The 288358-nt window shown below is 43.9% G+C and overlaps 1 long non-coding RNA gene across 1 annotated transcript; it reads left to right on the forward strand.

The window, feature by feature from the left end:
* Window positions 1–45175: 45175 nt before the first annotated feature.
* Window positions 45176–187623, forward strand: LOC115088330. Its single transcript, XR_003855752.1, has 4 exons — window positions 45176–45319; window positions 47927–48162; window positions 186860–186936; window positions 187046–187623. It is a non-coding gene; the product is annotated as an uncharacterized LOC115088330 (long non-coding RNA).
* The last annotated feature ends 100735 nt before the right edge of the window (window positions 187624–288358 follow it).

Genomic DNA, 288358 nt, shown 5'->3' on the forward strand with positions numbered 1-288358 from the left:
GGCTTGACGATCCCCCCTGTTTCCACTCCTCTGACCGGCCATCGAGATCAGTTCATCAAGGAACCCTCTTCACCCCCTCTCTCAAAACTGCATACCTTTCCTCCACCAGGGAGCGAGCCATCTCCATAGCCGGCTCATCCCTATGGAATTCCATGCCCTTAGAGCTCGCGTATCACATTTAAGTTCCAATCTGTTCCCCAAGTTCTTACTGTTACAATCATACAATGTAATGAGTTTTTAAAGTTTTTTACTGTTACAATTTAATAATAATAAGACATCTTAGTCTTATTATTCTCCGAGTTATTATGTAAACCAATGTGATATACCCCAATGAATGTCGGTATATAAAACCAAACATAAATAAATAAATAAATGTGATTAAGAGGAGGCACCCCAACTATCCTTGCTTTCAACATAGTACAGAACGTAACTGTAGAATAATATGCATTCTGTCTCATTAAGAACATAATGCAACCTGTCTTAACTCCCATGCTAGCTAACATCTGTATATAACATGTATATAATTTGTAGATAACTTGTACTTAGTGCCTCCTTCTAAGAATGTTATGTTAAATATAGTCAACCATTTCTCCCTCTCCTTTGATCCCTACCTCCTCTCCCTCCCCCCCAGTTCACCTCCCCCCCGCCCGCTTGCCCCTCCCCCTCCTAGCCCCTCCTTAATTTTCCTTAGTTCTTTTGTTTCCTAAGACTACTTCTTCCTAAGATTACTTTTTCTTTCAGTTCTTTGTTCCTTGTAAAGCGCTTGTTGCTGATTTTTGTTTTTTTGTGAACCGATGAGATGTTCCCAACGTTCGTCGGTATATAAAAGCTGTTAAATAAAAATACATAAGAACATAAGAAAATGCCAAGTAGGGTCAGACCAAGGGTCCATCAAGCCCAGCATCCTGTTTCCAACAGAGGCCAAAACCAGGCCACAGGAACCTGGAAATTACCCAAATAAGAACCTGGCAAGTACCCAAACATTGTTCTTGTTCCATCATAAACTCTAAAGTTAATACTAAAAAGTGGTATTCAGGCAATGGGTGTTTAATGCATCCCTGTTTGTTATTTAATATTAAGTAAATAAAACTACTTTTGTCTGAAATCCATGCACTTTTGAACGATGCTGCCAACCACAGCCATACAAGAAGAGAGAAGCATCTACATGCAATATTTATTTATTTATTTTTATTTTTTTCTATACCGGCATTCGCGATAAATATCGCATCAAGTCGGTTTACAATTAACAAGTGGATAGGGAACAAAAGGTAAAAAATAACATTGATCTAAGTAATAAAAATAATAATAATAGTAGTAAAAACATTAAACAAGAGAAGGCTAAGGAATGCAGTTACAATAAAACAAGGGAGTAATATAACTTGGATCAGAGAAAAGAAGCAGGGGTTTAAATAGAGAGAACATATATGCCAGTCAATGTGCTTATAGCGTTGATGAATTGCCCTTATGAGGTAGGGATATTAATTACCATGATTAAGGCAGAGTCTGAGCGAATAGGTAATAATGGACTATGTTCAGTTTGGACTATGTTCAGTCTGGACAAAGTGTGCAAAGACTTCCAAGCAGTCGTCCTACAAATATTGACTGAGGCTGTTGTACGCTGTGCACTACTGTATTTTATTTATTTGTGGTTTTTATATACCGGACTTCGTAGGATAACATCAGTTCGGTTTACATTATAACTTCAAAATCAGCAAAACAGAGGCTTTACATAGAACTTATAGGAAAACAGTGAATAATAAAATAAAATTAAATAAACTATACAATGAACGAGGCTTAAATAGAGAGACTTAAATAGAGGTTGTTGGATAACTGAGATGGTATTGAGAGAAATGATTGGGGGAGGGAGTGGGGGGAAAGAAAGAAAGGGGGTAGAGGGGGGATGAAGATGGACGGAATGTATAGAGGGGAGAGGGGTTGTATATTGCATATAGGGAGGGGAATGAAGAGTTGAAAGGGTTGCATGGGGGGGGAAGGAGTTGTATAGATTGCAAGGAACTATTTACAGTAGATGCATTGGGGAGGAAGTAGCATATATGATTATAAAACTATATACAAAGTGTACATTATTGAAGATATGAAAGTCAATGCATGAAGCTGAAAATCCAAGATGGTAGCAACTAAGAGAGGGAGGTATCTTATGAGGGATTGTAAAGTTAGAACTGAGGGATCTGTTAGGGGCATGTATAACTGTATAACATGGCAGGACAGATCTACTGTGCAACAGGTTTTTCAGCTTTCTACGAAGGTTGCCACGGAGTTCTTCTTCCTTGGGTTATGGAACGTTTGGGTTGTTGCAAGACTATTTCACCTTACTAAATCACAATACAGCTACACATGACTATAGAAAACAGACAAACAAAATGAACAGGATATAGAAAAGAGAAGGTAGAGTAGAGTTATGAAGTATTTTTGTTTGAAGTAATAGCCTTTTAAGAAAAGATATAAAGGAAAGTAAGAACTGAGTTATACCTCAGTCGAAAGGGAGGGCTGACAGTAGAACTTCACCTGCTGGTGGCAAGCTTGGACTTGCTGGAAAAAAAGCATTTAAATCTTGAGACAAAAGGTTTTTGGAGGGTTAAACTACATGGAAAAGTAGCCTGCTTCCAATGCACTGGTATTGGAAGTGGGCTATGTTTCCATGGGCCACCCTGTATTACTGACTGTTTATTTTGATTGCTTTAAAAGTTGGTATTTGCCAGTGTTAGAACTGTGCCTACATTAGCAACTGAAAAGGTTTTTTTTTAATCACAAATGGCAGGAAGGGGAGGAAGCAGTATGTAAGTTTACTAGTTATACCACTGTAAGAGGGGGCCACTTTTAACTCATGGTGACGTTTGGGGGGGGGGGATAAGTTTTGGGGGGCAGTTTTACATACACAATCAGAAGTACAAACAGCAAAGTTGACATCAGTGAAGATTTTCTGTCATTTAGAGTGATGAAAGGTAAAAGAGGAGTTGATTTGTACTATGTACTCTCTACCTGGCTTGTTTGCAGCTAGGTAGAGAGTACATCAAGCTAGGAAGAGAGTACTATACCTCAACTTGGAGTCAATCCTGATCCTTGTTGTGGCCTCTGTTCCTCCTAACTTTTGTTTGTGTCTTATTCTAGCCTTATGTGTACTGTCCCAAGTCTGTGACCTTCCTGTATTTAGTCTGCTCCTGTTCTTCTTTGTTTTGCCTTATTTTTTCTGTTTGTCTGCCTGACCTGTGTCTTGTGGTGCACTCTCTATTCTGCATTTGTTTTATAGATACTCTTTTGTCTCTCTGTTTCTGTAGTCCTGCTCTGCCTTAGTGGTTATCTTTTTGTACCTGTTCTTGAGAGCACCTTCTGTTAAGTCCTGCCAGTCATGAGAACCTAAGGTCTCAACTCGTGAGGGAGGTGGCTGGTTGAAGCAGAAGATCCTGGTGCCAGGCCAGTCCTGGTCCTGTTCAAGCTAGTGCCATCTGGTCCATCACCGATTCTGCATCAGGGATTATAACCACCAGCTCTTCACTCCATGATATTTGCAATCTATCAGGGTAGCCAATGTGATTCCAATTTTTAAAAAGGGCTCCAGGGGTGATCTGGAATTCTAAAGATCAGTGAGCCTGACATCTATGCTTGGCAAAATAGGTTGCAGTTATTCTTAAAAACAAAATTACTGATCACATAAATAGACATGATTTAATGGGAAAGAGTCAACATGATTTTTCAAAGGGAAGTCTTGCCTTTCCAATTCACTAGGTTTTTTTGAATGTGTAAATAAACATGTAGATAAAGATGATATAGTGTATTTGGATTTTCAGAAAGTATCTGACAAAGTTCATCATGAGAGACTGCTCAGTAAATTGGAAAGTCAGGGGATCAGAGGCAGTGTCCTATATTTAAAAAGAGCTCCAGGGGTTATCCAGGAAACTATAGACTGGTGGGGCTGACTTCAGTGCCGGGAAAAATTGTGGAAACTGTTATAAAGAACAAAATCATAGAACATATAGATAGACATGGTTTCATGAGACACAGCCAGCAGGGACTGAACCCAAAGGAAGTCTTGCCTAACAAACCTGCTACATTTTTTTGAAAGGGTTAATAAACATATGGATAAAGGTGAGCCAGTAGATGTAGTGTATTTGGATTTTCAGAAGGCGTTTGACAAAGTTCCTCATGAGAGGCTTCTAAGAAAATTAAAAAGACATGGGATAGGAGGCGATGTCCTTTTGTGGATTACAAACTGGTTAAAAGACAGGAAATAGATTAGAATTAAATGGTCAGTTTTTTCAGTGGAGAGAGATAAACAGTAGAAAGCCTCAGGGATCTGTACTTGGACCGGTGCTTTTTTATATATTTATAAATGATCTGGAAATTATTCAGAGTAGTTAAATTATTCAGAGTAGTTAAATCACAAGCAGGTAATGATAAATTGCAGAGGAACTTGCGAGACTAGAAGATTAGGCATCCAAACTGCAGATGAAATTTAATGTGGACAAGTGCAAAGTGATGCATATAGAGAAAAAAAACCCATGCTCTAGTTATACAAAGTTAGGTTCCATGTTAGAAGGTACCACCCAGGAAAATGTTCTAGGTGTCATAGTGGACAATATTTTGAAATCATCCAATCAGTGTGCTGCAGCAGTCAAAAAAGCAAAAGGAATATTAGGAATTATTAGGAAGGGAATGGTGAATAAAACACAGAATGTCATAATGCCTCTGTATTACTCCATGGTGAGTCTGCACCTTGAATACTGTATTCAGATCTGGTTGCTGCACCTCAAAAAAGATATAGATGCACTGGAGAAGGTGCAGAGAAGGGCAACCAAAATGATAAAGGGGATAGAACAGCTCCCCAATGAGGAAAGGCTGAAGAGGTTAGGGCTGTTCAGTTTGGAGAAGCGACGGCTGAGAGGGGATATGATAGAGGTCTACAAAATCATGAGAGGACTAGAACAGGTAAATGTGAATCAGTTGTTTACCCTTTCAGATAATAGAAGAACTATGTATTTATTTATTTATTTATTTATTTAACATCTCTTTTATACCGATATCCGTTCGCACATCGCATCGGTTCACAATGAACAAAAACTTTTGGGCGGGGCCCTTACATTTATTTTATTTATTTATTTGCGTTTTTTCTATACCGGCATTCATGGTTAGAAACCACATCATGCCGGTTTACATGTAACAAGGGGTGAGAACAAAGAACAGAACATAAACAAGTGCAAGGAGATCAAAAGTTACATTACAACAAGGGTCTTAAACTTGGAGGAGAGATAAGAATAAGAGAGTAGAACTGTAAGGATTACCTTATTTACATTATATACATTATACTGTGAAGTTTCTTGAATAAATTACTATCTCTTATAAAATTGCATGTACTATCTCTTATATTACTATCTTACATTACTATCTTACATTACATTACTATCTTACATTACTATCTCTTATAAAATTACATGTAACAGATAACTTAGTGAACTAAGAAAAATACAATTAACTTTTGGGAGGAGCCCTTACATATAACAAACATCAATGGGTAGATGCAATGCAATAGAACTGTAACTATAACTATATACATGAGAGTGCACAGTACAAAATCAGCGGACATAAGGCGTTCATAACAAAATAACAGTGTAAAATTCACAGAGGGGTTTTATGTAATAGGGGGTGACATGGGGTAGGCTTGTTGAAAGAGCCAGGTTTTAAGTTTCTTTTTGAAAGTGGGGGTATATGTCTCCATGCGAATATCATGGGGCAGGGAGTTCCATATGGTGGGGCCGGCAAGAGAAAAGGCTCTGTTTATAGTAGAGGAGAGTTTAAAAGATTTGATAGATTGGGCACGAAGTGTTCCTTGGAGGGCTGGGCGGGTAGGTCTCTTGGAGGTGCGAGGTAGGAGGGGGGGATTAAGCCAGTTGAGGTTGGAATTTAATAGACTCTTGTGTATGATAGATAGTGTTTTATATAGAATTCGTGACTGTATAGGGAGCCAGTGTAGTTCGATAAGTGTGGGAGTGATGTGATCTCTTTTCTTTGTGTTTGACAGTATCCGAGCGGCGGCATTTTGTAGGAGTTGTAATGGCTTAGTGTATGTTGCGGGAATGCCAAGGAAGAGTGCATTGCAATAGTCAATTTTCGATAAAATAATAGACTGGAGTACTGTACGGAAATCATTGAAGTGTAGTAGGGGTCTGAGTTTCTTTATCGTTTGTAGCTTAAAATAGCAATCCTTTATGATGGATTTAATGAATGGTTTAAAAGAAAGGTGATTATCAATAATGACTCCTAAATTACAAGTGTGCGATGGGAAATTGGTGGATGAGTAAGCAAGTGGGATGTCTGGGAGCGGTTGCCTATTAGATATGATTAATAGCTCAGTCTTGTTGGAATTTAGAGCTAGGTGCATGTCCTTTAGGAGTTGGTTGATGGAGGAAAGACAGGATTCCCAGTTTTGTAAAGCAGTTTGGATAGAGTCAGAGAAAGGGAAGATGAGTTGCACATCGTCAGCATAAATAAAATGCTTGATGTGCAGGTTAGTGAGAAGCGTGGTAAGGGGAATCATGTATATATTAAATAGCGTCGAGGAGAGTGAAGAACCTTGGGGCACACCTTGGGGAAGACTGATGGGATCAGATTCATAGTTGTCCACTAGGACAGTAAAAAAGCGATTTTGGGAGCATTCCATGAAATTAGCAAGCTTTCTAATTTAAAACAAATCAGAGAAAATGTTTTTTCATTTGATGCACAATTTAGTTCTGGAATTCGTTCAAAAAGATTTGGTTAAGGCAGTTAGCTTAGCTGGGTTTAAAAAAGGTTTGAGCAAGTTCCTGGAGGAAAAGTCCATAAAGTGCTTTTAATCAAGTTGACTTATGGGCAAATTTGAAATCCCCTCCACTGCGCGTAAAATCCGGGGGTTATGCGCGCGGCCGGGCTCCTTCTAAAATGTGTGTGGCACGCGCAAGGCCCGGCCATGCGTGTAACACCCATTACACACACAAGAGCCAGGCCTCGCAAAAGGGGAAGTCTGGGGAGTGGGGAGAGGCGGTCCAGGAGCAGAGCGGGGTGGAGCCATTTGCTGCTGTGCCGGGGGATCACGCACCAACAGCCTGCCGTTCTTAAACAAAGGGAAAAAAAAAGGTATGACCTTTTAAGGGGTCGGGGAGGACAGGGGAAGAGGGAGGGAGGATGGGCAGGGGGTAGGGAAGTTTGCTCACCATCCGCTCTTTAATTGGAGTAGACTGGGAGAGAACTGGGGAAGGCCGGGTTGCTTCTTTTTTTATATTTTATATTTTATTGAATTTTTTCATTATTACAAGAAAACATAATTACAATATGAGTCTTACAGATACAGATACACCATAAAAAAGAAATTTCAAGCATTTATGTCAGCATTCAAAAAGTAAAACGAAATACCCTATATCTGTAATCATATTGAATAAATCCCCAAAGAAATCTATGGGGAGACCAAGAGGAAACTAGAGCAATACTCCTAAGAAATATTTATATCCATTAAATTGCCTAAACCGAACAGAGAGTGACACCATACCCATTTTTTTTTCCCCCAACTACTATTCAGAGTTTCTCTAGGATTGAGAATGAGAATCTAAAAATACCTGCAATTGTTCAGGTTCAATGAAAACATACTTTACTTCTCTGAAATTTAATATACACCTACATGGAAAACATAGAAAATATTTTGCTCCACAATCTATAGCTTCCCCCCTCATTGCAAGAAACTTTTTTCTTTTTATCTGGGAACTCTTTGCAATGTCTGGAAATATCTGTATTGTATATCCATAAAATTTCAATTTCTGAAATCTAAAATATGATCTTAGCACTTTATCTCTGTCAATTACACTTGCAAATTGAATCAATACTGTTGCTCTAGTTTTTATTTCAGATTCAAAAGATTTCTCTAAAAATTCGGTAAGATTTAAATCCGCATTCACATCCTCATCTGGTTGATTCTCTTCTTGATCATTCCCCTTATCCTTCGGATTACGCTGTGGCAAGTAGTAAATCCTCGATAATAATGGTAAATTATCTTGGGAATATTTCAAAATGTTCATCAAATAACTTGAGAATAAATCTTTTGCCGTCATCATCCTGGTCATCGGGAAATTTAGTATTCTCAGGTTAGCTCTTTTTATCTGATTTTCAAGCAGTTCCATTTTATTCTCTTGCATTTTTTCTGATGTTATCAAATTCACTTGTATTTTAGCCATATTATCAACTCTACCCTCCATCAGGGTTATACGTTTTATTAATTTTTCATTCTGCTCCTCCATTTTCTGGGATTTCAATATTGCTTCTTGTACTGACATAGTTAGTGCGTTTATGGACTTCTGCATTGAAAACAGTATATTCCTGATTTCACCCAGGGAAGGAGCTATTATGGGAGTAGAGCAAGTAAGCGATAACGATCCATTCTCACTTCCTACCTCTGCTACTGCGCCTTCTTCTCGTTGTTCTGTGCAGCGAGCGGTTCCCTCTCCCTGCTTACTGGAGCTCGAGGCTATCGGGCTCTCCGAAGAAGCAAAACTCTCTTTTGCTCTTCTCTGTAAGTCAGGGGTGTGCAGATCTTGAAAAGAAAGGAACTCACCACGCGCAGGAGGTTCGGGCGTTGTTGGAGCCCCCGGGCTCAAAGTTGTTTCAAAAGTCAGGGAGCCAGGCAATTGCTCTATACCGGCTCCAGCGACTCCACCCTCGGGGTTAATCGATGGCGTCTTAGCAAAAGCAGCAACTATACTTGGCTGTCGGTTATCTTCAGTGCTAGGTAATCCTTCTCTCACTTTAGCTTTTCTTTTTGTGTGCGGCATGGTTCAAGTAAATGAAAGTCCAAAGAAATTAAACAGAAAAGCCAAGCCAAAATTTCGACAGACCAGGAGCTGCTGCTTTCACGTCCTCAGTGGTCGGCGGCCATCTTGGTCTCAGGCCGGGTTGCTTCTAATTGCAAAATTGCATAATTGCATAATTCTCCCCCCCCCCCTTGTGCGTGCCGCCCCGTATTTTATAACATGTGCATGTCGGCGTGTGCATGTTATAAAATCTACCCCTTAGGAAATAGCAACTGCTTATTACCAGCATTAGTTGCATGGGTATTGCATACTTGTATCCTGGATTGGCCACTGTTGGAAACAGGATGTTGGGCTTGATGAACCCTCGCTTTGACCCAGTATGGCAACTTCTTGTGTTCTTATGTGGATTGGTAACTGGATAAAAGAGGGTAAGACTAAATGGTACATTTTTCAGACAGAGAAAGGTCGTTAGTGGAATGCCCCAGGGGTCTGTATTGGGACATGTGTTATTTACTATATTTGTAAATGAACAGGAGAAAGTGAGGTGACCAAATTTGCAGATGATACAAAATTGTTCTGAGTCATTAAAATAGCAGCAGATTGTGAAGAACTGCAGAAGCACCTTGCGAGACTAGGAGAATTTTACGTGGCAGATGCAATTTAATGTGGACAAGTGCAAAGTAATGAACGTAGGGAAAAATAATCCCAAATACAGTTACACGATGTTGGGTTTCATGTTAGGAGTCACTGTCCAGAAAAAAGACCTTGGAGTTTTTGTGGACAATTCCTTGAAATCTTTGGCTCAGTGTGTGGCAGCAGTCAAAAAGACAAATAGAGAGTTAGGAATCATTTGTAAAGGAATGGAGAACAAAGCTGAGAATATCATATAATGCCTTTGTATTGATCCATGGTGCAACCGCACCTTGAGTGTTGTGTACAGTTTTGGTTGCCTCATCTCAAAAAGACATCACGGACATAGAGAAGGTCCAGAAAAGGGCAACAAAAATGATAAAAGGGATGGTAAAACTCCCTTGTGGCGAAAGGCTAAACAGATCAACGCTCTTTAGCTTGGAAAAGAAATTGAGAGGGGATATGATTGAGATTTATAAAGTCATGAATGAGGTAGAATGGGTAAATAGGGGATGGTTATTTACCCTTTCTTTATAACACTAGGACTAGGGGACACTCCATGAAACTAGCATCTGGCAGATTTAAAACAAATGGTAGGAAGTATTTCTTCACTTAGCGCACAATCAAGCTATTGCTGGAAGATGTGGTCAAAACAACTAACATAGTGGGGTTGATAAGAGGATTGGATAAGTTCTTGACGGAAATGTTCATAAACAGTTATTAGTTAGGTAAACTTAGGAAGGCCGGCATTTATCCCTGAAATGGATCAGCTAATGGGGATCTGATAGGTACTTTTGACCCAGACTGGCCATTGTAGGAGACGGGATGCTGAGCTCAATGGACCTTGATCTTACCCAGAATGACACTTCTTATGCTCTTAAAGTTTAATTTTAAATGATCAGAGGAAGGGGGCAAGGGCAGAAGAAGGGAGATTATTATCAAGAAAAAGTGCAACAGGAAAGGCATAGATGTGTGTAGATGATATACTTGTGAATGGGGTTAAAATAGTGGAAAGGGAGCATGGAATGATGAAAGACTGAAGATAATTGAAATAGTATGCATGTAATCATGTACAAACCTGATAAAAATATGTTCATGACTAAATCCATGGGAATTCTACAAAATCTCTGGATCACCGTTTAATCACAAACACTTTTTTTTTTTAAGTAAAAATGGCCTCCACTTCCAGGAAAATCTACCATGGATTGACAGAAACAGCTACACTTAACAACAAAATTCACTGGAGATTTCTGCTAATCTTAGGCAGATTTTGCAGATGTAGCCCTGGCTCAGTCTTTAATATAATGAATGCAGGGGTTCTCATCTGTTTGAGGGAGAATAACAGCCAGGGCCTATTAGTAAAGGAACACACTTATTTAAGTCCAGTTGATAATACACAAATAAAACACTAATAGGACCCTATTTTCAATGCCACTTACCAGTTAAGATCGGATTTAGCAGGCTAAGCAGCACTGTTTGAATATCCGAGCATGGTCAACAGCAGCTACTTAGCTGGCTAAATTGTATCCAGTTAAAAAGTTAGCTGGCTAAGTGAGGGCAGGACATTCTGGGGTTTGGGACACTTGTCCAGTTAACATAGCTGGATAAACACCAATATTATGAGGCCAATATTGAAACATTCTTAGCCGGATAAGTAGGACTTATCTGGTTAAGTGTCAGCTGCTGAATATACTGCTATGTTCAGCAGCCTCTGCTTAGTCGGATAAGTCACTCATTTGACTAAGTCGATACCCAGATAGTCAATGGGCAGGGAATGGGCGGATTGGTGCGGCGCTATTTATCTGGTTAACTTAGCCGATATTCAACCTCAATCAATTAAATTAATCAAATATGTTAGACCTGCCATAGAGCTGGTCTAATTTAACTGGATTTAACTTATCCAGCTAAATAAAAACTGTGTTGCTGAATATCCAATTTAAGTTAACCGGATAAGTCTTATCTAGTTAACTTAAATAAAAGTTTATTTTTGAATATTGGGCCCTATATGGCTTAGTTAGCTAGATAAGTCTAAGACTGCAATTCAGCTATCCTAAAGGCAGCCGAATATATTCGTCAACATGGCTGTGCTGCTGAATAGCTCAGTCAAGTTAGTGGGATACGTTTATCTGTCTGACTTGTTCAGCTCAATAGAAGCTGAAAATCAGCCCTTCTGTATCTCTGATCGTCTCAAAGATGCAGTACCTCCCTTTTACTAGAGGTAGACATATATAAGTATATAGGGCAGCATAAATCAGTCTATTTGCAGTTAATATGCCTGTTCCTAATAGACAGGTATTTTCTCCTCTCCGCTTGCTCCTCTGTGCTAGAGGTGCAGACGTACCAATGGGTTTTGTTCCACTTTTAGGCAGCAGGGTCCAGAGTACAAGGGATATCTTTGTGTTTGGAGCAGGAAAGATTCCATCTGTGCCAAGTTGTATGTTACTACCTGGCTACCATACCAGAACATGGAATTTGTCACTCCCAATCCACTGCATCATAATTAAAACGTGATCAGGAATGCCGTTCCCTATGTTGCATCAACTCACAAATCCCATGGAAGTATGTTTCAAGTCCAAGGTACTGGTAAGACTGATCCACTGAATTGCAGGCAGCCAGCCCCAATGCCAGTCCTGTTGTTCAGAATGCAGATGGTCAGAAGAATGAATTAAAGGTTTCCTGCTGAATCCCCCCTCCAAGGGCCTGCAGATTTTTCTGGCATCCTAACTCTCCACAGAGCCACTAGCAGCAGCTCTTACTATCCTTCTCCTGGAGAAGTCTGCAAACTTCCCACAGGGGTCTCTGCATGCCCTCTGTTGACAGAAAACACTGCACACCTAAAAGAATATAAAGGAATATTCTGCTTTTTGTACTGATTAGTTTTCTCTTTAGTAAAATAAAGGACCTTTAGACAGATGCTTAAAAGACAAAAGGAGGAACATTATCCTGTGGACTATATCAAATTCACAGGAATTACACAGAGATTACTCAGGTTAAAATTTGCCTAGATTGCTTCTGAAGCAAATGTATTCATACAAGAAACAAACACAGGACTGAAAATCTATGCATGCATAGCATAAAACCAGAACTGAATCTGACTGTCCTAAAAACATGGAGCCAGTTGGCATCTCTACTGCTGAGAATTAGAGTAGGGGATAGTGAGAATCTTAAGCTAAAAGCAAGAAATGAGTGGAAGCTAAGGAAACAATTTCTAAAGGGGAAGGCATAGGCAGTAGCAGGCAACAAGTCCCAATTCATAAGAAACAAGTTAAGGGCAGGCAGTTCTGCCTTTCTTAGATAAACTGGAAGTACATGACATGCCCTTCATCTTTGATCCGAAGCAACTCTGGCACAGCCTCTGGCAGCATGCTGTATATGTTTATGCTTTTATTAATACTTGATTAATTGCAATTAATTACAACGGTAAAACAAAGCAATGTACAAATAAAACAGGCAAGGACCTGGAGTAGAACTTCCTGTCACTCTGGATTCCCTTTATAGGTCCCTAAGTCAGACTTCCTGTGGCACTAGCTGATGACATCACATCCTCCATAAGTATATAAGGAAGTCCTTTGCAACCAGCCAGCACCTCAGCAACAGGTCTCCTGGTATGCCTTGTAGCCCAGTGTTTGATGCCTGTCTCCTTGCCTTGTTTGTGCCCAGTCCTTTTCTTGTCCTTGCCTGCCTTGTCTGTTTCCTTGCCTTGTCTTGTTCCTTGGTCTGTCCCGTTCCCTTTGGCTTGACTTCTTGGATTCTGAACCTGGCTTGGACCCTGACCTTCTGTGATGGCTGCCTGGACCTGACCCTCTGCTTTGGACCTGACTTTGACCTGTCTGCTGCCTGCCCCGATCTCTGACCTGTTCTTCTTCTCTACTGTCTGCTGCCTCCCCGACCTTTGGATTGTTATTCAGCTCTGCTGTCAGCTGCCTGCCCCGACTTTTGTTTAGCCTTGGATTCTCCTCTCTGGACTGCCCTAGACCTACCAGCTGCCAGAACCCAAGGGTTCAACCTGCGGGAAAGACAGCTGGAATAGGCGAAGCTCCAGCTGGTCCCGCCACAGGGCTCCTCTGCCAGCTGCCGGTGTGGAAATAGTGGACTTGCTCACTAGGTTGTGCCAATCTCACCTCAAGGTCAAGGGTCCACTATTCTTGCAGGTGTTACAGTACAAGTCCATGCAGTATGTGGGTAAAACCATTATGTCCTGGAGCAGGGATGGAAATGACAAGAGGTGTGACTCATCAAAGATTTCTCCTGTGGACCAATAGTTCTCCACTCCAGTCCATGTGCTCAAATCCCTTATCAAATAGGACTTGTTGCCTGCTATTGCCTGCCCACGCCGTCCCCTTTAGAAATAGCTTCCTTAGTTTCCACTCATTTCTTGCCTTAGTTCAAAATTCTCACTATTCTGCAATAATATTATCAACTGGCTTCATTGTTTCAGGACAGTTATTTATTTATTTTATTTCGTATTTTTATATACCGATAATCGATTGGAGCATCTAATCAGTTTACAGCGAACAGCAATTCAGCAACAGGCTTTACATATAACTTAGCGAACAGCAATTCAGCAACAGGCGATACATATAACTTGGTAATCAATGTAACTAATAGCCATGAGAGGAATATTTACTAGGTAGAACTTAGTTTAGATTAAGTGGTCATTATATGACAAAAATAAATACATACATATACATATAACTTGGTAATCAATGTAACTAATAGTTATGAATGGTATGTTTACTAGATAGAACTTAGTTTAGATTATTAAATAACAAAATAAATACATACATACCATAACTGAGAAGGTAAAATGTAATTGGCGGGACAGAGGTAACTAAGGACAGGCGATGGAGGGTGGGGGGTGACTAAAAATCCGAGGGGGAAGGAGGTAAGATGGCTAGCTCAGGTGAAGGCTTGCTTGAAGAGCCATGTTTTGAGGTTCTGTTTACATTTCTTATAACATGGTTCCTGACGCAGTTCTGGTTTTATGCCATGCATCCATAGATTTTAGTACTGTGTTTGTTTGTTTGGTTTTTTTTTTGGGGGGGGGGGGGTGGAGGGGAGGGATCAACCTCACCAGTCCAGACTTGAAGGAGGTAGAAGATTGCCCTGAAGGAGGTAAAAGGCTCCAAAGAAAAAGCCCAAACTTTCCCTTTTCTTTTAGAAGGCATTGTGCAGAAAGAAACCGGAGCAGAGGCAGAGTGTGGCTTGTCTCATGCCACCATGATGCTCCTCCCCCATCAGAATACATTTATTTAATAGCAGTTAGTTTCCACCGAGCAAGATAAACAGTATAATTAGTTTTTGGAACATCACACAAGTGTCCAACTTATTTCTTGGCACCAAGAATTCACAGAAACACACAGTTTGATCACACTCCCACAGAAAAGAGACTGCGTGCAAGAGATAGCAGTGGTGGAGCACGATCATAATGCAATCAAATTTGAGATATAGTCTCTAGAGCACATAAAACATAAAACTTCCACAATGATATAACTTTAAAAGAGGAGACTATGATAAGATGAGGAAACTAGTTAGAAGAAGGCAAATAGGAATCAGTGACAAGGGTTAAAAGTCATGGAGGCTATTTAAAAAGCCCATTTTGGAAGATCTATATGCATTCCACTAATTTAGATGTAGATTTACTAAACTTTGATAAGTAATTAACACACAAAAACACTGTTTATCATGAAATAATGGCATATCCTGGTGATCTTGCACAATATTCATGATATTGCACTATAATTAACCCTAAAATCCACTCCCTATTGAAATTAGCTGCTTTGCATGCATACTATTTACCTATGCATAGATAATCCTATGCTAATAAAATAATACAGCTTGCCAGAGCAACATTATTTGCCAAAAATGTATCTACAACTCAGGAGTTGTAGATAATTTTTTTTGCAGGAGCATCAGGATGTTGATATACCTCCCGATGCTCCTGCACTGGAAAATTCCACTTCCCGAATGTGTAAAGGATCCTGCGTATTCAGCCACCTTGAGCTCTGATTTGCTCCACCTCCGCCAGGGTGCCCGGCTGTTGTTCGACTATGCCATTGAGTTCCTCACCCTGGCTTTGGAATTGAATTGGTGGGAGGACAGTCTGCGGGCAATCTCCCTCGAGGGCCTGTCGTCACGCATCAAAGATGAGCCAGAGTTACTGAAATCCCAAGATGCCTTGATTGATCTTGCGGGGCGAATAGACTGATGCCTCCAACAACGTGCCCAGGAACTGCGGTCCCCATGCAGACTCGTGCCCTAGGCGCCGGCCTTTTTCCATCCTCTCCTTCCCGCGGCCCCGGAGGTGGCTTTTCCTGGACAGTCCGAGGAACCGATGCAGATGGGCCGAACCCACATTTTGGCTGAGGAAAAGCTCTGCCGGCACCGCCTAGGTCTCTGTTTCTTCTGCGCTGGTAGAGGGCACTTAGTGAATGCCTGTCCTCAGAAGCCAGGAAACGACCCAGCCTAGTAGCCGGAGGGGACATGCTTCTAGGCTGTATCTATGCTTCCCCCCAATTGACACTTCCAGTAACCATCCTGAAGGATGGACAGGCGTTCCCCTCACTTGCCTTGGTGGACTCGGGGGCCAGGGGGAACTTCGTTATTCGAGCCCTGGTAAGGGAACTACAATTGTCCATTAACGCCCATGACCATCTTTTATACATTTTATCCATCTATGGAGAGCCTCTACCGGGGCACATTGAGTTCATGACCAATGCCCTGCACACAGCTCCTGCATGAAGAACAAATTTCTTTCTCCGTCCTCAAAAAGGCAGCACCCTATAGTCTTGGGGTTGGCTCCAGCAAAATTCTCCCCAGTTTGACTGGGGAACCCTCCAGCTTGCCAGCTGGGGTCTGCTCTGTTTTGAGACCTGTTTCTAGAGAGATCAGCCTCTGAATGCTATCTCTCTGGCCACTACTCCTGTGGGCCTTCCTCAAGATTTCATGGATGTCTTCTCGAAAAGCAGAGCAGAGATTTTACCAGAACATCGGCGTTTTGACTGTGCTATAACCTGCTGTTGCGACCGTCGCTGCCCGACATCTCCACTCCACCCACCTTACCGCATTGGCGACTCCCTCTGGGGTTGATGGAAGGCTGGCTGCCGCAGCATCTTTTGGCCATCCTCGTCCGGCATCCCCGGACCTGCCCTACGCTGCAATCCTCCATGTTGACCTGATGTCTAGTGGCGCGTGTGCGCGGCACAGCCCTGCCTCAAGTACCAGAAGTGGTGCAAACCTCAGGGGCTTCTCCCTGAGATGATGTCATCCGCTTCAGATATTTAAAGTTCTCTGAATTGCTAACAACTCGAGTTAGCAAGGATAAGGATATGGATACGGATAAGGATTTGTTCTATCTACTCTACTTTGCCTCCTTGGGCTAACAAGGGGTACTCGCTCCTCGGGGGCCTCGTTCTCTCTTACTTTGTAGGTTGCAGTCTGGAACCGGTACTCGCTCCTCGAGGGCCCTCGTTCCTGGACTTCTTCGGAATTCACTTCTGCTGGAAGTCATCGCTGCCTACTACATCTGTGACTTACCATCGCTCTCTCTCAGAGCTTTCCCTGAAACCAGGAGATCGCTCCAGGGACCCCCACTGGACCACCAGGTACCTGTAAAAAGTTTTTAAGGGGTCGGGAGGGTGGGGGAAGCTAAGGTATTAGTTTTAAAGGGTCTGGGTGGGGTTTTTTGTTTATCGGCTCGGGTGCAGCTGATAAACAAAACCGCGATCGGGCCCGATGAAAAAAACAAACCACATGTGAATCGGAACCGGAATCGGAACTGATTCCGGTTCCGATTCACATCTCTACTTACGACACTACACCTGGGGTCTTGGAGATCTTTCTTTTGGAGCTTTTCGTGGGACTAAGCCCTGGTACTGAGTGTGCCCTGCCTTCATAGCTACACCTAGAAGAGGGGCTACACAAGCATTCAAATTAACATTACATATCCTGAAGATTAGTATTAAGAACCACTGTTATAGATGCAGAAAGGTGGGAGAAGAGCTTTGATCAATCAAACCCAATGTAAGCACCTGACTTATTGACCAACTGAAGGAGTTGCAAAGGAGAAAGAGAAGCCTTAACAGCAGTGATCTGCAAAAGTGTAGGCATGAAAAAAAAAATACAGTTTAATTCTTGCAATATGTGAAAATACACTGATATGATTTAGCTAAGTTGACATATGGGATGAATACAAAAGTGGGACAAAGGTTACATTGCAATTTCTGGATGAAATTACAAAAGAGAGGGCAATCCAAAAAAGAGAGAGAGAGAGTGTAAAACGCAAGAAAGTACAGATTTTCCATTTTGAGCTTGCCTCTATTGGGGAGAAATGACTAAAAGACACACAGCGATATTAAAAGTAAGGGGAGGGCATAAGAGAATTAACACAAGAAAGAAATGAATGTCATCAGTAGAAAAACGATAGTGCCACCCAAAAAAACGAAGATGAAGTCTACACATGTAGAGTAAGAAACACAGAAAATGACAGCAGATAAGGGCCACAAACCAATCTAAGTCTACCCATTCTTGACGCAATAATGAAGGGCCTACTTGATCTCCAGGGCTAGCCTGACCCAGGAAGTAATATAGGCAGTCACTTAGGCTAGCAAGCTGTAAAGGGTAGCCAAAATGCCCTTGCTGGCTTCCACCATTGCCTCAGTCTGTGCCACTACCATTCCTTCTTTGGTTTTTCCTCCTTGCTGCCCCAGAACCTCTCACTTCCATATCCCTCGGCTCCTTAATGCCATGATGCTCAGCCCTGGATCAAGCTGTGCAAAGCAGGGCTGTAACGATGCTTTATTGCATGCCTACAGTCCCCAAGGTATTGTAAATCCGCCTCCTCCTCTTTGGACCTGTGACCAGAGGAGGGTGGAGTTATAGCACCGTGGGAACTGAAAGCATGGGGTGGCACATAATCCCTGCAGTCAGCTCTTTACACAGTTGGATCCAGTTTCCCAGCACGGTATTGTCGAGCTGAACATGAGTAAGTGTGGATGAGGAGGAGGAGGAAGAAAAAAGGCCAAACAGGAGAATGGAAAGATGCCTGAAGAGGGCTATCCAGTGATATGAAAAAAGACTGACAGAGGAGCTCTGTTGGGACAGGTGGGGGTGCCTAGTGGAGGTAAATGAGGTTTGACAGGTCCAGGGAAAGGGCAAAATTTAAAGCCATCTAGGGTGGCCGTTAGCCTTGCTCTGGATATGCCAATTTCAGGCTTTACTCATAGAGGATCCTTGCATCTAAGCGTCCTCTATGCCAGGGCTTCTCAAACCTTTAGCCAATGTGACCCCATTTTACCACCTGAAAATTCTCATGACTCCAGAGGACGACCAAAAGAAATTAGCAGGGGTGTGGTCCCCCCTCCAAACAATCACTCATCCTCGCATTCCCTTATACTTCATTTGATCCCCTCTCCACCTCTACTCCCTCCTGCAGGGCCTCCTCTTTCTACCTCCTTGCCCTCCAGCCCTTTTCACATTCCCCCAGCTGATCCTCTCTCGCTCCAAGCAACTTCTTATAACTCCCAACAGATCTTCTCATCCCCTCCTTCTCAGCTCATCCCGCAGGGGCAACACTTTTTTCTCTTGGGTAGGTTCAGTGGGTGAGTGAGGAGCAGTGGCAATGTCCAGTGACCCTTTCACACCCAGCCCTCCCCTCCCCGCATGGCTGGTCCCAAGCCCAACAGTGGTCTCCAAGCAGCAACAGCATTTACTAATGAAAGCCAGCACGGGGCCTATGGGCTAGCGCAACTCATGGGCCCTGCAGCAACCCTGATCCCTCCTCATGCAAGGCTTCCTGTTACTAAGGAAACTTCATGCAAGGGCAGTGCCACTGCAAGGCCCGGGAGCACAAGTTCCATGCTGACCTCCTTTACTAATTCTGATGCAGCTGCTGCTGCTATTTGAGATACTTGTGATCTCAGCTGAATGTTTTGTTGACCCCATTTGGGGTCCCAACAGACAGCTGGGGAAGCCATGCTCTTGCTTATCCCCTGTTTTCCTGAATTCTGTTGCTGTTTTGGCCTTTACCACTTTCACTGGGAAGCTGCTCCATTTATCCACCAGCTTTTCTCTAAAGAGATGTTTCTTACTGCTGAGTCTACCCCTTTTAGCTTCATATCATGACTTCTTCTAGAGCTTCCTTTTTTTACTGGAAAACGTTTGTTTCCTGTGTATTGCATGTACCTTTGAAGTATTTGAATGTTTCCCCTCTCACTCCTCTCATCTAGGATATATATATTTATATCCTAAATTTCACCTCGTAGGATATAAGGGTGCAGAATCTGAAAAAAAAAAAAAAGACAAAAAATGGACTAAGTAATAACTCAGAGTGTAATGGAGGATGGAGAGAAACAAATCTGTAGGATGAGTAAAGTGACAAGAATACTCCCATGTCATACAGCAGTGTTTCCCAACCAGTGTGCTAACTCCCCTTGCAACTCTTATTCAGATGACATTCAAATCATTGCCTCTGTCAACCCTCATGCGTGACTCTCTTGCAAAATTCAACCATTGCCTCTCTGAAGTCGCTAATTGGCTTCATTCAGTAAAGCTTAAATTAAACCCTGAAAAGTTCGAGGCCAGTTAGTTTGCTAGAAACCAATTGATACTTCTAAATTTCTTCCTCTATTCATTGCTGATTCTCCAATTCAAGTAAAAAAAAACATTGTGTCTACTCTGGGCATCAAGCTTGATTCTCAACTCACCTTTGAGGCACAAATCTCACAATTAGTTCAATCTGTCTATTATTTTCTATGGTTTATTTGGCGTTTCTGACCTTTTTTGAGTACAGCAGATTTGAAGATATTGATTCATTCACTTGTAATTAATAGACTGGATTATTGCAATACTTTGTACCACTCTCTTTTGTCTCATACTATGTGTCGATTCCAAGTAGCCAAAATACAGCAGCCAAGCTTTTGTTTTTGAAAAAAGAAATATGATCACATAACTCCATTACTCAAGAACCTTCACTGGTTGCCTGCCTCTTTATTAACCAAATTTAAGACTGGTTGCCTTATATTTATTTAGATTTGTATATTCCACTTTTCGGTACTTCAAAGTGGATTACATTCAGGTACTTTAGGTACTTCCCTATCCTCACAGGGATTACCATCTAAGGGGGTCATTTATCAAATTGCTTTATGGCGTTTCTGCGGGCCATTACCATCTCTTCCAAGGGCCTCATCTATGCACCTCGCTCTGTGGACCGCTGTCATCTCTACTGAGGACCCCACCAGCATACCCCGCTCTGCGGGTCATTACCATCTCTACCAAGGACATTCTTTGGTGATGTACCCCACCCCGCGGGCCACTACCATCTCTACTAAAGACCTCTTCGGTGTACCCGCTCCACGGACCACTACCAACGCTACAGAGGTACTCCCTCTGGGTATTTCCCATTCCACGACCCTGTGTCTCTGGGTCTGTGTGACCACCCTCCGCTCCACAGGTAGTGCTTCTGTCTCTTTAATAAAGACTCTATATTGCTTCTGTATCTGACCTCAGCTGAGACTTAGCCTCCCGACAGTGACCACCTCTCATTTCGGCCCAGGGTTCACGTACCAACTGATCTATCAGAATCCTAACACACCCCTTTAGACTATGGCTGGAAAAGGACTACTGTAAATATAGGAAAGGCCTTAAAATGTTTCTTTTTAATTAGGCCTTTGAAGGTTAGTTCTTTTTCCTAACCATGATAACCTAAGAGTTTAATTGATTCTATTTGAATTGGTTTTAATCAATTTCAATTAATTTTTACAACTTGTTTTCTTCTGCCCAGCTTATATTATGTATTATTTTGCCTCCTCCTTCCAGCCGCTGTCTTATCCCCAGGCTGAGTGAGATGGGGAAAAATGAGCACTGAGCTTGGATGCAACTCATCGTTCGAATTGGGAGCAGCACAGTGGAGGAGCTCTGGCAGCCATATACAACAGCCAAGGTAACTAACTGAGCTGGCTGCCCACATCACACCGAGTTCTCCCTTCTCCTACACTTGTATGATGAGGGAACCGGAACACTGAGACCAGTTCATGTTTGTGTCTCTGTCGCCTTTCTCCCTTTGATTTAAATTTGAAAGAGAGACTGGTGGGGATTTTCAGTGCTTCCCTTGCGCTCCATGTCTGCATTGCTTGCCTCGTGGAGGTTGGTGCCCCACACAACATTTTTGTTAATGAAGGTGTGCCATGGACTTGAAAAGGTCAAGAAACACTGTCATTAAGGTTAATCTGAGGGAGTCCTAGATTTATCCCACTGCCTTTTAATAGAAACATTTGAATAATGGGGGTAAAATTATGACTAGAGCAGCCTATCCCTTATGACATGAAGTTGTTCTATTTATTTATTTTCAAGTATTTGTATCCCTCCCCAAATATTGGAGGGGCGGGTAACAATGTTACAGACATAAAAGTACATAGCTTACGCATGGAATGACTAAACAAAAAAAAATAAAAGAATGGACCGTGCACAAACAATAAAATAGTAAAATCATAATAAAAGCATCAGCAAATCGTTGTTCTGCACTTTCGGATGGCTGCATTGCGTTGTCATCTTGGCCATGATGGTATTAGTTTACAGAGTCACAGGTACCTGTATATTGGTAGAAGAACATGCCTTACTGTGAAAGTCCTTGGTTAACTGCAGGTGTTGGGGAGAACACAATAGCAAACAGGGGTGCTTTTAAAGCAGTTATCTGGTCATCTTGAGGTGGGAGCTGGAGCTGTTGTTTACCATATACCTTTTATTTCCACTTTTTAATTTTACAACAGTAATCTGGAGAATAATGTCACCATTTATTCCTTTTGGGTGACTAATATTTAGCAGTGCACATTTTTTTAAATTATTTTTGAAATTAAAATATGCATTGCATTTATATAAGTACAGTATGTGAAAAGGGATGTAGCTGGAAATATACGCAAAGGAAGATGTAGAACAGTTCAGCTTTGTGCTCTATGTTTATTTAGAAAAATGTTGTATTTCTTCAAACCCCCAAAAACAGAAATGTGAGGTTTTGAGTGGCAGGAGGTGGGGGGGTGTTTGCATAAATATGCATGAGGAAAAAGATAGTGGCTGCCTTCGCTTCCGCCAGTTTCTAACTCACTGCTCTACTGACATGGATGACGTTTTGCCATTGCTGTGAGAAATGCGTTAAGCTAAGGGAAAGTGACATTCACAAGCAAAGCCTCCTTGTGAGCTCTTCCGATCTTACCTGGGTTTGCAGATGGGACATTCCCCAGGTGGGCCTGGCAAAAACCACTTCTCATTAATCATTGCTTAAACCCCTCTCAGTGGGAAGACCTCAGGTTAGCCATCATTTGGAAGCAAATTGGGTGAAAAATGGCTCTGGCAATAAGGAGCCTGTACTATATTCCCCCGTGAGGACTTCAGCAGTGTGAAAACAGACTCTTCCAAGACGCTAAATGATCTGTCAGTTAGCGAGTGACATTATAATCCAGTTTTATGTCACGAGCGGCTTCATGCCTTTGCTGTGCAGTGCTTGTTCTATGGTTCGGATTTTTTTTTTTTGTCTTGCATGTAAAATACTAAAAAAAAACCCAACATTTTTAATAGAAACATCTAAAAAATGGAAAAAAGATGTAGAAGACAGCTATTCTAGCTAGTGAATCAGTTACCTTAGATAACACAGATATCATTTTTCTAGCTTACTTTTTAATTTGGGGTCCGTTTTGTCAAGGTCACCGTGTTGCTAATGAATGTAAAGGATCACAAGCAATGAAAAAAGTTCCCACATGTTAGTGTTACTCAAGTTGTGGCTCAGTTGGTTGCTAGCCTAATTTTTGAAATGACACAAAATAAAATAGAAGATATTAACCCCTGAGTTTTAGGAGTAAAGATGATAATACTGAAATCTGTTCCCTTACATGGCTCTTACTCTGATGAATAGCAGATAAAACATTTGCAGCCCTGCGATATCCCCTCAAGTGCCTAGGAATTTTGATTAGTGGTTAAGAAATTTGACAAGTAAATAAATAAATAAATAATCCATAAAAATAATTAGAGCGCGCTGATCCCATCGCAGCACTAGTTGAAAAAGCTTGATGGAACAGGTACGCTTTTAACTGCTTTCTGAAGTGTAGCTGATTAGGCTCATATGACACTATGGGCCGGATTTTCAAAACGTTACGTGAGCCGGGCCTATTTTCAAAAGGCCTGGCGACGCGTATAAAGCCCTGGGACGCTTGTAAGTCCCGGGGCTTGCAAAAAGGGGCGGATGGTCCAGGGGGCGGGGCGTGTCAGAGGCTCCTGGCACAGCGGTCATTTGCTGCTGTGCCGGGGATCGTGCGCACAACTTACTTCAGCCCCAGGGCTGAAGTAAGTTTTACAACAGAAGAAAAACAAAGAAAAAAGGTAGGGGGGAAGGGCGGGGGAGTTAAGGAAAGGGAAGGTGAGGTGGGGGGGGGGTAGGGAACGGGGGAAGGCAGCGCGGCTCAGCGTGGGCTCAAAGCACGCAAGGTACACAATCGTGCACCCCCTTGCGCGCACCGACCCCCGATTTTATAACATGCGCGCGCCCGCGCAAGTTTGAAAATCTACCCTTATGCCGCTAGGTTGTGCTTTCTGCTCTATTATTTATTTTCATTTTGCTTAAAATTATTTATCCACCACCACACACTCCACCAACCGTGGCAGCCTGCAATTAAAAACTAAGGATCCTTTGTGTTTATCCGATGTCCTCTCAAACTCTGCCACTGTCCTAGCACCACCCACCCACCCTTGAGGTACACCCCCATTTTAAGAAAATTAGTTTTCCTGAAGTCTAGAACCCTCACCTTTGAATGAACCTTCATCTCTTGTACCCTAATATTGAACCACACCATCCGGTGATCCCTAAATCCTAGCTGATCATCCACTACAACATCAGAGATACTGTTCCCATTGATAAGTGCCAGGTCCAGTTTCTCTCCCTCCCAGGAGGGTTCCAGTACCAGCTGATAGAGCAATTTTCCATGCAGAAACTCCTTTTAGAAGACACCGCAGCCGAGATGTCCCAATTAACATAGGGCAGATTGAAATCCCCTAGCAATTGCACCTTCCCTTTCACACCAATTTAGTGAGTATCCTCCAATAAATCTTTATCCATTTCTTCTGTCTATGATGAAGGTCTGTATATTATACCAGTTTGAATAGATGATGCATTCTCTCATACAGATTAACCCACAGTACCTCCTCTTTAAGTTATAAGCCCAGCAATGCTGTTGCCTTAATATTGTTTTTTATATGTATAATGCCACGCCTCCACTTTTCCTTCCTACCAGGTCCTTCCTTGGGCTTTCTCCCAAACCAGGACAAAGTCCAGCTTCAGCAGCTCACTGGCCTGGCCATACGAATATATGCAAAAATACCATGGGAGTGACAAACGGCAGGATCATTTACCACTGCTCTGTGAGTCCTGTGACTTAGTAAATAAGCCCCTAAGGCAAAGGAAAGTAACATGATTTGCTCAAGGTGTTTCACCAGGATTTAAACCCTCACTTTGCTGGTTGACAGCCTGCTGCTCTGACCACCAGGCTACTCCTCCACCCTTACAGCATGACCCAAAAGGCCAATATTAGCAACTTCTTCAAGTCTTTTCATGAGCACCTTTTTTTGAGGCCACACTGCATTGCAAACGTTTGCCACTGAATTGCTCCTTCACCACAAAATTTTGAAAGCTGTAATCTATGCCTCTGTAAGTGGTATAGAAGGGCTGTTAGTATGGCTCTTCCTGACCAGCTATGACATAGGCTTCTGGGTTTGGCCTTTTGACTTCGCTGATATGCCAGTGCCCAGTTTTCTTGCATTTCCATCATTCATTCATTGCTGGGCTCCAGGGCCAGTGTCTGAAGTATGTGTCCTGTGCAGTTGTATAGGGGACCACTTAGTAAGAAGCACCACTACTGGTGAAGAAGAGTTGACTTCCCTCCTCCCAAGACAGCCCTTTTGGCTGAAGAGCTCTACCATCCTGAATCCAAAGAGCTGTTGCAACTGTTGCCTCCCTCTCTAGGGTCATCCATGGATGGGGCAAATTGAAATGAATGGCCCAGGCCCTCCACTTTGAAATAGAAGAAAAAATAGTAAATATTGTAAAATGGGTGGGGGGGCCAATCTAATAAAAAAAAAGAATGAAGGGGCTTGCTAGCCTTATTGGCTGACTCGGGTGTAATATAACATGGCTTGTGCCATTAGATAGGCTTCATCGCACTTACTTTTTGAAAACAGTCTCTCCCGGCAATCATAAAATGCGGGGTATGTTTTAATATTTTAGAAGATGTAACTTATCTTTCTCCTGTGTTATGGGTATTCTTCGCTGTATTTTCTTATTGTGTTGTTACACTCCCGCTCTTATAGATACCCGACACTGCCAGCATTTCAACTATTGTCTGCTTCATGGGCTAGAGAGAGTTGTAAGAGAAAGCAAAACTGAGTAAATTACTGTTGAGTTAAAGTCAAATCTTTGATGGCATACTGAGACAAAAGCAGCTTATCGTCTTACTCATTTAGTGTCATCGTTTTTCTCCTCTTTATTATGTCTCCATTCCTCAGAGAGCCTTTATACACTCTGAAAACACTTACTTTTAAAAGGGACCAATCACTTTGATATACGTCGCTTCCGTGTAACACTGCTGACATCACTGCCACTTCTTCTACACAAATGCTCGAGGATCCTAATAAAAACAAAACCAGTCAATTTCTTTATTTAATCCTTTTGGTATCACCATGTACCACTGGTAAATAAACAGTTGCTCGAGCTGAGTTAAACAGAGATCAAAATTGCTTCCTCTCTTGTTTGTTGTAGCTGGATAAGGGCTGCTGCTCTAACATCCTCTAATGAATGGCCCTGCTCCATCCAGGGTGTAACCACTGGAGCTTCTCCCTTTTGTCAATGTATGCAGCTAAGATGTTCTTGTGTCCTTGTTCTAGGCACACAGATGGTTTTACCTATGTAGACAAGGCCACACGGGCACCAAAGAGTGTATACCACTCCCTCTGACGCAGTCAAAACTCTCAAAATTCAAAGGGTTGGTGGTAGGGTAAGATCATTGCTTGACCTTGATTTACTGTATCACAATTATTGCAATGACTGCAACTGCGATGACCCGAAGGTAATTGAATTCCAATATCCATTAAAGGTTGTGTGCTGTAAGCTGAATGTACTATCATATCACGTAGATTGACAGCTCATTTGTATGCAAAAATAGGTTGTTCTTGAAACACAGGATGTACACTTAGCACTTGCCAGTAATACTTCTTAATGGTAGCCTTCAAAAATTGTGAGCGTGGGATAAATGATAAAATGCAGAGCAGTTTTAGCTCCGGTGTACTTTGTGGAGAATTGAACAGCAATTGACGGTTAGGCCATCAGACTCTTTTGTAAGCACTATGGACAATTCTTGAGGGGGTATCCTCTTTCTAGAAAGCAATATTTCATGACTATTGATTGTTCTTTAAATTCTTCCTCGGTTGAACACAGGCATTATAATCTTAAAAACTGACCTACTGCCAAATTATTACAAAGATGTTTAGGATGAAAGCTGGTGTGTTTCTATCTATGGGTTTATGGAAGATTGAAAAGTTAAAGCCTTTTGATATGATCACAATACGAATGTCCAAAAATGAAATATGTTCACTGCTGTGTGTTAAAGAGAATTTAAAGTTGGTATCACATGTATTCAACCAAAGAAAAAATTGATCAAGATCTTTTGTGTCTCCAACCCACAGCATGAGAATATCATCAATAAAACATTTCCACAATTGTACATTCTTTTTATATGGACACTGGGGAAGCCATCTTTGCTCAAAGTCTCCTACGTATAGGTTAGCTAAATCTGGGGCCATGACTGCCCTCATGGCGAATAGTGAAATAGTATGTGAAGAATCTCAAATGAAAGCTGGCAGTTGGGGAACAAATTCTCTGAGGAACTTATCTACAAATTCTTATAAAAGCTCTAGAAGAGATCCTTTCGATGACACAATTGGACGACCAGGTATGCCTTGGGCACCATGTAGAAGACTGGGTACACTGGATGGGATACCTTGAGAAATTGACTCTCTCTTCTCATAATCCACCCTCTCTCATATGTTTCCTGTATGTGCTTGTCCAACTGATGTTTGATTTGTGAAGTGGAATCTTATGCACATATACAGGCCAATGCAATATCAGGTACTAAGGTCAGTGCGCCTCTGAATGCACGGTTGGATGCGTGTTTTGGACACACTAGACTTATGCCCAATGCAATACTGGGATTAGTGCATCCAAACCAGTGCATAGCTAATAGTGCTCATCACATGTAAATGCATGTTGGTGAGGCTATTAGCTAGTACGCCCAATGTAAAAAGTTACCATGCATTGGATGCGCACATTTTTACGCTCAAAAATTAATGCCAGCCCCGGAGCTGGCGTTAGGTTTTGAGGGGCCCTAAGCCATGCATAGAAAAGCAGAAAATACTGCTTTTCTGTGGTTCCTCTGACTTAATATGGTCACAATAGTAAGTAGGAGGAACCATCAAGAAGCAGCAAAATAAATAAAGTCTTCAAAGCAGTCAGGTTAGGAAAAGAGATGCTCAATTTACGAGTGTCTATTTTCCTAACCTGCGCACAGCCATGTCTCCTGAGTGCTTGATGCCATGGATGTGCTAGGGACATACAATTTATCCCTAGCGTGCTATTTTTAGCACGGCAGCTCATTTGCCTATAGCATTGAGAGCCCAGGAGAGGTGATCATGTGTGCGTTAAAAAAAAGTGCATCCAGTTTGGGTGCACGGTTTTAGCACATCAGTATTGCATTGGCCTGATAGAGAGACTATGAGGTCTCCACTAGATGGCCCGAGTTCCCAACTCTTGATTAGACAGTTGAGAAAGAGCATACCCTTCATTATAGCACCTATCCCAGAGGATTGATTGGAATGATGATATCCTGAGGCACAAGGTGGGGCTAGCCTAGGATATAGTGTGGCAGTGTAGATTTGCTTTTGAAGGAGAAGGAGCTGTTTCAGTGTGCTTTCCAACTTAGCAAAGGAAGAGAGAGACACTGCCCCACCAGTTCCTCTGATAGGACTGGATGGGTGAGAGAGACACACAGAAGTATTTTTGCAGTTTTTTCTGAATCTTGTACAGTTTTGACCTGTGCCATACCTGGCAATCTGAAACCTCTGCTCAAGGTGGTCAGGAGGGAGGGGCTGTGTACCTTTTTGCCCAGACCAAGAGGCGTTTACAGTTCCCAACTGAAGTGAAGAGAGAAAGTTTTTCCCAGTTTGAGGTTTTTTCCTATTTCAGAGGGAGGGAAATATTTTTCTGTCACTCTCCTTACCCAAAGCTGGAAGCTGTGAAGATTTCTTCCAGTATTTGACCTCTCCTCCAGGAATGCCTGAAGCTATCGTTTGAAGAGGATTTCAAGGGAGAAAGAGAAGGATATCTGGAGACCCCAATTGGAGATTCCACCCCTGGGACACAAGACCCTGACAGATTGGCTATCAGGAGTACTCTTGGACCTCAGGTCATGTAGGGAAAATGGAGTCATCCACACTTAGGATGCCTGGCCAATTTTGGGACACTTGTTCAATCCACACCATAGAGGATAAGACAGTCTCAAGACCCAAAACTGAGGGAAACATCCACAGATGTAGAGAGACACTCAAAATCAGTACCTCTGTAAAGCTGAAGAACCTGGACGTAACTGGACACTTTATTATTTGCTCTTATTGATTCTTTCACAATCCATCACAGTAAAATGTATTTTGAACACCCATCCAGGTAGTCCAGCTTTTTTTGTCACGATACCTGTCCCAAAGAGCTAAACACAAAAGGTAGTTCAACACGTATGCCCTGGGCCTAGATGATTATTCTTCCCTCAAAAGAAAGGTCCCACCCCTTTGGATAAGAAGAGGGGGAAATAGATTGTCGAGCTACCAAATTCTTTATTAAGAGGATTACAGATATCACCGAATTCTGCTGCCCGCTTGATGTCAGGCTGTTGGCGAGATGAGCACATTTCACCAGAAGAATTGTACTGGTTGCCTGTTAAGGAGTGAATAAGATTTAAAGTGCTTGTAATTTTATTTAAAGCTCTAAAGTTTAATGGTCCTGAATATTTAAAATGTTATCTGACTGCCTATACCCAGGCAGAAACTTATGGTCTAGTCAGAAAAAAGTCTGCTTAACCCCCCTTGGCTGGAATCAAATGCAGAGTATCAGGTTTTAATCTTGAAACCTAGTTGTGAATTGCAAGTTCTAGTGCCCTTCTTATGCCAGCTCCTTGCCAGGTTTTATAGTTAGAAGGTTCAGTATCTTGTTTCCAAAAAAAAAAAGAACTGTGGGGGGGTTTTCATATAGAGACATGTTGTTAACTATAGCTAGAGCTTTGTAGGTATATATATATCTATATCTATATATATATATATATATATATACACACTTGTATATAGTGAAAAAAACAATGGCACTAATTATACCTCTATAGAGGGGGCTACATTCAAACTGGTATATACCAAAGACAATTGATCGATGCCTATTCTCATTTCTCATATAAATGTAATCGTTATTTAATCATGTATTAAATCTTTAATGTATCAAAAATATTAATTGCTTATTTTATTATTTATTTATACATTTCTATACCACTTATCAAAATTCCTAAGTGGTTCACAATGACACATTCACAGTAAATAAATATAAAACATAAGATATAGAAACATAGAAACATAGAAACATAGAAATGACGGCAGAAGAAGACCAAATGGCCCATCTAGTCTGCCCAGCAAGCTTCACACATATTTTCTCTCATACTTATCTGTTTCTCTTAGCTCTTGGTTCTATTTCCCTTCCACCCCCACCTTTAATGTAGAGAGCAGTGATGGAGCTGCATCCAAGTGAAATATCTAGCTTGATTCGTTAGGGGTAGTAGCCGCCGCAATAAGCAAGCTGCACCCATGCTTATTTGTTTTACCCAGACTATGTTATTAGCCCTTATTGGTTGTTTTTCTTCTCCCCTGCCGTTGAAGCAGGGAGCTATGCTGGATATGCGTGACGTATAAGTCTTCTCCCATGCCGTTGAAGCAGAGAGCCATGCTGGATGTGCATCGAAAGTGAAGTATCAGGCACATTTGGTTTGGGGTAGTAACCGCCGTAACAAGCCAGCTACTCCCCTCTTTGTGAGTGTGAATTCTTTTTTCCACATTTCCTCTTGCTGTTGAAGCTTAGAGCGATGTTGCGATGTTATTGGCTCAAAAAGCAAACAAACATAAAAATCAAGGATAAAAACATAATATAACATAATTAAAACTCTGCAATATAAGCCTCACTTTTGACTTAATTAATTGTCAGAGGTTGATTTCAACTCTAGCCAAATGCTTGTGATAAGAGAAAGCTCTTAACCTTTTTTCTATATCTTGTAATTAAACTCTCCTCTTTTGTTTCTCTTGGCAGTAGATTCTATAGCTCAGGTCCCTGAACATAGAATAGCTTTTCCCTTGCCTCATCAAGCCTGCGAGTACGAAAAAAAGGAACAGCAAACAATCCTAAAGAGGCTGTTGTATGTGATCTTGATAGACAATACAATTTAAGGGCAGCACTGAAATATGGTGGAGCAAGTTCATGGATTCCTTTAAACACCAGCATTAAGGCCTTTAACTTAATGAGCTATTTAACTGGTAACTAAAGCAATTTCACCAGAATCGGGGTAATATGCTGGCAAACAATGATCCCAGAAACTATTCAAACTGCTGAATTTTGGAGTCTTTGGAGGGCTTGGATAGTTGGAATGCCCCCGACATATCCGGCTAAATTCTATCTGGATAAAGAGTTACCCAACTAGAATTTAGCTGAATAAAGCGCAGTTGCTTACCTGTAACAGGTGTTCTCCTAGGTCAGTAGGATTCTAGTTCTCACTAGAGATGTGCTTTGTTTAAACATTTCAGTTCTGGCTTTGGATCGGGAAATTTCGGTTTCCCACTTTTTTTTCTTTTCCAGCAATTTTCAACGAAGTACGTTAGTGCGTACTAATGGGCCTTACTGCACACTAACAACCAGTTAGTGCGCACTATCTCCGCATTAGTGCGCAGTACACCGAACGAGATAGTGCACACTAGCCAGATGTTAATGCGCATTAAGGCCCGTTAGTGCGCCCTTCTAGAACTTAGAGCGCACTAAGTATGTAGTAGTGCGCTGTAACTAATGTTAGTGCACACTAAAAAATGCTACTTAAAAATAAAAAAATATCAATTCATGAGGAGTTCGTTAGCTAGAGAAACAGCGTGCACTAATTGGTATTACTGCACACTAAGAGATATGAAGTGCGCAGTAACTCCATCAGTGATGAATTAGACAATATCGTTGACATTGTCTAATTCGTGAAAAACAAATGCACATCCCTAGTCCTCACACATGGGTGACATCATCAGATGAAGCCCAGCTCAGAAAACTGCTGTCAAAGTTTCTAGAAACTTTGGCTGGCATACTGAGTATGCCCAGCATGGCACTATCTCTGTGTCCACACGGGGTCTCTTCAGTCGTGTATGTAGATACAAGAAAAGAACAAACCAACCAGAAGAACTCAACTCCACGAGGTGGCGGGCTGGTTTTGTGAGGACTAACATCCTGCAGTCCTAGGAGAACACCTGTTATAGGTAACAACTGTGCTTTCTGCTAGGACAAGCAGGATGGTAGTCTTCACACAAGGGTGAATCCCTAGCTACAGGCTGGACCTGAACTAACGGAACAAACAGACACTGAACCAGGTACCAACGGGCACAAGAACAAAGGTGTTGGTGGTAACCGCGGGGACAACCTGAACAAAAAAATAGGGGCCCACGGTGGAAGATTTGGGTTCACAAACTGAAAAAGGTTAAGCAGGACAGCTTGGCCGAATCTGCTATCCCGCCGGCCATCCCTGTCCAGACAATAATGCACAGTGAAAATGTGAAGGGAACTCCACATCGCAGCTCTACAGATCTCTCCCAACGGAACTGTATGCAGGTAGGTCACAGAGGTCGCCATGGCCCTTACGGAGTGTGCTATGGCGTGGCCCTCCAGTTGCAGGCCCACCTGGTCATAGCAGAAAGATATACAGTCTGCTAGCCAAGTGGAAAGAGTCTGCTTAATAACAGCCCTGCCCAGCCGGTTGGAGTCAAACAAGATAAACAGCTGGGTGGGCAGGCTTTGGCCCGCTCTACATTCCAGATAGAAGGCCAGGGCCCTCTTATAATCCAGGTGTGTGCATCACCCTCTCTCCCGGGCCGGCAGGAGGCCAGGGAAAGAAACTAGGCAGCACAATGAACTGCTTTCTGTTCCACGTGCAGGGCTCCAGAGTTTCAATGCATGGATGAGACAATGGTGCAGGGAAGAGGGATTCAGTTTTGTAAGGAACTGGGGAAACCTTTGGGGAAGGGGGAAACCTTTCCAAAAGGATGGGCTCCACCTTAACCAGAGTGGAACCAAGCTGCTGGCACTAACTTTTAAAAAGGTGATAGAGCAGCTTTTAAACTAGAACAAGGGGGAAACCGACAGTCACTCAGCAATGCATGGTTCTAAGGAATGTATCTTTGAAGGATACTAATGAAACAGGGCATCCCAACAGAGAGGTTCCAATAAAAGCAAACGTAGTTCATTCGCCTATAACTAAAGAATCACCTGAGCTAAAGAATTCCAAACTATTCCTGTCAACTGAAAAGCAGGTTGTAAATACAAAACAAAACAAAAAAAACCCACACTTTGAAATGTCTGTATACCAGTGCCAGAAATCTAAGAAGTAAGATGGGAGAGTAAAGAGTGTATAGCAGTAAATGATGAGATTGACATATCTGGCATCACAGAGACCTAGTGGAAGGAGGATAACCAATGGGACAGTGCTATATCAGGGTACAAATTATATCGTAATGATAGGGAGGATCAACTTGGTGGGGGTGTGGCACTTTATGTCCGGGAGGGTATAGAGTCCAACAGGATAAATGCTCAGCAGAATCTATATGGGTAGAAATCCCATGTGTGTTGGGTAAGAGTATAGGGATAGGAGTGTCCACCTGGACAAAATGGTCAGACAGATGATGAAATGGTAAGAGAAATCAGGGAAGCTAACCAATTTGGCAGGGCAGTAATAATGGGAGATTTCAATTACCCCAATATTGACTCAGTAAATGTAACATCAGAACATGCTAGAGACATAAAGTTCCTGGACGTAATAAATGACTGCTTCATGGAGCAATTGATTCATGAACCAACAAGAGAGGGAGCTATTTTAGATTTAATTCTTAGTGGAACATAGGATTTGGTGAGAGAGGTAACGATGGTGAGGCCACTTGGTAATAGTGATCATAACATGATCAAATTTGAACTAATAACTGGAAGGGAGACAATAAGTAAATCTACAGCTCTAACACTAAATTTTCAAAAGGGAAACTTTGATAAAATGAGGAAAATAGAAAAAAACTGAAAGATGCAGCTGCAAAGATTAAAAGTGTTCAACAGACATGGACATTGTTTAAAAATACAATCCTAGACACGCAATCCAGATGTATTCCACACATTAAGAAAGGTGGAAGACAAAACGATTTTCGGCGTGGTTAAAAGTTGAGGTAAAAGAGGCTATTTTAGCCAAAAAAAATCCTTCAAAAATTGGAAGATGGATCCATCTGAAGAAAAAAAGAAAAAAGCATAAGCATTGTCAAGTTAAGTGTAAAACATTGATAAGACAGGCAAAGAGAGAATTTGAAATGAAGTTGGCCATAGAGGCAAAAATCCATAATAAAAACTTTAAAAAATATATCTAAAGCAAGAAACCTGTGAGGGAGTCGGTTGGACCATTAGATGAATGAGGGGTTACAAGGGTTAAAGGGATAAGGCCATTGCAGAAAGATTAATGGGCGGATTTTAAATGCCCTGCTCGCGTAAATCCGGCCGGATTTACGCGAGCAGGGCCCTCGCGCGCAGAGCCCCGGGATGCGCGTAAGTCCCAGGGCTTTTTTAAGGGGGCATGTCGGGGGCATCGCCAAATGACGCGGCGTTTCGGGGGCGTGACGCGGCGTTTGGGGGGCGGGCCTGGGGGCGTGGTTTCGGCCTGGGGGCGTGACCGCGCCCTCCGGAACAGCCCCCGGGTCGGGTCTTGGCGCGTCAGCAGCCCGCTGGCATGCGCGGATTTACATCTGCCTCTGGCAGGCGTAAATCCATAGATAAAGGTAGGGGGGGGGGTTTAGATAGGGCCGGGGGGGGGGGTTAGGTAGGGGAAGGGAGGGGAAGGTGAGGGGAGGGCGAAAAAAAGTTCCCTCCAAGGCCGCTCCGATTTCGGAGCGGCCTCGGAGGGAACGGAGGCAAGCTGCGCGGCTCAGCGCGCGCAGGCTGCCCAAAATCGACAGCCTTGCACGCACCGATCCTGTATTTTATAAGATACGCGCGGCTAAGCGCGTATCTTATAAAATCTAGCGTACTTTTGTTTGCGCCTGGTGCGCGAACAAAAGTACGAGATCACGCTATTTTTTAAAATCTACCCCTAAATGAATTCTTTGCTTCTCTGTTTCCTAATGAAGATGCTGGGGAGATACCAGTTCCAAAGATGGTTTTCAAGGGTGATGAGTCCGATGAACTGAACCAAATCACTGTGAACCTGGAAGATGTAGTAGGCCAGATTGACAAACTAAAGAGTAGCAAATCACTTGGATCAGATGATATGCATCCTAGGGTTCTGAAGGAACTCAAAAATGAAATTTCAGATCTATTAGTTAAAATTTGTAACCTATCATTAAAACCATCCATTGTATCTGAAGACTGGAGGGTAGCCAACGTAACCCCAATATTTGAAAAAGGCTCCATGGGCGATCCGGGTAACTATAGACCAGTGAGCCTGACTTCAGTGCTGGGAAAAATAGTGGAAACTATTCTAAAGATCAAAATCACAGAGCATATAGAAAGAAATGGTTTAATGGAACACAGTCAACATGGAGTTACCCAAGGGAAGTCTTGCCTCACAAATCTGCTTCACTTTTCTGAAGGAGTTAATAAACATGTGGATAAAGGTGAACCGGTAGATGTAGTGTACTTGGATTTTCAGAAGGCATTTGATAAAGTTCCTCATGAGAGGCTTCTAGGAAAAGTAAAAAGTCATGGGATAGGTGGCAATGTCCTTTCGTGGATTACAAACTGGCTAAAAGACAGGAAACAGAGAGTAGGATTAAATGGTCAATTTTCTCAGTGGAAGGGAGTGGGCAGTGGAGTGCCTCAGGGATCTGTAATGGGACCCTTATTTTTCAATATATTTATAAATGATCTGGCAAGAAATACGATGAGTGAGGTAATCAAATTTGCAGATGATACAAAATTATTCACAGTAGTTAAATCACAAGCGGATTGTGATACATTGCAGGAGGACCTTTCGAGACTGGAAGACTGGGCATCCAAATGGCAGATGAAATTTAATGTGGACAAGTGCATATAGGGAAAAATAACCCTTGCTGTAGTTATACAATGTTAGGTTTATTTATTTTATTTATTTATTTAAGGTTTTTCTATACCGGCATTCATGAAAGCATTCACATCATGCCGGTTTACATGAAACAGGGGTGTGAAGAAACAACCAAGAAAAATAAACGTGAAGAAGAGATGCAGTTACAATTAACAGGGGCTGATAACTGGGAGGGGGAAAATAGAAAGAGAAAGAGGAGGTTAATTATATACAATAGTACAGTATATATACACAATCCGAAATATACAGTTGCTGAGTGGAGTCTTTAATGGTGGGCGTGTTAAGTGGAGTTCGGGAAGGCTTGCCTAAACAGCCATGTCTTAAGTCTTTTCCTAAAAGTTAGGAGGCATGGCTCATTTCTGAGATCTGGTGGGATGGTGTTCCATAATTGTGGGCCTGCTGTGGAGAAGGCACGGTGTCTTAAGGTACTGTGGTTAGTGGTTTTGGTAGGTGGAACAATGAGGCATCCTTTGTAAGCTTCTCTGGTCGGTCTTGTGGATATGTGTGAACGTATAGGAATTTGTAGGTCAATTGTGGTGTGTTGGTGAATGATTTTGTATATTAAGGTGATAGATTTGTAAATTACTCTGAAATGAATTGGTAACCAGTGGAGGTCTTTTAGGATTGGGGAGATATGGTCTCTCTTCCTGGTGTTAGTTAGTAGTCTGGCTGCTGCGTTTTGGACCATTTGTAGCGGTTTGGTGTAGGTGGAGGGGAGGCCAAGTAACGTAGAGTTACAATAGTCTAATTTGGAGAATATGAGAGCTTGGAGGATGGTTCTGAAGTCTTTGGTGTGGAAGAGGGGTCTTATCCTTTTAAAACATGCAGCTTATAGAAGCAGTCTTTGGTTGTTTTGTTTATGTGGGCTTTGAAGTTTAGTTTATTGTCGATTAGAACACCTAGATCTCTTACTTGAGTAGTTTGTAGGTTGGTTGGAAGACAAGTTGAAGGATTGTTGTTCTCAGGAGAAATGAGTAATAGTTCTGTTTTATTGGAGTTAAGAACCAGATTTAGGCTGTTGAGGAGGTTTTTGATTTCTTGATGACAGGACTCCCAGAAATTGAGTGTTTTTGAGTATGATTCTTTGATGGGGATCAGTATTTGTATGTCGTCTGCATAAAGAAAGTGATTTAAGTTGAGGTTGGTGAGGAGTTGACAAAGAGGCATGAGGTAAATATTAAAGAGTGTAGGGGATAAAGAGGAGCCTTGAGGGACTCCAATGGTCGAGTCGAAACGTGATGACTCTGTTTTGGATTTTAACTTTATAACCTCTGTTAGTGAGAAACGATTTGAACCAGGAGAGCGCCAATCCAGAAATTCCTATTGTAGATAATTGGTTTAAGAGTATAGAATGATTGACGGTATCAAAGGCTGCTGAAAGATCTAGAAGGACCAATATGAAGGATTGGCCTTTGTCTATGCCAAGAATAAGGAGGTCTGTGAGGGAGGTGAGGAGGGATTCTGTACCTAGGTTCTTGCGGAATCCATATTGCGAGGCGGATAGCAGTTTGTTATCTTCAATGTAGTCTGATAGTTGGGAATTCACCAGCCTTTCCATAATCTTGGCAATGAAAGGGAGATTGGCAATAGGTCGGTAATTGTTAGGGTCATTTGGTTCCAAGTTTGGTTTTTTTAAGAGTGGTTTGAGTGAGGCCTGTTTGAGGTCTTCAGGGAAGGAACCTTGAGAGAGTGAACAGTTGATGATGTCTGCCAGTGTTTTGCATATGGTGTCTGGGATTGAAAGAAGAAGTTTGGTAAGGATATGGTCCTCTGGGTGCGAAGAAGGTTTCATTCTTCTAAGGATAGTTTGGATTTCGGCAGCTGTGGTAGGTTCAAAGAATTCGAGGTGATTATTTTTGATGGGAGGCAGTAGAGATGATGGAAGGGGGGCGATTTTGGAAGGAAGCTGAGTAAGAAGATTTGTGATTTTATTTTGAAAAAATAGTGCAAGTTCTTCAGCTTTAGATTGAGCTTGGTTACTAGGGCACTCTGGTGAGGGTATTTGGGTGAGGGTGGATACATAGTTGAATAGGGCTTTGGCGTCAAAGACCAAGTTGTGGATTTTGGAAGCATAAAAGTCTCTTTTTGATTTGTAGGTGGAGGCCTTGTACTGATGAAGCGTGAATTTGTAAGTTGAGAGTGTGTTGGCGTTAGGGGTTTTTCTCCAGTTGGATTCCTTTTGTCTTAAATTTTGTTTGAGCCTTCCATATTTTTGTTTGAGGTTCCATATTAGGAGTTACTACCCAGGAAAAGGATCTAGGCATCATAGTGGATAATACTTTGAAATCGTCAACTCAGTGTGCTGCAGCAGTCAAAAAAGCAAACAGAATGTTAGGAGTTATTAGGAAGGGAATGGTTAATAAAACGGAAAATGTCATAATGCCTCTGTATCGCTCCATGGTGAGACCGCACCTTGAATATTGTGTACAATTCTGGTCGCCGCATCTCAAAAAAGATATAATTGCGATGGGGAAGGTACAGAGAAGGGCGACCAAAATGATAAAGGGGATGGAACAGCTCCCCTATGAGGAAAGGCTGAAGAGGTTAGGGCTGTTCAGCTTGAAGAAGAAACGGTTGAGGGGGGATATAATAGAGGTCTGTAAAATCATGAGAGGACTTGAACGAGTAGATATGAATCAGTTATGTACATTTTTGGATAATAGAAAGACTAGAGGGCACTCCATGAAGTTAGCATGTGGCACATTTAAAACTAATCGGAGAAAGTTCTTTTTCACTCAACGCACAATTAAACTCTGGAATTTGTTGCCAGAGGATGTGGTTAGTGCAATTAGCATAGCTGTGTTTAAAAAAGGATTGGATAAGTTCTTGGACGAGAAGTCCATTACCTGCTATTAATTAAGTTGACTCAGATAATAACCACCGCTATTACTAGCAACGGTAACATGGAATAGACTTAGTTTTTGGGTACTTGCCAGGTTCTTATGGCCTGGATTGGCCACTGTTGGAAACAGGATGCTGGGCTTGATGGACCCTTGGTCTGACCCAGTATGGCATATTCTTATGTTCTTATGAGAAGAACCTGAGGGGACCGAAGAGAGACCGTGCAGGAAAAATTATGTGAATAGGGAAAAACTTTCCTGAAGAAAACACAAGTTTTCCGACCAAAGAGCACAAGCTCCACTTCTGCGAGATGATAACTGCGGAACATAAAGGACTGAAGAGACATCCCACATGGACGCAGGGATAGTGGCATGCTGGGCATGCTCAGTGTGCCAGCCAAAGTTTCTAGAAACTTTGACAGAGGTTTTCCATGCCGGGCTCCATCTGATGATGTCACCCATGTGTGAGGACCACTATCCTGCTTGTCCTAGGAGAAGCTGATATTGCAGCTAAGCCATTTAGATGGATAACTTTTCAGTTATTCATTTAAATGGCTTTGGAATATCTACCACAGTATGTATATTAAGGCAAGCAATTCAGATATTCACCTTTCCTTTTTTCCTCTTCAGGAAGGAGGCTACCTAGAGAGGTTGGGAAAATGAAATTAAGCTGGATATATTGGCAGACTATTACAAAAGCTACCCCCCCCACCCAAAAAAAAAAAAATGAATGAGATTCAAAACTCCCAGATCAGAGGAAGAAAGGCTTGACTCAAATAGTCCTCCCTTTCCTTTCTCACCCTAGACTGCTAAGTATGATCACTGGTGTTTCAAGACCTCTTGCGATGAAGTTGGCATTCCTCAGTGGAGGCTATGCTGACAGTCTCTCACAGGTAAGGATCAGAGAGAAGGCGAAGACAGAGAGATCCAAAAGGATCCATTGCTGGAGAGGCTAAAAAAAAAAGGGAAGGTAAGCAATGGGAGTTTTCCATTTGGCGGGTGTCCCCATTTTGCGTTGATCTTTGCAAGGTCAAGAAGGGCTATGGGGCATACACAGGGCCTTTGGTTACTCCCACATAGGGGGAACGGTACAACCTAGGTTCTATGATCCAGTTTTCCTTGTCTTTTCCCACTGTATGAAATCCTAGTACGGACCAATCCTCATAGAAGGGAGCTTAGCAGAAACCCCTCCCCATTCAGAGCCAACAGAATCCCTGAAGCTCCATAGCTTCCATAGGAGATGGAACAATTCACCTATAAAGAAAGGCTAAAGAGGTTAGGTCTCTTTAGCTTGGAGAAGAGATGGCTGAGGGGAGATAGGATAGAGGTCTATAAAATAATGAATGGAATGGAACAAGTAAATGTTAATCAGTTGTTTACTCTTTCAAAAAATACAAAGACCAGGGGATACATAATGAGGTTATTGGGTAATACATTTAAAACTAATAAGAGAAAATATATTTTTTACTCAGCGCATAATTAAGGTTCATTATCAGAGGATGTGGTAAAAGATATTAGTGTAGCTGTGTTTAAAAAAAGTTTGGACTCGTTCCTGAAGGAAAAGTCCATTAACCATTAATAAAGTAGAGTTGCAAAAATCCACTGCTTATTCTTGGGATAAGTAACTTGGAATCTATCTACCCCTTGGGATCCTGCTAGGTACTTGTAACTTGGATTGGCCTCTGTTGGAAACAGGATACTGGGCCTGATGGACCCTTGGTTTGACCCAGCATGGCAAGTCTTATGTTCTTAGGGCAAAATCTCCCAACTGAACATCCACAGTGGTAAGATTGATGCCCGCCGCCCCTGACAGCAAGTAGATCCCGGGCACATCATGAAAAATAAAACTCTGCTTAATCAGAATGCAGTTAAAAAAAACAAGTCTTTTATAAAACGGATGTTCAAAGCATTTGTCTGCTTAACAAAAGATTGTTTGTTTAGCGGGGACAGTCCTTATTTAGATTATAATCCAGGTTCAAGTGAGCTATTTCAGGGAGGCTCAAAAACTCCCCTCCAGTTGTTGGAGCACCAATAAGGTGAAATCCTTTCCTTCCCCAGTAGAGCCCAGGGATAAGAGGACTAAACAGGAGATCTTCATGCTATACCCGGCCTAGCGCAGAAGATTCAGCAGCAACAGCAATGTTTGAAGATAGTGGCAGGCACCTTGGATCGGCTTAGTGCCCGTCTCGACGCTCTCACCATCATGACCCGCACCCCAAAACTAGTTGTTTCAGCTCCCACAGCAGCTGCTCCCATAACACACCTCCAGTTACCACCCTGGGATGTGGGGCACCCTAAATGCTGTCGGGGATTTATTCATTTATTTTTATTTATTTAACATATTTTGTATACCGTCATTCAGTTTTGCCATCACAACGGTTTACAGAAATGATAATGATGACAAAACAACATTAGGTTTTTATAAGTAGTCTAAAAGTTGAAAATAAGTTAGGTGACATTGATGAAAAATAACATGAAGAATGTTCGTTTTTATATATTGGAAAAATTCTTGAATGACGTATCGTGGGTTTCGTGGTTATGTTGAGATTTCAAGGGTGGACCAGATGGTATCTCTGTTTTCTTGGTGTTGTATTGGTTGGAAGTATGTTGGTGTTGCTGATTGAGTGCATCTGAGTAGGCTCTGGTAAATAACCAGGTTTTCAACTCTTTTTTGAAAGTTTTGGTGTCAAATTGAATTCTTAGATTGTAAGGTATAGTGTTCCATAAAGAGGGGCTGGCGATGGATATAGCTCTCTCACGGGTGGTTGATAGTTGTGTTGTTCTTGCGTGAGGGAGTTTGAGGAGGCCTTTATTCATTGAGAGAAGGTTACTTTTTGGAGCATGTAATTCGATGTGTTTGGATAGCCAGTAGTTTTGTTGTCCTGTGATTATTTTGTGGAGGATTGTTAACATTTTGTAGTCTATTCTGTATTTAATTGGGAGCCAGTGTAAAGAGATGAGGGTTGGTGTAATATGTTCTTGTTTCTGAGTTCCTGTAAGAATTCTGGAGGCTGCGTTCTGCAGTATTTGGAGTGGACGGATGGTAGTAGAAGGGAAGCCAAGGAGTAGGGCATTATAGTAGTCTAAGTTTGAAAATAAGAGAAGTTGCAAGACTGTTCTGAAATAATTTTGTGTGAGGAAAGGCATAAGACGTCTGAGTGTCAGTAATTTGTGATAGCCTTCTTTAATTTTATTTATGTGGGTTTTGAAGGATAATTCTTTGTCAATTGTAATTCCAAGGTTTCTAGCATGGTCAATGGGAGAGATTATTGTTGTTGGGTTTTCTGTTTTGAGTGGTTGTATGGGAGAATCATTGATTTTTTTGTTAAGGATGATTAATTCAGTTTTCTCAATGTTTATTATGAGTTTTAGGGTGGAAATACATTGTTTGATTTCTGTGAGATAGGAGGTTATTCTCTCGTAGGTTTCTTCAATTGTATTCTTTATTGGAACCAGTTTGAATGTTGTCAGCGTATAGGAAATGAGTCAGATCCAGGTGATCCAGTTTATGACAGATTGGTAGGAGATAGATGTTAAAAAGTGTAGCTGACAGTGCAGATCCTTGTGGGACTCCTGTATTTAGGTTCACTTTATTTGATAGGTTGTTGTTGAATAATACTTAGAAACTTCTTTGGGATAAATGGGAGGTGAACCATTTTAGTATAGTGCCTGTTCATGAACCAGTGTCTGATGCACTTCTCGCTTCAACCTGCGCAGTTCCCAACTAGTGCCATCAAGACTACATTCATCATTTCTTTATTGGATGGCAAGGCCCTGGACTGGGCCACCCCCCCTTTGAGAACAAGAGACTCACTGCTATAAGATATACAGCAGTTCATCCAGGCTTTTAAGCAAGTATTTGAGGAAGCTGGCTGGGTGGCCACCCTTGGCTCTGATTTACTGCACCTTCGACAGGGCTCGCAGCCATTGTCTGATTTACGCCATTTAATTCTGTACCGTGGCCATGGAGCTGAATTGGTAGGAGGACTCCCTGCGCAGCATTATTCTGGAAAGACTGTCCTCATGGATAAAGGATGAATTTATAGCAAGGAAATTTCCCTGGGTGCCCTGATTGATCTCGCCAGAAGAACTGACCGCCGTCTTCAGCAGCAGGCACAGGAGTTACGGGGGCCCCTGTAGGCAAGTGCCGTTGGACCCAGCGTTTTCCTGCCCCCTTCTGCCAGCCACACCAAACTCAGTCCCGGAACCCATGCAGTTGGGTCAGATTTGGCTCACCGCAGAAGAGAGGCTCCGCCACAGGAGGTTGGGCCTATGCTACAATTGTGCCAGGAAGGGGCACCTTCTGGACTGTCATCCTCTGAGGTCGGGAAACAAACAAGCCTAGAAGCCAGTGGGAGATGATCCTAGGCTGTATCAACTTGGCTCCTCAACTCACCCTTCTGGTAACAATCTCCATAGGGGATAACGAATTTGCCACGCTGGCACTGGTGAACTCCGGCACAGGAGGACATTTTCTCATGAAAGCTTTGGCAGATCATCTGAAGCTACAGACGATCCCTCAGGAGACGCCTCATATCATCTCCTCCATCTATGGAGAACCATTCCCTGGTCGGATTACCACAATATCGGTCCCACTGCGCCTCCTCCTCACTGCGCCTCCTCCTCCTCCGCTGCACCTCCTCCGCTGCGCCTCCTCCTCCACACGTGGAACAAATAATCTTCTTTATCATATACAAGACGGTGCTCACCATAGGTTTGGGATTACCTTGGTTGCAGCATCACTCGCCTTGATTCGACTGGGAAACACTGCAGCTTATCCAGTGGGTCCCTGCTATCATGGCTCCTGCCTTCCTCAAGTTAGACCCCCAGCAGTAATTCCTGTGGCCACGACCTCTGTAGGTCCACTGTCACAGTATGCAGACTTCATGGATATGTTTTCTAGGAGCAAGGTGGAGGTGTTACTGGAACATTGGCCTTTTGACTGTGCCATTAATCTCCTGCTGGGGTCCATCCCTCCACAGGGTAGAGTATCCCCTTGTCTCTTCCAGAGACTAAGGCTATGTCTCAGTATATTCAAGAAAACCTTGACAAGGGATTCATCAGGTCCTCCACCTCGCCAGCAGGAGTGGGGTTCTTCTTTGTGTTTAAAAAGGATGGAACGTTACACCCCTGCATTGATTATCGGAGGCTTAATGCTATAACAAAAAAGGATTGGTACACCTTGCCTCTCATCCCGGAGCTCCTTGACCAGTTTCAGGGCGTCAGAGTATTTACCAAGTTGGACTTGAGTGGATCATATAACTTCGCTTGCATCAAGCCAGGCAACGAATGGAAGACAGCCTTCAACACATAGGATGGTCATTACAAATATCTGGTAATGTCCTTTGGGTTGTGTAATGCCCCTGCTGTGATCTTCCAGGATCTTCTATATGTTTCTGTAGTGGTATACCTTGATGACATCCTCGTCTTCTCACAGAACCTTCAGTCCCATCAGTGGGATGTCCATCAGGACTACAGTGTCTAGAGTCCAGTTTTATGCATGTAAATCAGACTTAGAAAATTGCCAAGGGGAGGAGTTGTACATGGAAAAGTACGCACAAACGCGATTTCACGTGTACTTTTATATGTACTGCAAAAGGGCATTCTGGGAGGTGAAATTGGGGCTCGGAAACCTTTTATGTGCATACTTTTGATTTTCTAAAAGTAGGCGCATAAGAGCACACATTCGCCTTTACACCTGCTCAGGCCAGGGCTCCGTTCGTAAGCCTGTGCTGAAAATTCAAGCTGAAGTCTGCACGTACTTTCTACATGCAGATTTCAGCTGTAGGCGAGCTATTGTGAATTTATTTAACCTCCTTTATATGATCCTCAAAGCCCCAAACAAATCTGGTTTTCAAGTGAACCCACACTAGATAATTTAACTTGGTATTGTAATGTATGTAAATTTGTCTCTTGAATATTCATTGTGAATATCCTAAAATTGAGACTATTTGTGGGACCTTGAGGACTGGTCTTGCGAATCACTGATATAAACCAACACACATACACACACACACACACACCCTTTATCTATCTATCTATCTATTACTTTGACACTTACATTCACAGCATTAGCATGGAAAATAGCATATAAATATGGATATATATGCCAAAGTAGTGTTTCATCCTCAAAGGAGATCACTTTTAAAAGGGGAAATGAAAGCAGTTTATCTGTAAAAGAAACATTGGAACTGATCAGATAAAATCTGAGTTTCAATACCCCAATTACTTCTCTTCAAAGAAGTTTCTCCAAATTTTGAAGGCCAGATCATCTGGAAAGGTATAATCCAATATAATTAAGAGCATCTACCTGGCACATTGCTGTCAAATCTCCAGTCAAGGCTGCAAGGTATTGGGGAAAGCAACGCTGACCCAGCAGCCATCCAACTGCAATATGTTTGCACCGCCCAGCTGGTCTCCAGAGAGCTGCAGGCTGCAGCTGGCCTCACTCATCACGCAGAATTAGTGAGTATGACTGCTTTCGAATGGCAGGCTCTGCACAGCAGTGAACAGGAAGAAGATTTATTGCTTTATTCGACAATCTGTTATTCACTAACTGGGCATGACACATCTGGGATTATGAATCATTAGCTTGACATCAAACAGCAGAACAAAAGCTTTGGTGAGTAGAAGTGACAATTATCACTATGTGTTGTGAGTTTCTCTGTCTTGTTTGCCTCCTACAGTCCTGATCGCCAAGTCCAGGACCCGAGAATCAAAACTGGAGAGGAGAAAGACAAATAAATCGGGACTGTTTTTTTTTACCACAGGTAATTAATGAAAGCCCTTTATCAGTAGGGAAATTGTCTTGATAAGTTATAGCTAGATGGGATAGCAATCACTGCTGTGCCATTCTTCTTGTTTTCTGGCATAGTAATGAGGAGAAAAATTAATTTATTTAATTCTTATTGACCTGATGGGAATCACCGATCAAAAGCACATAAATAGGAATGGCAAGTATGTTCAGAGGAGTGCGTGTGATGAAAACAAACAGCACCAACTAACTCATTGCTGAGAGTTCCCTGCCTTTTTAATGAATCTTTGTGATCTTGCCTTAGGTTTCTATTGAATTTCTATTTTACTGCACAAAAAGACAACTATTGAGGAGGTAATCAATTTCTATGAACCTTTATGCAGCAGTCCGGTATCTGTTCTATTACACTTTCCATAACTTGCAACTTTACTTTACTGTTATTGTTTTGTTTTGTTTTCATCTCCTTTTTATTTTAATCATTTTGAGGCCAATATTTGGTGCCACGTAGCCGGATAACTGGTGACTTATCTCGCTAAGTGGCAGCAGCTGAACATCCGGTTCCATTCAGCAGTTGGCATGTAACCAGATAGGTATTTAATCAGATAAGTACTTATCTGGCTAAGTGGTGGGCGGGAAATGGGAGTTTCGGAGAGGAATTACTTATCCTGTTAGCTTAGCCGGATAAGTGCTGATATTCGTACTTATTAGTTAAGTTAACCAGATAAATTAGTCCTGCTCAATAACAGGTCTTAAGTTAGCCGGATAAGACTAATCCGGCTAAATAGCAATTTGTTTGTGGATATTCAACAACATAGCTGTGCTGCTAAATATCCCTTGTAAGTTAGCCGGATAAGTCTTATCTGACTAACTTACTTAACCAGCTGTGAATGTTCTTGAATATCTGTCCCTCTGTGTTATCACTTTGGCAACGCATGTAAAATTGTCATGCCAATAAAGTTATCCAAACCTGATTCCTGTAGAATCACTACAGTGGTGTGATGTCACTACAGGAATGCAGTGCAATCAAGGAGCTGCAGTCTTGTCAGTACAGGAATTGTCTGCCTGCAATTATATTATAGAAGACAATTTTTAGAAGCCATTTGCCCAGGTAATTGGCTATTTATCTGATTAAAATTACTGAAAATTGCTCACCCTTTCTTTTGCTAAAAGTACATGAGGAGGGGGGTTAGGTTAGGGGAGGCATCTTCATGCATAGTTTTGTGTTTTCAGAACTGTGCACATTGTATTGAATGGAAAAAGTACCCAATGAAAAAGAGGAGGAAATTTTCAAAGGGAAAGTATGCTCGTGCTTTCCCTTTGAGAGCTGGTGCACTGTAACCAAGTAAAAATACTCATGGACTTTGCAATTACCCACAGACATTTGTAAACTGCCATATAAGTGGGCAATTTTCAAAGATTTTTAAGCAGATAAACATGTTTACCCCTTTAAAATTTGCTCCATTCCCCCCCCCCCCCCCCCCAGCAGTGCAGGTACATCCCTCCCCAGTATAGGTACAAATGATGTTTCACAACACCTGCAGAGAAAAGGAGGTGGACTTAGGCTGTGGTTGGAAAAGTGTGTATCACCTTGTATACTTTCCAGCACATACTTTGCATCTGTTGCAATGAAGGTGTATCAGTGGTCACAGCGTGACTTGGTCTTCCTTTTTTTAATCAGTGGCATATATTTTGTTATAGTTATATATGTAATGTGGCCTTATTCTAAATTTATACATGGGTGTGGATATTCTGAACCTTAGTCTTAGTAAAACTCCTGCCATCTAATTTAGGATACCCCTAGAACCAAACTGAGAAATCTGTGGAGGTTTGAAATCATATCCTGTGAGTTAGCACCAGCCAGAAAAAAAAAAACCTAGCTCCAGCTAGAACTCAGGAGGCTGTGAGAGAATCTAGCATTAGCCAAATTAATTACAGTTGCAGCACTGGGACTTGCTGAGGTTAATCTGTCTCCTAGTTTGGGTCCATCTGTGCTCCTAGGAAAGAGAATGCAGCACAAACTCTACTAAATCTCTTCCTGCCCAGGTGTAACCTTTGGGCCCTTTGTCACTAGAATATGGCCTGGAAAAAGAGTATGGGTTAGGGGAGGCCTTTGACTTGTTTCTGGGATCTTGTAAATGGTTGATAAAGTTTTGAATGGTTTGCTGGGAAAAAAAATACAGAGTCTTTCAATTACTGAGAATAACCACTAGATGGCACAGTGAATGGTAAAAAGAACACAGTATGTAAACCAATGAGAGTGTATGAAGGGAATTTCTACTGGGTTCTGTAGAAAGTGTCTCACTTTAGGGGAGAAAAATCCTCTAGAGAAAGTAAATTGAGGGCTATATTATGTTGGGTCAAAGTTTGGTAGGAGCTACCAGAAGGCTGGTGAGCCCAGAGAGGACTCTTGGCTCTACAGGGGCTTTCCCCCCTCAAGTGGAAGGTCCTGAGGCTGAAGTGCATTTCTTTCCACAGAGAAACAACCACGGGACCCAGCCTGGGTCTAAACGGGGGAGCAGAAGGTATTTGGCGCTGTAGCCGTACAGGACCAGAAGAGAAGAGATTTCTAAAGGTGTGAGCGAAGGAAACCCAGGGAAATCCCTGGCAAAGGCGTGAAGGAGAATTCTGACAGGTGGCGTGGATGCAGTTTCTGGAGGTGTTGCGGGAGGGCCAGCCTGTATCCAGTGAGCGAGTACTGATGCGACTAGTTTGTAAGTGAACGGGGAGATTAAGGGGAGTAAATCTTTGTAGTGAAATGGTGACTACTGAGGAGAATTGGAGTTGGTGTGAACCACGAGGAGATTTTGTTTAGCCACGGTCTACCAAAGGAGAGCTGGCCAGTCCTGTGGGGTAATTCTCGGTGAAAAGGACTGAAAAACAAAGACCTTTCTGTGTGTGTTTAAGTGCTGCGGTGGTACCTGCCGCTGCCCTGCTGTAGACGCCCTGTACCTCCAAGATCAGATCGGTGTGTTTTACCACCTTTTGCAATTGCTGACTGCTAGAACTCCTCAGAAATAAAAGTTGTTAGTTTGAAAAACCTTTTCTGTGTGAGACCCTCCTACCATGGTGTGGGTTTGACTGAGATGGGGGAGCAGTCAAAATGGAATCACAGAAGGGTGAGAGTGGTGAATATTTCCCTATCCAGAGTTGGGAGCTCAGCCCCTGTCTCTGGGCCTGGTCCACTGCACCCTCTGACCATTTTCCTACTGAATACTGAGACTGAGAGACTGGCACTTAGCCACAAATAGCTGCCAGGCCCCCTCACATTTTATGTATCCTGTCTGGCGTGGAGGAGGGGGGATTACATGTGAGTAGTCATTTGGGCCATGGATCTTGGAGTTAAGGAGAGAATTCCCCTCAGCAAGGAAGCTGTTCTAGGTCCTGATCAGTTTAAATTCTACCTTGGGAATGATTCTAAGCTCTCGGGAAGATGAACTCAGCCCAGTGATTGTATCTGAGGGTCCATGTTTCAACTAGAATCCCATCTGGGTTTCTGAAATGGTGACGTTCTGCTGCTGCCCCATACCTTACCTTCTGTTATGTAACTCCCCGTGATGCCTGTGGACGAGGCGTGGTAAATATCGTTTTCTATCTGACCTGTAAATCAGAACTACTTTGAAACCACAGTGTAAGGCTTAGTGCATGGATTCTGTGAATGGTCTCTGCAGACTGCGAGTTTCAGACACTGAAACAGTTCAGACAGTATACGAGGAAGAAACTGTATCCCGTCCCCAGAGAAGACTGATCATCCTTTCCACAGTGGAGTTTCATCCCCGGATCTACCACACCATCCAACCAACCACTGACCTCTACGAATCCTATAATCAGGGCAGGATATACACCCCCCCGACCAACCAGTTACATAGTTATAAAGCTCATGGGTACTCTTCTATCCGTTGTACATGCCAGGGCATTTTCAAAGGGAAATTCCACGGGGAGTTTCCCTTTGAAAGTGAATTTGCAGGACCACAGGTACAAGCTGCAGACCTGCAAGCTGCATGAAGACACTGAAACAGCTCCTAAATCCCAATACCTACCATTCATAAAGAAAATGGAAAAAAAAAGCCCACGTTTTTTTTTTTTTTTTTGAGAAACATAGAAATGATGGCAGAAGAAGACCAAATGGTCCATCCAGTCTGCCCAGCAAGCTTTCACACTTATTTTTTTTTCTCATACTTATCTGTTAGTCTTGGCCATTATTTGTAACTTTTTGGTTCTATTTCCCTTCCACCCCCACCACTGATGTAGAGAGCAGTGCTGGAGCTGCATCTAAGTGAAATATCAAGCCTAATTGGTTAGGGGTAGTAACTGCCGCAATAAGCAAGCTACTCCCTTGCTTATTTGTTTACCCAGCCTGTGCAATTCAGTCCTTGTTGGTTGTTGTCTGAATATAAATACTCTTTTCTTTATTCCCCTCCTGCCGTTGAAGCAGTGAGCTGCACTGGATATGTATTCCAAGTGAAGTAACAGGCTTAATTGATTTGGGGTAGTAACCGCCGTAACAAGCAAGCTACACCCATGCTTATTTGTTTACCCAGACTATGTAATTCAGTCCTTGATGGTTGTTGCCTGAATATAAATCCTCTTTTCTTCTTCCCCCCCTGCCGTTGAAGCAGAGAGCTATGCTGGATATGCCTTGAAAGTGAAGTATCAGTCTTATTTGGTTTGGGGTAGTAACCGCCGCAACAAGCAAGCTACTCCCCCACTTTTTTGTGAATGCAAATCCTTTTTCCACATTTCCTCTTGCTGTTGAAGCATAGAGCAATGTTGGAGTCGCATTAACAGTGAGTATGTTTATTGAATAAGTGTATTAATCTCCAGGTAGTAGCTGTCATTCCCACAAGCCACCCCCATGACTCTTCTCTTCATTCACATCCTCTAGACTTTATGGATCCACAGTATTTATCCCACACCCTTATGAAATCCTTCACAATTTTGGTCTTCACCACTTCCTCTGGAAAGGCGTTCCAGGCATCCACCACCCTCTCCGTGAAGAAATACTGCCTGACATTGGTTCGGAGTCTTCCTCCCTGGAGCTTCAAATCGTGACCCCTGGTTCTGCTGATTTTTTTCCAACAGAAAATGTTTGTCATTGTGTTTGGATCATTAAAACCTTTCAAGTATCTGAAAGTCTGTATCATAAAACCTCTGCTCCTCCTTTCCTCCAGGGTGTACATATTTAGATTCTTCAATCTCTCCTCAAATGACATTTTATGAACACCATCCACCTTTTTTGTCGCCCTTCTTTGTACCGCCTCCATCCTGTCTCTGTCCCTTTGGAGATCGGTCTCCAAAACTGAGCACAGTACTCCAGGTGAGGCCTCACCAAGGACCTGTACAAGGGGATAATCACTTCCCTTTTCTTACTCGATATTCCTCTCTCTATGCAGCCCAGCATTCTTCTGGCTTTAGCTATCGCCTTGTCACATTGTTTCGCCGACTTCAGATCGTTAGACACTATCACCCCTAAGTCTCTCCTGCTCCGTGCACATCAGCCCTTCACCCCCATCGAATACAGTTCTTTCGGATTTCCACACCCCCATATGCATGACTCTGCACTTCTTAAGAGGGGGAATTATAGATGTTGCTTTTCAAATCACAGCTTCCTATGGTTTGTGACTGCAGTCTTTGTTCACAGTAATATTATAAAAAAACCCAACAATCCCTTAGTCGTCCTCCTTTAACAATGGACTATTTTCTCTCTCTCAGCACCAGACTATGAGAATGCTGCTCTGTTCTGTTAGCAAACCTACAGTGTGGGATTCCTAGAATTACTTATATCTTTTCACCTTATGCTGCCAGTGTTTCTTCTCATTTCCTGCCTTGGAGATGATATGCTTGTGATTGATGGACTGAGTGAGCATGACAGGATCCTCGCAAGGGGTGGACAAGAAAGGTAAGCACCATGGGGGCCAACCTGGGGGGAGTGGGACTGGTGCCACACCACACTTTAAGTCAAGTCTGCGAGCACATGAGCCTGAAAGGGAAGGGGTGCCATTTTCTGCCCTGCGTGAGAAAGCAAGAGAGAGAGAGAGAGAGCTCATGGGATGGTATTAATAGATGAGAGAGGAAGAGAACGAGTAGCTAGTGGTGTAGCTGGAAGGTAGATGAAGGTGACAGAATAAGACTATGCCAGAGACAGACAGTATTGAGTTGATTGGAGACGGAGGAAACATGCACACCTCATGCCCAGCTGACTTTGTACTATCTAAACCTAATGTAACCGTGCACTGCTTTTTCACTGACCATACGAAGGAAGCATCACTCTCAAAAGCTTGTCACCGGTGTAGTGAATTAGTACAATACAATGGGTATCACTTACAAGATGTTTGTTGACCCTTGTTTCTATATGTTACAGTGTACTGACGCAGCGATCCCAATACTGAAACATGTGAACACGCCTTCTCAATTGCCGGTCCACTGTTATGGAATTATTCGCTGGTGTCCGTGAGAGAACCATGACAGATACTCTAGTCTTTAAATAAAGCAGTAAAACCACTGAGGTCCGTATTCAGCTGCTGTGCGGATTGACTAGTTAGCCCGATAAAATTATCTGGTTAACGTAACCACTGCTGAATATATCTGGCTATCTTAAGGTTAGCCGGATAAGTCTATCGGGTAACCTTAGGACAGGCCTGCGGGCCAACCAGAGATAGCCGGATAAGTACCGTAACCTGGCTAATTCTGAATATTGGAGCTAGCCAGATAAGTTATCTGGCTAAATAAACTCCTCCCCTTTATGCCCATTCTCCTTTCACCACTTAACTGGATAAATACTTGGCCTAATGGCATGTGCTGATTTTGGCCAAATTTGTAAACTGTGCCACATAGCCGGATAAGATGGAACTTCTCCAGCTAAGTGGCACTGAATTATCTACCTCTCTATTATTTGGAGAGGCTTTCTGAGTTAGTGGAGGGGAAGTCCATAAACTGCTATTAAACAAGTTAGCTTAGGGAATAGCCACAGCTTATTACTGGCATTAGTAGCAGGGTGTTGAGTAATTGCCAGGTATTTGTATCCTGGATTCTCAGTCTGACCCAGTATGGCAACTTATGTCCTTATGTTATTGAGTCAGTTGCTTGTCTCTGGCTTATTGCATTGATATTATTTATGTTGACTCTCTCACAGTTTTCTCATCTTCTGCTTGTTGGGTTAATCTTAGGTGACATGATTGACTCCGATTTTGGGCTGTATTAGAAATACGTGTGCCTAGTTTCATGTCTGTTTTTTATATGTTTTGATTTGGCCAGTGTGAGGCAGCGCCCCTAGTGTCACCTTGTGAGCATGTGCAGGGCAAGGCTATGAGCTTTGGATCCCCTGGAGGGGGAGTGTCTGTGGGCGGGTCCCTGCTGGGTGGGAGGAGCTTGGAGGAGGATAAGTTGCTGAGTCTGCAGGGAAAGGATTGGCCCCATGGATCTGGGATTGGGAGCTCCAGGTCCTATCTGAGAGTGGGAGCTCCAGACCTCTCTCTGGGAGAGGGTAGGCAGACTTCTGGGAAGTGCCTAAGGATCTGTGAAGATAAGCAGACTTCTGGGAAGAGCCTACTGTTAATGTACTAAAAGTGGAGAGCAGGCAGACTTCTGGGAAGTGCCTGGTTATCTGAGACTAGAGAGTAGTCTTTTGTATTTGCAGCTGTGTTTGCCAATGGTGACTGAAGTGTGGCCCTGTAAATAAGCACACTGAAGTTACAGCAGAGTCTGAGTGCCATTCCTCTGACTGCATGCAATTCCTTGACTGCTCAAGTGCCACATCAGGTATGTTTTCATGTACCCCGCCCTGAATGTTGGAGGGGGCGGATTACAAATCTGTACAATCAATAAATATAAAATACCTTTGTTTCCTAGAAACGAATAATTTCAAGGATGGGTGACAGCTTATTCCTTTCTGCAGTTTTCTTACACTTACTCATAATCCCCCATTACATTGTAAGATGTTTTAGAGAACATTATGATTTTTGAGGCATTCTCTATAGAACTGCACAATGATAGAGGCCATTTTCAAAGGTGACTGCACTGTTGCAAAGTCCACAGAGATTTGTAGCTGCTTTTTCTGTGGATACTTTTTTCCTGCAAACGTATACAGTGCTATTGCTTCCCCTGACCCTGAGCCATCCACTTTTCCCAATGGGTAAAAAAAAAGTACGCATACGCATACATTTTACCTGCATACAGGGTGGGCAATTTCAGACAGTCTATTTACCTGGTAAATTGCTTTTGAGAATTGCCCTCTCCATGGCTAGATAATGCACCAGTGAAAGCTCCATCTGTCCTATAGATAGATATGAGACAGAGGCCCTAAATCAGGTCCTGGCCACTGGAAATTTGTCCTTGGAGAAAATCAAGGGATGTCACTTTTACTTATGGGGCTATGGATATGTGTCATATTGGCGGAGGTTTTTTTAAAGAGATTTTGTGTGTCTCTTTAAAGGAGTGTCAATATAAGGTGGTATTCAGAATGGGAATTGGGGTGGGGGGATGGGGTCCTGCCGCAAAATTCTGAGAGTTGAGTGGTGAGCTTCACAGTTCCTTGGACAGAAGATGGTGTTTTCAGTACAGCAAGGCTAAAGCCATGGGAGGCCAGTGTGCCATGTCCATTACTGAGTTCTTGGGCATCTAAATGGCAGATATAATATAGTGTGGACAAATGCAAAGTAATGAACATGGGCAAAAATAATCCCAACTGCAGGTGCTGGGTTCGATGTTAGGATCACTACCCTGAAAAAGAACATTGGAGTCTTTGTGGACAATACTTTGAAATCTTTGTCTCAGTGTGCAGCAGCAGTCAAAAAAGCAAATAGAATATTAGGAATTATTTGAAAAGGAATGGAGAAAAAAAAACTGAGAATATCATAATGCCTTTGTGTAGATCCATAATGTGACTGTACTGTGAGTATTGTGTGCAATTCTGGATGCCCTGTTGTGGGCACTAGTAAACACTGAATGCCAACAGCCAGTAAGAAAAAACTCTTTAGTCTTTTATTATTAGATATCTCATAACAGGAACAATTCAACTTACCAGACAATGCAGTGTAAATACCAGCTCAGTTCTTTTGAGCTATTACACTTAGTTAAATTTGTCACCACTTCTAAATTTACACACCAATGATTTTGTTTATTTGCATAACATTTTTTCCAATTGGTTGGCATTATAATTTTATCTCATATATGTTAATAAGATTGTCTTCTTGTCAATTCAACCCAGAAGATAGAAACAAAACTGTGCTGACCTTTATTATACTTTCTAGCATTTCAGCAGTCTTGGCTATTACTACAGGTCAGATTAGTGCAATCTCTTTATATGTAATTCTTTATTTCTTCACTGCCACCAAACTAATCTGGCTTCATAGAAAACTTTTTCATTCACCCCTTACAGCCCCATCTAAAAAAGACATGGCAAAATTGGAAAAAGTGCAGAGAAGGGTTAAGGAATGGAAAAGCTCCCTTATGGAAAAAAAAAACCTAAACAGATTAGGGCTCTTTAGCTTTGAGAAAATACTATTTAGAGGGGATATGATTGAAATTTATAAAATCATGAGTGAAGTGGTATCAGTAAATAGAGAATGGTTATTTAACCTTTCAAACAACACTAAGAATAGAGGGGGCACTTCATAAAACTAGCAACTATCAGATTTAAAACAATTTGTGGTAAGTATATTATTACTCATCACACAATCAGACTATGAAATCTGTTGCCAGAGGATGTGGTCAAGACAAATAACCTAGTGGGGTTCAACAGAAGATTGGACAAGTTCCTGACAAAAATGTCCATAAACAGTTATTAGCCTGGTAGACTTAGGGAATCCAGTGCTTATCCCTGGGAGTGAGATACATGAAACAGATCAACTATTGGGGATCTGCCAGGTGCTTGTGATCAAGAATGCCCATTGGAGGAGACAATGGTCTGAAACTGCATAGCACTTCTTATGTTCTTATGCAACCTGCACCTTTAGTTGATTTATTACCATTTTTGTCATTTTTTCCCTTCTTTTCCTGCTTTTTTATTCTAATAATTCTGTACATTACCTTGGTAACCCGTAGAATTGTCATGCTAATGAAGTAATCTGATATTTAAAGTATTGGGGAACAGAGAGACATCTTGTGATGGAGAGAGTACTGCAGGATTGAATCAAGAAACTAATGGGCTGTGGCAGAGGGCTCAGATTAGGGTTTAACAAAATATCACAATTGGGATTAGGCGTATATTACAGTCCATTTTTATATGTTGCGTGAGTTTATCATGTTTAGCACGCTGGAGAGAATTTGTTCCTAAAACTGCCTGACTGGCTATGCAATGATTGTTCATGAAAATGATGTAGCCATTTACCTTCGATAAAAAGGTTAAAAAAAAATACAAATGAAAGCAATAGCATTTGGAAATAAATGTGGCAATGTACCATTAAGGAGCTGATTCTCTGAACTTTGAAAAATTGGATCACTTGTCCTAGATAAATAGTAGTATTATTCTCATACAATAATAGCTTTATTTTCTTCTGAAACACTGGTCCTCGAGGAATTAAAGTGCATTGTTTCCAAAAAGAAAACGAATGGAAGTATTTGCACAGAACAGTATCTGATGTCTGCCATATGTAGGCCTATTATTCCAGGGAGAAAGTTTTCAATAATCAACATCGATGAAAGCCTAGCAAGCACTAGGGATAATGGGAACAGATGGATCCTGTTGTATCTGTGACCATGTCTTTTTTTTTTATTTGACATTTTCCATAGACCAGGGCTCTCAGAGGGTTCTTATCTGTTCTGCATGCCCTACTCCACTTGCTTATGTGAAAGTGGCTCAGGTGGTCACTCTAGAGGAGGGTAGCAGATCACATCTATCTCTGTGGCACCCACTTAACTCACAGGGCTGCAAGGATCAGCCTCTGCAGGGGAACACAAAAGCCGGTCTGTATAGGAACAGACGACCTTCTGTACTGTTGTATTGTTCATTACCCATTGTGTATGGCAGGGCAGGGGGAGGAGACTAACACCTTGTCACATGTATGTTCACTACTGGAGAGACAGAAACACAAAACACAGAGACAGAGAGTAAAAAAAAAATGAGACAGAGAGCTGGAATTATCAAGTAATTATAGACTCTGCTAAATCTTGTTCAGATTACTCGGATTTCTGGTCTTCTAATAAAAATATAATTTTTAAATAAGCTTACCAAAAATTTGCATCATGTACTTTACCAATTGTGTTATTTTAAATCTATTTTTTTAAACTTCCAGACTGGTATTTTACCACTAGGGGGATGATTTGAAAGCTCCAAAAAAGAATATGCCCTATCTATTCAATATGTACCTGAAACTTTTCATGAACCATGCTGACAGTGTGAAATCTCTGGGTCTAAAATCCATATGCCTATGTATTTTGAAAAGGAGGGTGATCTGGAATCTTAAATTAGTCAAGGAAGCTTCAGTTGTTGCAATGAAATAATGCTAATACACTGTGCATGGTAACAAAGTGAAGCGGGTACTTCAGACTTTTAATGCAGAATAAAGCACATAACGTGTGCACTGCAGGCCTGCTCCTAGCCTGGCCCCATACTCTTATCTATTGTTCCCACTGCCCTGTTGTCCTCCACCCCACTCGCTAATCTACTGGCAAAGAGAGCCTGGAGTCAGTCTTGTGGAAAATAAAGGCCACAGCCTTATTTATTTACAATAAAAGATGAACAATACAGCATATGCATCTAACTAAGGGGGTCATTTTCTGTCGATATCGCACGCGGAAAGTCCCTTTTTGCGTGCGATAGCTAGATAGGGGCGGAGTCGGGACTGAAAGAGGAAGAGTCGGGGCGGACGCGGCATAACTTCGCTGGTGGCGATAAGGTAACACCCCCTTATCGCTGCCAGTAGCGTGCCCAATAGCGCCACCTTTCACGGTGGCGCTATTGGGTGCGAAAGCCGGCAGCGATAACACCGCAGTGGTGCGATCGCTGCCGGCTTTCGCAGGCCCGCCCCCCCGTTACCGCAGGATTCAGAAAGCCGTGCGATTTTAGAAAATCCAGGCCTAACTTATCAAACAGTCAGTTCCTTAATTCGTAGCTTGCAGCCAGCCTGGTTGCTATTGACCTGCCAGACAGACAGGCGGATACTAAGAATACACAGCCTGCCGGACCAATCCAACTATGCATTCCTAAATGTATATTCGCAGTCTGCCAGTCTGACCCAGTTGCTTTCTTTCTTGTATATTGCACTGTGAACAGCCTGCCTGACTGACCTGGCTGTATTCTTGCTTGGATAAGCTTGAATTGCCCCGATCTGTGGGACCCAAGTGTGTAGTATATTGAACATTTTCTCCCTTACCAGTCTTGTGTGCCCCCCCCCCCCCCCCCCCCGGTCTGGACTATGAACTACCCCTATGCTTGGGGTGGGGAGTACCACATGAGAAATTATATTTACTGATATGATTTATCTTCAGGTTCATAGCCTGAGTGGGGGATGAGACAGGTCACTCAGATGCCACAATTCTGTGCCCTTTCCAAACAACCTGTCACAGACCAGATAAAATCATCACACCGGAATAAAATAGTAATTAATCTTTTTACTAGTATTGTGAAAGTAGACAGTAAATCCAACCAGAATATTAAATGGGAAAAGTACAGTAAGTAGTAAAGTATAATATAAATTTTCAAGTTTTCTTATTTTAAATCAAGCAATGCAAAAATAACTGGGTAAGGCCCGTTAGCCAGGACAACCAACATACTCATATGGATAGTAAAAAAAAACCATAAGAAATGCTCATAGAGAAAGGTTGGGGGGAAAAGCAGCTTTCAAAAATTGCCCTTACCCCGAGAGGGGGGGAACAGATTCACCACAATGTCACCCTGTCCTAAACACAAAATTGTGTGAAAAAAAAAAAACCAAACAAGAAAATGAAGAAGTCCCTTTTGATGGTGGAGCTGGCTGGATGACAAACAAAACAGATGAGCACCGCAATGTGTGAAAGGTCTCTCTCTCTCTTGAGGAGCTTCCCCTAATGGTTTACTTGGTACTAAACAGAAAGCGGGCCTAGTTTTAGTCTCTTACAGAAAGAGCATGGTCCATCAGCTTCTCTTTCCCTGTCCTATCTCATGTGGCTGTGGCAAGGGTTTCTGCTTGACTTTGGCTGAAAGGCTGAAGCAGTTAAGATGTGATACTGAATTTGTGACAAAAGGCAGGGAAATAAACCTTCTTCCTCCTTTGCTAAGATACTCTCTGTGCAAGGTTTAGATTACTTAACTCACTGTCCTAGTAGGTTGATCCAAGCATATGCTCCTAGGCCTGGATATCTCTGGAAAGGAAGTTTCTTGGTCTCTCAGCTCCTAGCTCCTCTGTCCCTTGATGGGATTTTACATGTAGCTCAGCTATGAAGCAAGAACAGCTGTCTATCTCTCTGTTTCCTCAAAGCACAGACTTTTGTCTCTCCCTTTTGATATTTTTTTCTTCAGGAGAAGAAATGATTGCAGAGCTGCCTGATTCAATCCTCTCCTCCTGATTCCTGGCTCCAACTCATGATAAACTCATGGGGGAAGGAACCTGGTTTATAGTACTTGCTACACTTGTTACTGTCATGCCCAAACCTTGAAATCTACAAATTCCTTTGTCACAAGATAGGATAGTACCCTTGCTTGCCCTATCTTCTACCCCGCAGTTTCAGCCTAAGACCTCAGGCATAAAGCAGCCTGTATAGCATCTTGGAATGTGCTCAATAAAATGTCCATGCCTACTTCAGACAGGTGCACTCCATCCAGTCTTTAAAACCCTGGGCAATGGAGCATTATCAAATCATACCTCACGGCTACACCTCCTGGAAGGGAAACAAACTTGGAAATCTCCCAATTAGCTCTTTTTTTTCTCCTTGTTTATATGTCTATCAACTCCATGTCTGTTTGCCACACTCTCCTTGGGATGGAATCAGACCATATACTCTGTGACCTAGGGAATAAACCTGCTGTTTCTGCTATGTCCTTGTTGATCCTCATAATTAGCTCTACTCCTTTCGAGGCAGCTAGGATGTTATCTCCCAGATACAATTGAATAGCTGCAGGTACTGGCTTTGTTTTAGCTACATTGTACAGAGTTGGGAGTAACTGGTCCCATTTCATGCATCAATCACCCATCCATTGAATTCTAACATCCGATGCTGCGACCCCTAGGTGTTCTCCTTGAGGCCTCTCTCCACCCTCTTCCTCGCTCAGAAGACATATGAGTGGCCACACATCTCAGCTAGCCTCCCCTTACATACCCACTCCCTTTCACCCACCCCCTACCCCATCATGTATCTTCCTTCATACTTACAATTCTTTGCCTAGACCAGGACTACTCTGCGTGGCCTCACTTATGCTGAAATCTGTTTAATTTCCACCTTGCTATCTTTTTTTAGCTTGAGCTGCGAAGGTTGGTGTCCCTATGCAAAAGGAATAGGCATCATAGTATGCTGGGTTGAACACTGCATGCTGTAAACATTTCTTCATTACAGCCACAATCTAGAATTTCTCTCTGGACCAAGAAAGCTCTCTTTTTCCTTTTCCTAATTTGCAAAAAGGACCTTGCATTACCCACTGGGCAGGTTGCTATGCCTCTGACTTCATTCAAATTAACCCAAGCACCTTTTCCTTCCTGGTCTGTCTTGGACCTCCTAAACCTGATTTGCAAGTAACCTTCCGACAGTATTATGTCCTCTTTCTGCAATCCACACCCCACTCCCACCAACCTCGACAGAAGCACCAATTCACTAATCATTAAAGCCACAAAGAAAGTCAGTGAAAAGAGGCTCTAAATGGTGCAGCTTCATATGTGGAGGAGCAGATGACTGCAGCCGCGTGCCAAATCCTTTCCAAAGTTTGGTAAACAATTGCCCTGCGCCTATCAGTGTCTTTCCAACCTCCCTCCTTTCCCTCAGCATCTAACACTTTCTTCGCCAAGAAGGATGCCATTGAGTCAATTTGACCCTGGAGCTTGGTGAAGAAGGCGATACCCGCTAAAGCTGTCCTTGTTATTGAACATTGACCCAAAGAGAAGGTGCTCCAAAGAGAAGGTGCTCCTCTCATATTAACTTGTCTAGGTTTCCACCTTCCATAACCTGGAAGGATACAAAGAACGGTCATCCCCTATGATAGGCCCTTCAGGTGCTCAGTGCTAAAGCCTTCTTCAATAGAGTCTGGATAACTTTTCCCCAAGGGCCCATAAGGAGAGAGGCATCAAGATTCCTTGTTTGCTTGCAGCTGGTGCTAACAGCTTTAAGAGAGGTCACTTAAAATGAAATAAAGACATTTAAGTATTTTCAAAGCTTTCCATGTACAGGAGGTGGGCCCTCTTTCAATGGAAAGGAGGTTCTAGAACAAGGGGGAAATAGGATGAGGGTTAAACGGGGTAGACACAGGAGTAATCTTATGTAACGCTGACCCTGCAGCGCATTCCTGGGTCCAGGACCGACCTGGTGGGAGCCCTCCCAGGGCAGACTCCGTCGGTCCTCGCGTTCTTGGTGCCTGGTGCCTCCACCTGGGGAAGAAGGTGTTAGTGGGTGGGAGTTCCCTCCCTTCACCCCAGGAAAACAATTGGGACTATGAACTAGGCTGGCAGCAGGTATAAATATATACAGGTTTATTAGACTATATAAGTATATACATTTCTACATGACCATACATTGCTAATAGGATATCAAACACACTTATCTCCTCGTGGTTAGTAGTCTCAGGCCACACAACTATACACATTTCTACAAGGCAGCAAGAACATTTAATATTTGGCAATTTGGGATGGTTGGTCCCCACAGTATACCACCTCACAGAATAGAAGGGACCTCTTGAGTTACCTAGTTTTTTGTTCCCAAGTCTCACCCATGTGAAAAGATGCAACTGGGCTGGTGGGCAGTGTTAGCCTGGGGGGGTCCATTGTATCTAAACTGCTGCCATCCCTCGGTGCTGCTTCTGCTCTGCTGAAAGATCTGTGCCAATGCTGGGGTCCACACCGTCCTGGGGGACCACTCGCTCTGCTGTCAGGATCCCCTTGCTCATGGGGGACCTAGGGTCACTTCCCAATCTACCACTGGGATCCCCTCCCTGGTAGACTGCTCTGCCTCCAGATCTGGCACTGACCTTCAGTTCCTCTCCCTTGGTAGGAAGGCTTACCTGACTTGGGTTCACAACTCCACTAGGCACATGGCATATTTAGTATTCAGTGATTCAGGCCCTCCACAGCCTCAGCTTTTAGTGATTTTAGCTTCAGTATTTTATGGTCAGTTATTCACTGTTACCCAGCCTAGATGGGTTACCTTCTCTTAACTAAAAGGCCAAGTCCCACACAGAGCCATAGGAAAAGAATGTATGCACTACCTTCCATCCTGCCTAGCTTTTTTTTTTTTTTTGTCTGAGAACTGGGTACCCAAGGGTCTGACTCCCATTGGTAGTCAGGGTGAGAATCTGTTTGTTTCCTAAGACTGTTTTTTCAGTACATTTCTCTCATAAACCCCGCTCTCATTCAGAATTCTCCAATGTAGAACTTTTCCAATCATAGGAGGTCATTTTCTATCGATATCACACGCAATAGCTAGATAGGGGCGGAGTCGGGACCGGAAGAGTCGGGGCGGACGCAGCAGAAACTTTGCTGGCGGCGATAAGGTAAGACCCGTTATCACCGCCAGTAGCGCGCCCAATAGCATCACCTTTCACGGTGGCGCCATTGGGTGCAAAAGCCGGCAGCGATAACACCGCTGTGGTGCCATCACTGCCAGCTTTCGCAGACCCGCCTCCCGCTTCGCCCCTCCGCCCCCCCTTTACCGCGGGATTCAATAAGAGGTGCGATATTAGAAAATCCAGGCCATAGTTCTGTATGATTTACAGTGATATTTCACTGCAAGTTATCAACAGTAGTCCAGGAGGCTGTGACATGCAAATTCTTCTGCCTGAGTCGCTGACTCATCTATTCAGTGTTCATTTAAGCACCTTCACAGTAAGAGGTCTGGCAACCTTTTCAATCTTATTCTGTGTTTCCTGGGCTGGTAGTTCATGTACATAGCTACATTGCCCTCTTTCTTTTTCTCTGCTGCAGTTCACTTAAATAGTAGCATGCTCTTTAACCTCTCTCCTTTGGGAGGGGGGAGGTTTAACTTGGGAAATATTTCTTTATAGAGAGAAGGGTGGATGCATGGAATAGCCTCCTGGTGGAGGTGGTAGAGGCAAAAACAGTATTTGAATTCAAGAAAGAATGAGACAAATACAGGGGATCTCTGAGGGAGTGAATGGAATGGTAAGAGCTACATAAATTGGTCCGATGGGCAGGCTAGATGGGCCATGTGGTCTTTTTCTGCCATCATATTTCTATTTAAAGCATCAGCCACTTTATTATACATTCCAGGTTCATGCTTTTATTGTTGGATTCAAATGTACAGCTTGAAAGACAACCATCCTCTGTAACCTGCTAAATCTGGGCACCTTGCTGTTTGCTTGTTAATGGTTACTACTACTGCCATGTTGTCAGAACAAAATATAACTCTACTAGCCGTTAAGCCCGTAACAATGGGCTACATTTAAAAAACATTTTCGGTCCATTTCCTTCCCCCTCATTCTCCCTCCTCCTCATTCCCCCTCCCTCTCCCTCTCCCTCCCCCTCATTCTCCCTTCCACCTCCCCTCCCCATTCTCCCTCCCACCTCTATTCTCCCTTCCACCCCTATTCTCCTTCTCACCTCACTCTCTCCTCCCTCCCTCTCTCCTCCCTCCCCTCCCAGCTCATTCACAACCCCTTCGGATGGCGCAGACGGAAGATCTCTGGGGGGGCGAGCGAGCGAGCGAGCTCCCTCCCTCGCGCGCACTGCCGCCGCTGCTACTAGTCCTCGCCACTGCCGCCGCTACTGCTCCTCCCAGCGCTATTTTTGTTAACAGGCAAGCTCTGACCGACGCGCTTGCCCGTGCATGCGCAGTAGAGCTGCCCTCTACTGTGCATTTGCGGCACGTCGGTCAGGGCTCCTTTATCTACTAGATTGACTAGCCATTTTACCCCCACTAGCAATGCTGCCAGAATGGGGAACAACTGTTAAGAAAGAGATGCTCTCTGTTAATGCTCGAGCCACTGCTCTGCACACCAGGCTCCCTGGAAGAAGAAAGCCCCCAATGCTGAACCTCCCCATCCCCTCCACTGAAGAATCAGAAGAATGCTCCAAGGCACTATCTAAGACTTCTGGTGCTTGCCACAATGTAATGCCATATAGCGACTGAGAAATTCCTGCCAAATCCTCAGGTCATTTTTCAAACTCTTTGCCAGTCGAATAAAGTGATGCTTTGCCTTTATGCCAGCGCTGCCAATGCTGCTAGCCTTTTAATGAAGACCCTCCCTATTGATATAATCCTGCGTGCAAAATTCAGCTGCCACACTAAAGACTGTACTTGTCTGAGGGTTAATCAGAGAAAATTCTTTTTCATTCAACGCACAATAAAGCTCTGGAATTTGTTGCCAGAGGAGGTGGTTAGTGCAGTTAGTGTAGCTGGGTTCAAAAAAGGATTGGATAAGTTCTTGGAGGAGAAGTCTATTAACGGCTATTAATCACATTGACTTAGGGAATAGCCACTGCTATTAATTGCATCAGTAGCATGGGATCTTCTTAGTGTTTGGGTAATTGCCAGGTTCTTGTGGCCTGGTTTGGCCTCTGTTGGAAACAGGATGCTGGGCTTGATGGGCCCTTGGTCTGACCCAGCATGGCAATTTCTTATGTTCTTAATTTCTTAAATTTCAGCACCTGTTGCACACCTTCTGACAATTTCTATACCTTATCCATTGGCAACTGGGAGACTTCCTTCGGAGTCTAGTTTTCTATCTAGAAAGACCTTCTGTTTTATTTTCTGCCAACGGAATCCCAAATTCTTGTGCGCCCCCTCTGGATGTGTTCAAGAGGCTCAAGCAACCAATGAACAGGAAATCTTCTAGATAATCCGTCATCTGTCCAAATCCGGCATGCATGAAAGTACTAAATTCCTCAAAATAAGTACAAAAAAACGAATACTCCATAGGTGTACATTTATCAAAAAATATTTCCCACAAAACTTAAATCCCAGCAACCTGAAGTTTTGCGGATGAATGGAAAGGAGCTGAAGGCTGACTTGAGAAGAGCCTTTGCCATTAGGGCACCCTGACCACAATCTCTCACCATTTCAATAACTCTATTAAATACATTGATACAGTCAATCACGATGTCCTCCTCAATATCTTGAAGAGTATCGGGATTACTGGCAATGCCCTCACCTGGATTCAATCGTACCTCCAAAATCGCTTCTTTACTGTTTTAGTGGACAACAATGAATCTGACCCCATCAGTCTCCCTCAAGGTGTGCCCCAAGGATCCTCTCTCTCTTCTACCCTCTTTAATATATACATGCTTCCCCTTACCACGCTTCTCACTAACCTTCACATCAAGCATTTCATATATGCTGACGATGTGCAACTTATTTCCCATTCTCTGACTCTCTACAAACTGCGCTACAGAACTGGGGAATCCTGTCTCTCCTCTATCAACCAACTTCTCAATGACATGCAGCTAGCTCTAAATCCAACAAAACTGAACTATTAATCATATCTAACAGGCATCCGCTCCCAGACATTCCTTTTGCATACTCATCTACCACTTTCCCCCCGCACACTCGCAACCTAGGTGTCCTTATTGACAATCATCTCACCTTTAAACCATTCATTAAATCCATCCTAAAGGAATGCTACTTTAAGCTCCAAACGATAAAAAAACTCAGACCCCTGCTTCATTTCTCCGACTTCCGCACAGTTCTCCAGTCTATCATTTTGTCTAAAATAGACTATTGTAACGCTCTCTTCCTTGGCATCCCTGCAATACATACCAAGCCTTTGCAACTTTTGCAAAACGCCGCCGCTAGGATTCTGTCAAACACAAGAAAAAGAGACCATATTGCCCCCACACTCATAGAACTTCATTGGCTCCCAATAAAATCACGAATTCTTTATAAAGCACTCTCCATCATTCATAAAAGTCTGTTAAACTCCAACCTCAACTGGATCAACCCCCCCCTCCTCCCCCGCACCTCCAATAGACCCACCCGCACAGCCCTTCAAGGAACCCTTCGTGCCCAACCCATCAAAACTTTCAAACTATCCTCTACTATTAGCAGAGCTTTCTCCCTCGCTGGCCCCACCTTATGGAACTCCCTACCCCATGATATACGCCTAGAGACACATACACCCAAATTCAAAAAAAAACTGAAAACCTGGCTTTTCCAGCAAGCCTACTCCATATCCCCCCCTACCACTTAGAATTTCCCCATTAGTGAATTCCTCTATAATATATACTCTTCGAGCTATGACTATGAATGCCTCCGATTTAAGACTAAGAATTTGCCTGCTGTTTTTTGTACTTTGAACTCTCCTATCTGTGTATATAGTTGGTTTACTCATATTGAGTTATATTTATAGCTAGTTTTTCACCCCCCTGTTTAATGTACTCTATTGGTTATATGTAAGGGCCCCGCCCAAAAGTTAACCTTGTTCCGCTGTTATATGTAAGGGCTCCGCCCAAATGTTTTTGTTTTTTGTAAACCGATGCGATGTGTCAACGGATGTCGGTATAAAAGAGACCTTAAATAAATAAATAAATAAATAAATGAGGTATACCGCACTGAGCAGCAGCATGACTGATCTAAAAGCTGTTCACTCCGGCCCTCTCAGGATATGAGATTGTGAATTACCCAAAATGTGCCCTCTTTCTTCCTAGGCACCAAGCCCATTTGGAAAATAGGCAAATTATCAATTGGGGTGCCTTAAAAGGGCCAGCTATCCTACCCAATTCTATTTCCTGGAGTTTCAACTGTACCTGCTTTTCCTTTCCCTGGACAGATGCTGCATTTTTTTAAATTGTATTGAGACCTCTGGCCCATTTATTTTATAGAATTCTAAACCCCCATGTGAAACCTTCAAATAGCAACTGGGTGTCTTTCTGATTTGGAAATATCTTGAGCCATGGAAACAGGTTTCTGCATTCTCAGAATGAGCGTTAAGGTCACATTGCCAGTCTTTGAGCTCTTTTGTGACATCGGGAGGCCGGGTGTCCACCTTCGCAGATCGAGCATTTAATGCCTGAACTTACAATCATTCGTCCAGGTGCACAGCCTGCTTCTGTACTGCTGGAAGGGGGTGCTGGGCCACTCTCTGCTCCTGAGTGACCCCCAGTAGGGGATTAAGAGGCCCTGCTGGGCCCATATTCTGTCTGAAAGGACTGGGGGTGCTGAGGTGGCATTTCGCTAAGCCACAAGTCAATATCCCTAAATTCACAACTTGCCATTTTATCGTTTGCCAATTTTTTTTCTGAATTTTTCATAATTTATGTTAAATCTGTTTTTATTATAAATAATGAACATTACCAAAGCATAACATTTGGTACATATTTTCTTAACTCTATCCATATTTTTACCCCTCCTCCCATAACCCTACCTCCCCCCATCCCTCTTTCCCTCCCTGCATCGAAGAAGCACAAGGATCACATATCAAATATCTATACGATTTAAAAAAAGACTTTTAGATTCATGTGGTAAGGTTAGAATAAAGGGAAGCCAGACTGCATTTATTGCTCTTCTAGTCTTGATAGACAGGTGATTAATAGCCAAGGTTTCCATGGTTAGTAGATTTATTATAGAAGAACGCCATAATAATATAGATGGTCCTTCTGAAGTTCTCCAGGCTGTTAGTATGGCTTTGCAAGCTAATAAAAAAACTTTTGTAATCCAGAGAATCGAGACCTTATTTCTTTTGAATGAGTTAGGAAAGATTCCAAAAAGTGCCACCAATGAAGAAAATGGAATATTATAACCCACAACTTTATTTGCAGTATGATAAACTTTCTTCCAAAATATTTGAATTGTTGGACAACTCCAAAAGGAATGACCCAAGTGTGTTGGTCCTCCTTTGCACCTGATACATATATCAGAGTTAGTGAAACCTGCTTTGAATGCTTGATGCTGGGAAATGTACATTCTATAGATAATTTTATATCTAGTTTCCCGCAAGAGCGTATTAATTGTAATTTTACGCGTACTAACAAATGCAGATTTCAATACTGCAATTGATATCGGTTGCTCAAGTTCTAATTGCCATTTAAGTTGCACCTTCTCCAAGGACCAAATCTTATATGAACTCTAATTGTTTGTACAAATATGATATAGAACGTTTCTGGGGGTTTTCTGGATCAAACCAGTTACTTAAAAATTGCCAATTAGTGTCCATGAAGGTTGGTGAACCAAGCGATTGTATATAATGTCGAGCTTTAAGGTACTGATAATAGTCAATAGCTGAGAGTTTATAAAAAGAACGAAGTTCTTTAAAAGTAAGAAAAGATCCATCCATATGTATTAATTGTCCAATGCATCTGAGTCCCGCACGGTCCCAAAGTCGAAATCGTGATGCATCCGATCCTAAAAAGAACTTTGGATTACCACAAAATGGAAGATAACGAATTCTTCCTCATTAGCCATATCCATGTTCTTCTTAAAGGTTGTAAAAGCAGATCTGATTTGATTGTGCGAGATAAAGAAGCGTTAGGAGCATGTAAAGCATAACGAAGCGATATTGGAAGAAGCAATTGTGCTTCAATATAGGTGTCAGCAAGCCCAATCTCTTTATACCTTGTGGGCCCTAATTATCGCGTCAGAATACCTCCACAAGCCAGGATGTAAATCCGGCTTTCTTTCCCCAATTATATTAGCTAAGACATGAAAACCCCAAATACAGTTATTTATCAGTCTGGGTACCCTGTGGGTTATTTTGATTCCTCCTCTGATTTTTTTCCTCAGATGTTTTCTCACTAGCACCTTCTGGATCCCTCAACAATAATTTGAAAACATCCACATATTTTCCTTTCCATATTTTGCATTTTATTTTTTGGGGTACCTGAACTCCGAGTGGTGCTATTAGGCATCTTCCCATGCCATCCTTACTCACCATTCCTGCGCTGCTCCTATCCCTGGTATCGTGGGGTTCCTTATGCACGGGTGGGCTTTTTGAACCTGAATCAGAGAACGACTCACTGGAAGCTAGAAGATGCCAATTCAGAGGAGTTCCATTCATTTAAAGCCACTTTTCCCTATCTCTTACTTTTCTTGCTAAGAAGTTTAAACAAGGCTCTAATTCCTTTCCTCAGTCTCCTTCCCTTCCTATACACCGCCTCTCTGACCCCACTTCCCTGCATCCCATAAGCCTCCTCCATCCTTATGTGTCCCTCTTCTGTCCCATATAGCACCTCATCACCTATACTTTCCTGCTCGTCGCCCGCAGTTTCAACATACTCATCGGCATCACTATCCACATCATTCTGGCCATCACCTCGCTCAGGTTGGTTGTGCGGCTCAATAATGTCACTCATTGCCGAATTGTGGGACCTTCTCCTTTTTAACTAGGGGCTCCTCTAGCTGTCCTTCGCCCACCGGGTTCCACGCAGAGCGGTGTCGTGTCTCAGCTGTGCAATGAACTGCTCCAGATCTTCACGCTGGGTCTTCGCTTGGACATGTCCGCCCGTGCTTTGGGTCCAGTGATCTTAGCTTGATTCTGACTCTTTCCAGACTGCAATTTACTGAGATGCTCTCTCTGCTGCAGCAGCCGGTGAAAGGTTTGGGTAGTAATTACCTAGCACTTCTCTTTTCCGAATCCCCTCTGCTGCTGCTGCTGCTGCTACCTCTTGCCACACCAGACCACAGGGGGTGGGGGGAGAAGCAATGAAGGGACTTCTGAGCAGCAAACCCAGAAACTTTGCCTTGGCGCTGCATGCTCACCCTCTGCCGCCACCGCCGTACCCGTGCATGCCGCGGCTCCTCCCTGGCACTCCCCCTTTTGAGCCACGCTGCTTCTCCGAATACCTGCACGAAGCCTTGATTGCGCCGGAGTGTGCTCGTGACCGCCGGACCTGAACCGCTTCTTCCTGCATCTCTGCCCGTGCCACTCAGTTGCCTTCTCGGTCGCCTGCTCCTGCCGCTCTGAGTCCTGTCTTCGGCCTGCAGAGGGAAAGAGGAGGCCACTGGGAAGCGTTGCCTCTTTTTTTTCCCCCTGCTGTGGGGACTTCTCCGCCGCCTCGTGTCTCTATGTCGTGGCCTAGCTCACTTCTTCGGCTTTCTCTTCCCCCGCCACTATCTTGTTTGGCCACGTGGCCACATTATGGCCTTGGGTAAACCCCTTTGAAGCTCCCTACGCAAGTCCCAGTATGTACTTCCCAGGAAGACAAAAATTGTTTTTTTAAACACTGAATGGGCAAAAACAGTTTGGGAGTTTGATAAAGGTTTGTGTCAGAGGTAAAGTATGTTCAATTTTTAGTATCTTTTTCGTAGTGAAAGTAAGTTTTAATTTTCTGTACATGAAAGAAACATTTGGTTCATCTCCGAGTCCCACTATGTCCCATTGCTCTATTAAAGCTGAAATCAGAGAGTAAGAATTTTAACTTCTTCACTTTGATTAACTGACTGGGTTGTCCTTTGGTGTTTTTTTTCTGATGTTAAACTCCTTTGCACAGTTTGCAAACCCTTATTGCAGAGCCGGACTCTGCTTGAGTGGCACTGGATGATTATTATACATTTTTGAAAAAGCCATTTCTCTCTCTTCTCTCTCTTTTTTTTTTTTTTTCCTTTCTCTCTCCCTCTCCATGTCGCTCCTACCCTCGCACACCCAAGAAACCTTTTCATGTTCTGCAAAGAACCGCATAAAAGAACGAGTCCCTGTCTCATTTGTTCCGCCCTGCCCCCCCCCCCCCCCCCCATAAAAAGCTAATATTTTCAGGTTGACTGAAAGTTTAACTTTGTTGTTTCTTATTTTATTTTTAAGGAAAATCCAGCGTGACCCGGCACGCGCTGATGCCCTCGCCCATTTAACAAATTACTTGGTTTTTCTGACCTAAGCTAAATACTGTGCAATTTCCCTTTTGTCTGTGTTTTCATTGATTGAAACCAAAGGGGCTAATTTATTAGGAACTTTCCAAACTAAACCTCAACACCACCTCACGTCTTGGGAGAGATGGCAAAAGCTGAAAGCACTTCCAAGGGTATCGATTATTGCCTTGTTATGTTTTGTTTTCTGAAGACATAGAGCTAATTAATTCCTGTTTGTTGGGAGGATGAGGGCATAGGGGAAATAAAATCAAACGTTTAATTGACAGTCCAGGTAATGTACCCAATGCAAAGGCAATGTTTCTAGTTCCACGAAGGGCAGGAGAGCAAAGGAGATATGTGATGCCATCTTCAGTGATCTTTTAAAAGAAAAAAAAAAAGACACAATGTCTAGAACAGGGTTTTATCACGAAGGTTATTTTGTTCAGATTTATCAGTTTGGTCTACAGCTGTCGGAGTTAAATGAATAAAGATGTCAGGGTAATTTAATGATGCAATATAACCAGCAAACTGGAACAAACATATTAAGTTACCAATGTCCATGTAATCTTATTTCTACGGCCCTAACTGCTCCTGACGATGTGTACTGTTCAATAATACATGCATTTTTTTTTAAAACTTTTACTTATACATTTTAAAAAACAAGTACAAAAGAGTGAATTTTGCACAGAAACAATATGAAATTAAACAAGAAAGCAACAAAAAAGGAGATAATATTCTCTCAAAATTGGTCCAAACAATACTTGGGGGGGAAGATAAGAAAATAAGAGGAGAAGATAAGGTATGCATGCATTCATTGTTTTAATCAATTAATTTTTCTTATTCCTACTTATTTTTATTTTTTATTTTTAATATTATTATTATAATAATTATTATTATTACTAACATAAGTCCCCTGAAGAACTGCAAACGTCTGAAGCTCCTTTGTCTTTCGAAATTATTGTACTGCCACATGAGAAACTAAATTTTTCTTTCATCTCATCCCTGATATTCACCGCTACATAAATAAGGCCTTAAATATTTAACTGGCCATTCATGGCATTGTCCCTTTCAGCCAGCCTCCTGTTTTTTGTTTTCCAGAAGTGCTATTTCATTTTCAAAGACTGAAATATTTTATAGTTATAAATCTCTTCCCTTTCTTCTACCAAGCTCATAGTCCTTCCTATTATATGACATCCGCTGCCTCTTACAAATAATTCAGATTGGGCTGGGAGAGGTCAGTCTGCCACACATCTCCTAGCAGGTGGTCCAGCAGAGAAAGTTAAAGCCCAGTAGCTCCAAGGTGCTTTAAAGTCTCTTTCTGTACAATAAATGCTGCGTGCATTGTTTTCCTTTCGTAGGCTGCTATGACAGGCTTTCTGCATGACAGATTGCTGTCCTGCCTCTGAACCCTTTGTGCTCTCGGTGGCCCACTGTTTACAGCAAGCTCACACCCCAGCAGCAACCAAAGAGCCAAACCCCACCCCCCCCATCACCATCACTCCCCCCCCCCCCCAAAACACACACTTTATGATTTCTTCCTGCCCAAACGGATTCCTAGTACAACACAAAAATAAAGAGTTACTGCTCAGTGTAAGTCATATTTGAGTTTATCATGTATTTCTCTGATTTTGACACCATAAGCCTGAAGGGCTATCCAATTAAAAAAAAAAAAAAGAAAATCATGTTTAAAAAATCTTACAAACTTGTCATGCTTGAGATGTGAAAGAATATCAGCCCATTTTTCAACACCCCTGGTTTATCATCACTATGATTTTCAAATGGATCTATCAGTGTTTAATACAATTAGAGTAGCTCATTTGTTATTTTCAGCAGAAGAGAGAATTCCTTCTTCTTGTAGGCTCTTTAAGTCAATCTCAGCAGCACCTCTCAAAATACATACCTACGGCATCTATGTTTGACTCCTGGTAATTCCCTGAATTAAACCTGGTGTTTTATCATTGTTCCAATGCCAACCTTGACAAATATTTAGTATCTGTCGAAAACTGCTTCTGTAGGCTCACAGCAGATACTCAAAATTATTACAGCACTGCAGAGACCACGTGACATGATGAGCGGGTAGGGTGTCTGCTGAGCTTGCTCTGGGTGTCTCCCTCCGTTTTGAGACATTTTCAACACTCAAAAGATAGCTATGGAGCTGGACTTTTGCAGTGAATAGATCGGAGTGTGCATGGATAAATTTGTAATGAAAAATAAAGCTGTAATGGCCACCAAAAATTTAAAAAAAATAAAAAATTTAAAAATGCCAGGGAAGTATACAGATTCTAAGATGGCAGATGGGCCTCCCAGCCCGAGGGTCTCCATAAGGATTTTCAGAAGGCGTTTGACAAAGTTCCTCATGAGAGGCTTCTAGGAAAAGTAAAAAGTCATGGGATAGGTGGCGATGTCCTTTCGTGGATTGCAAACTGGCTAAAAGACAGGAAACAGAGAGTAGGATTAAATGGGCAATTTTCTCAGTGGAAGGGAGTGGACAGTGGAGTGCCTCAGGGATCTGTGTTGGGACCCTTACTGTTCAATATATTTATAAATGATCTGGAAAGAAATACGACGAGTGAGATAATCAAATTTGCAGATGACACAAAATTGTGCAGAGTAGTTAAATCACAAGCAGATTGTGATAAATTGCAGGAAGACCTTGTGAGACTGGAAAATTGGGCATCCAAATGGCAGATGAAATTTAATGTGGATAAGTGCAAGGTGATGCATATAGGGAAAAATAACCCATGCTATAATTACACGATGTTGGGTTCCATATTAGGTGCTACAACCCAAGAAAGAGATCTAGGTGTCATAGTGGATAACACATTGAAATCGTCGGTTCAGTGTGCTGCGGCAGTCAAAAAAGCAAACAGAATGTTGGGAATTATTAGAAAAGGAATGATGAATAAAACGGAAAATGTCATAATGCCTCTGTATCGCTCCATGGTGAGACCGCACCTTGAATACTGTGTACAATTCTGGTCGCCGCATCTCAAAAAGATATAATTGCGATGGAGAAGGTACAGAGAAGGGCTACCAAAATGATAAGGGGAATGGAACAACTCCCCTATGAGGAAAGACTAAAGAGGTTAGGACTTTTCAGCTTGGAGAAGAGACGACTGAGGGGGGATATGATAGAGGTGTTTAAAATCATGAGAGGTCTAGAACGGGTAGATGTGAATCGGTTATTTACTCTTTCGGATAGTAGAAGGACTAGGGGACACTCCATGAAGTTAGCATGGGGCACATTTAAAACTAATCGGAGAAAGTTCTTTTTACTCAACGCACAATTAAACTCTGGAATTGTTGCCAGAGAATGTGGTTCGTGCAGTTAGTATAGCTGTGTTTAAAAAAGGATTGGATAAGTTCTTGGAGGAGAAGTCCATTACCTGCTATTAAGTTCACTTAGAGAATAGCCACTGCCATTAGCAATGGTTACATGGAATAGACTTAGTTTTTGGGTACTTGCCAGGTTCTTATGGCCTGGATTGGCCACTGTTGGAAACAGGATGCTGGGCTTGATGGACCCTTGGTCTGACCCAGTATGGCATTTTCTTATGTTCTTATGTTCTTAACTGATCTCTGAGATCACAGACACAGTGGTACAAGCTTTGGAGGCAAAACTGGAGTCCATCTCACAAAAGATACAAAAAAATAAATGAATCGCTAACAGATCTTAAAAAAACAAATGGCGGACACTGAAATAAAGCTTATTGAGGCAGAGGCAGACAAACAAAAGTTAAAAGCACAGGGAAAAACTGTCCTCACAAATCATACAAATGGAAAGTAAATCAGAAGATCTAAAGAACAGATCTCGAAGGAACAATTTGAAATTTGTTGGCTTTGTCGAGTCCATCTCTGATCATGATCTGCGCTTGCATTTAGAGAGTTGGCCGCTACATGAGCTGAGCCTGGCAGATTTGGAAGGGAAAGTGTTTTTTGAGAGAGTGCACAGGCTAGGCCAGATACAAACCAAGCAGGGATCTTAATTTTCCAGGACTATTCTAGCACTGTTTTGCAGAAGCAAAGCACATTTTCCCCATCTGCATGCAATTGATTCAGCGTAAAGATTTACTTGTAATATCCAGCAAAATTGAAAATAATGCATTACAGGGAATTACATATCTTTGTGTCTGTGCAAGAGGCAAAAAGCTACCTGGAGAGGCTGTCAAGTGGCAAGCATTTAGATACACAGCTATATGACAATCAGTGACCATTTTGGTGAAGAGTCTTGCAGCGATGTAGCTGCTTATTCCAAATCTAAGTTTTATAAGGAAATCTACACAGTAACTTATGGAAAGACGGGGGAGGCAACTGAATGTGTGTTAGCAGGGGTCTGTACACCCTTATGTCATTTGGATTATGCTGGGTTCATGTTTTTAGGGGAAATAGTGGTTCTGGAGGGGGTGCGGGAAGGAGTGTAAGTGTAAATGGAAGGGTGAACAGGATTGGAGGAGGGTTGGAGGAGCATAGTAAGGGGGCATGGCAGGTGTTTCTAATGTGGCTCTATAAGGGAAAGGATAAGAAACTTTGATGAGGAACCGCTGGTGTGATTCTGTCTGGCAATTTAGGCTGGGAGACTGCCAGAGTAAGATATATATATATATGCTATTGTGCTTTGCTAAGTGGAACACTGTAAACTACTGGTTTAAATATGGGGGAACCACCTCTGGGTGACCTCTTGGAATATAGCTGGTTTAGGCTTGCTGGTGAAAAAGAAAAACATGTTACAGGCTTTGAATAGATAAAAGGTACACATTGCGTAATACAAGAAATGCAAGTAGTATGTCAAAAATTATGTAGAGACTGGATGGGGCAATGCTTCTACTCCCCCATGGTCAAGAGAAAAAAGGGAGTAACCATATTAATCCATAAATATCTTCAATTTGAGCTCGTTTCTGAGCTACAGGACCCCAGGGGGTAGGTACATGATAGTTTGGGGCATATTACTGGGAAAAGTGATAACACTATGCAATGTATACACCCCAAATGTGGATCAGCATTCATGTTTTTGTAAATCTCTTGAGGAACACATGAAGGACCCTCAAGTGAAAGCAGGGGACTTTAACTGTGTTTGAAATCTGAAGTTGGATAGGTCTTCAAAAACACAACATCCAAAACTGGGAAAACGGAAGACAATTTCATATTTATGCAATCAATTGAATCTGATAAACCCATGGCACTTGTTTTATCCAACTGAAAGGGTCTGTGCCCATGTGTTAAGAGAGTGCATTTTACCCTCTCACAAATTGTTACTAAATAATACCTTGTTTCCTAGAATATTTAAGGCAGAAATCAGTGATCCAGGGATCTCAGGCCATTCTTTAATCTGGCTGGATTTACGACTGCTTAATGTACATTCGACTATATACCGTAAATGTAGAAATTTCCAGATCACCTTTCAGAAGATAGGGAATTTGAGGATTATATTAAATCAAAATGATCAGGTTTTGTAGAGAATAATAAAGGATGTCAGACTAGCAAAGCAATATTGCGAGGGGAAATCACCTCCTATGTATATCATTTGAAAAAAATAAAGAATTAAATAGGAAGATTCATTAGAATCAGCTTTACAGAATGCTAAATGTGAATTGATTCAAAATCCCTCTCATAGATTGAGAGAGGATTACAGAGCTACGTTAACAGGTCTCAATTCTTGTTTGCACCAAAAAACTTAAAAAATGTTACTAGCATCGTCACATATGTTTCAGTTTGGAAATGTCTGGAAATATATTAGCAAGCTTACCCCTAGATTCATCAAAATGCTATAATTTTGCATGGATAATGCCCACAATAAGAAAAAGGGGTGATGGACTCTATACCAGGGTACTATCAAGCTAGGGCGAGAGAACATTGGATAAATCTCATCTTTGTGAGACTCCAAACAATGTCAGATCTTCACTGAGGTGTACTGTGCTGTTCATATTTCTCACTCTGCATGTACAACTGGCCCCGAAACCACCACCAAAACCTCACCTTGAGTTATTAGCTGGGCCTCCTATAGTGATATAAATAGTTGAATACTGTGAAGGCCTCCCAAGAGGATCTCTCTCTCTCTCTCCCTCCCCCTCTCCCCAGACATTAACACATTTTGATGAATGATCCTAAGCACAGCCAGATTTTATGACCTGCGAGCACTAATGCATGAATGTTATAAAACAGCCTAGGTGCGCCTATATGTACACTTAGTTTTAAGTTTGTGTGCGCCCAGCAGCATAAGTTGGCTCATGGACGTGCAAGTGAGGGTATTTTATAATGGATGCACGTCCAGCTGATGGCCAGTTTCATCAACTCATCTACCAGTTTGCCCAGTCTAGAGCTAAGTCCTCCAAACCCCCCTGGTTCTTTAGCCTACCCTCCCCCCATTTTTCCCAGACCCCTCAAACACTTTCTAAATGTCTGGAAATGTTTTTATTTGAGACTTGCACTTCCTCCATAGCAGAAGTAACTTTTATGCTCAGCTATACCTGGGTGTGCACCCAGGCGCGTAGGTACTTACTTACTTATTTATTTATTTATTTATTTATTTAGAATTTTTATATACCGACATTCTCGATACAAATATCAAATCAAATCGGTTTCCATTATAACAAAACAGTCACGGTAGAGGCGTTACATTTAACAAGGTGTCTGAACACTAGAACATAAAATTAAATAGTGATAAATGAATCATTGAAGCGTTAATAGATGTAACAAAATAAATAAGATAAAAATAAAATAAATAAAATAGAATAAAATAAAGTAAAATGATATATGGGACAGTGAACAATGTTCACTTACGGGCACATCTCTTGGCCCTACTCCGGAATGCCCAAGCCCCGCCCACACTATGCTCATATTCCACCCCTCTTTTCTCCAATGTGAGATATTCGTGCATTGGGACTTGTGCGCACATGTGGGAGGCTTATAAAGTCGGGTGGCCATGCACATGTGCTACATATGTGCCCATCTCCTGATTTTAGGCATGTGCCCAGCTTTTAAAATTCACCTTTCAGTGAGATTATGGAGGGGGAAAACATATCTAGCAAACAAAAATGGAGAGAAAAACTGTTTCTCCTGAGGGGATTTGTCAAGCATTTTGGGAGTTCGATGAATCCCTACATGCAGAGGAATGCAAACCGAGTGGACAGTGGGAATTTGATCTTTTCTTTAAAGATTTGTCCCTGCCACAATTAACCAAACAATAACTTGAAATGTTAAATAGCCCGCTGCATGTGTAGGAAATAATAGAGAGTATTACTGGGAGCCTGGTTCATGAGGCACCTGGCTTGGATGGACTGAATGTGGATTACTATCAAATTCTTAAACAACAACTGGTAGTTCCGATTTTGGATTTCTTTGAGACTTTTGTGAAAAGTGGTGCTTTCCTAGCTGACACAATGAAAGCTTATGATACAGTATTACCTAAGCCTGGCAAAGATCTCTCACAACCCGCTTCTTATAGACACTTCTTACTGCCCAATTTTGACCTAAAACCATTTGTGAAAGTTTTATCCAGTAGGATCAACAAAGCCCTCCCGGTCTTAATATCTCCTCAGCAAGTAGATTTTGTTAAAGGGAGAAGTGGGGGTAGATAAATTGTTTTCACACTGACAGCTATGTTGCACTGTAAATTTATATCTGTTTCCTCATCGGTGGTAGGGTTCGATATCAAGCAGGCATTCGACAGAGTGTCCTGATCGTATTTATTCTCTGACCAAATATGGCTTTGAGTGTCAAATATTGAAATATATACAAGTGTACACAAATCCAAAGTCAGCTATCTTTGGCAAATGGTCATATTTCGGAGGCATTTTCGCTGGGCAAAGGGCCGAGGTAGGGTTGTCCTCTATCTCCCTTTGTACACCTTATCTCTGGACCTATTGAAGGAAAATAAATCTTTGTCCTAATATTTCTGGTTTTTGAGTTCAAACAGAAGGATTTAAATTGGCAGCATTTGTTGATGATGATTTATTGTTTCTAACAAACCCCGAGGATTCTTTATACCATGTAAGAAGTCTGCAAGACTCATTTGCAATGTTTTCTGGTTTAAAAATAAATTTGGATAAATCTGAGGCACTAGATGTGCTAGGCACCTTGAGGGCTCAGTGGGAGGGGACATTTCCCTTGAAATAGATGGAAAAGAAAATGAAGTATCTTGGCATACATTTTTCCTGCTAAGATAGATACATTTTACAATAGAAATGTGTTACGTGTGCCGGCTGTGGCAGACCTGCGGCTCGGCCCCCTTACCTCTCACAAGTGAATCCAGTTCCTGGTCCCTCGTCCCTGGCGGCGGTAGGCCGCTGGCTCCGTCCTCAGGCTGCCCCTGGTGCCTCCGGCGGATCCTGGTGCTCCATGTCAGGCCTCTCCGCGTGGCCCGTAGAGAGATGCCACCTCTCAGCACCGCGCCCCTCCCTAGGCGAGCGCACTTCTCTAAGGCTTAAGTAAGGCCCGTGGCGGGAACCGAGCCGCAGCCCCGGATGATGACATCAGCGGAGCTCTGGTATTTAAGCCTGCACTCCGCTTCCTAAGATTGCCTTTGCAACAGGTCTCCTCGCTGGTCGAGTTCTTGTTGCCTCCTTGTGATTCTTCGTGTTCCTGGTTCCTGATCCTCGTTGACTCTTGTTCCTGATTTCCTCGTTCCTGTGTTCCTGATCTTCAACCCTTCCTCGGATTGCCTTCACGAACTTTGACTCTGCTTTGCCTGACCATGCCGTTGACTCTCTCCAAGCCCGGACCTCTGCTTTGACTGACCACGCCGTTGACTCTCTCCAAGCCCGGACCTCTGCTTTGACTGACCACGCCGTTGACTCTCTCAAAGCCCGGACCTCTGCTTTGACTGACCATGCCGTTGATTCTCTCCAGACCTGCATTGCCTGACTACTCTGTTGCCTCTCTCCAGACCCAGACCTCTGCATTGCCTGACTTCTCCGTTGCCTCTCTCCAGACCCAGACCTCTGCATTGCCTGACTTCGCTCTTGACGCTCTCCTCATCTAGACCTCAGCTTTGCTTGCTACCACTTCCAGATTGCCACCAGCCCTGACTCCAGCTTGCCCTACAACACTTTTTCAGTCGAAGTCCTGGACCTGGCCTATTCAGGCTTCGGCTTGTTTTGCTCGTACGCTCCCTGACTGACTTTGTTTCTATTGGTGCCCGGGTCTCTGGGATTCCGCCTCGTCCAGTACAGACTGTCACTCTCTCCTGTTGCTGCCTCTGGGCTGACCTCGATCCTTCCATCAACGCCAACTGACGGAGGCCCACCTAAGCCCAGCTGGCCCCGGCACCCAAAGGCTCAACTTGCGGGGAACGAGGGCTGGTTTTGGTGAAGCACCAGCCAGCCTTCATCCATCAGCCCTCTTCGCCTGCCAATGGTGGGGACCCATAGGATCTCTCCTACGGGTTGCGTCAACCCCACCTTGGCCCAAGGGTTCACCTCTGCTCAACAAAATGGTGATCAATTAACTAAAAGATATTGTCTAACAGACTCAAGATTTGGAAAAGGTTTCCCCTGTCTCTTATAGGTAGGATACAATTATTTAAAATGATGGAACTGCCAAAATGGCTTTATGTCCTACAAATGGTGCCAATATGGTTAAAGACAGCTGAATTGGGATACAGAACCTAATGCTACCAATTTTGGAGGGGGATTACGTTGTTCAAATGTGCAGATATATAATTTAGTGTGAATGCTATGTCATCTCAAGGACTGGCTACATGATACGAGTGACTACTCACCCATGGTTTTTCTGCAAAATTGGTGTTAACCCATTGCAATTATGTAATGTTTTTCAAGCAGCAAATGCTCAAGTACCAGACGATATACAACTGAATTCAGTTATAGAATCTGGGAGATAGGCTTGGAAATTCTTCTGTAGTAAACTCCAAACTGTAAACATTGTATCACCATATATTGTATTTCAATAGTAGGAAATCCGGACTTTGCACCCAGAATCAGTAATCTGGTCTTTCGTAAATAGCAACAAGTGGGGCTGCATAATTTTGTTTTCTTTCTTGATGATTGACACATGAACTTTTCATATCTTTGCGAACTTAAAAGAAACATATGGCCTGCTTAACCAGGAATTTTAATCGTATCTGCAGGTGAGACACTATGACAGTAACTTTCAAACAGCCGCTTGGGCATATATGTACACGTATATGCCGGCTCGCGCCGAGAGACGCAGCCATTTTACAACATACATGCATATATACGCCTATGATATAAAATTGGCTGTACGCGCATACATGTACATACAATTTTATATAGACGTGCGCACGTGCACATAAATGCCGGTTCTACTGCGTAAGTTGGGGGGCATTTTATTAGAAACACGTGCCGACGCAATAGCCCTTTTTCCCAATCCATTCCCAGTTCTCCCATTTAATGGATCAGATTTCCTAATCCCCCCTGTTATTTAGCTTCCCTTTTACCCCCGACCCTTAAAACCCCGCTGACTCGCCTAGTTTTTTTATTTTAATATTTACATGTCATCGATAGAAGTAAAGTTACGCACACGTTTCGATGTAACTTCCTGGAATACCCATGCTCCACCCAGACCATGCCCAAGTCCTGCTTCTTTTTAAAAGTTTTTGATTTGTGCGCATACATTAGATATGCGCATACTTGCACACTTTTTAAAATCCGTGCGGAGTGCAGCAGCCCGAGATACTCGTGTTTTCCTAGCACATAGACAGATGGGTTCAGGACCAGTGGGTTATGCTTCTCTACCAGTAGATGGAGACAGAGCAAATTAACATCACAGTATATCTACTCCTGCAGTGACATCAGCCTGCCAGTATTCTCCGTCTCTAACAGATGGTGGACATGCATTTCCCTACTGGGGATTGCTTAAATTTTGGAAGGAGAAATAGAAGAAAAATTAATTTGCCCCATTCTCCTGCGGTGATACCAAATGGTCCCTCCCCCAGTTGAGAATTCCTGAGGTGATTTCCATGGTCCCTCAGATGAGAGCCTTGGTCCAGTAGCTGGATTTTTAGCCAGGGTGGACTTAGCTGCTTGGACAGCTGAAAGGCAGCAGGTGCAGGAAGCTGAGTGTGGTGATGACAGCTGATGCCCTCTCCCCCCACAGCCGGAGACTGTCTCTGTACTCAGACAAGAAAGGCTGAGCTCAGGTAAGATTAAAAAAAAAAAAAATATATATATATATATTTATATCTAATATAAATACAGAGATGCACAAGGAGGATTTTTGTGTAGGGCTTCCTCCTTACCCAGCCTCCGTGCTTGGCGTGCCATTCCAATGTTTCATCCCAATCTGAAGGAGGTTTAAGGGACATGGGCAGCCTGGCGGGTTGAGCAATTTATCGGCTAGGCCCCGCTCTGAGGCTTCTCTCGTGTGCCATATAGTAGGCTGCAGCGGTGTTTCACACATTTTGCCTGTGCGTTCAGCTGCCCTCTTCAGGAGGTTCAGGCAATGTGTCTGTGCATCCAGGTTGTGCGTCCAGTTTTGGATGCTTAGGCGGGTGTCGGTGTGGGTGTCTAGGTTAAGTGGCGTCTGGGCTAGACTCACGCTTAACCGTGCACGTAGCTTGGGCACGTTGCTTGGGTGCTTACCTTTGGGATGCCTAGGTTTCGGACGCCTAAAATTTGGACGCTTAATTTTTAGACGCCTACATTTTTGGACGCATAAAAATAAAAAATAAAACAATTAAAAAAAGAATGGCGCCTATAGTTAAGAAATCTAAGCGCCTTTCCCTATGCGCTGCCTGACATATTCAGGCATCTCAGCCTGGCATGCCCTCTAACTTGTGCCAGCGCTGTTTGGAAGCTCAGGAAGGTTTATCGTCCTCTGATTTTACTAAACCTGGTTCTTTCCAGCCTGATGAGAGCCTGGGTAAAGACGTGTCAGAAGGATCGCATGATCTTGGAACTCCCTTAACTGATTCATCAGCAGGGGAAAGTAGCTCAGGGGGTGCAGTACAGGTGCCTCCCAGTTTGCATCCTTCTGCCTTTTCTTGGGTAGAGGTTTTTCAAGAGTTGCAATCTTTCTTCAGGCACAGTCCTCAGCCCAGCTCCATCTTGCCAGAGCACAGCCATAGCCTGTTACTGCTCTTAAGCCATGGAGAAGGTTCAGAGAAGGGCAACCAAAATGATAAAGGGGATGGAACAGCTCCCCTATGAGGAAAGGCTGAAGAGGTTAGGGCTGTTCAGCTTGGAGAAGAGACGGCTGAGGGGGGATATGATAGAGGTCTTTAAGATCATGAGAGGTCTTGAATGAGTAGATGTGACTCGGTTATTTTCACTTTCAAATAATAGAAGGACTAGGGGGCATTCCATGAAGTTAGCAAGTAGCACATTTAAGACTAATCAGAGAAAATTCTTTTTCACTCAACGCACAATAAAGCTCTGGAATTTGATGCCAGAGGATGTGGTTAGTGCAGTTAGTGTAGCTGGGTTCAAAAAAGGTTTGGATAAGTTCTTGGAGGAGAAGCCCATTAACTGCTATTAATTGCATCAGTAGCATGGGATCTTCTAGGTGTTTGGGTAATTGCCAGGTTCTTGTGGCCTGGTTTTGGCCTCTGTTGGAAACAGGATGCTGGGCTTGATGGACCCTTGGTCTGACCCAGCATGGCAATTTCTTATGTTCTTATGAATATATCTAGATCAGCAGTAGGACTTCCAGATAGGGATCCGGATGCTATGGACAATGAGGCTGATCCTGACTCCCAGGAGGATGGGGAAATAACTGGACTGGAACCATATAGGGCTATGTTGCGGTTCTTTCATAGAGTTCAGCTACTGGCTCTGATTTCTCAGACTTTGAAAATGCTGGGAGTGCCTGGGACAGATTCCAATTCTGAGCCAAAGAAAAATTCCATTTTGGTCTCCTTGCATAAAGCTTCTTGTTTTTTTTACTGTCATGGAGGCCATTGAAGAATTGAATGATCTTGAGTGGGGCTCGCCAGAGGCTAATTTCAAAGGGGATTGGGTTTTGGAAGGCCTATACCCCTTGGATCTAGTGGTGAGAGAGCATTTATGTTTTCTGAAGGTGGACACACTTGTTTATGCAGTCTCCAAGTGGCCAACTATCCCCTAGAGGGAGGAGTAGCCTTGAAGGATGTTCATGATTGGAGGATTGAGACCACTCTTATGCATTTCAAGCAGTGACAATGATGTTGCAGATATCTTCTTCTTGTTCCCTCATGGCTTGCTCTTGTTTACTTCTCTCTCAGGAGGTTGATGACTCTGGAGTGAATTCTAGGACAGTTATGGAGCCAGCAGCTACCTTTTTGGCAGATGCACACTTTGGCCAGCGGGGTGGCTTTGATAATAGCGGCCCGGCATCAGTTATGGCTTAGAAATTGGTCAGTCGATGCAACCTCTAAGGCTAACCTTACGAGATTGCCCTTTGAAGGACTGCTCTTATTTGAAAGCGAGTTGGAGAAACTGGCCATTAAGTGGGGCAAATCCCTGGTTCCCCAGTTACCAGGGGATAAGAAGCAGATGCCGCATTCCTTTATCATGAGAGGTTGTGCTCGGGTATCCAGGCATTTCTGACCCTACAGAGGAATGACCTTCCAGAGGACTTGTCCTTTTGGTAGGTCTCAATCTTTTTGTCCTAGACAACCCAGATGACGCGTAGGCTCGGGCGGTGGAACCTCCCAAATCTCTCAATGAAGGTTTACCGACCAACCCCTGGGAACAGGAGATAGGGGACGCCTTTCGCTCTTTTTATCAGAGGAGGGTCAAGATCATATCGGATCAGTGGGTCCTGGAGGTGATATGAGAAGGATATGTGCTGGAGTTTCTCAGTGTTCCTCGGGACGTGTTCATGATGTCTCCTTGTCACTCCCTGCAAAAGAAGCAGGCAGTGGACTCTACTCTGTCAAAGCTCCTCAGTCTGAGGGCTATGGTTCCAGTATCCACGTCTCTAGAAAATATAGGGTGAGATTCCATTAATTTTGTTGTGCCCAAGAAGGAGAGCTCTTTTTGCCCCATCCTGGATCCCAAAGGGTCGTCTGTCATTTGTGGGTGACTCATTTTTGCATGGAAACTTTGTTATAATGGCTGTGCAGGTGGGTGAATTTCTAACCTCATTAGATAAGTCTGGGTGTTCAATGCTGCTCCACCAAGGGGAGGAGCTAGCAATTTGTAATACTCCGTATGCAGAGTTAATGGTCTGTTGTGGATTGGCTCCCACAGAGTGCAGTCTGTATGATACCGCTCTAATAATGTAAGGAATAAACACTTAATAGAAATTGGTGAATCCTTGGGCCAATGGCAGATGACAGCACCCCCAGGAGGATATCCTGAGAGGGACCACCGGCTAGGCTTGGATATGGAGACAGACACAGATAGTTCTTTATTAGACAGGAAGTAGAACCACCAGATGGTGGTATGAGCTGATGTGCCCGGCAGGACTGAAGTCCCTCAGGTACTGGAACTGCGATCTGTAGGTTGCTGAGAATTGTAAATATCTGGAATGGCTTCTATGCAACAGAGAGTCTTCAGTATTTTCAGGAACAGGAGCTGTGGCGAGTACTGGTTCCTAATGCAGTCTGGAATAAGAACTCACGATCTCCGTACCTGCGATAACGTCTTAGACTGAAGAGAGTCTACAGAGATTAGGAACACAGGCCCTCGTGGAGCGAGTACCGGTTCCTATCTGTAATCGAACTCACAGTGTTCACGTCTGCAATCGCTTCCAGGCAGTAAGGAGACTTCTGAGCATTCAGGGACGTAGGCCCTCGAGGAGCGAGTACCAGATCCCGTCTTAGCAATCTGACATCAAGAAGAGAGAGCGGAGCCCCTGAGGAGTGGGTACCCCTGGTAACTCCATGAAGTTAGCATGGGGCACATTTAAAACTAATCGGAGAAAGTTCTTTTTTACTCAACGCACAATTAAACTCTGGAATTTGTTGACAGAGGATGTGGTTAGTGCAGTTAGTATAGCTGTGTTTAAAAAAGGATTGGATAAGTTCTTGGAGGAGAAGTCCATTACCTGCTATTAAGTTCACTTAGGGCCAGATTTTAAAAGCCCTGCGCGCGTAAATCCGGCCGAGAGGGTGGAGTATAAATCCGGTAGAGAGGGCGGAGTGAAGGCGAAGAGCAGGCACGAACGCAACACTGGGGTGAACCTCCATATTCCCATCTGATTGGAGCACCAATGTTTTCTGCGTATCGCAATGTTGGGGTGCCATTATCAGTTTTGGGCATTGCCTTTTGGTCTGGCCACTGCACCCAGAACTTTTTCCAAGGTTATGGTGGTGGCGGCAGCAGAGCTGAGAAAGGATGGGATTCTAGTTCATCCATATTTGGATGACTGGCTGATTCGGACCAAGACTATGGAAGAGACTCGACTGGTGAACCGCAAGGTGATCTCCCTGTTGCAAGAGCTCAGTTGGATGATGAACTTAGCCAAGAGCAGTCTTCAGCCATCTCAGTCATTGGAGTATCTGGGGGTTTGTTTGACAAGAAGCAGGCAAAGTCTTCTTGTTACACGGAGTGGTGGACCCTTGGGCCGAGACGAGGTTGGTGCCACCTATAGGAGAGGTGGACGTAGTTGGTGGAGACCCAATCGGACCTTCACCTATACCAGCCCTCGTTCCCCACAGGTTGAGCTTTTGGGTGCTGGGGACGGCAGGACTTAGGCGTGGGTCTCCGGAAGAGGATGATCCTGAAAGCAGAAGGCAGAAGCGAAGTCAGATAAACCAGAGGTCGGGGGCCAGCAGCAAACCAGAGAGTCCAGAAATGGGTTAGAGTTTGGGGCAGGCGGCTAGCAGAAGAGTCGGTGAGCAGGAAAGTGGTCAGGGCAGGTGCTGGACAATGCAGAATCCAGGGACAAACTGAGTCAAGAACCAGGAGATTAAGCTGAGGGAATGAGGAGCCAGAACAGGGATAGGAGCAGGAACAGCAACACATGGAACATGAGCTGGATCAGGAACACACGGGATAGGAATTGGATCAGGAACGCAAAGGGCAGGAGCAACCAGCAGCTAAGAGCAGAGCGGGACCTGTTGCTGAGGCAAGGATAGAGCAGCAGGGGCTGCCTTATATAGCATATAGGTTGGGGGTCAACATCTGGGGCCACCGGTGGTTTTCCTGCCGCGGCCCCTTTAATTCTAGTTAAGAACCATGCACACGCGCCTAGTAGTAGCAGAGGCCGGCAGCGCAGCAGCAGCGGAGTCGGCTCCATGCCACACTGAGAGGGAGCGATGGTGGCGGCTCAGGGATCCATGCAGGGGGCCGGACCGGCTCAGGGGGTAGGTGAGGCCAGCCATGAAGCTCCGCGGGTGGCCACCACAACAGTACCTCCTCCTCTAAGCCCCCTTCCCAAGGGCTTGGGTTTCTTCGGGTGAGTGGTATGAAACTTCTTGTAAAGCTTTTTGTCCAGGATATTGGATGCAGGTTCCCAAGAGTTCTCTTCCAGGCCGTACCCCTCCCAGGCTATTAAGTACTACCATTTCTTGTTTTGATGATTGAGATCCAATATCTACTTCACCTGGTACGTTTTGTCTTCATTGGTGGAGACTCTTTGTGGGTCAGGCAGTCTCCGGGATCACTGGTTTTAACAGGGATCACTGGTTTTAACAGGGAAACATGAAAGACATTGTGGATTCTCAGTGATGTGGGGAGGCAAAGCTGGTAAGTAATTGGAGTAATCTGTCAGAGGATGGAGAAGGGGCCAATATAATGGGGTGCCAGCCTCATGGAGGGTACCCGAAGTCGTATATTGCGAGTGCTCAGCCATACCTGAGGAGGAGGAATAGCCTAGTGGTTAGAACAGTGGACTATGAACCAGGCTCCTTGTGACCTTGGGCAAATCACTTTACCCTCCATTGCCTCAGGTACAAAAACTTAGATTGTAAGCCCTCTGGGGATAGAGAAATACCTACAGTAAACCGGTGTGATATCTCAATTGAGATCGAATGTCGGTATATAAAAATAATAAATAAATAAATACCTTGTCCCCAGGTTTGAGCTGTGGAGTGGAACATCGATGCCTGTCGGTAGTTTGCTCTCTGGGCTGCTCTGTGGATCATAGTCTCAGTTTGAGACCATAGTTCCTGAAGCTCATGTGCTGGGCTGCCGGAGATGGGACAGACAAAGGTACAGGTAGTGATTGTCTCCCATACACAATGAGGAAGGGTGATGATCCAGTGGCAGCATTGAGGTGCAAGTTGTGAGAACTCTACCCGTGGAAGGAGGTTGGCCCAGATATCCTGCCACTCATTTACAAAGACCCACAGGAAGGTATGATTAGTTCGTTTCACTTGGCCGTTGGCCTGTGGGTGGTAAGCTGTGGTGAAATCTGGTTTGATATTAAACTTGCAGCAAAGGGATTGCCAGTACAATTGGACACCTCGGAGACGATGTGGCGAGGTAGCCCATGGAGGCGTAAAATATGAGAGGTGAACAGCTTTGCCAACTCTGGAGTGGATGGAAGCACCAGCAGGGCAATGAAATGAGCCATCTTGGAAAAGCGGTCAGTGACAACCCAAATTATTCTGTTGCCGCTAGAAGAGGAGAGCTCTACCACAAATTGGTAGATATGTGGGTCCAGGGTTCCTTGAGGCCGGCAGCGGCTGTAGCAACCCCCAAGGTATCCCACTAAAGGCTTTTGTCAAACACAGGTGGGACACGAGTCCATGTAGGCCTTCACATCCTTGTCCATCAATGGCCACCAATAGTACTGCTTGAGCAGAGAGCGTCCGAGCACAACCAGGCTGACCCGCAACTTTAGAGTCATAGGCCAATTCTAGCACTTGTTGCAGTCGAGTCGGGACCACAGTTTTTCCGTGAGGATCTGTTTGGGAGGCCGCCGGCAGGATACGTGCCGGATCAATGATGTAGCCGGGAGGTTGTCTTCGGGCTTCAAAGACCGAGAGAGTGTGTCGGCTCTGACTTTCTTGGTGGCTGGCCTGTACTTCACCACAAAGCTGAAGCGGCTAAAAAACAGGGACCAGCAAGCTTGGTGGGCATTTAGATGCTGGGCATGGTGAAGGTACTCCAAGTTCTTGTGGTTGGTATAGACAGTAATGGTATGCTGTGCCCCTTCCAACCACTGTCGCCATTCCTCAAAGGCTAGTTTTATAACCAGGAGCTCCTTATCCCCGATGCCATAACCTCTTTCCGCTGGAAAGAACTTACGGGAAAAATCAGAGCAGGGATGGAAGATCCCATTAGCGGTGAGCTGACCCAGAACTGCCCTGACTGCGATGGAGGAGGCATCAACCTCCAGGATGAAGGGGTGTGTAGGATCTGGGTGATGGAGGCAGGATTCATGGAGAAAGAACATAAGAAATAGCCATGCTGGGTCAGACCAAGGGTCCATGAAGCCCAGCATCCTGTTTCCAACAGAGGCCAAACCAGGCCACAAGAACCTGGCAATTACTCAAACACTAAGAAGATCCCATGCTACTGATGCAATTAATAGCAGTTGCTATTCCCTAAGTAAACTTGATTAATAGCCATTAATGGACTTCTCCTCCAAGAACGTATCCAAACCTTTTTTGAACCCAACTACACTAACTGCACTAACCACATCCTCTGGCAACAAATTCCAGAGCTTTATTGTGCGTTGAGTGAAAAATAATTTTCTCCGATTAGTCTTAAATGTGCTACTTGTTAACTTCATGGAATGCCCCCTAGTCCTTCTATTATTCAAAAGTGTAAATAACCGAGTCACATCTACTCGTTCAAGACCTCTCATGATCTTAAAGACCTCTATCATATCCCCACCCTCAGTCGTCTCTTCTCCAAGCTGAACAGCCCTAACCTCTTCAGCCTTTCCTCATAGGGGAGCTGTTCCATCCTCTTTATCATTTTGGTTGCCCTTCTCTGTACCTTCTTCATCACAACTATATCTTCTTTGAGATGCGGCGACCAGAATTGTACACAGTATTCAAGGTGCGGTCTCACCATGGAGCATTAGAGAGGCATTATGACATTTTCCGTTTTATTAACCATTCCCTTCCTAATAATTCCTAACATTCTGTTTGCTTTTTTGACTGCTGCAGCACACTGAGCTGACAATTTTAAAAGTATTATCCACTATGATGCCTAGATCTTTTTCCTGGGTGGTAGCTCCTAATATGGAACCTAACATCGTGTAACTCCAGCAAGGGTTATTTTTCCCTATATGCAACACCTTGCACTTGTCCACTTTAAATTTCATCTGCCATTTGGATGCCCAATCTTCCAGTCTTGCAAGGTCCTCCTGTAATGTATCACAGTCTGATGTGATTTAACTACTCTGAATAATTTTGTATCATCCACAAATTTGATAACCTCACTCGTCGTATTCCTTTCCAGATCATTTATATATATATATTGAAAAGCATCGGTCCAAGTACAGATCCCTGAGGCACTCCACTGTTTACCCTTTTCTACTGAGAAAATTGACCATTTAATCCTACTCTCTGTTTCCTGTCTTTTAACCAGTTTGTAATCCACGAAAGGACATCGCCTCCTATCCCATGACTTTTTCGTTTTTGTAGAAGCCTCTCATGAGGGACTTTGTCAAATGCCTTCTGAAAATCTAAATACACTACATCTACCAGTTCACCTTTATCCACATGCTTATTAACCTCTTCAAAAAAATGAAGCAGATTTGTTAGGCAAGACTTCCCTTGGGTAAATCCATGTTGACTGCCTTCCATTAAATCATGCTTCAAGTTGGTAAAGGTGTCTAGTGCTTCTGCAGGCCACTCTCTAGTATTGGCTCCTTTCCTAGTGAGTTCCATAAGTGGGGCAACCAATTGAGAGAATTGGGGAATAAAATGTCTATAGAAGTTAGCAAAACCCAGAAACTGTTGTAAGTATCAAAGCCCGGAGGGCTGGGGCCAGTCCCGGATGCAGGCCACTTTTTCCGGATCCATTCTAAACCACGGACTGGAGATGATGTATCCCAGGAAGGGAAGAGACTCTTCTTCATGTTATGTTCATGGGTAGATGTGAACCCTTGGGTTGAGATGAGCATTGTTACCGCCCACAGGGAGGAGCCCTGTGAGCCTCACCACTAACAGGCGTGGTTTCAGCAGCGTAGGACAAGGCTATAGTTAGAGACTTTATTATGAGGAAGGAAAGCAGAACCCGCATAGTTCTGAGCAAGGAGGTATATCCGGAAAATACCACAGCTGATGGTCCAGTAGTGGCCTGCAGCGCGGGATACGCCGATACATTACTGCCGTAGGTGTAGATGATCTCAGGGTTGTAGATCTGGTAGTGGCCCGCGGAGCGGGGTATGCCAAGGAGTCTTTACAGAGATGAGAAGACTGAGATGTAGAACCCGGAACTGGAACAGGTAGCTGTAGCTTGAATACCCAGTAGCTTAGGATATGTAGAAAAGGCTTCACCGAAGTAGGAGCGGTAGTGGCCCGGGATACGGGGTAAACCGCAGGAATGCTTCAGCTCAAGCTTGACTCGAAGTAGTCTGAAGAGGTACTCATGAGTGGAGGTCCAAAGTAAGTCCCGAAGTAGAACAGGACAGTTCCCAGTGTAGAAAGGCCCTCCAAGGAGCGGATAGCCAAGAACGAGAAAAGGCCCCTAAGGAGCGGGTACCCAGAGCGTTCAAATATCCAGAGGGAATCTAGAACAGGAACTCCAGTGTAGAGTGGATTCAGCAACGAGGAACCTCCTTGCTAACTCATAGGTGGAGAGGGCTGGTCGCTTAAGTACTACATTGTGGTGACATCATCCAGAGGGGATGCCCTCGAGGTTCCCGCCATGACATGTACAAAGGACACCCTCGTGCGTGCGCGTGCCTTAGGTGATTCCAGGTTCAAGATGGCGGTCGGCAGCGCCCACGCTGTCCCGAGGATGCCGGGGAGGTCGGCATTCACTGGCAGAGGTTGCCACTCTTCCCAGAATAGATGGAGAAGGGAAAAAAAAGGTGAGCATGAGAGGTCACAGCCATCTGCGACTGACGAGCGTAACACTTCAGATATGCATTTCTCCAGTTTCACATAGAGTTTATGGGTACGTAGGCGCTGGAGGATTCATCGAACATTGCGATGATGAGAATGGAGGTCCTTTGAGAAGGCAAGAATGACATAGAGATAAACCACTACACTGGTATATAGTAGGTCCCGAAAGATTTCGTTCATCATATATTGGAATACAGCGGGGCATTACATAATCCGAACGGCATCACTAAGTATTTGTAGTGGCCATCCTGGGTATTAAAGGCGGTTTTCCACTCATCTCCAGGATTAACCCGAACCAAGTTGTATGCCCCCCGGAGGTCTAACTTGGTAAATATTTGGGCTCCCTGCAGACGGTCCAACAGCTCCGAGATGACGGGCAAAGAGTACCAGTCTTTCTTGATTATGGCGTTAAGCTCCGGTAGTCGATGCAGGGCCAAAGAGTGCCATCTTTCTTGGCCACAAAGAAGCCAGCCCCTGCAGGCGTCATTGAAGGTCGAATGAATCCCATTTCCAAGTTTTCCCTAATATATTTGGCCATAGCCTTGGTCTCGGGAAGGGATAATGGGTACACCCTTCCCTGAGGGGTAGTGGTTCCGGGAACCAAATTGATGGCGGAGTCGAATGGATGATGTTCTGGCAGGATTTTCACATTCTCCTTGGAGAAGACATCGGCATAGCTGGCATACTGTGGAGGCAAATCCAGGGAGGTTGCAGCAAGAAGCGACGAGAGGAAGCACCTAATAGGAAGAAGGGACTCCTGGTGGCAACGGGAACCCCATTTTGCCAGTTGGAGTGTCTCCCAGTCAATAACCGGGGAGTGCTGCTATAGCCATGGTAACCCAAGGACAATTGGATGGACAGCCCTTTCAATAATATGAAATGTTATCTCTTCAAAATGCAGAATGCTAGTCCTGAGGCTCATGGGGAGAGTGGTCCTGGTGACTTGTCCTGGGAGAGGGTCCCCCGCAATCGAGGAAATCACCAACTGGGTGTTCCGTAGTACCGTGGGCAAGTTTAGATGGTCAACTGGGCTCTTCATAATAAAGGGCCAAGGTGGAGAACTCTTGCTGATTCGTGAGAAGAGCCACTGGGAGCACGAGTTGGGGAGCAGGATTCGTGAAGCCTAGAACCTCCTCCCCAGGTGGCTCTAGGCCCGGAGGTTTCCCGGCTTCTTGGGGCATTGGGCAAGGAAGTGCCCCTTCCCTGCACAGTACAGGCACAGGCCCATGGTCCAGCAAGGTCGATGAGAGCATCCAAGGATTCCGGGAGGTCCTGGGCTGCCAGCTCGTCGTTGATGCACGAGGACAGGCCTTCCAGGAAGATACTTCTCATGCTGTCTTCCCACCAATTCAGTTCAGTAGCCATGGTGCAGAATTCTATAGTGTAGTCCAACAACGGCCATGCTCCTTGGCAGAGGTGGAGGATATCGGAGCTGGTGGCAACCAGTCAACCAGGCTCATCGCAAGTCTGTTTGAACACCTGGACAAAGTGTTGTAGGTCCTGGAGGAGCGGGTTCCCTCATTCCCATAAGGGGTTGCCCAGACCAACGCCTTGCTGTCGAGGAGGGAGAGGATAAAGGTGGTCTTTACGGCATCCGAGGAGAACTGTGCGGGCTGTAGCATGAAGTGTATGAAGGACTGGTTGAGAAATCCTCGGCACTGCTTGGGGTCACCAGTATACTGAGGAGGAACTGGTAATTGAAGGGAGGATACCGCAGGTACTGCTGGAGCTGGAAGCATATCAGTGTCTGTGGAGGCGTCGAGGCGGGTGTTCAAGTGTTGTAAGGAGGCAGCCAGTGATTCCAAAAATTGCTGCTACTGCTGAATCTTCAAAGCTAGGCCGGGAATGACCTGGAGGCCCAAATGATCCGCCGGGTCCATGGCCTCAGCAAACTGTTACGTGGAGCGGTGGATCCTTGGGCCGAGACAGGGTTGGTGCCACCATAGGAGAGGGGCACCTATAGGTCCCCATCATCGGGAGGCGACGTAGGCAGTGGAGACCCAACTGGACCTTCACCTATATCAGCCCTCGTTCCCCACAGGTTGAGCCCTTGGGTGCCGGGGCCGGCAGGACTTTGGAGCGGGTCTCCGGATAAGGATGATCTAGAAGGCGGAAGTGAGGTCAGACAGAGGTTGGGGGCCAGCGCTGAACCGGAGAGTCCAGGAACGGGCCAGAGGTCAGGGCAGGCGGCTAGCAGAAGAGACAGTGAGCAGGCAAGTGGTCAGGGCACGTGGTGGACAATGCAGAATCCAGGGATGAGCAGAGTCAAGAACCAGGAGGTCAAGCCGAGGGAACGAGGAGCTGGAACAAGGATAGGAGCAGGAACAGGAACACACGGAACAGGAGCTGGATCAGGAACGCACTGGGCAGTAGCAACCAGCAGCTCAGAGCAGAGCGGGACCTGTTGCTGAGGCAAGGATGGGATAGCAGGGGCTGCCTTATATAGCGTCTAGGGTGGGGGTCAACATCCAGGGCCGCAGGCGGTTTTCCCGCCGAGGCCCCTTTAAATCTAGTTGAGAGCCGTGCACGCCTAGCAGTAGCAGAGGCCAACAGCACAGCGGCGGCGGAGTCAGCTCCCCGCCGCACTGAGAGAGAGCGACGGCGGTGGTTCAGGGAGCCACGCAAGAGGCCCGGACCAGTTCAGGAGGTAAGTGTGGCTGGCCATGAGGCTTCACGGCATGTCTCTTGGTGAACACTATACACCCAACTTTGTGGGCCTATCTTCAAGTTCTCAGTTTGATGGTGGCAACCCTGGAATTGGTGCCCTGGGCGAGGGCGCCCATGTGTCTTCTTCAGTACTCCCTGCTGTCTTGATGGAGCCCGCTGTCTCAGAACTATTCGATTCGGCTCCATCTGCTAATGGAAGTCTGCTCTCACCTCCAGTGGTAGTTGCAAGCAGATTCCCTGAGAAAGGGAGTTTCCATGACATCACTGGACTGGTTAGAACTCCCGATAGATGCAAGCCTCCAGGGTTGGGGAACTCACTGTGAGCAACTATTGGCGCAAGGGCACTGGAATTCAGGAGTGTCTCTAGAACATCAATTGGCTAGAAGCCCAGGTGGTCCAGCTGGCATACTTGCCCTCTTTACTTCTGTGGCGACTCCCTCCGGGTCTGATGGACGGCTGGCTGCCGCGGCATCTCCGTGCCGTCTCCCTCCGGCGTCCCTGGACCGGCTCGACGTTGCAGATCCGCCATATTTGCCTGATGACCTATGGCGCACGCTCGCGCGCGCTCTGATTGAAGTACCAGCAAGGGTGCGAACCTCAGGAGTGTCCCCCTGAGATGACGTCATCCACTTCCAATATTTAAAGGTCTCTAATTCATTATCTAACTGAGTTAGCAAGGAGAGGATTCGGATACGGATTCAGCTACGTTTCCTCCAAGCTACTCTGCCTCCTCGGACTTACCAGAGGTACCTGCTCCTCGGGGGCCTCGCTCTTTTCTTTACTTTCAGATTACAGATAGGAACCGGTCCTCGCTCCTCGAGGGCCCATGTTCCTGGACACGCTGAAGATTCTCTACTGCCTGGAAGCTATCGCTGCTACAAAAATCCCATATTTAAGCCAGTGGATCCAGCTTAAATATGGGATGTTGTTACTCCAGTGGATCTGGCTTAAACTTTGGATGTTGTTAACCCCAAGGATCCAGCACTGCATTGCAGGCTATACCGGGCCTGGCCCAACGCATCTCAGAGCAGCAATAAACTTTGGAGGAACATACTGCAGCATTTCATCAGCTAGACACACAGAAAATACAAGGCACAGCTTCTAACCAAGAAGGTCAGTTATAGGAGGTAACTTTAAAGACTGCTGTACCACTGGTGGCTCCTACCCGCTTTTCCGGAGAAATCCAGAAGATGCACTTCATCTTACAGCCAAATTTATTTCCCACGGCTCTTTCGAAGACCACCTACATCCTGTCATACTTGGATGGGAGAGTGCTGTCGTGCAGGACATAGAAGGATTTATGGACTTGTTTAAATCCATCTTTGATGACCTTACTCCTAATTCTATTGCCGGTTTTGCTTTGGTGGACTTGAAGCAAGGCAACAGATCATTGACTGAATTTGCCATAGAATTCAAGACACTTGCAGCGGAACTTCGCTGGGACCCCAACTGTCTCAAGACTCTCTTCTGCAGAGGTCTGGATACCCGCTTAAAGGACGAGCTGCCTGCTCGCTAGACACCTGAATTGCTGGACGAATTAATAGCCTTGGCCACTCGGATTGATCACCGGTTCCAAGACAAGGTGAAGGAACTCCGGCCTAAGGTGTTTCTTGGGTTGAAACAGGCTAGTACTACCACTGCACCTCGGATGGTTCCAGTAACTTCTGATATTGATAAAGATGAACTGATGCAACTTGGTCGTGGACACTTGACCTCCAAGGAGAGAAGATTTCAGAAGAAACGCGGCCTGTGCATGTACTGTGGTCAGTCCGGCCATGATGTCTCTACATGCCCCATTCTTCCGGGAAATGGACGGGCCTAAGTCCCGCGGGAGGACTGTTCTTGGGCCATACTGCATTCTCTCCTCCACTCTTCCAGTCTCCGTGATCTGCGAACCGGCAACGGTTCAGACTCCTGCCCTGATGGACTCGGGGCAGGAGGCAACTTCATTCTCAGACGTCAAGTGGAGGACCTGAGGAATCCCTTCGTCAAATTAGAAGATCCATTATTTCATCACAACTTGAAGTGGGCTTTGGACGTTCCTTTACATCGCCACTTCTCCTGAAGACCTCAGTGACATCCACGGCATTTCAACTTATGGCTGCTGATATTCATAGCGCCTTCTACGTTCACCTTGGCTCAAAGGCGTTGAACATTAACCATCTTCATGGATCACAAGAACTTTGTGTATCTCCACCACGCACTCCGATCTGGAGATCGAAACATCAGAGCAAAAGCGCTGTCACGCTCGTTCACCCAGAAGATATGCCTGGTGTACCACAGCACATTATAGATCCGAAAAAGATACATCTATCCGTATTTACGGATTACAAAATTAGAGATATCTGTCATCTTCCATCCATTCGAAGGATGTGTCTGATGAGCCACAGCACATAGTTGATCCGAAGAAGATATCTCTGGCAACCAGCTATTCTGTTTCTGCTGGTGATGCCACCATCTAAGAAGTGGATTCCGGACGTACTTCAACATCACTACTTCCACTGAAGCCTCAGTGACGTCCATAGCAGCTACTTGTTACTGCTGAATTCTACTTCATTTCTCATCCAGCAAATTCTACTGGAGAGTCATCTTTAGAAGTGGATTTGGACGTACTCTAACATCACCACTTCCACTGAAACCTTCAGTGACGTCCACAGCAGCTTAATCCATTGCTGCTGATATCATCAATAACACTGCAAGATTCTTCCAAATCTCAAGATCCATCTGTCATCAATGAAGAAGACGAATTAGAAATTAAGATCAAAGAGATTATGGATGTTCCTAACACTTTTGAATACCTTCTGATTTGGGAAGGCTTCGGCCCCGATTTAATCTCTTGGGAGCCTCAGACCAATATCTTGGATAAAGAGATGCTTCATCAATTCCACCTCGCACATCCTTCCAAACCTAAGCCTGGTACCTAAAGAGGAGATCACCCTTTGAAGGGGGGTACTGTTGTGTCTGTCGCTGCTCGACGCCCTCACTCTGCCCTCTTTACATCTGTGGCGACTCCCTCCGGGTCTGATGGATGGCTGGCTTCCGCGGCGTCTCCATGCCGTCTCCCTCCGGCGTCCCCGGACCGGCTCGATGTTGCAGATCCGCCATGTTTGTCTGATGACCTAGGGCGCACGCACGCGCTCTGATTGAAGTACCAGCAAGGGCGCGAACCTCAGGGGCGTCCCCCTGAGATGATGTCATCCACTTCCAATATTTAAAGGTCTCTAATTCACTGAGTTAGCAAGGAGAGGATTCGGATACGGATTCGGCTACATTTCCTCCAAGCTACTCTGCCTCCTAGGACTTACCAGAGGTACCCGCTCCTCGGGGGCCTCGCTCTTTTCTTTACTTTCAGATTACAGATAGGAACCGGTCCTCGCTCCTCAAGGGCCCATGTTCCTGGACACTCTGAAGATTCTCTACTGCCTGGAAGCTATCGCTGCTACAAACATTTGTGAGTTACCATCGCTCTCTCAGAGCTTTCCCTGGGACCAGGTACTCGTTCCTTGAGGGCCTACACCTTTCCAGCTCCTGAACTTCCTTGAGACCTTATGTGAGTTTTGTCATCTAATTCTGTTCATATACCTTGTCTACTCTACCTACTCACTTTCTACAGTTTCTCAACAGCTCAGCCATCCTGGATCACGGTTCCAGTGCCTGAGGGACTACAGCCCTGTCGGGCATATCAGCTCACTACTGCCACCTCTGGTGGTTTCCAAAACTTGTTTAATAAAAGAACTAATGTGTGTCTGTCTCCATACTCAAGCCTAGCCGGTGGTCCCTCTCGGGATATCCTCCCGGGGGCGTGGTTATCTGCCACCGGCCCAGGGATTCACCACTACTATCTCAGATTCATAACAGATTGTTAACTACCAGCTCTAACACAGAGCTTTCCCAACTGATTGCTAACTCCTCACGGAGAACCCTAACAGAAGCGGAATATAACTGAATCTGAGACACTACAAGATAGCTGACTCCTCCTTCTATATCACTGTGACTGGGGAAATAATTGTTACAAAAGCTCAGAAACAGGAACCATATTCAATAACAAATTCTGCAAAGCAGACTAGATAGCTGAAACAGCAATCTTGTGTTGTTTAAGCTGCCACTGGAAAGGAGGAGTAACCCTAGTGGTTAGAGCAGCAGCAGACTGTGAACCAGGGACGCTAGAGATCAAATTCTGCTGACTTTCCTCCTGACCTTGGTCAAGTCACTTCATCTTACATTGCCTGAAGTACAAACTCAGATAAGCCCTCCAGGGGGACAGGGAAATATCTACAGTACCTGAATGTAATCTACTTTGAAATGTCACAAAAGGCAAAATGTAATTAATAGGTGATGAGGGGAAAAGGACAATTTTTGGTGTTTCCATACCATTTTTAAATGACAGCATATCCCTATTAGAAACAACAACATCTCATACTGAATAGCTCTATCCAAAATACAATAAACAGCATTTGGCTACCTTTTATTATTATATGTTTAGATGCCGCATAACAATAATTCTTAAACTAGCTGGTATTCCTTCTCTTAAAAAAAATACCTGTTCTGTAGAAATTTCTCTTAACTATACAGGAACACAAAACACATACTTATTCCCTTGCAACTTGCTAAAACCTGCAAGGGAATTTCAAAAGAAATGTTGACCTAAGGGCAAGATCTCTCTGCTTTTTAAGAAGAAAAAATTTTCGCCTAAGCTGAGTCTCGCCTACAACATCCGGAAAGATTGCCATTCTGTGACCTAAAAAGCAGGCATCCTTTAACTGAAAGAAAAGTCTCAGTGTCATCTGTTTATCACCTTCACAGCTGCTTTATTCTACCATATTCTTGTGACCTGTAAATGATAATTGCCCTTAGTTTTTTGTATTTGCTTCTTTGTTAAAACTCCCCTTGATGTGGTCTATTTTTTACAACCAATGTCCTTTGTTTTCCTTGTGACCTTGGTGGTTAGTTACCTTAAGCAAAGTATTTTGCTTTGATGTAGATTGTATAATTGATAAATAAGGAGTTTAAACAATTCCTGTGAAGCCACTGTCAATCCAAGCAGCAGCCAGTACCCGCTTCCAGCAGCTCATGTTTACAGTACTTACCTGGCCCGAGTGGTACTGTCTTCTCAGAAAAGAGGAAATGGGAAGTAGCTTCCCAACAGTGGAGGCTCACACCTTTGGCTGTCATGCAAAAGCTTTCTAAAAACAGGTAATTTCAACTGCTTTAGGAATTACTATTGTGCAGCACCTGGATGCACAGTAATAACTACAGTAATAAAAAGGCAACTGATTGCTTTGAGAGATAGTCCAACATGAAATGTATTTTGATTGCAAGAGGTGTGACCCAGGGATTTATTTGCCTCTTTTGTAGCATGTTGAAGACATTCCTAAGGGAAGTAAAGTTTTAACTTGTCTTTTTCTACAGTGCATTTGAAACTGGTTTTGAACCAGTTGCTTTCCAAGTTGACTAAACTGGTTTCCAGAAAACGAAGTGCATCACCGTGTGAGGCACATTTTCATGCCGTGTGCACTTATGCAACATTGACAGTACAATGGGAAATGCCTTGATTTCCACTATTCCTTTATTCTGAAGTTTAGACAGCACAAATGCACTCACTCATTTAAACAATGAACCCTATACATGGAATTTAAAACAAAATTCCCATTTTTTCCTTACCAAGCAGCTGGGAGATTTCCCAGTGCCAACTGTATGCTTCTCACAATACCCACTCAGAGCATGATTTTTCAACTTTTCACCCCATCAATATTCAATACTTCTATACTCACTTTTCTTAACTAACATCACTTCAAAGATCCAAACCAGATTGATTCGCATGTGAACACTGCCTAAAACTGTCATCCAAGGGGGGAATTCCTGTCTTGGGTTCCTTTGAACCCACTGCTGCCCATTTACCAGTATTTACTTTGCATGGCTTATGTGTGAACCATGGAAATTAGAAAACAAACTCCCATTCAGTATGTCATGTCAAAGGTGACTGTCCTGCCGGAGTGCTGAGTGTGGGACAAACATTCCCTCTGATCATCAGGAGGCCTCTTCTGCAGGGTTGCTGTCTCCACAGTTACATACCTGTCTGCGGAAGCCTTTAGTTTATCTTGTCTAAGTGGGAAGTCCTAGACGATGCCATCAAGTCTGATGGATGAGATAGATGTTCCTCTGACACTCAAACAATGGGTATGGTGCAAAAGAAAAGAAAATTAACTTCGCCCCCGAAGAAAGTTCTTTTGAACTGTACTCCAATCTGCAAAGGATATCAGAGTAGTTGCCATATTGGCAGGCAGGCTTTGCACCTTATAACTCAACAGCTATGACATGCTTAAGGCACTAGGGCTGGTGAGATTGCTCAAAATATAAACTTACCTGTTTCTTGACGGTAATTGATCTATTTTTGTTCTTATTCCTGGTTCTTCTTTCAATTTTGTCACAGAGCGCTGTATTCCTTAACTGTTAATTAGAGCCCCCCATCTTCCAATTTTAAATGTCTCCTTCATGTGTTCACTCTTCAGTAGTTGGTGCTGTGGTCATGCTATACTAATCGTTTGGTGCTTTTATCTATTTAGCTGCACGTCACATTAAGGCTCCACAAGTATATTACATTGCTCAGATACATGCTATACCTGTACCAGTGTATGTGCTTGAATGGGTTTCTGATCATGATCAGCATAGCAATTCCCTGATTTACTTAGATGCCGCTGTTCCCAGATGGTCCATGCTGAACCTCTACTTAACCTTGCTTAACCTTTACCTGTAGAAAACAATACACAGCAATTGTTTCAGCAGTAAACTGTATATATTGAATTTATGCCTTGAAGCAGTGACATCTAGTAATATAAAGGATGAGAGTTGCCGTGAGTAATGCGCTTTTTCTTCCAGCTATTTTGACTGTGTTGTTTCCTTGGCTTTGAGATGCGCTATTATTCTCTTTCTGCTTCCTTTTGCAGAACCCGTGAGGGCAACATTTTTCCACGAATGGAGTAAGTCAGTTACTTTATTCCTAGGCTTCCTGGGAAGCATCATGGAGACACGACCAGAGAGAACTTAAGAAAAAAAGAAGTGCCATGCTGGATAAGATCAAAGGTCCATCGAACCCAGCATGCTGTGTCCCACAGTAGCCCATCCCAAAAAGTATATCCAATTTCTTGTTGCTTTCTCCCAGCATAAAGTAATGGGTATTCTGAGGTCACCTGGTTGATCAGGGTATGGACTTTTCCTCCAGGAATTTGTCCAAATCTTTTCTAAACTCAGCTATGCAAGATGACTTGACCACATCTTCTGACAATAAATTCCACAGTTTGATTGTGCGTTGAATGAAAAAATACTGTCTCTAATTTGCTTTAGTTCTACTATCTGTTAGTTTCAAGGAGTTTCCCCTAATCCTAGTATTATTTGCAGGGAAAATAACTGTTCCCTATTTATCTGTTCTATCCTACTTATGTTTTTATAACTCTCTATCATATCTCCTCTCAATTGTCTCTTCTCCAAGCTGTAAAGCCGTATAGGTCAATTTTAAAAGCGTTGCGCAAAAAACGCCCATATAATGTGCAACATGAATTTTTAAAAGCCGCAAAATATGTGCGAGTGAGGAATAAGGGGGGCAGAAAAGGGCGGGGGTTGGGCATTCCAGGGTGGGGCCAAGACTTACATGCGTACCTCTGCATTTTAAAACCAAAAACCACAGCACATGTACACTAGATATCCGTATAATTTTACAGCTGCTCCTGATGAGGAGGACGTCTGTAGATCTCGGGTCTTAGGGCTTACAGAACAGGGTGAGGGGGTCCAGATCAACCGGGCATCATGCAGGATGAAGAACCACAGGCTTTGAAAGACCTCGCTATTAACTGGACAAGCTTGGGGGGGGCTAATTGGAAAACTGGGAATTTGCCTCGTGCGAGCGTGTTTTAAAATCCGCTGCCATACATGAGTAAAAGCCAAGACACACATATGCAATAGCTGTGTTTGAGTAACCTGTTAAAATTAGGAGCATATTTATGTGTGGTTGGCATATTTTCCAACGTATGCATAAAAGTGCACACATGATTAAAAATTCTAGTACACAGATGCTCACATGCGCTCGTTTTAAAATTATTGTCCTAACCTGTAGCCTTTCTTCATAAGGGAACCAGTCCATCTTTTTTGCCCTTCTCTGTATTCTTTCTAGTTCTGCTATATCATTTCTGAGATTGGGCAACCAGAGCTGCACATAATACTCAAGATGCAGTCGTACCATAGACCTATATAGTGGCATTGAGATACTCCATTTCTTGCCGAGTAATTCACTAAAGTGAGGATTTCAGCATACTGTCCACCATGACTCCTAGTTTCTTTACCTGGGTGATGATTACTCCTAATGGGCAAGCTAGCATTGTGTATCTAAAATTAGGGTTACTTTTCCCTATGTGCATCACTTTGCACTCGTCTACAGTAAACTTAATCTTCCATTTAGATGCCCAGTTCCCAATCTCACAAGTTCTTTCTGCAGTTCCTCCCGATCAGCCTGTGTTGTAACTGCTTTGATTATTTTCAATATTTGAATATTTTTGTGTAATCTGCAAATTTGATCACTTCACCAGTCACTCCCTCTTCTAGATCATTAATAAATTCAACAACATAGGTCCCACGACAGATGCCTGCTGAACTCCAGTATTCACATAAGAACATAAAATATGCCATACTGGGTCAGACCAAGGGTCCATCAAGCCCAGCATCCTGTTTCCAACAGTGGCCAATCCAAGTCACAAGTACCTAGGAATTACCCAGACATTAAAAGATCTCAAGCTACTACTCCTTATGGATTAATAGCAGTTTATGGATTTTTCCTCTAGGAACTTATCCAAACATTTTTTAAACCAGTTACACTAACTGCCATAACCACATCCTCTGACAATGAATTCCAGAGCCTAACTATGTGCTGAGTGAAAAATGATTTTCTTCAACTTGTTTTAAATGAGCTTCTTGCTGACTTCATGGAGGCCCCCTAGTCCTTCTATTATCTCAGAGAGTAAATAACTGATTTACATTAACCTGTTCAAGTCCTTTCATGTTGCAGACTTCTATCATATCCCCCTCAGTCATCTCTTCTCCAAACTACACAGCCTTTCTTCATAGGGCAGCCGTTCCATGACTCTTATCATTTTGGTCACCCTACTCTGCACTTTTTCCAGTGCAACTATATCTTTTTTGAGATGTGGCGACCAGAATTCCACACAGTATTCAAGGTGCAGTCTCACCATGGAGCGATACAGAGGTATTATGATATCCACTGTTTTATTTGTCATTCCCTTCCTAATAATTCCTAACATTCTGTTTAATTTTTTGATTGCCACAACACACTGAGCTGACAATTGTAATGTATTATCCACTATAATGCCTAGATCTCTTTCCTGGGTGGTAACTCCTAAGATAGAACCTAACATTGTGTAACTACAGCAAGGGTTAGTTTTCCCTAAATGCATCACCTTGCACTTGTCCACATTAAATTTCATCTGTCATTTAGAAGCCCAATCTTCCAGTCTGACAAAGTCCTCCTGCAATTTATCACAATCCATTTGAGATAGCAGAATTTGAGGCAAGACTTCCCTTGAGTAAATCCATGCTGGCTATTTCCTATTAAACCATGTCTGTTTAAATGTTCTGTGATTTTATTCTTTATAACAGTTTCCATAATTTTTCCTGGCACTGAAGTCAGGCTCACTGGTCTATAGTTTCCTAGATCAACCCTGGAACCCTTTTTAACTATCGGGGTTACATTGGTTACCTTCCATTCTTCAGGTACAAGGGATGATTTTAATGATAGGTTACAAATTAATTGAAATGGGTCTGAAATTTCATTTTTTAGTTCCTTCAGAAACCTGGGGTGTATACCATCCACTCCAGGTGATTTACTACTATTCAGTTTGTCAATCTGGCCTACCATATTTTCCAGGTTCACTTTGGTGTGGAACAGGGAGCCAGCTACCCTGGAAGTTCTGGATTTCATCTTTCTACCCTAAGAGCCTAAATTTGGCTTCCAGAACCTACCTCCCACATTTTCCTATGTCATTGGTGCCCATGTGAGCCAGCTCCTCCGCAGCACTGACTAAAATCTTATCTAAGAGACATCTGACACCTTTCTCCACTGGAAAATCTGACCATTTAGTCCTACTCTTGGTTTCCTGTCATTTAGCCAGTTACCAATCCATGGTAATACAATGCCTCCTATCCCATGGCCTTTTAGTTTCTAAGGTTTCAACCTTAAAGAACTTTATCAAATGCGTTCTGAAAATCTAAATACACTAAATCAGCTGGCTCACCTTTAATCATTTGCTTATTTACTCTAGATTAATAAGACACGATTTATCTGCTGGCTCGCCCCTATAAAGCCATATTTATTCATATGATGACTAATTTTGTTCTTAATTATAGCTTCCATCATTTTACCGGCATAGACAGGCTTACCAGTCTATAGTTTCTCGGGTCGCATCTGGAGCCCTTTTTGAAAAATGGCATTATATTTGCAATCTTCTGGTCCCTAAACAAAGAGGCAGATTTGAATGATAGATTACAGATTACCAGTAGAAGATGTGCAGTTTCGTGTGAGTTTCTTTAAAACTTTGGGTTACTACTATTTACAATTTGTCTATTTGCTCTAGCAAGTTCTCTCCTGGAGGCACACTATCCAGTTGGGTTTTCAGGATTACCACAATGAATAGGCATGAGATAAATTTGCATACACTGGATCTCTAATGTATGCAAAATCCCTCACCCATATTCATTATCTGGTCAATTTTAAAAATCCATGCATGCACGGAAGATGGGAGATACGCATGTGACTTGTCACGGCGTGCATTGCGCGGATTTTAAAACCCGTGCGGGTATGCACTTATCTCCCGGAATGCACATAAAATTTAACAAAAAGGGGTTTGGCGTGGGCAGGGCATGGGTGGGACATGGGCAGGCTGGAACTGTGCGTGTAAGTCTTTAAGCGCACAAGCGTGTGATGGGTTCCCTATCATATAACTTTACTGCTGCTATGGATGGCGTGTAAGTTGTAAAATAAGAAAAATAGGGTACTCAGCGGGGTTTTAAGGGTCGGGGTTAATAGGGGGAAAGGGAGAGAGTTTAGGAAGTCCTCTCCTTCACTGGGATGACCTGGGAATAAACTGGGAAAAGAGTTAATTGCGTCGGCGTGCGTATCTAATAAAATCTCCCCCACTTACGTGAGGAAGGTGGCATTTGCGCGCTTCAGAATGAAATCGTGTGCACATGTGCGAGCGAAGAGCCAATTTAAAAACAAGCACACGTGTTTGTGCATACACGCACGTATGTTTTAAAATTGCCCCATTCCATGTGCATGTACCGGAAAAAGCGCATGGAATCCATGGAGTGCAGGTTGGGAACTACTGACCTAGAAAAATAGTTCTAGGAATGGGGATCTCCCCATCAACCTCCTTTGTAAAGACTGAAGAGAAAAATAAATTTTATTTGTTTACTATGGCAGGGGTGGACAATTCCGGTCCTGGAGGGCCACAGGCTGGTTTGAATATGATATGAAATAGATTTGCATGCAACTAGGGCAGTGTATATGCAAATCTCCTGGAAACTCAGATGGTTTGTGCCCACCACTCCCTGAGCACCCCTTTTCCCCAGTCATCTAGTGGCCGACTGAAATCCCTCACAGGTTTCTTTGTTTCTAATATATTTAAAAAGTTTTTATGATTAGCCTTTCCCTTTCTGGCAAGCCATTCCTCAAATTTTCTTGGCCTGCTTTATTAACATTGTACATCTAATTTGGCAGTGCTTACGTGCCTTCCTATTTTCCCTTTTAGGCCCTGCTTTTCTTTTTTTTCTTTATAGTTTTGAGGTAAAAATGTGATACAATAACAGTCAGAATGGTTATAAAAATGTCATGTACAGAACCAACATATATACAAAAATGAGCATAGCGTTACACGTTTAACAACGAGTAAAAACACAGATTAGTAAAATACACTAACACTGGCTTGCTAGATCTGTGAGCTATCCTGCCATGAATTCTCCCTCTGCTGGCAGATCACAATAGAAGATTCCAAGCCATCAATAGAACACAAGAGAAACAAGCAAAATATGGAATAATGGAAGCCGTATGAGCAGATAGAGTGATAATAACTCAACAAGAAGCTTAGGATATGTATTACCCTAAGAACTGACAGCATGTAACAATAAACTATCAAAATCAGAACCTCTATCAAGTTTGTCTGAGTTTTAATTCCATCCCTCCCGACCCTCCACCTCCTACAAACCTGAGCTGCTGCCCGTCTCCATATCCACATGGAACCCATATCTATCATAGAGTGTAGCTACACTGGAAATGAATATTCGCCCTAAGGGTTGTGGGACTCATCCCTCCAAGCTAACCAGCATTTCCAGCAATGGTCAAATTTGGCCAGTTGTTTCTGCCTGGCCGCGGTAAGTTTATTGAAATAACAGACTGTATTCAGCCGTCGTAACACCATAGCTATGGTGGGTACCTGGTCCTGTTTCCAGCAGCACGCCAGTTCCATTCTTGCCGCTGTAATGGCTTGTTGTATAAAATATTCCTCTTTATGAGGTTGTGCGTCCCTAGTAGTATGTAGTAAAAATACTGCCGGGTCCTTAGTCACCGGGGAGCCCACCATGTCTGAGAGCAGTTGTGTAAAACTATCCCAAAATTTCATCACTACAGGACATGTCCACCAAATATGGAGGTAGGTGCTCCATGCACCACACTGCCTCCAGCACTGAGCGGAGACCTGGGGGTAGAATCTATGAAGTTTTGATGGCCTAAGATACCATTGGTACAACATTTTATAGCCATGTTCTACTATTGAAGAAGCAATGGAGCATCTATTGATAGCCAAAAAGGTACTTGCCCATTGCTGCATCGTTAAAGTAGTCCCTAAATCCTTCTCCCATCCCTGAATATGGGACGGCTTCGTGACCAGGTCTCCATTCAGGAGAGAGTATAACCGAGAAATTACCTTAGTGAGTGAACCAGCTGCATCACAGAAACCCTCAAATATGGTTTTACCTTTCTGGAGGTCTATATGTACATCTGTTTGAGATATATAATGGTGTAATTGACAATAGAAAAAATGAGTGGTACTAGGCAGATCAAATTTCTGCATTAGCTTCTGAAAAGTCCTCAGTCGCCCTTGACTCCAAACATGTTCCAATCGTGTATACCCCTGTCTCTCCCAACTCCCGGCCAAGGATCTTGCCATACCCGGTGCAAACTCTGGATTAAGAAAAATAGGAGTCCGCATGTAAGTGACCCGGGCACCTGTCAGAGATATTTTCCATGCATCCCAAATGTGCAGTGTTTGAAGTATAGTCAGAGGGTAAATCCCCGGGAACCGTCTATGTTTGCTAGGTAACCATGCTAGCGAGGCTAATCATACCCCCGGCATGAGGTCTCCTTCTAACTGAACCCACCGCTTATCTGTAGTCTGGCAATGCCAATCTAGCAGCACTCACAGTTGGGAGGCCACTGTAGATGGGGGACCCCTAGGCCTCCCCGAGTCTTGGGAAGATATAACACCTGTCTACTCATTCTCGGAGGTCTCCTCTTCCAAATAAATTGAAAGAGCTTTCTTTGCCATCCCTGAATGGCCCCTGTTGATATTGCAATAGGAAGGGTCTGGAATAGATATCCCAACCTGGGCAAGATATTCATTTTAACCGTGGCCACTCTACCTAGCCAAGAAAGATATAACCACTCCCAAGCCTGTAGATCCGACATAATTTTCCCCCAAATACCTCCATAATTGTGGTGTTATAGTTTGTCTAATTCTGGTCCAAGTTGTACCCCTAGATATTTTAAAGTAGAGTGGACTAGTTTAAATGGGTGCTGCTTGTTCAGTCTGTGGAAGTGTTCTGCAGGAAGCATCACATTTAATATTTCAGATTTATCAACGTTCAACTGGTAGCCTGAGATAGCACTAAATTTCTGAAATTTGTGCACCAAAGGAGGTAACGAACTGTCTGGGTGTGCCACGGTAAACAGGGCATCGTCTGCGAATATGGAGAGCTTGTACTCTTGGGCTCCTACTTTCATTCCTTGAATCTCTGGGATGGATCTAATTTTAGCAGCCAGAGATTCCAGGTAGAGCGCAAACAACAGAGGAGATAATGGACACCCCTGCCTAGTACACAAATTTTCAGAATTTGGTTTTGGACGGCTCTGGCTTTCAGTTTCCTAGCTAAAAGGCGGCACGCCTTATTGCCCCCTTCAAAATGATTTTGTTTCGCCTTGTCTAAATGAAATATTGTTTCCTGGTAAGAAAGTTCCTTCAGTTCAGCTGTGGGACCTGTAGGGCTGCTGGAGCCGCCCCATGCTCAACTCTCTGTGGCAGGATGCCGCCTTCCACGTCAGGGCCTGTTCCTCGACCAAGTCCTGTTTCTCCTCTCAGCGGCAGCATGGCCACTGTCCATGGTCCTGCCCCTTCCTCCTAAGGGGCGCAACCGCGTCTTCCTGCCAGATGTAAAAGGTCCGCGGATGGATATGCCCCGAGTCCCACCTTCTGACTTCTCCCAGGGCATCTCCTCATTCAGCCCTATTTAAGGACCTTGCAGTCTTTCCAGCCTTGCCTTCACAAGGAGCCAGTTCAGGAGTCTCCGATGACGTCCTCCTCCTCCTCCTCTTCTTCAAGGCATTCCATTCCTTGTTGTCCTTGTCTTTGTTTTCTTGTTCCAGTCCTGATGTCCGAGTTCCAGTCCTGATGTCTGAGTCCTGATGTTCTGTGATCCAAGTCCTGATGTTCCGTGAGTCAAGTCTTGATGTTCTGTGTTCCAAGTCCTGAAGTTCCAGTCCTGATGCTCCAGGTCCTGAATAACCTGTGCCTCCGAAGGTTCCTTGCTTTTAATTCAGAGTTCCAGTTTCTAAGTTCCAAGTTTTAATCCTGAGCCTGTATCTTGTTCCGACTTCGGAGGATCCAAGGGGTTACTTTGTTCCTGAACTGTGAGACGTCCTGAGCTTGTCCCGCTCCCCTCGTGGTCCGCAACCAGCTGTCTGGCTGTGTAGGGCACGTAGGGGACAGTGTGGTCTGTGACCAGCCCTCGGGCTGTGTAGGGCGCCTGAGGGGCCTTGCTCGTCCTTGTCTGTGTCCTCATTCCATGTTCCTCGTCTGAGTCTCCAGTGTGGTCCGTGACCAGCCCCACTTAAGATCCAAAAGTTGGAGAACTTAGACTTCAATAGAACTCTGGAAAAAAATTCTTATTCTTAGGAGATGTAGTCATCTCATCTTGGAATAATTCCTAGAAAAGAACAGTTTAATTTATTACTCAAATAGACAGCACAGGTACAATTGAATAAAAGAAATCCAAAATGTTGCGGTCCCAGTCGCTGGACTTGCGACCGGGTCTTTACCTTCCTCCACCCTGGGGTCTGGCGTTTTTCGGGCCTTCTCGGCCCTCTCCGCGGCAGCATCTCCACGAGAGAGACGCCGCCGAGCTCCGCTTCAGAGCTCCACCCCCCTTAGACACACGTGCACGCAAGGGGAAGGCGTTTGGAGGTGCAGTGGTGTGAAACCGAGGCCGGCCCCCGAGATGACGTCAGACGCCGGCAGGATATTTAAACTCAGCATCTGACTGAAGACATTGCTTGCAACAGAGTTCATTCTAAGAAGTGATTGTTGCTGTCCTTGGTCCTGTGCTCCTGATCCAGCTTCCTCACCTGTTCCAGCCTCTGCTTCAGTTTCAGCTTCCTAGCCATCGGAATGACTTCCTGGTTCTTGATTTTGGTTTGTATACTGTTTCTTTGCCTGCTGCCAGTCCAGATCCTTGGACACGCGCACACGCAAGGGGAAGGCGGTTGGAGGTGCAGTGGTGTGAAACCGAGGCCGGCCCCCGAGATGACATCAGTAAGGTGCCCCGAATGGAAGTGATCCGAAGTGGAGGATCACGGGGAAGCAGTACACCCTATAGTACTAGGGTTACCCTGGCTGCAACAACACTCCCCGGTTATTCATTGGGACACTTTACAAATGGCAAGATGGAGTTCATACTGTTTTTCAAATTGCCTGGCCTCTCTGTTGTGGGCCAGTATAGCCATAATGAACACTGCTATAACACCACCGGCACAGTACACAGAATTCGCTGAAGTATTTTCCAAAGAGAAAGCGGAGATCCTGCCACAGCACCGTCCATTCGATTGTGCAATTGAATTGCTGCCCAGTACCACTCCTTCTTGAGGACGGGTATACCCGCTATCTCTTCCGGAGACACAAGCCATGTCTAAATACATTACTGAAAACCTTGCCAAAGGATTTATCCGTCCGTCCAAGTCACCTGCTGGTACGGGGCTTTTCTTCGTTGGGAAAAAAGGACGGATCCTTAAGGCCATATATCGACTAAAAGGACTTAAATGCCATCACTCGACAGGATCTAGGCTTGAGTATGGAGACAGGCACAGATAATTCTTTTATTAGACAGGTTAGTAGAACCACCAGAGGTGGCAGTAGTGAGCTGCTATGTCCGGCAGGGCTGAAGTCCCTCAGGTACTGGAACCACAATCCCAGGGTAGCTGAGCTGTAGAGAAACTATAGATAGTGAGTAAACAGGTATGCTGTGTTCATAGCCAGAACTGGATGACAGATCTCACATAAGGTCTTTAGAAAGCTCAGTAGCTGGAAAGGGTTAGGCCCTAGGAGCGAGTACCTGGTTCCAGGGAAAGCTCTGAGAGAGCGATGGTAACTCACAATTGTCTGTATTTGTGATAGCTTCCAGGCAGCAGAGAATCTTCAGAGTGTTCAGGAACATGGGCCCTCGAGGAGCGAGTGCCGGTTCCCATCAGCAATCTGAAATAGAGAAAAGAGAGCGAGGACCCCGAGGAGGCAGAGTAGGTTAGGTAGCGAAACCCTTTGCTGAATGATGTACCAGCAAGGTTCGCGACCTTGCTGGTACATCATTCAGAGCGCGCGCGCGCGCATCCTACGTCATCAGGAACATGGCGGATCCACAGCGTCGTGCCACTCCGGGGACGCCAGAGGAAGACAGCAAGAAGACACCGTGGTAGCAAACCATCCATCAAGCCCGGAGGGAGTCACCACAGTGGTAAGGAGGGCGGAGTGAGGGCGTCGAGCAGCGACAGACGCAACAACTTCTCCCTTCACTATAGACTGGCAACAAAGAATATACGGGCGGATGCATTGTCCCATACTACCGAACAAGAGGAGATGGGGGAGTCACCACAGTATATTCTGGATCCAGTGAGAGTTGACGTGGCACGCACAGACATAAATCCCATGGGCAAGACGATGGTTCCACATCACTTACAAAGGAAAGTACTTTCATGGGCTCATGATTCCCTCACGCTGGTCGAGAAAGAACATTGGAGCTCCTGACCCGCTATTATTGGTGGCCTCATATGGGACAGGATGTTCGTACTTATGTCAGCTCCTGCCCTACCTGTGTGAAACAGAAGCCTTTACCAGGTCAGCCATGGGGACTTCTTCAACCTTTGCCCATACCCGTGGAACCTTGGACACACTTAGCCACAGATTTTATGGTTGATTTGCCATCTTATGAAGGAAAGACGGTCATTTGGGTCACAGTGGACCACTTTTCCAAAATGGCTCACTTCGTTCCACTTCCCAAACTCCCTTCAGCACCAGAGTTAGCCCGACTCTTCACACAACATATCTTCCAGATTCATGGTCTGCCTCTGAATATTGTCTCAGACAGAGGACTGCAGTTTACAGCCAGATACTGGAAGGCACTATGCAAAAAATTTGGGATCCAGTTAAATCTTACCACTGCCTTCCATCCTCAAAGTAATGGACAAACTGAATGAATGAATCACTCTTTAAAGACCTTTCTCCGAACTTTTGCAACTGAAAGACAAAATAATTGGGTAACATTATTACCTTGGGCTGAATTTTCATATAATAACCACACTCATTCTGCCACAGGGAAGTCTCCCTTTCAATTAGTTTATGGAATGCAACTCAAGCCACCGTTAGCTCTTCCAGTAACTGTTCCATCTCCAGCAGCCCAGCTAACTGCACAACAGCTCCATGCTCTTTGGAACTCAATTCAGAAGAAACTACTAAGTGCTAGAGCCACTGCAAAGAAGTGTACCGATTGACATCGCCGACCGGCTCCGGTATTCCTACCAGGTGATAAGGTCTGGTTAAGTACCAAGAATATCCACCTTCACTTACCGCCTCAACGTCTGGTACTTAAATTCTGCAGTCCCTTCAGAGTGGCAGAGAGAGTGGGGACGGTATCTTATCGCCTATGTCTTCCCACTACATTGCGAATCCATAATGTATTCCACGTCTCATTACTCAAACCTGTGATTCTTTCCAAGTTTCATTGCAAACCACTAGACACTACGGAGACTCCCGTTACAGTTGAGACAAAGTACCAGGTGCGGGAAGTACTAGACATCCGCTTCCACCATCGACGGTGGGAGTACTTGCTGGCCTGGGAGGGATGTGGTCCTGAGGAGAATACCTGGGAACCAGCTAGTAACATCTTGGACAAGACCCTTCTGCAGCAGTTCCACACGGACTATCCTGGTAAGCCGGGGCCTCCGAGGAGGGGGCGTAAGAGGTGGATACTGTTGCGGTCCCGGTCGCTGGACTTGCGACCGGGTCCTTACCTTCCTCCGCCCTGTGGTCCTGCGACGGGGTCTGGCGTTTTTCAGGCCTTCTCAGCCCTCTCCGTGGCAGCATCTCCACGAGGGAGATGCCGCCAAGATCCGCTTCAGAGCTCCGCCTCCCTTAGACACGCGCACATGCAAGGGGAAGGTGGTTGGAGGTGCAGTGGGGTGAAACCGAGGCCGGCCCCCGAGATGACGTCAGACGCCGGCAGGATATTTAAACCCGGCGTCTGACTGAAGACATTGCCTTGCAACAGAGTTCATTCTAAGAAGTGACTGTTGCTGTCCTTGGTCCTGTGCTCCTGATCCAGCTTCCTCGCCTGTTCCAGCCTCCGCTCCTGATCCAGCTTCCTCGCTTGTTCCAGCCTCTGCTTCAGTTTCAGCTTCCCAGCCATTGGACTGACTTCCTGGTTCTTGATTTTGGTTCGTATACTGTTTCTCTTTGCCTGCTACCAGTCCAGATCCTCGGACTGTTCTCCACTCAGTTGGACTTCTGCTCCGGGAGACCGCTCCTAAGTCCCAGCAGCCCGGGTCCTCACGGGCTCCTCCCGGGGGGATAGCAGGCTTCCAGTGGCGAAGCTTCTGCTTGGTCTCCCGGCTCCATGCCGCCTCCCGGCCTTATCATCTCTGCGGAATTCTCTTCCCATCCAATCTTCATCTGCACGGCCAGCTTAAGGGTCCACTAACCCTAGCGATAACACAAAAAGAATGAAAGGTTTTGGAACCTTTTTTTTTTCATTTTTTTCAACATTTTCCAAATTTTTGTTTCCATTTTTAACATTTTTTTTTTTTACAATAACACAAATGTATAATTTCCTTTTCAATCACCTCAACAAACCAACCCCTATATTTATCAAAATGCTAAATATAGCAGATAGCACCAACGATAGCAAAAGGGGGCATAGTTAGGCTAATTTCTCTGCTCCCATATTGCATATCTAGTTTCCACAAGGCATACTACGTTTATCGCACCTGTGCTATTTACACCACAAGCACATTACCAGAAAGAGAGACATGTCACTCTATATCACTGTAAGAGGGGACACTTTTAACTCGGAGTGGGGTTTGGGGGGGGGGGGGGGTTACATACACAGAATAGGGAAGTACACATCACTGAAAACTTTCTGTCATTTTAATTGATGAAAGGTACAAGAGGAGTGGATTTGTACAATGCACTCTATCTAGATTCTAACCAGCTAGGTAGAGTGTGCAACAAGCTAGGTAAAGAGTGCACTTTAAGGTTCTAGGAGCTGTACCAGGCAGGATCAGACATTTTTACAGTGATTCTTCTAGGCAGAATTTGGGTTTTGGAATACTCCTTCACATGTCCATCTGGATCCATGACCTCCACAACATGTTTTTTAATGTATCTTCCTATCTTGCATTGATCACGCTGCTTCCAGATGGTTGGTTTTACCAGCTAATATTCCCATGGGGAAGTCTGAAAAGCCACATCATTTTTGATACAATAGTCAACCTCATCTTGGATCCATTCATTCATTTTAATATCCACAATATTCATTATGGTTAATGGAACATTCAGGTTGGAATGTCCCCACAGTTTTTTAACCAATCTTCTAATCCACCTCTCCTCCTGTGACCAGTTGGTCAGTTTCTTTCTTCCAGGGCACTTTGGATCTATCCATAGTTCCCAAAACAAATTGTTGGTAATAAGCATTGGAATCAGATCTAACTCAGGAACATCTCCCTATCCACCGATTCCTCTGGGTTGCCCAAGTTGTCTTTTGACTTGAGAATGCTTGTGCTTGAAATATGGTCTGGTTCTGGACTGGCAATAGACCAATCTGGTGAATACCAGATGAGGGGACATTCTCAACCAGCATGCCCAATGCAATATCAATATAGTCTTGCATGGTCTCGAGCTTTGGCAGTCCAGTTTTGGGATCTTTATGACCCTGATACAATTGCTGGACAGCAATGTGACATCCAAAATGCAAATACTCTGGAATTCTCAAACGTTTACTCTATTGGCCCAAGTCAGAACAGGCTCAACAGTGTCACCCCAATGCTTCTTCATATAATCTCATTAAGACCTGTCCTGTACTCCATTCTCAAGCAGGTGCCATCTCTCTACATGGGTTCATGCCAAATGATGGATGCAGGGGCTCATGGAGGCCCATGCCTTCCTTGAGTGATGAATCCCTTCCCTCTGCCATCTCTCTGGGTGGGTACAGACCCTCACTCTCCAGGTATTCAGCTTCAACCACTATAGTGGCTCTGGGCCCTTTGCTTCTTTCAGGTTTGGCAATGAGATTGTTCAGGAGCCAAGTCACCTCTTCGCTGGTACTCTCCCTACTGCTCTGTGTTGCTCAGCTCCCTCTGCTGCCAGAATTTGACCTTGGAGGACATATGGGCTCTCTCTCCTCACCAGAACCTGTTCCAATGATCCTTTCTGGCCCATCATCAAGAACCTCAGGCAATGCTGCACTAGTTCAGCTGTTGGTCCAAAGGCTGACAAAGGAGGCAATCCCGATGAAGCTTCAGGCTCAAAATGTTCTCCTGGCAGTGCATGCACTGCAGAATAACATGGTGGAATGTCTGCACCCAGTGACTCCCAGGACACTCAGCACGGGCCATTGTCACCCCAGCTTCAATCAAGAGCCAGACTCTCACTCAATATGCCATCTTTACAGAGTGACTTGGCTCAGGCAAGCTGCCAACCAATTCCTTTGAAGTCTTCTCCCTTACCTGCTTGGGATCCAACAACAAATTCTCGCTGTTCAGCTCTGGCTCAGACCTCCCTAAAATGGCCCACACATCCAGGGCACTCTCTCACATTCTCTTCTACTCTTTTTCAGTCTCACAATTGGCCAATGAAAAACTGCAAGGGCTCACTAGCTCATGTCCCTCCTCTGTGGGGATACACGCACTATTGTCCAGGTGATCTTCCTCACAGAAGCCTGCCAGTAGGAGTACCAGCCATCTTGAATTTTCATAGGAAAATTTACTGGATCCTCTACAAACAATTTGTAAAGGTGGAAAGACATGGACATTTTGCAAAAACATGCAGGAAACAAGTGTGAACCAAATCGTCACTCCTCTTCAGGTCACTGGGTGCTACGTTTGAACCTTTCCCCTTTGCCGGGGATTAACTTTGGTGACTACAGGGATGGAAAAACCTTTTCTGTATCCTGGTACAGGGTTCTTTCCTTTGGGGAATAGCAACTGCAAATGGGTCCCAGTGGGGTCCCATATAAACATGAACCAAAGGTCCACACCAAACATGTTGTTCCAAAGAGTAAGCAACAGAATTTATTGCAAAGTCCCAGTTTCATAGAGTAGAAAGTAAAAAAAATGGAAAAGTTACAACACAGTCCAGCACTTGAGGTAAAACACAGCTCCACAGTCCAATCGCCCAAATCTTCTCAGATGTACTCACAATTTAGTCTCAGTCACTGCAGCAGATATCTTCTAGGTGCTGTTCCCTCTCAAACTCCCCACTAAGGTCTTATTTTATTTATTTATTTATTTAAACATTTTTATATACCGAACATATTGTTTGCACTTCACGTCGGTTTACAAATAAATTGGAGACAAAACATTCTTACTGATATAAAATATATAATTGCTGATAATGACTGATATAAAATAAATATAAACATTGTTATAGAATAAAATAAGATAAAATGAAATTAAAATGAAAAGTTCAAAAATTAAAATACACCGAATAAGGTCTTTTTCCTAATTTAGATCCTACTGAAGACATTGACAGGAAACCTTCTCTTCTTACATCACTTCTCAAACTGTGGTCTTCCCCAGGTATCTCCATAGACTTTGGTGTTTTTATCCTCCTGGATGGCCCACAGTTGTACTAGAAGGAACTCTTTACTGTTTCTTCCGCAAACCTTACCTAGCCTTGATATCCTCAAGAGTTAAATAATCCAAGACTTAAAGTTTCTCAGTCTCAGAAATCCATATTACAATTCCACCCAGAGCATGTGGAAGCACTTTTATATCCTCATCCTAAACCCTTCACATTTGGGAGTGAGGACAATAACCTCATTCAACATTAGATACTTCACATTACTAGAAGATTCTCTATAATTTGAACAATGACCTCACATAAAGTTTCTAATTAAGAGTTTATATAGTATACTACATTGTTTGAGTGGTTGTAAATGTGATGAAACTATGATATCCTTATTCCTAATATTATGATTCCTCCTGCATGCAAAAATCGGTTGTAAACTATTTATTTATTTATTTATTTAAATGAAAATGATTAAGAAACTGTAAAATGTGCCGCTGTTTCAGGATTTAACTATTTATCTAATTGGAAAAGTGGACCTAATTCTTTTTTATTATAAGAGCAGCAACTCCACATTGACACAAAATTCATAGCCGGTCCCCCGACACGGACCGTGTTTCGCCTGTCCGGGCAGCCGGACAGGCTATACCCGGTCACGCGCGTAAAAAAAACGGTTACTTGCGTGGCCGGGCCTCGTGCGTGCTGCATGCATTTTCAAAGGGGCTCGGCCACGCGTGTAACCCCCGTTACTTAACCATGTTTACATGCATGTACATGTAATATCCCCGTTACGTGCAGAAGTTCTGGGCCCAGAGAAAGGGGCGGGGAGGGGCAGAGCTGGAGGCGGCCGGCAGAGCGGCCATTTGTCGCTGTTCCAGGGAAGTGTGCACAGGCAACCTGTCGCGCACGCAAATTGCTACTACTCCTGAAGGGAGCAAAAGGTAAAATAAAAAAAATTGGGGGTTAGGTAGGATAGGGATAGGGGGCGGGGAGAAGAGGGAGAGAGGTCAGTTAGATGGGTTGGAAAGTTCCCTCCCATTCCGCTCCTTAATTTGGAGCAGACTGAGAGGGAACTGGGAGAGGCCCGATTTCGTCGCCGCGCGTACTTTCATAAAATTAGGCTCCCCCCCATGCGCGCCGCCCACAGATGCACGCGCGGATTATAAAATTTGCGCGGCCCACAGACTTTATAACATGCGCGCGCCGGCACATGCATGTCATAAAATCGGCACATCCATGTGTGCGTGCTGGGAAGCGCGCGCACACATGGACACGCGTGCGCACCTTTTAAAATCTACCCCATTGTGTTTGAGGTGTGGTTCGTGGGGTCTATATCTGGGATTATCTGCTCAGGGTTACTTCTATATGTAACACTTTGATCCAATCTTTGGCTTTGGTTATACAAAACCCAACAGCCATAAGGGTGAATTTTCAAAGAGTTAGGAAAGAGTTGCATGCATTAAATTAGCATTATACATGCGTAAGCAGCATGTACACACGTATATGATACTTTGTAAACTTCCAGAGTATGTGCAGTATCACGCATACTCTGGAGATACTTGCAATATCATGCATAACTTTTAACAGGAAGAAAGAAACGGGTTAGGGACATTCTGGGAAAGGGTTCATAAGTACATGCGCAAGTTGCTATTTTGTAAGGGATGTTGGCAAATAAATTTACAGAGCCGGACTGAAAATTTTTACACCTGCTAATTGACTTGCACAATTGAAATCGGATTTGTCTTTTGTCTTCAGTTTTTGGATGGGAGGTCTGGTTTGACTGGTGAAGATATGGGTGAACGGTGGAGGCATTGGCGAACTGATTCCCAATAAGAGTGCAACTAGGTATTTTAAGAATAGTGTACGTGCCCAGTTAATAACATATCTGCTTCCATGCTGAATTCTGGGATATTACATGTACATTATTGTTTTGCATGAAAAATGGTTAAGTATGAGTGTTCCTACAGTACAATTATATGCACACTGTGAAACATACATGCATACTTTCGGGGAATAGTTTATAAATTGTGGCTCCTGCCACACAAGTTTATGAAATGCTAGCATAAACCTCCATGCTCAAATGGTGTTAACACAGAAAAATGTTGAAAGTTTGGCTGTTAGTGCATGGGGAGATGGCCCCCATGGTGACCACTGTGTTGATGGAATCAGTCAACCCCCATTACTGCAGAAGCAAATGTCTCCTGTTCAAAACAGCACAATATTTTTCCATTACATCCCCAGGCAGTCTTATAAAATTTGTAAGCTGGAAGCCTGGTAAGCACTGGCAATACTGTCAAGTTTTAAAAACACTTTAAAATCAGTTCCTTAACGTAGCCAGGAAAACTTGTTGTCAGGGCCCTAATTCTGTATATGAAAGGAATGTTGTTTCATTTCAGAACCAGAGATTTCCGACAAGGTAGAGCATGGGCTTTCTGAAAGGGGGAGGGCTTTTTGTTGTTTTTTTTTTCACACAAACATGCTCAGACATAGCTTTCCTTTCAGCTAATTAAGCTGTTTTAAAGCAAACTGGTCAAACAGTGACATCTTGGTAGGGAGCCTTGGAATCAACGGCAGGCTATAGAAGACAGAACAATTTAAAGGGTGACTCCTGCCATTGTTTGTCCTAGATGGTTCTTTGCTACTTGGTCAATGCTGCCAGAGTGACCCCAAACCACTGGAAGAATTCAAAGCCACTGACCTCGAGAGATGCCATTAAGAAGGCAGCCACAGAATAGGATTTCATGGTTAGCAGCCAAATTTACGCTCTCCTACCAAGTCCTGATGCTCACAATATTTTATGTGTATGTTTTCTTCCTGTCATTAGCATATTGTTAAAACAGCTTTAAAATAAAGAGAGAACACTGCCATAAGGCATTGCTATAAATAACGCTGCCTGTGTTTGTGTGAGAATCACAGCCCTTTTTCATAAAAGATGCGATTGATCGAACAGGACATAATTCTGTGGAATTATGGTGGTTCCTTTAGCAGAGTGACAGCGAATAATTAGCAGAAATGTGAATATCTTTCATTTTGTGAAAACGAACAGGCCAGATGATGATGATCTTTGCCGCCAATACATTTATTAAAACATTCTTGGTGCAGCTTAAGTTGTTTTGCAGAGCTTTTGTTTAAATAATGGAAAATTTCAACATCTGGCAAGGGTTTATAAAGTTTTTTTGAAGGCAACAAGCATACATGCAACATACACGAGTGACGGGCCAGCAAACTCAATTGAATTCAAGTCATCTCCAAACTAAAAAGATGATGGGATTAGGATCTTGATAAAATCCATGCTCACTTACCTTAGTTTACCAACGTCTAAACCAATCCTGACTCAGTATGGTTTAGAGATGTGCATTCATTTAAAATGACATAGACTGTCAATTTTTGTCGTTTTCAAAATGAAACAATAGAAAAAAAATGAAGTTTTGTACTTTTTAAAATTATTTTTAGGGCACACTGTTCCTAAAATACATATAAATGAAAAAATGGGAAAATATGAACAACAAAAATCCACACCCAAATGACACAACATGAAATGAAACATTTTTTGTCCTGTGCACCCCTAGTATGGAGCCTCATTTTTTTAACCCAGTTCATGAGTCTGAGCAAGGGTTATTCACTTGGCTTCTCGCTGCTGGGAAAACTGCTGTAGAAAGTAAAATAAACTCATCAACCATCAACATTAAGTGTGTGTGCAAAATGTTGGCTCTTTAGATTGTGGCCTTATCCCTGTAGGCATGAGGAACTGTTGCTAAATGAAGTTGCCCTACTACAAAATTGATTATAGTGGTCCTGTTCTATTTGATTTGGATAAAACTATGGAATTCTCGATTTAAAAGATTTGTCTGGGTAGCTTCTAGAGTTTCCTAAACAAATCTTTGGTTTCAAAAATGTCCACCTGTTCCCTGCTCTAGTTTTATCCAAATAACCCATTACCTGTGCCAAAATTACCCAAGTAAAAAAGAAGTAGTGATGGAGAGTTGCATGGGTGGAGTTTAATTTTAGCTAGGGAGCGCTGATATTCATCTAAATCAGAAGCATTACAGGTGAGCAGAACTAATCGCTAGGGATGTGAATTGGTTTTATAACGAATAGAAGTATCGTATGATATTTCTTAATTCATTATATATCGGGTAAAACGAGAAACAAACACTCCCCCCCCCTCCCCCGAATTTTCATGAAAATCGTTTTTCGGGTTACTTTTTGTTATTTGTTATTTTTGTTAGTGTGCGCGCTAAGCCGAAAAATGATTTTTTTACTAAAAAAAAAAATGCCAATCCGCGGCAAAACAAGATTTTCCCACGGCCACACGAACCCGAAAGCGCAAACGATCGGGCACCCAATGCACATCACTATTAATCTCCCCTTAACAAATCTTCCAGTAATTGCTTAGCTGCATATTATCCCAAAAGCTGTTGAAACCATTCATGGAATAAAATATATAGATTCCAAACTGACGCTGCAAAACCAAGTATCATCTATTGTCCATGCGATCTTCTTTCATCTCAAGTACCTTTACCAAATATGAAGTTTGTTTGTTTGAAAATAAATAAAGGTCAGGAAAAATAGTACATGCCATTACAAATCACTTTGACTATTATATTTCATGTTACCAAGGTTGTAATGAGAGGCTTCTACGTAAACTAAAAAGTCATGGGATAGGAGGCGATGTCCTTTCGTGGATTACAAGCTGGTTAAAAGACAGGAAACAGAGAGTAGGATTAAATGGTCAATTTTCTCAGTGGAAAAGGGTAAACAGTGGAGTGCCTCAGGGATCTGTACTTGGACCGGTGCTTTTCAATATATATATAAATGATCTGGAAAGGAATATGACGAGTGAGGTTATCAAATTTGCAGATGATACAAAATTATTTAGAGTAGTTAAATCACAAGCAGACTGTGATACATTGCAGGAGGACCTTGCAAGACTTGAAGATTGGGCATCCAAATGGCAGATGAAATTTAATGTGGACAAGTGCAAGGTGTTGCATATAGGGAAAAATAACCGTTGCTGTAGTTACACGATGTTAGGTTCCATATTAGGAGCTACCACCCAGGAAAAAGATCTAGGCAACATAGTGCATAATACTTTAAAATCATCAGCTCAGTGTGCTGCAGCAGTCAAAAAAGCAAATAGAATGTTAGGAATTATTAGGAAGGGAATGGTTAATAGAACGGAAAATGTCATAATGCCTCTATATCGCTCCATGGTGAGACCACACCTTGAATACTATGTACAATTCTGGTCGCCGCATCTCAAAAAAGATATAGTTGCGATGGAGAAGGTACAGAGAAGGGCAACCAAAATGATAAAGGGGGTGGAACAGCTTCCCTGTAAGGATAGGCTGAAGAGATTAGGGCTGTTCAGCTTGGAGAAGAGACGGCTGAGGGGGGATATGATAGAGGTCTTTAAGATCATGAGAGGTCTTGAATGGGTAGATGTGACTCGGTTATTTTCACTTTCGAATAATAGAAGGACTAGGGGGCATTCCATGAAGTTAGCAAGTAGCACATTTAAGACTAATCGGAGAAAATTCTTTTTCACTCAACGCACAATAAAGCTTTGGAATTTGTTGCCAGAGGATGTGGTTAGTGCAGCTGGATTCAAAAAAGGTTTGGATAAGTTCTTGGAGGAGAAGTCCATTAATGGCTATTAATCAATTTTACTTAGGGAATAGCCACTGCTATTAATTGCATCAGTAGCATGGGATGTTCTTAGTGTTTGGGTAATTGCCAGGTTCTTGAGGCCTGGTTTTGGCCTCTGTTGGAAACAGGATGCTGGGCTTGATGGACCCTTGGTCTGACCCAGCATGGCAATTTCTTATGTTCTTATGTTTTTATGTTGTACTGCAGTAGAATTGAAGCAGATGCAGTAGCTTCAGAAAACTACAACCATATTGATTTGGGGGGACAATGAAATGTGATCACATGATCCCTCTATTGGCCAAACTCCACTAGCCTCCTGTCATATTTAGAATCAAATTCAACATTCTTTCTATTATATTCAAACATTTGCATAGGCGCTGCCCACAATATTTAGCAGATTCATTAATTCCTTACAGACTCACTTGTTCATTGTGTTCATTGTAGTCAGATTTACTCAGTATTCCACTGCCATCAATAATAAGGCTGAAATGTATCTGCCATACCATATTTAGGGCTAGATTCATCAACTGCTATAAATATAGCAGAAATAGTACCCGAGATAAAAAAAAAATGGTACAGTTGGGGTAATTTTCCTGGTACCACATAGCTATTTTACAGCAACGCGTGTTAAATTTATCGCACCCACAATATTTTCACATTACAGTCCCTGAACAACAGGTTTTTAATACATTTTGGGCTGCTGGCAAGAGAGAGAGAGAGAGCTATCTACCTAGCTGCAATCTAGCTAGGTAGAGAAAACATGGTACAAATCCACTCTTCTTTCAGCTTTCGTCACTCCAAATCACATTAAATCTTCACTGTTCGTACATATGGCTATGCATGTAAAATTGGCCTCCAGAACCCACACCAACCCAACAAACCTTACCCTCAGTTACTAGTGTCCCCTCTTACAGCGACATAAAAAGTTAAAAAAAAAAAATTGGCCTCTACAGAGCCTCTCTCTCTCTCATATCCCATTTTGGCTGTAATGAGAGCTATCGCAGGCATAATGCCAAGAAAAAAGGTGTAGTTATTTCTGGCATTAAATCCCATGATAGTGTGCATTATAAGGTAGATTTTCAACGGGGTACGCGCGTACCCCCCGAAAACCTACCCCAAACCACCCCTGTGCGCGCCGAGCCTATTTTGCATAGGCTCGGTGGCGAGCGCAAGCCCCGGGATGCGCGCAAGTCCCGGGGCTTGCATGGAGGGGCGTGTCGGGGAACGTACCGGGAGTGACACGGCATTTCGGGGGCATGTCCGGAGTGACGCGGCGTTTCAGGGGCGTGTCCGGGGGCGTGGTTCCGGCCCGGGGGCGTTCCGGGGGCGTGACAGCGGCCCCTGGACCAGCCCCTGGACCGGAACATGGAGCACGGCAGCCGGCCCGGCGCACGCAAAGTTACGCCTGCTTCCAGCAGGCGTAACTTTCGGGATAGAGGTAGGGGGGAGGTTTAGATAGGGGAAGTGGGGGGAGGGCGAAGGAAAGTTCCCTTCGAGGCCGCTTCGATTTCGAAGCGGCCTCGGAAGGAATGGAGGCAGGCTACGTGGCTCGGCGCGCGCAGGCTGCCGATTTTGGGCAGCCTTGCGCACGCCGACCCTGGATTTTAATGGCTACGCGCGTATCTATTGAAATCCCGCGTACTCTTGTTCGCCCCTGGTGCGCGAACAAAAGTACGCATGTGCGCAGATTTATAAAATCTGCCTCTGCGTTATCACACGCAACATCAGCCCTCATTTCCATTTATTTCTCCCACTTGAATAAAATTTTCAAAATTGCATACGCATTTCGCCATGCAGTGTTTATCGTATGTGTTATGACTTAGCGCTGGTGTTAGGGTATTATCGTGGGCATTAGGGCCCTAACAATATTTGATAAATGACCCTCTTAGTTATTTTGCACCTCTGTTGAAGATTGCCCTACCCCTCAAACTGGGGTACGGATGGGCATACTTAGACATAGGTTGCGCGCGTGCACCCTAGCAGGTACCTGGGAGGAGCAATGGCGTACGGCTGCACCATAGCCATTCCGGGAATGTCAGAGAAGTCGGCTTGACGACACTGCAGTAGCCATCTTGCCCAGGTAAGCAGGAGGAGCTGAGATAGGCGTGCAACAAGCGGGGCGAAGCCGTCGAAGACCGACGGACGCAACAGGTAGTCAGGAATCAGGAAGCTGGAACTGGAACACAAGGACTGGAACAGGAACATGAAAACTGGAACTAAGTAGGACACAGGAACATGAACGAGCAGCAACTAAGCACACAACAGGAAGCATGGTGACCTGTGCCAAGGCAAAGACCGAATGGCGGAGCCTGCCTTAAATAGTAACGCCTAGAGAAGTCATCAACCGGGACAGCGGGAAGGTTTCCCACCACCAAGTCAGTGAAGGTGCGCGTGCACACCTAAGGCAGACAGACTGGAACTAGGTGATGGTGGCATCTCCTCGACACACATGGGGAGACCCAACTGGGACCGAAGGAGGCCGTGGAGCTGCTGGAGGAGCCTGGGAGCGAAGCAGGAGCGCGAGCATGTAGGCGACTGCCTACTGCTGCCAAGGAGGAAGGGCCAGGTCCGGAACCCGGGCATCGAGGGTGAGTAGAGCCAGCTGCAGGCCTGCCACAGCCAGGAAACGCAACATCAGCCAGTCATCCAAATATGGGTGTACTAGGATTCCATCTTAGTGTTTGGGTACTTGCCAGGTTCTTGTGGCCTGGTTTTGGCCTCTGTTGGAAACAGGATGCTGGGCTTGATGGGCCCTTGGTCTGACCCAGCATGGCAATTTCTTATGTTCTTATCCTTTCTCATCACTGCCAGAACTACCACCATGACCTTGGAAAAGGTTTGGGGAGCAGTAGCCATACCATAGGGCAGCGCCCGAAACTGGAAGTGGCGTCCCAGAACTGTGAACCATAGGAAGTGTCTATTCTCTAGTTAGATAGGAATATGGAGATATGCCTTGGACAGATCTTGGACAAAATCATTGCTGCAGATATTTACCATTATGGCACAATTTTAAATGTTTTCAACTAAAGCACTGCCTTTGAGCTGGGAAATATTTATACTGCAAAAGGGCAGGCACTACGAGCAGAGCCATATCAGTTCTCATAAGATAAACAAAAATTCTAGCTCCCCTGTGGAGCCTAAATCTGACTGGCTGATTTCCATTTCCCAACGAAGAAACCTTGTTAACCACTAACATATTCACACACAAGTCTATCCCTCAGGTTTTCTAAGTTTAAATATTTTATTTGCAGCTTCCACAATTATTTCAGCATCTAAGCGTTTTGCATTTTTTCGGGGTCTAACTTGGGGATGCACCATGGATAAAGACATTCCTTGTGTTTATTATTCTGATTTTCCTGATGCCATTTTTTAGTTTCATCATTTTGGCATGGATCTTACTTTCCAAACTTTAAGTAAACTTTCATTTGAACATCGTCCTTCATGAGTCCAGGGTTTCTTACAAGCTGCATCCCCTAGAAGACCTCCTATGCTATGAGTATACTGACCAGTTTGAGCCATTTGGTGTGCGAGTTAGGGATTGAGACTGTGTTACACACCATAGCACCAACAGCCCAGGAAATTAAACCTCCCCCAGGCTGGATAAACCCCAGTGTCCACAGGGGCTTCTGTGATATATATTTGAGAGTGAGGTCCAGGACTTTGAGGAGCAGTCTGGGGAAATGTGTGACCCCCTTTATTCAGTGCACCAAACAAAGGGGGAGGTTACATATTTATTTAGATGCTTTTACTCTCACATGCATGCTTACTGACTCTTACTCACACACTTTCACACACATGCAACATTATATTCATACGTTTACACACAAACATACTCACAAGATCATATATGCTCAGATGTGCTCACACACACATACAAGATTGCACACATGCTCACACACTCATACGTTCATACACACACTCTCTTGCTCACTCACACACACACACACACACACACATATATATCTCAAGCATGCTCACACATGCTCAGTCACTTAGGGCCGGATTTTAATATCTACGTGCGGGCATAGTTTTTATAACATGCGCGCAGCCGCGCGCATGTTATAAAATCCGGGCTCGGTGTGCAAGGGGGTGCACACTTGTGCACCTTACGCGTGCCAAGCCCTAGGAGAGCCCTGATGGCTTTCCCTATTCCCTCCGTCCCCCCACCTTCCCCTCCCTTCCCCTACTTAACCCGCCCCCCAGCCCTACCTAAAACCCCCCATACCTTTGTTAGGCAGGTTTCGCCTGCCTCTGGGCAGGTGTAGGTTGTGCTCGCCGGCCAAGTGCCAGCGTGCGATCCCTTGGCATGGCCGCTGTGCCGGAGGCCTTGGTCCCGCCCCTGCCCCGCCCACTCCTCGTCCCTTTTTTCAAGCCCCAGGACATACGCACATCCCGGGGCTTGCCGGGCCTATGCAAAATAGGCTCGGTGCGCACATTAGCGGATACGCGCATAACCCTTTTAAAATCTGCCCCCTTATACGCTCACACTCACTTTCATTCTCGCTCACATATACTTACAAGATTACACACATGCTCACTCAAATGCTCTCACACACACGATAGCACACATGATCACACACATGTATGCTAATACATACATACACTCATACTTGCTCACACATGGAAGATCACACACATTATCAGACACTTGTACGCTCACACACATATACACACACTCTCGTGCTCGCTCACATATTCACACAAGATCACATGCACATGCTCACACAATCATATGCTCACTTACACACTCTTTCATGCTCACACATCCACAAGCTGTCACTCATGGTCGCTCATACACATACTCATACACAGGTGCTCTTATGCTCTCTCACAGGCTCTCTCACTCTTCTCTGCCTGTCCTCTGAATAAGTAAAACAAAAACAAATTTTTTTACCATATTAATGGTCATAGGGGATCCAGGCAGAGCTGCAAGTTATAGAAACATAGAAACATAGAAATGACGGCAGAAGAAGACCAAACGGCCCATCCAGTCTGCCCAGCAAGCTTCACATTTTTTTCTCTCATACTTATCTGTTTCTCTTAGCTCTTTGGTTCTATTTCCCTTCCACCCCCACCATTAATGTAGAGAGCAGTGATGGAGCTGCAACCAAGTGAAATATCAAGCTTGATTAGTTACTGGTAGTAGGGGAAGTAACCGCCGCAATAAGCAAGCTACACCCATGCTTATTTGTTTTACCCAGACTGTGTTATTCAGCCCTTATTGGTTGTTTTTCTTCTCCCCTGCCGTTGAAGCAGGGAGCTATGCTGGATATGCGTGAAGTATCAGTTTTTCTTCTCCCCTGCTGTTGAAGCAGGATATGCATTGAAAGTGAAGTATCAGGCTTATTTGGTTTGGGGTAGTAACCGCCGTAACAAGCCAGCTACTCCCCGCTTTGTGAGTGTGAACCCTTTTTCTTCTCCCTTGCCGTTGAAGCAGGGAGCTATGCTGGATATGCGTGAAGTATCAGTTTTTCTTCTCCCCTGCCGTTGAAGCAGAGAACTATGCTGTATATACATTGAAAGTGAAGTATCAGGCTTATTTGATTTGGGGTAGTAACCGCCGTAACAAGCCAGCTACTCCCCGCTTTGTGAGTGCAAATCCTTTTTTCCACATTTCCTCTTGCTGTTGTAGCTTAGAGCGATGTTGGAGTCACAGTAACCATGTGTATGTTTATTGAATAAGGGTATTGTCTCCAGGCAGTAGCTGTCATTCTGGCGAGCCACCCACTCTTTATTGACGGCCTCTTGATTTTTATGGATCCACAGTGTTTATCCCACGCCCCTTTGAAGTCCTTCACAGTTCTGGTCTTCACCACTTCCTCCGGAAGGGCATTCCAGGCATCCACCACCCTCTCCGTGAAGAAATACTTCCTGACATTGGTTCTGAATCTTCCTCCCTGGAGCTTCAAATCGTGACCCCTGGTTCTGCTGATTTTTTTCCTATGGAAAAGGTTTGTCGTTGTCTTTGGATCATTAAAACCTTTCAAGTATCAAGTTGAGGCTTCTGAGGTTTCCCTTCAAGTTTATTTATTTATTTATGTAAAAGGTTTTTATATACCACGTATACACACAAAGTGGAACTAAGTGGTTTACAAATTTAAAACATACAAAATAATATTAAGAAAATAAAAGGATATGACATGAAGTTAAAAGTAAAGGTATATTTACAATCACAAAAATTGAGGTGGGGTAAGGAATGTTCGGTGAAAGGGTTAGGAATGCAAGTCAGGAAAAGCTTGTGAGAATAAGTAGGTTTTTACCGCTTTCTTAAAGTTGTGTTATGTATTGAGTCGATGGATGTAGTTGGGTATATAGTTCCATATTTTGGGACATGCAACAGAGAAGGCGCGGTTGCAAGTTAGATTTAACCTGGCAGTTTTTACAGTGTGGACTTGAAGGTAATTTTTGTCAGAAGAGCGAGGGTGATGAGGGGGTTGGTAAATTCGGAGAGTGGAACATAGCCATATCGAGGTGGTACTGTGTAACAATGTATGAATAAGCATTAAAATTTTGTATTGAATTTGGTAACGAATGGGTAACCAGTGTAGTTGCATAAGATTTGGAGTTATGTGGGCCCTGCGTGGAGTATTGGTAAGAAGTCTGGCTGCGCAATTTTGAATCATTTGAAGGGGATGTGTAGAATGTTCAGGAAGACCGACATATGGTGAGTCGCAATAGTCCAGACCAGTTAAGATGAGGGACTGTAACACAGAGCAAAAATCTTTTGGAAAAAGTAACAGTTTGAGGTTTTTAAGTAAGTGGGTTTTATAGAAGGATGATTTTGTAACGGAGATGATGTTTACGGACATTGGTAGCTTGGAATCAATAAAGACACCAAGGTTACAAGCATGGTTACATATGGAAAGGTGACAGCTGCTGTAGATAAATTCTGCTGGAGGAGCACAGGCAGAATTTGGAATGGTAGATAAGTGTATAATTTTGGTTTTTACTGCATTAAGGGTGAGATGGTTGTGTGTTAAGCATGTATTTATTGTTTGCAGATAAATTGTGGTTAATGAGAAAGTGTGTTTCCAAGATGTATTATAAGGAAGGATGAATTGTATGTCATCCGCGTAAATTTTATAGTTTAAATTAAGGCTTGATAAGAGTTGACATAGAGGGAGGAGATATATATTTTCATAAGAGTGGTAACAGAATGGAGGTGAGTATGACAGACTGATTAGCCTCATTTTAGTGGTGGCTACATTAATGGAGATTGTACGAAAGGAAAGGAGTTAGAAAAGGGGAGAGTGCTAGATGGATTTCAGCAAGGCCTTTGACACAGCTCCACATAAGCAACTTATAAACAAACTGATAGGGTCATTATCAAAATGCTATAAGGCATTTTTGCATGTGTTAAGGGCTTAAAGAGGAGGAGTGGGCTGGGTTTACTGTTTTGCAAAGCCCTATTGCATGGCTTTAATGCTGATTTTAGCTATGCCTTTGGCTCTGTAAGAGAGAGAGAGAGAGAGAGAGAGAGAGCAAGCCTAGCGATAATGCCCCAACACTAGATAGGTATTTATATCTCTATGGGAGGCCCACCTAGTAACTCGAGTTGAGGTTTAGGTATTAGTGAAGGTGTTAGGGGCCACTTTGACATTCAAAGTGAGACGTACAAACAGAACAGTGCTCTCTTGTAAAGATTTGATTACCCTCGGAGTGAGGAAACTCACTCAAAGATGAGGTTTGTGCAATGTTCTCTCAACCTACCTTGATGTCACTCCGAGGGTCATCCTGAATGAGTCAGAGTTTTGATTAGCTGTGTCCAGTCATGCGACCTCTGACGGCGGCTTCACTGTGTCAGCCTGAATGAGGTGGGATCTCTCTCTGTGTTGAAGTTTAATCCTGTAATTCCTGGTGCTGAAACAATGTCAGCTGTGGCAGTAGCAAAGTCTTCATCTTCAATCAGACAGTTCCCTTCAGCAGGTTATGAGTGCATTCCTTTATCAAACCCATGAGGCTCAGTGTAGCAGTCCAATAGTAACCATTGTCCATGCACTGCTCAGTTCCCTCACCAATATAAACTCACTGAATTATAGTACCCTTTCACACTCAGAAGACACCTCAGGTGAAAATCCTCTCCCAACATCCAAGAGCACCGGTGCAAACTTTATAGCTGTATAAATCCCTTGATGAAACCATTTCATGGGCAATACACACGAACCCTGTGAAGACAGTGGGATTTTAGCACTCACTTTACATTGTCTTGTGCCACTTCCCGCGCCTCCTAGGTATATGGGGGCCTGCAATGCTCCATAGCCAAGGTGTGCTGTCTCCATAGTTATTTTCCTGTTTGTCCTGCTTTCCTGCTATCACAGTAGCTTTTTCTGTTCCTGTTTGCTAATGCGGAGTTCATGCTTTCTCTCTGCATAACGTTTCTTTATGTACTGATATATTGCTAACTGATAGCCAGCCAATGCTTCTGCTGTTTTCAATGCAGCTGGCTCAAAAGGGTTAACCTCTGACTTGGATGCAGGGAAACATGGGATTTTTTTCTTTGTGCGTCCAGTCAGCTCAGCTCGGCCTTTGTGCTTCAGCAGCTGTCCTGACCTAGCTGTGCAGAAGAGAATCTTCTTTTTATCTGTCTTTATTTTCCATAATCACCCCTTCATTGGGGGTCACCTTCAGCAGCTACAGGGGTAGTGAGTGACCCTTCTGCAGCTCCGGAACAGACACTTTAGACCTTACCACATGGTCCTCAATCATTCTTACTGCAATCACAGGCTTCACCATAAAGTAAGGTCAGACTGCAAACCCACTGAATGACCCCACTGCAGACTTCACTCCTAGGCCTGCTAGGAATACCACCTTTGCTGAAATAGTCCCTGACCCCAGCCTTGATTTTTCACTACCAGCCACTTCTTCACCACTTTGGGTACTCACTAGGTCACTGGTAGACCTCATTTCCTCCGATACTTGGGTCTCACTCTTTGCTGGTTCCACAGAAGTCCCACAGGCCTCTTCATATGGCCTCTTCTGCACCTCCATTTTTGACACATCACCTGCTGCTTCAACACGGCAAGCCTTGGTGTCCTTCTCTGATCCTTTTCACTCTTTTTCAATATGTATCTCGTTGCATTCCCCACACACAAATTCCAATGCTGGACTGAAAATGCCACAGCATGAGCACTGTGGTTGGATAGCTAGCCACCCTTCTGTAACTCTGAGCATGAGCCAACTCTTCAACTGGAATTCCATGTGTCAGTGATTTCAAGTACAGGCAACTCTCACAGATTGGGAAACCCATCTCCTCTGAAAACTGGAGGCAACTCTCCTTCAAGGGATGCTTTCAAGAAACGTCTGTTCAATTCCTCCAGCTCACAAAATGGCACCATCCGACTCTGGTTACCTCTCTCGCTCACCACACTCTCTGACTATTCTTTACACAAGCTTAAAATGACACTGCCCTCTTTTTATGGCAATTTCACACTCATGCTGTGGGATTCATGAACTGGATTGGTCAGTACCATCCATGTGGCACTTCATCCTGGTGACATTGTCAGCCACTCTGGGAAGAAAGCTCCTCCTGATCCATGCAGACTCTCAAGATTTCTTGCTCCCTCCTTTCTGGCATGAAAGTCTGTCTTCTCCAATAAGTACTTCTCTACAAGCTGACCATCTTTATCCTATACAACCCTACGGATGTTCATTCCTTCATGTGCAAAAAATAACACACACACATACAGTTCCACAAAAACTTCAAAAAACATTAAAACTGTACACTACCCTCTCTGAAAAAGCCTCTGAGTCCCTGTTAAGGTGCAAATTTTATGTAGCCTTCCCATAAAAGAGTTCATATATAAATATAAATGATCTGGAAAAGAATACGATGAGTGAGATTATCAAATTTGTGGATGATACAAAATTATTCGGAGTAGTTAAATCACAAGCGGAATGTGATACATTACAGGAGGACTTTGCAAGACTAGAAGATTGGGCATCCAAATGGCAGATGAAATTTAATGTGGACAAGTGACGAGTGAGGTTATCAAATTTGCAGATGATACAAAATTGTTCAGAGTAGTTAAATCACAAGTGGATGGTGATAAATTGCAGGAGGACCTTGCGAGACTGGAAGATTGAGCATCCAAATGGCAAATGAAATTTAATGTGGACAAGTGCAAGGTGATGCATATAGGAAAAGTAATCCATGCTTTAGTTACACGATAATAGATTCCATTATAGGAGTTACCACCCAGGAAAAAGATCTAGGCATCATAGTGGATAATACATTGAAATCATCAGCTCAGAGTGCTGTGGCGATCAAAAAACAAAATGAATGTTAGGAATTATTAGGAAGGGAATGACAAATAAAACAGACAATGTCATAATGCCTCTGTAACTATCAATGGTTACACCACATTTTAAATACCTTGTGCAATTCTGGTCACCACATCTCAAAAAAGATATAATTGCACTGCAGAAAGTACAGAGAAGGGCGACCAAAATGATAAATGGCATAGAACGGCTCCCCTATAAGGAAAGGCTAAAGAGGTTAGGGCTGTTCAGCTTGGAGAAGAGACAGCTGAGGGGGGATATAATAGAGGTCTACAAAATCATGAAAGGGACTTGAACGGGTAAATGTGAAATGGTTATTTACTCTTTCGGATAATAAAGAAAGACTAGGCGGCACTCCATGAATTAGCAATTAGCACATTTAAAACAAATCGGAGAAAATTCTTTTTCACTCAATGCACAATTAAGCTTTGGATTTTGTTGCCAGATGATCTGGTTAAGGCAGTTAGTGTAGATGGGTTTAAAAAAGATTTGGATAAGTTCCTGGAGGAGAAATCCAGAAATTGCTGTTAGTCAATAGGGAATAGCCACTGCTTGTTGCCGGCATTCATAACATGGGATCTATTTAAAGTCTGGGTACTTGCCAACTACTTGTGACTTGGATTGGCCACTGTTGGAGACAGGATGCTGGGCTTGATAGACTCTTGGTCTTACCCAGTATGGCATATCTTATGTTCTTGTGCTCCCCTCTTCACTCCGTACCCAAAGCATGAGGTAGGAACATCCAGTGGAGACCTAGTGGATCTCTGCAAGTAGCTTACTATATTGTACTTTAGTGTTTAGATGGGGACATGTAGAACTGTTTTTTCTGGGCTTATTGAGAATGACTATTTATTTTTTAGTTTTGTATTATAGGGTTAGCTTATCCCCCAATGAGAGTGGGGGGATGGGCTATTCCGTCCATTAGGGTCTGTTTGGAATTGATTATTGTATTTTTCTCTGTGATGTAAATTGTTTGGGGTTCATAGCTGTGAAGTAAGGTGGTATTAAAGACTAAAATGTAACATTTGTTTCTGTTATTTTTTGACTTGAGGTAAGGCAAACAGATTTGAAGCTGTATGGGTGCATCCCGATTTTCAGAGTAGATATTGCCATTCATGCTGCTTCCCGCCTCCATTTAGTGCCTTTCTAAGGTGCGCCTGCTCTACATCCCCAGTATGTGGACAGTGGCAGGAAAAAAAGAAATGCAATTGGCCTGCATCTGAATTCAGGTCCTTTTTTTTTCTAATCTTGTTACAAAAGTATTTAACGTAATGTGCAAGATCGGGATTATGACAGGACGTCCGGCCACTTGTTATTATTCCTTTATAGTTGCATGCCTAACATGATGACTTGCTTTAAAGAAGCCATGTGTTGTCATAATGTAACATCATTAAACAAAGTGTTTAAAGCAGTTTTAGCAGAGCCAGCACATGAACAACAAAACCCACCAATTACAGTGTCATTTTGTGTAGTTGTTAAGGTTTCAAATGTCTCCAACTTTCTCTGGTAGGCCATATTGAGCATGTCACAGTGAACATCTGAGATGCCAATTTGCTAGTGATGTGCAATTCTCTCCCCCTTTTTTTAATATCTGAGAAGAAAGAGTTCTTTATAATAATTTGGCTCAAACGTCTACACACATTGCTCCAGCGTCTGTAGCAGCATGTGTTTCTAGGATTGTTCTGGAAGAGAAAATGCAGAAACAGCAGGGAGCAGAAGATAAACAGGCAATTCGTGACTCATTAAAACAAACATTGGTAGCCAACATTGTGGAGTGTGCGAAGACCCGAGATCCAGTTCGCCTATAAACTTTTTTTTACCAGCTGGACCTAGCATCTGTCAGAGTTGGGAAGGAGAGATAATCTGCTAGAAATGATTTCAGTGTGTCGCATTTATTAACCTGCCACCTTACATAACACTGCTGATTGGGAACCCAGGGAACTGTTTGAACAATGACACAGCTTATTGTTGGAATATTACAACTCCACTAATAAAGATGCTTTCTTTTAAACAAAGGCAACTAAACTGAAAAATCATAATGAGGTAAAACTTAAAAAAGCAGCATTTTTTTTTTTAAAGCAACGTTAATGTTGGAAGAAAAACACTGCCACAATTTTTTTTTTTTTTTTTTACAGTTGTTACTGTTTCATTTTAATTAAGCTGGAAAATAACACCATCTTTTTTTTTTTTTTTTTTGTAACGTTATTTTTACTTAATTGTTATAAATCACCTTGAAGGAAACACATATGTCACACTGGTCAGGATCACTTAGTTTTCTATTTATGGCATCTATAGAGTGAGAGATAAAGACTGAACATATTTCAGTGACTGAATGCTTCAGTTATATTCTGAAGGTAGTTATTTAGAAACATTTTCATATCACATATACAAAGGGATTTCAACTTTGTTCTGATGTAAAAAAAAAAAAAATCATTGCTGTAAAATCCACAGTGCTATTTTCCTCGAATAAACTGAATATTTTAAAACATGCTTTTAACGGAATTTTCCTGCTTGGCATCTGACAGGGAATCGTAGGGCAGAATGCTCAGTTGAAATTAAGAGTAGTAAAGTATCTCGAATAAGGATTTGTTCTAAGCTTGTTGCTTAGTAATGCAAGAAAGAGAAAATCACAAAGCTGAGTGGTTGCCCCCTGGTCCCCCTGTTATTTGTACATTTCCATAGAGCGTGCCAGAAGCTAGAAATTAATGGGGATGTTTACTCTATAGTACAAAATTTGCACATGTTTGCTTATAAAATATGGATAAGTCGGTCTCTTGTAGCAAAATACAGCATTGCATTTCAAAAATGGGAACTGAAGTCACAGGAATGCCTCACATTTTTTTTTTAATTTTACAGTGGTTAGCGTATTATTTGTAGTTTTGAAACTTCATTGGTCCCCAAACTAATCTTTTTCTGAGTATAAAAACATTAACATATGGTTTAACACAGCTCAGGCCTGGAAAGTCCATATCCCAAATGCCCATTGTATGCAGGGTGACATTCACACTAAATACCATCCCACAGGGTCTGTACTCCATTTTACCTGGGATTGGAGAGTCATGAAATCTCTGCAAAAGTTGTTCATGATTCTGAACCAAATGGTGCACAGTGTACTGAGATGCTCACAGTGTATGCTACTGCCAAAGGTTGTGGCTCAAATGTCTCTCTAAGTAACATTAAAAATCTGCTGCTTCATGGCTATGAATTTCAATATTTATAGTGTTCAATAAAATGGTCCGCTGTCAGAGAGAGATGTGCCACTGTGCATTCTCTGAGCAGATGGGCTGCAATATGGCACATTTACATGGACCAGCTGTGGCGTGCAAAAATGAATGCTGGTCATAGGCAGGGTACAGGCACCACATCTGGAATGCTTGCAGACTGGCCTCTGTATCCATTGTAGTTTCCCTCAGACAAGATGAGCTCTGATTTAAAGCTGCTCACCAGTGTACATTAAACTGTATCAAGGGCCTTCATTAACACAGGAGACTCCAGTGAGTACTAGGGCCTGGGACTTTGCTGTTGGACATCTGTTAGAGTCTGAGTATGGCGCTCACTGGTGTCGAGCGCAGGCATCCTGGAGGATGTCATCCCCCTTGTGCAGGAGAGAGGTTCCATCCTGTACACTTTTTTGAACAAAAATACGAAGAAAAGATTTTCATTCATCCCAAATGCTGAACAACTTGCTGTTTTTCAATAAAGTCAAATAGATGACTTTGATTATTTAAAAAAAAAAAAAAAAAAAGAAACTGACAAATAAGCAATTGCTAAAGCCTCCACAGCAGAAGTAGCTACATAAGAGTTTTAATCCAGGGAAGCATAAGTAGTTTATTTTGAAGAACATTAGGTTTGAAGGCAAATGACCATAAGATAAATTATGCATTAGGTACTATCCAGGATTGGTAACAATGCTAAATCATTTTAATCTGCACTGTAGGCATGAATAGATTTAAAAAAAAAAATCTCTCATTTACAGTTCAGACTCCTGGGGTTATAACTACTACTACTACTACTATTAAACATTTATATAATGCACTATAAGGTGCATGTTGCACAGTATGGATACACAGAGATGCAGTCCCTTCCCCATGGAGTTTACAATCTAGTCAAGATAAAGACAAATAAGAGCTGAAGAGAAGGGGGATAAGGGTATAAAGTTTAAGTTAAAAATGTGGTTTAATAGTTGGTGTTTAATTGAGGACAGAGACAGGGACAATTTTATACAATTTGAAAAAGCTGCAAGACATTGACTTCTGCCCCACTAATAATTTATATAAGAACTAGCCGTTAAGCCCGTTAAAACGGGCGAGATTCCATCGGTCAGACCGGCACGGTTAGAGCCGCTCTGTTCTCTACAACTTCCCTTTTCCTTCCATCCTCTCTCATCTCATCTACAACCCCTTCCCTCTCCCAGCCCTCCTCCACTCTTTTTTCTCTTCTCCATAACTTCTTACCCTTCCCACTTGTTCATGTCATATCCTCTTCCTTTTCCCTTCCCTCTCCCTTCCTTTCCTTCCCTTCTCCCTCTCCCTCATCAGCCCTCCTCCACTCCCTCTTTTTCTCAATTCCACTTTACCCTTCCCACTTACATCCTCTTCCTTCCATCCCTTACCATCTTCCCTTTCCTTCCCCTCCCACCTCCTCAACCCCTTCCCTCTCCCTCAGCCTCCTCCACTCCCTTTTTTTCTGTATCCACAACTTTACCCTCCCCACTTATATCCTCTTCCTTCCCCTCCCACCTCCTCCACAACCCCGTCCCTCTCCCTCAGCTCTTCTCCACTCTTTCTTCTTCTCTCTGGCCCACCTGACACTTAGATACCGCCGCCGCTGCTCCATGGGATGTCTCCGGGGGTCTCTCTCTCTCGCGCGCGCGCCTCTCCACCGGGCTCGTTGCTGGCCCGCCCGACGCTCGGTGATGAGGCGCGCGAGAGAGAGAGACTCCCAGCGACCTCCCATGTCTGTGTCTGTGCCGCCGCCGCTGCTGCTTCTCCCCGCGCGAGAGAGAGAGACCCCCAGGAGACCTCCTTTGCTGCCGCCGCTGCTCCTCCTCGCCATTTCCAAGTCCGCTGGGCTCCAATTTGACCGATGTGCTCTCGCACATGCGCAATAGAGCTGCTTTCTACTGCGCATTTGCGGCACGTTGGTCCAAGCCCATTTATATGGTAGATATAAGGAAATGGGGTAGGTGGGTGAAGGGCGGAGTGAGAGGGACCTTAAATCAGACCATTAATTTGCATGAAAAATAAATTTTGTTTGGTTTGTTATTTCAGTTCCTTGGCTCAGTGATTCATTTCATTCAGTTCAGGTCCCAAAATTTCATTTGTTTTTTTCAATCATTTGTTTTCCATTAAAGTCAGTGGGAGAAGCAATGCATCCTGTTTTGGGCTCTAACTGAGGTTTTATATCCATGTGTAATGAAACTTGCAGCTAGGCATCAGCAGCAGCGGGAAGTGCACTTCAAGACATCAAGAGTGGGGCAAAGTAGCACCAAAGTGGCTATGAACAGCCCAAGACACCGTGAGAGGGGCACAGTAGTACTAACAGTGGCAAAAATACACGAAGGCACTAAAAAAGGAGTACAACAGTGGTAAGAACAACCCAAATTATCAAGAACACCCCAAGGCACCAAAAAACTGGCAAAGGACACCAGCATCCATGGCAGGCATACCCCAAGGCATCAAAAGAGGAGAAAAGCAGCGCCAACAGTTGCATGAAGAGCCCAAGGCACTAAGAGTGTCAAGCAACACCAACAGTGACATGAAGAGCCCAAGGCACTAAGAGTGTCAAGCAACACCAACAGTGACATGAAGAGCCTACGGCACAAGAGTGTCCAGCAGCACCAACAGTGACATGAAGAGCCTACGGCACAAGAGTGTCAAGCAGCACAAACAGTGACATGAAGAGCCCAAGGCACTAAGAGTGTCAAGCAACACCAACAGTGGCACGAAGAGCCCAAGGCACTAAGAGTGTCAAGCAACACCAACAGTGGCATGAAGAGCCCAAGGCACTAAGAGTGTCAAGCAACACCAACAGTGGCACGAAGAGCCCAAGGCACTAAGAGTGTCAAGCAACACCAACAGTGACATGAAGAGCCCAAGGCACTAAGAGTGTCAAGAAACACCAACAGTGACATGAAGAGCCCAAGGCACTAAGAGTGTCAAGCAGCGCCAACAGTGGCATGAAGAGCCCAAGGCACTAAGAGTGTCAAGCAACATCAACAGTGGCATGAAGAGCCCAAGGCACTAAGAGTGTCAAGCAACACCAACAGTGATATGAAGAGCCTACGGCACAAGAGTGTCAAGCAACACCAAACAGTGGCATGAAGAGCCCAGGCACTAAGAGTGTCAAGCAGCACCAACAGTGACATGAAGAGCCCAAGGCACTAAGAGTGTCAAGCAGCACCAACAGTGACATGAAGAGCCCAAGGCCACTAGAGTGTCAAGCAGCGCCTACAGTGGCATGAAGAGCCTATGGCACAAGAGTGTCAAGCAGCACCAACAGTGGCAAGAACATCCCAAGGCTCCAAAAGAAAGGCAAAACAGTATCAACACTGGCAAATACCTAAAGCACTGTGAAAGGGTGGCAGAAAGACACCATAAGGGGGGCAGAAAGATTGTTCGTTTTGCAGATGATACCAAAATTTGCCACAGATAGACACCCTGGAAGGTGTAGAAAACATAAGGGAAGGATCTAGTAAAGCCTGAGAATGGTCTAGAATCTGACAGCTAAGATTTAATGCTAAAAATGCAGTCATGTATTTGGGCTGCAAAAATCCAAGGGGCAGCACAGTATTGGGTAAAGTTCTTCTATGTATGAAACAAGATGTGTGATCTGGGGTGGATCATACTTGAAGATCTTATGCTGGCCAAACAAGTGGATAAGGTGGTAGAAAAAGCCTGAAAGATGCTTGGGTGCATAAGGAGAAGAATGGTCAGCAGAGAAAAGGAGGTGATATTGCCCCTGTATAATTCAGGAGGCTGCTTCTTCAAAGGATATAAACTGGATGGAGTCAGTCCAGATAGTGACTACTACAATGGTCAGTAGACTTCATTAAAAAGCATACAGCGGCAGACTTAGATTTAAGCACCATACCCTAGAGGAATGATGCGGATCAAGGCACAGGCAGTGGCTTCTTTCAACAGAAGGGGACATTCTGAAATGAGGGGGTCATGGGATGAGGGTGAAAGGCTACACTCAGGAGTATTCTAAAGAAAAATGTCTTTACAGAAAGGGTGGTAGATACTTGAAGCAGTGGAAGTTGTGAAGACAAGTACAGTATTTGAATTCAAGGAAGCATAGAACAGCATACAGGATCTCTGAAAAAGTGCTAGGGGACTGTACAACTGAGCAGTTGGTGTGGATAGGAAGAATAGGCAGTCCTCTATTGCTGCAGTCGCACTTCTTTATTTTTTTTGTTTCAAAAAGTGGCAAGAACACCCCCATGGCACAAAAGAGGGGCAATGGACACAAACAGTAGCATGACCAGCCCAAGGCACCATGAGAGGTGCAAAGGGCAACCACAGTAGTGGCATGAATCCCCAAAGCACCGTAAGAGGTGCAAAGTGGTACCAACAGTGAGAAGAGTTCTCAAAGGCACCACTGGGAGGGGGCAGGAGCAAGCCAGGCAATAATAGTGGCAGAAGACAGCAAAGTGTTGAACAAGGGTAGTGGAAAGAACAGTATAATCAAGAAGGAGTAGAGTGGGAGAGGAGCAGGCTGGGCAGTAACTGTGGCAGAATAACACAAGACACTGAACTAAGAGAGAAGCAGGGTGGAAGGAGAAGGTTTTTCTATTTTTTGGTTTTGGGTCAAAAACACCCTGGTATCATAATGAGAGAAGCAGGGCGGGAGGAGCAAGCTGGTAAGCAGTGGCAAGAGTAGCAATTGATAACAGCACAGTAAGGAACTGGTGGCAAAAAGTGTGGGCGTTGATTCACTGTAGTTATGCACTCAATCCTCCAGCCACTTGCATAGAAATTCAGAGAAATCCAGTAAAGGGTGCTTTATTTTAATGAAACCCAACTTTTTCATCAACCCTGATGCCAGCCATGAATGATGTGGACTCATGATGTCCACTGACATTAAGAATACCCATTCACTAGGCACATTGGTTGGTGGATAGGAAATGCTGGGCCACCTTGTCATGCCTTGAATGCTCAGTATGCCAATAGGTCTGTGGCCATTTCCTCATGAAAGTAACGCATGATTGAAATATGTTTAGGGGTCTCCTGTGCTGGAAGGGGATATTGATCTATGCTGCCAATTGCTTTAGCTGTGGCCTGTGTCAGGAGAGTCTTTTCTGCAGTGGCTATGTGTGAGTGGCAGATAAAGGTAGAGGAGGAAGTGGTAGCTGACAGGATACTGCTCATGCTGACAGTACTGTATAGGGTGCACACTCTTCCCTCTGCCACAGCCCACTGACCCTCTGCCTCTGGCATTCCCAGTCCCACATGCTAGCCACCAGCATCTCCTTCCAGTGAATTTGACTGTTGGACCGGATAGTAATACCCTTTCTCCTGTTGGTCAGACAGCATGGCTAGCATTTAAGAATCCAGCCAGGTGAGTGATTTCAGCCCATTGCCCAGTTGCATCCTCAATGATGTCCATGGGGAGCAACATATTAGTTTCAGTCTCTGTTCTTATTTATTTATTTATTTATTTAGAGTTTTTTTATATACCGATAATCGTTTGGAACATCTAATCGGTTTACAGACCATGGAATGTAGCCAGTGGCTTTACAATAAACATCAAACATTGGATAATAATACAAATGCTAGTAGCAAGAGACAAGGGGGGGGGGGAGTTAACTATAGGATAGAATCAGAATTAACTTCTTGCCAGAGACCCTCTATCTTCGTCTCCAGGATATTGACTATGGGAATTATTTTGCCCAGGATGGCTCTTGTTGAATGTAAATCTTCCATGGCATCCTTGAAATGCTTCAGGACTTGTACCATGTTTGTCATGTGTAACCAATCTTGATGCCCTAGGAGGAAATCCACATCTATTTCAGTTTCCAAAGACAACTCATGAAGACTGTTACTCCACTAGCCTCTGCAGGAATTCCATGTGGCATCTACATCCTAAATAAGGTAGTATAGAGGAAAATCCCATTGCTTCCTGCTTCTCATGGAACTGCTGCCAACCATCCACTCTCCAGTGAAAATGCCTCATCTATTTTCTTCACCTCTCTATCAATTCCTTAAGGACTAAGCTGATGCATTCCTTGGCCCTTGGCCCCCAGCCCCAGAGCAAAACTTACTGTCAGGTGCAACAAGTGAGCAAAGCATAGAACCCTGTCATAGCCCCCACATTTTATGTCCTTTCTCAAGTTAGAACCACCATCTGTAACAAAATACCAGCAACAGTCATGTGCTTCTGACATAGCTGCCAGCTCTCAGTCATCCACTTTATCACTACTAAGATATAGGCTGAGGTATGGCTCTCAATAATCATTTATGTGGGCAGCAAAGCCCACTTGAACCCTGAAAATCATCCCCCACAAGAGCTGCTGCCTGCCCTGCCTCATCCAGTTGCCACCAGTGTGCCGTCAGGGAGAGGCAGGCATACAAAATGTTATGGCGGTTTCTGGTGAAATGGATAGTACTTCCCTCCCCCTTAGCTAGCTAGGCCTACATACAGGTACATCACTGAATGCAGAGGGTGGGGATCACCAGTCTACTGAATGTTGCTGTTATCGCTGGGGTTAGTGGACCCTTGGGCAGGCCGTGCGGATGAAGAATGGAAGAAGAGAGATGGCTAGGAGGTGGCACAGAGCCGGGAGACCAGATAGGAGCTTCACCACCAGAAGCCCGCGGTCCCCCCGGGAGGAGCCCGTGAGGACCCGGGCCACTGGGACTTAGGAGCGGTCTCCCGGAGCAGGCTCGAGCAGATGAGAATAGTCCGAGGTCAGGGCTGGCAGCAGAAGAGGGAGAACCGACATGAAGAGCCTACGGCACAAAATCCATGGCTAAGTGTGTCCAAGGTTCTACTGGTATGGGCAAAGGTTGAAGAAGTCCTCACGGTTGCCCTGGCAAAGGCTTTTGTTTAGCACAGATAGGACAGGAGCTGACATAAGTACGAACATCTTGTCCCATACGTGGCCACCAATAATAGCGGGACAGGAGTTCCAATGTTCTTTCCCGACCAGCGTGTCCTCCGGTAAGGGAATCATGAGCCCATGACAATACTCTCTTTGTAAATGACGTGGAACCACTGTTTTGCCCAGAGGATTTAAGTCTACGCTCACTACATTAACTCTGGCTGGATCCAGGATGTATTGTGGTGGCTCCCCTACCTCCTCCTGTTCAGACGTTCGGGACAATGCATCCGCCCGTATATTCTTGGTTGTTGGTCTATATCGAAGAGAGAAATCAAAGCGACTGAAGAAGAGTGACCAGCGGGCTTGTCTGGGATTTAACTGCTGGGCTCGACATAGGAATTCTAAATTCTTATGATCCGTGTAGACCGTGATGGGGTATAATGCTCCCTCCAGCCATTGTCTCCACTCTTTGAAGGCCAATTTGATAGCTAGAAGTTCCTTGTCTCCGATAATGTAGTTACATTCCACTGCGGAGAATTTCCTGGAGAAATATGAGCATGGAAGTAACTTCCCCTTACTGGAGGTTTGACTGAGTACAGCACCTACTGCGATGTTGGATGCATCCACTTCCACAATAAAGGGGTGCTGTGGATCCGGATGGTGTAGACAAGTTTCCAGCAGAAATGCCTCCTTCAAGTCCTCAAAAGCTTGGCAGGCTGTCTTGGGCCATATTCTGGCATCAGCTCCCTTTTTGGTGAGGGCGGTGAGTGGTGGAACCTTGAGGGAATAATGAGGAATGAATTGTCTATAGAAATTTGTGATCCCCAGGAAGTGTTGTAGAGCTTTTACTCCCGTAGGAGGGGGCCAGTCTTTAATGGCAGAGACTTTGTCGGGATCCATCTGGAATCCTGTAGAGGAAACGATATAGCCCAAAAAGGGGAGTGACTCCCGTTCAAACAGGCATTTTTCCAGTTTTGCGTAAAGGTGATTGTCTTTTAGGATTTGTAGCACCTGCTTCACGTGTTGCTGATGGGAATTGAAATCCTGGGAATAGATCAAAACATCGTCCAAGTATACAATAACTGAAGAGTGCAGCATCTTACGAAGTACCTCATTCATCAGGTTTTGGAAGACTTCCGGAGCGTTACATAATCCGAAATGCATTACTAGGTACTCATAGTGCCCGTCTCTGGTGTTGAAGGCAGTCTTCCATTCGTCTCCTGGGCGAATTCGGACCAAATTGTAGGCTCCACAAAGATCAAGCTTGGTAAATATTTTAGCTCCTTGTAGCCTGTCCAAAAGTTCAGGAATCAATGGTAAGGGATAACAATCCTGTCGAGTGATGGCGTTTAAGCCCCTGTAGTCAATACATGGCCTTAGGGTACCATCTTTTTTCCCAAAAAAGAAAAATCCCGCACCAGCAGGGGATCTGGATGGCCGGATGAATCCTCTGGCACGGTTCTCAGAAATGTACTTGGACATAGCTTGTGTCTCTGGAAGAAATAGTGGGTATACCCGTCCTCAAGGAGGCGTGGTTCCGGGCAGTAATTCAATTGCACAATCAAAAGGACGATGCTGTGGCAGGATCTCCCCTTTCTCTTTAGAAAACACTTCCGTAAATTCTGTGTATGGTGCCGGTGGTGCTATAGAAGTGTTTAATATGGCTACACTGCAACGAGACGGGGAAGATAGGCAGTTAGAGAAACAGTAGGAACTCCATCTTGCCACTTGTAAAGTGTCCCAATGGATAACTGGGGAGTGTAATTGCAGCCATGGTAGTCCTAGTACAATAGGGTGTACCACTTTTTCCAAAACCAGAAAGGATATTTTCTCAGAATGGAGCACTCCCATCCGGAGTGTGATGGGCGTGGTGGAGATAGAAATACTTCCTGGCAGTAGCGTACCCCGAATAGAGGTGATCCGCAGAGGAGGATCACGGGGAAGAACTGGTAACTGAAGTTGTTGCACCAAATCAGACAGGATAAAGTTCCCTCCTGCCCCGGAGTCAATGAAAGCAAGTGTGGAGAAAGACCCTCCAGGGTACTCAAGAGTCACTGGGACCATACATTGAGGAGCAGAATTAACACAGCCTATGAGCAGTTCCCCAGTGACGCCTAGGCTTTGACATTTTCCGAACGTTCCTTACATTGGGCCAAGAAGTGGCCTTTGCAGTCACAGTATAGACAGAGGCCCAATGCTCGATGACATCGTCTCTCCTCTGCAGTTAAAGGGGTCCACCTTAGTTGCATGGGCTCTTCTGCAGATAGGTCCGAGTGAGAAGCAGAATGGGGAGGCAGAGACGTCAGCGGTTTAGAAAAGACTGGAGCCAACGCTATTTGCCTGCGCAGTGGACACCCCTCCTTAGCCCTTAGCTGAAGGCGGCGGTCAATTCGCCCAGCCAGATCAATTAAACCATTAAGATCATCTGGGAGGTCTCTGGCTGCCAGCTCATCCTTGATGCGTATGGACAGCCTCTCCAGAAATACTCCACGCAGGCTGTCTTCGCACAATCCTACCTCCGTAACCAGTGTGTGGAACTCTATCGCATAATCCCCCAAGGACCGAGGCCCTTGTCGTAACTGCAGTACTTCAGAAGTAGCCGTCGAAAGCTGTGCAGGCTCGTCAAACACTTGCTTGAAATTTAGTACGAATTGCTGCAGATTATTCAACATAGGATCATTGCGCTCCCACATGGGTGAGGCCCAACTTAGCACTTTTCCATCCAGTAAGGACAGGATGTACGCCACCTTCACCGAATCACCAGGGAACTGGCTTGGCAGGAGTGAAAATCGTATATAACAGTGGTTCAAGAACCCTCGGCAGCTTTTGGCCTCGCCCTAGTAGCGAGGGGAAGCCAGTAGCTGAGTGGGTGCGGTAGATCCCAGAACAGGTACCGGAAGGTGCATGGGTGGCGTCTCTGGAGGTATGGCAACTAAGTGGTTGGCCAACTGTTCGACAGTAGCTGCCAGGACGTCCAGACAATGCTGCTGCTGCTGCTGCAGACATTGTGCCATTCCCAGAATGACCTGGAGTCCCAAAATGTCCGCTGGGTCCATGGCCTTGCAAACAGTTATCACTGGGGTTAGTGGACCTTTGGGCCGGCCAAGAAGAATGGAAGAAGAGAGATGGCCGGGAGGCAGCACGGAGCCGGGAGACCAGACAGAAGCTCTACCACCGGAAGCCCGTGGTCCCCCCGGGAGGAGCCCGGGAGGAGCCCATGAGGACCCGGGCAGCTGGGACTTAGGAGCAGTCTCCAGGAGCAGGCTCGAGCAGATGAGAATAGTCCGAGGTCAGGGGCTGGCAGCAGATGAGGGAGAACCGAAGACATACCGGAATCAGAAACCAGAAAGACAGTCCAAAGGTCAGGAAGACTGGAGCAGGGGCGGAGGCTGGATCAGGAACTCGGAAGCTGGATCAGGAACTTGGAAGCTGGATCAGGAACTCAGAACAAGGAATGACAAGGCAACTAGTAACTCCGTGAAGTGAACCCTGTTGCAAAGCAAAGTCTTCAGTCAGATGCCGGGTTTAAATACCCTGCCAGCGTCTGACATCATCTTGGGGGCCGGCCGCGGTTTTGCGCCACTGTGCCTTTAAAAGGTTCCCCCTTGTGCGCGCGCATGCCTAAGGGGGGCAGAGCCTGAGATCGAAGCTCAGCGGCATCTCCCTCATGGAAACGCCGCCGCGAAGAGGCCTGACGAGGCCCAGCAAACGCAGGACTTCATTGCAGGACTTGGGGTGAAGGAAAGGTAAGGACCTGGTCTCGAGTCCAGTGACCGGGACCGCAACAGTTGCCCTAGATGGCATTTTGTATTTGAGAGCAAACAGGTGCTGCAGCCATTTAAATCCCATATTTTCAACTACCTGCAGATCATCATCTTCTAGGGCACTCATTTTCCAGATGTACCTTTGATGTTTCCTGCATCTTACCCTGGGACAGTAATGTAGAACATCACTCCAATTGCTCTATTGTGGTTTAAACATTTATTTATTTAACATTTTTATATACCGACATTCATGAAAGAATATCATATCATGTCGGTTTACAAGGAACAAAGAAATAACATAACCTTAACTAGTGGAAGTTTAAAGTTACAATAAAACAGGGGTATGTAACTGGGAAGGAAGAGCATAGAGGGGGACAGATAACTCATGAACTAATTACAACGAGGAAGAAGTAAGTGCAAGAGGGTTATGATCTTATCTAGATGTGGCTGATGCTATGTGCCTATTGTTAGCCCTGGTTGGAGAAGGCTTGTCTGAACATAGAAAGGCTTGTCTAAACATAGAAACATAGAAATGACAGCAGAAGAAGACCAAACGGCCCATCCAGTCTGCCCAGCAAGCTACGCACTTTATCCTTTTTTTTTTTTTTTTTTTTTAATCTTTTTCTCTCTCCCACCTGTTACTATTGGCTTCCAGTACCCTCCAGCCCTAATTCCCCTCCAGCCCACCACCAATGTAGAGAGCAGCGCCAGATCTACATCCAAGTGACCATCCAGCTCAATTAGGGGTAGCAACCGCTGCAACAAGCAGGCCACCCCCCTGCCCCATACTCTTACCCACCCCTGTTTTGTTTTGTTTTTTGGAGATGGCAGCCCTCCATCCTTCCGCTCCGTGAAGGTGGAACACCAACCACTGGCATCCCGCTCCGTGAATGCCTCTGTGGCTACTGCCACTCCGTGCAGTGTTTTGCTGCCTCCTCTTTATTAACGTCCTCTAGACTTGATGGATCCACAGTGTTTATCCCACGCCCTTTTGAAGTCTTTCACAGTTGTAGACTTCACCACTTCCTCTGGAAGGGCATTCCAGGCATCCACCACCCTTTCCGTGAAGAAATACTTCCTGACATTGGTTCTTAGTCTTCCTCCCTGAAGCCTCAGCTCGTGACCTCTGGTTCTGCTGATTTTTTTCTGATGGAAAAGGTTTGTCGTAGTCTTTGGATCATTAAAGTTTTTCAAGTATCTGAAAGTCTGAATCATATCACCCCTGCTCCTCCTTTCCTCCAGTGAGTACATATTTAGATTCTTCAATCTCTCCTCGTATGTCATCCGATGAAGACCCTCCACCTTCCTGGTCGCCCTTCTTTGTACCGCTTCCATCTTGTCTTTGTCTCTTTGTAGATACGGTCTCCAGAACTGAACACAGTACTCCAGGTGAGGCCTCACCAAGGACCTGTACAAGGGGATAATCACTTCCCTTTTCTTACTTGATATTCCTCTCTCTATGCAGCCCAGCATTCTTCTGGCTTTTGCTATCGCCTTGTCGCATTGTTTCGCAGACTTCATATCATTAGACACTATCACCCCAAGATCTCTCTCCTGCTCCGTGCACATCAGCCTTCTCCCCCCCCCCCCCCCCCCCCCCATCGAATACAGTTCATTCGGATTTCCACTCCCCATATGCTTGACTTTGCACTTCTTGGCATTGAATCTCAGCTGCCATATCTTCGACCACTCTTCCAGTTTCCTTAAATCCCGTCTCATTCTCTCCTCTCCTTCCGGCGTGTCCACTCTGTTGCAGATCTTAGTGTCATCCGCAAAAAGACAAACCTTACCTTCTATCCCGTCCACAATGTCGCTCACAAAGGTATTGAACAGGACCGGTCCCAACACAGATCCTTGCGGTACACCACTTAAAACCGTTCTCTCTTCAGAGAAAGTTCCATTTACCTTCACACATTGTCTTCTGTCCATCAACCAGTTTGCAATCCAGGTCACCACCTCGGCACTCACTCCTAAGCTTCTCGTTTTATTCACCAGTCTCCTGTGCGGAACCGTATCAAAAGCTTTGCTGAAATCCAAGTAGATGACATCGAGCGCTCTTCCTTGATCCAATTCCTTGGTTACCCAGTCAAAAAAGTCAATCAGATTTGTCTGACAGGATCTTCCCCTGGTGAATCCATGCTGCCTCTGGTCCATCAATTCTTCCGACTGTAGATAGTTCACTATTCTCTCTTTCAACAGTGACTCCATTACTTTTCCCACCACCGAAGTGAGGCTAACTGGTCTGTAGTTACCAGCCTCCTCTCTGTTCCCACTCTTGTGAAGCGGGACCACCACCGCTCTTCTCCAATCACTCGGCACCACTCCCGTTTCTAGGGATCTATTGAACAGGTCACACAGCGGACCCGCCAGCACATCTCTGAGCTCCCTCAGTATCCTTGGATGAATCCCATCAGGCCCCATGGCTTTGTCCACTTTCAGATTCTTTAGCTCTTCCCATACATTTTCTACTGTAAAAGGATTTTCATCTATACCACTTCCCTCCAGTTTCTTGTTGTGTAGAGATGGTCCTTCTCCAGGGTCTTCTTTAGTGAACACAGAGCTGAAGTATTCATTTGCTGCTGATGTGGGCATGGGGGCTGCTTGCCTGTCACCTTAGTGAGGGAAGGGGCTTCACCTTTTTTGTTGGATTTCCTACTCCTACTCCTGCTGCTGCTTCTGCTTTGAGTGGAAGACAGGCTTCCCAGACTAGTACCAGTGGCCTCCCCTGAAACCAATGCTAATCAGTGTTGGTTTTGCAAATGATATTACATACCACTGTTTGAAAGATGGCCCAATACCTTTCCTTTACTGATGACCTTCCCATAACCAACATTCAGCAAAACACTGGTCCTTCAGAACTGTATATTGCCTCCCCATCTATGATGTCATGCAAGATCCCCTCTTCCTCTCTGCATCCTTGGGTACTGCTGCTGAGGCTGAGCTGGGGTTGAGGATGGACTCGGAGGGAAAAGGCCAGGGCTTTCTCTCACGGTCTCTGTAGTATTTGCTCTTTGTGATGGATGCTTTTGCCCCAGCAATATCACTTTCAGCCTTCTGCGATTGCTCACTGGATAGCATGCTGGTAACTAGACTACCCAAATCCTCTAGAACCACTGGAAATTCTATATCCTCTCAAAATTCGTCATATGATTTTTTTCTGAATCTTCTTCCAACACTGCTCAGAAGGAAACAGGGGTAAGCGCTGTGCTGATAATAGTTGCTTCATTCTTAATAACCTCCCACTTCTGATGCTACTCTCCATTGACTATGTCTTCTTCTCCTGTAGCATAGTAACACTGGACATTGGAGCAAGTTCTAGCTTCTTACTATAATTGGATTCTCCTTTCTAAAATAAATATCTCATCTTAGCCAGGAGACTCCTGGTCACACTAAGTCTCTTTTGAGGAAAAGTCCTTCCGCTTCCTCTCCCATTATTGTTGCCATGTCTGTCCTTTGCTGCTAGTGGCATAATGAATTTTAAACACTCAGATCACTAGGAATGGCTATAAGATTTTAGTGTAAGAATATGGCATACATTCAGTGGACACACACAGACAGCACAACAGACCTCCCTGTTGGTCAATGTAACCCCAATATTGGCCAATGTAACCCCAATATTTAGAAAGGGCTCCGAGGTGATCCAGGAAAGTATAGACTGGTGAATCTGACTTCAGTGCTGGGAAAAATAGTGGAAACTATTCTAAAGATCAAAATCACAAAGCATATAGAAAGATATGGTTTAATGGAACACAGTCAGCATGGATTTACCTAAGGGAAGTCTTACCTCACAAATCTTCTTTATTTTGAAGGGGTTAATAAACATGTGGATAAAGGTGAACTGATAGATGTAGTATATTTGGATTTTCAGAAGGCATTTGACAAAGTCACTCATTAGAGGCTTTTAAAAATCTAAAAAATCATGGGATAGGAGGCGATGTCCTTTAATGGATTACAAACTGGTTAAAAGACAGGCATCAGCCAAATTTATGAGTCTTAGTTTTCAGATGAAAAGTTACATACATTTAGGTCTCCTAAATTTAGGCTTTCCTAGTCATTTTCCTAGATTTAGGATCCTAAATTCTGAAAATCTGAAAATCAGTGCTAAACTCAACTTTGTTTCCCTTCCCTAACTCTATCCCGTAGCCACTCACTTTTTCGGCTCCTAAATTTAGGAAACTAGTGAAACTGGGAGCCTAAATTCAGGCAGTCAGCCATAGTAAATTTTCAATAGGATCAATTTAGGATCCTAACTTCAAAAGTTAGAAGCCTAAACCCTTTGAAAATCGATCTCATAGTGGGCCATACACTGCTGTCTGTTTGTTTACTGTATGTAGACTTACACTAGTAACTACGTGAAACTGTTTGTGGAAGAGTCTGAGAGTAAAGGCTGTTGAACCTTGCTGCCAGTCAGAATCAATGATTTTGAAACACAGATTTCTTTCTACTTTGCAGTAGAGACAGACACACCTTTACGGTACCCTGTAACAATCAACAGAGAGATAACAGAGTCTCCACTGACCCAGTGCCAACAGGCAGCAGCCCATCTTGCTTTCTCTCCTTCCTTCCTAAATCTTTTAAAAACTTTTTCTTTCACTCTGCAAAAAAGTGTTCACGATCAGTTCCATAATCTCTTCACCTTGGATCACAGACACGTTAAAACTTTACACTCCATCCCAGACTCTGAGATCTTCAAGTCAAGTGCTACTGGATGTCCCCTCTCTGAAACTTGCTCACTTAGATGAGACCAGGGAACGTGCTTTCTCAATGGCTGGACCTATACTGTAAAACTCCCTCCCTATAGAGATAAGGACTGTTTCAGACCCAAGGTTCTTCTCTAAAAATGGACTTGTTTCAAAAGGCATATGGCTCATCTAGTTCCAGATCCAACATAATGCTCGCATTACTACTGTAATATTCTGTCCTCGATTTCCTGTGAATGTTTTTCTCATACCCTGCCCTGAAATCTTCGAGGGGGGGGGGTAACAAATATTTTAAATAAATAAATACAATATTAAACAAATCAGATCCTCTCAGTCTAAAATTCAATGAAGAAATGACTGAACAAGATAGTGACTTCTTAAAGTTACGCTTTTTTTCATTTTCAGGTTAAAAAATTAGGAAGTCATGCTGGGATAGGCTGTGTTGCGCTCGCGGGTGGACCCTTGGTCCTGGAACAGTGTGGGGGCTGCCCCAGGGGGCAGAGCACGGAAGGAGACAGAGGCGGTGTACAGCTTCACCACTGGAAGCCCAAGGTCCCCCCGGGAGGAGCCCGTACGGACCCTGACCACTTGGACTTAGGTGGGCCTCACAGGGTCTCCTGGGAGAATGGAAGTCCGGTGTGCCCACTGAGACTAGGGGAACGCTATCGGGTTCGAGGCTGGAGACAGGGTGAAGCAGAAAGAACCAGTACAGTGAAGGTGATGACAAGGCTAGGGACAGAGCCAGAATCAATGTACAAGGTCAGGCAGGCAAAGGTCAGAATCCAGAGGTCAGTCTGAGGAGTGGTCAACGAAGCAAGGGTCAGGAGCCGGAAGTCAGACGAGGTCAAGGAACAGGCTGAGGTCTTAGGCAGACAGCAGGCAGGCAAGCAAGTCAGGAACAAGCTGAGGTCTTTACCAGTAAGTCAGTCCGGGGTAAGACCAGGGAGACGAACAGATGGACATAGGCACAAGCAGGATAGGAAGCAGGAACAAGCAGGAACAGAACTGGAACAGAAGGATCCTGGAACAAGACTAGGGACAAGCAAGCAAGATACACGAACAAGGGCAATCTCAGGAACAAACCGACCCGATTGCCAAGGCAAGGAAGTGAGGCCAGGAATTTCCTTTTAACAGGAACTCAATCAGGGTGCGCCGCGGAACTAGGCCCCTCCCTGGAATCTACATCAGAGCAGCTAGTCCGCGCGCGCCTAGGGGTGTGGCCTGGGATGCTGAGGACTCCGAGGCTCGGTGTGAGGCCTGGCACACAGCCGCAGGCCTGGCAACCACCGCCGCAGGACGCCGGGGCCTAGCTGAACTAGCAAGGGCCGCGAGGGAGACTGAACTGGGACCCGCTGTGGAACCCCGAAGGTGAGCGGTCCCGTGCGCGGGACGGCCGCAGGCGGGGCGCATAACAGTACTCCCCTTTCTAGGCTTCCCCGTCTGCAGCTGGGGTTTCTCAGGATTCTGTCTATGGAAGGTCTTCAAGAGATCCTTATCAAGGATGTTCTGAGAGCATTCCCACGAGTTCTCCTCGGCCCCAAACTAGGAGATACTCCCATTTGCCTTGGCGTCGCCGGACGTCAAGGACTTCTCTTACCTGCAGAGAAGTATCAGGTTCTGCCGAGATGCGTGGAGCAGGAGGGTCTTTACGAGAGGGCCAAGACAGGACCAGAGACTTTAGCAAAGACACGTGGAATGTATTGTGGATCCCCATGGACCGGGGTAGCTGGAGCTGATAAGAAATGGCTCCCATTCTTCAGAGTATTGGGAAAGGACCAATATACTTTGGGGCCAGTCAATGAGAAGGAAGTTGGAGACGGATGTGCCGGGCACTCAACCAGACTTTCTGGCCAGGTCGAAAGAGTAGAGCAGGTCGTCAATGATGATCCGAGGTGCGTTTAGCACGTTCTGCAGCTACAAGAATCGCTCTCTTACCCGAGTCCACACTTGGCGGATGGTTTGAGCCATGGTTTGTGCTGCAGGGGATGGAACCATCACAGGAACAGGAAGAGGCACAGGGCTGCCTTCCGAAGATAACTGGAAATGGAGACACGTTGGTGGCTGCTGCGACATGAGTGTTATGTGACAGCTCGGCCCAAGGGAGGAGGACTGACCAATCATTCTGCTGGTCATTTACGTATGAATGTAAGAACGTTTTCAGAGTCCGGTTAGTTCTCTCGGCCTGCCCATTGGCCTGAGAATGGTAGGCCGAGGTATAACTCAAAGAAATATCAAATTTCTGGCATAAGGAGCACCAATACTTGGCGCAAACTGTGGTCTCCGATCAGAGACAATCTCCTTGGGGAGTCTGTGGAGTCGAAAGATATTTTTCAGGAAGAGTCTTGCTAATTCTGGGGCTGATGGAAGACCCGGCAAAGGGATAAAGTGACCCATTTTCGAGAAGCAGTCGATCACAACCCAAATTACTGTGTTGTTTTGTGACAGAGGAAGGTCCGTGATGAAGTCTGTCGAAATACTGGACCAAGGTTCAGTAGGCGCCAGGAGTGGCTGTAACAAGCCCCAAGGCTTTCCTGTTGGTGGTTTTTGTTGCGCGCAGGTGGGACAAAAGTCCACATAATTCCGTGAATCTTGCACCATGGTGGGCCACCAATAGTGTCGGCATAGCATCTCTAGTGTTCTGGCACGGCCGGGATGGCCTGCCAGTTTCGAATCATGGGCCCGCTTTAAGACACCCTCACGTAGTCGGCGAGGAATGACAATCTTCCCGACTGGGACAGTAGTGGTTGCTGCTAGCAAGATACAAGCAGGGTCGATGATATCACTAGGAACTTCTGGAAGATCCTCGGGTTCAAAGGACCGAGACAGTGTGCCAGCTCACTGATTCTTGGAACCAGGATGGAAACAGAGGTTGAAATCAAATCTCTCAAAGAACAAGGCCCACCAGTCCTGCGGGGATTCAGAAGCTGAGCCTCCTTGAGGTGTTCTAGATTTCTGTGATCCGTGAATATGGTGAATTTGTACTGTGCTCCTTCCAACCAGGGGCGCCATTCCTGGACGTTAGCTTTACTGCTAGCAGTTCACGGTCACCAACCGTATAGCGTTGTTCTGTGGGAGAGAACTTATGTGAATAGAATGAACAGGGAACTAACTTGCCCTTAGGTGAGTGTTGGCTTAGAACAGCCCCAGCACCAATTGCTGAGGCATCCACTTCCACCACAAACGGCCGTTTGGGATCCGGGTGATGGAGACACGGACCAGAGCTGAAGGCTTCTTTGAGCCTCTGGAAGGCCACAATGGCTCGAGGTGTCCAAACACGGGTGTTGGCCCCTTTCCTAGTCATAGCTGTGAGGGGAGCAACCATGGAAGAATAGTTGGCAATGAAACTTTGATAATAGTTAGTGAAGCCCAGGAACTCAATCAGGGTGCGCCGTGGAACTAGGCCCCGCCCTGGAGCCTACATCAGAACGGCTAGTCCGCGCGCGCGTGCCTATGGGCATGGCCCAGGATGCTGACGACGCCGAGGCTCAGCGTGAGGCCTGGCGCACAGCCACAGGCCCGGAAACCACCGCCGCGGGACGCCGGGGCCTAGCTGGACTAGCGAGGGCCACGAGGGAGATTAAACTGGGACCCACTGTGGAACCCCGAAGTTGAGCGGTCCTGTGCGCAGGACAGCCGCGGGCGGGGCGCGTAACGGGCTGCTTGAAAAAGTGCTTCATTTTGATTGATCCTCCTCCTTCCTTGTCCCTTCCCATCCCAGCTCCACTCTGTCTAGCTTGAAGAGAAAAAAATGTAGATATGAAGCATTACATAATTTTGGACACACCTCTACTATTTACATGGCTGCACATAATCATAGTGATATTCACTTAAAACAACAAAACGGGGTCAGTGTGATTGGCTGTTTCAGTCATTTCTGGCATATATTACTGAGCAGTGAGGTCAATATGCTGCCACACAAACAACATGAATTAGTCCTGAGTGACTGGGGAATTTTTCCATGAAGCAAGAAGGATTCCCCTAATTATCATTCGCCGTGATTTTAGGCTGGTTTTCATTTGTCAGTTTGATGCCACATTGGTAGCCACAGCAGCTCTTGAACTTGGATCAGATTTGCCAGTTCTGAATTCAAGCAATCTGGGTCAGGCTGCTGCTTCTTCCTGTGATGCATCAGTAGAGGTGGGTGAGCCAGAAAATTTGATAGGAAAGTCAAGCCAGAGCTCAGCTAAGGAATTTGGCTAAAGCTCTAACAGTCAAGTAGGAAGCCAAATTAATTAAGGCAGAAAAATCAACAACATGCAAACCTAACCAGAAATTAAAATAAAGGTTTTCCAGCCTTTTATACATGTGTAACTCATGGTTATTCATTGAAATAGTTTAGTCCAGCACCCCCGCGTAGAAGCTGCTGATAGTTTGATCTTTTGTTTTTGCTCTAAACATGCTCAGGGTTTTATGCACTCTAGAGAGTTGTCTGGCTGGAGTGAAAGGAGTAGGGTGTGCTGCTTGAACTCTGCAGGCATAGTAGATCCAGCTCCCTGTAGAGTATTTGCAAGCTCTAGGAAGATTATGTTAAATTCGGATGGATAGCTCCTTAAGAGGGAATTTATTTTATTTTATTTAGATTCTTTTACTATACCGATACTCAAGACAAGGTCTTATCGTACCTGTTTACAATATAACAGGGGGGAAACCAATTAACAACTAAGTAGAAGGTAAAAAGTTACATTAAACAGGGAGCGAGGAATCTGCAACAAGCCATTTCTGCAGCGAGTACCATGGTTATGCACCAGCACAGTGTTGGTGAATCTCAGTTAATGAGCTCTGAATGCCGGAATCTGATAGTATTTAAGCACTGGAACTAATTTTACCAACTCACAATGCATTGACTGTTCAGTATTTGAATGTTTTGAAAAAGAAACAATTACCTCTTGCTGGCAAGATGCTGTCGTGGTGTATGTCTGTGTGAAAATAAAGAAGTTGGTTAGACTCAGAAGAAGATGGCCCCGTGTTGTTTGAAGTGCCTGAGTACGTGAAAGAGAGTGGAACTAGTGAGATGGAGATTACCCAGGGCCCTACCTCCTCAGAGATGCTGTAAACTACAGGGAAGATAGGATGGTGAAGGTTACACAGATTTTGGTACCCAGAATGTGGGTTTTTGGGTTTAAAAAATAAATAAAATTTTGAAAACACTGCCAGACCAATGCACTGATGTTCCAGAGCTGTGGATAATATGTACAGTTCAAGTTAGCAATTCGTTGAAAACGTTTACAGTTTTAAGTTCTTTCCACCATGATTTAGAAAGGCTGTAAGTCGCATGGCATGGATTCGCTAAGCACTAGTTTTAAAACTTGTTACAAATACTGGCCTTATTTGAAAGGTTTTTACCCTTAAGAGAAACATGGGGGTAACCTGCATGGAGCGGCAGTTACTGCCCTTAAGAGAAGCATTGGGGTAAAAAAAAATCCTTCAAAAATTGGAAGAAGGATCCATCTGAAGAAAATCGGATAAAACATAAGCATTGTCAGGTTGTGTAAAACATTGATAAGACAGGCGAAGAGAGAATTTGAAATGAAGTTGGCTGTAGAGGCAAAGACTCATAATAAAAACTTTTTAAAATATATCCAAAGCAAGAAATCTGTGAGGGAGTCGGTTGGACCATTAGATGACCAAAGGGTTAAAGGGGCTCTTAGGGAAGATAAGGCCATTGCAGAAAGACTACATGAATTCTTTGCTTCCATGTTTACTAATGAGGATGTTGGGGAGATACCAGTTCCGGAGATGGTTTTCAGGGGTGATGAGTCAGATGAACTGAATGAAATCACTGTGAACCTGGAAGAAATAGTAGGCCAGATTGACAAACTAAAGCATAGCAAATTACCTGGATTGGATGGTATGCATCCTAGGGTACTGAAGGAACTAAAAAATGAAATTTCTGATCTATTAGTTAAAATTTGTAACCTATCATTAAAATCATCCATTGTTCCTGAAGACTGGAGGGTGGCCAATGTAACCCCAATATTTAGAAAAGGCTCCAGGGGTGATCTGAGTAACTATAGACCAGTGAGCCAGACTTCAGTGCCGGGAAAAATAGTGGAAACTATTCTCAAGATCAAAATCGTAGAGCATATAGAAAGTCATGGTTTAATGGAATACAGTCAACATGGATTTACCCAAGGGAAGTCTTGCCTAACAAATCTGCTTCATTTTTTTGAAGGGGTTAATAAACATGTGGATAAAGGTGAACCGGTAGATATAGTGTATTTGGATTTTCAGAAGGCATTTGACAGAGTCCCTCATGAGAGACTTCTAAGAAAACTAAAGTCATGGGATAGGAGGCGATGTCCTTTCATGGATTACAAACTGGTTAAAAGACAGGAAACAGAGAGTAAGATTAAATGATCAATTTTCTCAGTGGAAAAGGGTAAACAGTGGAGTGCCTCAGGGATCTGTTCTTGGACGGGTGCTTTTCAATATATATATTTATAAATGATCTGGAAAGGAATACTATGAGTGATGTTATCAAATTTGCGGATGATACAAAATTATTCAGAGTAGTTAAATCACAAGCGGATTGTGATATATTATAGGAGGACCTTGCAAGACTGGAAGATTGGGCATCCAAATGGCAGATGAAATTTAATGTGGACGTGCAGGGTGTTGCATATAGGGAAACGGCAATAGGCCGGAACGGCCGGAACGGCCGGAACGGCCGGAACGGCAATAGGCCGGAACGGCAATAGGCCTATCAGAGGGCAGCTAGAAGCCCTTTAAATCTAAAATCCTCCCGGCGGCGTCCCTCTCTCGCACTCCTGCGCCCGGCAACGATCCGCTCTACCTCCCTCCTCCTCTGCTGGGGCTCGCGCGGCCGGCGCGGCCCACTCGGGGCAAGAGCCCGCTCACCCCAATCGGTGAGCCGTGCAGAGGAGGCACCAGCGGCAACGAGAAACAAAACTTTAAAAAGCTCCTATATCGAATAGGAGAGGGCAGGAACAAGAAGCCCTGACGCCACGCGGTGAGTGCAGCCGCGCCCCCGGAACGGCAATAGGCCTATCAGAGGGCAGCTAGAAGCCCTTTAAATATAAAATCCTCACGGCGGCGTCGCACGCCAGGCGTCGCGCGCACGAAGGAGCGCGACCTAAGGGGCCTGCCCCTTAGCGCGCCCCTTGGAGTGCCCCGAGGCCCAGGGCCTACGCATTCACAAGTGACACGACATAGAACCTTTATGCCCAACTGACCTCCGGCCTCTCACGCGACAATAACACCGAAGGACGACCTGCCGAGAGAAAGAGCCGCAGCCATCCCTAGGAAACGGGGTAAGACTCTCTCCAGAATTCTTTTACACTCTCCCAAACCCAAACTCTCCCAAACCCCGACGGGCCACGTGGATCGCCCCTTCTACATCTCAAAATACCCACTCCACAACCAACGACGCAGACAATCACAAACCCAGCATCCACCCAACAACGCCTGACTCAACTACTCGACAACTGACTCATCCACTCAACAACTCTTGTCTCAGACAGCCTCTCAGACAACCCCACACGCAAACAACCTTTCAGGACTCCAGCATCCACTCAACAACGCCTGACTCAACTACTCGACAACTGACTCATCCACTCAACTACTCTTGTCTCAGACAGCCTCTCAGACAACCCCACACGCAAACAACCTTTCAGGACTCCAGCATCCACTCAACAACGCCTGACTCAACTACTCGACAACTGACTCATCCACTCAACTACTCTTGTCTCAGACAGCCTCTCAGACAACCCCACACGCAAACAACCTTTCAGGACTCCAGCATCCACTCAACAACGCCTGACTCAACTACTCGACAACTGACTCATCCACTCAACAACTCTTGTCTCAGACAGCCTCTCAGACAACCCCACACGCAGACAACGTTTCAGGACTCCAGCATCCACTCAACAACGCCTGACTCAACTACTCGACAACTGACTCATCCACTCAACAACTCTTGTCTCAGACAGCCTCTCAGACAACCCCACACGCAAACAACCTTTCAGGACTCCAGCATCCACTCAACAACGCCTGACTCAACTACTCGACAACTGACTCATCCACTCAACTACTCTTGTCTCAGACAGCCTCTCAGACAACCCCACACGCAAACAACCTTTCAGGACTCCAGCATCCACTCAACAACGCCTGACTCAACTACTCGACAACTGACTCATCCACTCAACTACTCTTGTCTCAGACAGCCTCTCAGACAACCCCACACGCAAACAACCTTTCAGGACTCCAGCATCCACTCAACAACGCCTGACTCAACTACTCGACAACTGACTCATCCACTCAACAACTCTTGTCTCAGACAGCCTCTCAGACAACCCCACACGCAGACAACCTTTCAGGACTCCAGCATCCACTCAACAACGCCTGACTCAACTACTCGACAACTGACTCATCCACTCAACAACTCTTGTCTCAGACAGCCTCTCAGACAACCCCACACGCAGACAACCTTTCAGGACTCCAGCATCCACTCAACAACGCCTGACTCAACTACTCGACAACTGACTCATCCACTCAACAACTCTTGTCTCAGACAGCCTCTCAGACAACCCCACACGCAGACAACGTTTCAGGACTCCAGCATCCACTCAACAACGCCTGACTCAACTACTCGACAACTGACTCATCCACTCAACAACTCTTGTCTCAGACAGCCTCTCAGACAACCCCACACGCAGACAACCTTTCAGGACTTCAGCATCCACGCAACAACGCCTGACTCAGACAAACAAACTCCTCAGACAACCCCACCATCTTCGCAAATGATGCCAACATTCAATACAAATCAAGCTTCCAATATGCATCCTACCTTCCCAATCCCAATCCTATATCACTGCCTCTCTCAGAAAAGAACACCAACCAGTCAAACATACCATCGTAACCTAAAATCTCTCACACCAATCCTAATCACTCCGATAACCCAGCTCCTAGGACTTACTCTATTTACCCTATCACTATTCAATGCGCAATCCTTAACCAAAAAATCACTAATCCTCAACGACTACCTCAATGACTCTAAGCCGGACATCTGCGCAATAACGGAAACCTGGCTGAAACCCTCAGACACCGCAATAATAAACCAACTTCCAACGCAAACGTACGACATATTCTCTCTTCCCAGACTGAAAAAGAGGGGAGGAGGAATCCTCCTTGCAACTAAAAAAGACCTCAGGTTCTCACACCATCCGGTCCACTCCGACACCAAGCTTGAAATCGGCTTCTTCACATCACACCAACTTCAAATCCTTCTCATCTATGCCCCCCCAGGACTATTAGAATCTGATGTCTCACCCTTCATCGAAATAACCACTACACTCATCAACCTAGACACTCCAGCAATAATATTAGGAGATTTCAATCTCCATATAGACAACCCTTCTCCCTCACCAAGCTGCCAAACACTGCTCCTAGCCCTCTCAGCGATGGGCTTCACCCAAACGGTCAACAGTCCTACACATAAAGCAGGTCATATGCTGGACCTGATCTTTATCAACAAAGGCATAAAATCGTCCTCCCCGCCAAAAAATCTGAAGGTACCTTGGTCAGATCATTCCATGATCTCCACATCATTTCAGCTAGAAAATTCGAGTGCCCCTAACACCCCATCACCTTCCTTTCTCTACAGGAAAGCTTGCCAATCTGATGAACTCACCAAACAATTAACCAATCACCTCACAGATATAGTCCTCTCAGATCCCAACACGGCCCTACGCTCCTGGAATGCAATCACAGAAAACATAGCCAACAAACTTTGCCCTCTAACAACTAAAAAATCACACCCAAACTCCTCCAAAAAACAACCATGGTTCACTAACGAACTCAGAAGGCTCAAACTAAATTTAAGACAAAAGGAATCCAACTGGAGAAAAACCCCAAACGCCAACACACTCTCAACTTACAAATTCACACTTCATCAGTACAAGGCCTCCACATACAAATCAAAGAGAGACTTTTATGCTTCTAAAATCCACAACTTGGTCTTCGACGCCAAAGCCCTATTCAACTATGTATCCACCCTCACCCAAATACCCTCTCCAGAGTGCCCTAGTAACCAAGCTCAATCTAAAGCTGAAGAACTTGCACTATTTTTTCAAAATAAAATCACGAATCTTCTGACTCAACTTCCTTCCAAAATCGCCCCCCCTTCCATCATCTCTACTGCCTCCCATCAAAAACAATCACCTCGTATTCTTTGAACCTACCACAGCTGCCGAAATCCAAACTATCCTTAGAAGAATGAAACCTTCTTCGCACCCAGCGGACCATATCCCTACCAAACTTCTTCTTTCAATCCCAGACACTATATCCAAAACACTGGCAGACATCATCAACTGTTCACTCTCTCAAGGTGCCTTCCCTGAAGACCTCAAACAGGCCTCTCTCAAACCACTCTTAAAAAAAACCAAACTTGGAACCAAATGACCCTAACAATTACCGACCTATAGCCAATCTTCCTTTCATTGCCAAGATTATGGAAAGGCTGGTGAATTCCCAATTATCAGACTACATTGAAGATAACAAACTGCTATACGCCTCGCAATATGGATTCCGCAAGAACCTAGGCACAGAATCCCTCCTCACCTCCCTCACAGACCTCCTTACTCTTGGCATAGACAAAGGACAATCCTTCATATTGGTCCTTCTAGATCTTTCAGCAGCCTTTGATACCGTCAATCATTCTATTCTCTTAAACCAATTATCTACAATAGGAATTTCTGGATTGGCGCTCTCCTGGTTCAAATCGTTTCTCACTAACAGAGGTTATAAAGTTAAAATCCAAAATAAAGAATCATCACGTTTCGACTCGACCATTGGAGTCCCTCAAGGCTCCTCTTTATCCCCTACACTCTTTAACATTTACCTCATGCCTCTTTGTCAACTCCTCACCAACCTCAACTTAAATCACTTTCTTTATGCAGACGACATACAAATACTGATCCCCATCAAAGAATCTTACTCAAAAACACTTGATTTCTGGGAGTCCTGTCATCAAGAAATCAAAAACCTCCTCAACAGCCTAAATCTGGTTCTTAACTCCAATAAAACAGAACTATTACTCATTTCTCCGGAGAACAACAATCCTTCAACTTGTCTTCCAACCAACCTACAAACTACTCAAGTAAGAGATCTAGGTGTTCTAATTGACAATAAACTAAACTTCAAAGCCCACATAAACAAAACAACCAAAGACTGCTTCTATAAGCTGCATGTTTTAAAAAGAATAAGACCCCTCTTCCACACCAAAGACTTCAGAACCATCCTCCAAGCTCTCATATTCTCCAAATTAGACTATTGTAACTCTACGTTACTTGGCCTCCCCTCCTCCTACACCAAACCGCTCCAAATGGTCCAAAATGCAGCAGCCAGACTACTAACTAACACCAGGAAGAGAGACCATATCTCCCCAGTCCTAAAAGACCTCCACTGGTTACCAATTCATTTCAGAGTAATTTACAAATCTATCACCTTAATATACAAAATCATTCACCAACACACTACAATTGACCTACAAATTCCTTTACGTCCACACATATCCACAAGACCGACCAGAGAAGCTTACAAAGGATGCCTCATTGTTCCACCTACCAAAACCACTAACCACAGTACCTTAAGACACCGAGCCTTCTCCACAGCAGGCCCACAATTATGGAACACTATCCCACCAGATCTCAGAAGTGAGCCATGCCTCCTAACTTTTAGGAAAAGACTTAAGACATGGCTGTTTAGGCAAGCCTTCCCGAACTCCACTTAACACGCCAACCATTAAAGACTCCACTCAGCAACTATATATTTCGGATTATGTATATATACTGTACTATTGTATATAATTAACCTCCTCTCTCTCTCTCTATTTTTCCTCCTCCCAGTTTACAGCCCCTGTTAATTGTAACTGCATCTCTTCATCACGTTTAGTTATGTTCTTGGTTTGTTCTTCACACCCCTGTTTCATGTAAACCGGCATGATGTGAACGCTTTCATGAATGCCGGTATAGAAAAACCTTAAATAAATAAATAAATAAAATAAAATAAAAATAACCCTTGCTGTAGTTACACGATGTTAGGTTCCATATTAGGAGCTACCACCCAGGAAAAGATCAAGGCATCATAGTGGATAATACTTTAAAACCATCAGCTCAGTGTGCTGCAGCAGTCAAAAAAGCAAACAGAGTGTTAGGAATTATTAGGAAGGGAATGGTTAATAAAACGGAAAATGTCATAATGCCTCTATATCTCTCCATGGTGAGACCGCACCTTGAATACTGTGTACAATTCTGGTCACCGCATCTCTAAAAAGATATAGTTGCGATAGAGAAAGTACAGAGAAGGGCAACCAAAATGATAAAGGGGGTGGAACAGCTCCCCTATGAGGAAAGGCTGAAGAGGTTAGGGCTATTCAGCTTGGAGAAGAGACGGCTGAGGGGGGATATAATAGAGGTCTTTAAGATCATGAGAGGTCTTGAATGAGTAGATGTGAATCAGTTATTTAAACTTTCAAATAATAGAAGGACTAGGGGGCATTCCATGAAGTTAGCAGGTAGCACATTTAAGACTACTCGGAGAAAATTATTTTTCACTCAACGCACAATAAAGCTCTGGAATTTGTTGCCAGAGGATGTGGTTAGTGCAGTTAGTGTAGCTGGGTTCAAAAAAGGTTTGGATAAATTCTTGGAGGAGAAGCCCATTAACAGCTATTAATCAAGTTTACTTAGGGAATAGCCACTGCTATTAATTGCATCAGTAGCATGGGATCTTCTTAGTGTTTGGGTAATTGCCAGGTTCTTGAGGCCTGGTTTGGCCTCTGTTGGAAACAGGATGCTGTGCCTGATGGACCCTTGGTCTGACCCAGCATGGCAATTTCTTATGTTCTTATGTTCTTATGTTTGCTTCCTTACAGTTGCAGTCTGCCATGGTCTGGTGAAGGGATTGATTCCTGGAGTCTCCTTGGAGCTTGGATTAGTATTCCTGCAAGATCTGTTACACTGGGCAACAAATTTTCACAAAAGTCATGTTATGGAAATGAAATTAGTCAATTCTTATACATTTCCATGTGCTAAACACGAATGTGACTGTGAAAATGCAAAATTGGCTCTAGTTTTTTTGTAATATGCAAGAATATAATTACATCTTGAATTATATGCCAATAGTAGGAGACCTACGGTTAATACCGTTTGAAAAATGAAGTCATAGACTACGTCTTAGATTTCTTTGCTTGTCTCTTGTACACCAGTTCGGGAGCATCTCTGCGGAGTGTCCAGCAATAGTCAGCCAGCATGAATATTTCAAATGCTCACCCTTTCTGACTGGGCTTCATATAGTACACTGCTGATGTCAGCTTACTCAGCAGCAGCATGGCAGTAGAACTGCATTGCATCAGAAAATGATGTAATAAACTCTGGATGATGTGTGCATGATGGTATTATGCAATATGATGCAATATTACATCATTCTAGGCTTATTTACAGTCCTACTCGATAAATTTACATGACTAAACATAGAAAGTGAACTATATTAAATATCTTCAAAACGAGAGCCAATAAAAACTTTTCATGGTCATATTCGTGTTCAGCACATCAAGATACTACAGAGTAGGACCTTTTTAGGTCAGTAACACTTTCATTGTTGCCCAGTGTTATCAACGTTATGAGGGATTTCTGCATTATAGTTCTCCCAATTAGTGCCTGATGGTCATTATACAGGCAATATTATTTTTTGGCCCATGGGGTGAACAACCAGTTTGTTGTTTTATAATTTAAAATTTTTAAATGAATTAATACTGTTCCTGAGGGACTGGAGACAAGCAGATGTAGTTCCTGTTTACAAAGTGGAAGTAAAAAGAAGGCTGGGAACTACGGGCCAGTTAGTTTGACCTCTATGGTGAATAAATTAATGGAATTGCTGCTAAGACGGGATGGTGCAGTTTCTGGAATCCAATGATTTACAAAATCTGGAGCAACATGAATTTTACCAGACAGCTCTTATCAAATGAATCTGATCAATTTCATTGATCAGGTAATCAGAGAGCTGGATCAGGAGAGAGCACTAGACTTGGGATTTCATAGGTGATTTATAAACAGTTCCCTTGGCATAGGCCCCATAGTGACTAACTGGGTTAGTGGAAAGATTGTTTGGAAAAATGTGTCTTTTTGCAAATGATACCAAAATCTGCAACAGGTGGCCAAACAATTGGATAAGGTGAAGGTATAAATCAGAAAGATGCTTAGCTGCATAGGGAGAAGAATGTTCAGCAGAAGAAAAGAAGTGATATAGGTCCCGGGTGAGATCTCTTTGTGTATAGTTTTGGAGACTGCACCTTCAAAAGAATATAAACCAGTTGGAGTCAGTTCAGAGGGTGACCACTAAAATGGTCAGTGGTCTTCATTGTAAAGCATATGGGAATAAACTTACAAATCTAAACATATATTCTCTAGAGGAAAGGCTAGCTAGAGGAGATAGAGACATTTAAATACCTCCAAGATTTTCATGCCCAGGAGGCCGGCTTACTTTAATAGAAAGGAGGCTCTAGCATGAGGAGTCATGGGATGAGGATGAAAGAGAGTAGATTCACTAATAATCCAAGGAAATATTTCTTTTCAGAGAGGATAGCGGATGCATGAAAGAGCCTCCCAGTGGATGTGGTCAGGGACAGTATCTGAATTCAAGAAAGCATGGGAGAAACACAGAGGATCTCTGAGGGAACAGGAGGAATTCTAAAACGGAATAGTTGGTGTAGATGGGCAGACTAGGTAGGCTGCATGGTCATTTTTTGTAGTCATGTTCCTATGTTTCTATGATTGTCTCTGCTGTGTTTTGTATACTTAACTTCTGCTTCTTCAGAATTTTGATGAAGGAAGTCATGCTGAAAGTGGTCAATGGGAATTTTCATTCAAGAAGTAGTGTTCATTTTTTTTGCTAAAGATGATATTGACTACCTTAAAGATCTAAAGAATGGTAATGGTTCCTTTTCATGAGGGCACACCTTCGTGATTGTGACCAAGATTGCCTAGCGATAAAGCTCTAATAACTAATAACTTCTGTCTGGAGATTATCTTAGGACTTACAGGTGCACTTTCACCTTAAATGGTGTATCCTGATGGATGCTCCTTACGGGTACTACTTCTTGTTTAAAGATTCTCCCATGGAAGTTCTTTAACAGTGAGCTTGTGTATGTCACAGTCAATTTTAAAGGCTCTACTATTCCACCATATCAGTCATCATTGTCTTTGGTCTTGCTAAATGTAATTTGATACAGTGGGGAATGCAGTCATGGTACTACTTACACATATACCTGGATATTGTCAAGGTAATTCGATGCCATCTCAGTTGGGCGTTTCTGACAAACAAATAATATTAAAGTATTACTGTAGCAATGTATTTAGTAATAATGTTGTGTTGAATTGGAGTCAGACGACAGCCAATGCTGAGTCCTGACTTTTACGGTTGGGGATACTGATATGCAGATAGCAGGGAAAAAGCACAGGACTGCTTATACGGCCAAGTCCAAAAGCATAGCAGGTTTAAGCAGCACCGTCTAATAGGGATGTGAATCGTTTTTTGACGATTTAATATATCGTCCGATATATTTTAAATCGTCAAAAAATCGTTAGGGCCACGATACAATACCAATTCCCCCGATTTATCGTTAAAAAATCGTAAATCGGGGGAAGGGGGAGGGCAGGAAAACCGGCACACTAAAACCCCCTAAAACCCACCCCCGACCCTTTAAATTAAATCCCCCACCCTCCCGAACCCCCCCCAATGCTTTAAATTACCTGGGGATCCGGCGGTGGTCCAGAACGGCGGTGGTCCGGAACGGCCCCCTCAATAGAATCGTGTTGTCTTCAGCCGGCGCCATTTTTCAAAATGGCCGCCGCAAAATGGCGGCGGCCATAAACAAAAACGATTCGACGGAGGAGGTCGTTCCGGACCCCCGCTGGACTTTTGGCAAGTCTTGTGGGGGTCAGGAGGCCCCCCCAAGCTGGCCAAAAGTTTCCTGGGAGTCCAGCGGGGTTCCGGGAGCGATTTCTTGCCGCGAATCGTTTTCGTACGGAAAATGGCGCCGGCAGGAGATCGACTGCAGGAGGTTGTTCCCCGCTGAACGACCTCCTGCACTCGATCTTCTGCCGGCGCCATTTTCCGTACGAAAACGATTCGCGGCAAGAAATCGCTCCCGGAACCCCGCTGGACTCCCAGGAAACTTTTGGCCAGCTTGGGGGGGCCTCCTGACCCCCACAAGACTTGCCAAAAGTCCAGCGGGGGTCCGGAACGACCTCCTCCATCGAATCGTTTTTGTCTATGGCCGCCGCCATTTTGCAGCGGCCATTTTGAAAAATGGCGCCGGCTGAAGACAACACAATTCTATTGAGGGGGCCGTTCCGGACCGCTGCCGTTCTGGACCACCGCCGGATCCCCAGGTAATTTAAAGCATTTGGGGGGGTTCGGGAGGGTGGGGGATTTAATTTAAAGGGTCGGGGTGGGTTTTAGGGGGGGTTTAGTGTGCCGGCTCACGATTTTAACGATTTTTCATGATAGTTTACACACCCAAACGGCAACAATACGATTCCCTCCCCCTCCCAGCTGAAATCGATCGTTAAGACGATCGAGGACACGATTCACATCTCTACTGTCTAAATTATCAAGGCTGCTTGCCCCACAAAAATGTGCTAGTAATTTTGTTATGGATTGGCAGTTGCTTGATTTGGAATATTGCTATCGTTAACAAAAGGTTTGGAGAGACAGTTAGTACTCTTAACAGAAACCTGGGGTAATCTGCATGGAGCAGCAGTTACTACTGTAAAAGATTTCCTGGGCAGACTGGATGGACCATTTGGCCTTTTTCTGTCAATGTTATTATGTTAGATAATAAACCATATAATATTAACGCTATTCTAATTCAATTACAGCTAAATCTTTTGAGTTGTCTGTCATCAGTTTACTTAACTATTGACGTAAACCTCATCACAAAAACAGAACTAACAGGTAAATAAACATTAAAGCTCAGGCCAAGTTCTTTATAATGAGAGATCCAATGCACAATTCAGCAAGACATAAACTAGGAAGAGAAAACACGAAAAAACAGCAGCGCTTCAAGGCAAATTACAATAAAGTACAGTGGCTATGATATGAAACTTAAGAAGTAATGGAGGAGAAGAAGATTGTCTTGTCACTAGGAAAAGAGTCAAATGAGAGGGTTCATAAAAAACATAATGAATGTCTTCTATACGTTATATAACATTTACAAGGGAAATATAAAACAACAAAGCATCTAATTGAAAGACTCTAGATGTCATCTTTTAGAACTGCTTATGCTTTTTTTGTGTTTGTTTAACTATATCAGGAAAAACCATGATTCTCAGCATAATGCCTAAAATATAATAAGGATGTGCATTTGGTAGATTCATGTTTGGATTTTGTGTGCACTAAATTTTCTAGTGCACACTATAATGAAATAGTGCACATTACAGTGAGATATACTGACTATATTGAGAAAGACAGTAACTTTAAAATGAGCACCTGTGCACCCACATACGCTGGAATTTTAAATCGTCCACACGAGTGTGCATGTATTATTTAAAATAAGCTTAGTGCGTGTAAATGTGCTCCTAATTTTAAGTGGTTACATGAGGAAATGTAGTCACGTATCTTTCCTTAGGACTTGCCTTTTACACACCCAAGTGAGCACATTTTAAAACATGCACGCATGAAGGAAATAACCAGTTTTCCCAGTCTATCTCTAGTCATCAAGACTCCTCTGGTCCTTCAGCCCGCACTCCCCCCAGTTTTGCTCAGACTCCTCACCCGGTCAGTTTGTGGCTATAATGAGTTTTAATCTGACTTACACCTGAACAAGAGCAGAAGTAAATGTACTACGTTCGCTGGTTTAAAATTGGGATTTATGCACGTAATTGTTGGCCCTGCCCCGGATCACTCCTGACTTGCCCCTGATCTGCCGTGGGGAGGGCTTTTTTGTTGCACTGCATAGAGTGTCTGGCTCCTTGCGGTTTCCAGTTTATTTGGCTGCCTATTTGTATTTCTACTTTATGGTTGCTCTGTTCTGTATTTGGTGAGGGTCTGTTTATGTTCTGCGTGTGTGACTGAGGTGAGGCATTCTCCTAGCAGGAAGTGTATTAGTGTTTTAGGGCTTGCAAAGGGTCAAGCCCACACCCAGCACACATCACGATAGGCAGGATTTCTGGTTGGCATCACAGCAGTGCATGCAAATATAATGTAAGTGAGATTTTTACCTCAGAATACTGTACTTTGATATTTTTCATGCAAAATATAAATGTATAACTCTTAACTGTGTGTGTGGAATGGGACGGGGAGTGTTGTACAAGGCTCTAAGGTTTGCCTAGGGCACCTAATACCCTTGCACCAGCCATGGCTTCGAGAGGGGGGGGGGGGATGGTATCAGTTTGTAAAGTTTATATAACTGAAAGGAGCTGGGGCTTTTTTTTTTTTGGTGGGGCAGAAAATGAATGAACGGGACGGGGATGGGGGGGGGGGGGGGGGGCAGCTCAGTAATTGTTTGCCCAGGGCAGCAAAAACGCTAGGACCGGCTCCATTTACCCTTGCCCCATCATGAGGAAGAAGAAGGGAGGTGTTCAAGACTCGGTGAGGTCCTTTCCAGCGAGCGTGTCAGATTCTTCATGCAGGTTGCCTGTTGTTGCTGAGCTTCCTTTCAGCCTGGATGCGCAGCCGACTCCCCCTCTTCCTGCCGTAGTGGAGTGTTCCGAGGTGGAGCTACCATGAGAGAGCTCCCCTGCAGGAGTTTCACCACACTGAGGGAGGAGCTCCTGCGGTAGCGTGACCTCATGAACGGGCACCGGTGACTACCCTGACGCCTGAGGGAAGGCAGAATTGCTTTGGAGTGCTCCCGGTTTCTGCTCTAGCGGTGCCTGTAAAGAGAGGAGTGAGATAGGTGGGTATCTGCAGGGCCCAGGATGCTTGGCTGTTCTCGACCATCCTTCAGGACTGAATCAGGCAGTTTTTTTGGGGGGGGGGGGGGGGGGGGAGGGGGAATAGGAACTGACTTTGGGCTCTACACGGCAGGCCATTACTCACCTTGAGATAACTTTTTCTCAGAAACTGAGCCGTATGGAGAATTTACTGAGGCGTAACCGAGATCAGACCTGCAGGGTCGAGTAAGTCACAGTGCAGCTTATGAAAGGGTTTTGAGTCTGTGGAAGGGAAGGTAAAGATGCTGCAGAATTTGAGCGATGGTTTTATGAATGAGGACCTAAGGGTATAGTGTCAAAGCCATCAAGAATGGATAGAATATGGTCCTTGAATTTCAGTGTTCTGATTTCATGGATAGGTCACTTAGAATTGTTCAAGAAGAACAATTCTGGAAGAAATATTGAAGGAAGTTCTAATTATTCCAGCAGATTGTTTGTCGCTTTGAATAATGTTTATTATTTGCCATCTAAGAAGCATTTTGAGAGTTTGGCGGCTCACTGTTAGAAAGGACAGTATATATCCTGGAGTTCTGTTTTTTTCTTGAAACATCTCAGGAAGAGGAGATCAATAGGGCTACCTTAATAGTCTCCTTTGTTTTTTAGGCTGATAAAAATATGATTAGGAAATTTTACTTTAAACATTGGGAGAGTTTGTTTATGGGTCAAATGTTATGGTTCTTTCCTGATTTGTGTCCTGAGATGCAGGGTAGACATAAGCAATTCTTGCTCATGCAAGATATTTTAATTATTGGTTCTGATTGTTTTCTTGCATTTTCCTTGTATGTGTTTGCTGAAATATAATAATGTAAGATGTGTTTTTTTGACCCTAAACAGCTCAGAATACTTTTTGATGCTAAGATGACTGAGGGTGGTGTGAATGTGATTAGTGCCATTAAGGGTACAAATTCATGAACACTGGGCATGTTTTTCCTTTTTAATACTTTGTTTGATACATTGTTAGATTTCCTTCACTTGTATTTCTAGCTCTTCCTTCAATATGGGGTATAATGTGGTATGTTTTTTTCTTGATATTTTATTTTCTTTATGATTTTATATAAGCCAAGTATCCTATTTTCTTACAAATAATGTCTGTATGTTATTTGTGAAAATGTATATATATATATATGAAAGGCTTATGTTGGTCGATTGGTCAGTCATGTCAGTTGGTTGGTCAAACTGTTGTGTCTGTTGGTGGCCACCAGGTGGTGCCCAGAACAGTGGAAGATGCAATGTGCAAAAACAATTTGCTCTGTCTGCAAAGCTCTTCACAAACAGACATACACACACACACACACACGTATACAGGCACCCTCATACAGGCACACACAGAGGCTTCCTCAAACACATACAGAGAGGCACAAGCACATGCCCCCACACAAAGGCACACACACACATACAGGTGCACAGGCATACTCAGGCTATTGACCAGGCAACCCGAGCAATGCTGGGTAATGTTCACTAATATACCCTGTTTGGGAAGCCATATCTCTCACGTTACCACGTACAGGAACAGGCAGACATGGGCACACACAAACTCACACGAGTGCACAGAAGCACGTAAAAATGCATACAAGCTCATGGGTGTATGCACAAGCTCACAAAAGTGCAAATAGGCTCCCTCATGTGCGCACTCTGGATTGTACATACACATGCTCCCCCAAAACATACACACTTGCAGGCCCCTACAAACACAGACACGCACAAACACACACAGGCTGTTCTAGACCAGACTACCCGAGCAATGCCGGGCACTTTTCACTAGTTTAAAAAAAAAATTGAAATACCACTGTAGTTTATTTATTTCAAAAATGTATGTGCTGCACTTCAGTCCACAGCTCAAGAATAGAGTTTATCCCTTTGAAGGTGCACTTTGTATTTTCCGTCCAACTGAGGTCCTCTACACCATCTGTTTGACCCACTGTTCCAGGGATAGCCAACTCCAGTCCTTAAGAGCCATAAACAGATCTGGTTTTCAGGATATCCACAATAAATAAGCATGAGACAGTGCATGCAAATCTATCTCAAGCATATTCATTACGGATATCATGAAAACCAGGCTTGTTTGAGGCGCTTAAGGACCAGAGTAGGCCACCCCAGTACTATTGTAAGAATCACAGAGCCCATGGTTTGTCTTCCTATATGGTTTGCTTTTTTTGTGCTTCTCTTGTCAATTCTACTTTTGTAATTCTTGCAAGGGAGGTATTTTACACTGTATCACACTCGAAGCATCAAGTCGATCAGGCTATTTAATATAATAGAAAAAATGATTTTTTTATCTTAAAAGAACAGATGATACTGTACTATTCCAAAATATCACAGATGAACAAACCTTGCTGGCAAAGAACATCAGAGGCAAAGTATTGTTACAATCATGCTCTTTATTTAGAATAATCACTCTCCTAACCACGTTAACCTCAAAGATTTGCAATATTGGACCATTGGTAAATCTGTAACTACTAACTTGGGAGTACCAAAATGTCCATCGTTCACATTATCAATTGTCAAACTACATGTGATAAGTGTTAATGACTCTCATCATACTCAGCCTTATGTTTAATCATCGGTCACTATATTTTTATAGGGTGAGCCAGTGTCCCATTCATGTGAATAAACAACACTTTCAGAATCCAATTTTTTTTATATTCAATATATAAAATGTTGAAGAGCTTCATTTAGTTTCAGTTACACTTATCTTATTTGTGGAAGCCGACATTTCAAAGCAACCAAGCCCATTTATTTAGAATATACAGCATCTATGTCAATAGTCTTACCAAGTATAATGTTGTCAGCCTTCCCAAATTTACGTGGACAATTCTTTTTAATGTGAAAAAAAATATAAAAGTAAATGCTTCACCATAAAATACAGATGTATATATTTTCAATATCCTTTTTTTTCTATGGATTTCTATGGCATTGTTACAAATGAGTCTATTTGGAAACTGAAGTGTGGGCAAGTCTTTTTGGTTTTTCTGCCCTTCCTTCAAGCCGGCATCACAGTCTAAGTAAGCATGGTCAGTTTGTTTCTTCTGTCGAATTCCAGATGTTTGTGACATCTGGAAAATGACTTTGCATATTAGATAAGGGATAATGAAGCTACGGAGTATATTACGCTACTCACAGCATGGTCTGGCCTAAAAGGCCATGAAAAAGGAGGGGGAAAGGGCAGGCAGCGCGGTTACGTGACTTTTCCAAGAGTGCAAGTGTGGTTTTGCTTTGTTTTTTTAAGATAGGGTGACATTTTTTATTGGCAGAACTCAACAAATAACCTTCTGCCAAAAGATGTTCTAAAATCCAAATTTGGGTGAGTTGAGCCTTGCCGTGCTGTGTCTTGTAAGTACATCCATTCAAGCAGAACCTTGGTTCTTCTCTTTCTCTGAATACAGAAAAATAATATAAACGAGCCCAGGGCTTGCTCGTGCAATAATGTGATTCAAATACCCTTCCCCATCTAAAACACGAGATTTGATTGAACATGGCATTAAACATTCTCAGGAGCCTATACGATATGGAGCGCATCTATAGCAAATTGTAATCAGCCTTGCATTTTGCTGCCCAGCTTTGCTGACAAGTTCTAGTTACCTCCTATCAAGTGTGACAGATGCAGGATTTAACATCACAAATAATTCCAGCTCAGGACGTCCATCAAGCAAGCAGTGTTCCGCTTCAGAGCTGTCTGGCTCAACGTGTGCTTGTCATGGGCCGCTGCACGCACAAGTTTTCCCATCTTGTAGGGGGTACTTTAACCTCATCACCCCTGACAAGGAACAAGTTTATTATTTACTCCAGCCTCGTTTCTGACACTTCTGTGCCGTATTTGCTCCTATACAGCCTTAGGAAAGTGCAATTGCACATTGGATATTCTGTTGTCTGAAATTGCCTTTAATCATTTTCTTTATTCTGTCATCTCAAACTTTTTTTTTTTTACACATTTTTTTTTAAATTGTAAATAAAATATCTTGAATGGATTATGTTTAGTTTTTAAAGATTAAAAATAAATATATTTTTTCTCTTTCTTTCTTTCTTTCTCTCTCGCTCGCTTTCCTCTCCTTCTTTCCCCTCAGCGCTGCTTTAAGGCTGTTGCTGTTTCTCCTGGGCAGGGCAGCATTTCCCTTAATATTACAATAGTATTTGCAATGCATATCAATATGCTTTGGTTCCTGATATTATTCCCTTCTGATAGAGAATAGTACATTTCTGTCCGTCAAGAAATGAGTAGAAAGAGGATAGGAAAGAAAACCTACAACCTGATCAGCTTTAGGTTCCAGAGGGCATTTACCTGACAGTGGAAACTTCAAGCCCCAAGCCGGGATAAAAGAGAACTTTTAACACATTTATTTAAATCTATCTTCTATTTAAAACTTTGTAAAAAAAAAAATATAATAATAATAATTCTAAAATGTATGGTGCCTTTAGTAGGGGGCAGCTATCGCGGGAGGAACTGCCCTTGACAGGTATCCCTGTTGGACTTTTTACTCGTCTGCATTCCACCACCTGACATCATAAAGAATCCCCCGGCGGCTTCCTCTAACCCCGCCCCTTTCCCCCCTTACCCAGAAGACCCACCTCACTTCTCCAGAATCCAAAAGAGCGTTCGCCCGTCTTTGCGGTAAAAGGGACGCGATGATCTCACCCCCTGCCGGCGCTGCCGAGCTCCACCAAATGCGGTTGCCTAGCTACGGGCGGCGTCATTCAGTGCCGTCCAACGGTGCCAGCGGGAGGGAGATTGCAGCCCTCCTGTCGTGAAGGCGGAAGAGACTCTCTTTAGGAGTCTGGAGGGGTGCTGGGGGTCTTCTGGGTAAGGAGGAGTGGGATTGGAAGCCACTGGCGAGTTGTTATTATTATTATTATTATTATTATTATTATTATTATCTGGGATCCCGGTGACCAGGGCTGGAAGGAACTGCAGATGCTGCAATGACTGTGTGAGATTGCTCAGGGCTCCACAAGATCACAGCTCCAGGAAGGGAGGCTGTCACAACTCTGGGTGCGGGGATAGTTTCTAGGTTTAGACTACATATCCATACGCCTAGTTTTGGCCACTTGAATTAGGCAGCTAGCACTAAACATCAGCGCTAGATGCCAACTTCCTTCCCCCAGCTGGCACTGTTCCTGGCCACTCCCATATTTTAGGAACCTAGTGAAAAATAGGAGCTTAAATTTAGGAGTTAAGCCATCAGTTTTCAAAGGGCCAAGTTTAAGTACCTAATTCCCAAAGTTAGGCTTCTAAATCCTTTGAAAATTGGTCTAATATGGGTGCATTTTCAAACTGTTAGGCAGGAGCTGCTCGCATAAAATAGCATATACTGAATGCATGTAAGAAGTATATACACGTATATGATATTTTAGAAACTTTCAGAGTATGCATGTTTCTGTATTACAAATATACACACGTACGTACGCATATACTTATGAGGCAGAAATACACAGAATATTATAAACTGCTCCAATCACAGCCAATCAGCATAGCCAGCAAGGAATTCAGTCACTAGGGCATGCAGCTTAAAGAAAAAGAACTCTCAGCCCAGCACCATTATTATTATTATTGTTGTTGCTGCCAGGTAGTGGTGAAAAATAAAATTGCTTGCACCCACCCCTATTATTGCTTCTACTACCTTGATTCTACTAGAACTGAGAGGTATGTTGCACTTTTGAAAATTATTTTTGCTCCTTTCTTTTATATATATATATATTTTTTTTTGTTTTTTATTTATATTATACAATATACCGTGTGGAGTCATTTTAACCCATTTCCCCTCTTTATCTTCTCTTTTTTATATTTATTTATAAATACATGCATTTATATATGAATTATTTTTCCCTCATTTTTCAGGGATTATTGAATCCTCTCTCCCAGTTCCTGGGTGGCAAAGGGAACCCTTGCTAGCTCTGAGAGCTGGAGGAATGTCTCTGGTTAGATTATCCCTCAGTACCCTTCCATGGCTGGCCGAGGTTACTGGTATAGCATGGTCATTCTCCTTCTCTGCTATTCTGAAATGCATCACATCTGCATTGTGCCTATGGAGCCATAACTGGCAGGGGGGGGGGATGAGTGAGACTCTCGGATGCAAGAGAGGAATGGGGCAGTAGCAGCCACAGAATTGAACCACGGCTCCAAGCTTCCTTGCCCTCACTTCCCATCCTCTTCCTCCCACTCCAGTACTCCCTTTCCTGAACCCAAACAGCATCCAACTGCCTAAGACTGTTACACTGCCATGCGTAGTGCTATGTCCTGAGACATATATTGAAAGGTGAGGAACCTTTTATGAAAAATCTTCCACAGAATTTGCTTAAAGCTTGCCACAAAATCTTGAAAAATCTTCCACGGAAAACTGGTATCCAATTCACTTTTTATTTCCGTAACAAATGTAAAACCTACAATATAAATTATATTTGGACAACAACAAGATATCAAGGAATAAGACTCTGGGTGAATGGGAAAAAGAAGCCACTAATGTGACTCCATAGCAATTTTGGGAAGCAATTGGCGATAGGACATCTTGGAGAGAGCTGGTCTAGGAGTTAACACTGACATAATGACACTTAACAACAAGGAAGCAATAGAATTAAGAAACAGTTGCCTTGATATTTTGAGGAATGAAGTGCTGGCTCAAAGCAGCCATGTTACACCTGGCTAGAGTCCTCAAAATAGCAACCTGATCTGACATTCTTAAAAATAGATATTTCTTTTTTCCTTTTAACCAGAAACAAAGAAGCATCATTACATTAAATACTCAAAGACAGGCAAGCTATTTTAAAAATATTTTTCCATAAGCACAGAGTAGAACGAATGCTTTGGATAATTGTCAAAAGGATAGTGAAGTCTGTTGCATTTTAGTTAAAAAAAATTATGTATATATATATTGTTGGAAAAGTAACTCAGAGTAATCTAAGTTACTTCCACATCTACAAAAGTCATTCCATTATTACTTGTTTAGATTACTTTTCAAAAATATCCTCCTCCTCCTCCTCCTCCTATGATCTTTTGCTTTGAAAAATCATCAGATGACTAGTCACTGGTTACATAACTGGTTATGTGAACAACTCCTAGAGTAGAACCGGACCACCACCTCATTGCCTGGTGCACAATTGCATCTTTATAGGCACAAATGATTAACAATCACAGTCAACATGGGAGAGGGGTGCGATGGGGGGGAGGAGCACAGATTTAAAACCTTCCTTATGTCTATTACATATTTACTTGAGGATCAAGAGGTTTTATTGCACTGCCATAAAACTGTCTTCAACCAGTAAAAGCGATGGAAAAGGGAGGGGCAGGCTGTATTTGCATGTCAGTTCAGCTGATGAGAACAAAAAGAAAAGTTTAAAATACTGTTTGGGTAACTTAGTAAAGGGGAGAACCGGTAAAGCCTAATTCTTTGTTAGATGTGTTGAGTTTCAATATTGCTCCCCGTGGTAATCATATGGTTTCGCCTACACAGACGTTGACTTGCTTTGTGATGTGAAATATTGTGTGTTACCCTGCGAGCACTGGAGCCAGTGGATCCAGGAGCTGTTGTTGAGACTGACAGTTACATTGTGTCGCTGAATAGTGAAACGGCAGAATCAAAAACTCAAGTGGACCCAGACAGAATGTCCTGACCTTTAAGAAAAAGGCTGATTTGATATGGTATAAGCGCTCCCTTCATCTTCCAGCATAATCCATTACACCTTTCTAAGACAACTTTCTCATAAGTTATGTGGCTCGTCGACGGGTTTCCCATAGATACTTTCCAAGCTGAGTATTCGTTTCTGCAGCACAAAGATGGCACCCCCAAAGACCCTGTGTGCCATTAAAGGTCACATTTGCTGCCCCAGCAGAACAGTCTTCTAGTCTACAAAACAATTTCTCATTCAGTCAGCCAAAGGAAGATTTTGTAGAAATCATTTAACTTGGTTTTTTTTCTTTTATGACTGTCCTCTGGAAACAGTAGCAGTTCCAGGCTAATGACCGCCCTCAAAAAACTACCCAAAAGCAGCAAACAAGTGTTTTTTCTCTCTCTCTCTCTCTCTCTCTCTATATATATATATAGATATACCCACCAGTATATGCTGATAAATTTAACTATTAATAAAACATATACTGAGTTGAAATACCGTCTGGAGTAAATCATCATGAACTGAATTATAAACTCTGCCAACAAAAGCATACTGACTAGCAACAAGTCTACTCAATATTTTATTTATTTATAATATTTCTATTCTGCCTTCTGTCAATAACATTGTACATGGTGAATCACATCGTTTCCAATAAAATTTAAAATAGATAGGCAACATAAAAACAATCATACTGAAATTATCAAGAGCAATATTGTATTAGGAACAGAGGTTTCAATCAACTGCTAAAACTGAAGGCTTCCTTAAATAGCAGGGTGTTCAACATCATTCTGAAAATGAATAAATCAACTTTCCACATTAGATCAAGGGGCAGACTTTTCGGAATTAGTGGCCCTGCAATAGATAAAGCTTTTACTTCAAAAGACTTGAGGTGGTGGAACTATTTAAATGATTGAATCACAGTTGCCGTTTATCGACAGAGCATAGAGCCTGAGCTGGTTCATAGGAGATCAACAGTTCCTTAAGGTATTCAAGTCCTTCCTCCTGCAGAGTCGTAAAAATGAACGTGAGAAACTTAAATTTTGAAACTTTGATGCTTTCAGCAAACAGTATAGTTCTTGCAGGCTCCTTTTTTTTTTTACACTCCATGATTACACAAGCTATGGCATTCTGAACAGATAAAAATACTCTTAAGGTACTTTTTTTTTGACAAACCATAGTAAATTTCATTACACTAGTTTAATGAAAATAACACTAAGGCTTGTATAACTGACCAAAAATCCTTCTGCCCTAAAATATATCAGCGTCTCATAAGATGAAGTTTTAAAATTGCTGTTTTAATAATAGACCTAATCTTTACTTTAAAAGTCAAACTAGAGTCTAAAATAATACCTGGTCTCACACATCAGAAAACAAGGGGAAGGGTTGATTCATATAGTCCAAATTTTGATAGTGTTCAGGGATTGGTGACCTATCGACCCATAATAGCTCAGTTTTTTCTTAAATATTTAATAGCAGCTTTTTTTTGGTGGCCATCCAACCTTCAAGAGCTCGGAAACGGCATGCAATGTGTGCTTCAGCCTCTTGCAGAGAAGTGGTGATGGGAAATATTAGCTGGCTATCATCAGCATAAAATTTGTATGTGCAAAGACCTTCCCAAGGGGAGCTAAATACAGATTAAACAGCATAGCTGAAAGTGCCGAATCCTGAGGTATACCTGTGGCTATCAGTTTTTCTGTTTAGATCCTCTCTCCTAACTTAATCTGCTGAGTGTGAGTAGACAAAAAAAGAGGAAAACCATTTCAATGCTAATCCACCCATCCCCATTGCAGATCATTTAGACTAAAATGGCATGGAAGAGAGTATCAAAAGCTAAAGAAATGTCAAGAAAAATTACTAAAATATTCCTGCCTCTAGCTGATATAACAGGGTATTTACCATGAAAACTATTATATAGCATAACCAGGGTAGAGGATTCTTCTGGACCCAAAAAGCACTGACACCTCAGACCAGCTAAAATGTAAAAGAAGAAACATATCTATTCAGAATAACAAAGAACTAAAAGCTAAACACAGCAAACCTGGAACCCTGTGCAGTACAGATCTGTCCATGGCACCAGTTCTCAATCCCAGCTCAGTATGGTGCTTACCATATCAAAATGCAACTTATTTATTTCAAAATGCATAACCCGCTCGATGAGAAACTGAAAAGCATCAATGCCATGTTTATAGATAACAGTCTCACGTGGGACAAGATGCTCGTTTCTCATGTGGGCACCTGGGAACTGTTAAATCAGGGCCCAAGAATTTGTTCATCTATAGTGTTCTCCCAGTTTGATCCTTTTTGGGGAGAAAAAAAAAAAAGCATTAATAAATCGGTCCTTTAGCATCTTCAGCTGTTTCCTGAAAATCTTGTTACGTGTGATCTGCCCAGGAAAATCACGGATTAGGGACAGTGCAGTCTCATAGCTCTATAGTGAAAGGGAGAAATAGAAAGTAAGGCTAAACTTGGGAACATTACAAGATCCCTGACTCCCTCCCTCCTTGACTTTTTTTACAGGCCAGTCATAAGGCCTGATCATCCTGAGATGCTTTCTAACTTCACCATATCCATATTTAAAAATATCAGACTGATATTTTAGGGTACCCACTAATCCTGAGGTGGTTGTGATGGTTCCAGTTTGCCATTTGTAGAAGTGTTTATATGTTATTCTCTAATCTGTAGTGCATTGTCTAGTTACGGTAAGTCTTTTGCAGATCAAAAATACATTACCGATTCATGCCGCCACTTCCCACTTTCTTATTTATTTATTTCTTGAATGCCAGAAACTATTTGTGCTACTTTAACTCATATCATTGGTTTGTAATCTGTATTGCTACATTTGCTCGTAGTATTTTGAATCAGAACTAAAACATTGTCAGGATTGCCCACATCTTCTAAGTCTTCATCCTCTGATGCAGTGCTCTCTATAGATGGGAAGATCATGTAGCACCATGCCAAAGGGGAATACCCCAGTTTAGTTCTGGTTTTACCCTCGTTGCATGCAGGGAAATGTAGTCCTTCTTCTGAGATAAAACAGTTGGAGAAATCAGAACTACATCTTCAGACTGGACTGGCTCTGCCTGTCCCCCCTTTGATCTCTACCTAGATCACAGCAGAGCTAGATTTCTGTGCTCTTTCAGCCTTCGAGGAGCACTCTGGCTCTTTTATGTGATAAGGGTCTTGAAGGATCTATCGCTACTGCTGTTCTCATAAAGTTCAAAATCCAGTTTGAAAATGTGTATCTTGCTAGCGGTATGGTGGAAGCTCTACAAGCACAGAGCTAATCAGCACCACAGCCTCAGAAGGGTGACTTGCTGAGCAACAGAATTCAAGATTTGCCAGAGGATGCCATCACACGGTATTTTATCCCCGCAAGAAGAAATATCAGCTCATCGCCAAACATTTCACAGATTCAGTTTTATTTGCCTGCCGTTTGCTTGCATTGCAACGTTTTTTTTCATATTTGTGCACCAGTGCCAGTGTTCTTTTTTTTTTTTAATTACTGTATATTTAAACAGAATACAGATTGTCTATGCACTGCTTTCATTCAGATGCATTTGTGTTTTGCTTACATTTCCTTTCATGACAGGAATTTGATTTGCAGCGGCATACTGTGGACCTTTTGCAGTCCCTTTTGTTAGGACTGCAGGTCTGCCCCTTTGCAGAGCCAAACTCCTCCTGCATAAGTTAATGACCTTGATCTCTGCAGTTTTTTAATCATGAAAGCTTTAACACGCACCATCTGGTGTGTGTTTGTGGTCCAGTATTTTTATACTTACCATAATATTAATAAGTTCACATTATTCTGCCCTGCAGCCAGCTGTCTTATAAGATGCAAGATTTTTTTTTTTCAACTTAAAATTTCCTCCAAAGTGCAGTCAAAGTTTTTCGGCCGATGATTGCAGGGCATCTCTCTTTGCATCCCTCTTCTACGAGAAGCAAGAATCTTCAAACTCAATTAGCATGCTAAAGAATAGGTTCAGTTTTTGTGCTCCATTAAAGTCAACTAAATTGATGCACTGCATGTCTTTATTTCAAAAATAAAGCTGAACAATTAAAGCCCATGTCTCTTTGCTCAGCTTTTGAGTCCTCACAAAGCTTTCCCACTTGCTGCCTTGGGATGTAATGTTAACAAAGTCAGTTAACATCAAGAGCGGCTGTAACAGGCATGGAGGAATTCCTTGTTTTTGCTCAATCGGCCTGTGTTCAAACTATCAGTTTGATTTATTTGTCCACGTTGACCCTTATTCACCACTTAATTATCCTTGTATAATGTTTCAAGAGCCTCCTGACACAAAGAGAAAGACAATTGCCGATGTTCTGTGGAACAACTGTTGACCTGATGGCCACAGCGATGGCTGGGGGTCAAAGGTTGTTTATCTTTTGAAGAGCCCACTCCATTCTCCAGGGCTGCGGCTGGAGCCACTTGCCCCGGGTGCTCTGGGTGCTGCCAGCAACCTGGTCAATCTGCTAGACAAGGAGCTGAAAAATGCAATTGGATTCCTAGCCAGTGGACAGGGGCGCATTCAGGTTTGCCAGCTGTCAAGGCAATTTCATTACTGCCAAGCTAGTTTGCCTCTTATTTATCTTTCTGTTTGCCTTCATTTTAAACGCATTGTTAAGACAACAGTGTCTGTCTTCTGCCAATATTTTAGTATGCCACAGAAAGTATAATCCCTTTTTATTTCTTAAATTGGCCAACAGCTAAATCACTTCAAACCTACCATAATTAAAGTGCTTCGATGTTTTATATTACCTCCGAGAGTCTGCACAGTGTGTGCATTTAAAACAAACAAGCAGGCTAGCAAAATATCTTTTGTGCTTCCTTGTTACAACTGGAGCCCTCAAATTTAGAACAAACTTCGGTAATCACAAGCCGACATCTTTGCCCCCAAATAATTCCCACGGCATTCGAATGTGGCTATAACAAATCCTTTTTAGAACAAACAGAACTGTAGGCTTCCAATTCATGCATTATAAAATAAGGACCATTGTTCTTATTTGGATGGCCCATTAGGATAATTGTTAAAGCCTCTTATTTGGCTTTCCCACAAGTATATCTGAAAGGCGCTGCGTTCAGGCTTCAAATGCATTCACAGAAATACGTTCAAAGCTCAAATGAAAAAAGCACTTCAAAAACTTTTCTGCAGGAAAATTAAAAGGCAACTGGGCTGTGGTGCTTGAGGGGGAATACGTCTATACTGAATTAAATATTAAAACTGGCCAAGAAATGATCGACATTGGTAACCAAAAAAAAAAAAAGAAGAAAAGAAACACTACAAAGATAGGTTAAAGAGAAATATAAAATAAAAACAAAAGCTAGAAGACAGCATCCGATCCCCTAAAGATGTAAAGACCATAAAGGAAGAATGTTTAAAATCTTTTTTGAAAGCCCAGAGCAAAATGGAAAATTTATGGCTGAGAATGGGCTAGGCATGGAACAGTTTTCCCCCTCTGAGTACCAATAAAGCCATTCAGTTACTGGCGCAATGTTAGGAGGCAGATGAAAGCAGAGCTCCATCATTTCTTCCCATAAGCACAAAAAAAAAAAAAAGGCTGATAAAGAATATCCTTGATATCAAGCAGGGTTTCCTGCTGGCCTCAGTTACCTGGGAGTTTGGAGCCTGCAGTTTGAGTAATGTTTCCCCTACAATGGGGCTGACAGCAGAAGTGTGGGGAGAGTGATAGGGCTTCCTGCTGGCTCAGCTTCTATAGTGCAAGCTCATTCTTTATTCCAGAGGAGGAGGAGGGAGAAGAATGAGCAGTGCACACAAATAGTTCACGCTCCCCTCGGTAACTGTTCACTTTCCACAAGCTTAGCCTGGACCTTGAAGCCGACAGGATATGTCTTACTAGTGCCCGTGTTTCTCTCTATTTGCCTCCTCGAGGGGGGATTGCAAATGCTGCATTTTGTCCCCTGACACAGAATAGAATTGCCACAACTGAAGGAACCCAAATTCTGTTGGATTGGTTCATGAAATTAGAGTTCATGTTGAATATTTTTAGAAACATGCCAAATGCTAAAGTCACTGTTTGAAAAACATCTGATGTGATTGGCCTAACATGGCCCTACAAGATTTTTCTGGTGTCATTAGAGATTAGGGTTGCAGTGCTATTTCATAATACAATTGAACTACTTTCCCTTGAGGAGGGGGTCAACCAGTTTCCCTGTTTATACATATCAATAAAAAGTTATAGACAATGGCGAAGCTTAGAAAAGAGCGACCTCAGGATCTCTGTTAATGATTCCCTAGCCACTGCTCCCGAGTTTGACTCAGAGGTCAGTTCCTATGACCTTAACTGAAGAACTTTTGCCATTTAAAAAAAAAAAAAAAAAAAAAGGATTCCACATAGTTTGCAAACATATCTGCATACAGTATGTGCATTCTTACAGAAAACATGGCAGACTACTGATGTTCAAATTTGTTGGAGTTTGAAATACTGTTACCAAAAGAAGTATGTTTTCAAGCAAGTGTTTATATCCGTTTCTTTTGTTTCATTGCCTTTTCTAGTTCTCCTCAGTTACACTGTCCTTTACCTCTGACTAGCCTAGCCCCAAGTTATCTACCCCTGTTATATGTAACTTCCTCTTCTAGTGAATTGTTCTTGTTTAAGTTATACCCTTTGTTACATGTAAACCGATCTGATATGAAATTTTTCATGAAGGTCGGTATAGAAAAATGTTAAATAAATAAATAAATAAATAAATAAATAAATCCATGTGATCTGTATGTGTATTAATTGCTTACATGACAGACTGCACATTCTAGGTATTGCGCTTAACTCCAAACACGTTTGGAAGGACATAGGCCTGTTTCTACAGAAATTAAACATGCATGAAATCTTGCTCTCTAAGCCCCAATCGCCTCCATGTGCTATATTATATATTCCGCATGTAAAATAACAAGAATATACCACTTCAGTGAGCTGTGGGCATATCCAGTTCACTGACTCATGGGTATGCTGTATCTCAAACAGGGAGTCCACAGGCAAGGTTAAGAGGTGACACAGCAGTCTTTGTAAAGAAAGCCTTCTCACCATGACTCCCCTGTTCTCACTGCCTCTGTCCCAGCGGAATGCTGATTTTGTATTTCTGAAGCACTTTGGAAATTTTTATCACATAAGTAAATATTTTTTCCAAGCATTTCAAATTGTGCCGAGTTTAACTGGACATCAACAATTTGGGCGTAGTAGAAAAGAGGAATTGTTTTAAAACGAAGGATCTTAGTATCCTAATGTATGCCATGAGCATGAGAATCAGTAGAGATAAGACAGAAGTGATGGCATGGGAAAGCAAAAGCAAAATTTGAATGTAACAATAAACATGATGTAGCTCATACAAATGGATTTAAGTCTCTTGGAGTGACCATAACAGAAGACGGAAAGTTAGATAGAGAAATCAGTACAAAATAATTAAAGTATATCAAGTATTAGGACCCTTGCTCAAACATAAAAATATACCTTTAAGCACCAAAGTCAATCTTATCACTACTGATTTTCTACCAACAATATGTTAATGTGCCAAACATGCACTTTACCATCATTCCGTCATTCCATGAACAGAAACTAACAGAATGAGATATTTATGAATGGCACGAGGCATGGGACAAAAAGAAGAATCAGAAATTAAGAGATTTGGCAAAGAATAGACTTACAATCTGTTCAACAATATATCAGACATTGACAAATGATAAGGTCTGGCTAATTTAGAAGAATGTCCTGGAATGAAGCTTCCCCAAAAAGCTTATATACAGCAACAAGTTGGAGAAGAGACAGCTGAGGGGGGGGATATGATAGAGATCTTTAAAATCATGAGAGGTCTAGAACGGGTATGTGTGAATCGGTTATTTACTTTTTCGGATAATAGAGGGACCAGGGGGCACTCCATGAAGTTAGTAAGTAGCACATTTAAAACTAATTGGAGAAAATTAGCATAAGAACATGCCAAACTGGGTCAGACTAAAGGTCCATCAAGCCCAGCATCCTGTTTCCAACAGTGGCCAATCAAGGCCATAAGAACCTGGCAAGTACCAAAAAACTAAGTCTATCCCATGCTACTGTTGCTAATAATAGCAGTAGCTATTCTCTAAGTCAACTTAATTAATAGCAGGTAATGGACTTCTCCTCCAAGAACTTATCCAATCCTTTTTTAAACACAGCTACACTAACTGCATTAACCACATCCTCTGGCAACAAATTCCAGAGTTTAATTGTGTGTTGAGTGAAAAAGAATTTTCTCCAATTAGCTTTAAATGTGCCCCATGCTAACTTCATGGAGTGCCCCCTAGACTTTCTATTATCCAAAAGAGTAAATAACTGATTCACATTAACCCGTTCTAGACCTCTCATGCACAATTAAGCTCTGGTATTTTTGCCAGAGGAAGTGGTTAGTGCAGTTAGTGTAGCTGGGTTTTAAAAAGGTTTGGATAAGTTCTTGGAGGAGAAGTCCATTACCTGCTATTAATCAAGCTGACTTAAGGGTAGATTTTTTAAAATGTGCACGCACGGCCATAAACATGCGTATGGCGTGGCGTGTCACAAGGGGCACATATCTTGCAATGCTTGCGCATATGCACGCAAGCTATGCAAAATACGTACATGTTTCGGCCGCGAGTTGCGTGCATCCCTTGTGCACAGTGTGTGCCCCTGAGCGCGCCGGGCAAATGCGCGCATATGTTTGTGCGCGCGCGCACAGAAACACTAGGGCAGAACTTCCTGTTCCTCTTCACTGTGTGCATGTGAGATGGTCACGAGAGGGAGACAGCCCAATTTCACCACCAGGGACGTAGCTCTCCTGGCGTCCCTGGTGGTGGCAGATGAGCATCACCTGTTCCCAATTCCAGGTAGAACACATTGTCATGTGCTGTGGAGGGCCTGGCGCCAGCTGCAGCACAAATTCAATGAATATGCCTCCCACTGCCGTGGTGTAAGTTAAATGTCTTTACAGTTATGTAAGCTACCACATATGGGGGCACTGGGTGGGGGGTGTGAAGGACAGGTAATGCCAGTGGCCACCATTGAGTTTTTTATTATATGATTATGTATGTATACAGTACTGTTAACACCTAGGATTATTGTTATGGATGATCATAGCTACAATGTGTTTATAGTAGGTGACAAAGGCAGTAGGCCACATTTACACGGAATGGTTGAAGCCTTACTGCTAGAAGTATTGTAAATGCTGAAAGGAAGAGATGGTAGTTACTTTCCCATAGAATATAAAATGGTTTCCTGCTGTTATGTCCATCAATACGTTGTACCTCAGGACTGTCTTGCACCTAGGTAGTCAGCTTTTCAGGGTGGTTACAATTACTGTGCATGAGACAGTCTGCCATGGCCAGCTGACTATATCCCCTTGCTCATTAGCATGCATACTCCTAGATGATATCAAGAAAAACAGCATGCATTGATGCTGGCCAATGAATGACTAGAGAAGCACAGATATTGGAAGAGCAATTAATTAAGAATGTATAGGGAAGGCATAAATGAGGGGCAGTTGCAGGACTGATTTAATGCAGCAGGATATTCCCACAGTTACATGACTATATTGCTCAGTATCATGGTTCTTCATGGAGGTGAAATGTAGTTCTAGAAATAATTGTCATATCACCAGTAGGGAGGTCCCATTACCACCTACAGAGCACACTCATGGTAGTCTTCCCATTTCTTTCCTATAGATAGAGGACCTGAAGAAGAAGGCCTGGTGGCTGTACCTCAGGAAGGTGGCTAGAGCGGCTGCGTGCTGGGCCTGTTGGTAAGTGAATCGTCCATGCTAATGGGCAATGTTCATATGTAGATTAAATGCTTTTCCACATTTATGTACACATCATTCTGACCCCTGCTTTTGTTTTAACATGCTCCAGAACCTGAAGAAGCAGATGAGGAAGGACCAGGCCCAGCCCCCGCACCAGCAGCAGCCGCCGCGGGGGGGGAGCCAGATTCTCCCCCACCCCAGCCGCGGAAGATCCTGAATGGAGCCACCTCCAGCTTAAGAGGCGCACCCGGGGCCTTTTCCTATTCCCCCACAAGTAGGGCCTCCTCCCTGTTTTGCCCGGGGAGTTAGGAACGTGGAGATACAAACAGGCCGGCATCTATAGCCCTCTCCTTCCTCTGTGCCCCCTGTACGTGAGCCTCTTAGTTTAGGACTTATGTGAGGAGGGTGCAAGAGGAGCTGAGGGCTATGCATGCCTTCCAAGGGAGGATGCTCAGGACTACGGATGTGATTCTCAGGGCCGTACAGGTGCTGGGTGCAGCCGTAAGGTTCCTGGGAAATCACATGCCCCTCTGAGCATCCTCTCTTATCTCTGCCTCCTTAACTCCTGGGGTTGGTTTTTTTTGTGTGTGTAAATATTTTTTTGTCCTTAGTGCTCCCCTCCCCAAGTATTTTTTGGTTTGTAATATTGTACAATTTTTTTTATTAATACAAACGTTTGCATTTATAATTGTGTGTTTATTGTATATGTAGTGACAGAGGGGGGGAGAGGGGGAGGGGGAAAAGGGATAGAAAGGGGTGAAAGAGGGAGAGGGAAGGGGGGGGGGGTACTGAAGAAATTTCCACTGCCAAAAACAAAAACGGAGTGGCAATTTAACATTTGTAGAAATGTATTATAAGTACAACCAAATCTTCCAACGGCTAAGGAGGAACAGCCATCTGCCAAGCAAAAGGGGCGTGGCACCGCCGGCAGCGTCAGCGTTGGAATGAAGTTCTACTGTACCACCGCCATCTCCACATTCAGCTGCAACTACAGGGACATCCACCACATATAATGTAAAATATTCTTGTTATATTTATTACCATGTTATAATGTAAAATAGGGCTGTTATCACCCTATTCCTTTAGTTATCTGGAAACCGATGTGATATCTCGATCGAATGTCGGTATACAAAAGAAATAAATAAATAATAAATAAAATATAGAAAAACAAATCACTTACATTGCCATTGCAATCTTCTTTTAATTATTTCAGCATAGCACTTGGACCCAGGGAGCCACTCAGGGTTGTGCACCAAACCTTTGCTTTTGTTCCACATGTTTGCTCTAATATGGCTGAGAGAGGAAACATTAAAGAGTCACAGGGGTAAGGGGGATTGCACATAGGGATCAGTATTAACACAAGGTGAAGGGGGAACTGAGTATACACGTACTTATTATGGAGTGTGCTAGGGACGGTCATTTTTCATCTGCATAGCAAACTTATCAACCCTACATCTTTTTCCACTGTTAGACAGAACGACTAGTCTGCAGTACTCCTGTAGCTCATCCAGTATATACAGACTGTGAAGAAATATATAGGGGGCAAGCTTAAGGAATAATAATTCTTAAAATCACAGACTCTTCAAATGTCACAGAACATTCATACTATATAATACAAACAAAGTAGTCATAGCTACCTATCAGTTTACTATACTTTTACATCCATAACTTAAAGCTAATATTCCCATCCACATGCTAATATTCTTTAGGACAGGAAAAGCCAAATAATGAATCTAAAGTCATACCTTTTATAGAGGTTCAGGCAGTGCCCAGCCTTGAAAATAGGCTCTGTTGTAGCTGGTATGTAAGGATGAACAAAAGGATAGATGCCAATAGTCTTATATAATTCCTTTATTGAAGTGGAGACACAAGGGTAGCCCGACTCTGGCTGAGTTTCCCAGTCTGAAAACGGCTGCCTCGGGGGCTTACATATATTCTCTTGAGTTCCCAGTTTAAGTTCGAACAAATTGTATATAGAGGATCATATAAACCACTATATGATCCACAACAGTGGAGATTCTTTCGTGAATGCGTTGAAAAGATTCAATACTGATAAGAACATAAGAACATAAGAAATTGCCATGCTGGGTCAGACCAAGGGTCCATCAAGCCCAGCATCCTGTTTCCAACAGAGGCCAAACCAGGCCACAAGAACCTGGCAATTACCCAAACACCTAGAAGATCCCATGCTACTGATGCACTGATGCAATTAATAGCAGTGGCTATTCCCTAAGTAAACTTGATTAATAGCAGTTAATGGACTTCTCTTCCAAGAACTTATCCAAACCTTTTTTGAACCCAGCTACACTAACTGCACTAACCACATCATCCTCTGGCAACAAATTCCAGAGATTTATTGTGCGTTGAGTGAAAAAGAATTTTCTCTGATTAGTCTTAAATGTGCTACTTGCTAACTTCATGGAATGCCCCCTGGTCCTTCTATTATTCGAAAGTGTAAATAACCGAGTCACATCTACTCATTCAAGACCTCTCATGATCTTAAAGACCTCTATGATATCCCCCCTCAGCCGTCTCTTCTCCAAGCTGAAAAGCCCCAACCTCTTCAGCCTTTCCTCATAGGGGAGCTGTTCCATCCCCTTTATCATTTTGGTTGCCCTTCTCTGTACCTTCTCCATTGCAACTATATCTTTTTTGAGATACGGCGACCAGAATTGTACACAGTATTCAAGGTGTGGTCTCACCATGGAGCGATATAGAGGCATTATGACATTTTCCGTTTTATTAACCATTCCCTTCCTAATAATTCCTAACATTCTATTTGCTTTTTTGACTGCTGCAGCACACTGAGCCGACGATTTCAATGTATTATCTACTATGACGCCTAGATCTCTTTTTTGGGTGGTAGCTCCTAATATGGAACCTAACATCGTGTAACTACAGCAAGGGTTATTTTTCCCTATATGCAACACCTTGCACTTGTCCACATTAAATTTCATCTGCCATTTGGATGCCCAATCTTCCAGTCTTGCAAGGTCCTCCTGTAATGTATCACAGTCTGCTTGTGATTTAACTACTCTGAATAATTTTGTATCATCCGCAAATTTGATAACGTCACTCATCGTATTCCTTTCCAGATCATTGATATATATATTGAAAAGCACCGGTCCAAGTACAGATCCCTGAGGCACTCCACTGTTTACCCTTTTCACCCTTTTCCACTGAGAAAATTGACCATTTAGTCCTACTCTCTGTTTCCTGTCTTTTAACCAGTTTGTAATCCATGAAAGGACATCGCCTCCTATCCCATGACTTTTTAGTTTTCGTAGAAGCCTCTCATGAGGGACTTTGTCAAACGCCTTCTGAAAATCCAAATACACTACATCTACCGGTTCACCTTTATCCACATGTTTATTAACCCCTTCAAAAAAATGAAGCAGGTTTGTTAGGCAAGACTTCCCTTGGGTAAATCCATGTTGACTGTGTCCCATTAAATCATGTCTTTCTATATGCTCTACAATTTTGATCTTGAGGATAGTTTCCACTATTTTTCCCGGCACTGAAGTTAGGCTCACTGGTCTATAGTTACCCAGAGCACCCCTAGAGCCTTTTTTAAATATTGGGGTTACATTGGCCACTCTCCAGTCTTCAGGTACAATGGATGATTTTAATGATAGGTTACAAATTTTAACTAATAGGTCAGAAATTTCATTTTTTAGTTCCTTTAGAACCCTAGGATGCATACCATCTGGTCCAGGTGACTTGCTACTCTTTAGTTTGTCAATCTGGCCTACTACATCTTCCAGGTTGACAGTGATTTCGTTCAGTTCGTCTGACTCATCACCCCTGAAAACCAACTCCGGAACTGGTATCTCCCCAACATCCTCACTAGTAAACATGGAAGCAAAGAATTAATTTAGTCTTTCTGCAATGGCCTTATCTTCCCTAAGAGCCCCTTTAACCCCTCGGTCATCTAATGGTCCAACCGACTCCCTCACAGGTTTCTTGCTTTGGATATATTAAAAAAAGTTTTTATTATGAGTTTTTGCCTCTATGGCCAACTTCATTTCAAATTCTCTCTTCGCTTGTTTTATCAATGTTTTACACTTAACTTGACAATGCTTATGTTTTATCTTATTTTCTTCAGATGGATCTTTCTTCCAATTTTTGAAGGATGATTTTTTGGCTAAAATAGCCTCTTTCACCTCACCTTTTAACCATGACAGTAATCGTTTTGCCTTCCTTCCACCTTTCTTAATGCTGTGGATCATATAGTGGTTTATATGATCCTCTATATACAATTTGTTCGAACTTAAACTGGGAACTCAAGAGAATATATGTAAGCCCCTGAGGCAGCCGTTTTCAGACGGTGAAACTCAGCCAGAGTCGGGCTACCCTTGTGTCTCCACTTCAATAAAGGAATTATATAAGACTATTGGCATCTATCCTTTTGTTCATCCTGACGGCTTTTATAGATCGCCTTCCTTTGTGTTTTTTGGTAGCTGGTATGTAATGCAGGTCCCCTCAACCTCTGAAATGGCTTCAACATGCAAAGCTATTATAGTAGCTACTATAGAGCTACTATAGTAGTAGGAGATTCAGCTGATATGGAACTTTCCACAGCTAGTTCTCATTGATAATTGACCTCACATAGGGATGGGAGTGAAGCAGAAAAGACATGTTTGAAATCTAATATCTAGCATGGATCCTTTTAGAGAGAAAAGACACATAAAACAAAATAGGGGGTACAAATTCTTAACATAAATGTCCCTGAACTGCTAAAGATAATAGGCATGACCCCTAGGCTTTAATTTGCAAATCATACTTACCAGAAAGCTTTAGTCCTGTTCCTATAGTAACTGCATGCAAAACTCCAGTCCAGATATCGGGCACATAATAACTCTAGTAAAGACTGCAAGATCTGGATTGCAAGGTAACAGAGAAAATCAACCCTCTCATGGCCTGGTGATAATCAACCCACTTCCCCACACAGCAAGGCAGTCAGGTGTTAATGTTCTCCACAATTATAAAGCTTACGCTTCAAAAAGTTCCCCTTGATTGCTTAAACATCCTCAGCCATTTCTTTAACACTTAAGCCAAGCTGAGTGATGATGAGTGGGTGGAGAATCGCCATTTCTAAGCCTCATTTTAATTAACTCGTGTAGATATAATGAATCTTCTTTAGATGTGCTGAAATCAAACAGCATGCAAATGTACAGCATCAATGTTAATTTCAATGTGCACAAATCAGTGAGCACGCACATGTGTGGCCATCAATTGTAACTGCAATATGCACAAATCAGCACATGCCACTCATCAATGTTAATTGGAAGTGTGCACAAATTAGCGCGCACATGTTCCACAACCATTTTAATGTCCCACATACTCAACTGCTATGTGCACAGATCGGACCCACCTGTGTGTGTTATGTACATGGGGAGGGTTGCAAATTATGCTGCCTACAAAATTATCTATTTCCCCATTCACTCTACTACTTGTACCATGCCTCAGGTACGTGGAGTGGTGATCAGGAATCCAACTTCCTACCAGCTGTGGTGGACATGCTTGTTGAGCATGTCATGCAGATCAGAATCTGCTGTTCAGTCCAAGAAGGTGGGTGCCTACGGGAAGGAGCAGATCTGGAAGAGAATCAGGCATGCAGTCAACACTGTGTTCCACCACAACCGTTGCATTGGTGAGCTAATGCACAATTGGCAGGACCTGAGGAGGCATGCCAAGCAGAAGCAGGTCAGGAGGATTGCAGAGGGAGACAAGGCATCCACATCAGCTTCACCCCATCAGAGCAGCTGGTGCTGAGCACCTTATCTGAAGCAGCTGTGGGTAGAGTTGTGCAGCTAGACACCATGCAATGTCAATGACAAGAAGGTGAGCATTGTATTTTGCATTCTAAACTAGGCTATATGTACAGATAGCCCTCCTGACCCCCACAAGACTTGCCAAAAGTCCCTGGTGGTCCAGCGGGTGTCCGGGAGCAATCTCCTGCACTCGGGCCGTTGGCTGCCAGTAATCAAAATGGCACTGATAGCCTTTGCCCTCACTATATCACAGGGGCTGACCAATTGCACCGATAGCCCCTGTGACATAGTAAAGTCAAAGGCTATCGGTGCCATTTTGAATACCGGCAGCCGACAGCGTGAGTGCAGGAGATGGCTCCCGGACCCCCCGCTGGACCACCAGAGAGTTTTGGTAAGTCTTGGGGGGTCAGGAGGGTAGGGGGTTGTAGTTAATTAAATTTTACGTAGCGGGGACCCCCGTTGCCGAATGCAACGTATCTACCCCCCGACGAATACCGAATGCAACGTATGCGGTCCCTCTGCACATCCCTACCTGATAGCCATGTTTTATTACCTGCCACTTTCCCAGTTTACACCAGCAAGTCCCAGAAACACTCCCTCCCACCTTCTGCCCTGCGCTTGCATCCAGTGACCCAGAGTGAGGAGGCAAACCAACAGAAAACACCTGAGCAAAACTGAAAGTTAGCACTGGCTTACGTATACATACCGTAGCAAATATTTGTGCATGTGTTTGCCTGAATGCGCCATCTTATAAGTGCGCAGCCCGTATAAAATACATCAAACGCGAGAATGTCTAGTGTCTGCCCCGACACGCCCCCGACACGCACCTTTTTGACACGTGCATATTCATGTGCACGAGTATACATATGCGTACAATTACTGGCAATTACCAGCTATGCAAAATAACATGTGCGCACCGGCATTACAAACGCACATAACTCGGTGATTTTGCATGCACAGTGCTTTGAAAATGTGGGCTTTAGAGAATAGCCACTGCAATTAATTGCATCAGTAGCATGGGATCTACTTAGCGTTTGGGTACTTGCAAGGTTCTTGTGGCCTGGTTTGGCCTCTGTTGGAAACAGGATGCTGGGCTTGATGGACCCTTGGTCTGACCCAGTATGGCATGTTCTTGTGGAAAGCCAGAGACTGACCACATAGAAAATTAGCCTATTCTAAAACTGCAGCCATATACTTTTAATGCGCTCCCTCACAGTGCCTGACTCCAATGACTTCTCTGATGCATTTGCTCTGCCTTATTTTGGTGTCCTTACGATGTATCCCTGGGACTGATGACTACTGCGCCTTTTTTAACAGATATTCAGAGTGTAAATGCTGACCTGCTATAACACATTTTGAGGTCTCTGGTTGGAAAAGCATAAAATAAATAAATGACAATGGTGATGATGAGTAGATAACCTCAAGGTCATACTGAACTAACATCAAATAAACATAGTAGAATGGAGAAGCATCATCAAGAGCTTATCATTCTTTGCAATTGCCCTTGACAACAAATGGGTAGAAGAGGATGGAAAAAGAAAAAGCTGAGAGTATGTGTGTGTGTTTGGGTGGGGAGGAGGGAAGAAGGGCAAGGGAAGGGTGTTTTTTTTTATATAACTTTGAATGTTAGAACCTTGCTGTACACCACACTGCAGTGCCTCGTGTTGATTCATAACTTTAGACTCGAGAAAAACATTAGAAAATGATGGTAGATGCATGGAATAGCCTCCCAATGCAGTATTGGAGGCAAAAATAGTAATAAGAGTTTGAAAAGACCTGGGTTAAGCTCTGAAGAAATGACGGGAAAAACAGATCAACGGGGGTCCAAGGCAATGCAACAGGAATCGCATTGGAGTAAACTACATGAGACTTATGGTCCTCGCTTGCTTGATTATAATCTTGCGTTTCTAGAGGGTTAGTGAAGCACAGCAGGAGCAACAAATCCTATTGTTGCATTTTGCCTGTCATTCAAGCTACATCAGGAAGGAAGATTTAAAAACAAAAGGCTTGCAAAAGTGATCGATATACAGTAAGAGTCTTGCATTATAAATTCAATTTTCAGTTTATGTCTGTGTAAAAATGATCTCAGACCAAATATGTGTGCATATCCTGAAGGAAGAAAGGGCGCATACTATATTATATGCTTCTGCTTAAATCTCCTCCCTCTAAAGCACAGCAGCAAAAATATGCAAATTGAAACAGCAGAATTCAGTCCATGTGATCTGAATTTTAAGTTATATATTTTCTGTATTTCTTATTTTGCTTTTTTCTGTACTCTTGTTCCCAAAAGTCACAGATGACACATTCATCTGTGACATGAGTTCTGAAACATATTTATGTTATATTGTGTGATATATATATAAGCAAGCGTGTATATATATATATATATATACACACACACACACAAATGCATAGAAAACAAAGTTTAATATTTAAAAGTATAGGGCAATTTTCATATTTTGGTGCAAAGTCCGAAGCACTTTTACCTATGGGTTTTGTAGCAGTTCTGAAAGGGAATGTATGAGCAGACTTTCCCTTTAAACTGTGTGTAGTTTTAGGTGCTTTTCTGGTGGTCCGTTTTCCAAAAGCCCTTTTACCCACTATTTGCCCACGTAAGTGACTTATGACTTGGCCTCCTTGTACCTGATTATGGGTTCCTAGAGAATTGTTCTGGGAGAGGTGGTGGTGGAATCTTCATGATTGCTAAATTTAATTATTAAAATCTCAGGAGGGTGCGGGGGATGCGCAAGGCTGAAGGCTTGCATGAGGTACCGAATACCCTTGCACAGCTAACTACAGTGAAGTACCTGTCAAGGCAGATGCAAGAATATTTGGCACCCTAAGTCATGCATACGCTCCTCCAGCTTACCTATTTGCAGCAGCTCCAGCACAGCATTCCTGCCCACTGGTGGCAGTGTCTCCAGCACAGCACTCCCTGCTTTAGCAGTAATGGCTTGGGCACAGCATTCCACTGGGCCTTGCGCTGGGAGGATTTTGCCATCCCCAGAACTCTAGCACTCCAGACAGTCACCTGTGTTGTCTATTGGAAGCACCAGCCCCGGTGTTTGTTGTTTTGATGATGCATATTTTTACTGCTGCAAAACAGCTGGAAGCAAATATCATCTATATCCATTTTAGCACCCCGGACAGCAGTGTCTTTAAGACAAGACACCTAATTGCAAAAGTTCTGTGCGGCCCTGTAGTGATAAAATGTGTACAAGATTGCGGGTGGATGTGTAAACTGGATTATGAATTGTGGTTTTAGAGTTATTCCTACTGGTGCATAAATGGCTTGATTGGTATGGATAGGCCTTCTGTTTATTGCCTGTAATTGTATCACTTTTCTTTATCAAATGTGAGTCTCAAGCCATACCAGTTTGTAAAAATTAGGTGTTCCTTCTGCCTGCATAAAGCTGCTCTGTGACTTACAACTCATGTCTCTTCAGTGTACTGCTTCAAAAAATGTACTTTCTTCAAAATTCAGTTTCTAGAGAGTCAAATGCGTTAAGGCTTAGGATGATTGTTTCAGGAGCCAGTATCACTGGGCAGTGCCTTCCTTTTTATATGAAGATGCCAGCTCCCAGAAGAATCATCCTGAACGTTGAAGTCCATTCCAGTCACCTTTGTCATCAGCACTGTGAAGATACTATGAGCTATGCCTAAGGGGTATAGCACTACTAAATGGTGCTAATCCGAAAGCCAGAACAATTAAAAAGAAGAAGAAATTTGGGAACACACTACCTAATATTAGACCCATAATGTTTTCTCCCTTTCTCCAACCAATCAGCATGCTTTTTCTCCAAGAGTTACTTTCTAAGGCCTGGATTCATCATTCACTGAATAGTGCCACCGTGAAAGGTGGTGCTATTCGGCGCGTTACTGCCAACAATAACATCGGTAACGTTATCACCGGCAACGAAGACACCGCCGACTCCTCCCTCCCCCACCCCGGCTCCTCCCCTCCCCTAATTTGCATTATATCGCATGCGAAAAGGCCCTTTTTGCATGCGATATGGCCTTATCGCGTGCGTTAGGACCCTAACGCACGCAATAAAGCTTTAGTGTATGACCCCCTTAGTTGGCCAAGAGGGAGATCAGAGAATAGCCAGTAAATGGCATTAGGAATCATCTCTTCATAGATTTATAGTTATAGGCCACTTGATTGGATACATAAAATGATCAGAGGGTCTGATGCCTGTTTGGGAGCTAAACACCAGTCTCTAAGAGGGTTCAACAAAAGCAATGGTCAAGCAGATGGTGCAGTAGATGAGCATCAGAGGTTGAGGTTGTATTTTGCCTTTTGAAATAGGGGAACATTTTCTCCAAGTTGTTCCCTTCTCTGACCCCTTTGCCTGCACCTCAATTTTGTCCTTCTTCAGCAAACTAAGCACCCCACACCTCAGTTAAAGGATAGACTTACTCCAAATATATCTTCAAACAATTCAACTTTTATAATAAACTTTAGTATTTTCCCCAACAGTTAGAGTTTACAAAAATATTAAAAGGTACTGTTTAATCAGGGTACACAGGTTTTCATAGCAGAACTGTAATAGCAATAGCAAAACATTTTCTTCCTTTACTTTTTTACCTCATGGCCTTGATTTTTAAAAGCATTTGCATGCTTAAAACTGGGTTTCATACATGTACATGCACATAACCTATATAAGTGGGCTTTAGAAAATTGCTACAATATATGCCATTGAATTGTCAATAGGTTTTATCCACGCAAGTAAATGGCTTTTGAAAATTGCTATGATAGTATGTTACATTTACATGTTTATGTTTATTACAGAATTATATGTTGCCTGATGCACAAGACCTAGGGGATTTACAATAAAACAAACATAATAGCAGATATAATACATAGCTAAATACAAAACAATTAAAACAATAACTTTTACAGCTGCATAAAGTTATCAGGGAAACTCTTAGAATTATTTCTCCTCGTGCTTGTTCAGTAAGATAGGTTTCATCACATTTTTCTCAAGGTTCTTTTCAAGCATAAACACATCATTCTAGATGCAACATCACTCTTCTTACCACTCTGGGACCACTCAGTATTCTTCCAGGAAGTCACTCCTGCTCAGCAGCCTCACATTCCCTCCGAAAGCATGGTCCAAGGAAATACATCAGAACAAGAATATTAAATGCATCCCATATTGCATCATTCGCATGAGGCTATGTACTAATTTTAGAATATGCCTGCTAATGCATTCAGGGACCATATTAGCATGCTAAGGCCTTAGGGGCAGATTTTTAAAAAGTACGCTGGATTTTATAAGATACGTTTGTAGCCGCACGTATCTTATAAAATCCGGGGTCGGCGCGCGCAAGGGGGTGCACATTTGTGCAACCTGCGCGCGCCAAGCCCAGTGTGGCCTGCCTGTTCCCTCCCCCCAACTTCCCCTCCCTTCCCCTACCTAACCCACCCCCCCGGCCCTATCTAAACCCCCCCCCCCTTAACTTTGCGTGCGTCGCCGGCAGCCCCGCTCCATCCTCCGGACCCGGGGGCTGGTCCAGAGGCCTCGACCACGCCCCCAGGCCGGCGTCACGCCCCCCGGGCCCGACCCTGGACACGCCCCCTCCCTCCCCTTTTCAAAAGCCCCGGGATGTACACGCGTCCCGGGGCTTTATGCGCGCCGGCGGCCTATGCAAAATAGGCGCGCGTGGCCCTTTTAAAATCCGCCCTTTAGTGCATAGCATGGCATTCCTTAGCATCAGTGCTTGACTGAAGGCAAAAAAGAAGTGGAACTGTGGAGCAGGGGTTAGTTGGGGGGAAAGGAAGAAGCAAGGCCAGAGATGGGTATCTAAGGGAAATATTAATATAGAAGAGGAATCCTGCAAATAAGAATGGGGTTTACCTACAATCCCCCAGTGTTATAAATTACAGTGGGAGTGGGTGCCAAGATAGTAACATGGATTGAAAACTGGTTGACTGACAGGAAAAAGCGTGAATTGGTAAATGGTTCTGTTCAATGTGAGCAACCTGGCGAAAGGAATAGAAGGTAATGTTTGTCTATTTGCGGATGATACTAAGATCTGCAACAGAGTGGACACACCTGAAGGGAATGAAAAGTGATTTAAGAAAGCTTGAAAAGTAGTTGAAGATTTGGTAACTGGAATTCAATGCCAAGAAGTGCAGAGTCCTGCATCTATCTGGGCTGCGGCAATCCAAAGGAGCTGCATGTGATGGGCAGTGAAAGACTAAGGTGCACGGATTGGGAGAGGGACCATGGTGTGATAGTGTCTGATGGTCTGAAGATGGTGAAGCAATGTAACAAGGCAATAGCTAAAGCTGCATAGAGAGAGGAATAATCAGCAAGAAAAAAGAGGTGACAATGCCCTTGTACAGGTCCTTAGTGAGGCCTCACCTGGAGTACTGCGATCAATACCGGTGCCCGTATCTAAAAAAGGATAAAGTCAGGATAGAGGAAGTCCAAAGAAGAGCAACCAAAATGGTGAGGGGTCAGCATTGGAAGGCTTATGAGGAGAGGCTGAAGGATCTGAATATGTACATCCTGGAAGAGAGGAGGCGCAGGGGAGATATGATGCAGACCTTCAGATATTTGAAAGGTTTTAATGATGCACAATCGTCAAACCTTTTCTGTTGGAAAGAAATCAATAGAACTAGAGGTCAGGAAATGAAACTCCAGGAAGGATAACATAGAACCAATGTCAGGAAATATTTCTTCATGGAGAGGGTGGTAAATGCCTGGAATGCCCTTTCAGAGGAATTGGTGAAGATGAAAACAGTGAAGGAATTCAAAGGGGCATGGGATAAATACTGTGGATCCCTAAATGATAGAGGATGGAAATAAAGAAAAGAGTGCATGGGGGTAACTGGGGGTAACTTGCTGGTATGGTAGTTGCTACCCTTAACAATTAAGCCTTGACACTGTTAATGCAACTCCATCATTGCTCTCTGCTTCAATGGCAGTAGGAAAAAGGGAATTGGATTCAGACAGCAACCAAAGAGGGCCTCAATTTTTACAGTTTGGAGAACAAATAAATATGTGGGTAACTTGCTAATGCAGCTTTTACTACCATTAATCACTAGGGATGTGAATCGGGTACCTGATCATTCTCATTTCGGGATCGTCTGGCCGTGGGAAAATCTCATTTTCCCGCGGATCCCCGTTGTTTATTTTAGTGAAAAATTGTTTTTCGGGTTAGTGCGCGCTAACTCATGTTTGCGTGCATTAACAAAAATAGCAAAAAGTAACAAAAAATAACAAAAATAAACGGCTAACTCCCGTTAGCGCGCACTAACCCGAAAAATGATTTTTACGAAAATTCGGGGGGAAAAGTGATCGTTTCTTTTTTTATCTGATATATTAACGAATTTAGAAATATCGTACGATATTTCAATTCGTTAGAAAAACGATTCACATCCCTATTAATCACTAAGCTTGATACTTTTTTTTTTTTTTTTTTTTAATTTGTAGTTTATTAATTTTTTAAACATTTTACAATGATAAAAAACAAAGAATATTTATGGATTACAAAGGCAATTTCAACCAACATTCAAAGAAAACAATTCTATTTGTAATTCCAATCTTCATAGTCCACATTATAGGGGAGCTTACAAAAAAAGAAAAAAGAAATTATAACTGAAATCACAATATTGTGTTTTTGGAGGAATAACTTTTTTCACCAGTTAATTCACCCCAACTGGAGCCGTCAATATGTACTCATCCCCCCTTATCTACTAGAAATACTTCTAGGTGTGCAGGTTCCAAAAAAATAAATTTATTTTTAAGAAAAGTGACTATGCACTTGCATGGGAATTTAAGAAAGAAAGTGGCCCCAAGGCCAATTACTCTCTGTTTTAGTGCTAGAAACTGCTTACGCCTCAACTGAGTACTTCTGGAGACATCCGGAAATATCTGGACCTTTTGGCCACAGAAAGAGAAATCCTTGCTTTTAAAATAACTCTGAAGGACTAGATTTTTATCTTGCTCTAAAACAAAGGCCACTAAAAGAGTGGCCCTCGTTGAAATATCATCCACAGATGCCTCCAGGAAAGCTGTTAAGTTGGGACTATCTGTGGTGATAATATCTAGTCCCCCCTCCCGTGGATCCTCCTCTCTTTTCATACTAGGCAGGTAATAACATTTAGATAACAAAATATCTTTTGGAATACTCAAAACTTCTTTAACATATTTTTTAAACATTTCTTGACCTGAAATCAGTCTAGTATTAGGAAAATTCAATACTCTCAAATTTTTATTTCTCATAAGATTTTCAATCCCTTCTAGTTGCTTATAGATCATTAGGGAGTCCTTCATAAAAGTGGTCCCTGATGTTTGTAATGACACTATTTGTGTTGAGGTAGTTGCACTTGCTGTTTCCAGCTGTTCGATCCTCTTACTGTGGGCATCCAATATACTTCTAGTCTCCTTGGTAAAATTGGTTGATTGTACCATGGACAAAGATAACATCTTTTCCATTTTGTTGACGGCTTTCCAAACATCCATCAAAGTTATTTTATCAGGATCTGGTATCTCTGTCTCTAATTCAATAGGCAGAGATAGTTCTTCCTGTCTAGATGGCGTACTCCCTCTAATGGCTGGAGATATTAACACCAGTTCTGGGTTAGCAATATTACTAGCCCCATTTTCTATAGAGGGAGTGTTGGAGTCCTGGTTTTGGGCAGGGCTATTAGAGGCTCCGGAAGAGAAGGAAATATCAGGTATTACCTCTCTTGAGGTCTGACTCACCTGTCTGAGTATATGTTGGTCCATCGGTCCTCTGATCGTGTTTCCAACGGGAGTCGACGCCATAGGTCTTATTTTCCTCTTTTTTCCCATTGGTGGCCGAATTCAAGCGGATTCCTTCCAGGAAACAAAAATTCCCCAGGGGCGCGCCCCTTTGGCGCGCGGCTTCGGCTGCGCGCCGGCGGCTGCGCGCCACTGCACACCGATACTTTTGATGTAGCTCCAACATTGCTCTCTGCTTCCATGGCAAGAGTTAAGGGAATTCAAACAGCATCCAAGGGCCCTGACTTTTACAGTCTGGGAAACTAAGCATGACGGTAACCTGTATAGTGCAGCAAATACTGGCATAGGCATAAGCTTGCTGGACAGACTAGGTGGATCATTTGGTCCTTTTCTGCTGTCATGTCTATGTTTATGTAAAAAAAAAAAAGGGGGGGGGGGATAAATCAGACTAAAACTAACCTACAGATACCCATTTCCAAAAGCTGATGATGGACTAGATCAAAAGCAGAGAAAGATCTGTCAGCTGCACACAAAAGATCATATAGAACAGCAACCAGGAGTGTCTCTGTCCCAAGTCTCTCTCTACAACCTGATTGGCATAGTCATCTAAAAATTCCTGGATCTAAATTAAGACTGCTTTCTCTTTTGCGTGTGTAATGTGTCTTGCTAATTGTGTATCTTGCTTTGTATGCTGTCCAGAACAGATGCCTGGGAAGTGGGAAGAATATAAATTATTGTAAATAAATAAATCGACCAGAGAGTGGAGTTTGAAACTAGTCTGTAGTTTCCAGGCATCTGGGACTCCAAACACAGTTTTGTAATATTGGGTGCACTGATGCTTGTTTAAGAACATCTTCCCACAACGGAGCATTCATGAGCTGGCAAACCCAGCCAGCTAAATCTACTTTTGCTGCTCTTAACAGGCACCGAGAGGGTCCAATACATACCCCAATGGGTTTAGTATGGACAAGATCATAGAACCTTAGAACATCCACATTGTCTACTCAGCTTTATAGATCTCTATCTCTTAGAGATCCTCTGCTCTTATTCCATACTTTCTTGAATTATGATATGAACCTTGTCTCCATCACCTCCACAGGGAGGCTGTTCCATATGTCCAGCATCCTTTCTGTAAATAAATATTTTCTTAGGTTACGCCCAAGTTTCCTCTTTCACCATCATCTCTTGATCCTTTGTTCCAAAGCCTCCTTTCCATTGAAAGAGGCCTGCCTCCTGTGCCTTTATACCTAGGAGATGTTTAAATGTCTCTATCATATCTCGTCTTTCCCTCCATTCCTCCAGGTAACACATGTTTAGATCATTAAGTCTGTCCCCATATGCTTTGATGAAGACCACTCACCTTTTTAGTAGCTGCCACGTAAACGTTTTGAAGGTACAGTCTCCAGAACTATACACAATACTTTAAATGAGATCTCACCAGAGGCTTAAACAGAGGCAATATCACATCCTTTTCCGCTCCCTATGCTCTCAAGCATCCTTCTGGCTTTTGCTGTCACTTTACCTACCTGTTTGGCCAACTTAAGATCATCAGATATGATCAACCCTAGATCCTGCTCTTGGTTTGTGCACAGAACCTCATTCTTATACTGTACTGCTCCCTTGGAATTTTGCAACCTAACTTTATTGTAAAGTGGATTGAACTTATGTGTTAGGGGATAGGTTTTGTGGTAGAATTTTGGTGCAACAAGTAAGGATTAATCTAGCTCCTTATGAGAGAGAAATACAGTTAGTCATAGTTATAGGATGCAGCATTGTGCTTACTTGAATTCACTGTAAAACTTACTTGTGTTAGGCAGTCTTCCCTTTGTAGTTATCTAGATTCACTGTAAAACTTACTTGTATTAGGCAGTCTTCCCTTTGCAGTTATCTAGATATATGCGATAGGGACAGGTGGGCCCCATTTAGAGTACTGACAAAATGGTGAGGTATGCTGTAAAACGGCAAAAAAGAATGAGAGAGAGAAAAGAACAATTTATACTCCATTATTATTGTACAAGGTCAGCATGTAGCTTGCTTGGAAAGTACTGAATATTCTGCCAGAAAAGACAACAGAGACACAGTACTGCTTATATGCATGTACAATACTGAATGCATAAAGAAGAAATTACAGGATTCTGGGCAGTTAGGTAACCCTCCTTCCCCCTAGTCTGATTAGAAGCAGCTTGAGAAATGCAGAATACAAGAAGGAGACAGGACCTAATTAGATAATAAGAATACCACTTAGAGCCATCTGGCAGTGAAGGAGTTAAAAAACTGTGTTCTGTGAAGTGCAGCTCTAGCAAATAAGCATAGTACAAGCAGCACAGTGAGAGCCCAGAACTGGGAAAAATCTGGCATCTGCCCAGATTTAGTTTATGGTACAACTTCTTTATTAAGGAGTAGACTATAAACACAGAATAAACTTTTACAGAACATATGGATGATACTGATGCAGATTTTATTATGATTCCAATTGTCCAACAGAATGTGTTTCATTTAGAGAAGTACAAGGTGATACAGAATTTCTGGGCAAAATGGCGATTACAAATAGTGAATAAAAGACAAGAACCCACCATTTATTTATTTATTTTTAATTTTTATAGACCGAAGTTCTTGTAGGAACTACAAATCACTCCGGTTTACATACAACTTTGAATGCCCAAAAAGAGTAGGGGCTTTACATAGAACAGAATAACCAATTAAACATAGTAATATTATAATATATTATATAAACAATAAAATATAAAGGAGACAGAATAAATATAGTGTAAATACAGTGTAAATACAAGAAATGTATGAGCTCAAAATCATAATGCAGTTGAAAAAATCGTAATAGTAAAAAACAGTGAGGTATCCCATAAATTTGGGTTTATAATCTTGACTAGGTAGCATTAAATGTCTGGGAATGCTTGGCGGAAAAGCCAGGTTTTTAGTTTCTTTTTTGTTTACCATTTCAGAGTAGTCTTGACACTTGCAGTAATTATTTCTTAGCAGTTAGTTTGGTAATACTTCAGGAGGGCTAGTAGACCAAGAAACCATGCAGCGCATGTCCAGACATAGGGATAAGGTTCTAACCCACAGTGGCCTCCTGCCGAGAGCTGAACCAAGAGAGATTAGCACGACAAACGCTGCAAAGATTCAGAGTTCCCAGCACCACCCAGTCTCCCCAGAATGATCTGCTCGCTGACCACCATCTGAGAAGTTGGGAAAGACGCTCTTTTCAGGAAAGTGGCAGCTTTTTGCTAGGCCTTTGTACATATATATTTCCCTGTTAGCTGGGGAAGATTATTTACCCTTGCACATTGTGTCGATATATAACCTGTTTTGTTTGTTATTTTCATAGACGTTCTTATAAGTGTCTGTTTGCGCATATATTATATACAAAAGTATAGTTTTTCATATTTTCACATAAGCCATAATCAGGTGGCAATATTTTCTTAGTGTGTTTGTATGATTCAGACTGCAAGGCAAAAACCCCCATCCTTCCACCCACTACAGCTTTGTATTTTGTCATTACATTTTAAAATGTTGTTAGATATTGTGGTATAAAAGAAATAAATTGAAATGCATGAGGACTCTCCATTTTTCAGCATTAAATCTTAACTGCCAGACTCCGGACCATTCCTCAAGCTTCACTAGATCTCTCCTCATGTTTTCCAGAGTTGTAACCCCTGTTGCAGATTTTAGTATCATCTGCAAAAATGCAAGATGTTCCCAACAGTCCTTCCACAATACACTGGGCAACAAATTTTCACAAGTCATGTTACGGAAATGAAATTAGTCAATTCTTATACATTTCCATGTGCTAAACACGAATGTGACTGTGAAAATGCAAAATTGGCTCTAGTTTTTTTGTAATATGCAATAATATAATTACATCTTGAATTGTATGCCAATAGTAGGAGAACTACGGTTAATACCGTTTGAAAAATGAAGTCATAGACTACGTCTTAAATTTCTTTGCTTGTCTCTTGTACACCTGTTCGGGAGCATCTCTGGGGAGTGTCCAGCAGTAGTCAGCCAGCATGAATATTTCAATTGCTCACCCTTTCTGACAGGGCTTTGTATAGTACACTGCTGACGTCAGCTTACTCAGCAGCAGCATGGCAGTAGAACTGCATTGCACCAGAAAATGATGTAATAAACTCTGGATGATGTGTGCATGATGGTATTATGCAATATGATGCAATATTACATCATTCTAGACTTATTTACAGTCCTACTGGAGAAATTTACATGACTAAACATAGAAAGTGAACTATATTAAATGTCTTCAAAACGAGAACCAATAAAAACTTTTCATGGTCATATTCGTGTTCAGCACATCAAGATACTACAGTTTGACCTTTTTAGGTCAGTAACACTTTCATTGTTGCCCAGTGATATCGCTGACGAATATGTTGAACAGGACCAAACCCTGTGACACACCAATGGTAACCCCCCCCCCCCCCCCCCCCCCCTTTCCTTCGAGTGCGCTCCATTTACCTCTACCTTTTGTCACTTCCCACTCAACTGATTCTAACCCAGGAGTAACCTTAGGGCCCATATCTAGGGTACTCAGTTTATTTCTAAGTTACCTATGTGGAACTATGTCAAAGGCTGTCATGACAACAAAAGGCATGTGGTGGGCTTTGAACTGATGTCTGCCCTGTCAAAGGATAGTGCCTTACTAGTGCCCTGCTAATGAGGCTACAAATTCTACCACTTTGGACTTTTCTCCTTTCTCTGATGTATCTGAAAAATGTTTTGTCACCTCGCTTTACCTCTTTGGCAATTCTTTCTTCAGCTTGACTTTTTGCTATCTTGATTATTTTCTTCGTCTCCCTCAGTTCCACCAGATATTCTTCCTTGTGATCCTCTCTTTGGAATCCTTTATAATTTCTTAAACGCTGTACTTTTAGCTTTTATTTTATCAGCCACTTCCTTTGAGAACCAGATAGGTTTCATTTTTCTCTTGCTTTTCTTTACTTTTCTAACATATAGATTAGTTGTCTTGGTAATTGCTCCGTTTAGTTTGGTCCACTGTTGTTCCACATCTCTCATTTTCTCCCAGCCTTCTAGTTCTTCCTCCAGGTAGTTCCCTATTTCAACAAAGTCCGTGTTTTTGAACTGCAAAACTTGGGTCTTCGTGTGACTTTGAGCGATATCCATAATGAATATGCATGAGATAGATTTGCATGCACCTCCTCCATTTTATGCAAATTATCTTAAGCATATTTATTGTGGATATCCTGAAAACCAGGCCTGTTTGTGGCTCTTGAGGACCGGAGTTGGCCACCTCTGGGTTTGAGAATGGCCCACTTTGGATTAGGGGATCTTTGTTTGGGAGGATTTGGGGCTTTGATGAGTCTTTGACTTGATTTAGTGGTTTATAAGTCATTAATCAGAGAGTTGGGGGGTTTGCATCAGAAGGATTGGGATCTGTAATGGGGGGTATGGGCTGATCTTGAGTGGGGTTGAGGGGATGAAATCCCCCTTTTAATTAACCTTTTGTTTTGGGTCAGTTAACACAAAGAATTTTGAGATGCAGCTTGCACACACTATAATTTTTGACTTAGTGTGCATGCTTTTTTTGACTGCTCATTAAATGGCATTTTAGCATGCATGCTTTTTAGCATATGCTTTAATGCATAAGCTCTTTACTCTGGATCTATGCAGGTAAAAATAGGAGTTATGTGGGTAGATTAACAGAATCCATGGAAGAAGATGTCCAGTCACCTGAAAGCATGCGGGTGCATGTCGTTCAGCACCTTACCAAAGCAGAGAAAAAAAAATACTTGCTCAGCAAACAAGCTGCCCTCTTCCATCTGACAAGAAGGTGAGCAACAAATTCCAGAGCAAATGTAATGATGTTCCTGCAGCTGCTCCCACTCTGCATCATGTGCCAAAGGACATTTGCTCTTCTTTAGCATTCCTGTCACTGTAACGTACGTTTTAAACACAAGCGTAGCTCATTAGAAAAAAACAAAACAAAACACCATTCTTTAAATCCAGCAAAGCCAGTTTGTCAAAGAAAGTGAAATACTATTGTCTTAATCGTGAATCAAACCATTTGTTTTCCTCGGAGAATCTCTAAGCCAGATATTTTTAAGTAAAATATACTGGTCATTTTTTTCTTTTTCGTTTGTCTTTAACAATTTATAGTCCGATAGTGGAAAACAGATAACTGTAAAACAACTCCAAATTCTGCCCTGTGCACTTTTAAGTTGCTCAAATTCCAGTGTAACCACTTATTAAACACTGTGCACTTTAATTGTAACTGGCAGTCATTAAAGAACCTTCATATCATCGGCTGATACATCGTGTAGCTCATTGAGCAACCAAGAAGTTGCCATGACCACACAATGCCTAATCAATAATCACGGGTCCCAACTCGAATAAAATGTTTCTCTTATTTTTATAGAATTTGTATATAGCACTTAAAGCTGTTAGGTGATAATTTTTCTTAGCTTTCTTATTTTGGTTTTTGGATCTTGATGTTATTGTTCTCCTTGAGAAGGAAAATGTACCCATGGTGTGTGAGGTTGCAAAAGTTCAAATGGCAAGTGTTAATATCCATCTTGCATCTTGTGAAATTCTCATTTGTTTAATGTTATAGCTGAAGTTTTTAAACTGCTCCCCTGCAGTTCTCCAGCACCATTGCAAACAGCCATGTTGGGAACAGAGCCACAAATGACTTCACATGGAAATTGGGATCCGATTGGTTCATGGGATGTGTGCGTGTGTGAAATGCAGGGTTTCTGAAATTGGCCACTCCTAAAAAGTTCAATGGAATTGCGGTGGAGCTGTTTAAAAAGGCGTAAATAAAGCAGTGACAAAGTATAGCTGGATACATTGCGGTTATTACTATTTGCTTATGGAATTTTGAACTAACGTATCATGCACATTGCATAGTAGGTGGGTAGGAGGATAGAGATGGTGAGAAATCAGTACACTTACTGCAGTCTATGTTGTACAAACAGACTGGAAAAGTTAAACATGGATCTCCACTAAGCCGGGCGCTGCTTCTTCTTACTCCTCATGGACTTAATGGCAGCAGTTAGATACTTGTTTCGGAAAGCTCATCCTGACCCTTTTGAGACCCTATGGGTAATCTGGACCTTGGGATTTGTGGACATGTTGGTGTACAGGGGGGGGGGGGGGGGAGAGTCGTTTGGAGGGACTAACTTTTGTTAGGGGAGGCTGTACGTTTCCTCAAGTCAGTGCTCGCAAAGCCCATATTTTGCATTGCTTGTTGCCACAGCAATAAGGTCTGGAAAGCAGCATGTGGAGTCAGCATCGCAGCCTAGAAGAAGAATAGCCGGAGCCTTGAATGTTCATGTTGGACATTGTCTAAAAAGTTGCCCATCATGTTACTGATGGAAGCCGTGGCAGTCGGAGATGACACGCTCAGGCTTCCCTATTAGGGCCCCCTAAGTGGCCAGAACAAAGGCAACTGCAGGCTCCCAGCCAAGCACATACATTTGCAAACTGCCTCCAGTCAGTTCCCAAAGCCAGGGGCTGGATGCCATTGACAAAGGAAATATGAACTGTGGGCTCAGACCCTTCTACTCTCCCTGCCGAGCGAGTGGCGCTTCTCATGGAGATCTATAGGGCAATTTCTCTCCCTCCTCTACCTCTCTCTTCCTTCCCTCCCCCACCCCTTCTCCAGTTAGGAAAAAAGCTTTCATCACCCTCTTCGTATTTTTCCTGCAAATAACATTTCATTTATATGCTATGCAGGCCACTGAAGCTCAGCACATTCCTAATTATGAAACCATGTTTTCTCTCTTTCTAATTTTTATATATCTATTAAGAGTTCTAGTAGCTCTTTTTGTCCTGGAGAAAAAGGGAAATCTTTCTTGGTTTGGATACCTTATAGTGGACACACACACACACACAAATGTTGCAGTGCAGGAACTTTTGAGACCAAAAATGTCCTTTCTTCTGCCCTAATTTATATGGTGATATAATGTACTCTTTTCTAAGAAAGATCTGATTCCTTTCTGACATCTGCTCCATGTGTGATTTTTGGCTAACTTCAGTCTTGATTAGTATTGCTTTATTTTTCTTCTTTCTATATTTTTGGGCCCTTTTCCTCTTTCTTTCTTGCACTGTTGTATGCAAAAGGCATTGACACATTATGATAGCACACTGTAGCCTCACTTAGTAGGCCTCGCTGGCACTCCTTCCCCATCTCCCCTTTCCTACTCCCCACCTAGGAACCACATCGTAAGAAGTAAAATCATGAAGGCAGGTATAGTGGGACAAAATTCAGCCGCAGCAATATTAATTGGTTACTGCAGTTAAGATCAGAATTTATTTATTTATTTTTAATTTTTATATACCGGAATTCCTGTATGCAATACAAATCAATCCGGTTTACAAGTAACGAAAAGGTTGCCCTGGTCTGGGAGGTTAGACTGGGTTTTTTTTTACATAGAACATTGAACAATAACAATCAACCATTGAACATTATTACAAGGAACAGTGAAAGTAACAATAGTATTTAACAAACAAATATTATTATTATAACATTATTCGTGTTTTGAGCTGAGTGTGTGTGTTCACATTTTACAAGGAACTTTAGTAGCGTATATAGTCTGCAAGTAATCGGTTAAATAATATAATATGAAAAGGATGACTGTTAAATAGCTATTGCGAATAACCAAGTCCGTGTATGAAATTAAGTGTCAATGTGTTAGTGACACCTTGCAATGGTTGGATCTGAAAGACAGGAGGAGGTGCCTAGTTACACTCTGGGAATTGGAACGCTTGCCTGAAGAGCCAGGTTTTTAACCTGGCAAAATACCCTAAAATAACCTGGCAAAAATAACCTGGCAAAATACCCTAGTCTTAGCATTCCTTCTGCACATCCCAGTCTCAGCTAATAGAGTATTAGCTAATAAAAGTCACTTTGTCCAATCGACTCAACCGGCTTGCCAGACAGACCCAACTGGCGTCACGAGTCCATGGCCTTCCAGACAGACCCAGCCATTTAAAGTCCTACTTCTTAACACAACCTGCCAGCCAGACCCGGCTCCTTAATTTGTCTGCAGCATGGCGCCTGCTAGACAGACATAGCGGGTATGCTGGGCAGCTACTACCCCCCCCCCCCCCTAGCTCTTGCCATCTGTAATGGCAAGAGCTTGCCGAAAAGAGAATTGTGAGCCTGCTGAAAAGAGGATTGCTAGTTCTGATCAAGACGTGGTGTCTCACTTCATGGCTGTCCTGGGATGAGGTCTGTATTTCACTCACCCCGTATTACACCTGTGACAAATCCCCCTCCCCCCCCCCCAACGACCCCTTTTGGGTGTGTGTGGGGGGGGGGGGGGGCTGAAGTTACAGTCCTCTGAAACCAAGAGACAGAAGGCTGCTTACCTCTCCCTTTTATCCCCACCCAGGCTGCCCAGTTTCAAGCCCTCCCATCAAGGTCTCCTCCAATCTGCTTTCAGTTTAGCCATGCGGTCGGGTTGCCATGTGGCTGCTGTCATGGCCTCCCATCTGAGCCACATGGAGGCAACGTTTTCTCTGAACTCTGCATGGTTTTAAGATGTCTATCAAGTCTGATGTGAAGCAAGAGAACCATCAAATGTATCCACTCACCTATATTACTTCTCATCTCCATTTTTACATTTGTCAAAATCTGAGGTACCGCAACATATAGAACATATAGAATTACTCACAACTCCCTTTTCTTCCTTTTTTCTTTCTTTCATCTTTTTTAATTTGTCTGTTATTTTTTTTTATTTTAATCTTTTCTTTCTCTCTTTTTTTCTTTTTCTCTTTCGTTTACTCTTGCTCTCCTTTTCTCTCTCTCTCTGCCTGGCATTCTCTCTTGGTTTCCCTTCTTTCTTTCTAAGCATGGAGGCAAAGAAGCATAGACTGAGGCTGATAGGTGTCAGGGCAGGGTGGGGCTACCCGGGCTCTGAACCCACCAAATTTTCCTGCCCCCCCAGGCCACTAAGGATCCCTTGACCCATTTTCCAAATAGCTAATGAACTGCACAGCACAGCTCATGAGTTTGATCCACATGGGGAGGGGGGGGCCCTCCACTCTCGCACTGTTTATTGAGGGACGGACGCAGAGATCGAAGATCTGTGAAGCAAGCCAGTAAGGTAAAAAGAGACTGGCTTGCTGGGTGGGGGAGGGAGGGAGGGAGGCAGGCTTGCTCAGGGGGAGGGAAGTATGGAGGAGAGCAAGCTTGCTCGGAGTGCGCATGGGGGGTTGAAGACAGGCTGGCTGACTTTCTAGGGAGACTGGCTAGCCTGCTTGGGAGGCCTGGCTGCCAGATCTGTAGAGAATGTCTGGTTTTGGGGGCAGCCTGGTTGCTTGGGGGTGAATGGCTGATTGGGATGACAGGCTTGCTTACTAGTTGGGATGGATGGGGGCTAGCTGTGTGAGAGTGCGTACAAGATGGAAGGGTGAGAGAAGGTTAGCGATGGGGTAGGGAGTGAGAGGGAGCTGGACCAGAGTAGGGGGTAGGAACACCTCCCTCCCTTTCTCTCCAATCTGAATTTACCGTTGTTCCCAGACTTTGTTCCCCTGGATACTGGAACCTCCTTTTCCCATCTTAGAATCTCCCTCCTCCCCATCTCCCAACCACCCTTCCTCTCACCCTCGTCTTTCCTCTCCCTGTTCTCACCCCTACCAGTCCTGGCTCCCTCTTTCCTTTTATTATCCCTGGTCCTCTGGCACAGATTGGGGAGAGAAGGGGTGGGAACGGGAAGAGAAACAGAGAGGGAAGCTGCAGTCTGTGCAGTGGGGGGAAGGGAGAGAGGATTGGGGATACTGGTGCTGGGCAGAGTGTGGAGAGAGGGGGCAAAGTAGAAGAGCTTGGGTGGGATGTGTTATCATTGTTCGCTAGTACGTAGAGATCTGTAGCAGTTTGGTTGATTGTGTTTCCTCAGTAGGATATGTATTGACGTTTTATGGGCTGTTGCAATATTTACAGTGCTGTCTTTTCCTAGTGTTGCTGTTTGAGTCTGGGCGTTCGTGCTGCTATGGTATGATACATTTGCTATCGATGTGCTGATTTTCTTTTTTTTTTTTTACAAGATTTTATATTATTCCATAATGTGCTTGGTAGTGGAGAGAGTTTGTGCAGCTGTTACTGAGATGACATCAGAATCTGAATTTTATATTTTGTATGGTGAGTTGAACGGGGAAATAATCACTGGAACCGACACTTCTATCGCTGAAGCTGTTTTTTTGTCATTTTCTCCTTTACCGTTATGTCTGCTTTTCTAGCATCAAGGTATTTTATTAGTTGGTCTGGGAATAATTATGCCTTATGGTTTACACAAAATATCTCCACAGAAAATAGGGGGGGTGGGCCACCCAGGCGCTGGCACCACGGACCCAGCAGTGATCCGGCTCCTGCCACGGTGCACGTCTCAGGCTGGTTTGTGGCGCGGCGTGGGTGCCTGCATTCTTACGCTGATCTGCATGAGATGCCAGGGGAGCCACAGGCACATGGATGAGGGAAGAGCTGTTCTTCACCTGCTCCAGGTTTTACTCCATCCTTGGAGTCCCCCATTGCGCTGCTGAACTTCTCCTCCCCAGACTTGCTGAGACTCTCCTGACCTGCGGTTCCCGCCTGACAGACTTGGTGAGGGCCTGCAGGCAGAGGGACCAGGTTCTGGGGTTTTTTTCCTATCTGATCAAGCCTGAGTGTTTAACCTGCTGGGAGAGGGGAGAGAGAGCGACAAAGAGTAGGAGGGAGAGAGAAGGGATGGGAGGATAAGAGGGAAGAGGTTGAGGTGGGGGGAGAGAGAAGGATGTTGGGTATCATCATGGGAAGAGGAAAGATAGAGGGGGGGTCTGATGGGGTAGAGGATGGGAGAGGGGGGCTGGGGGTAAGAGAGGAAGAGGAGGTGGGGATAGAGGAGAGATGAGAGATGAGAGATGAGGAGCTGAAGGGGAAAGAGAAGGGTCTGGGATCAGGGGAAAAGAGGAAGAGGAATGGGCTTGGGTCAGAAGGAAAAAAAGGAGTGGACTGAAGGGAGAGAAGAGTGGCCTTGTTGTTTTGGGAGGGGTAATTATGTTGTGGCCACAGAGCTTTTAATATTTTTATGTGGAGGGTAGGATATGTTGGGTCCCTGAATCTTTATTGTGTTTTAGTGGGGGGGGGGGGGGGGGAGGTTTATTTTGGGCTGCGGAGCCTACGCTGATTTTTTTTTTGTATAGGGGGAGGGGAATATTAGATTGGGGCTGCTGAGTCCCTGGCATCATTCTTGGAGGGAGGGGGGAATGTTATATAACATGGCCCCCACTCCCCATAAGAACAATGAGAGGGGCCTGGCTGAGTACAGGAGGAAATAATTCCTGTTTCTAGTGCTGCAGAACTGCATTGCATGCTAGGACTAGCATTTCAGATTTGGTCCTCAGATTTCTGTAACCCCTTTTTTTGGAGGATTGTGGCTCCTTAGGGCACATCATTAATTTATATCTTCAGGGACTGCTTTCGCTAAGTTTTCCCTCCCACCATGACTCTTAATCCCTGGGGGGGGAGGGGGCGACTCTTTTTATAGGGGGGAAGCTCTTGCTTATGGCCCAGACGATGAGAAAAGGTCGCCAATGTGTCAGAACCGTAGGTGCTTCTCATTGGGGTGAGAGACTAATGACTCAGGCAGGATGTCTAAATTATTATTACCAATCAGTAAAATGTATTTTAAGCCCATTATCCGGACGGGCGAGTTTACATCTGACGGACGCATGGTGCATTACTGTTTTTCCTCTGCAGAGCCCATGGGGATTTTAAATGCACACGACTCGCCCAGCGGCTGTCTGGGAATCCTATTAAAGGGGTTCCCCACTTCACGTCAGAAATCCCACGTTCAGTCATCGCCGCGGACACCCAGCCTGCTCCTGGTCCCTTGGTGTTGGTGGAGATCCGATTGGGGGGGGTCTCCTGCTCCTGATCTTCCATTCCTTCATACTTTAGTTGTTACTTCAGGGGATTTCTCTTGGGAAAAAGTTTTGGGATTAGGCTACTTCTCAGCTCTGCAATCCCAGTATAAACCTCCCCGTGCTTCTTAAGTCCACAAAATACTTCCAAAATTTAAACTGGATATCTTCTTTGCCCTGGCTGTGTCTCCCAGCAGGATCCATCACTGGTGCTTGCCCACCTAGAGTTTAGAGTGGGTGAGAACCCCTTTTGCCCCAAAGGGGTATCAGGCGTAGAATCTATCTCTCTGTAAAATTAGGAGAAAGAACCTCAGGCAGGGAGTGCACTGGGAGGTGTCACTTCTAAAAGAAACTCCTGTGGGTGAGACTGGAGGCCTCACCAGAGTGTGTAAAAAATACTTCTTGCTCTCTGACCTCTCTCTAACTGAATCCCCCTGTGAAATAAAATGGCTGGGCTACATAGTACTGAGGCAGCCAATCCAGAACCTCCAGGTGGGAGGGACTGAGGGGGGTATGGATGGCTTCTCACTACGCAGTGACATCTGGTGGCCAAACTGGGAGGGTCTGCCACATTTCTATTTATACATTTGAGATTTCTTATTTTGTATTTGGTGGAGATCATTTTGCATGTTTGACTGAAGTGAGGTATTCTGCTAGCGTGTAGTTTCTGAATAGGGATCTGTAGCAGTTCAGCTTCTTCTGTATTCTAATCTGCACCTCCCAATAGGAGGTGATTTGGTGTTCTAGGGTATGTTCCAATGCTTTCAGGGCTGTTCCACTTAATGGATCTCACTGAGATTTGTTAATGGAGTGTCTTGCTGAGATGTTAATAGTAATGTCACCTCAAGGGGTGTATGGTACAGTGAGTTGTACATGGAAATGCTCTGCATCCATTGTTAGAGTGGGGTCCGTGGACGCAAAGTGTATATATATATATATATATATATATATATATATAACTAATGGTGCAGGGTTTATATTGTGTTTGTCTTCCGCAAACCATGACAGGAATGAACCTCGCTCATAAGCTAGGGCAGCGATTCTCAACCAGTGTGTCAAGACACACCACTGGGTCGCAAAGCACAAGCTGGTGTGTCGCCACCTCTGTGGCCAGAATACCACACTCCCCGGTCTCCTGCTGATGCGGCTAATCTTCCCTCCCCCTCCTCCGCTCCAGCAGAATGCAGAGATCTCCTTCTCCTCCTCCCGGGATGTCAGCATTTTCAAGCCCTTGCGGTATGGCCTCCTTATCAGCACGGCCCGGAAGAGGAAGTGAGGTGGACCCGCATGGGAACAAGAGAAGGAGCAGTGCGAGCCAAATTTGAAGAGGCACAGTGTCAGCCCCCGTGGCCCCGAGAAAGAGAGAGAATCCCGCCAGCCACAGGGCCTGGAGGAGGACAGGCTGACGCTTCAAGCTGCTACTACTGTCACTACTGGAAGCTGCTACTACTGTCACTTCCACCTGGAAGAGAAACAGTGTGTATGTGTGTGTGTGTGGGGGGGGGGGGGCACATGAGAGTAAGAGACTCCCTGTGGGTGTGTTTGCCTATGTGAGACTTAGCGCATGAGAGTGAGAGACAGCCTTGTATGTGTCTGTGTAAGACTGAGCATGTGAGAGTAAGAGACTGCCTGTGAGTATGTGCCTGTGTGAGACTGAGCACGAGTAAGAAACAGCCTGTGTAAGAGTGAGAGACTGCCTATGTGTATGTGTGTGTGTGTGTGTATGTGTGCCTGTGCCTGAGTGAGATTGAGTATATGAGTGAGAGGTAGCCTGTGTGAGACTGAGCATGTGAGAATAAGAGAGAGAGCCTGTGGGTGTGTTTGTCTATGTGAGGCTGAACAAGTGAGTGAGAGACAGCCAGTATGTATGTCTGTGTGTGTTTGCCTATGTGTGACTGAGCATGTGGGAGTAAGAGACAGCATGTGTATGAATGCGTGTGTGAGACTAAGCATATGAAAGTGAGAGGCAGCCTGCATGTGGATGTATATATGTGTGTGTGTGTGTGCACATGCAAGACTGAGCAAGAGCAAGTGAGACAGCCTATGTGTTTGTGTGAGACTGAGCATGTGAGAGAAAGTTTGAGCAAAAATCCCACCCCTCTCCTCTTGACAATCTCAGGGCACGGTGAAATCAAAAGTACCCAGGTATGGACAGCAGGGGATTTTTATTTTTAATCCTTATTAGTTTTAATTATTGGATGTTTATGTCTGCTGTTTTGAAATGTTTTAGATATTATGTTAGATATTATTCTATTCTTCAGCTGTTATGAAATGTGTATTTTCTTTTTATTAGTATGATTTTATTACTATAGATTTTATATTTTTTTTATGAGGAATGGTGATTCTGTTTTCCATTGTTGTACTGTTATGGTTTCCAGTTCAGTTTTTGTCTGTTGCATATATATTTCTATTCATACTTCCAGTATGCTCTTTTTATTCTGTATTTGGTGAGGGTCTGTCTGTATTCTGCATGTATGACCAAACTGAGGTATTCTGCCAGCATGTAGTTTCTGTATATAGTAGCCTTTCTTGTTCTATTTTCCTAATAGGAGGTGTTGGTATTTTATTTATTTATTTAGATTTAAATTCCACTTTTTGCAGTGCTTCAAAGTGGATTACATTCAGGTACTGGAGGTATTTCCCCATCCCCTGAGGCAATGGAGGGTAAAGTGAGCAATAGTGGGACTCAAACCCTGGTCTCCTGGTTCATAGCCCACTGCTCTAACCACTAGGCTACTCCTCCATGCCACTATTTTAGGGCCTGGTATAATATTAGCACTTCTACCTTTTCATAAGTAGGATTGTTACTGTTTGCATGCTGTCAGTTAGTGTTTTAGGTTGGAGGTTTTACTATAATGTTGTTGTTATAATTCTTTAATTTTGACTTTCTGAGTGTTAAGCCCACACTGAACACGTTCCAATAGGCCTGATGCCAAATGGGTTCCAAGTGACATTTTTTACTTTTTTGCAGGGTTTTCTGGTTTGCATCACGGCAGTGCATGTAAATATAATATACATATTGTAAGTGATATTTCTTTACCACAGACTGTACTTTTAATGTCTTTTTTTTCATATGAAATCTATTATAAATGCATACTTTTTAATTTTGTTGGGAGGGGAGGGTGCGTAAGGCTGTACGGTTCACGAATCAGACTTCTTCACATACTGGGCCCAGTAGGACACAGCTCTTGTCCTCCATTCCTGCCAGAGCCCAGCAAAAAATGGCAATTCTCTTTCTCTTCCAGACTAGGGATAACTAATTCTATCTTACCCTGCTGGGCCTGAGAGTGACAGTAGAAGAAAAAAGGTTGGTGACTCCATGGGGGATAGAGAATGCAGCTTGTACAAAAAATGTGTTATTTCTGTCAGAGAGAGTACTCTTATCTTCCCCTTGTCTCATTCTTAACAATAAAAGTAATACTGAGACTTTTTTTTAGTTTAGCTGTGGATTGTTGTGAGTGGTGTGTCACAGATGTGAGCATTGTCCATCAGGTGTGTCATGACAGCGAAAAAGTTTGAGAACCACTGAGCTAGGGTATGTTGGTGTTGTGCCCGTCGGTCACAGATGGCTGCGACCTCTGATGCTCACCTCTTTTTTTCCCTGCACCAGCGACTCTTGGAAGATTGGCACTCTCCATCTGCAAACACCACCTTCCCTGGCGTCCCCAGCGTGGACGAGCCTGTCGGCCATCTTGAATCAGGGATTACCAAGGGCATGTGCACGTGTGCCAGGCCCTCTCAAACACGTCATGGCTGGAACCTCGGGGGCATCCCCTCCGCATGACGTCACCCACCAGTGTATTTAAGCTATTCGGATTTTGCTTCCTACGAGTTAGCAAGGACTTCCTTCCTGCTGAATTCCACTCCTTTGGAGACCCCTCGCTATTCGCTACTCTGAACTTGTTCCTGCACTCTGGGCTTGAACGCCTTAGGTACCCGCTCCTCGGATGCCTTGTCGCGTTCTGGCTGTCCACTCCTCAGAGTACCTTCCTGCCTGGAGATGCCATCTACTCTGATTGGGACCCAGCTTTGTTCAGCCTTGTGAGTACGCTACTCGTTGTTATCATCTTGCTGACGGAACCTCCGGTGTACCCCGTGCCTCGGGCCACTACTGTGCTCTTCTCAACATACCTGCTTCTACACTTCGGAGTGAGTATCCTCATCTATTCTGCTCTACTGACCTCCTGCACTTCGCTACTTTCAACTATGTTGATTCTCGGCATACCCCGCACTGCGGGCCACTACCGGATCTACCCCTGAGAAGTGTTCCTGGGAGGAAGAGTTCCCTGGCATACCCCACCTCTGCGGACCACTACCAGGGATATCATTACTGAGCCACATTACTACTCTGGACTGTGTCTTTCTGCCCACTCCATGGGTACTTCACCTACGTTCCAGTCTAATAAAGTCTCATTACTAACTGTGTTCATCTCAGATGAGACCACGCCTATCATGGTGAGTCCCCACAGGGCTCCTCCCTGTGGGTGGAGTTAGCTCTCACTACGATCCAGGGTCCACAACCACACCAAATTATAACAGATTGCTAACTCCATGGACCTGGCTCAGGTCTCAGCTCTGCAGGCCATCCCTGGCCTGGCCCAACATATTGCTGAACAACAGAGGACCTTAGAGACATTGACTAATGCTTTTAATCAATTGACTTCCCAACTGAACATTTCTACAACACATGATAAAGATGCTTCATCACAAGTGGTTTCTGTACGTACTGCAGTACCTTTACTAGCTCCCACTCGCTTTTCAGGAGATTCCCTGTTGGGTAGGGGTTTTCTCAACCAGTGCTTATGCACTTCTTGCTACAACCAACCTACTTTCCGAATGTAGTAGCCAAGACTACATATATCCTGTCTCTTTTAGACGGGAAAGCCCTGGCCTGAGCTTCACCTCTTTGGGTTTGCAATGACCCAATCCTCAGCGACTTGCCAGGTTTTCTTGCTCTCTTCAAGTCGGTATTTGATGACCCAGCTCGCAAGACAGTCGCTGGATCTGCTCTTTTACATCTCCAACAAGGAGCTAAGCCACTTCTGGACTATGTCATTGAATTTAAGATCCTATCTTCAGAGCTTCATTGGGACCTGGGGTGCCTATGTGTAATTTTCCTAGAGGGCCTTAACTCCCTCATCAAGGATGAATTAGCATCATATGACTTACCTGACACTTTGGACTCACTCATTGATCTTGCAGGGAGAATTTCTCGCCGCCTATGAGAACGTTCACAGGAGGTAAAGAGTCCTAAGAAACATCATTCAGGGAGTATGCGCTCCCGATCAACACCAGCAACTCAGACCCAACCTTCACCTATCTCTGAAGAAGAGGAACCCATGCAATTAGGCCACAGCCACTTAACCACCAAGGAGAGGTGCTACCTTAAGAGATTAGGTCTCTGTATGTACTGCAGACAACCTGGCCATGTGGTTCAATCCTGTCCCATCTGTCCGGGAAACATGCAGACCTAGGATCTGCTGGAGGACTCTTCCTAGGTCTTACTACCCCTTCCTCTCCACTGACTCTCCCAGTCTCAATCATTTCTGGGACTCTTGAATTCCAGACTCTAGCACTTGTAGATTCCGGAGACGGTGGTAATTTTATACTTAAAAGGCTGGTGGAACACCTATGGATTCTTATCGCTCCAACACCTACTCCACTGCTTCTCTCCTCTATACATGGCGAGCCACTACCTGGAGAGGTTTCCTACACCATGCAACCGATATGCCTGTGCACTGGTTCTCTTCATACCGAGACCATATCATTTTTGGTCCTTGACAAAGCCATTCATCCAGTAGTATTTGGCCTACCTTGGCTGCAAGACCACACACACACCAGTTTGACTGGGGTACCCTGGAGCTTTCACAATGGGGAGCGGCTTGTCATAACAGATGTCTGAAGAAAGTAACACCTGTGCCTTGCATGTCTACCACTACTTCTCTTCCAGGTTTGCCACCACAGTACTCGTCCTTTCAAGACGTGTTTTCAAAGAAAGCAGCTGACGTATTACCACCACACCGGTCTTTCGACTGTGCTATTAATTTAAAGCATGACTTGGAGTCCCCTAGAGGAAAGGTGTACCCACTTTCTCTATCAGAGACTGAGGCCATGTCAGCCTATATTCAAGAAAATTTGCAAAAAGGATTTATCCGGCCTTCCAAGTCACTTGCCGGAGCCGGATTCTTTTTTGTCGGCAAGAAGGATGGATCCCTTCGCCCATGTATAGACTACAGAGGACTTAACGAAATCACCATAAAGGACTGATACCCTTTACCTCTGATTTCAGAGTTATTCGACAGACTCCAGGGAGTCAAGATTTTCACGAAACTAGACCTAAAAGGAGCATACTATCTGATCCACATTCATCAAGCGGACGATTAGAAAATGGCCTTTAATACTCACGATGGCCACTTCGAGTACTTGGTCATACCCTTTGGCCTGTGTAATGCTCTGGCCGTATTCGTATCTGGCCGGATTCTGCGAGATATGCTGTACCAATGCATGGTTGTGTATTTAGATAACATACTAATTTTCTCCCAGGATCTACAAAGTCACCAGGTAGATGTTGCCAGAGTTCTGCAGAGACTACGGGACAACCTTCTCTATGCTAAGCTTGAAAAGTGTGCCTTCCAGCAGGAGTCTGTTCCCTTTCTGGGCTATGTGGTGTCCAGCAAGGGCTTCCAAATGGATCCACAAAAGACCAAAAGCATACAGGACTGGCCTCAACCCACTGGTCTTAAAGCTCTCCATTTCCTCGGCTTCACCAATTATTATCGCACATTCATCCACCACTACTCCACCTTGACTGCACCACTTACTGCCATGATAAAGAAGGGAGCCAACCCTTCACAGTGGTCTCAGAAGCTGTTGCTGCCTTCCAAACCCTCAAGGAGGCTTTTCTCAAAAAAACCTTGCCTTCGCCACCCAAACCCTCGACGATCATTTATAGTCGAGGTTGATGCCTCCGATGTCGGAGTAGGAGCCGTGCTGAGTCAAAACAGTGACACCCATACATTGCACCCTTGCTCTTTTTTTTCCCGGCGTTTTCTCCAGCCGAGAGAAATGATGGTATAAGAGATAAAGAGCTGTTGGCTATCAAGCTGGCCTTCGAAGAGTGGCCCCTATGGCTCAAGGGGGCACAACATCAGATAACTGTATATACAGACCACAAATATTTGGAATATCTGCGTCATGCACAGCGACTGAATCATAGACAAGCCCGATGGTCTTTGTTTTTTAATCAGTTTGACTTTATGTTTAAGTTCCATCCTGCTGACAAGAACACCTGTGCAGACACCCTCTCACGCTCTTTCACTTCAGAGGATGTCCCGGGTGCACCTCGCCATATCATCAACCCTGAAAAGGTGATTCTGGCCGCTACCCATTCCGTTCCAGCTGGGAAGATGGTGGTACCTCGGACCCTGAGAAAGAAACTTCTTAAGTGGGCTCATGATTCCCGATTAGTCGGTCACCCTGGACAGTTCCGTTCGCTATCCACCTTGCAGAGGTATTATGGTGGCCTTCAATGAAGAAGGATGTATGAGCATACATTGAATCTTGCGATAAGCCTTTGATAAATGAACCCCTAAAACAGCATGGGACTAACTAGAAATATTTATTTTCCAATATTTGATTATTCATCTTTCTTTCAATATGTCAACGTGTGATATAACCATAACTAAAAACAACATAAGCAACAATAATACAATAAACTCACATAAACAAAACAACTAAAACAACCAAAAGTATAACTTAAAAAAATCACTATTCTACATACTCAGATCAAATCTCAGCTAAACATATATTTTAGCAAAATACAACGTCAAATGATCACTAGCCCAGAAAAGCTTGATCAAAAAGCCATGTCTGGGCTTTCTTCCTAAAGTGCAAATAATTTATCTCACTTCATAATTCCGGTGGAACCAAATTCCTTAGTAATGGCACAAGACAGCGAAAGACAATGTGTTGTGTCTTGGATAGCTTAGCAACAGATAAAGAAAGCATAATTAAAGACTGCTGTGAGGTTTGAAGGAACCTGACAGGCTCATATCTGTACTAATGGTCAGTCAAGTATTTTGGATAAGCTTTATGTAAACATTGAAAATCAAAGCTAAAACTGAACTTTATTATAAACTCAATGGGAAGCAAATTAAGATCATGAAGGATTGGTATAATATGATCATTCCTATTTGTTCCAGTCAACTGCCTCACAGCTGGGTTCTAAAGTGAGTGGACTACCGTAGCAAAATTCCTATGTCAAATTTATCATAGACAATAAAATGAAGAGCATACTACTGAAGAAATTTGAACTTTTATAGCCAATCATGAGCCTAATTTGACATCTAGATTGGAAACTACTTTTAAGAGATAGATTGCAGTCACTGTTACCATAGGATCACAGTCACTGTTACTTGATCTAATCCGCAGTGACTTATTTTGAAGGATTCAATTTAAGCCTGTTACAGTACAATGAGCTTGAGACAGCCTCAAGGCATTTGTTGACATTGTTAATATCAGAGACCTGGTCTATTCCTATGAAAGCTACTAGTTGAAAGCCATCCACAAACAAATGGCACTCAATGTCAAATCCACTGATGCCATCAGCCAAGGGAGCATGATAAATATTAAAAAGGAGAGTGGACGAGACCGAGCTCTAGGGCAATCTGCAAGTTAAAGATTGATCATCAGAATCCCTATCTTCTCAACAGACCCAATATATTCTATCTGTCAGAAATGAAGAAAACTACTCAAACAGACCTACCTAAACCTACCAGAGTAAGGCTTTTCAAAAGCAAAGCATGGTTGAATGTGTAAAATGCAGCAAACAAATTGAGGAGAATCAAAAGAGAACCTCCTTTCCTGTCTGCATGCATTCTGGGGATGAAAGGGAAATAGAACCTAAGGTTACTAAGAGCCAAGAGAAACAGATAAGTAAGAGAAAAAAAGAAGTGTGAAGCTTGCTGGGCAGACTGGATGGACCGATTGGTCTTCTTCTGCCGTCATTTCTATGTTTCTATGATCCCATCTAACAAACTCAATACCAGTGTCTCGGTTCTGTGCCCACCTGGAAAACACACTCATGTGAGTGTAGGACTTTGTTTCAGGAGATATTCTAGCAATTGATGATAAGACAGCCATTCAGTTATTTTACTTATAAACAAAAGATTTCTGGTAATACTCAACTAGCCTGGTATCCAACCCCTCCGTCTTCAACACCATTCAAATTACTGCCCTCTTTAAAGATTTATGCAGGTGTCTCTGCTGTATTTAGAAATTAATGATCTGGGTAACATCAGGATACAATTACTTGATCCAGTAATTTAGTTGGCCTAAATGGAGCAGGGTCCATCTGGCAGGTTGTAGTTTTCATATTTAAAGGACCTTTTAGTCTCTCATTAACCAAATTGCCCTATCTTAAGCCATGGACTAGGATTAGGTAGGAAATAATAATTTGCTGAACATCCCGTAGGTGCACCTCATAAGAACATAAGATATGCCATACTGGGTCAGACCAAGGGTCCATCAAGCCCAGTATAGTGTGTCCAACAGTAGCCAACTAAGTCACAAGTACCTTGCAAGTACCCAAACATTAAATGAATAGATCCCAAGCTACTAATCCTTATTGATTAATAGCAGTTTATGGACTTCTGCTCTAGGAATGTATCCAAACCTATTTTAAACCCAGTTATACTAACTGCCGTAACCATATCCCCCTGCAATGAATTCCAGAGCTTAATTATGCGTTGAGTGAAAAAGAATTTTCTCCAATTTGTTTTAAATGATCTAATTGCTTTCATGGAGTGCCCCCTAGTCCTTTTATTATACAAAAGAGTAAATAACCAATTCACATTTACCCGTTCAAGACCTTTCATAATATTGTAGACCTCTATCATATCCCTCCTCAGCCGTCTCTTCTTCAAGCTGAACAGCCCTAACATCTTTAGCCTTTCCTCATAGGGGAGCTGTTCCATCCCTTTTTCATTTTGGTCACCCTACTCTGTCTTTCTCCAGTGCAACTATATTTTTTTTTAGATGCGGTGACCAGAACTGCACACAGTATTCAAAGTGTGGTCTCACATGGAGCGAGACAGAGGCATTATGACATACTCCATTTTATTCTCCATTCCCTTCTTAATAATTCCTAGCGTACTGTTTGCTTTTTTTTTTGACCGCCACAGCACACTGAGCAAACGATTTCAATATATCATCCACTATGACTTCTAGATCCTAATGTGAAACCTAACATTGTATAACCACAGCAAGGGTTATTTTTCCCTATATGCATCACTTTGCACATGTCCACATTAAATTTCATTTGCCGTTTGGATGCCAAATCTTCCAGTCTCACATGGTCCTCCTGCAATTTATCACAATCCGCTTGAGATTTAACTAATCTGCATAATTTTGTGTCATCTGCAAATTTAAGCATCTCACTTGTTGTGCCCCTTTCCAGATCATTTATAAATATATTCAAAAGCTCCAGTCCTAGTACAGATCATTGAGGCACTCCACTGTGTACCTTTTTCCATTGTAAAACAGACCATTTAATCCTACTCTCTGTTTCCTGTCTTTTAACCAGTTTGCAATCCACAAAAGGATATCGCTTCCTATCCCTGACTTTTTAGTTTTCTTAGAAGCCTCTCATGAAGGATTTGTCGAATGCCTTCTGAAAATCCAAATACACCACATCTACTGGTTCTTCTTTGTCCACATGTTTATTTACTCCTTCATAAAAATATAGGAGAATTGTGAGGCAAGACTTCCCTTGAGTAAATCCATGCTGGATGTGACCCATTAAACCATGTCTATCTAACTGTTCTGTGATTTTATTCTTTATAACAGTTTCCATGTTTCTCTAGCACTGAGGTCAGGCTCACTGGTCTATGGTTTGTCGGATTACCCCTGGAGACCTTTTTAATTATCGGAGTTACATCGGCCACCCTCCAGTTTTCAGGTACAATGGACGATTTTAATGATATATTACAAATTTTTACTGAAAGGTCTGAAATTTCATTTTTTAGTTCTTTTAGAACCCTGAGGTGTATACCGTCCGATTCAGGCTATTTACTACTCTTCAGTTTGTCACTCTGGCCTACTACATCTTCCAGATTCACCTCAGTCCATCTGAATCATCACCCTTGAAAACCATCTCCGGAACTGGTATCTCCCCAACATCCTCTTCAATAAACACCGAAGCAAAAAATTCGGTAAGTCTTCCCTCAATGGCCTTATCTTTCCTAAGTGCCCCTTTAATCCCTTGATCCAACCAACTCCCTCACAGGCTTTCTGCTTCGGATATATTTTAAAATGTTTTTATTATGAGGTTTTGCCTCTATGGCCACCTTCTTTTCAAATTCTCTCTTAGCCTGTCTTATCAATGTCTTACATTTAACTTGCCAGTGCTTATGCATTATCCTATTTTCTTCTGTGGATCCTTCTTCCAATTTTTGAATGAAGATCTTTTCGGCTAAAATAGCTTCTTTCACCTCATTTTTAACCATGCCGGCAACCGTTTGGCCTTCTTTCCACCTTACTTATTGTGTGGAATACATCTGGACTGTGCTTCTAAGAGGTATTTTTAAACAATGTCCACTCCAGTTGCACATTCTTTGCCTTTGTAGCTGCAGTTTTTTTTAAACTGTTTTCCTCATTTTGCAAAGTTTCCCTTTTGAAAGTTTAGTGCCAGAACCATGGATTTACTAACTGTCCCCCTTCCTGTCATTAATTCAAATTTGATCATGTTATCACTATTGCCAAGCAGCCCTACCACTGTTACCTCTCACCAGATCCTGGTCTCCACTGAGAATTAGATCTAAAATTCCTTCCTCTCTTGACGGTTCATGATCCAGTTGCTTCATAAAGCTGTCATTTATTCCATCTAGAAACTTTATCTCTCTAGCATTTCCTGATATTACATTTACCCAGTCAAAATTGGGGTAATTGAAATCTCTCATTATTACTGCTCTACCAATTTGGTTAGTTTCCCTAATTTCTCTTAGCATTTCACTGTCTGTCTCACTGTCTGTTTCATTGTCCGTCATTTTGAGCAGGTGGATGGTAGTATACTCCTATTGCTATGTTCTTCTCCAATATACAAGGAATTTCTACCCATAAAGATTCAATTGTGCATTTAGTCTCTTGCAGGATCTTTATCCTGTTGGGCTCTATGCCATCACCATTAAGTTGCTTTTCTCTATTATTGCGATACAATTTGTACTCTGGCATAGCACTATCCCATTGGTTATCCTCCTTCCACCATGTCTCTGAGATGCAAATTAAGTCTGTTATCATTCACTGCTATACACTCTCTCCCATCTTACTTCTTAGACTTCTGGCATTGGGATACTTCAAAGCGTGTTTTTTTGTTTGTTTTAACATTCTACTTTTCAGTTGTCAGGGATAATTTGGAATGTTTTAGCTCAGGTGATTCTTTACTTACAGGCACATGGACTACTTTTCTTATTATTGGAACCTCTCTGTTGCAATGCACTAACTCTAATGCTTCATTAGTATCCTTCAAAAATACCTCCCTCCAAACCATATGCTACTGAGAAACTGTCAACTTTCCACTTTGTTCTAGTTTAAAAGTTGCTCTATCTCCTTAATAAAGGTTAGCATCAGCAGCCTGGGTCCACCCTGGTTAAGGTGGAGCCCATTCCTTTGGAAAAGACTCCTCCTTCCCCAAAAGGTTCCCCAGGTCCTTAATGTTATACGGCCCATTATCCCCTCCTCTCCAGAAGGCTTGAGTTTCCTGTGATGCGTGCTGTGGAAGTGTTTGAGCAGGTCTTTGTCCAAGATGTTGGAAGCAGGTTCCCAGGTGTTCTCTGTGGGGCTGAAGCCCTCCCAGGAAATCAGGTATCCCCATTTTTTGAGATGTCATCTGACATCCAAGATTTCCTTTACCAGATAAATCTGATCTTCATCAGACGATAGCTTTTGTGGTTTGGGGGGCTTCCGGTGAGGCCATGAAAGGACCAGAGGCTTGAGCAAGGAAACATGAAAGCTGTTATGAATCTTCAATGATGAAGGTAGTCGCAACTGGGAGGTGACGGGTCTGATGCGCCTAATGATTGAGAAAGGCCCGATATAGCGGGGAGCCAGTCTCATGGAGGGCACTCTGAGTCTGATGTGGTGGGTGCTGAGCCACACTCTGTCTCCCGGGTTGAATAGGGGGGCTGCCCGCCGGTGTTTGTCTGTCATTTCTTTTGCCTTGCGAACCACTTCCTGGATCATTTTTTGGGTTCAGAACCAAAGCTCCTGGAGAGCCTGGGCAGTCAGCTGAGCTGTGGGAGAAGCACCATGAGTGGTATTGGCAGTGGCGGTGCAGGGCTTTTCCCATACACTATGAGAAATTACGAGGACCCTGTGGCTGAGTTGGGATGAGAATTGTGTGAAAACTCGGCCTGGGGAGAAGTGTTAGGATCTGCTATGCTGATGGGAGCAGCAAGCAGATGGGAGTTAGCGATCTGTATAATTAGCTCCTGGAGTGGGAGAAGTTTAGCAATCTGATATGCTCCATAGGCTGAACTAGCAATCTTGTTATGATATAGACTGCTGAGTTGGCAATCTGTACCAGCGGAGTGCTAGAGAGGGTACTCAGCTGGAAAGGAATGTAAATAGGTGAATCCTTGGGCCGATGGCAGATGACAGCGCCCCCAGGAGGGTATCCTGAGAGGGACCACCGGCTAGGCTTGGGTATGGAGACAGAACAGATAGTTCTTTTATTAGACAGGTTAGTAGAACCACCAGAGGTGGCAGTAGTGAGCTGATATGCCCGGCAGGGTTGAAGTCCCTCAGATACTGGAACTGCAATCCCAGGGTTGCTAAGCTGTAGAGAGACTATAGATAGTGAGTAGACGGGGTATGCTGTATTCATAGCCAGTAGTAGATGACAATCTCACATAGATTCTTAGAGGCTCAGAAGCTGGAAAGAGTTAGGTCCTCGAGGAGTGAGTACCTGATTCCAGGGAAAGCTCTGAGAGAGCAGTGGTAACTCATGAATGTCTGTATCTGCGATAGCTTCCAGGCAGTAGAGAATCTTCAGAGTCTTCAGGAACATGGGCCCTCAAGGAGTGAGTACCGGTTCCTATCTGCAAACTGAAATAGAGAAAAGAGAGCGAGGCCCCCGAGGAGCGGGTACCTCTGGTAAGTCCGAGGAGGCAGAGTAGCTTGGACGAATTCGTATCCTTGTCCGAGTTCATGTCCGTGACCGATTCGTAGTCCGGAATGCATGTCCTTGCTAACTCAAATCATAAGCGAAAGTGAAGACCTTTTATATTGGAAGCGGATGACGTCAATACAGGGGGACGCCCCTAAGGTTCACGCCCTTGCTGGTACATGCTTTGGAGCGTGCACGCATGCCGAACGTCATCAGGAACATGGTGGATCTGCAACATCAAGCCGGTCCGGGGACACTGGGGAGAAGCGACATGGAGACGCCGCGGCAGCAAGCCATCCATCAGGCCCGGAGGGAGTCGCCACAGAGGTAGAGAGGGTGGAGCTAGGGTGAAGAGCAGCCACAAATGCAACAAGAAGAGAGGCCCAGTCATCCTGGCAATCGTTGACGAAGGAACAGAGGATTGTCTTAAGGTGCGATTAGTTCACTCTGCTTGGCGATTTGCCTGAGAGTGGAATGCAGTATTGAAATCCAGATGAATGTTGAATTTGTGGCATAATGAGCGCCAAAACGTAGTGGGGAATTGCACTCCTCAATCCGAGGTAATATGCTGAGGAAGACCATGTAGCCAGAATATGTGAGTGGTGAAGAGTCTTGTCAGCTCTGGGGCCGAAGGTAGGCTGGGAAGTGCAGTGAAGTGGGCCATCTTCGAAAAGCGGTGAATGATGATCCAAATGATATGGCAGCCGCTTGAGAGAGGGAGGTCCAGCATAAAATCCATGGACAGGTGGGTCCAAGGTTCCTTGGGGGCCTGCAGCAGCTGTAAGAGCCCCCAAGGTCGTCCGATCATTGGCTTTTGCTGGGCACAGACTGGACATGAGTCCACATAGGCTTTCACGTCTTTTTCCACATGTGGCCACCAGTAGCTGCAGTAGTTCTAAAGTTCTAGCCCTTCCTGGGTGACCCGCAATACGCAAATCATGGGCCCATTCCAAAACATTCTGGCAATGCTGCTAAGGGACTACAGTCTTCCTGGGAGGCATTGGCAGAGTTGCAGCCAGCAGTATCCGTGCTGGGTCAATAATGTAACCCGGGGAGTTGGGCATATCTTCGGAGTCAAAGGCCCGTGAAAGTGCATCCACTCAGGCATTCTTGGAAGCTGGATGGTAGCATAGGATGAAATCAAAGCGGCTGAAAAATAAAAACCAGTGGGCCTGGTGGGCATTCAGGCATTGTGCGTGACGAAGGTATTCCAAGTTCTTATGATCAGTGTATACTGTAATGGTATGCTGGGCGCCCTCCAACCAATGATGCCACTCCTCAAAGGCCAGCTTGATGGCCAGAAACTCTTTGTCCCCAATGCCGAAGTTCCTTGGCTGGAGAGAACTGCTGGGAGAAGAAGGAGCAGGGTCGTAAGGTTCCTTTGTCAGAGTACTGGCTCAACACTGCACCTACCACTGTAGCAGAGGCATCTACCTCCAGGATAAATGGCCATGATGGATCTGGAAGACACAAGCAAGTGTCTTGTAGAAAGACCTGCTTCAGATCATTAAATGCTGTTACCGCTTCAGGGGGGTCATTTCTTGGGATTGGCTGCTTTCTTAGTGAGGGCGGTGAGAGGAGCGACCAGGCGAGAATAGCATGGAATGAAATGTCTGTAAAAGTTTGCAAATCCCAGGAAGCACTGCAGGGCCTGTAGGCTGGATGGTTGGAGCCACTTTTGGATGTATGAAACCTTCTCCAGGTCCATGTGAAATCTTGAACAGGAAATAATATACCCCAGGAAGGGGAGTGATTCATGTTTGTAGAGACATTTCTCAAGTTTAGCATATAGTTTATGATTTTGTAGTCATTGGAGTATTTTCCTGATGTCCTGCCGATGAGAGGGAAGATCCTTGGAGTAGATAAAAACGTCTTTGAGGTACACGACTACGCTTGTATGCAACAAATCCCTGAAGACCTCATTCATCATGTATTGGAACACTGCTGGGGCATTGCAGAGGCCAAAGGGCATGACCAGGTATTCAAAGTGGCCATCTCTGGTGTTGAACGCGGTCTTCCACTCATCACTGGGTCGGATTTGGACTAGGTTGTAAGCACCCCACAGGTCCAACTTATTAAAGATCTTAGCTCCCTGCAGTCTATCTAGGAGCTCTGGGATAAGAAGCAGTGGATACCGATCCTTTGTAGTAATGGCATTCAGACCCGATAATCAATGCAAGGTCTTAAGAGTGCTGTCCTTCTTGGCCACAAAGAAGAACCCGGTTCCCGCCGGGGAAGTAGATGGCCAGATGAAGCCAGGTCCATGGCCTCAGCAAACTTACTCAGAGTGGTGGAACCCTGAGCCAAAACAAGGTTGGTGCCACCTATAGGAGGGAGGCCTGAATGTATTGTGACATGGCTTTGGTTTCCAGGAGAGATAGTGGGTATACCTGGCCCTGGGGTGGCATGATACCCAGTAAGAGGTCAATAGCACAATCGAACAGTCGGTTCTCTGGAAGGGTCTCTGCTCTCTTCTTCAAGAAGACGTCCTTGAAGTCGGTGTACTGGGGTGGCAGACCTAAGGAGGCGGTAGCCAGAGGGATCGAGGGCCATTGAACTGGGAGATTACAGGCGGATCGGCTATGGGACCCCCAAGAAGTGATCTGCAGTGTTCCCCAATCAATACTGGGGGAGTGTAGCTGGACCAAGGCAGCCCCAACACAATAGGGTGCACAGATTTTTCTGTAACATGAAAACTGATGAGCTCCTGATGCAAGATGCCGGTCCGTAGGCACAATGGTGTAGTGACGTGAGTGATCCAGCCCGGAAGAGGATTCCCGTGGATAGAAGAGATGATGAGAGGAGGAATCCAGGGTGATGTAGGCAGGGCTAGCTCTGTAACCAAGTCCTTCCTCTCTGGGCATTGTGCTAGTAGGTGGCCCTTCCCGGCACAGTAAAGGCAAAGGCCCAGTGTGCATCTCCGCTGTCTCTCTTCAGATGTAAGCCAGGTTCATCCCACTTGCAAGGGTTCTTTGGGACGAGAGGGTTCAGTTCCACAGGAGGGCTAGGCACCAAGGGATGTGAAAAGGAAAGCACAAGGTCTATTGGTCGGCGAGGTACTCGAGTCTCCCAAAGCCATTGTTGTAGGCGGCGATCAATTCTGCCTGCTAGGTCAATCAAAGCATCCAAACCTTTGAGGAGCTCCCATGCCGCCAGCTCATCCTTGACCTCTTGGAGAAAGACCCTCCAGGAAAATGCTTCGGAGGCTGCTTCCCGCCAGCCCAGTTCGGTTGCAAGAATGCATATTCCAGTAGAGTCCACAACCCCTGGTGAAGGAAAAGTAAATTGGAGCCTGCGGTGGTTTGGCAAACCTGGTTCGTTGAAGACCTGCTTGAATGTCCTGTAGCAAGGGGTCTCCCCGCTCCTGCAGGGGGGACGCCCAGACCAAGGCCTTCCCATCCAGCAGGGATAGGATAAATGTGGTCTTGACTGCGTCACTGGGGAACTGAGCCAGCTGGAGGGAAAAAGGCATAAAGCATTGATTGCAGAAGCCTCTAAACTGTTTTGGATACCAGGTGTAGCAAGGCGGGACCGGCAAGTGGAGAGTCGTGGTTGTGGTCGATGGTGCAAGTGGCACTTGGAAAGCAGAACTGGCAGAGGCCGCCGAGGTGCTCCACAGCACTAGCCAACATCTCCAAGAATTGCTGCTGCTGTATTTTTTGAGCTAGGCCCGGAATAGCCTGTAATCTGGAGAGGTCTGCTGGGTCTATGGCCTCAGCAAACTGTTATGCAGAGTGGTGAACCCCTGAGCCAAGACGAGGTTGGTGCCACCTATAGGAGGGAAGCCCCTATAGGTTCTCGTCATCAGGAGGCAGATGCAGGTGATAGAGACCCAACCGCACCTTCACCTAAAACAGCCCGCATTCCCCGCAGGTTGAGCCCTTCAGTACCGGGGCCGTCGGGACTTAGGTGCGGGTCTCCAGATGAAGACAATCCTTGAAGGCAGAAAGCGGAAGCAAAGTCAGACATACCAGAGGTCGGGGCCGGCAGCAGCCAGGAGAATCCAGGAACAGGCCAGAGGTCGGGGCAGGCGGCTAACAAGAAGAGACGGTGAGCAGGCAGATGGTCAGGGCAGATGGCAGACAACGCAGAATCCAGTGACGAACCAAGTCAAGAATCAGAAGAGCAAACCGAGGGAACGAGGAGTGGAACAGGAACAGGATCAGGATCAGGAACACATGGAGCAGGAGCAGGAACACATGGAGCAACCAGCAACTCTGAAGCAGAGTGGGACCTGTTGCTGAGGCAAGGAAGGAGCAGCACGTTTGGGCTTAAATAGATCCTCAGCCCTCATCATCAAAAGGGGACACCGGCAGTTTCCCTGCCGCTGGCCCTTTAAATCGGGAAAAGGCACGCGTGCGCGCGCCTGGGGGGCCCAGCAGGGAAGACAATGTTGGTGGCATCTCCCTGCTGAGCGGTCAAGTCCTGGGGCCATCGGGGAGAAAGGGCCAGCACGGGGTGAGTCCCGCGGCAGCGGGTAGAGAGGGAGGCCGTCCACGGAAGTTTGCGACCGGAGACCGCAACAGGCTATTGTATCACAAACACTTTCTCCATTACATGACAGACAGACTCTCTGTTTTTTATATCACAGACACTCTCTTCATTATATCACATTCTCTCTATTATTTCACAGACACATAACATTCTGTAATATTATTTCACAAACAAACACTGTCTCTATTGCTTCTACTGTCCGATAAGGACTCTGATGTAAAGGTTAGTAAACAAGGCACCGGGGGGGGGGGGGGGGCCAGATACTCAGTGTAGAATTCTTGGTCCTGGGGAGAACTAGATTTTTTTTTTTTTTTTACAGGTTGTGAGACCCGTTTATTGGATCAGCATAAGAATTATCCAGAGATGACAAGAGGTGTGAGCTTTCAACACCACATAGCAGGAGACGGGTCCTATGTGGTCTGAAAAGCTTATGTACAACATGAATGCTTTTTGAAAAAAAAGAATACCTGTTCTTCAAAAAAATTTAAAAAAATGAATCACACAATTATTTCAGTTTACGGCATAGGGAACATAGTAAAAGGATCGGTGATTTAGCTGGTAAGTTACAGAACCTGGAAGATTTACTATCGGTGCAGCATCTTGTATGCACAGGGAAAAAAAAAATCCAGAGAGCATTAAAATAAAGATTTTATGAGCAGTAGCATTTAGCAAGGCGCAATATTTATAGTTTCTATAATTTATAGCTTTTAAATGTAATGTTATAATGCAAATAACTTTTTTTTTTCATCTCTTCCACCTCCTCTCCATTCTTCTGCCCAAGATGGATTCATGAATATGCCTGAAAGGAGCCTGGAGTGGAGCCTGAACTGAGGAGGAAGAGGAGACAGAGAAAGAAGCAGCATGGCCCCTCTGCCCCTCACCTTCTCCTGCTCCCTTGTTCCCTCTCCCTGCCCCCCCTCCCAAAAGTGTCAGCCACTGACCATGAGAGCAGTTCACAGCTCAGCATGAAGACTCTTGGTGCAGCTATGTGTGACATGATATCAAACAATTCCCAGCCCAAGGCAACAAAACAAGGATGCTGCTTGGCTTCCTGGACAACAAAAAAATGAATATGAAATCACATTAGCACTGCAGTAAGACAAAGGTTCTGGGCCTGATCTAGGAAGGGCCTTCTTTTTCAGAAACGAATCCTTACCTAGAGTCGCCAACTCAAACCCAATTTAACCAAACAGGCTGTTCCAAACCTCATGATATCCCCACTTCATGCACGGATGTGTAGTGTTGATTTCCTTAGGGAAATTAATGGGAAAATCAGAACTAAAAATCCCTGCATGCAGTGGGGCAACACCAGGTCCGCATCAGCCTGTTCAACTGACCTGGGGTGGGGATGGCAACAGTGTCCCGCACCTTCTCCAAGTGCTAATTCCAATCCTAAAAAGTTGGTATGAGTGTTGATGATACCTGCGATACTTGGAACTATTTCATGTCACCAGGGGCATCTGTTGCACACACACGGCATGGACCGGCATTGCCCACTGGTACGACCATATCTTGTCTGAGATTCTCCCAAGATTTCCTCCTTAGGACTAGAGGAGAACAGGTAACATGATCAACTAAAAATAGTCAAAATAAATCAGTGTAAATAAAAAATAGGGTTGTTTTGGTTTTTTTTTAAACTCCTACAGACTTCATGCAGTATCTGAACCTGATCCTTTCCATTTCAAAATTAGAGCTTATGCTAGAACTTTGTAAAACAAAATAACTGCAAAAAATTGTTTTCAGCTGTCAAACTGCATGCACTTTAAATGCCCAGAATTTGAGGAAACCAGATATAAATTAGGACATTTCATATATATATATATATATATATATTTTTTTTTTTTTTAAACAATCACTAATCCCTGTAACAAGAAATTCAAGCAGCTTGATAAAGCGGTGCCAGTGGCAGTATCTGGCTGACTTTTAAACAATAGGAAAAAGAGGGCTATGGATGGAAAGCACCAGGGGAAACCTTAACAGCATGAGACTCACCACCAGAAGGGGAACCAGAAATCAAAGCCATGGAAATGACTTAAAACTGTAAATAGAGTCCTTACACTAAAGGAAGATTGTTCCGCTGTTAACAAAAAAAAAAAAAATAGATCATTAGTCAATAAATGTGCTTAAAAATGTTCATCCTAAGGAAAGGACAGTTAACCTTGTAATTTAACATCTGAACAGAAATGTCAGTTCCTCTCTCCCTATGCATGTGTGCGTGCGTGCACACACACACACACACGCATGCATGCACACACACACATACACACACACACATATACACACACACGCAGGGGCTCCTGGGAGCCTTGAGGAGCTTGTCCACAACACTGACTTTCTGCTTCCAGTCTCAGATTGGCGGTGGCTGTGATGTTAGGTTTAGGTCACTATTTGCTGAGATCTCTGGATATCATTACAGATTAAGACTAAAACCAGAGATTTCGGGATAATAATTGATTCCAAATTGACCTTTGCCCCATGGATTAGACAGGTATTTGAGAAAAGCCTTTTACAAAACTTCAGATTCAATGCCTTTAAAGCCATTTTTAACTTTAAGGATTATTTCGATCAGTGCTGCTATCATTACGTTTTGGGCAACCTGATTATTGTAATGGTTTATATATTGGGCATTCAAAATAACATTTAAGGGCAATGCAGCTGTGACAACAGGTAGCAGCATGTGTTTTTAACAGGATCAGGTCAGACTGGACATATATCACCAGTCCTTGTAAATTTATTCTCCCAAAAAACTGCAGGATTCAGTTTAAAATAGTGGTGATTGTTTATAAGAGTTTAAAAATATATGCTCCGCAAAGAGCTTGTAGATCACTAGATGCTAATTTATTATTGGTTCCGCCATCATGGGAGCTTAAATTGTAAACCCACACGTGACAGAGCCTGTTCATATGCACTGTAGCTCTATTAACGTGGAATTCACTACCAAGAGAACTGCGTTTCCTTCAAGATATTAAGTTATTTAGGAAGCAAGTAAAAACTAATTATTATAATGATGCTTTCAAAGCTTGAATTTGTTTTAATTCGTTTTAGTTCTGCAGAGCAGTAGCCAGGCCACGCGGCACTTATGGCTTAAGTGAAAAAGCGCGCCCTCATCCTGACCGCAACACAAGACACCACGAACTGGGAGACTGTTAACTGGAAAGGGGCTTTGAGTTCTAATTTCACCCAGCAGTTTCCTCCGGCTCCTTTGGGCTTCCAACTCAATCAGAACCATAGAGAGTTCCTGGTGCCAGGAGCCTTCATTCACAACTCCAGGGATCTTTCCCCCCCCCCCCCCCCCCCCCCCCCCCTCGACGTTTTTTAATCCATTCATTGCAGTGTGAGTCCTGGGCTGGGGGCCATGCACCAGAGCTCCCTTCAGAGCCCTGCAGTCACGGGGCCCCTAATCCTGCCACTAGGTGTCGCCCCCCCCCCCCTTCCTAGTCATGTCCCTCCCCACGCACAATTAAAGATTATTCAGATTTTACATGAAAAAGGCCATTCTGAGCTAAAAATGTCGGGGTAAATATTCAGGCCTGAGGGGCTAATTAAGTAAGCCGGATACACGTATCTGGCTAACTTAACTGGGATATTCAGCAGGGTAGTCGTGCCGCTGAATATACCCAGATAAGTCAGAGTTAGCCGGATATGTGGTATCCGCCTAACTATAGACCTGCCCTGCAGCGCGTTAACTAACTGGCTATCTGTGCTTCTCCCTGGAACGCCTACCTCCCACCCCAGGAACACCCCTGACTTACCTGCCTAAATTCTAGTCAGATAATTTCTTATAACAAAGTATCCTGCTAAATATGCGGATAAGCCATTTAGACAGATCACTTTCCTGTTATCCATCTAAATGGCTTTTGAATATGTATCCCATCACTTACAACAACATCTATATTATATTTATCTGCATTGCTGTGGTGCCAACTAGAAAACCCTGCAAAGCAAATAAAAGAAAAAAGGCACTTGGAACCAATATGGTATGAGGCCTGTGGTAACGCAAGTTAGGTGTAGGCTCGGCCCTCAGAAAGCCACAAGTAAACAGAATTGCATACCTCCCATACCAAGACAGCACTAACTGCCAGCATTCATTCCTACCTATGAAAAGGCAACATTGCAAATATTATACCAGCCCTAAATACCAATACACCTCCTATTAAGAAAACAGAACAAACCAGGCTAATATAGATCCCCACACAAAATCTGCAAGCTAGCCGAGCACCTTACCTTATTCACACATGCCAAACACAGACAGACCCTCGCCAAATTCCTAACAGAGAGACTCTAAAGCAGAGGTTCCCAACCCTGTCCTGGGGACCTCCCAGCCAGTCGGGTTTTCAGGAAATCCACAATGAATATGCGTGAGAGAAAATTTGCATGTTAAGGAGGCAGTACATACAAATTTACTCTCATGCACATTCATTATGGATATCCTGAAAACCTGACTGGCTGGGGGCTCCCCAGGACTGGGTTGGGAACCACTGCTCTAAAGTGTAAATAGAAATGTGCAGACAAAAACTGACCTGGAAACCCATAAGCCAGACTATATGCAGTGCAACTATGGAAAAACCAAAATACCACCATTCCTCATAAAACATCAAACAATAAAATCAAGAAACATAAATCATAAATAGTAAAACCATTCTAATAAAAACATTAAATTTCAAAACAGCTGATACATTTAAATATCACCCAATAATTAAAACTATTAAGGATTTTAAAAAATCCCCTGCTGTCCATACCTGAGAAATGTTCATATCCAGATGATCTGCATACAAACTTTTTCTATGCTTTTTCTCACACATGCTCAATCATTATACACACATACATGCTTGTTTGCTCTCTCATGCTTAACTTTATACACACACATGCTTGTTCATGCTCTCTCACACTCAATCATACACACACACACACACATACTCTTTCAATCTCTGTCACATGATAAATCATATATTCTTACAGACTCATACTCTGTCACAGGCTCAACATTCACACACACTCATATGCTCTCTCTCACGCATGCTCATATACACATATAAACTTGTTCATTCTCATGCTCAACTATTCACAACCTACATATGCTCATTCATTCTCTTTCATATACTCAGTCTCACACACACATATCTCTCTCTCACTTCCTCAGTCATATACACACACACACTCATAGGCTCTCCTTTACATGCTCAATCATACTCACACATGCATGGACTATCTCTCACAAGCTCATACCTCTCTCACTTGCTCAGTCAAACATACACACACACGCTCATACCTCTCTCGCATGCTCAGTAATACATACACACACACACACACACACACAGGCTCTCACACATGCTCAATCAGACAAACACACACTCATAACTCTCTCTCACATGCTCAGTCATACACACTTATAGGTTCTCCATCACACGTTCAATAATACACACACACATAGACTCTCTCATAAGGTCATACCTCTCTCACATGCTCAGTCAAACACACACATGCTCATACCTCTCTCTCGCATACTCAATCATATACACACACACACACACACACACACACTCTCTCCCACATGCTCAATCAGACACACAAACTCTCATAGACTCTTTCTCATCTAGCCTCCAGGATTGTGAAGCATGGGGAGGGAGGCCAATGCTTTTTGGCATCCTGCAGGCTACACTGCTGCAGTTCATTGTTGCTCCTTGAGGCTCTGCTACATTTCACTGCCAGGCAGGAAAAAGGAGGAAAAAACCAATGCTTTTTGCGTCCCTTGGGCTGTGCTTCTCAGCACTACCATGGCGGGAGGCGGGAGAGAAGGAGGCTGAAGTTTTTTGCTGCCCCATGGGCAGTGCTACTCTTCATTGCCAGGGCGGGGCAGAGAGAGATCAGGAGTGTGTGCTGTGCTGTTCTGCATTGTCCCCGAAGGAGGAGAAGATCAATTATTTTTGAGGCTCCTTGGGCTGCGCAGCTATTTACTGCCAGGGCGGGGGAAGGGAAGAGGAGGCTGGAGTCTGCTAGTTTTCACGCGACGGCGCCCCTAGTAGATGGTGCCTATGGCCAAAGCCACATCGGCCATAGGCTAGCTATGGCTCTGTAGTTCTGTATTATATATCATATATGTATAGTGTCAATGATGATGTTTTAATTTATTTTGGTTATATATCGAATATGTATAAAAAATGTAAACCGAATTGATCAATAATTTTGTTATTTGTTATTGGAAAGTTGGTATAGAAAAATGCTAAATAAATAAATAAATGTATAGCATAATTGATGATCTTTTGGGAATGTTATTTTTTACTCCGCATCGATCGAGTCATGGAGATAGAGGATTATAAGAAATGCTAAATAAAATAAATAAAACATTGTCACATCCCCGTAAGATTGTTTCACGTTAGTTATCCACATTCTATACCTCTATTGTCCGTCCTTCTTGGGCTTGTTCTGCTCAGCATTTTGGGGAAATAGGACACTTCAGCCTCTCTTCTACAAACTTCCGGAACTGCAGAAATGGCTGAACCTCCAGGAGTGTTTGGCTGGTTGAAATTTGCTTTCACACACCCTCCCCCACCCCACATTGCTAAAAATGCTAATGGAACCAATGCGGAGATATTCAGCACTGTCTTCTGAAGATTTTACTGCCTTGCAGAATTTTTCACACAGCTGTTAGGTTTGCAAGTATAAAATAAAAAATAAAAATAAAACATTTTGTAGATCTCCCTATCACGTCACACTGTCCCTTTTCAGCTGTTTTGCATTTCATGTTCCCTGTTAAAAACTCTTCTTAATGGGACCCAATGAGCACAGACCTTTGGTCCTTGTACTTGCTCTGCAAGTGGATCAAATGCATGGGTCTGGCCTACAGATGACCACACTCACAGTACCTTAGAAATGCATAAAGAAGGCAAAAAAAATTTCATTTTATATCTCAACTAAAAAAATATAAGGAAAAGAGGGCATGCACTGAAATATGTTTTAATTCAAAATTTACTTTACTAAATAAAAATAGAAAAGTGTATGATTGTGATCAATAATACATCAGATACATTCGCAACGTGTCGGATTACATAACCATTATGAATAGCAGATGAAATATTTGCAATTTTATTTTGACATGACGGTTTCCTCCTGCTCCTTTGGACGTCCAGTTGAGTCGGAATTGAGGTTGGGATCTGATTATCAGGAGCCTTCTTTCATAACTACTTGGGGATTTAACCCTGTCGTTTATTCCCTCCCAACACTTTAGTCCAGTCAGTGAAGTAAGAGTTCTCAACAAGGAGGGCCTTCACCCCAGAATCTTGCACTCATGCATCATACATCTAGCAACAAGGTATCGCCACTGCATGATGACCAGGACTCCCTCTCCCTACCCCACAAAGAACCTGGGAACAGAAGACCTGAGATGGAGCTAGGCGCCAGGTCTCATTACATGGCCGCACATAGCGTTACCACTGGGGCACCAGACATTGCCACTGGCCATAGACACTGAATTCACATTAATGTCTCAGTAACCATATTATATCTGAGCGCCGGCAAGGACACTGGAATAGAGCATCAGTTTTGAGATGCAAAACTGTTCCAGTTATCCTCGCCCTTAAGACTACATTTTTCAGGAATGGCTTTAATTATCCTTAAAACATTTAATCAGTTGATTTTGCAGACATCTTATGCTTGCCCAATCAGCCAAGTTTCATATAAGACTGGTCTCTTGACAATTTATTGAACCATAGCACAGTGTGTGTGTATATATATTCTCATCAGCTAGTGAGCAAACCCCACTAATTATTCACAATAAAAGTAGCAAACCACCTGAAAGCCAGAGTAAATGGCTGGTAGCTGACATTTAGTCAAGATGGCTACCGAAGACACTGTGCAGAAAAGTGAGTGCAACATGAAAACCCAAACTTCCACGGTTGGGATTTAGTGAAATTTATTTTCTGTGGGATCATGTCACCCAGGGCGAGGCTGCCTGAGGCGAGGGATAAGATGGTACCCCCCCCTGTCCCAAAGGCACAGGTCAAATCATCGAGAGGATCATGAGGGGCAGAGGGTCTCCTTGAAGTCTGGCCCTTAGGGTGATTTCAAATGCTACAGAAGCGGGAAAGGAAGGGTCCGAATTCCCAAAGACGTGGCAGACAGAATATCACTGATGATATTTCTCGGAAGCTGGCAACCCTGCTACACTCCCAGGAACCCAACAACCTGCCTCCCATATTTCCGCAGCATTTGCCCCCTGGAGAAGTGCGACATGGGTGAATGGTGGGGGGGGTCTGTGTGTGGCACACTCTCTCCAGGTCGGTGCAAGGATATCAGGTGCACCAACCTTGACTACACACAATTAAAAACGGTGCATTTATAATAACAGATTGTACATGAAAAAGATATTCATAGCCTTCAGAGGTAAAAGTATCACAGCAACATGTACATTATTTTTACATGCACTGCATTGCTGCCAACCATAAAACCCTGCAAAAAAGATTTTTGGTATTAGGCCTATTGTAAAGTACATTTGATATGGGCTTAGTCCTCAGAAAGCCATGATATAGTAAACCTATTATGATGTATTTTATGTTTATATTGTAATCTGCTTAGTACAATATGTTTGCTATAAGCGGCCTAGAAATATTTAAAAAAAATAAACCTCCCATACTACAACAGCATTAAATGCCAGCGCTCAAGCAGTAGCAACCCTACTTTTGAAAAGACAACACCACAAATATTATACCAGGTTCTAAAACACCAATATACCTCCTATTAGGAATAAGCCAGGCTCCTAGATCCCTACACAGAAACCACATGCCAGCAGAATACATCACTTTGATCACACATGTAGAACCCAGATGGATCGCAACCAGAACAAAATTAGATCGGGGTCAGGAAATACTTTAATTAAAGGTAAAAACCAATGCCTGACTCAGGCCAAGTTTCGCCCATACAACGGCTTTATACACTTCCGGTACGCTGAGACGCCGACTTGTGCATTTGTGCTGCTCTGTACTGTAAATTTAAACAAGATTCCTGCGGTGGACAAATACAGTAGACTTCCTGTTTGCTGAGATGTTAAATGCGCTGAGCTATTGTGCCTAAGCTAATGTCTGTAGTTGCACTACTTGTTACTGTGAAGGAATTAACATTATTTGAATGGTCATCTTCTTTTTCATGTTGCTCTTATATTTATAGCCCCTGAAGCAGCCCATGTTGTATGAGCGAAACTCGGCCCGAGTCAGGTATTGGTTTTTACCTTTAATTAAAGTATTTCCTGACACTGATCTAATTTTATTCTGGTTGCATTGCTGCTACGTTGGATCGGCTTCCGTGTTGTTTTTTGGAACCCAGATGGATCGACACCAAATATAGAATAAAATATAAACAGAAATGTACAGAAAAAAACTTAGCTGGAAACTGCATGAAGTCAGATCTGTATGAAGTGCAACAATGTAAAAATAGAAACATCATTATTCCTCATAAAACATAATAAATTCAAGAAATATAACATTAATCATAATTAATAGTAAAACAATACTAATAGAAGGAATAAATATTTCAAAATAGCTGATGAATAGAACATCAACAAACATTTTTTAATGTTCTAAAAAACAATAAAATATTTCCAGACAACAGACATATCAAATGACCTTCATCAGTTAAATCTAATAAGAATAAAAAAAAAATTACCCACTCTCCAAACCTGATAATTTTTTATTTCCAGTCACCCTAAAATTGTTGTGGATTGGGGAAGGGGGTCCACACAAACATACAGATTCCCTCTCACATAGACAGGCTCTCACGCACACCACACTCCATACGCAGACATGCACACAGACTCTCTTGCACAGTATACACACTCACACATGCATTCAGACTCTCACGACATACACATGCATATGGACTCTCTCTCTCACACCCACATACACACAGGCTCTCTTGCACAATGCGCACACAGGTTCTCTTGTGCACACACCCCCATGTACACTCACAGCTTCTCTCTCATACACACATACACACGTACACAAGGTCTCATTCTACAGCACACACAATAATACAGACTCACTCGCACGAATACACACCCACACCCAATCCCACACATAAGCTCATACTCTTGCACTCATTCCCACTCTCAGAGGATCCCTGTCTCTTCAGGCCACATCGCGAGGGGTATGCTGGGGCCCCACCAGGCCTCTCTTTGGGTTGTGATGGGATAAGTAATGCTGGTAGTGCCCAGGCTAACCACCCAGCACATTCTACCGAAAGGCTATCACTGCTCACTCTCCATTTTCTCTCACCAGTCACTTACACCTCTCTCCCAAGATCAGTCTCAGTCTCGCAACTGTTACTCCTTGCCCCAGACCAGTCTCTCTTTTGTCAATCACCCCTCCCCCAGACCAGTCTCCTTCATCACTGTCACCCCTCCCCCAGACCAGTCTCTCTCTCTGGTCACTGTCATCCCCCCCCCCTCCCAAGACCAATATCTCTCTCATCCCCCACCCCCCCGAGACCAGTCTCTCCCTCTCTCTCTCCAGTCACCGTCACCCCCATCCTCTAAAGCAGTCTCTCTCTCAGCAGTCACTATGAATTCCCCCCAGGACCGCTCTCTTTCATTTACTGACTTACTCCACCCACCTCAAGACCAGTATCTCTCTCTCTTCAGAAGGGGAAGGAGCTGCTGCATATTTAGTATGTTCCAGCAGGAGTATCACTCCAGGCAGCGCTGTTATTGGAGTGGGGCCTGCAGCCTGCCCACTCAATGCCTTCTAGGTCTCCTTCTCTGCTCCCCACCCCAGCAGCCGCCCTGCCCTGTCCTAGTCAAACTCCATAGTGTGTGTGTGTGAGCTGCCGGCCCGCTGCTGCCTTAAAATCGTCTCTGCTGCAGGCTGCAGCTGTCCCGTTAATACCTCCCTGCCCTCTTACGGACATCCCGGACCCTCGTCATGTAATAGCCTATTACAGTCAGACTCAGGTTTTTGTTGGGTTTTTTTTCCCCCACAGCCTGAGTCCTCGCCCGGTCACCTCCCCTCCCTTGGGCCGCTGAAATGCATGGCCAGGCAGGCAGCAGCAAAGGAGGACACAGGTACAGGAATCGAGGCTCAGCACTGCTTGATGGCGTTGCCGCTCTTTTTCTCTCTTTTTTTTTTACTAACTTTATTTTGGAGGCCACGTGGAAATGAAACGGAACAAAACAGAAAGCAGCTGAGCTCACACCTTTCTTTCTATTTTTTTTAGATCATTAGATGCGTGCCGGTTTGTGAACGCAGAGGGCAGCTGAGTGTTAGGCAGCCGCAGCCTGCAGGGGCAGGCGGTGATGCCACAGCGGTGTTCTGAGAGGGGCCTTTTTTTTTTGCCACCTCAAACTTCTGCCGCCTGAAGCGGTCGCTTCACCCTGCCCCCTGATGTCACCCTTCTTTGCCAATTTAAAAAGAGCATTGCTTTAATATATACAGTGCCAGTGGCACCACTGCATCATTGTGAGGAAAGAAAAACCACAGTGTGTGCATTCATGAGCACGGCCTTTTCGTACTTTGCACGTTGGCACTCTGCGGCCTTGCCGGTTTTCTTTCTGTTTTTGTTTTTTATTGCGTTATCAGAACTGTCTGCTTACTTGCAAGTTATGGTGGTGGTGGGGGGTGGCGGGGGAATCTCTCCCATACTTTTAACAAATAAAAGGCAAAAGAAGAGAGGTTTACAGCCAGGTCACTGGCAGACGAGCTTCAGGCCCAAATAATGCCGTGAACTCTTTTCACTCTTCCTCGGGTTTATGGGCTATGCCAGCACCATAAATTTCAGGGTTAAAGGGACTTATTAATAGCAAGGAACCATAGAAATGACCTGGTCTGGCAGCGACAAAGACAGCCTTGAACTCAAAGGTCAAGTTAGGGACCAAACAGAGAATCAGCAGATCAGAGGGAGAAATTTCTCAGGCAAGCACTGGGTAGGTCAAACAGAGGTATGCCACTGCCCTTCCGGAAGATACTGTGTAAAAATAGCGACAATTAAATATACAATTTTTTTTGACTGCTTCTGTGCCTTCACGTACATTGAGTTGCATGAATATTTTAATCACTGATGCAGCGTGTGCAAAATGTGCTGCCATAAAGCAGCTAAGTGCACTGCTTTGCTAGCACAAGGCTGAGAAATCACAATATTTTGAAGATTTTTTTGTTTTATTTTACAAATTAAAAAAATATTCTCAATTGCTAGCCAAACATTATGGTTGTTTTTGGTTTGACTATTTGTCTGCCCAGCCATCTGTGATACTGAAACCACAGGCAGACAAACCCGAGTACATAAGTATGCCAGTGGCTGGAACAGCAGAACTGAGGCTCTGCCAGGCAAAGGAGTGGGGCCAAAGCTATAGAGCTGGTGGACTTCCCCAGGCCCCACCAGGAATTGAGAAGCATAGCTGGTGGGGTTTCTGAGGCCCTGCCGGGCAATGAAAGGAAGATGGTGGCTGGAGCTGTGGGGTGATGGTTCGGCTGATGCCCCAGCAGCAGAAGAAGAGGAGATGGTGTCAAGGATGAAGAAGCAGAGCTAAAGGGGTTTCCAAGGCCCTGCCAAGCAAAGAAAAGTAGGGAGGGGGGGGGGGGGACCCAGAGCCACAGAGCTAGAAGCTGGGAGAGAACATGTGGGAATAGAATGGAAAGGGTGCAGGAGTAGAGTGGGATGGGGCATGTGTGTGGGGAGAGAGCATGGAGGAACGGAACATAAGAAGAAGTTGCCATATTGCGTCAGACGAAGGGTCCATCAAGCCCAGCACCCTGTTTCCAGCAGTGACCAATCCAGGATACAAGTACCTGGCAAGTACCCAAACGTTAAACAGATCCCATGCTATTAATGCCGGTAATAAGCAGTGGCTATTTTCCCAAGTCAACTTGATTAATAGTTTATGGACTTCCCCAGGAACTTGTCCAACATTTTTTAAACCCAGCTATACTAACTACCTTCACCACATCCTCTGGCAATGAATTCCAGAGCTCAATCGTGTGTTGAGTGAAAAACAATTTTCTCTCATTTGTTTTAAATGTGCTACTTGTATTATCGAAAGAGTAAATAACCAATTCATATTTACTCATTCTGGTCCACTCATGATTTTATAGATCTCTATTATATCCCTCCTCAGCCATCTTTTCCTCAACAGCCCTAAACTCTTTAGCCTTTACTCATAGGGGAGCCTGTTTCATCCTCTTTAGCATTTGGTATCCCTTCTCTGTACCTTGTCCAGTACAATTATATCTTTATTGAGATGTGGCGACCAGAACTTCACACAGTATTCAAGGTGTGGTCTCACCATAGAGCAATACAAAGATATTATGACATTCTCCATTTTATTCACCAGTCCCTTGCTAATAATTCCTAAAATTCTGTTTGCTTTTTTGACTACCACAGCACACTGAGCCAACAATTTCAATGTAATGTCCACTATGACGCCTAGATCTTTTTCCTGGGTGGTAGCTCCTACTTTGAAACCTACCGTTATGCAACTACGGCATGGATTATTTTTCCCTATATGCATTATCTTGTACTTGTCCAAATTAAATTTCATCTGCCATTTGGATGCCCAATCTTCCAGTCTCGCATAATTTTTCTGCATTTATTCACAATCCGCTTGTGATTTAACTACTCTGAATAATTTTATATCATCTGCATATTTGATCACCTCACTCACTGTACCCCTTTCCAAATCATTTATAAATATATTAAAAAGCACAGGTCAAGTACAAATCTGAGGCACTCCACTGTTTATTTCTCCACTGAGAAAAATGACCATTTTGCCCTTCTTTTTGTTTCCTGTCTTTTAGCCAGTTTGAAATCCACAAAAGGACATCGCCTCCTGTCCCATGACTTCTTAATTATCTTAGCAGCGTTTCTTGGGGGACTTTGTCAAAGCCTTCTGAAAATCCAAATATACTCTATCTACTGGCTCACCTTTATCCACATGTTTATTAACCCCTTCAAAAAAAAGTAGATTTGTGAGGCACGACTTCACTGCTGGCTCTGCCCATTAAACCATTTCTATCTATATGTTCTGTGATTTTGTTCTTTAAACTAGTTTCCATGATTTTTCCCAGTACTGAAGTCAGGCTCACTGGTCTATACTTTCCCAGCACACCTCTGAAGCCCTTTTTAAATATTGGGGTTACATTGGCCACCCTCCAGTCTTCAGGTACAATGGATGATTTTAATGATAGGTTACAAATTACTAGTAATAGATCTGAAATTTCATTATTGAGTTCTTTCTGAACTCTGGGGTGTATACCATCTGGTCCAGGTGATTTGCTACTCTTCAGTTTGTCAATGTGACCTACTACATCTTTCAAGTTCACTGTGATTTGGTTCAGTTCATCTGAATCATCACTCTTGAAACTGTCTCCGGAACACTGGGAATCTCCCCAACATCCTCATTAGTAAACACTAAAGCAAAGAATTAATTTAGTCTTTCTGCAATATCCTTATCTTCCCTAATTGCCCCTTTAACCCCTCGATTGTCTAATGGTCCAACCAATTCCCTCAGAGGTTTCCTGCTTTGGATATATTTTAAAAGTTTTTTTTTAATAAGTTTTTGCCTCTACAACTAACTTCTTTTGAAATTCTTTCTTAGTCTATCTTATCAATGTTTTACATTTAACTTGCCAATGCTTATGCTTTTTCCTGTTTTTTTCAGATGGATCCTTACAATTTTTGAAGGAAGTTCTTTTGGCTAAAATAGCCTCTTTCACTTTGCCTTTTAACCAAGCTGGCGGTCATTTGGCCTTCCTTTCACCTTAATGCATGGAATACATCTGGACTACACTTCCAAGATGGTATTTTTAAACTATGTCCATACCTATTGTACACTCTTAACTTTTGTAGCTGCACCTTTTAGTTTTCTTTCCTATTTTCCTCATTTTATCAAAGTCTCCCTTTTGAATGTTTAGTGCTAGAGCTATAGATTTACTTATTGTCCCCCTTACAGGCATTAATTGAAATTTGATCATGTTATGATCAGTACTTCCAAGTGACCCCACCACAGTTACCTCTCTTACCAAATCCTGCATTTTACTAAGAATTAGATCTAAAATAGGTCCTTGACTGAACCAGTTGCTCCATGACGCAGTCATTTATTCCATCTAGGAATTTTATCTCTCTAGGGGCAGGATGTGAGAGAGCGGGGAAGAGAGTTTGGGAGAGTAGAGAAGGAGAGAGTTAATGGGAGGGAGTAGAGTAGGGAGGTGCAAGAGAGTGGACAAGAGTGGTGGGAGGGAATGGAATAGAAAGAATATGAGAAGAAATGTGAGGAGAAAGAGCATAGAATGCATTTTTAAATTACCTTGCCATTATATATTTGCTTTCCTTGGTTTTCTGCCTACATTTGCTGCAGCATGTGCTGCTTTCTAATCTTAATCTACTGTAACGCTGTGTAATGCCTGGTAAGGAAGACTGAATGAGCCTTTCACTGCAGTTTTCTCTTCTGGGCAATGAAGCACAAAAAGAAGTTTGGAAACTACAGCTAAGTTTTCACAACAAAACAGTATTCTGCCTTCTGATCTGGAAAATAAACAGCTAGGATACTATTCTGATCAACTCAGGTCAGAAATATTGTTGTTTCTATTGATAGAATTATAATGAGCTTTAATTTTAACTGTGATGAGCAATAAGCAGATCAAGATGCAAAGAAGCCTTGCCATTCTTGTGTATAAATACTGATAAGACCTTTAACACTTTCCAGCCACTACATGATCTCAGAAACTTAGTGCAAGTCACTTTCAACCTGTAAAAGTGGATATTGAATGTATCAAGAAAAGCCCATGGATATGAAAGAATTACAAATTCTGTTTAAAAATAATACAACTATTTGCATAGGATTAAATCATCAAGGACAGAGTAAATACCTCAAAAATCATCCTGAGTATTATTTTCACAGTGTGAGAAAAACTACCTGTGAGCAAGGATCTACAGAAATAAAGTCATTGATGGAGCTCAGGAATTCTGAACAACCCATTTTCACATTGTGATTCACTAGTTGTGTTGTTCATTGTAAGACACATGTTGTCATTGTTTACTATCTGTTGCAATGTAAACCGGAGTGATAAGTAACTCTGTTACCTGAACTTCGGTATAAAAAAAGTTATAAATAAATAAATAAATAGTTGGGCATTTCACTGTGTTTGCCTAGTTTTCTTACTGTATGGTTCTCTACCATTCGAGGAGGTGGGGCGTCACCCCAGGCCACGCGTTATAGGGGGCCCTGCACTGACATGGTAGCTCCGTTCCCAACATTACTTCCGGAAATCTGGCAGGGTGAGGCTTATTGTGATGGGAGCTGTCCACCATGCTCCTGGGTTCACTGACTGGCTTCATGGCCCTAGGCCTCAGCTTCTCTCCCCAGCTCCAGTACAGATATTCATAGCACCATGATCTACCCTACACTTCTGTATTCATAGCCACTATTGATTCCATGGTCTTGCCATGGCTCCTGCTCTTTCTCTACTGGCCACCTCCAGCTGCTGGCTAGAAATAAACCTCGAGACCAGAAGGATCATGCTTTGCTGCAGTTGCTGGCTCTTAAAGGGGCACCACCCCAACAAAACAGGTAATAAAAAGATGGACTGGCAAGTGCTGAAACCATGGGGCTGCCAGTGCATCCAGGCCCCTTAAGGAAGCAGTATCTAAGACACTGGCCACTAATGTGAAGATTGCCCTTTCCTCCTTAAACTCTAGGGCAGTTCCTCTCTTCCCTTCAACCTCTGAGAGATGGCCTTCTCAGGCAGTTTCACCCCAGGCCCCGCATCCCCTCTGGAGTCAGCCCTATCCTCTACCATTTGGGACTGATAAGCACATAAATTCCCATACATAAACCAACACCAGCTCCTTCCCCTATCCTCATGTTTTTTACCCAATCTCTCAACCCTATTCCTGCTACTGCCCTCTGTATCTGTCCCGAGCATATTTAAATTATGTTACAGTGCTGGCCTCCACCATCTCAGCTACAGGCCAATACAGTACAGTGCGCTCCGGCGGAGCGGAGCGCACTGTTAACCCGTTTTGGACATGCGTTTGACGCGCTAGCTTTACCCCTTATTCAGTAAGGGATAATAGCGTGTCGAAAATGCGCGTCCAACCCCCCCGAAACAAATAGCGCCCGCGACATGCAAATGCATGTTGATGCAGGCCCATATCTTACTACCAACATTCTCTGACTACCCTGCGTTCATTGCTCTTAAGATTGTAACCAAAGTCACTCTGTGCAAGTTATCCCAGCCTTCTTCGAAGTCCGATTCAGCCTTTCCACTATTAGGGTTGTGACCATAGCTGCTCTATGCAAGTTTCGATTGCTTTGTAATATGTGTAAGAAAATAAATGTATTTTCTTCTCTGGTACTTTGTTTCTGTAACTCTGTTTTACTAAGTTTTGAACTGTTAAGCCTCTAACTCACAATGTCTGAATTTGAGCATCATTTTTTAAAATGCCATTTATACAACATAAGGCCTTTGATTTTCTACTCTTAACCAGTTCACTCAGGAAGTCAGTCATTTAAAAGCACATCTCTGCATCTGCTTTTGAGAACACTGCACAAAACTCAATTGAAGCAATAAATAATATATTCAATGCTTAAACTGAAAGGAGAACTAGTCTCTCTTATTTTGGGGTAGCAAAATGAATACAACTCGGTGCAGATGCTCCAAGATGCAATAAGTTGCCCACAAATCACATCAGACAGTATTGCCTGACAAAGGAACTTTCGTAGTCCAAAAATTTGGCCTCTTTACCCAAACACTATGCGGTCCTTTCAACAAATGTTATTTTTGATGGGCTACCGTGGGGCTCCCTTCCAGGAGACTCTGAAATATGATAACTTTTAACAGCCTCACCCTTCATTGCATAGTATTTTCTCTCCGGGTGACAACCCCAGGTTTGACTTTGTAGGTTACGTCCTGAATATATTGCAAAATAAATTTAAAATAGGATGGAAGATTTGAATAGCTTTTCCAAAAGAAAAAAACATTTCTCATTGAGGAAGAGCTGGAATCTGTACACTGAGCTATGTGTCAAGATGACTACTGGCATATAGGTTGGAAATCTTTTCCATCTCATGCTATGTGCATTCTTGGGCAAGTTCACATATGGTATCAGTGACCCAACTGTAATTGGAGTTTTAACAATAATAATGTATTTGATCAGCTCCTGCTCGCCCCTGGAAACTGCCTTGTAGGCCTTCCTTCCCAAAATTGGCAGCATGTCTCTTCCCGAAGTGCTGTGATAGAATCCTTCCTGCTCATAATCAGCGATAAGCCATGGCTTTCCCAAACCTACATGGCCAATAATGGTTTATGGACTTTTCCTCCAGGAACTTGGTCCAAACATATTTTTAAACCTGAGCCATGGCGCTGAGCCTGGTTTCAAATGTGTTTAAATTAAAAGATGAATGGGCAAACTAAACTGGGTGCAATATGAAGCAGTGATGCTGGGAAAGTGGGAAAACAGTTTGCAATATCTGGCATCAAATTTAGATTGGGCACCAGCTGACTCCATTAAATCGGAGCTGTTCATGACTCACCTCAAATAGTTCTAGACCAGTCCCAGTGTTCCATGCTTACTCACTTTTGGACCAGTTTATCTGCAGATATTCACAGACTTCCATGACTTTTCAATACTTTGAATAGTTCAAATATGCGAATATTTACATCAATTCAACCTGATCTGAGAAAACCAAGATTTTCCGGAACAAGACATATTCATAGTATAAAAATAGATTCAGATTAACTGAATATATTCCATTCAAATACTCACACGTCCGAATCCAGATTAAAAATGGGTCAGAAAAGCTTTGCCTTGCCTTTGCTTATCATGCACGGAGCAGAGAAACTTCCAGTGCATCTGCAGCAGATGTTAGGCAAAAGGTTCTTGTGTGCAGGAAAGGTTAGTGTTACACGCAGAGGTATTAGAACTTTACATGCTGTTTGAGCATGTAAAGTACAGTGTGTTCATCTGATTATCCAGGTTATTAATCACAGGGCTTTGGGGAAGAGACTGCTAGTCTAATGTACTCATCAATACTTGACAAGAGCATGCAGCTGCTATCAATGGTTAGATGCAGTATTAGAGTGACACCAAGTGGAAAAGTATAGTAACTACACCCTATGAGAAGCAGGCTGAAAGTATGGCCAGAAATTTCAGTGGCGAGAAAGTACGTTTTAGATCAGCGTTTCCCAACTCAGTCCTGGAGACACACCTAATCAGCATGATTTCCTGGAGAGCCAATGAATATGCATGAGACATATCTGCAGGTATTTGGAGACCCAGTATATACTACTGTAGTCCTAGCTTACTCTTTGCCACGACACGTGCACAAGGTTACATTGGGAGGAAAGGATTATCTCTAAGACCCCTTACATAAGAACATAAGAACATAAGAACATAAGAACATACTGGGTCAGACCAAAGGTCCATCAAGCCCAGCAACCTGTTTCCAACAGTGGCCAATCCAGGCCATAAGAACCTGGAAGTACCCAAAAACTAAGTCTATTCCATGTTACTGTTGCTAGTAATAGCAGTGGCTATTTTTTAAGTCAACTCAATTAATAGCAGGTAATGGACTTCTCCTCCAAGAACTTATCCAATTCTTTTTTAAACACAGCTATACTAACTGCACTAACCACATCCTCTAGCAACAAATTCCAGAGTTTAATTGTGCGTTGAGTGAAAAAGAACTTTCTTCGATTAGTTTTAAATGTGCCACACGCTAACTTCATGGAGTGCCCCCTAGTCTTTCTATTATCTGAAAGAGTAAATAACCAATTCACATCTACCCGTTTTGGACCTCTCATGATTTTAAACACCTCTATCATATCCCCTCTCAGCCGTCTCCTCTCCAAGCTGAAAAGTCCTAACCTCTGTAGTCTTTCCTCATAGGGGAGCTGTTCCATTCCCCTTATCATTTTGGTAGCCTTTCTCTGTACCTTCTCCATCTCAATTATATCTTTTTTGAGATGCGGCGACCAGAATTGTACACAGTATTCAAGGTGCGGTCTCACCATGGAGCGATACAGAGGCATTATGACATTTTCCGTTTTATTCACCATTCACTTTCTAATAGTTCCCAACATTCTGTTTGCTTTTTTGACTGCCGCAGCACACTGAACTGACGATTTCTATGTGTTATCCACTATGATGCCTAGATCTCTTTCTTGGGTTGTAGCACCTAATATGGAACCTAACATTGTGTAACTATAGCATGGGTTATTTTTCTCTATATGCATCACCTTGCACTTATCCACATTAAATTTCATCTGCCATTTGGATGCCCAATTTTCCAGTCTCACAAGGTCTTCTTGCAATTTATCACAATCTGCTTGTGATTTAACTACTCTGAACAATTTTGTATCATCTGCAAATTTGATTATCTCACTCATCGTATTTCTTTCCAGATCATTTATAAATATATTGAAAAGTAAGGGTCCCAATACAGATCCCTGAGGCACTCCACTGCCCACTTCCTTCCACTGAGAAAATTGTCCATTTAATCCTACTCTCTGTTTCCTGTCTTTTAGCCAGTTTGTAATCCACTAAAGGACATCACCACCTATCCCATGACTTTTTTACTTTTCCTAGAAGCCTCTCATGAGGAACTTTGTCAAACGCCTTCTGAAAATCCAAGTACACTGTATCTACTGGTTCACCTTTATCCACATGTTTATTAACTCCTTCAAAAAAGTGAAGCAGATTTGTGAGGCAAGACTTGCCTTGGGTGAAGCCATGCTGCCTTTGTTCCATTAAACCATGTCTTTGTATATGTTCTGTGATTTTGATGTTTAGAACACTTTCCACTATTTTTCCTGGCACTGAAGTCAGGCTAATCTGTAGTTTCCCAGATTGCCCCTGGAGCCCTTTTTAAATATTGGGGTTACCTTAGCTATCCTCCAGTCTTCAGGTACAATGGATGATTTTAATGATAGGTTACAAATTTTTACTAATAGGTCTGAAATTTCATTTTTTAGTTCCTTCAGAACTCTGGGGTATATACCATCCGGTCCAGGTGATTTACTATTCTTCAGTTTGTCAATCAGGTCTACCACATCTTCTAGGTTCACCGTGATTTGGTTCAGTCCATCTGAATCATTACCCATGAAAACCTTCTCCTGTACGGGTACCTCCCCAACATCCTCTTCAGTAAACACCGAAGCAAAGAAATCATTTAATCTTTCCGCAATGGCCTTATCTTCTCTAAGTGCCCCTTGGCATAGGGAACACTTTAGGGTACTACTCAGGGTTCTCATACAACTCACTAATATTGGTTTTGGTTTCCAGAGAAATGGTATACCCCTAAGCTGACTCGTCTACATCATGAATTATGACATTTTGAGTGCCAGTGACGCCACTTACAGAGACCCAATGCCTTACAAAGTTACCACACTTAATTTATCATTCAGCCTGTGATAATGCTATGAAAGTTTATTTTTTTATATAGCTACAGCACGCTACTAACTCCCCAAAAGCGCCATTTCACATTGTTAAGTCCTTAACAGAAAGCTTGTCTAGGGAGTTGCCTGCCTCTGAGAATTCAGACACATTTTTATGTGATCAGTTTATGACTTATTTTATCATGAAAACTGCAAAGATTTGTTTCTCGTTTTCCTCTAACCTAGACTGGTTTTTAAAGCTTCCTTTAGCGCCTTCAGTAAGATGGTCTGTTTCAATTCATTTCAACCCTTGAAGTCAAGCAGATTATCAGCATAGCCAATCTGTTTTATTGTTCACTCAATCCATGCTCTACAGCCACCTTGAGAAGTGTCAAGGACATTAAAGTTCCAACTATTACTAAGAAGTTGAACCTCTCCTTGGCTGAGTGCAGCCGGCCATCCTCCTTGACATGTGTAGTTGTTCATCCCCTGGTAAACAAAGCGAATCTGGACACTCAAGATCTGTCATATTAATTGGTCTATTTCTTTGCTATCTTTTATTTCCAAGATCAAATCCTAGACCAATACCAGTTTGGTTTTACAAAACTCAATACCGAGCTGCTACTGTTGTTCTCTTTTGACACCTTCAGATGGGGCTCCAACAATTGAATGAATTTTATGATGTTTTTAGATATCAGCACTACATTTTATACCATCAGCAATGCTATTTTATTGTATTGCATGAAATAATTCAAGATTCTTGATAAAGTCTTAGACTAGTTTACTTCCCATCTGGCTGAGAGATCCCATCAAGTTACAGTAGCTGGCAATTATGCTCACTGGTAATCTCTGAAGACTGGTGTCCAACAGGGCTTGGCCCCCTCTGCCACGTTATTCAACATCTATATGGTGCCATTGTGCAAGTTACTGGCAGAGCTCTGGGTGGATGGTCTACAATCCTACCTCCCTGTTCTATCCACTTGGGTTGAGATTTATGAATCTCTCTATTTGTTTATCTGCAATGCAGTGCTACCTAGCGCATAACATGCTTGCACTAAATCTAAAAAAAGACAGAGGCTATGATACTGCAGAGGTCCAATAAGCTTATTGTACCCTCTTCGTTTGTCTTTGAACAATCAGTGATCCCAGTAGTACCCTATACTGCAACTTGGTGTGATACTATACTAAATTTGCAGATGATTATGCATATAAAGGTGATGGTAAGAACAGGGTACTATAAACTTCATTTAGTGAAACCTTTAAAGCCTTTGTTGAATAGCTACAACTTTCATAATGTGATATAGGCCCTTCTTTTATCAACTTTGGATTACTGCAATGCATTCCTGCTGGGTGTACCATTTTCCTTTCTGTGCTCGCCAAGAGCTACACAACTCTGCAGCCCGATTAATCTCTGAATGAAGTAGGTGCAAACATATTACTTCCATACTCAAGGACTTACATTAGCTGCCTATCAGAGAGGTTTAACTTTAAGATTGCATTATTGATCCAAAAGTTGTCAAGAACCAATTTCATTCCATGGATCCATCAAATGTTGCATATCTATAACCCTTCAAAACTGCTGCAATCCTCTCAGCGAGGCCTTCTTCAGGTGCCCTCATGCACCAAATCCATCTTGCGAACTTGCAGGATCGGATTTTTTCCCCTGGCTGGTCCTGTTCTGTGGAACATGCTACCCATGAAACTAAGGATGACTGCATGTACATAAAGCTTCAAGAAACTGTTAAAGACACATCTGTTCCATCAGGCTTACAGCGATTAAGACGTCATTCTTAGCAGTTTCTATAACATGGGGACACGAGACCTTCGTTCCTCCAACCTCACCTCCTACTCCCTTGCAAATAATACCACATAACAACTGTATGGTGATAAACAAAAGGCCGCAGTTTATTGAACTTAACCCGAGCCAACATCTTAACATAAATGCAAATAACCTCCCCTCCCCCACCACCTCCGCCGCATCCCAATCTTCACTTACACCGCGGCCCGGTGGTAAGCAAGCATTCTCCCCCTCTTTTCCCCCTACTTACCCCGCCGCGTCATCAGCGAGGGTAAGCTTGCGGCCTGAGCATCGGCCCCCCCCCTTGCTCTTTAGGCCTTCCCGTGTAGCGGCTCCAAGCTACACAGGCATTCCTCCCCCCCCTCCGAACAGTCCATAACAAAATCAGAAAACACAATACAACATATGGCTCGGGTTTTCCGCCACCGCTGCGACATGGAACTGCACACAAGCAAGACACAAGGTAACCAAGGGAGGGAGGGCGGGGAGAAAACCCTCTGCTCTGCACGCTGCCTGAGCCTCAACTGACTGGCTCGCTACACTGTCCCCTTTCTGTTTTACCCCTACACCAATGGCTATGCAGCATTCAAATTTGCTGCACCGCCATTGGTGCCCTTCCAGCTACTCCTCCTCACCCCCCCCCCCCCCTTTTCTCCCTCCCCTGCTCGCCCCGTCCGAGGCTCGTGCCCATGTTATGGGCGGCAACCCCGGACAAGCCCGGATCGCCTCCTCTAACATGGGGACACGAGACCTTCGTTCCTCCAACCTCACCTCCTACTCCCTTGCAAATAATACCACATAACAACTGTATGGTGATAAACAAAAGGCCGCAGTTTATTGAACTTAACCCGAGCCAACATCTTAACATAAATGCAAATAACCTCCCCTCCCCCACCACCTCCGCCGCATCCCAATCTTCACTTACACCGCGGCCCGGTGGTAAGCAAGCATTCTCCCCCTCTTTCCCCCTACTTACCCCGCCGCGTCATCAGCGAGGGTAAGCTTGCGGCCTGAGCATCGGCCCCCCCCTTGCTCTTTAGGCCTTCCCGTGTAGCGGCTCCAAGCTACACAGGCATTCCTCCCCCCCCTCCGAACAGTCCATAACAAAATCAGAAAACACAATACAACATATGGCTCGGGTTTTCCGCCACCAACAAAGACCTGGTTACAGGCTTTGTGCCCCCACTGCGGCCCCAAAACCTAGCTGTTGGCGAAGCCCATCTTCCAAGGCATTATTAAAAAGGTCAATACCAACGTCCGAAAGGTGAACCCCATCACCCAGAAAATAACCCCCCAAAAGCTCCCAAGACCACCGATGCCTTATCCAAAAGCCGCCCTCCCGGAGCAGCCATTTGCCAATTTGGCGATTCAATTTTTTAACGCCATGACGCCATAACGGCTGCTCATGGTGCTGCAGACGAATAATCATGTCTGACCAACCGAATTTGGTGTGGGGCAATCGATTCAGAAGGGACGCCAAATCCTTGCGCATGATTTTAATTAATTCACGGCAAGTCAGCGTGCCGCCGTCGTTCCCGCCCAAATGAATGATAATCCATCGAGGGACACCCCAGCGAGCGAGAGAGCCTTGTAAGATGTCACATAAGTCTCCCCAGCGCATCCCCCCTTTTCCAATCCAACGCACTCGGACGTGCCGGCGATCAATGTGCAAATTGTCGCCAGAAGGCCGCTTCTTCGCCCGGTGATAGGCACGGTGAACAAAGGAATGACCCACGATCCAGGCACATTCCGCGCTCGGCACCTCCCAGACCCGATCTGCAAAACAAACAACCCCAGTTAATAAGCAGCCCGGGAACACAGCAGCCTGTTAGGTTCGCACGTAAGCTCGAAACACCTCAGACTTCCACCGCCCCAACGCCTTGATCCCGGCCGCGGACCAGCCCATTTCCGCCGCAGTGGTAGCCGCACCAATGCGAAAGGAATGCGACGTGTAGCGGCTCGCCTCCCACCCGACACTTCGCACCACTCTGCGCAAAATCGTGACAAACTGATACCGAGTGAGGGGGGAGCCGTCCGCGTGAACTAGGAAATGGCCCGCCACTAAAGGCCGTACCGCCACATATGCTAGCGCCAAACGCACCGGACACACCCTCCCGCACGCCGCCTGGATCAAGGAAATCCAGGCACCTTTGCCCCGCTGGTCCGTTTTGGATCGGCGAATCCGAAGTGTCACGCGTGCGGCATGTACGTACACATCCCCAACCAGCAGACCCGTCAGCCCAATGTCCCCTTTAGACTGCGCGACTAATTCCCCCAGGCGAAGGGCACCGAAGAAGGCCCAGGAAAAAGCCAAACGAAATAACAGCCGCTCGAACGCAGAACCGCAAACCCCTCGCAAGCCGGTGGCCAACACGATCAGATCCCCGTACCTAATCGGTCGTCGTTTGTCTGGGCGGACTCCCACCCCCTTTCCCCAGCCTGCCAGGATTTTCGTAATTAAAAAACTACGCAAAGGATTCGCAAAACCCTCCAGCTTACGGAAAAAAGCAAAGCCGGCCAAATGACTCCGTACTGACGCCAGGGAACACCCCGCGCCTCTTGCCCACAGGATGAACTGGACAACCGCCGAATCTGGCACCTGCCCCCCTGCCCACCCCATAGAGAATAAAAAACGCTGCACAGCATCATTCCCTGCCACGTAAGATCTCCAGGTCGCCGGGGCCACGGAACGCTGGATCAAGGTGCTGATGTCGTCACGCCCAGATTCCACAAGTGCGCAGGGACTTGCTCGCCTATCCGTTCTGCATGAGGCGCCACCTCCCGGAAGGTGTCCCACTTAAAACGAGAGAGAGCATCCGCTATGAGATTAACGGACCCAGGGACATGGCGCGCACGCAAACTAACATTTAACTGTAGGCATAATAAGACCATGACTCTCAAGAGAGCAGAAACTTGAGGACACTTAGCAGACTGTTTGTTTACAACCTGGACGACTGCTAAATTATCACACCACCACACAATATGTCGATTAGCCAAGTCCTGCCCCCAGAGGGTAAGTGCCACAATGATCGGAAATAGTTCCAGGAAGGTAATGTTCTTCACCATACCCCCGGCGACCCAGGAGGCCGGCCAAGGCTCGGCACACCAACGGCCACCAAAGTATATGCCTAAACCCGCCGCCCCCGCTGCATCCGAATACAAGTCCAGTTGCTCGGTGGAGACTTCCGGCTCCCTCATAATGCAGACACCATTAAAGGAGTGCAAGAAGGTCTCCCACATCACCAATTCCTCCTTAACTGGCCTCGACACCCGAATGAAATGATGAGCGGACCGAATTCCCGCCGTCCGTGCCGACAGGCGACGAATGAACGCGCGCCCCATGGGGATCACACGACACGCAAAATTTAAGGAACCGATCAATGATTGCATCTGCCGCAGGGTAACCTTGACAGCTCCCTTAACTGTGCTGACCAGTGACCGCAGCTGTTGCACCTTAGGCAGCGGCAAGCGACAAACCATAGCCACGGTATCCAATTCGATGCCCAGAAAAGTCAGCTGGGTTGCAGGACCTTCCGTCTTGTCCTGCGCGATAGGGACGCCAAAACACGCAGCCGTACGTAGAAAACCACATAACTGCTGCTGACAGGCGTCTGATCCGCCCGGGCCCACAAAGAAAAAATCGTCTAAATAATGCAGCGAATCCGCACATCCGTTATGACGAATAGCAGCCCAATGTATGAATGTGCTGAAGGCCTCGAAAAAAGCGCACGACACCGCGCAGCCCATCGGCAAGCAACGATCAATGAAGTAACCACCCTCAAAGTAAAAGCCCAACAACGGAAAACAAGACGGATGGATGGGCAGCAAACGAAATGCGGATTCAATATCCGCTTTCGCCATCAAAGCTGCAGGCCCTGCTTTACGCACTAACGCCACTGCCTCATCAAAGGATGCATACTTCACAGCGCATGCGGCCTTCGGGATAAAATCGTTAACGGACCCCCCCCGCTGGATGGGACAGATTCAGAATCAGACGAAATTTGCCCTCGACCTTCTTGGGGATGACAGCCAATGGGGATAAGTGCATCCACTCGAACGGCTTTCCCACGAAAGGGCCAACGATTCTTCCCAACCCTAGTTCTTCCTGTAATTTATACGTGGCCACGTGGGCCAAACGATAAACAGACCTAGAATTTCTAGCCCTGCCCCCTTGCCCCGGACCCTGATAGGGAATACGGAAACCTTCATTAAACCCATCCCACAATAGAGCAGCAGCCGCCTTATCCGGATAATCGCGCAAACCCTCGCGCAAGGCAGGCAACAGAATAGGGGAGTCCGCCTTGCACATCAACAAGTGCCTATTTGGGTCCCTTGGGGACCCCTCCACCCGCTCCTTGCGAGCACTTAAGGGCAGAGTGAGCTCCCCCGCAAGTAGCGCAGGCATGCCGGAACTTACATTGCGGAAACAAACAAGTGAGTTTGTTGTAGCGCCAACAAACGTCCGTCGCCCCACCCGCGCCTTTGTAGCCAGTCCCCGCAGCTCGCGGGCCACCGGAACGAAAGGAATGCCCACTACCTCCTACGGCAAGCGACGCACCCCCCGAAACGGGGGCCCCGCCACCTAGTGGACTAGGCCGAACCGATCCTGCGCTCTTGTTGGTCATCTGTGTCAACCACAGATGGATGTCCTGGGAACCCCAGGACATATACTGATTCCCTGCCATCTTGTCCCGGAACTTTTCATCGTAGTTGAGCCATGCCCAACCATCATAGTCCCGGAACGCACCCAGAATGCTGTCCGCATAGGACAGCAAAGCCGCATACTGGGAGGAATCGAAGTGACTAACTACGCTGGCTAATCGGAGAAAAACCCCGCGTCCAATTAACTATGTTCTTAGCTATGCGCGGGCCCGCACCACTTTTGCGAAGGCGTTTTTTCGCCTTCTTAGATGACTTCTTCCCTCCCCGTCTTCCCTCAAGGAGCTTAAAGATATTAACGAATTTCCTCTTCCGAATACGCCTAACCAAGCGAGTAGGGACCTCTTCCCACAATTCTGAAAGGGATGCAGAAGCTGTGGGACCCACCCCGTAATTGGGCCCTTCCCCTAGAACCGCCCTCTTACTCGGCCTATCGTCGCCAGTATCGTCAGTAGCACTAGAAGCCGAAGTTGAAGAACTAACACTGCACGCCTCCCGAGACCTCCGCCTCGACCCCCTTACTACGCCCCGCCCTCCCGCGACGGCGCATCCTTACCTGGCTCAGCGAGCACTCTGAAAGTGTCGACGGTCCGCGAAGCCGTGGGCTCCTTGCCCCGGGGAGTCGCCTGCTCGCCTCCGCCGTCCTTTCTCGGCCTAGGCTCAGACGGGGCTCCAGCACCTAAAGCTTCCTGGTTCCGCTCCTGGTTCCGCCAGGCATCACGGCTGGATGGGCCAGGGAGATCCCCATCGTCGGGCTCTGTGAAAAAACCCCGCATAGCGCTAAACCCGCCCCTAACCTCCCCATGCAGCGCATTTGCCTCGGCACCAGCGTGCCTGAAATGAACAGGGTGCCTGGGCATACCTGAAGAGCCTCCGGCCGGGCCAGGCCCTGCCGGCAAAAATGGTGCACCCGACGACGTGGCGGCCCCTGTCTGCCACCCTCCGAAGCTCGGACGACCCTGCCCGCTGCTGTCGCTGGGTCCCTGGACGAATTGGTACCCCGAGCTGGCTAAATGACGCAAAACATCTGCGATTAACGCCGCCGTGACACCTGTGCCAGACTCGGGGGCAGGAGTGGAGGGGTGAGGAAGGTGGGGGGGGGTGGGGTGCCGCGGGGGGGGGGGGGGCACGCCAGCCTCTGGGGAGAACAGCTGGGGGCTGCTCCGGAAGGCCCCGATGAACTGTGCGTCTGCGCCTGCCCGGCTGACCTGCGCAGGGACGAGCCGGGGCAGGGGGAGGCAGTACGTCATGAAAAGCATCTGCCAGGGCTAGCACGGGCTGCCCGGCCTGCAGGGGAGGAACTGTGCGTCTGCGCCTGGCCGGCTGACCCACGCGGGGACGGGCCGGGGCAGGGGGAGGCGGTAAGTCCTGAAAAGCCTGAGCCAGGGCTAGCACAGGCTGCCCGGCCTGAAGGGGAGTAGCAGAGCGGGGCTCCACACCCGCAGGAGAGGGAGGGGAGGGGGGTGCAGGGCACACGCCACTAGGGCACGCCGGAGCCGGGCCAAAAGGGGGCGGGGCAAACCGCGTGGTGGAGGCAGAGGCAAGGCCGAAATGAGAGCCGGGGCTGAACGGAGGGGGGGGGCTGTCCGGCTCCGGGCCGCTTTCCCCTGAGTCAACCAGCGAGGGAGCAGGCACAAGCGGCGCCTGGAGGGCGGAAGGGGGGTCGCACAATGGGGGAGCCGCGGGAGCAGGAGAGGGGGCGAAGGGCGCAACGGGACTCACCGCATGAGAAATCTCCGGGGAGGCCGCATCCGCGGCCCGCCGCCGACTGGGCCCAGTCACCGGCGCCGAAGAACGTGTGGGCCGGGACCTCGGTTTTGGCGCCGATTGCGCCTTTGAACGCCGCATGATGCCCTGGGAAAACGCCGACGAAAGCGGAGAAGAGGACGTAAGCAAGCGCCCCGGTCAGTTGGGAATCAGGCACGCAGCAAAGAGAAAACCCTCTGCTCTGCACGCTGCCTGAGCCTCAACTGACTGGCTCGCTACACTGTCCCCTTTCTGTTTTACCCCTACACCAATGGCTATGCAGCATTCAAATTTGCTGCACCGCCATTGGTGCCCTTCCAGCTACTCCTCCTCACCCCCCCCCCTTTTCTCCCTCCCCTGCTCGCCCCGTCCGAGGCTCGTGCCCATGTTATGGGCGGCAACCCCGGACAAGCCCGGATCGCCTCCTCTTCTGTTTCTGCAACTGCCTCTCTTCAGATGTTGTTGTCTTATGTTTTACGTTGTTTTATCGTTAGCAGCCCAGAGCTGTGTATGGGCAGCATGTAAATATATGGTAAATAAAGAGTTTTCTCTTTACTTGAAGAGAAAGGCAGATACAGTATTTACACAAGGCAAAACATTCTATTTACATTTTCTGCACCCCTGACAGTGCCTTTCCCCCCCTGTGTGGGAATCCCAGGAGGTCATGGGGCCTTGTATGGTCCGTGACCCTCCCCGTGTGCCCTATGTCCAGGAGCTGACCAGAATGGGGCTACACTTGTTAGCAGCAACAGAAGAGGTGGTGAGAACAAAACAGTAAGCGAATTCAAAAGTGCATGGGATAAACACTGTGGATCCCTAAAGACAAGAGGCTAGAAATGAAGAAAAGGGTGCATGGGGGTAACCTATATGGATCAGCAGTTGCTACCCTTAACAGAAGGCATGGGTATTACTACCCTTATCCAATTAGCCTTGATGTTTGTAACACAACATTGCTCTCTGCTTTGATGGCAAGGGGAAAAGGGGAACAGAATTCAGAGACAGCCAACGCTGGACCCCGACTTTTATGGTCTAGGGTACTAATACATGGACATCAGGGATAAACCACAGGGCTGCTTCAATGGGCAAGTCCAAAAGCAAAGTACATTAAATCAGAATTGTCTGAATTATCACCCCATAAAAATGTTGCTAGCAGTAATTTGTTATAGGATTAACTGTTGCTTGGTTTTGATTGTAAGTATTGTTTCCCTTAATATAAGGCTTGGGGGTAACCTGCATAGCGCGATAGTTACTACCATATGAAACTTGCTGGACAGACTGGATGGACCATTTGGTCTTTTTCTGCCGTCATGTCCATGTTAGTTAATTCTTTGAATAGTGATGTTAAACTGCATTGGAGATTTACCCCCTATAAACGGAGAAAACAAGAATTCATATAATTTAAAGAGGAAGGTGTGCCAATTAGAGCATCAATGGAGAAAATCTTTTGATATGAAAATGAAAAAGTGTCGGGCTGATAATGTAAAGTTATACGTGGAACAGGAACGTGAGGCTAAAAGCAATTACCGGTATGTAAATCTATTGTGGAAGCAAATAATAGCTGTAGGGAGTTTTTAAAATAATCAAGGAATCAAGTAATCATCCTTGAAGTGGTTAGAATTATTCTCAGGTAATCCCGGGTGCAACGTTGCCGAAATTTAGGGGAGCGCTGCTGATTAGCAGCGGATAAAGTCCCTATTAGCTGGATAAACTTATTCAGTGAACTTTGGGAGTGCTGTCCGGCAAGACCAAACTTAAGCCTAGAGCCACTAAGCTGCAATTTTTTTTTCGCGGGAGAGTTCGCATTATCATTGAGGGGGGGTCGCCGTGATAGTGGGCCCCTCCCCCCCGAAAAAAACATCACAGTTTGATGGCGCGTTGTGTCTTGCAACAAAACACCGTGGCCAAAACAACGCAACTAACAGCCCTAATCTCACGGGACCGCCATCGCCTCAAGGTGCCTTAAAAAAAGTGCCCCCCAAAAAAGAAAAAGTGTAGCGGGGGTCAAGGCTAACCTCTGGCTCAACCCAGAACAGCCACTCAAGGTGGCCCAACACCCACAAGTTAAAAAAAAAGATGAAAGTCCTCGCTCAGTGACAGCCCCCCACCCATCTTCAATAAAGAAAGGTTCCCCTCACCCCCCTGTTTCCAAATACATAAGGGCTGTCACTGGCCCCATCCCAATGTTCAAAGTCAGTTGTTGGGTATATAGTAGCCCCTCCCAACTACCTCCCCCTTCATTCCCCAAATGTAGGAAAAAAATCTTTGGTAGTTCTTGGGACACCCCTTGACCCACGTCCCAAACCCCCAAACCTCCAAAAGTAGAAGAGGATCCTGTGATGAGGCCCAGGATGCCCCCTAGCCCCTCTTTTCAAAATCACGCCGACATGACCTTTCCCCCATCACGTGATAGGGACAACCAGACTTAGGCGACATATTTTTAAAGGAAGCTATTTTCAGTACGTTCCATTCGGTACAAAGCAAAAATGGCCTCATTTTTTTGCAACTTTAGCATCTGTTAAAAATAAATGCACATCCCTACTGAATATTTCAACCCAAATGCAAAGTCTTAGGGCTGGCAGGTATTTCCTATATACAAGAGTTAATTATGCGTCAGAAGAATTCAAATCAGTCAACAAAATCCAGTTGTAATCAACATGAAAATAAAAAAAAAACAAACAAAAAAAAAACAAACCCAGAAAAGAATAAGTGACAAATAAAATGTAAATTCTGTGTAGAAGACACATACCAGTCAAAGACATTGAACTGGATCCCAGGATAGTTTACATCATGGCTGATGCAAGGGTATTAGGTGCCCTAGGTAAACCATAGAGCAGCCCTAAAGTTATCCATCTAGAGGGCCTCATTTACTAAGCATTTTTCCCATAGACACAGAATGAGAGTCTTAGTAAATCAGGCCCTTAGCTAGATAACTTCTCTGCCTTCACAATGTCACCCTGAACATCTCCAGGTGGTTATCTGGGTGACAGGTTATCCAAGTTTTATCGAGCTAACTTCTTAGCCAGATAACCTGGAGTTGTTCAGTGCATGGGAATTTTTAAAACCTGCCATTTGTCCAGCTAAGTCCCCACCTGAACTTTGCTAAACGCACTGAATATTGATCTCCTTATTCATAGGCAAGGTAGCATCTACTGGGAAGCCCAATATGTCTTTAGGATCTTCACAGGGAGACCAAACGTGATTTCTGGAGAAAATCAAGTCGCCTGATCTGATTTTCTAGATGTTCCAATTTATAGTGCAAAAGCAGCTTATCCTAGATCAATGGAGGCATTTACCAATTTTATGTCTTGTACCTCCTCCAAAACTTCAAGCTTCCCCTCAAAATTTCTAGTGTCATTCTCTTGCTTCATGGCTAGCATGTTCACACTTTCAACTAAAGATGAAATGTCTGACAAACAAGCAATAACTGAAGAGTCCAGCATCACTAAGGCAGCCCAAATGGCATCCAAGGTGACAACCGGGGGTTTAACAAGCGGAGGCAATAACTCACAAAATGCTAGAACAATTGGCTCTGAAGATCTCACCACTGTTTCATAAACCTGCCTACCTTTCCTCTGCAACCTCACCAGGAATGGGGCTGGACTTAAACCTGATGGCAAAACCAGAGAGACCTGCTCTGGGTCAGTTCCTGCCTCCAACATCATCAACAGGTGCTGGTGATGATTTTCTTTGCTCAGTGAGGGGAGAGTATCCAAAGGGGGAGGAGGGATACCCCCTCTCCAAGCAGCCTGGACACTCCTCCATCCGGCGCTACAGTGGGGACTGTTATGGGTTCAGACCATGCACACTGGTATTCTGACGTGGGGGGGGGGGGGGGGGCTAATCTCATTGAGGTCAATTTTGGGGGTTATCTGAGGGGCTTATCCCATATAAACACACCCAATTACTGGGATTATACCTGGGGACTTGAACCCAGGGGCTTATTCCCTACACAAATAGCCACACACACAAACTTTGATTCAGTACATCACGGTTCCAGGTATTTAGGAAAGTGAGTTTATTTGAGCCATAAGAGGATAGAACAAATAAAATCAGACTGTACAGAAGTAATTGTAGATAACAACAATTGCTACATATAGAAAGCTTACATGTTTCCAAAGGTTCAGCCTGTGCTCTCATATCCAGCGCTCCTTCTCCTATCTCTGTTTCTCCTTATACACTACAAATGCATGTAGAAAACAGTGGCATTTCCTCCCTCTGATTTCTTATCATATTTCAGGCACAGCTGTGTGGCCTTCATTTTGTCTCTCAGGCTTTCTCATCATAGACTTAGTGGAATAACTGACGGGCCGATACAGTACCGTGCACTCCGATGGAGCGCACTGTTAACCCGCCATTGGACGCTCGTTTTCCCTTACCTATTCAGTAAGGGGCCGAAAACGCGCATCCAATCCCCCGAACCTAATAGCGCCCGCAACACGCAAATGCATGTTGATGGCCCTATTAGGTATGCCCACGCGATTCAGAAAACAAAATGTGCAGCCAAGTCGCACATTTTGCTTTCAAAAACTAGCGCCTACCCAAAGGTAGGCGCTAATTTCTTCGGGCACCAGGAAAGTGCACAGAAAAGCAGTAAAAACTGCTTTTTTGTGCACCCTCCGACTTAATATCATGGCGATATTAAGTCGGAGGTCCCGAAACTTTCCAAAAGTAAAAAAAAAAAAAAATTGAAGTCGGCCCACAGCTGTCGGGTCGAAAACCGGACGCTCAATTTTGCCGGCGTCCGGTTTCCGAGCCCGTGGCTGTCAGCGGGCTCGAGAACCGACACCGGCAAAATTGAGCGTCGGCTGTCAAACCCGCTGACAGCCGCTGCTCTGGTCCAAAAGGAGGTGCTAGGGACGCGCTAGTGTCCCTAGCGCCTCCTTTTACCTGGTTTTACCGCCGGGTCTAATTAGCATACTGAATCGCGTGCACAGGGGAGTGGCCTGTGTGCGCGCCGGGAGAGGGGGCGTTCGCCCGCTCTCCCGCGGACTTAACTGAATTGGCCCGTAAGTAAACAGACTCTTGTCTGTTCGTAAACATTTCACAGTGCAAGACAGTAAATAGGGGTTCACTCACAGGTTGTTCTGTGGCCTCAACCTATTCTGTGTCTGGGTGAAAACTCTGACGCCATACGGCCTATTCTCTATATACATCCTCAGCAAAAGTAAAAAAAAATGACTCCAACAGGGACTCCCGCCATCAGTCCAGGCTTCTGCTCCAGGAAATGATCCAGCTGCTGCTCAACCATGAATAGTACCAAGGCTTCCACAGGAACCACACAAACCCTACCTTTCCTCTTCGATGGCATGGCTGTAGCAACAAAGGTAACTTAGCAATATGTGGGCAGAAAAGCGAGGCTCCAGAAATCCATTCTACCAAATGCTCTCACTGCCATCTTGTCTCTACACCTCACCTTCTCTATTAATAAGCCAGCATTGAGACAACATTCACAACACGGTTTGTAGTGCAGAAATTTCCAACTTGACAGCTGTCCAAAATGCTCTCTTTTTCCTTATCTTGTTTAGGATGCTTTTAAAGGGTTGGTAACACTTTTCTTTTCAGTTTTGTGGATGCTTGCTCACTCCATAGAAAGGGCTTTTCTTGCTTCCTAAGGGCTCAGATAAGTGACATCTGTGACATCGTTGCCACAAGCAGGACAGGCTCCACTCGTGGCACACCACAGCTTACTCATCTTTGCTGCAAGTGGGATGAGCTCTGCATCTCTCTCCAAATTCTGCACCAAAAATTGGATTTCTACGCAGGAGGTGAATTCTGCGCAAATTCTGCATTCCACAGTAGGCAGAATTCCCCCAGGAGTAGCAGATGCATCAGGAAATTATTGCTTTGGGAAGTGAATTTTATCTGTGAGGTTCATGCAAATGTATGATTAAATCTGGATAATGTGCATTATGTTTATTTTGACCCTAAACAACAAAGATGTTTCCCGAATGCTAAATTTTCTGTATAGTTTGGCAATGGTAATTAGCTGATGGTGGTGGATTGTTGATATTTGAGCATAGTAATATTTTGGGATTCACTGCCCTATGAGTTTTGTCTTTTAATCCCTTTAGTCTTTTTCTTGATATAAGATTCTTCCCTCTGTATTTTTGAGAACTTTATAGAAAGTTAGCATTCAAGAAGGTTCTCTTTTGTTATCCATTTTCCCTTATTTGATTGAATTATTGCACTGTATTTCTTTGCTACCTTAATTTCATTTACATTTGTGCTTGTAACTTATTTGTTAAAATTTAACAAATAAAAAAATGTGACAACACCCCCTCCAAGGCTGGCCACTAGATGTCACTGTCCTTGTGTGCAACACACTATCAGTGAGCTCTTCCATCCCTCACAGCCCCTGCCATCCTGGAGGGTCTGGATTGGATGCCTCAATTCTATTAAGCCCAGCCATTTTGGGATCAGTTTTAGAAAGGTTTGGAACAATAAGGATGTTTAAGTTTTACACACTGAGGAGGCCTCTCAGCTTCATCCAGAAGGAGTTTGTTAGAAGTGGTACCTTACTGAACACTCCCTGCCAAAGGGTCCTTCTTTCACTAATTCACAGAAGAAATAGAATTTTATGCCTGATTTCCTTCTGGGGTAAAAAGACTCTCACCCAAAAGACCAAAGACCTGCAAGTCCACTCTAAACTCTAGGTGGAAAAGCACTAGGGATGTGAATCGTTTTCCATATCGTCTTAACGATAGAAATCGTGTGGCAGGGCAAGAAAATCGTCTTAGGCACGATTTTTTAGTTAAAAAATCGTTAAAAATCGTTTTTTCCGATTAGTGCGCACTAACTGAAAATGATACAATTTGACACTTTTCAGGTCAGTTAAGGTCAGTTTAGGAATGAATATGTATTCCTATTGGCTGCCCTCTTATTTATTCATGTTACCAAGTTTCCTACTGACAGTATATGGGGGATGGGAAATGGAAACAGTTGGTAGCTTGACAAAACAAGTAATGTGATCAGTCAATGTGACTAGAACTTGTGCCCTAACCCTGATACCAGGGGTATTGTGATCTTCCTGCACACAGTGCCCTATCCCTATTAATACCAGGAGTGTTGTGATCTTCCTGCACACAGTGCCCTATCCCTAATACCAGGGGTGTTGTGATCTTCCTGCACACAGTGCCCTATTCCTGATACTGGGGGTGTTGTGATCTTCCTGCACACAGTGCCCTATTCCTGATACCGGGGGTGTTGTGATCTTCTTGCACACATCCCGGTATCAGGGATAGGGCACTGCATGCAGGAAGATCACAACACTCCTGGTATTAATAGGGATAGGGCACTGCATGCAGGAAGATCACAACACCCCTGGTATCAGGGATAGGGCACTGTGTGCAGGAAGATCACAATACCCCGGAGGAGTGAGGGTCAGGCAGCTCCCCCCTGTCTGTGAAGCCAGCCTCTCACTAGTAATGCAGGGAGGGAGCTGTCTCAGACTTCACCATCCTCCCCCCCCCCTCACCCACACACCATTCACTAGCTGGGACATGGGGGAAGTCAGGAGTGAGGGTCAGGCAGCTCCCCCCTGTCTGTGAAGCCAGCCTCTCACTAGTAATGCAGGGAGGGAGCTGTCTCAGACTTCACCATCCTCCCCCCCCCCCCCCTCACCCACACACCATTCACTAGCTGGGACATGGGGGAAGTCAGGAGTGAGGGTCAGGCAGCTCCCCCCTGTCTGTGAAGCCAGCCTCTCACTAGTAATGCAGGGAGGGAGCTGTCTCAGACTTCACCATCCTCCCCCCCCCCCTCACCCACACACCATTCACTAGCTGGGACATGGGGGAAGTCAGGAGTGAGGGTCAGGCAGCTCCCCCCTGTCTGTGAAGCCAGCCTCTCACTAGTAATGCAGGGAGGGAGCTGTCTCAGACTTCACCATCCTCCCCCCCCCCCCTCACCCACACACCATTCACTAGCTGGGACATGGGGGAAGTCAGGAGTGAGGGTCAGGCAGCTCCCCCCTGTCTGTGAAGCCAGCCTCTCACTAGTAATGCAGGGAGGGAGCTGTCTCAGACTGGTATCAGGGTTAGGGCACTGTGTGCAGGAAGATCACAACACTCCTGGTATTAATAGGGATAGGGCACTGTAAGAGATGACTGTAGTAGATTGAATAAAGATCTGATGTTTCTGCTCTCCTCACACCAAACAAAAACAACACACAAGCAGAGAAGCCCTTCTTACAAAGCTGAGCTAGTGAGTTAAGTAGGAGGAAAAGTAAACATACTTGTGCCAGTGTGGCTACTTAAAAAATACACTTACCAACAATCAATTACATATATTTGAACTGTGTACAGTTCCAGCCAGGACCACCTTTCTAAAATGCACAGTGATTGGCAAATTCAACATGCACTAGCATTTCAGGTGCCTGCTAACAAAAATAATAAACAAACAAGTTCTAGTCACGTGAGTGCTGATCATTACATTACTTTTTTTGTCAAGCTTCCAACTGTTTCCATTTCACATCCCCCCAACCATTACCTCAGTATTAGCCTTGGTAACATCAATAGATAAGAGCACAGCCAGCCAATAGGAATACATACATACATATTCATTCCTAAGTGACCTTTACTGACCTGGGAAGTGTGAACACTTTGTTTCATTTTCTGTTGGTGTTCGTTAGTTTCCAGTTCCATTTCCCATCCCCCCAACCATCACCTCAGTGGTAACCTTGGTAACATCAATAGATAAGAGGGCAGCCAGCCAATAGGAACACATATTCATTCCTAACTGACCTTCAGTGACCTGGAAAGTGTTTATTTGTATCATTTTCAGTTAGTGCGCACTAACGGGAGTTAGTGCGCACTAACGGGAGTTAGTGCGCACTAACGGGAGTTAGTGCGCACTAACTCGAGTTAGTGCGCACTAACACGATTTAACGATTTTTAACGATAAATCGTTAGAATTTCTATTGTATCGTGTTCTATAACGATTTAAGACGATATAAACATTATCGGACGATAATTTTAATCGTTGAAAAACGATTCACATCCCTAAAAAGCACTAGTGACAGATCCTGCTGCGAGAGACAGTGAAAGTTGAAGATGTACCCAGCTTTATATTTGGAAGCATTTTTTTGGACACAGACAGTGTGGGGAGGTTTTTGGATCTCCCCCTCCCCACAGGGATTGCAATGCTGAGGTAGCCTGGTCCCATTCTGACTTTTCCCCCAAGAGAAGTCCCCAGTGAAATCAACTATGAATGAAAGAACAAAAATCGGGAGTCGCCCAACCGGATCTCCACCCATGGGATCAGGACGGGATGGGTGTCCAGAAAGGAGCTGGATTAAGGTAGGATTTTTTGCTGTGACGTGGGGACCCACTCAAATAGGATTCCCGGTTAGCCGCTGGGTGAGCTTTGTACAATTAAAATCACCATGGGAGCTCCACCCAGATGCCTGAACAAAAGCCATCTACTTACAAAGGAAAATCATTCATGTAACAGTCAGATGTAATTTCACTATTTATGGACAAATGGACTTTCATTTAATTATTACCAAATCAGTAAACTTTACTTTTAACACCCAAACCTGGTCCTGTCTGATTTGTCCCAGCATCTCACCTCTTGGGATGCAGCTGGTATCTACACACACTGAAAGTAAGACGCCATGGTCCGGGCCATAAGCGAGAGCTTCCCCCATAAAAAGAATCCCCCCAGGATTAAGAGTTAAGCATGGGAGTAAATTGCGAGCCAGAGCAGCCCTGAAGGAGTAAATGGGATAAATATTCAGCCACTGAGTAGCTAGTTAAGTTAGCCGGATACACATATCTGGCTAACTTAACTGGGATATTCAGCAATGCAGCTGCGCTGCTGAATGTACCCAGATAAGTTAGAGTTAGCCGGATATGTGGTATCTGGCTAACTTTAGACACGTCCTAAGGCACGTCTAACGATAAGCAGTTAACTTGACTGGCTAACTCTGCTCCTCCCCAGAACGCCCCTGATTTACCTGGTTAATTTCTAGCCGGATAATTCGTTATCCAGCTAGATTGTAGCCAGATAAAGCCATTTAGATGGATAACTTTCCCACTATCCATCTAATTGGCTTTCAAATATGTACAGTTAGGTAAAGGAAGACTCCCTCCAAAATTAATAGACATAAATAAAGAGGGAGAAAATATACTTCACAATTTTATTAATAATACAATTTTGAACATTTCTTTTTTTATACATCTATTCATTTGTACTTCTATTTACCTGATATAGATACATAGGGCTTCTTCTTGTGATTTTTCAGGGCGATAACATTCATTGTTCATTGAAGACTATTAAGGCACGTATTGAGTTTGTGTCTGCTTGCCCCAAGGTCTAGTAAGTGATACAGTGCACAGCTGCACATTTAAAAACATCTGCGTTTCAAAAATTGGTATTTTAGTTATGGTATGTGAATTTGTCTTTGTGTCTTTCCATGACACGCAGGTTCTGCTTCTATTTACATCCTCATGTGTTCGTGGGAAGATAGCCTAGCCGGCATCTTTATATACTCTGGAATTTTTAAAGCGCAAGTAGGCAGGTCACATTTGAATTTTGTTCTCTTTTTCCTGTCTTGTTTTTTTTAACCCTTTTCTTTTTGTTTCTCTTTCTTTTTTTGTTTCCAGTTTTTCCTTTGGGATGAGTAATGCTGTTACCTGTACTATGAGGAGTTAACAACTTCATGCGGTCATTTGGAAGCACATCTGTATAATTCATCCTTATTTGAATGTGAATCTTATATGTCTTGTGGATTATATTTAAATGTTGCAGGATGTCACAATAGCTACTGGGTCTTTTTTAGTTCATTCACGATGTTAAGAAATCCCCCTGAGGAAGCTATTTCATGGCGAAACAGGGGTCTCTGTTGGGGTTTTGCTGCGGATATTTATTAATTTTGGGTATTTGGTTTGCTTGGGTTTACAGGTTGAGTGTGATGTGTGTATGCTTGTTGGGTGAATCATTAGGTGAATGTAATAGGTTTTAAATTAAGAACAAGTAATGCATGGTGACCCTGAGCTATTGTGAGCTTTGGTAAAATATCTTTATTATTTAGACCCAGGCCCGAATCCTTAGTTTAAAATGAAATGAATTAGCTTTATTTGTAGCGTTTTGCAGTTTTGTTTTAAATGAATGCACACCCCTACTGGCTTTTACTAGGACTGGTTCTAGGGTTTTACCCCTACCAGCCCCGTTCCTTGCAGATTGAGGCCTTGGGTTTGAGGGGGCCAGCAGGGCTTAGGCGAGGGTCCTGTAAGGAGCAGTGTTACGGGTTCAGCCGTGCACACTGGTATCCTGCCTAGGGGCTCTGACCTGGGGGGGCTAATCTCAAATAAACACACACAATTACTGGGATTATACCTGGGGGCTTGAACCCAGAAGCTTATCCCCTAACGGATAATCACATGCAATTACTGGGATTGTACCTGGGGGCTTGAAACCAGGAGCTTATCCCCTAACGGATAATCACATGCAATTACTGGGATTGTACCTGGGGGCTTGAAACCAGGAGCTTATCCCCTAATGGATAATCACATGCAATTACTGGGATTGTACCTGGGGGCTTGAAACCAGGAGCTTATCCCCTAACGGATAATCACATGCAATTACTGGGATTGTACCTGGGGGCTTGAAACCAGGAGCTTATCCCCTAACGGATAATCACATGCAATTACTGGGATTGTACCTGGGGGCTTGAAACCAGGAGCTTATCCCCTAACGGATAATCACATGCAATTACTGGGATTGTACCTGGGGGCTTGAACCCAGGAGCTTATCCCCTACACAAAGAGCCACACACAAACTTGGATTCAGTACATCACGGTTCCAGGTAAGCAAGTAAATTTATTTGAGCATAGGAGGATAGAACAAATAAAATCAGATCATATAGAAGAATGGTAGATAATAACACTTGTTACATATACTTAAAAAGCTTACATTTCCAAAGGATCAGCCGTACCATCACATCCAGGGCTCTCTCTCCCCTCTGTTTCTCGCTGTCTCTCCTTATACACCACAAACATTTGTGAAAGCAGTGGCGTTCCCTCCCTCTGAGTTCTTACCATATTTCAGACACAGCTGTGTGGCCTTCACTTTCTCTCTCAGGCCTTAGTATAACTTAATTGCTAGTTTTCTCATCATAGACTTAGTGGAATAACTAAATAAACAGACTCTTGCCTGTTTGTAAACATTTCACAGTGCAAGACATTAAAGAGGAGTTCACTCGGAGGTTGTCCTGTGGCCTTCAAACTAGTTTGTGTCTGGGTGAAAACTCTGAATCCATATGGCCTATCCTCTATATACATCCTCAGCAAAAGTAAAAGTAACAAAAAATGACTCCAACAAGCAGTCAGATGAAGTCAGTGCAGGCAGCGAGCAAATGGTGTTGAGGTCCAGGCCAAGTTCATGGCAGGCAGCAAGCAGGGTCAAGGTCCAAGCCAAGGTCTCGGCCGGTGGAGATCAGGCAGTGTCGAGGTCCAAGCTGTGCTCAGGACAGGTGGCAGTCTAAGGCATGGTCAGGACCCAAGGCCAGAGTGAAATCCAGTAGTCAGGCAGAGATTGACAGAAAAGGGAAAGCCAGGGGACCAAGACAAGCAGAATATAGAGGGAGGGCAGGGCAGACCAAAGCAAGGAGAAGACAACAAGGCAGGACAAAGCAAAACAATGAGGTGAGGCAGGTACAGGACAGCGAAGCAACACACACTGCAGGAGCAGGAGGACCTGTTGGTGAGGCAATGGGCAGGAGCACGGCTGGGGTTTAAATTCCCAGCCATGCTGATGTTATCAGAGAGCGCTGCCCGAACGTACCCGCTGCGGTGCCGTGAAGAGCAGGGCTGTATTCACACATGCACCTGGGAGGAGGTGCAGTGCAACAGACCAGGCATGCAATGGTGAGATCCCAGGGCCATACTGCAGCCTTGGCAGCGTTGGGGGTAGGTGCAGCTGGTCATAAATCCTTCCCGCGGCCAGCCAAAACATTGCACCCCCCACTACCATTCCCAGGGCTGCTAGGTTTCCCCAATTTGAGAGGGGAGATTTTAAGCCAGTCCTGGATTTTGACAACCCTATCCTAATACATTATGGGACCTATAGCACTGATTTCAATGGGTAGACTAAAAGGACCACAGATACCAAACTGCTTTGGAATGTAGGTTCAGAACCAGGATTGGCCAATAAGTCTCCTTCCTGTAACTGGGTAACTTGACAGCTCTGGCATTTTGACTCCAGTCATAAAGAACACATTTACAAAGCAGACTTTGCACAAAGGAATTCTCCAAGTATACTTGATGATACAAAATTGTTCAGAGTACTTAAATCACAAGCAAATTGTGATAAATTGCAGGAAGACCTTGTGAGACTGGAAAATTGGGCATCAAAATGGCAGATGAAATTTAATGTGGATAAGTGCAAGGTGATGCATATAGGGAAAAATAACCCATGCTATAATTACACAATGTTGGGTTCCATATTAGGTGCTACAACCCAAAAAAGCAAACAGAATGTTGGGAATTATTAGGGAATGGTGAATAAAACGGAAAATGTCATAATGCCTCTATATCGCTCCATGGTGAGACCGCACTTTGAACACTGTGTACAATTCTGGTCGCCGCATCTCAAAAAAGATATAATTGCGATGGAGAAGGTACAGAGAAGGGCTACCAAAATGATAAGGGGAATGGAACAGCTCCCCTATGAGGAAAGACTAAAGAGGTTAGGACTTTTCAGCTTGGAGAAGAGACGGCTGAGGGGGGATATGATAGAGGTGTTTAAAATCATGAGAATGGGTAGATGTGAATCGGTTATTTACTCTTTCGGATAATAGAAAGACTAGGGGGCACTCCATGAAGTTAGCATGTGGCACATTTAAAACTAATCGGAGAAAGTTCTTTTTTACTCAACGCACAATTAAACTCTGGAATTTGTTGCCAGAGGATGTGGTTAGTGCAGTTAGTGTAGCTGTGTTTAAAAAAGAATTGGATAAGTTCTTGGAGAAGTCCATTACCTGCTATTAATTAAGTTGACTTAGAAAATAGCCACTGCTATTACTAGCAACAGTAACATGGAATAGACTTAGTTTTTGGGTTCTTGCCAGGTTCTTATGGCCTGGATTGGCCACTGTTGGAAACAAGATGCTGGGCTTGATGGACCCTTGGTCTGACCCAGTATGGCATGTTCTTATGTACTGGCTCGCTGGTAAGTTGCACATTGATATCACAGCAACCTTCTGCCCTCAGCCCTACAGTTTTCAGTCTCTTTTCTTTTCAGATTTTATTGACTGGCCCTAACTTTGGTCATGATATTTTAGAGGGTTTGCTTTTCTCTGCACAATGTTGCAAGGTATGCATGCATATACTTCCTTACTTGTGCAATGGGAAGCCACAGGCAAGAGTTTAATTATATGACTGATATCCTGCAAACATTTTGAAATCACAGCTGTCTTTCTCAGATTTAACCACTTGACAGAAATGTCTAGCCAAAAGGGAAACAAGCCCAAGTAAATCCATCCAGAAAACAATGTTCCATCCCAGTACTGTGTATGAAATGCCATCGCTCATTTACCAGAAGCCAGTGTTTGCAGCAATGTAAGGCTGGCATGATGAGGTTTTATGTTGTGAAATTTTGGCCTCTGTTGTTAATAACTAAATTCAATGTGGCTTCAATACGTCAGAGCCAGACAATTTTTATTGAAAATCTAAATGGATGTTCCACAGGAGATTTGGAGGATCAGACCAAGTTTGGGTGGGAGAGAGATGTGGTAGGCCTCCCAACAAGGAGCCTTTCTCCATCACAAAAGAACCCCTGGAGAAGGTTCTCTGGGTGAGGGAGGCTGCATGGCCCCAGTGAGAAACAACAAATTTGAGGAAGTGTGATCCTTATACTATGGAAGAGCAGAAACTGTCTTTTGCTGTAAAATGTATATGAAAGCTGTAGTATTCTGAAGGACCACTAGATGCTTCATTTGGATAAATCTCCACTATGTGTTGCACTGGTCAATGGGGAAAAATGGATAATGCTCTACATGAGAGTGTTTCCCTTTATTTTATTTTATTTATTTATTTAGATTTATATTACGCTTTTCGTACTTTTTTCAGCACTTCAAAGTGGATTACATTCAGGTTACTGAAGGTATAGGAAGGATGGGGATCAAGGCCCTAGAGTGATTCACCCAGTATAAAAAAGGTTGGTTGTGGATTTCAGAGAGGAGATCAGGAAAGAATTAGGAGCTGGAATGCGCCAGCTGAGAACTAGGATCTAGCCTTGGGTGGCTTCTCAGTTGACAGGACACTACAGGGGCCTGCCCTCTCAAGGGGAAAGGCCTGAGATGTTTCTCATCAAGGGAAGACAACCACGAGACCAAATCTGAGTCCTGAACATGAAGTGGAGAAAGTACTTTTGAATAAAGTGCCTCAGAAGGGTGAGAGCCAGGATACTGGGGCCGTTCCCGACTATTGCTTGGATGGGAGCTGGGAAAAAGAAATTCTGGATCCTGATCCTGAAGAGAGATAATATGTGACAACTAAACAGGGAAATAAATTGCTAAATACCAAGCTCTGGTGTCCGGTACTGTATTTGTGGGTAATAACCATTGAATGGGTTATAACTCAAATTGTGCACCAGTACCATTTTTACTTTGTGTGATGTTGAATCATTTGCTTATTTTTTTTATTTTTATGCAATTAAAACCTTTAATGTCTCTGAATTAATCAATTTTTGGAATCCCATAGCTCCTCCATTGTGAGCTTACTTAGAACTTTGTCACATTTAAGGATATTGAACTTATCTTGTAAACTGCTGTAAGCAGTAAGCAGTTTACAGCAACTTCTTAGTTCAAATAACAACTCCAAATAATAGCTCATGCCCACCCTGACACTGACAGTGTTTCGACGCTTGGCGTCTGCTTCAGGGGCTGGAGAGCTGGGTACCAATAAAAGTGAGCACAATCAATGCTTTTTGCCAAACACCAGAAAAAGGATAATAATTTTATATGACTTACATTAATGCTGCTTTATCTTCTCTTTTAACCGCTGCCTTTCTGTCGCTCGGCGTTTGTCCAAATCATGTTGATATTTAAATGATTTCTAACCGATCACTTTCTTTCCCAGAGCTGAAAACTGCCCACTATGTTAAATTGCATCGACTTATGTTGTTTTTCTCTTAGACAACCACTTTTTCCGTTGCGATCAGGATCCTTCTTACAACAATATTACCCAGAAGAATGCAACCGTTTAGGCTTGCTATCAGATATGTTACTTTGTTCTCTATTTTTTATACTATTATATATTAAAAAGCACTCGATCAGTAAAACCTTCATGGCATCATTAGATACTTAAATTCTAAGATATGTTTCCTTACAAATACGCTTTACATTTACAATTATGTGGCTGGTAGTTTCCTTTCACATCCTCTCTCACTGTGCTTGAAGCTTTGCAGGTCCACATACTCAAAATTATTGCATGCAGTTCTCGTTCACGTCAATTGAGGTGTTTCCACCATCTTTCAGATCCGCTCTTTCTTAAACAGTGTATTAAGTACAATTCTCTTTCAAGTCCTTTCCCTCTAATGCCTGGACAAGCACTATATTTGCAGTTCTAATGTATGTCCCAATGTCTTCATCTTATTTAATGATTCAGACTTGTAAGATTGTCAAAATATGTTTCATTTTAACTACTAAAATCCCTCTCTCATATTAATAAAAAAACACTTGTGTTGTTTTTCTCTTGGACTACCACTTGAACTCCGTTGCTGTACATACTTAAAAAACACCCAGTCGGTAAAGTTTTCAAAACGTCATTAAGCATCTAAATTCTGAGTAAAACTGTCTTACAAATCTGTTTTATGTTCATAGCTATGTAGCAAGTGGTTTCCTCTCACGTCCTTTCATGCTGCTCCTGAGGCTTTTATAGGTCCACCACTCAAAGATATAAATTATAATTCTCTTTCGTTTAGATGCCATTTTCGTCTCTACTCCTCCACTGGGAGGTACGTTCCATGCATCCACTACCTTCTCTGTAAAGAAATATTTCCTAAGATTACTTCCTAAGATTTCACCCTCATCCCATGACCCCTTGTTCTAGAGTCTCATTTCCATTGAAAGAGGCCTGCCTCCTGTGCATGGAATCCTTTGAGATATTTAAATGTCTCTATTATATCTCCTCTATCTCACCTTTCCTTTAGGGTATACATATTTAGATTTTTATGTCTGTCCCCATATGCTTTAGAATGAAGACCACTGATCATTTTAGTAGCCACCCTCTGGAGTGATGCCAACCAGTTTATATTCTTTTGAAGGTGTGGTCTCCAGAATTGTACACAGTATTCCAAATGAGGTTCCACCAGGGATCTATACAGAGGCAATATCACCTCCCTTTTTCTGCTGACCATTCCTCTATCTTTCTCACTTTTGCCATCACTTTATCCACCTGTTTGACCACCTTAAGATCATCAGATACAATCACCCCCAGAACCTGCTCTTATTTTGTGCTTAGAATAATTTAACCTCCAATACTGTACCTCTCCCTTGGGTTTTTACATCCTAAATGCATTAATCTGCATTTTTTAGCATTAAATCTTAGCTGCCAGTATCAAGACCATCCCTCAAGCTTCACAAGATCCCTCCTCATGTTTTCCACATCTTCCTGTCTACCTTGCTGCAGATTTTTGTTGGGACCCTCATGGTCCGGCCCAGCAAAAAATAAAAAAAAATAGCCTCAGGCCCTTGCAACTTCCTACACTAAGGGGTAAATTTTTAAAGCCACATGCGCACATAGACGCACCGATTTTATAGCATGTGTGCACCGCCATGCACATGTTATAAAATCTGATACCTGCATGCACATGCGCTCCCGATTTTTGTATTGGTGCGTAAATGTGCGTGGGTACTCACGTCAGAGGGGGAGAATTTTTTTTAACACATGCACAGCAACGCGATCGGGCTTTTGCCCAGGTCTCTGTCCCCCTACCTATCCTTCCTCCCTTTTCCCCTCTCCTCCCTGACCCTAAACTCACCCTAACTATCCTATTTTTTTTTTTTTGTTTCAGAACTTACCCACGCGACAGAGCAGGATTAAGTTGCCCGCACTGGTCAGCTGCCCGCGTGTGCTTCACCAGGACAGCGCCTAATGGCGTTATCCCTGACAGCCCCCTCCCATACCTGAAAGTCTTTTAGACGGATAGTGCAATAGTTATCCATCTAAATGGCTTACCCGGCTATATTTAGCCCTTATGTGGATAAATTCTAGCCATGCAACTAGTTACCCGGTTAGAACTTAGCTGGATATGAAGAGGGTTTACCATGAGTGGGTAAGAGGTGTTCCGAGAAGGAGCGGGGTTAGCCGCATAGCTTATATGGCTAATTCTGGTCAGGCTTTAGGGCTGTCCTAAAGTTAGCCGGGTCTACTCAGCAGCACAGGTGTGCCACTGAATTTACCCTGCTAGTTAGCCGGAAATCTTCATATCCGGCTAACTAGCCAAGCCACACAGCGGCTGAAAATGGACCCCCAATGTATTATAGCGATATATTCTGTGATGCTGGGACCTGAGCAGTGATAATCACACAGGCTGGTTAGGGTGCTGTGTGAGATCTTAAGGGCAGGGCAGCATGCTGATTAATTTTAGAGATTAATTGTAGCTGTTAGTGTTTGTGTACGTCTGGTATGTGTGATGTCTTATGATTTTAATTTTATGTAATGTAATTTTATGTTTTTTTTTGAAACCCAAACAGGATAGGAAGCGCTGTCTAATGTACATGGTGCCAAAACAGATGCTTATCTTCCTTTCACAGGCATCACAGAGCCAAAATACCTTTTTTTGTACTATAACTATTGACAATATAAATGATTTCTCTGGAGGCAGAGGAAAGAAATAGATGCCAGGTAATTAGATCAAAATTATAATCACTGTGTGGCACAACACATGAGCAATCAAGGCTTTTCTCAGTGCTTTATAATTTACAGTCCTTCACATCTTCAATATTTACAAAAGCATTCATACCCACAAAACATTCCTATTCTTATGGGATTCTTCCAGGCCCAGCACCACCAGGTGTGCAAACCGTGCAATTGCACACAGTGGCACAACTGAGGGGGGGGGGGGGAGGATAATGCAGCTGCTGGTGAACTCGATCCCACAGATGGCAGAAGAAACAAAATGCCCATCCTCCAAGACTCAGAAGAGGAAGCCATTCTTCAACTCCTACTAATGTGCCAGCCCCATGGTATTCAATACTTGCTGTGTTGAATACTGTGGGACCAGCACAGAGGAGGAGCTGCAGAACAGGCTCCACCTTAATAACAACTCTTGTCCACCCCAACGAAGGAGGCATAGGATGGCAGCAGCAGCGGATAAGAAATAAGAGGTCCCATGGACCCTACATGCCAGGATTGTGTGTGTGTGTGTGAATGAGTGCTTGCCTGGGATTGCTGTGTATATGAATGAGAAGCTGCCTGGGTTGCATGTGTGTATGAATGGGAGCCTGCCTAGGATGGATGGATGTGTGTATACATACATGCATGGGAGCTTGCTGAGATTTGGGTGGGTATGAGTGGGAGCCTGCCTGAGATTTGGGTGGGTGAGTGGGTATGAATAGGAGCCTGTCTGGGGGGGGGGGGGGGGGGGGGGTGTGAATGGGAGCCTGCCTAGGAAGTTGTGCGTGTGTGTGTGTGTATGTGTGTGTGTTTGTGTTACTGGGTGGGTGAGAGAGAGAAAGAAAGAGAATGGGACCCTGCCTGGATTGTGTGTGTGTGTGGAATCCACCAGCTGGCCCATTCTTTTAAATTAGCAGCAGCCAAAACGGAGAGGAGGGCCCAAGGCTGCTGGCAGATTCCAACCAAAGAAGTGCTGGAGATGCCTAGGTGTGTGTGAGAGGGAGAGCATATGTGTGTGAGACAGCTTGTATGTGTGTATAGATAGAGATATAAGAAAGAGAGGAGAAAGTTTGTGCACCCCCACTAAACCACAACAATCTCAGGGTGACTGGAAATCAAAAGTTCCCAGGTATGGAGATTGTACATTTTTTGTTAACCTTTTTAGTTTTATTTTTGAGTGATATTTGATTTGTCTGCTATTTTGAAATATTTTATTGGTGTTTGGGACATTTTAATTATGCTATATTTTGTCAGCTGTTTTTGAAATTGTATTAGTATGTTTTTATTATTATGATTATATATTTATTATATTTCTTGATTTCATTGTTTAAGGAATGAAATAGTTTTATTTTTTCATTGTTGCACTGCATAGAGAGTCTGGGTTCTTGCGGTTTCCAATTCAGTTTTTCTTTGCAAGTTTGTATTTCTACTTTATGGTTGCTCTATTCTGTATTTGGTGAGGGTCTGTTTATGTTCTGCATGTGTGACTGAGGTGAGGTATTCTCCTAACAGGAAGTGTATTAGTGTTTTAGAGCTTTGGGAGGTTTAAGCCCATACCCAACACACATTACAATAGAACTAATACCATATGGGTTTCAAGTGTCTTTTTTGAGGGATTTCTGGTTGGCATCACAGCAGTACTTTGTATTTTTCATGTAAAATGTTATTATAAATGTATAACTTAACTGTGTGTGTGAAAAGGGCCTGGAGGGAGAAGGGGTGCATTGTGCAAGGCTAATAGCCATGAATTCTGGGACAGCAGTGAAAACCCAGGGGTTGGGGGAGGTGTCAGTTTTTAAAGTATGTCGCTGGAGGGAGCTGGGCTTTTTTTTTGTCAGTCTGGGACAGAGGCTGAATGAACAGGGAAGCAGCATAATAATTGTTAGCACAGGGAAGCAAAAATGACTGAGCCCTGGCCCTGGTTTCCGCACACAGTTATGTGTGAAGGAGCTGTCTTCTATAGTTTCCTAGCCTCTCTCTGCTCCCTGGGAGTCTTTTCCCAAACATATAAGACAATGCGAATCCATTAAGAGTTTCAGAAAAGTTAAAACTTCTCTTTCTAACCTTGCTTATATTTAGTTTGTTATTTTACTGATTTTTATGATATCTTTATTCTTTTTATTATGTGTTTTAATTTGTGAGGTTTAATTTGTGCTGTTTTAATTTGTTTACTAGTTATTTTTTGTCCTTTGATTTGTAATTTTATATTATGATTGTATTTATTTATTTTATTTATTTAACATTTTTATAGACCGACATTCATTGGGAACATTATATCGGTTTACGTGGAACATTAAATTAGCATAACATGGCTTTACAGGGAACCAATAATAAAATATAATATTTGTAACAGTAGGATTAAATAACATGTACATTAAATTGGCGTAACATGGCTTTAAAGGGAATTGAGAATTAAAGTATAATATTTGTAACAGTAGAATTGATTGTACTAATGTTCATCGCCTAGTCATTTTAGTGTTAGGTGATTCATAAATAATAATAAATGTAAAATGTATATCCTGCTCTAGGAGCCACCCAGTACCCATAATGCTCTGTCTTCAGGTGGTCTGGGACCAGACAGCTAGGATCAATCCTTTACACTGTTCTGGTGGGTTTTCAGTCACTCTCCTTCACATACCCCCTCCCCTCCCCCACTTCTCAGCTCAATCTTCTTAAGTTGAGCATCTACCCCTATTAGAGTAGGAATCCACTACACTTACTCTTGCTTTCTGGGACGTCCTTTTCTACATTCTGACCCCTGCTAGCCTTGGGTTTTGAGGCCTTATTCTGAGGAATACCTCATTCTTTAACCCCTGGGGATCCACTTGAACTGGTGTATTTTCATCTTTTACTGAGGTATTCTTACTCCACTCTTTTGAATCTTTATCTAAAGGTTCCCTATATAACCTCAGCTTCCCTTGTTTCTTTGATCCCCCCCCCCCCCCATAAACTGAACTCTCCATCAGGCCCAGCTTGCAGCTCGTCCTCTCTGAGCGGAATCTCTGGGACTTTCATTTTCTCTCGATCCTTCGCCTCCTCTACTTGCTGATGGATGGCAGCCTAATTCTCCCCAACTCGGTGTGGCTCCTCATCCATCTGCTGTATATCTGGGCTCAAGGAGGCTACCTCTGCCTCCGTGCTTTGCTTACCTTCTGGCTCTGTTTCTTCCTTATGTTTTGTAGCAGGGTGTAGTTCTGCACCGCCACAAGATTTTTTACCGTTTTCCATCTCTTACATTACCAGCTATTTTCTCCATCTCTTTTTCAATCTTTATCATCTTCTCTTCAAGCCTCTGTTCAGTGCCCCATCAGGTTTCTCTTCTACTGACAATAGTTTTGCCTCTGTTAATCTTCACCCTGAAGCATCTTTTTCCTGGATACCAAGGCTAATCTGGCTATCAGTAGAAGGGGAAGCCCAGTGGCTGTTCCAAGCCTTGATCAAGCTTTGTAGGGCTCAGCTCAAGTTTGGTTGTTTGTACCTTCTTGCTTTTGGGTTTGCGCAGCTTCAGGGCCGGCCTTAGGGTCATTCCCCTGGCTTCCACATTCTTTCCCTGAAATCAGTTGTTTCTGTTCTTGCAGTTCTGGTTTTACTTTTGCTATTTGTATCGCTCCATGGTGAGACCGCACCTCGAATACTGTGTACAATTCTGGTCGCCGCATCTCAAAAAAGATATAATTGTGATGGAGAAGGTACAGAGAAGGGCAACCAAAATGATAAAGGGGCTGGAACAGCTCCCCTATGAGGAAAGACTAAAGAGGTTAGGACTTTTCAGCTTGGAGAAGAGACGACTGAGGGGGGATATGATAGAGGTCTTTAAGATCATGAGAGGTCTAGAACGGGTAGATGTGAATCGGTTATTTACTTTTTCAGATAAGAACATGCCATACTGGGTCAGACCAAGGGTCCGTCAAGCCCAGCATCCTGTTTCCGACAGTGGCCAATCCAGGCCATAAGAACCTGGCAAGTACCCAAAAACTAAGTCTATTCCATTTTACCGTTGCTTAAAATAGCAGTGGCTATTTTCTAAGTCAACTTAATTAATAGCAGGTAATGGACTTCTCCTCTAAGAAGATAATAGAAGGACTAGGGATCACTCCATGAAGTTAGTATGTGGCACATTTAAAACTAATCCGAGAAAGTTCTTTTTCACTCAACACACAATTACTCTGGAATTTGTTGCCAGAGGATGTGGTTAGTGCAGTTAGTATAACTGTGTTTAAAAAAGGATTGGATAAGTTCTTGGAGGAGAAGTCCATTACCTGCTATTAATTAAGTTGACTTAGAAAATAGCCACTGCCATTAGCAACAGTAAATTGGAATAGACTTAGTTTTTGGGTACTTGCCAGGTTCTTATGGCCTGGATTGGCCACTGTTGGAAAAAGGATGCTGGGCTTGATGAACCCTTGGTCTGACCCAGTATGGCATTGTCTTATGTTCTTATCTGCTCCAGTGGTGCATTCGCTGGCTCCTTTGGCTCTCTGCCAAATCTTTCTGTAATGCTAAAAGGTTCATGTTTTCTTTTCTAATAGACCTATCCTGCAAGGCCCCATTACCAGCTTCTCGGCCCATAAGCTAGAGTTGCTGTGGGTACATTCACTGGGTTTCCACACTCCTTTTACTTGCGCTCTGCTGGATCTGCTCCTGCACTTCTGGGTACAGTCCATAACTGTCACTGGTGCTTTGCCAGGTCTCCCTGGAGTGCCGTCCTCAGGTCCCTCGCTGGCACGGTCCTGGTTAGCCTCAGTCATCACCGGCTCCTCTAATGCTTCCTCAGGCCTCCCTGGAGCACCATCCTCTGCTTCTAGGGGGTCCCAAGCCCTGCTTTGGTTTCATCATGTCCGCCTGCCTCTTCACGTTCTCAGTGGTGCCCAGTTTCAGCTGTAACTGCGGTGATTGCTGTTCCCGCAACCGTGACTGCTGTAGCATCCTCTGGCTTTGCATCAGTAGTTGGAACTAATGTTGTCCTTCTCTCAGGGTCTGGCTCAGCCTATGTCGCTGCTGCTGAAAGGCTTCCTGCTGGGCCTTAAGGACCGGTTCCACCTGCCACAGTTGCCTTTCCACAAAGTTTTGGCACCAGGCTTCCAAGTCCTTCATGGATCCTGGCCCCAGGCTTTTTTTTTTCCAGCTCTGCCTTTATTCATAGACACAAATTTTCCCTTCTATCTCAGGCAGTCAGATGGCACAGAGTTGTTCTTAAGGACTCCCACCCTGTTCAGGAATGCAAACCAACAAATCTTTTCTTCCTTTCTTTTTCTCAGAAAGGAGACCTGCCCCTCCACCCCCCCCCCCAACAAAAAAAACAAACAAAAACACCTTGCTTGTCCAGCGCTTACTTAAATCCCTCTCTATATCGGCAGAGCTTTTCGTTGATCCTGTTACAACTTTAGACTGCTCCAGTAGCCATTCAACGTTAAACTGCCTCAAAGGCTATTCCCTGAGGGTATTCCAGAGACACTGCAACTCCACAAACTTGGGGTCTCACAGTTACCAGAGAAGAGCTCACAGACCACACATCCAAAACATTGGAATCACCCATCATCTCTTACCTGGGATATAATCAGTCACAAACACAGTGGTAATAAACTATAGAGTTTATTAAAAAGTAAGAACAGTGAATTTAAAACATATTACATAGAACTGTGTTGCAGTAGGTAAGGGAAAAAGAAAAGAGATTACATAGTAACAAGTGATATTCCATTATAGGTGGTATACAAAACATTTAAAAAAAATATTTACTATTTACTGAATCTCACTGCAGAACTGAATGCTGCCCCTGTTATCAATCCTGAGTAACGTTTGGCAATCTGACCCCAGCTGTATGTCTCGCTCTCTCTCTCTTTCAGCTGCTATTGACACTTTCAGGAAGTTTTTTGTTTTTTTTTAACTGTCACTCTCTCCAGATGACAGTAGAAGTGACATCATCAGTTGGCTCTGTTTAAGATTAACCTCTTCAGCGAAAGCTGCCGGTGACTATGGAATACTGCCACCTGCTCTCCAGTAAAAGGAGTTTTAAATGGTAAGCAAATAATAACATTAACAGCCAAAACAATTTTCCACACCTACCCCTTAAAAAGAGAACCCGGACTGTGGCTTATTCAGATCACTGGTGGGACCTCAGCAGTCCATCATCAGGACAGTCCTCATTCACCCTTTCTGGAGAGTCCAGTTGTAGTTCCTCTTAAGACCCAAATCTTCAACCCAGCTTCTTGAATTCCTGAAGAGGGATTGTTACACATGAACAGGGACACAACTGGCTCTGTAGAGAGATATTTCATGTTTACCACTGGTACACCAATTATGAATTTAAATAGCCATGTATAGGCCAAATTATGACAGGCCCCAAAAAAGGGCCAGTCACAGCAAGAGAAGGAACTTTGCCCAAGTTAACTTTAATGAAGAGGCCTTGTCCTGATACACTGAAGGATACCATATCAGATGTGCCTGTTTATCAGTTCCTCTGCAAATATAAAGCAGATAGAGGCAATGCCTTAAGATCCTAAGCAAGTATCAGGGACAGCCAGGCAAGCAGAGGTCAGAAAGACCCTCACCCTTGGGGGGGGGGGGGTGAGACGGAGAAAAACACACACAGCTTGGCATACAGACATGGCAGTTCTCCCCCCCAAAGGAATGGGAGGGGGGGAAAAGTCCTGCAACATAGTAGGACCTCTCCCAAAGTAACAGGGACGAGGGAAAAAGACCTGTAAAGCGGCAAAAGACCCTCCACCCACCATGAGGTTATGCATAATCATCAGCTGGGAAGTATAAGACAGGGGGCAAAGAAGAGAGGAGGCACAAACCCTAAACGCAAACTCTGGGAGAGAAGGCAAGGAACTGAAACCAAAAGGAGGAGAAAGGCTAAAGCAGGGGATCCCTGAAGAAGGGGGGAAAGAGAGCACAAATCCTGGGAGGAAACCCGCAGAATGAGATCCTGTGCCGAGGTATCCCTGAAAGCAAAGGGGGGGGGGGGGGGCCAGAAGCAAACCAGCCCTCCCA

This window comes from Rhinatrema bivittatum, chromosome 3 (genome assembly GCF_901001135.1).
Source record: "Rhinatrema bivittatum chromosome 3, aRhiBiv1.1, whole genome shotgun sequence".
Lineage (NCBI taxonomy): Eukaryota > Metazoa > Chordata > Amphibia > Gymnophiona > Rhinatrematidae > Rhinatrema > Rhinatrema bivittatum.